General features: G+C 38.6%; 1 protein-coding gene across 10 annotated transcripts; it reads left to right on the forward strand.

Moving 5' to 3' along the window:
* Positions 1 to 43,114: 43,114 nt before the first annotated feature.
* CDK19 (cyclin dependent kinase 19) lies at positions 43,115 to 232,634 on the forward strand. 10 transcript variants are annotated; one of them, XM_053222371.1, is made up of 16 exons: positions 43,115 to 43,507; positions 44,457 to 44,551; positions 89,580 to 89,641; positions 97,805 to 97,873; positions 114,422 to 114,497; positions 172,231 to 172,341; positions 174,878 to 175,018; positions 198,887 to 198,944; positions 203,963 to 204,094; positions 208,251 to 208,394; positions 208,557 to 208,626; positions 213,806 to 213,878; positions 214,949 to 215,046; positions 216,028 to 216,106; positions 217,054 to 217,320; positions 228,035 to 232,634. In XM_053222371.1, exons 1-16 carry the CDS (start codon positions 43,387 to 43,389, stop codon positions 228,164 to 228,166), a joined length of 1,728 nt encoding a protein of 575 aa, XP_053078346.1. In that variant the 5' UTR covers positions 43,115 to 43,386; the 3' UTR covers positions 228,167 to 232,634. The 10 variants fall into 10 exon arrangements, with proteins under 10 accessions (XP_053078346.1, XP_026912891.1, XP_026912893.1 ...); XM_053222374.1 differs by lacking the exon at positions 43,115 to 43,507 and adding an exon at positions 43,753 to 43,830; XM_027057090.2 differs by lacking the exon at positions 97,805 to 97,873 and having other exon boundaries at positions 43,116 to 43,507.
* The last annotated feature ends 11,159 nt before the right edge of the window (positions 232,635 to 243,793 follow it).

A 243,793-nucleotide genomic window follows, 5' to 3' on the forward strand; every position in this document is an offset into this window, starting at 1 on the left:
AGTAGAAGTAAACTTCCAAGAAAAAAAGGCCATAATTATACACCATGAAGATAAGAGAAATTGCTCTATCCACAAAAACAAAACAAACAAAACAGACAAAAACAAAATACTAAACAAGAAATGTTTAAAGAACAAAAGAGAGTGCTTGAAAATTAAAAATAAGACAGGTGACATTAAAAAAAAAAGGTGGGAGATAAATTTGAAGAAATCTCTGAGAAGGCAGGATAAGCTAGAGATGAAAGATAGGAGAGGAAAGATAGGAAAATTAGTTGATCAGTCCAAGAGTCCCCCTACCCACGTAATAAGAAAGAAAGAAGAGAGGAAGTAAAAATCAAAGAAACAGTATAATGCAATATAATTTAAAACATTTCAGAACAATGAATTTTCTTTTTACTGAAAGTGCTCTCCTGGTGCTCCACACAATGAATGAAAAAAAAAAAAGACCCAAACTAAGGCACATATTTGTGAAATTTCAGGATACTTTGAATAAAGATTTTTAGGGACTTCTGGGTGGGTCAGTCCGTTAAACTTCTGACTCTTCATTTCAGCTCAGGTCATGATCCCAGGGTTGTGGGACTGAGCCCCAGAGTCGGGCTCTGCCCGGAGCATAGAGGCTGCTTAGCATTCTCTCTCTCTCCTTCTGCCCCTCTTCCCCCCTTGTGCTCTCCCTCTCTCTCTCAAAAGAAAAAGATAAAAAAATAAAAAGATTTTTAAAGCTCACATAGAGAAACAAGAAAGGTTCGATCAAAGGATAAATAACTGGAAATCATTGGACTTTTCAACAGCAACATTGGAAACTTAAAGACAATGGAGAAATACCTTCAACATGTTGAGGAAAAAGTATTTTTTTAAGTATTTGTTTTGAGAGAGAGAAGGAGAGAGAATCCCAAGTAGGCTCCATGCTCAGCATGACACAGGGCTCACTCCACACGGGGCTCAGTCTCAGGATGCTGGGATCATGACCTGAGCTGAAATCAAGAGTTGGATGCTTAACTGATGAGCCACCCAGGCGCCCCTGGAAAAAGTATTTTTTTTTTAATGTTTATTTATTTTTTGAGACAGAGCATGAGCGGAAAGGGAATGCAAGAGAGGGAGACACAGAATGTAAAGTGGGCTCCAGGCTCCACAGGATCAGCACAGAGCCTGAAGTGTGGCTCGAACTCGTGGACCACGTGACCATGTCCCTGAGACCCTGTCCTGAGCCCAAGTCAGATGCTTAACCGACTGAGCCATCCAGGAGCCCTGGAAAAAGTATTTTTAACTAACAACTCTATACTACATGCAGTTTCAGGCAACACCTAGATTCCTATCTTTAGTTTTTTTGTCAATTAGTTATTTATTTTTATTTTTAAATATAATTTTTTGTCAAATTGGTTTCCATACAACACCCAGTGTTCATCCCAACAAGTGCCCTCCTCAATGCCCATCACCCACTTTCCCCTCTCCCTCACCCCCCATCAACACCCTATTTATTTTTAAATGGAGGTATAATTGACATATATATTAGCTTCAAGTGTACAACATAATGATTTACAATATTTGTATGCATTGCAAAATGATCACAAGTCTAGTTATAACTTGTCACCATACATAGTTACAAAAAATATTTTTTTAAATTTTTCTTATAAGGACTTTTAAGATTTACTCTTTTAGCAACTTCCAAATATACAATATGGTATTGACTATAGCCACTGTACTGTATATTAGTACCTAGGTTACTTGATAGGCATGATGCTAAACTGAATATATCATGCTTTAATGCAAGGCGTTAGTAAAAGCAAATTATAAAAAGCAACTTATTATAACCTATTAACAAGAAAAGCAAGTGATCTCTACAAACTATTAAACATCAGAAGTAAAATGTGATTGTTCTGTTTTTATACACAGAATGGTATCACAATTAGAGCAATGGCACAAAGTATTAATGAAGCGTTTAAGTTCTTTTCATGGTTTATTGTACTCTCCTTGTTTGAGAAAGATGGTAACTGGAACAATTGGACAATTGGAGCAATAAACTATCACTATAAATGTTATCTCTTTTAGGATATGTTTATTTGGAGCTGGAGAACAAAAGCTATTCTGGCACCTGGAAACAGGTTTTAGTGGGTCATTCAAAGCTTCCACTCACTCTGGAAGCTAGAGAGGTGGTTGGGAACCAAGAACTTTTATTATACTATGCCCCCTTTTTAAAAAAGATTTTAGTTTTAAGTAATGTCCATACCCAACATGGGGCTCGAACTCACAACTTGGAGATCAAGAGTTGCATGCTCTACAGACTGAGCCAGCCAGGCGACCCCCCCCTTCCCATTTTTATTTATTTATTTTTTTGCTTTTGTTTTATGAGGGGGTGGAGGGGCAGAGAGAGGGAGAGAGAGAATCCTAAGCAGGCTCCGTGCTTAGTGCAGAGCCCGACATAGGGCTCAATTCCATGACTCTGAGATCATGACCTGAGCCAAAATCAGGAGTCAGATGCCCAACTCACTGAGCCAACCAGGCAACCCTAATGGACCCAACTATATCTGCCACATACCCAAAGCCTACCTTGTTTTGTAATAAGAAGAATATGCTGATACTATTTGACATTTCTGCCATCCATAGCCTGAACTCCCAACTTGAAAGAGACTAAAAAAAAAAATAATAACCAACGGACAAAGTCCAATTTCAACCTACCTGGTATCTGGTAACTTGAGGTACTACTTGTTTCATCCCCACGCACACCCTTTCTCAGAGAATCTGCCATACCCACAGTCCTTGGAAGGGGCAGCTCTACTTCCATAAGACCTTGTCTCCTGAGCTGTGGCTGACTGGACAAGGGGAGAACACCTATCCAATAAGGTTCTTTTGCTTGTTTATGTGAACTCAGAGACCTAGACATTGAGTCAGTATGGAGGATATGGAGGACACTACAGCTATAAGATCAGGTAGGCTCAGGAGTGGCAGCCATTTTTTTTTTTTTTTTTTTTTTTTTTTTTTGCTGTATGCATGCAAATAAACTGAGAAATCTGCCTTCAGAGAGATAAGCCATAACCTGGATGTGCCAAAGGAAGCAGAAACCTTACAGCTCTAGAGAAAGATGGAGAAATAATGGTCTGACAACTTGGACCGTTTCTATATTTGCGTTGGGAACAATGAAATTCCCCTCTGGGACTTCTAAACACCCCCTTTTTACTTGAGTTAATTTGCATAGCTTCCTTTTTTGGCTTGTAACCAAAGAATCTCTGACTCAATAGTTTTTAAAAGTTCTTTTTTGGCACCCACGACTCTACTGTTTCATACCTCTCTGTAACCATCTGGATCCTACAGGTCCTCTGTACTCTGTTTTAAGTTAGTTGGAATCAGGGGAAATATCAGAGAAAAGACATTTCCTTGCAATGTCCTACAGAAGGGATGCCTGGATCTTTCTAGTTACAGGAATTCAGTGGTGCTTAAAGGATCAACCTCTTCAAGACTCAGTCTGTTATTCAGCAGACTTTTTTTTTTTTTTTTTTTTTTTTTTTTTTTTTTTTAATAAGAGAGATTGAGCGAGCTGGGGAGGGGAAGAGAGAGAGGGAGAGAGAGAAAATCCCAAGCAGGCTCTGTACTGTCAGCTCACAAACCATTAGGATCATATTAGTTGAGTATAAACTCAACTAATGAATTTCATTCCACAAAATATAAGACTTAGAAAAAATTTGAAATGAGGGAGATCACATTGTTATGAAGAGTAGATAACTTTTTGTATAGGCAAACATCAGATAATTATGGGTACTCTCATATCTGGTCATATCACAAAGTATGTACTTTTTTTTTTTTTTTTTTTTTTTTTTTGAGGTAGGCTTCATGGCCAGTACAGGGCCGGAAATCACAACACTGAGATCAAGACCTGAGCTGAGATGAAGAGTCGGAAGGTTAACAGACCCAGCCACCCAGGAGTCCCTGAAACTATGCAGTTTTAAAGTAGATTCCTCTTTAAATGACTTTCAAATTCTGAGATACTAAAAACCATACATTTATTTATATGCCAGTCACACTGTTTACAATCATTAAATCCTTATGAAAGTATGGTGGACCAAAAATGACAATAGTCATCATAGATGAAAGAAATTAAATTGTTTCTGCTTTTAGGTAATTAAAACTTCGAATATTTTATGGGTTTAACTACATATGACAAGCTAATTCTTATCTACTTTGAATAGTTCAGTCACAGTATGGCTTATTTAGTTATATACCTAAATGAAATGTGAAAGTTTTCCATTCATTTTGATATTTCTACAATCTATTTCATATCTAGTGCTATGTTCATTTAGCCCTAAAAAGAATATAGGCTTTTTGGGGTGCCTTGGTGGCTCAGTCAGTTAAGCATCCAACTTCTGTTCAGGTCATGATCTTGCAGTTCAGGTGTTTGAGCCCTGAGTCGGGCTCTGCTCTGACAGCTTAGAGCCTGGAGCCTGCTTCTTCTGATTCTGTGTCTCCCTCTCTCTCCCTCCCCCTCCCCCACTTGTTCTCTCTCTCTCTCTCTCTCTCTCTCTCCTTCTCTCTCAAAAATAAATTTAAAAAATTAAAAAAATTTAAAAATGTAAGCTTTTTGATACTTATAAGCTTAGGTTTTCCTAAGAATATGCCTAAGAAAAACAATACTTAAGGAGGTAATTAATCACTTCAATTTATCTAATCATTGTTTTTATTGATTTTCCAATAAGTATTTTAAAGCTTCGTTTTTTTAAGGAAGCAATTATGTGGACAAAGTATTACAGTAATTTTAGCTTAGGTTTGTCCAAATAGGCTGGTATTAATGTATGCACTTCAGCCACTCAGAATTATAATTACACTGAAGGCGTATCTGCTCACGTTATACTCCCACCCAAGGAATTATATAGAAAAGAGTGATTCCTTTCTCCTGTGTACTCATTTATTTTCCTTTTCATATACCTTGCTGACCTACATAAAAGTTAGTTGTAGCTCATTTAAATTCAGTCTCCAGTGTGAAGCAGTGTATTGCTTAACTGTAACCCAAAGTGTGAGAAGGGGAGTGTCAGTGTTTCTCAACAGCAGTGTCTGTAGCAATTAAGGTGTGGCATCGCCAGTGCTACAGAACCCTATTCCAGTCAAACATGTTTCTGTTCTGCATCTTCCATTTTGAAGTAAAATTTCTAATATATAGCTTCTAATTATTAAATAAAGTAGAAAAAAGTAGCTAGAAAGAAAAACAAAAATCACCATCCAAACCCAAGAGTCATCCATAGCCTCTGAAAATTCTTGGACACAAAGCATCAGTTACTGGATGTCCCTTCACCCCTGACAAGCTCCTCAGCCGCTGAGCAGATTTCCCAACAGGAGGCGAGAGAGGGCAGCAGGGAAATGTTGCTAAGTAACACAGTGGGTACAGTTGTGTGGTGGGCCGATGAGATGACACAACCTTGAACCTTATGCCGGTACACAGTCATTCCACGATATAATAAAAGATACAGAGAGGCAAAATAGAGAATTACTATCTTCAATTGTTAGCTCAAAAAGTCAGGTAGTTAAGGAATGTCATGGTTACTTATACCTATGAATTTTTCTTGCTAGTTTTATTTTTTTTCCCAGAATACTTTTAGGTTTAGGTATCATTTTTATGTATCCATGAATTAACTAATTAATTCAATCATTCATTCATCCAACAACTATTCACTGCGTACCTACTGTGACATTTTATTAGGTCGTAACTATTGAGACTCTTACAATGATATTGTGAAGTTTCCATAAGAAGTTTGTTATAAAAACGAACAGGTATAGAGATCAAAATCAGGAATTCCTTGCATCATTTATTATTGTTGCTTTTTTTTAAATTTTTTTTAACGTTTATTTATTTTTGAGACAGAGAGAGACAGAGCATGAATGGGGGAGGGGCAGAGAGAGAGGGAGGCACAGAATCGGAAACAGGCTCCAGGCTCTGAGCCATCAGCCCAGAGCCCGACGCGGGGCTCGAACTCACGGACCGTGAGATCGTGACCTGAGTTGAAGTCGGACACTTAACCGACCGAGCCACCCAGGCACCCCTGTTGCATTTTATTTTTAATACAAGTTAGTATAAGAGACTTTATTTGATATACCTATGGATTACAAAACAGATATTTCCCAATTATTAAGGGAGGTGGGGAGGAAGTCTAAACATGAATAGCAACATAATACATATTAGAAAATACAATATGTCACAGAATAATTTACCAGAGTTTCCTTTTATTTAAAAACAGTTTTTTGGCACAAAACAGACACTCAGATCAATGGAACAGAATAGAGAACCCAGAAATGGACCCACAAACATATGGCCAACTAATCTTTGACAAAGCAAGAAAGAATATCCAATGGAACAAAGACAGTCTCTTCAGCCAATGGTGCTGGGAAAACTGGACAGCAACATGCAGAAGAATGAACCTGGACCACTTCCTTACACCATACACAAAAATAAACTCAAAATGGATGAAAGACCTAAATGTAAGATAGAAAGCCATCAAAATCCTCGAGGAGAAAGCAGGCAAAAACCTCTTCGACCTTGGCCACAGCAACTTCTTACTCAACGCGTCTCTGGAGGCAAGGGAAACAAAAGCAAAAATGAACTATTGGGACCTCATCAAAATAAAAAGCTTCTGCACAGTGAAGGAAACAATCAGCAAAACTAAAAGGCAACCGACAGAATGGGAGAAGATATTTGCAAATGACATATCAGATAAAAAGGTTAGTATCCAAAATCTATAGAGAACTTATCAAACTCAACACCCAAAAAACATAATCCAGTGAAGAAATGGGTAAAAGACATGAATAGACACTTTTCCAAAGAAGACATCCAGATAGCCAACCGACACAGGAGAAAATGCTCAACATCACTCATTATCAGCAAAGTACAAAACAAAACCACAATGAGATACCACCTCAAACCTGTCAGAATGGCTAACATTAACAACTCAGGCAACAACAGATGTTGGCGAGGATACGGAGAAAGAGGATGTCTTTTGCACTGCTGGTGGGAAGGCAAGCTGGTGTAGCCACTCTGGAAAACAGTTTGGAGGTTCCTCAAAAAATTAAAAATAGAACTACCCTATGACGCAGCAATTGCACTACTAGGTATTTATCCAAGGGATACAGGTGTGCTGTTTCGAAGGGGCACGTGCACCCCAATGTTTATAGCAGCACTATCGACAATAGTCAAAGTATGGAAAGAGCCCAAATGTTCATCAATGGATGAATGGACAAAGAAGATGTGGTATACACAATGGAGTATTACTTGGCAATCAAAAAGAATGAAATCTTGCCATTTGCAACTACGTGGTTGGAACTGGAGGGTATTATGCTAAGCAAAATTAGTCTGAGAAAGACAAATATCGTACAACTTCACTCATATGAGGACTTAAAGATACAAAACAGATGAATATAAGGGAAGGGAGGCAAAAATAATATAAAAACAGAGAGGGAGACAAAACTTAAGAGACTTTAAATATAGAGAACAGAAGGTTGCTAGAGGGGTTGTGGGAGGGGGGATGGGCTAAATGAGTAAGGGGCATTAAGGAATCTCCTCCTGAAATCATTGTTGCATCATGTGTTAAATAACTTGGATGTAAATTATAAAAAATAAATAACTTATTAGATTAAAAATTTTTTAATGTTTACTTATTTTTTAGAGAGAGAGAGAGAGAGAGAGAGAGAGAATGTGGGGGATGGGCAGAGAGAGAGGGAGACACAGAACTGAAGCAGGCTCCAGGCTCTGAGCTGTGAATACAGAGCCGGAAGCAGGGCTCAAACCCATGAACCATGAGATCATGACCTGAGCCAAAGTCAGATAGTTAACCTACTGAGCCACCCAGGCATCCCCAGAGTTCCCTTTTAAACAGAAGCTCTCGGTTTGACTTTAACCAATTTTAACCATATTTTAAAAAGCACATTGTGGCGTCTGGTTGGCTCTGTTAGTAGAGCACATGATTATTGATCTCGGGGTTGGGAGTTTGAGCCCCTGTTGGGCATAGAGATTATTTTAAAAAGGGAGGGTACCTTGCTGGCTCAGTCCTTATAGCATGAAACTCTTGATCTCAGGGTCATGAGTTTAAACCCCACACTGGGGTTAAAAAACCTCTTATTTATTTTTGCATACCCATTCCATATTCTTTATCTAGTATAAGTTTCCTTTTTTTTTCCTGGAAAACTTGATACGCCTAAAATATATGAATAATGCTAATATTTATTGACCACTTAATTTATACAACTTGGAGTCGTGTGAAATACTACATGTTTTATCTCCTTTAATTTTTAAGAAGTAGATACTGTCATCATCTCCACGTTACAAATAGTAAAACTAAGGTTATATAAACACCACTATGTTTATTGCAGCATTATTTTCAATAGCTAAGATATGGAAGCAACCTAAGTGTCCATTGATAGATAAATGGATAAAGAAGATGTGGTATATATATACACAACGGAATATTATTCAGCTACAGAAAGAATGAAATCTTGCAATTTGCAACAACATGGATGATCTAAAGGGTACAATGCCAAGTGAAATACATCAGTCAGAGAAAGACAAATACCATACAATATGACTTACAGGTAGAATTTAAGAAACAAAACAAATACATAAGGAAAAAAAAAGAGACAGACCTCCCCCCCGCCCCGCAAATAAAAAAAGCCGACTCTTAACTATAGAGAACAAACTGGAGGTTGCCAGAGGGGAGGTGGGTAGGGGAATGGGTGAAATAAGTGAAGAGAATTGAGGACACTTACAGTGATGAGCTCTGAGTAATGTATAGGATTGGTGAATCACTGTATTGTAAACTTGAGCCAAATATAACCCTGTATGTGTATTAATCATGCTGGAGTTAAAATTTTAAAAATTCCTACTACATACAAGAATAAAAATAATGAAATCTTGCCATTTGTGACAGCATGGATGGAAGTAGAGGGTATTATTATGCTAAGTGAAATAAGTCAGGCAGAGAAAGACAAATAGCGTATCATTTCACTTATACACAGAATCTAAAAAAACAAAACTAAACAGAAATAGACTCATAGATACAGAGAACAAACTCATGGTTGCCAGAGGGGAGAAGGGTAGGGGAATGGGTGAAATAGGTGAAAGGGATTAAGAAGTACAAACTTCCAGTTATGAAATAAACTTCACAGGGATGTAAACATACAGCATAGGGAATATAGTTGATAATATTGTAAGAACTACATACAGTGACAGTAACTAGACTTATTGTGGTGATTATTTTGTAATGTATATACAAGTAGCATACCTGAAACTAATATAATATCGTGTATCAACTACACTTCACTGAAAAAAAATGGGGAGATATGTGGACAGAGACACACAAGAACAACATCATGTTAAGATGAAAGCAGAGATTGGGGTGGTGCTTTTACGAGCCAAGGGATGCAAAAGATTGCCAGCAAATTATCAAAAGTTAGGAAGGAGGCATGGAACAGATTCTTCCTCACAACCCTAAGAAGGAACCAATCCTATTGACATTTTGATTCCAGACTCTAGACTGCAGAACTGAGACAATAAATTCCTGTTGTTTATAAATAAAGTAAGCAAAATAAAATTAAAATTAATTTAAAAAAAGGTTGGCGGGGGGCACCTGGCTGGCTCAGTTGGTGGAGTGTGCAACTCTTGATGTTGGGGTTGTGAGTTCAAGTCCTACATTGGGCATAGAGTTAACTTAAAAAAAAAAAAAGTTAAGTAAGTTGGCCAAAGTCATACAGTTATTGAACCGTTACAGAACCAAAGCCAGACAGTCTGTCTCCAGAACTCTCCCCATTAATCACTCTGCTCTACAATTTCCCATGAACTTCAGGTATATTTATCTGATAAAAATTTTGTATGGTACAGCAAAATGCCTGTAACATTTAAAAATGTTGAACTAAAGAACTACAGCTTACTAAATGTAGTTTGGTTTCTCATTTATTGGGAATAAAATCCACCCGTATCCACAATGCATTAATCACAGAAGAATGCTTAAAAATCTCAAATCCAGGGGTGCCTGGGTGGCTTGGTCGGTTAAGCATCTGACTTCGGTTCAGGTCATGATCTCACGGTCCGTGAGTTCGAGCCCCGCGTCGGGCTCTGTGCTGACAGCTCAGAGCCTGGAGCCTGTTTCAGATTCTGTGTCTCCCTCTCTCTCTGCTCCTCCCCTGTTCATGCTCTGTCTCTCTCTGTCTCAAAAATAAATAAATGTTAAAAAAAAAAAAGTAACTGCTTAAAAAAAAAATCTCAAATTCAAACCTTTTCTCTTATAGCATTTAGAAACAGAATACCTAAAATTATAAAAATAAACTGCATTACTTTTTAAGGGCAAAATTCATGAATTCATATATCAGGACATAAAAGCAAGTTTGGTTTTAGCCACTTGTAACATGATAACATGAAGTTTAATTTCAGTCTATATTGTATACATATTTTGTCCTAAATACAAAAACATGTGAAAGATTTTCTTAAATCAAAAAACTATGTTTTTTTTAACATAATGAATTTAAAGTAAATGGAATAGCATATGTCTCTTGTGAAATGGGAAATGTTTCCTTTTCTGTAAAGACAGTTTCACTAGGCTAACAATCTCTTTGATTCTCCCTTATGTTTCCCAGCAAAGGCAAGTGATTTGACTGATAGATTTGAGGAAAGAAACTGGGTTTGTATATCTCATTCACTACTTCCATTCTCCTGATAGCTGGTAGCCTTCATGAACATCCAAGTATTGTCATATGGGGGAAGGGGCTTGTCTCTTCAAGGGAAGCCTGGAGTTTTTCAGCATTACCTGTTGACAAGATAGGCAAATTTGCCTACTTTTGGAGGTCAGCATTAGGAAGTCCACCTGCCCACAAATATAAGTCATATTCTCTAATATCTGCTTTTAGCATTAATAAAAGATATCCTGGTTTTTCACATTTAGAACTCAGGTGGGGAAGAGGAATAATGTTTGTTTCCCTCAAACGTGTACATGTATGTGATTGATATTATTAAATAGTATATTAAAATTAACCAAGTTTTTTTTTTTTTTTTTTAGGTAGGCTTCACACCCCATGTGGAGCCCAGTGTGGGGCTTGACCTTGTAACCTCAAAATTAATACCTGAACTGAGATCAAGGGTCAGGTGCTCAACTGACTGAGCCACCTAGGCACCCCTGAACCAACATTTTTTTGAATATTATTTTTAATAAAAATAGCCAATAATGTTTAAAATATATATGCATATACATATTTAAGTAATCTCTAAACCCAACATGAGACTCAAATTCACAACCCTGAGATCAAGTGTCATGTGCTCTACTGACTGAGCCAGCCAGGCACCTTTAAAAATATTTTATATTTAAAATCAGCTCTTCATCACAGACCATATTATTATTATTATTAATATATTTGTTTATTTAAGTAATCTCTACACCCAATGTGGGGCTTGAATTCACAAAGCCAAGATCAAGAGTTGCAGGCTCCTCCAATGAGCCAGCCAGGAGCCCCCATCACAGACCATATTAAATCATGAAATAAATGTTCACATCTCTAAAGAATGCTAAGATTATATAATTGAACGTAAATCTTTTTTAAGTTTTTTTTTTTTTTTTTTTTTTTTTTTTTTGGAGAGAGATAGAGAGCAAGGGAGGGGCAGAAAGAGAGGGAGAGAGAATCCCAAGCAGGCTCCACACTGGCAGCCTATAGTCTGATGTGAGTCTGGATCTCATGAACTGTGAGATCATGACCAGAACTGAAACCAAGAATCTGACACTTAACCGACTGAGCCATCCAGGCACCCCTGAATGTAAATCTTAAGCAAACCTAAGGGCCAGTAGGATCCAGAAGCCCATTTCCTCTATACTAGGGTTTCCCAAACATCCCTAGCACCTGAGCCACTTGTCAAATCTGCAGATTATCAGGTCTCTCTTGTGGACATCTTGATTTGTTAAGACTTGATTGGGGCCCAGGAATCTCTGTTGCTAATTTTCTCCTAGATAAGCTTTCCCATTAGGAAAACTTGGAAAAACATTATCTCTTGCCAGAAATAATGAAGCTAACATATTTTTATTATAGCTATGTACAAAAATGTAGAATGAAATTTAGGTTTGTTTTATGACATCATCCAACAAACAAATTTGGGCTTCTTTTTCTTTTTTCTTTTTTAAAGCTTATTTATTTTTTAAGTAATTTTTAAGCCAATGTGGGGCTTGAACTCATAATCCTGAGATCAAGAGTTGTGTGCTCTTCTGAGCCAGCCAGGTGCTCCTGGGCTTATTTTTCTAATACTTCCAAATAAACTACTTGTTCACAAGAGATATTACAGAAGTAAGCATACTATAAAATATAGAAAAAAAATTTTCAGGATCCTTGGCTCACATAATTTGCACATAAAATAGTAGATACCATAGCAGGTGGATTCAAATCCTAGCTCTGCCACTTCCCAGGTAAGTGATCTTGTACAAGTTATTTGACCTTTCTATTCCTTGGCTTCTTGATCTTCAAGGAGATTTTATTAGTAGCAACTTCCTATAGGGTTGCTTTGAAGATTTACTGAGATAGAGTCTTCACAGTAAGTAATTGTTGAACATTGTATTAGGCCTTGTGCTAATTTCAAGAGTTAATACACATAAAGCCCTTAGAAGGGTGCATAGCACATAGTAAGCACTCAATGTAAGTTATTATTACATAAAGTAATATTGAGATAATAAAGACCTTTATTTCTGTGACTATATTTTAACATCCAAGTTTTCAAAAAAATTGAAAAAAGTTTTTCTTTATGTTTATTTATTTTTGTTAGAGGGATAGAGAGACAGAGCATGAGTGGGGGAGAGGCAGAGAGAGAGGGAGACACGAAATCTGAAGCAGGCTCCAGGCTCTGAGCCGTCAGCACAGAGCCTGACGTGGGGCTTGATCTCACGAACCTCGAGATCATGACCTGAGCCGAAGTCAGACACTTAACCGACCCAGGCACCCCAGGCGCCCCAAAAAATATTTTTTAGAGAGAGAGAGAGAGAGAACATGAGAAGGGGAGAGGGACCAAGAGAGAGAGAGAGAGAGAGAGAGAGAGAGAGAGAGAGAGAGAGCATATCTCAAGGAGGCTCCACACTCAGCACAGAGCCTGAAACAGGGCTTGATCCCCTGACCCTGGGATCATGACCTGAGCCAAAACCAAGAGTGGGATGCTCAACCAACTGAGCCACCCAAGCGCCCCTGCACATCCATTTTCACATAAATATCCTTTCATTTGTTCTTTCCATTAACACTGTGATGTAGGTGTTATTAGACTTTTTTTATTAAGGAGGAAATTGAAACTTAGAGAGATTAAAAATTAACCAAAAGTTCACAGCTTATTATTTGAGCCCCACTTAGAAGGTTCAATGTGCAGGTGTTTGTGAGGTGGGACTGTTTCTTTTGTCATAGTAAGGCTTGGACCCAGGGAATACTTCATAACTATTTGATGAATTTAACTGACCAACATCCTTTCTCAGATCCTTAGTAGTTCCAATGCGTCTAATAAATGAAGCACAAACTTCTCTGAGTTTACCATTTCATTGTCTTGCCTTGTTTTACTTAATGTCACTTATCAGATACCACCTTGTTCACTCTCTCTGCTTATGTGAGACAAGTATGTTTCTTGTTTCTGAGGCCTAATTATGGTAACTGTATTCTCCAAATCTAAGCTTGGGACATATGATTTGATTGATAGTCCAACAATGGGGCAGAACATTGAAATCAAGTTGAGCCCAGATTACTTGGGATATACAGTCCCTACAGGGATGACCCTCCTTTTACTCTTGATTTTTCACTCCTGGTGGTATGTTATTAATTCTTAACCTCAGTCCCTACAATTTTTGGAAATGTGCTCAAAGAATATGTACTTACATTTGCATATACACTTAAAAATTTTGGGAAAATACACACCAAATGGTTAACAGTAGCTACTTCTGGGGAGTGGCATTGGGAGTATCCAATCCTGACTTTGATTTTTAAAAATATTATATAAGTTTTTATTAGTTGAATGGTATTACAAAGATCATGTTTCTTCTGTATTTTTTTAAGATATTTTATTTTTAAGTAATCTCTATATCCAATGTGGGGCTTGAACTCACAATCCAAGATCAAGAGTTGCATGTTGAGGCACCTGAGTGGCTCAATTGGTTGAACGTTAGACTTCAGCTCAGGTCATGATCTTGCGGTTCATGAGTTCAAGCCCCAAATGGGGCTTGCTGTTGTCAGTCTGTCAGCACAGAGCCTACTTCAGATCCTCTGTTCCCCTCTTTCTGACCCTTCCCCATTTATGCTGTCTCAAAAATAAACACTTGAAAAAAAAAAAAAAAGAGCTGCATGTCTATTGACTGAGCTAGCCAGGTGCCCTGTTACTTCTGTATTTTAAAAACTGCTTAGAAATATTTTTATTTTTATTTATTTTTTTAATTTTTTTAATTTTTTTTTTCAACGTTTATTTATTTTTGGGACAGAGAGAGACAGAGCATGAACGGGGGAGGGGCAGAGAGAGAGACACAGAACCGGAAACAGGCTCCAGGCTCCGAGCCATCAGCCCAGAGCCTGACGCGGGGCTCGAACTCACGGACCGCGAGATCGTGACCTGGCTGAAGTCGAACGCTTAACCGACTGCGCCACCCAGGCGCCCCTAGAAATATTTTTAAAATTAATCACAAATAGAACTAAAATCAGGAAGTCTTCTTTTCAAATAATAACCACTACTCAGTCTAGGTTTCAGTCAACTAATAAAGCCAATTGTTAGACTATCTCAGCCACTCCAGTTTGAACACTAAATTCAGGATATCAAGTCAGTTCTTACATTGATAACTTTTGCCTAATTTTGCTTATATTCTATCTTCCTTGTACTAACACTCTTAGAATCCATTCCCACAAGTTTCCCAGTTTCCTATTAATACAAACTTGCATGGTTTTGCAATTATTGTGGCATGTAAAGTCTTATCTTCTTGGAACACAAATGCAGTTTTCCTCTTAGGGTGCCCTGGAAATTTAACTGATTTCTGGAGGCAGGAAGGGATGGTGCAGATGGGTCTTCAGGAAAATAGGTATCCTCTACCAAGGTCGGTAAGGTTTTACAGAGTCTTTTAACATGGGGAATCATGTAGCACCAACTAATCTTCAACAAAGCAGGAAAGAATATACGATGGAAAAAAGAAAGTCTCTTCAGCAAATGGTGCTGGGAAAACCAGACAGCCACAAGCAGAAGAAAGAAACTGAACCACTTTCTTACACTATACACAAAAATAAATTCAAAATGGATGAAAGACCTAAATGTGAGACAGAAAACCATCAAAATCCTACAGGAGAAAACAGGCAGCTTTGACCTCAGTCACAGCAACTTCTTAGTAGTTATGTCTCTGGAGGCAAGAGAAACAAAAGCAAAAATGAACTATTGGGACCTCATCAAGATAAAAATCTTTTGCACAGCAAAGGAGACAATCAACAAAACTAAAAGGCACCCAATGGAATGGGAGAAGATATCTGCAAATGACATATCAGATAAAGGGTTAGTATCCAAAATCTATAAAGAATTTATAAAATTCAATACCCAAATAATCTAGTGAAGAAATGGGCAAAAGACATGAATAGACACTTTTCAAAGAAGACATCCAGATGGCTAACAGACACATGAAGAGATGTTCAACATCACTCATCATCAGGGAAATACAAATCAAAACCACATTGAGATATCACCTCACACCTGTCAGAATGACTAAAATTAACAACACAGGAAACAACAGATGTTGGTGAGGATGCAGAAAAAAGGGGAACCCTTCTGCCCTGTTGGTGGGAATGCAAAGGGGTGCAGCCACTCTGGAAAACAGTATGGAGGTTCCTCAAAAAATCAAAAATAGAACTTCCCTATTACCCAGCAATTGCACTACTAGGTATTTATCCAAAGTATACAAAAATGCTGATTCGAAGGGGCACATGCACCCCAATATTTACAGCAGTGATGGGGTTTTGGGGTGATGGTGGGGTTTGGAGCTGACAGCCAAGAAAGAATTCTTGAAGACGTCTTTGGTGCAAAAAAGGTGATTTTATTAAAGCATGGGGACAGGACCTGTGGGCAGGAAGAACTGCACTGGGGTTGTGAAGAATGATTGGTTATATACTATGGAGTTGGGGGGGGTTAAGTCAAGAGGAAGTTTCTTAAAGGCATTTTCATATGCTAAAGACTCACAGATTACTGAAGGCCTAGCTATTGTCAAGCTAAGGTTGTTTTCTCCTCTAGCAAAGCATTAACATTAAGACAGTAGGGAGTTTCTGGAGAAATATCATACTCTGTATTTGCCTCAAGTATTTGTCAGAGGGCTGGCTGCAGGTTATAAGGAAATTTAACCTGCCGTTTCCTTCTTGTCTTTGTTCCCCACATCACTATGGAGGGGTGATGTTGGGGCTCTAGGAAACTGAGTCTACAGGTTCCTGGAGTCTAGGTTATTGATAAGATTGCTTTTTTCTTGTAATTTACTAAGTTATTTGTAAACTGATGGAGACCCATGCCCTGTATGACTGTGATCTCTATCATTTAACCATTTGCTTTCTTTCCTTTCCTTTGTTCTTGGGCAGCCAGGAGTGCCTGAGGAATATCACACATATCCCATGTGGGGTGGGGGCGTGTGGTAGTTTATACTTTGCCCTCAGCCTGCCTTATGCTCCCTCATCAGCAGCGCAATCAAAAAGAATGAAATCTTGGGGCGCCTGGGTGGCTCAGTCCGTTGAGTGTCTGACTTCAGCTCAGGTCATGATCTCACACTTTGTGAGTTCGAGTCCTGCATTGGGCTCTGTGCTGACAGCTCAGAGCCTGGAGCCTGCTTTGGATTCTGTGTCTCCCTCTCTCTGTACCTCCCCCAGCTTATGCTCTGCCTCTCTCTCTCAAAAAAAAAAAAAAAAAAAAAAAAAGAAAAAGAAAAAGAAAAGAAAAAAAGAACGAAATCTTGCCATTTGCAACAATGAGGATGGAACTAGAGTGTATTTTGCTAAGTGAAATAAGTCAATCAGAGAAAGACAAATATATGTGGAATTTAAGAAACAAAACAGATGAATATAGGGGAAGGGAAGGAAAAATAAAATAAGATAAAAACAGAGAGGGAGGCAAACCATAAGAGACTTAACTATAAAGAACAAACTGAGGGTTGCTGGAGGGGAGTTGGGTGGGGGGATGGGCTAAATGGGTGATGGGAATTCAGGAGGGCACTTGGGATGAGAACTGAGCGTTACATGTCAGTAATGAATCACTAAATTCTACTCCTGAAACCAATCCTAGACTATAGGTTAATTAACTTGAATTTAAATAAACAAAACAAAACAAGGGAAATCAGTTTCCTCAGGCAGAGAAGGAGGTTCTGTTTTCATTTGCAAGGAAGGTTGAGGGGAATTTGAGGATACAAGACTCCCAGCTTTGCCTGAGTCCATCTGATGGGGCTTTGGGGTGATGGTGGCAAGTTTGGAGCTGATGGCCAAGAAAGAATTCTTGAAGATGTCTTTGGTACAAAAAGGTGATTTTAATAAAGCACGGGGACAGGACCCGTGGGCAGGAAGAGCTGCACTGGAGTTGTGATAGGTAACTGATTATATATCTGCAGGTTGGCAGGGGGTTAGGGATAGAGTAAGTCTCTAAGGTATTTTGGAAGCAAGGTTTCCAGGACCTCGAGGGGCTGGCTGCTGTTAGGAAAATGCCATTTATTACCATTTAGTAAAACCTCAGTCATGAGACCCTTCATATGTATATCAGGGGGCCATAAACCTGAGTATGACTGCTAGCATATATCTTGGGGGAGTTGAGATAAAGGAAGTTTTCAAAGGAATTTTTATATGTTAAAGTAGACTTACAAGATCCTGGGGGGGTCAGGATAATATTAAGCCAAAATTCCTTTTGCCCTTAGCAAAGTGTCATCACTGAGGCAGCTGAGCTCCTAGAGGGAGATTACTCTGCCTGTTTCAAGGACTTGTCAATGGGCTGTAGGTAGTAAGGGAATTTAATTTTTCATTTGTCTTTATTTCCCACATCACCATGGCAAGCACTTAAACCCCTTTACATCCTGATGAGGATCATATTAGGGCTCAAGGAAATGGAGTCTACAGATTTCTGGAGATTAGGTTATGGATGAGAGCCTTTTTCTTGCCTTTTACTAAGTTATCTGTAAACTGAAGGAGACTCCTATCCTGCATGACTGTGATCTCTATCAGTGAACCATCTGCTTTCTTTCCTTTTCCCTGTTCTTGGGCAGCCAGGAGTGTTTGAGGAATATCACACATATCTCACCTGGATCGGGACGGGGGCGGGGGTGGGGGGTGGGTGGGTGGGGGCTGTTAGCCTGTACTTTGCCCTCAGATTGCCCTATGCTCCCTCATCACATCCAAATATCTCCAACTCAAGTCTCAAGAGTTTCCCTCCTTCCCAAGTAATATACTAATCTTAACATAAAAGACTTGGTGAGGTTGTATGTGCTGCTATAATGCTGTCATCTGCAAAATTAAATTGGGGCCTTGTCTGCCAGACACTTGCAAGAGGTTAACTCTTTTAAGGTTATCATAGAATTTCTGTGGTTTTCTACCTGTTTCTTGAGCTCAGACCTCAGTGTTCTGACATTTTCTTATTTTTACTTAATATTCTTTTATTGACTAGTGTAACTAGAAGAAATCTCACCTCTCAGTTTTTGTGTCCATCTTTATCATCACACTAGGCTAGTCAGTACTTGAATTCTCAAAGCCTTGCCCTTTTCAGACCCTTCATCCCAAACAGATCACATTTTGAGAAATCATGATGTCATCCCGTGTTGTAATGGTTAGTTTCATGCGTTAACTTGGCTAGGCAACAGTACCCAGTTATTCAAACACTAATCCACGAATTCTGTAGGTGGGAATGAGATTAAGTTCTATAATTGTTGACTTTAAGTAAAGGAGATTATTTTCTATTATTATTATTTAATTGGATAATTATTCTCATCCAGTCAGTTGACTGCCTTTGAGAGCAAAGTGCCTGAGGAAGAAATTTCACTGGATGGACTTCAGTTTTAGTTTCTGCCTGAATTTCTACCCTGAGAGCCTGCCTGTCTTATAGAATCAGACTTGCCCAGCCAGCTGCCTAAACTGCTTAAAGTAATAGTTCCTTGAAATATATATATTTATATAAGTACTAGAGAAATAGATACAATAGATTCTGTTTCTTTGGTACCTTAGAACCCTGGTACACATGCTGCTGATTCAAAGCTAGTTATATAATTTGTTTGGTCCGCTACAAAATGAAAATATAGGGACCCTCATTAAAAAAGCAGGAAACAAGTGCCATTAAAGATATTAAAATAGAAAACTTTTTCCTTTAAAAATATTTTATTATTGGGACACCGGGGTGGCTCAATTGGTTAAGCGTCCTACTTTGGCTCAGGTCATTATCTCATGGTTCGTGAGTTCTAGCCCCATGTCAGGCTCTGTGCTGACAGCTCGGAGCCTGGATCCTGCTTTGGATTCTATGTCTCCCTCTCTCTCTGCCCCTTCCCTTCTCATGCTCTGTCTCTCTCTCTCCCTCTCTCAAAAATAAATAAGCAGTAAAAACATTAAAAAAATATTTTATTATTTAGGGGTGCCTGGTTGGTTCAGTCAGTTAAGCATCTGACTCTTCATCTCGGCTCAGGTCATAATCTATGGTTTGTGAGTTTGAGCCCAGCAGCAGGCTCTGCACTGATAGTGTGGAGCTTGCTTGGAATTCTCTCTCCTTCTTTCTCTGCCCCTACTCCACTTGTGCTCTCTCTCTCTCAAAATAAATAAATAAACTTAAAATTTTCTTTATTATTTATAAAACATATGGAGTCAATAGTACATGAGTAAGAACATAAACTTACTAATTATAAAAACGTATTTTTGGTGTCATAATTTTAAATAAATAATACTTTATTAATATGATATCTTAATTGATCATAAGGTTTTTCTGCAAATTCATTTGCTAGGTCATCAAAATTTATACCTTTAGCAACTTTATTTTTAATCAGTATAATGGAAAGTAACATCAGTTGATCTTGGCAAATGCCAGATTGCAAATAATTTTTGACAATTTTCAATTACGATCCTGGGGCACCTGGGTGCCTCAGTTGGTTGTGTGCCTGACTTCAGCTCAGGTCATGATCTCACCACTCATGAGTTCAAGCCCCCCGTCAGGCTCTGTGCTGACAGCTTAAAGCCTGGAGCCTTCTTCAGATTCTGTGACTCTGTCTCTCTCTGCCCCTCCCCTGCTCATGCTCTGCCTCTCTCTCTCTCTCTCTCTCAAAAATAAACATTAAAAGATTAAAAAAAAAAAAAAGAAGGATTCTGCTGATGCAACTGTTACTGGAGCTATTAGGAGTATTTTATAGACTTTGGCAATCCCTATCAAAATAACACCAGCATTCTTCACAGAGCTAGAACAAACAATCCTAAAATTTCTATGGAACCAGAAAAGAACCTGAATAGCCAAAGCAATACTGCAAAAGAAAAACAAAGCTGGAGGCATCACAAACCCGGACTTCAAACTGTATTAAAAGTTGTAATCATCAAGACAGTATGGTACTGGCACAAAAAAAGACGGTCAGATCAATGGAATAGAACAGAGAACCCAGAAATGGACCCACAAACGTAGGGCCAACTAATCTTTGACAAAACAGGAAAGAATATCCAATGGAACAAAGACAGTCTCTTCAGCAAATGGCGCTGGGAAAACTAGACAGCGACATGCAGAAGAATGAACCTGGACCACTTACACCATACACAAAAATAAACTCAAAATGGATGAAAGACCTAAACGTAAGACAGGAAGCCATCAATATCTTCAAAGAGAAAGCAGGCAAAAACTTCTTCGACCTTGGCCACAGCAACTTCTTACTCAGTGCGTCTCTGGAGGCAAGGGAAACAAAAGCAAAAATGAACTATTGGGACCTCATCAAAATAAAAAGCTTCTGCATAGTGAAGGAAACAATCAGCAAAACTAAAAGGCAACTGACGGAATGGAGAAGATATTTGCAAACGACATATCAGATAAAGGGTTAGTATCCAAACTCTATAAAAAACTTATCAAACTCAACACCCAAAAAACATAATCCAGTGAAGAAATGGGCAAAAGACATGAATAGACACTTCTCCAAAGAAGACATCCAGATGGCCAACCGACACATGAAAAAATGCTCAACATCACTCATTATCAGCAAAGTACAAATCAAAACCACAATGAGATACCACCTCATCATACACCTGTCAGAATGGCTAACATTAACAACTCAGGCAACAACAGATGTTGGCGAGGATGCGGAGAAAGAGGATCTCTTGCACTGCTGGTGGAAATGCAAATTGGTGCAGCCACTCTGGAAAACAGTATGGAGGTTCCTCAAAAAATTAAAAATAGAACTACCCTATGACGCAGCAATTGCACTACTAGATATTTATCCAAGGGATACAGGTGTGCTGTTTCAAAGGAGCACATGTACCACAATGTTTATAGCAGCGCTATTGACAATAGCAGAAGTATGGAAAAAGCCCAAATGTCCATCGATGGACGAATGGATAAAGAAGATGTGGTATACACACACACACACACTGGAGTGTTACTTGGCAATCAAAAAGAATGAAATCTTGCCATTTGCAACTATGTGGATGGAACTAGAGGATATTACGTTAAGTGAAATTAGTCAGATAAAGACAAACATCTTATGACTTCACTCATATGAGGATTTAAGATACAAAACAGATAAACACAAAGGAAGGGATGTAAAAATAATATAAAATTGGAGGGGGACAAAACATAAGAGACTCTTAAATATAGAGAACAAACAGAGGGTTGCTGGAAGGGTTGTTGGGGGGGGGATGGGCTAAATGGGTAAGGGGCCTTAAAGAAACTACTCCTGAAATCATTGTTGCACTATATGCTAACTCCCTTGGGTGTAAATTAAAAAATAAAAAAATAAAAAAAGAGTGTTTTATAGACTTTGACAACACTGGGGTAAATTTCTGATAATTTATGTTGAAAATATTTATATGTATTTATTTACATATATAAGTATAAATGTAAATAAATGTATATATTTTTAATTTTGTTTTGAATGTTTATTTTTGAGAGAGAGAGACAGAGAACGAGTGGGGAAGGGGCAGAGACAGAGGGAGACGTAGAACTGGAAGCCGGCTCGGCTGGAGGCCCTGAGCCATCAGCACAGAGCCCGACGCAGGGCTCATACAACCTGTGAGATCATGACCTGAGCTGAAGTTGGACACTCAACCGAGTGAGCCACCCAGGTGCCCCAAAAGATATATATATATGTGTGTGTATGTATATGTGTATATATATACACACACATATATATATATACATATATATATATATATATATGGAAGTATTCCCTCAGAAAGGCTCTTGTCTTATTTACTTAGTTTTAAATGCATTTTTGAATTTTGAAAGGTTACAAAAATATGGTGTTTTTTTGCTGCTGTTAACACCCATACATTCCCATTTTCCCTACTATCCCAAAACAGTGGAAACTGAGAAGGAAGTTCTGGAGTTAGAACCTTTTCAGTTAACAGGATGTTTTACTTGGGTGTTAGCATGGTAGCAGTGGAAACATTAACATGATGTCAAAAGATATATATTTTTTAAGTTGATACTATGCCCAATGAGGGGCTTGAACTCATGACCCGTGAAATGTGTATTTTAATTCACTTAGAGCTAATGATTCACATGAAATAAGTTTTTTTTAATTTAAAATTTTTATTTATTTTTGAAAGAGAGAGAGAGTGCACACGAGCAGGGGAGGGACAGAGAGAGGGGGGGACAGATGATCTGAAATGCTTTGCCCTGACAGCAGAGAGGCCTATGTGGGGCCCAAATTCAAGAACTGCAAGATCATGACCTGAGCTGAAGTTGGACGCTCAACCAACTGAGCCACCCAGGCACCCCTCGCATGAAATAATTTTCCTAAAAAGACTTATGGGGCACTTGCCTAGCTCAGTCAGAAAAACATGTGATTCTTGATCTTGGGGTTGTAAGTTCGAGCCCCACATTGGGTACAGAGATTACTGGTAAAATAAATAAACTAAAAAAAAAAAGATGTAATTCTACATATATATCAGTTTCATATAAGTCTGAATTTAATTGCAAATGTAAATTTATGCAATGGTATTTTAATGTTTCTTCTGACATAACTAGAATTTGTAATGGTCATACAAGAAATTGAAAGTGGCTTTGTGATTTGTATATAACCCAAGATGATGGGTTATATACAAGAATGGGTTATAAACCCAAGAATGTTTATGCATTCTATTATTGTGTATTCAATGAAAAGGGAAAAATTAACTTTCAATTTTTCTTCCTCCTTAATAATTTGTTCACTTAAAGCTTCATATGAAAGTAGTATTCTTGGGGCACCTGGGTGGCTCAGTCAGTTAAGTGTCCCACTTCAGCTCAGGTAATGATCTCAGGGTTTGTGGGTTTGAGCCCACATCAGGCTCTGTGCTGACAGTTCAGAGCCTAGAGCCTACTGCGGATCCTGTGTCTCTCTCTTTCTCTAACCCTCCCCTGCTCACACTCTTGTCTCTCTCTCGCTCGCTCTCTCTCCAAAATAAATACATATTAAAAAAAAGAAAGTAGTGTTCTTTTCCATCAAATGTGACAATCTTTAAATTTTAAATTAAGTTTTTATTTGCAAACCCATGAATACTTGCTTTGCAATACTGTTGTTTCCAAACCTCTGAAATTTAGACTCTCTTAAAGACTTTAATAAGTCTCTGAAATGTTTTATTACAGTATCCACAGGCACACTTTCATTTTGTAGTAATTTGGTGACAACATGTGCTACCTGCCAGAGTGCCGGCAGTTCCTGTCTGGGGACTCAGGTCAGAGAATTCGTATTGGTACTGATGCTGCCACCTCATCTCTCGTGCTGCTGTGGACTATCACCAACACCAGTCTGGGCCCAGACCCTGGCCCAGGCATAGCATGTGCACTGGGCCGCTGGACCAACTGCTCAATACCCCAATGGCCTGCTGTGCCCACGGGTCTGACCCCTTCTCTGCACATGCTGCCTCCTTCGCTCCTAGTGTATTTTGGTTGCTCACAACGATGTTTCATTGCCCTACCGAACTTCACTCACAAAACCCAAGTTCAAATATAAAATTAAGTATGAGGCCTTTCTGAATGTGAGGCCCATCAACCCACGAAGCAGCCCTGCATGGATCATTAGTATCCCAATTTCACTTCATTTGTGCTGTACTAGGTGAGCAACCCAATCCTCAAATTCCCTTCTTGAGAGTCAGTTTACTATATAAGGAAAATATGGTCAGTGCCTGTGAAGACTGGGTCTTCCAGGAAGTAGCTGTCAAGAAGGAGTTAGGAATGCAACAGATTTATTGAAGGGCAATGTTTGTGAAAGATAAATGGAGGGGGAACAGGGGTAGAGGGAAAACCTTCAAATTCAGTGATCCTGTGAGAAATCAGGTAGCTTCAATCTAGGTAATATAAAAATATTAACCTAAAAACTAAATATATAAAAACTAAAAACCCTTGCTTAGAGAAAATCAAAATTAGATTTTCATTATGTTTTTAATTTCAAAAAAGCCTTCAGGCATAAACAGTCATGTTTCAAAGTAAATTTATAAAGTCCAATTTCAGAACTTCCCATAAAACTTTAAAAAAACATCTTAAGTACAAATACAGAAGTAGAGGAGTAACTTAGGAATTAAAAAAATGACTCTGTCTTTTGTACAGCTATTTTCAAAAGGCCATAATAACGTAAGAAATTATTTTGTTATTCACAGGTTAAATGGATTGAAAGGTTTAATAGCTAAGTATAGATCATCTTAGATATATTCACGTAAAAAAAATTGATCAGGCGCACGGTTCGTGGGTTCAAGTCCTGTGTCGGGCTCTGTGCTGACAGCTCAGAGCCTGGAGCCTGCTTTGGGTTCTGTGTCTTTCTCTCTCTCTGCTCTTTCCCCACTCATGCTCTCTCTCTCTCTCTCTCTCTCTCTCAAAAATAAAAAAATAAACATTAAAAAATTAAAAAAAAATTGATCAGGGGCGCTGGGGTGGCTCAGTCAGTTAAGCATCTGACTTCAGCTCACGTCATGATCTCATGGTTTGTGAGTTCGAGCCTCGAGTAGGGCTCTGCGCAGACAACTCAGAGCATGGAGCCTGCTTCAGATTCTGTGTCTTTCTCTCTGTCCCTCCCCTGCTTACGCAGTCTCTCTCTCTCTCTCTCTCAAAAATAAACACTAAAAAAAAATTTTTTTTAAAGAATCAATCAGATTTCAGTGTCTCCCTTTATACATCTTTCTTCCCTCCATCCTTCCTTTAATGTGGTTAAAAATATTAAACGTTTACAAAGTACCTAATACTTGCTGGGCTCTTTGGCAATTAGGAATGCAATTCATAACTGTAATTCATAATGGCAATTATAGTTGATTTACGAATTTCTTTGGCAAAAACTTCTTGAACTGCCACTTGGTATTAGGTAAAGTACTAGCTACCAGGAATTCAACAATGAATAAAGTATGCTCCTCCCATTTCCCAAAGTACTTATGAACTTGTGGTACACACACACACACACACACACACACACACACACACACACACTGGTAAATAATAGTTACTTCCCTGTCAGCTCTGGCTCCCAAAATGAGAGAAGAGCAAATCTGAGCCCAACCTGCAGCCTGAGGCGTGGTGTAGAGCTAAGTCAACCTAGATCAGCTAAACCACAGTGGGCCTGCACACCAGAAAACATTAGAATAAATGCTTATTGTTGGTAAGCCATTGAGTTTTTGGTGTAGTTTGTTACGCAGCATATTGTAGTAAAAGTGTGGCTAATGCATATTTTACAGTTCTTTCTTCATCATTCCTTCTTACATTTCAGATTGATGTGTGCTTTCTTTCAGCCTAAAGTTTGCCCTCTAGAACATCCTGAGAATCTTTGAGTGGAAAATTCTGAGTTTATACAGTAAGTTTCTTTATTTATCACTTATTCTTAAAGTATAATTTTGGGGACATTAAGTGTAGGTTGACCAATAGTTTTTCTCAACAGAATGAAGATATTATGCTTCTTTCTTCTGACTTTAGTTGTAGCTATTTGGTCAACTATAGTTATTGTCCATTTGCAGGAAATCTCTCTTCTCTCTGGCTGTTTTCAGAATTTCTCTTTGTTGTTGGCATTCTGAAACTTCATCATGACATAAGTAGGTGGGAATTTTGACTAGATATGGCTTCTTTTTATTCTCCTTAAAATTGATTGGGATTCTTGGACATGTAGATTCAATGGTACTGGAACAATGGACCCTGAAAGATGTCCATGTTCTAATCCTCAGAACCTGTGAATATGTTAGGCTCAGTTTCCACAGGGCAACACAAAGCAGGCCAGGTGACATCTATATATGCACTTGGTTGTATGACAGGAAAGGAACACTAAACTTACAGAGCTTGCATATTTTAAAATGGGCCATAAGCATGCCTACCTTCTTCTCCAGAGGAAGACTTTATGGCTATCTTATGAGGCTGTACACAAATCTGCCTTCAGGTCCAGAGGGAGACGCCATCATTATCTTCTAAGACTGTTCACTACATAAACTGTTGAAAAGAGTCTGGAACAAAGGCAGTCAGTACCTCTGCTCATAAGATGTGCAGAAACTTGAGCAACTCATGAAGAATTGTCTTCTAACAATAGATAATTTGAATTGGGCCATGAACCCATGCCTGTGTTTGGCAAATTATTAAGGTAGCTTTATCCTCCCTTCTATCTTCTATCAAGATCAAGACAGATACATTTTCTTGCTATCCTCTGGTATATGGCAGGTGTTTTTTGTTTGTTTGATGAAAGCGTAGACCTTTGTGTTCCAGTTTGTGCATGTGTCTGTGTTTGTGTAAGCGTCTCCTATTAGACTCCCTACCTTAGTGGGAGTCTTGGGTTTGTCTCTTCATAGCTTTCATAGCCATTAGAACTCTAGTCCATGCTCACTAGAGTTTAGAAGACACCTCCCTCAAGTCCCATAAAATCTTCCTTTTGTGCTTGTTTACCTCTCCAGATTTCTGCTTTCCCTTGATTTTTGGTCTCTGAGTATTCCTTAACTTTTTGGTATCTCAGAAATGTATTTCAACAGACATTTTTTATGTCCTGTTGAGAATTTTTTTTTTTTTTGTATGAGAGGGTTATTCTGTGTCTCTAATCTCCTTTACTGCCAGGGTGGCTGAAATGCAGGGAGATAATCATAATTGGAGCTTAGGTAGCATGAGTCACCTGTATGAATGCTGAATTCATCCAGAAAGCTGGTAGGTTTGAAATAATATACTTAACCAACATGATAGGAAATGAGGTTTTTTAGTTAACTGGACTTTTCTCCCAGTTATTTAAAGAATCACCTGCTTTGGGAGTAATACTCCAAAGGTTAGTAAGGGTGTTCAGTAAGGCTGCTAAACACAGGCCAGTAAGGCCTCAGGATTCTCTAAGTTGTATATAGTCACTGCACAGTTGCATTAGTTGATTATTTTGTTAGCAACTTTAGAGATATTGCACATATTTGATTTTATAGCTTTGAAATAGTAACTACTAGGATCACTCCAGTGTTAACAGACTCTGAAACTTGCTACTCAAAGTGTGGCCCATGATCAACAGCATCAGCATTAGCACTACCTAGATGCAACTAGAAATGCAGATTCTTAGGCCTCTCTCCAGCCCTACTGAATCAGAATCTGCCTTTTAACAAGATTCCCAGGTGGTTCCTTTGTGTATTAATGTTTGAGAAGCATTGCCCTAGAAACATGCTTTGAATAAGGTGCAGTTGTTGCTGATGACTCCAGCAGTCAAAATTCGGAGGCTGTGTAACACAATGTAGAAAGCATGGTTTTAAGAATCAGAATCTGGGGCCCTGGGTGGCTCATGGTTTGTGAATTCAAGCCCTGCATTGGGCTCTGTGCTAACAGTGCAGAGCCTGCTTGGAATTCTCTCTCTTCCTCTCCCTCTGCCCCTTCCCCACTCTCTCTCTCTCAAAATAAATAAATAAACTTTATAAAAAAGAAAATAAAATAGGGTCTTTATAGATGTTATTAGTTAAGGTGAGGTTGATAGGGTTTAGGACACATTGCCTCAAAATATGACACCTTGGAATAGTTCATACTTTAAGCTGAAGGAGTCTGAGAAAACAGCAGAAGCAGAAAGGTCATCCCGACCACCCTCTCTCAACCTCTGAAATAGATCATAAAACTCTCATGTGAAAGGAGGCCTCCCTGTACCCAGAGGAAAGGAGTATCCTTATCTTTGAAGGAAAACAAAGGGACCCTGAGAAGAATGTGCACAGACAGGCTTTGCTAAATTTCCCCCAGTTTACTATACTTATACTCTTTAACTTATCATACTCTTCCCCAATTGTCTACTCTTCATCAAATCTAGCATAAAAATCTCAGGTCTGTTTCTATGGGTCCTCATTTTCTTATGAAGTTCTCCTGTGTCACGTGAAAGTTATTTTCAGACCCAGCTAGGGACCCTAAGAGGGTCAAGGAAAACTTTTTCTTCCCCCCAAAATTCATGCTAGATTAGTGTGGGCCTCAAATCCAATGACCAGTGTGCTTATAAGAAGAGGAGAGCACACAGAGATACACACAGAGAAAGCCATGTGCAGGCGGAGGCAGAGATTGGAGGTATGCTATCCTAAGCCAAGGAATGCTTGGGGCCACCAGAAGGTGGAAGAACCATCTGTGAGAACATGGCCCTACTGCTTTGTTGATTTTAGACCTTTAGCCTCTGGATCTATTGAAATAAATATTTCAATATTTATTTATTTTTGAGAAAGGGAGAGACAGAGCACAAGTCGGGGAGGGGCAGAGAGAGAGGGACATACAGAATCTGAAGCAGGCTCCAGGCTCTGAGCTGTCAGCACAGAGCCTGACATGGGGCTTTAACCTGTGAACTGTGAGATCATGACTTGAACCGAAGTTGGACACTCAAACAACTGAGCCACCCAGGCACCCCAAGCAGTTCTTAAAGTATGGTCCATGCACTTCTGGAAATCCCTAATGCCCTTTCTGGGATTCTATAAGGTTAAAACTATTTTCATAATGGGGGCTCCTCAGTTGATTAAGTGTTCAATTCTTGGTTTCAGCTCAGGTCATGATCTCATGGTTTGTGAGTTCAAGCCCTGATGGGGCTCTACATTGACAGTGTGGAGCCTGCTTGGGATTCTCTCTCTCTCTCTCTCTCTCTCTCTCTCTCTCTCTCTCTCTTTCCCTCTCTCAAAATAAATAAATAAATACAACGTAAAAAAAAAAAGCAAACTGGGGGGGCACCTAGGTTGCTCGGTTGCTTGAGTGCTGACTTCAGCTTAGGCAATGATCTTGTAGTCCATGAGTTTGAGCCCTGCCTTGGGCTCTGTGCTGCTGGCTCAGAGCCTGGAACCTGCTTCAGATTCTGTGTCTCTCTGCCCCTCCCCTGCTCATGCTCTGTCTCTCTCTCAAAAATAAAATAAACATAAAAAAAAAAAAAGTAAACTAGGGGCGCCTGGATGGCTCAGTCAATTAGGCATTCGATTTCAGCTCAGGTCATGATCTCACGGTTCGTAGGTTCGAGCCCCACATCGGGCTCTGCTGCTTCGGATTCTGTGCCTCCCTTTCTCTCTGTGCTCCTCCCCTGCTCATGCTCTGTCTCTCTCTCTCTCTCAAAAGTAAAATAAACCTTAAATTTTTTTTTTTTTTAGAGCAGCAACCTTTTTATAATGATATTCTGACTCTATTTGCTCCCCTCCCTTCTTTTTACTGTGTTGATGTTTCAGGATGGATGCAAAAGCAATCAATGGTGGGTAAAATTGCTGCTGTCTCAGCATGTATGAGACAGTGGCACCAAACTCTACCGGTAGTCATTGAATTCTTTACTGCCACACTCACAATAAAGAAAATGCCAGTCTAAACATATTTTATGTGGCTTTCCTTAGTGCAGCACCCAAAAGATAGTAGGAACTTAGCAAATGTTGGTCTCTTTTGCTTTGACAGTATCTTTGAGATGGATTATCCCCTAAATAGGTATGAGATTTACAGGCAGAGATCGGGGCATGGAGACAGGCTTTTTAGGCACAGAAAAGAGCATGAGAGGACACATAGGTGGGGAAAAGAATGTTGTTAAGAAAAGAATGAATGTTCTCAAGTTTTACTCATGGGCAGTAAAGAGATGGAAAGGGAAGTTCGGGCCATACTGAAGGGGCAGCGTAAAAATTATTAGCTTTATTAAATCTTGACCTTAGAGTACATATCTTTTTATTTTGTGTGACAAAGTACTTCTGCACATTGAAGTGTAATGGTTGTCTTGAGGAAAACACTTGTGTAATCACTGGAATTGTGAGTTAAAACGTACTTTAAAGAATGACCTCCTGAAACACTATGATTATTCAGACTTGGGTATTTGGGGGCATTTTCTTAGAAATGAGTGAAATGGGGGCGACTGGGTGGCTTTGTCGGTTAAGCGTCCGACTTCGGCTCAGCTCACGATCTCGCGGTCCGTGAGTTCGAGCCCCGCGTCGGGCTCTGTGCTGACAGCTCGGAGCCTGGAGCCTGTTTCAGATTCTGTGTCTCCCTCTCTCTCTGACCCTCCCCCGTTCATGCTCTCTCTCTGTCTCAAAAATAAATAAACGTTTAAAAAAATTAAAAAAAAAAAAAAGAAATGAGTGAAATGACACTGTTACTTCAAGGAGAAGAGTTGATGGTATTTGTTACCAATGAAAGCAGTTGAGCTTTCAAGCACAAATTGGTATTTTGAGGGGCGCCTGGGTAGCTCAGTTGGTTAAATGTCTGCCTGCTGATCTCAGCTCAGGTCTTAAACCTCAGGGTTGTGAGTTCAAGCCCTGTGTTGGGCTCCATGCTGGGTGTGGAGCCTACTTAAAAAAAAAAATTAGTATTTTGAAAAACTTATCTGACGCTGTGAGCTTGGTATTGTCCCAATGCTTAAAGGGTTTCCTGATGAGAGCCATGGTGATATTAACAAATGTGATTTTTTTTTAACAAATATGATTTTTATGATCATGAAATGCATCAACATTTGTTGGATCTACATAACTCCAGGAAACATTTTCCAAATGACTAATGTATGATGCTACAAATTAATGTTTAAGAAACAGATACATTCAAGTTCAAGATAGACCAACGTTGATTTTTAGATAATAGAGTATGAAAACCTCATTGCTATTGGCTTCAGATTCTACACTGTAATTATCCTTTAATAAACCACCACTTGTTAAGTTCTGATATAGTATCAGAGAATAATATCCACATAATTATCTGAAGAGTCTATTATGATGTCCTTCCTGGGGCACCTGGGTGGCTCAGTTGGTTGAGCATCCAAGGTCAGCTCAGGTCATGATCTCATGGATCGTAGGTTCGAGCCCCACATCGGGCTCTGTGCTGACAGCTCAGAGCCTGGAATCTGCTACAGATTCTGTGTCTCCCTCTCGCTCCGCCCCTACCCTGCTCACTCTCTCTCTCTCTCTCTCTCTCTTAAAAATAAATAAACATTAAAAAAAAAAAGAGATGCCCTCGTTTTAAAAAATTATATGTCTGTGTGATGCTAGATTTTCTTCATTGCAAAACATAATCAACAAAACAAAATATAACCAAACAGAATGAATTAAAAAACAGATTATGGAAATTTGCCTGTATTTTGTAATATCTGGATACAGAGATTTACAAACATGTAGAACAATGACATTCTTATATATTTTTTTAATGTTTATTTTTGAGAAGAGAGAGCATGTGAGTAAGCAGGGGAGGGGCAGAAAGAGAGGAGGGACAGAGGATCTGAAGCAGGCTCCACACTGACAGCAGCAAGCCCGATATGGGGCTCAAACCTCAAACCCACAAACCATGAGATCATGATAACCTGAGTGGAAGTTGGATGTTCAACCAACAGAGCCAACCAGGTACACTGACATTCTTTTCACTAATTTTATTTTTGTTTTAGAAAAGTTATTTTATTTTTTTTTAAGTTTATTTATTTTGAGAGAGACAAAGAGTGTGAGCAAAGGAGGGGCAGACAGAGAGGGAGGGAGAGAGAATGCCAAGAAGGCTCCACACTATCAGTGCAGAGCCTGATGAGGGGCTTGAACCCATGAACCACAAGACAATGACTTGAGCGAAAATCAAGAGTCGGATGCTCAACTGACTGAGCCACCCAGGCGCCCCCTGGAAAAGTTATTTTTTATATAAATGTGCTAGTACACATATTATTGCTATTTTCGGATAAAAACTATTTAAATATTATTAGTGTCTATTTCCTTTTTTTAAAATTTTTAAATGTTTGTTTATTTTTGATCGAGTGTGAGTGGGGGAGGGGCAGAGAGAGAGAGGGAGACACAGAATCTAAGCAGGCTCCAGGCTCTGAGCTGTCAGCACAGAACCCCACACAGGGTTTGAACTCATGAGCCATGAGATCATGACCTGAGTTGAAATTGGATTAGAGCCTAATATTTATAAATATAACCCCCCCACACACAAATGTTGTTGCGATCCTCAATTTTTAAAAACTTCTTTTTTTTAATGTTTATTTATTTTTGACAGAGAGAGAGAGAGAGAAAGAGAGAGACAGAGCATGAGCGGGGGAGGGGCAGAGAGAGAGGGAGACACAGACTCCAAAGCAGGCTCCAGGCTCTGAGCTGTCAGCACAGAGACCGATGTGGGGTTCGAACTCATAAGCCATGACACCATGACCTGAGTCAAAGTTGGATGCTTAACCAACTGAGCCACGCAGACGCCCTTGTTTATTTATTTTTTTTGAGAAAGAGAGAAAGAGAGAGCGAGAGAGTGAAAGGGGGAGGGACAGAGAGGAAGACAGGATCTGAAGCAGGCCCCAGGCTCTGAGCTGTCAGCTCAGAGTTTGATGCAGGGCTTGGAGTCATGAACTGTGAGATCATGACCTGAGCTGAAGTCAGCCGCTTAACTGACTGAGCCCCATGAGTCTTGTTTTAAAAAACAACTTTAGAGGAACCTGGGTGGCTCAGTCAGTTAAGCATCTGACTCTTGATTTGGGCTCAGGTTATGATCTCACGGTGCATGAATTCGAGCCCCATGTCTCACTCTTCTCTGGCAGTGCGGAGCCTGCTTGGGATTCTCTCTCAATTTCAGTTCTCTCTTCAATTTCAGTTTAATTAGTTCTTAAAATTAGGCTACCTGAAGCACTCTTTTTTTTCTCTAGTAGAATCATATTTGTTTAATTTCTTTTTTTTTAATGTTTATTTATTTTTGAGAGACAGAGAGTGTGGTGGAGGAGCAGAGAGAGGGAGACACAGAATCCGAAGCAGGCTCCAGGCTCTCAGCTGTCAGCACACAGCCCGATTTGGGGCTCGAACCCACGAACCATGAGATCATGGCCTGAGCTGAAGTCGGACGCTCAACCGACTGACCCACCAAGGTGCCCCATATTTGTTTAATTTCTCTAGATGTATTTACATTCTCAAAACTAGCTCTTTATCTCTTGATAATGGAGAAGGCTACACATTTGTGGGGATAGAAGATACATGGGAAATCTCTGTTCTTCCTTTCAATTTTGCTGGGAATCTAGAACTGCTCTATAAAATAAAGCCTATCAGGGGTCCTGGGTGGCTCGGTTGGTTAAATGACCAACTACTGATTTTGGCCCAGGTCATGATCTCACAGTTCCTGAATTCAGGCCCTGCATTTACCTCTGCGCTGATAGTGCGGAACCTGCTTGGGATTCTGTCTTTCCCTCTCTTTTTGTCCTTTTCCCCTCCTCTTTATCTCTGTCTAAATAAATAAACTTGAACAAATTAAAGTCTACTAAAAGAATAAAAACTGGGGTACCTGGTTGGCTCGGTTGGTAGAGCATTCTGCTTTTGATCTCGGGGTCCTGAGTTCAAGCCCCACGTTGGGCACAAAGATTACCTTAAAAAAAAAAAAAAAAAAGAATAGATCCTAAACAGTGCTGTGGAAAAACTAGGACACCTAAAAAGGGGAAAACAGACTTCTATCACATTTGAAAAACTGTTAAAAAATAGTGGGGGTATGCCCTCTCGGTTCTGAGAAAAATTCATTTTTAACTTGGAATTGTATATTCAGCCAAAAAATAATCAAACACGTAGTTTGGAAAGCAGCCAATCAAATCCTTGCTCACTGAGAAGTTCACAGGCCTATCTGGGAAGAAAGACAGGTAAACATGATATACATAAGGTAAGAAAGTGTAAGGAGGTCTCACAGGTGTTACCAACATGGAAGGGGGGACCCAACCCAGTCTGGAGAGGCCAGAAAAGACTTCTTGAAGATGATCTTGGGTTGAGCCTTCAACCATGAGGAAACAACTTGGTAAATCTCTTCAATAAATTTCACTGACCTAGATTAGACTGTGGAAAGAGAAATTTTATCTCCAAATTCAAATTCGACTTTCACATAGCTTAGAAATGGTGATGACTAAGGGTATAAGCATTAAAAAATAGTCAACAATTTTGCTTACTGCTTCCATCACCTATGCACTGAACCTGATTTGCAAGATTTGCAGCTCAGGTATCCTCATGACTAATCCATTGGAAGTGAGGCATACCTACCTTTTCTTCTGACTCGAACAAATGGTTGAAACCATCACTTTTTTTCTCTTTTTTTTTTAAATGTTTTTATTTATTTTTGAAGGAGAGACAGAGACAGAGCATGAGCGGGGGAGGAGCAGAGAGAGAGGGAGACACAGAATCAGAAGCAGGCTCCAAGCTCTGAGCTGTCAGCACAGAGCCGGGTGCGGGGCTCAAACTCACAAACTGTGAGATCATGACCTGAGCTGAAGTCGGACGCTTAACAGACTGAGCCACCCAGGCACCCCTCACTTTTTTTCTTTCATTGTGGTTTCCTACCTGTGTCAAATCAACTCAGTTGGTTTACTTATTTATTTATTTAAAATGTTTATTTATTTTTGAGGGAGAATGAGAGAGAGAGAGAGAGGCAGAGGGAGAGGGGGACAGAGGATCTGGAGTGGGTTCTGCACTATCAGCACAGAGCCTGATGCGAGGCTTGAACTCACAAACTTCGAGATCATGACCTGAGCCAAAGTCGGATGCTTAACTGACTGAACCACTCAGGTGCCCCTGAACTCAGTTTTTTAAAATGTTTAGAGCAAACTTTTCAAATCCTTTATTGGCATTTGATTTAGGTCTTATTAATTTCTGTGTGATTATCATTTATATGTTTTTTCTTAGAACCTAGGGCAGGCTACATTCAGATATCAGAGAATAATTCATGCTATATTCGGGTTAAGAAGCTTAAAGAATGAAAGTATAATTGGCAAAGTCGTACTTGTGGACTTTCTATTTCTTTTTCTGTTTTTCTGAAAACACAGTAAGCCAAAAAGATAAATAGGGTAGTCTTGCTCCTACTTGGAAGGAATTTGATTTTTTCCTTTCCTGAATGAAAAAAATATGTCCCAGCTCTCTTTGAAATAAGCATCAGCTCAATAGTGGGACTGAAAACCTACTTCATTGTTATTTTATAGCATATTGTAGTTAGTGTGTATTTGAAGATATCTTATATTTTCCCATACGTGATCTACTAAAAAATGACAATAAAAAGAACAAGAAGATCTTGTAATCTGTCTATAAGGCTAATTTTTTTTTTTAAAGTAAGCTCCATACCCAACATGTGGCTTGAACTCACAACCCTGAGATCCTGAGAGCAAGAGTTGCATAGTCTACAAACTGAGCCAGCCAGGTGCTCCTACAAGGCTAAGTTTTAAGAATCAGATTTATTTACCATGACATGTTTTTGTCATTAGAGCAGAGAAATATGGCTAAAAGATGGAGAGGGAGTGTTTTAATAACATTCCTATAGTTAGACTCTTCTTTATGAAAAGAAAAATATAAATAAGAAAGCCCAGACTGGGGATCCCAGAAACTCCCTCCCATTTCCACTGAATGTTGTGTGGGATGAGGGAAAAGGTCATTCTCTTCCTTTTTTTCAGGATAGCCCCTCATTCAGTGACAGTCAAAACTGGGCATTGTTCCTGGTTGAATAGTGTTCCCCCCAAATTCATGCCCACCTGGACCCTGACAGTGTGATCTCATTTAGAAATCAGATCTTTGCCAATGTATAAAAGTTACAATGAGGTTGTAACTTGCACAATGAGAATTAGGGTGGGGCCTAAATCCAATATGACTAATGTCTTTTTAAGAAGAGGGGAATTTGGACACAGGCACAGATGGAAGATGGCCACGTGGAAACAGAGGCAAAGATTGGAGTTATGTTGTCACATGCCAAGGAAAGCCAAGGATTACTGGCAAACACCAGAAACTAGGAGGGAGGCATGTATCAGCTTCTCTCAGAAGGAACCAACCTTGCCTACACCTTGATTTCTTGACTCCAGAACTGTGAGGGAATAAATTCCTATTGTTTTATGCTACTCTGTTACAGCAGTCCTAATCTGACAGAGGCATCCAGCTCTTCCCATGCCCTATCAGCAGCAAGTGGGTATCCCTCCCTTAGTTCAGTCTATACCCCAATCTAGCAGGAAGAGGTCTGATTCTTAACCCCATTGCCTCCCATTCCTCTTCTTCAGCTTCCCTGACACCGAGTCTGTACAAAAGAGACTAGAATCTGTTTCTCCACCAGCCTTTTAGCTTAGACCATCCTTATTAAAAAGAGCTTTCGGGGGCACCTGGGTGGCTCAGTCGGTTAAATGTCTGATGTTGGCTCGGGTCATGATCTTGTGGTTTGTGAGTTCGAGCCCCACATCCACATCAGGCTCACTGCTGTCAGTGCAGAGCCTGTCTCGGATCTTCTGTCTCCCTCTCTCTCTGCTCCTCTCTCTCAAACATAAATAAACATAAATTAAAAAAAAAACTATTAAAAAAAAAGAGCTTTCAGGGTGTGTGGGTATCTCAGTCGGTTGAGCGTCGACTCTTGAGTTTGGCTCAGGTCATGATCCCACGGTTGTGGGATCCAGCCCCACGTTGGGCTCCGTGCTGAGTGTGGAGCTTGCTTAAGATTTTCTCCCTCTCTCTCTCTCTCTCTCTCTCCCTTTGCCCCTCTCCCCTGCTTGAGCATGTTTTCTCTCTCTCTCTCTCTCTTAAAAAAAAAAATCTTAAAAAAAAATAAAAAGAGCTTTCTTCTCAGATCTTTAATCAATGTTTAAATAGTCTGAACATGGCTCCCAGAAGAGTAACAGGTATTTAGATGGGAATTCATACTCTGAAATTCATACTCAGAGATCTGTTGCTGTTTGGTGGGGGGGGAAGAGCAAAGGCAAGGAAGGGCTCTTTAACATACTAAGACAATGAACATCTCAATGGCTGTGGCAATGCTCATTCTCTACATTGCATAAGCCCTATGACTCTTCTGTGCACTGAGAAACAGAAATAGATAAATGACATCAATCAAATATGAAGTAAAGGAAGCAGAGGTAGTAATTGTAACAAATATGAAGTAGAGTTTAAGACAAAGAGGACGGAATGTCTCAGTAGGATCATTTGATCTTGATAAATGGGACAGTTAATACTTGGCAGTGTTGTTCTTCAGTATCATAGAAACCTGGGGTTAAATCCTATCAGTGATAGTAACACTATAAATTATCTTTTTAGAACTTCTGGGGTTTTTTTAATCTGTAAAATGGAGATAATACATATCTTCCTCATAGGATGGTTGTAAGGATCATATTAGCTAATTTATATAAAATGCCTAGGATTCAATAAATGTTAGCTTTCATTCTCACTCTGCTTACTTGCCAAAAAATATATCAAGACCACCATTACTTCAAGCCCCATTGCTTTTTTTTTTTTTTAATTTTAAAGTAGGCCTCACATCCAGCACAGCCCAAAACAGGGCTTGAACTCACAACTCTGAGATCAAGACCTGGGCTGAGATCAAGAGTCAGATGCTTAACTAACTGAGACCCCCAGGTGCCCCATTGCTTTTCCTTCTCTATATTTGATCATTCTCCTAGGTCACATAGGAAAGTTTTTATTTTTATTATAATGGGGCTATGACTCTGTCAGCTCTTCAATTCCCTCTTCTTCATGTGGGCCCAATCTTACTCTCCCCACTCACCTTCGGAAGATGATTTCTTCCTTTCTGTGTGAAGCCACCTCTGTTTGGATTTTGTTCTCTAGGAGCTCCATATCTTAGCCCCAATGTTTCCCATAGTTTTACCTTTTCTTTCTCTACCGGTTCTTTGCCCCCAGTATATGAAAAGCTTCTTTCTCCTATTAAAAATGAACTAATAACAAAACCAAACTCTGAACCTCTCCTGAGGTAAAATAGGTAAAATCCTATCCTCCTTTCTCAGCCAAGCTCCTACTTTTTTTTCATTTATAAAGTTTTTTTTTAATGTTTATTTATTTTTGAGAGAGGGAGAGAGAAAGAGCACGAGCAGGGGAGGGGCAGACACACACACACAAACACACACACAGAATCTGAATCTGAAGCAGGTTCCAGGCTCTGAGCTGTCAGCACAGAGCTGAAGTGGGGCTCGAACCCACCAACTGTGAGACCATGGCCTGAGCCACCCAGGCACCCCTTTTTTTTCATTTAAATTTTATTTATTTACCTTTTGAAAAGGCAACATTTCTTGGATCAAAATTCAAAAAAGCATACATTAGAAATTCTGTCTCCTATCCTTGATTCTCAAACAGTTTCCCTTCCCTGAGCAAAGAGTTTCCTGTGGTCTTTTTAGATATCGGTTTAGGCATATGCAAGCAAGTATGTATTTTTCCTTCTGTATAAAAATTTTAGCATACTATGGACACTCTTCTGATTCTTGCTTTTTTTTTTTCAGTTAAAAATATGTCTTGGAGGTCTTTTCGTATCAGTGTCTGAACAATTTTCTCATTGTTTCAAGTCTTCTGGAAAGCAGGTGCCAAGATGGGATTAGACATGCAAGAGACTTACTAAAGGAAATGCCTTTGAGAGAAAAGGAGGCAGCTGGAGATGAATCAGATAGTGATGCTGATCTGAGCCCTGTGAAGGATGGAAGGAAGGCATGAGGGTTGGGGTAGGCAGGGACTAAGACTGCACCATAGTTCTAAAAAAGTTTCAGATGGGCTTAAACCTGGGGATTCCTTAAGACAAAGTCACACATCAGAGGAATCCTGTATCCTGCAGGAGTGGACCTTTGTGAACTTCCTGCTGTGCTCAGTCATTGGCTGGGAGCAGCCCATGGAGAGTTTGGCCTCATTGCAAATGCAGTGCTAGATTCAGGGCTTAGAAGCTGGACCCTCCCTTCAGGGAAGACATCTGAGAGGAATATTTCATAGCCTTCATATTATTTTTAGGGCTGCATAATAATCCAATGAAGGATGTGCCATACTTTGTCCATTATGAGAGACATATCACAGTATCTACAAGGAGTATAATTGTAGGAAACTACTATGTGGTTTTGATAGAGGCTGCCAAGGGGCGCCTGGGTGGCTCAGTCGGTTAAGTGTCCGACTTCGGCTCAGGTCATGATCTCGTGGTTCATGAGTTCGAGCCCTGCGTCGGGCTCTGTCCAGACACCTTGGAGCCTGGAGCTTGCTTCCGATTCTGTGTCTCCCTCTCTCTCTGACCCTCCCCCCATTCATGTTCTGTCTCTCTCTGTCTCAAAAATTAATAAACGTTAAAAAAAATTAAAGAATGATAGAGGCTGCCAAGATCAAAATCTAATGTATATATTGGTATATATTTTGTGAACGTGTATTCCACCAGCAAGGCAGGAGACTGTTTCCTCATATCCTTAGTAACACAGCGTGTGGTCAAGCTTTTTTTTTTAAAGTTTATTTATTTATTTTGAGATAGAGAGAGAGGCAGGGAGAGGGAGAGAGAATCGCAAGCAGGTTCTTTGCTGTCAGCACAGGGCTCAATCTCATCAACTGTGAGATCATGACCCGAACCCAAATCAAAAGTCAGATGCATAACTGACTGAGCCATCCAGGCACCCAAAACTTTTGATTTTTTTTAGTTAACCTTTTCATAACCTACATTTGATTTTTTACTTACACATTTTCCTACCTTCCACTCACTCCCTAGTACATATTCATTAAGCCCTGGCTCTGCAATTTACTAGTTGTCTCAGTTTGTTCATATGTAAAATAAGAATTCTAAGTCAACATACCTAATAAGAATATTTTGAGGATAAAATGAATGCAAAACTCCATGTTTAAAAACAGCAACCAACAGGGGCGCCTTGGTGGCTCAGTTGGTTGGGCCTCCAACTTCGGCTCAGGGCATGATCTCAGGGTTTGTGGGTTCGAACCTCGCGTCTGGCTCTGTATTGACAGCTCAGAGCCTAGAGCCTGCTTCAGAATTTGTATCTCCCTCTCTCTCTGCCCCTCTCCTGCTTGCATTCTGTGTGTCTCTCTCTCAAAAATAAATAAACATTTAAAAAAATTAAAAAAAAAAAGCCCCAGCAACCAATGGATAAACATTCTCCACACTCCACCGTCACATACTGATGATTTCCAAATCTATACAGACTTTTTGTTGGCAGGTACAAATATTCATCTGCTTACTTGTTATTTCTTTTTTTTAATGTTTATTTATTTATTTTCAGGAGGCGGGGGGAGAGAGAGAGAGAGAGAGAGAGAGAGAGAGAGAGAGAGAGAGAGAGAGAGGAGAAGCACGCTGTCACAAAACATGAGATCATGACCTGAGCTGGAATCAAGTGTCAGATGCTTAACTGACTGAGCCGTCCAGGCACCCCAATACTTACTTGTTATTTCCATCTTGATGCCCCACAAGCACTTCAATGACAACATGCCCCAATGAAACTCATCATTTTTCTCTTAAAAATTGCTCCTATTCCTTTATTTCCCTTATTGTTGAAGTCAAAACCCTGTAAGTCGTTTCAGATTATTTTCTCTCCCTTAAACCCACATTTAATTAATCCTCAGGTTCTGTTGAGTTTGATTCATAAATAATTCTGGTATCTGTCTTTTTCTTATGATCAGCACTGCCACTTGATGGTTTAATCTCTGTATTTTGTAAGTATTAAGGGAATAGCTTCTTTTTCTTCTTCTTTTTGTTTTTAAATAGCTCCATAATGAATGTGGGGCTTGAATTCAAGATCCTGAGATCAAGACTCACATGCTCTCCCGACTGAGCCAGCCAGATGATCCAAGGCAGTAACTTCTTTACTGTTCTCACCTTCTTCCAATCTATCCTGAACACTGTTGTCAGGAGGAGTTTTTGAATCACGACACTGATTATATTACTCTTTAGCTCAAGAGTCTTCAATGGTTTCCTGTTGCCTATAGAATGATGAAATCTAAAACTTCCACTAGTCATATATATATATATATATCTATATCTTCATAATTTGACCTCTACTTATCTGTCCAATCTCTTCTTAGATATCCCCTTTCCCTGCTTTAATCTGTAACATTCAAACTAGTTGCATTTCTCAGAATATATCATGTTCTCTCATGATATATGATTCAGCCATCCTGCCTTAAATAATTTCTGCTCCCTACTTGCCTACTTGCCCTTCACATAAAGTACTTTAAATTTTGGCTCAAAATTTCCCTCTGTTGTGAAGCCTAGCTTGACTCCTCTAGAATTCTTCCTATTCTACTATTGTTCTCTGTACCCACATAGTTTATTTTTAATTTGCTTGCATGTTTATTTCTTCAATAGGTTTTAGTTCTCCGATGGAAAGAGACCCATTTTCATCTGGTATCTCCAGCACTTATCATAGTTCCTGGAAATAAGAGACACTCATATACTCAGATATTTTCGATTGACTTCACGATCTGAGTTAGTTTCTCAGGAAATTTACTGTTGTAAATAAATGATCTCCCCAACACTCCAAGTTTTCCAGGTTTCTGCCAAAACCTAGCAGGCAGGTCACCACTTTATTTTTATTATTATTAACTTTTTAAATGTTTACTTATTTTTGAGAGAGAGAGACAGAGCACGAGCAGGGGAGGGGCAAAGGGAGAGGGAGACACAGAATCTGAAGCAGGTTCCAGGCTCTGAGCTGTCAGCACAGAACCAGATGCCAACCGAACTCGAACTCACCAACCATGAGATCATGACCTGAGCTAAGTGGGAAGCTTAACCTTAACCCACTGAGCCACCCAGGTGCCCCTCCTTATCACTTTAGATAAAAGTGACCATTTCCTCCTTTTTGCTCTCAATAAATGTGGTATATTAGTCTTATCCTAGCACCAATCATGTTTAGGATTGTATCCCAAGCATCTGACACGTTAAGTATGCAACAATTAAATGAATCAATGTTCACCTTGATGAAGGAAACTTTCTTAAACATTCTAGAACGTCATCATTATGCATAGACCGTAAAAAATCTTTTACAATCCAACCCTGATGATTGTTTTTAAAACGATGCATCCTGGCACTTTAATTGTCCTTAGACAGATGGCCAAACCTTGGCTATGGGAACCGCACAGTGTAGGAGGAGACCATGACTAGAGCGCGAGGGAAAGGATGATTGGCTGCTAGGGTTCAGAAGTTCTCCTCAGACGGATGCTAGAACTAGGAAACCGCTGATGGTTCAGCTTTTGAAATACCGTTTTTGCATCGTAAAGAAAAAAGATTAACCTATCAGGAACAACCGAGCACATCCAATTACCAATCAAGAACGGGAAAGGAGCCAAAGCCTGGGGATACCCACGCACCAAGGACGACGTCATTCTCTAAGTCTCAGCCAATGAGAGATTGGGCGAAGGGGGCGGGGCAACGGGCGGACCAATTGCCACAGAAAAACAAACAATCTGCAGCACAACTGTCCTAACCACAGCCCTCGACTCTCAAACCACTGGAACAAACTCCTGAGCAAAGCCCTTGTTAAATACTTTCCACTTTCCTTCTAGCCCGGGGGCAGTTACACTGGAGTACCTTCCTCATACTAGAACAAGGGCCTTCTTTCCACCAGCTCGCAAACTCGCAGAAAGAATACAGTAACTTTGAGCTTTCTACCTTCACAGGAACTGGCAGTCCGGAGCTACCTGAGGGGGAGGGGCAGCCCCAGTGCGCAGGCGTGCATGCCTTGTGGAGGCGGGGCTGTAGCGGCCCAAAGCATCCTGGGTGCTGTATTTCTTTTGCTGGCAAAACTGAACTGCTCCTGTAGCCTCCGAACTACATTTCCCCGCAGCTCCCGCGGCCTCGAGGTGGGCGGGATGGTTGGTTAATGAGCTCGAGGAAGCCGCGGCGCGGCCCACCAGGTTCCAAAACAAGGAAATGAAGGGGGGAGGCGGGACTGGGGCTGCCTGCGGGAGCCGCCGCCGCCGCCGCCGCCGCGGAGGAGGAGGAGGAGGAGGAGGTGGAGTAGGTGGCTGCCGCGGCCGCCGAGGAGTCCCTTGCTGAAGGCGGACCGCGGGGCGGCGGGCGGCGCGCGCGCGCCCGAGAGGCGGCTGTTGGAGAAGTGGAGCGGCGGTCGCGGGGGGAGGAGGAGGAGGGACTGAGCGGCGGCGGCCCCCGCGTCCCGGTGCCTCTATGGGGAAAGCAGACAATGGATTATGATTTCAAGGCGAAGCTGGCGGCGGAGCGGGAGCGGGTGGAGGATTTGTTTGAGTACGAAGGGTGCAAAGTGGGACGCGGCACCTACGGGCACGTCTACAAGGCGAGGCGGAAAGATGGGTAAGAGCAGGGGCGGGGGGAGTAGGCTCGCTCGGGTCCTCGCCCTGCCCGCGACCGCGCGGGATGGGTGGGTTGGAGCCGGGTCGGGCCGTTCCCGAAGGGCGAGGCGGAGGTGGTCGCGGGGCCGCGTCCCAGGGCGGACTGAGGGACGCGGGTTCTGACTGCCCTCCCCGCGCGGCCCCGTCGCGCCCCTCGAACTCCAGCAGCAGCAGCCTAGTCGGGGGGCGTCGGTCCGGTTCCGGGGGGCGTCGGTCCGGTTCCGGAGGGCGCCTTCCGCGTGCATGGAGCTGGCGGCGGGACTCGAGTTGGGACCTCGGCTGGAGGTGGAGTTTGTGGGGTCTGGTCTCTTGGGGAGACGCCGAGGGCTGGGAGAGCTTTGCCGAGTTGCCGCTCCGGCCCTGGGCTGGTGACGGTCGTTGTGGAACTTCCAATCGGCTAAGCGCCTCCCGGGGGCGGCGGTTTGAAACCTAGCGGAGGAGCTGGTCGGGCGGCTGGGGTCTTAGCCAGACTCTAGGGTCTGACCCACCGCGCATCTCTGCCCTTGGGGCCAGCCAGCCCATTGGCTTCTCAGCGTAGTCCCGCGTCCCTGTCTATACCCGGCGACTTCTGGATCCCTGCTCATTCGCCCCCGATTTCGCTTTTTCACATTCTGAATTCCGCACTTTAACTCGAATGTAGGACCTCCTCGGAGACTAACCGCGTTTTGCCCGCAGAACTTCAGAGTTCGCCTAGTTTTTTGGTAACTCGTATTCTCCCCCCCGTTGGATATTCTTATGCTTTCCACTCCATCCCCTGGCTAAATGACTGCGTGCTGGGGTTTATCCAGCACCTAGATTATCCGGAACGGAATGCAGAGTGACAGAGATCTGGGCCTGAATCTTTGTTTACCTGGGATTTGAGGGAGAACCTTAGTAACCTCTTAGGAAGCCTTTATTGATTGTTCTCTTAGGAGATGGCGAGCTGGATTCTGTATTGAGAACGCCTATCCTTCGTCCTGTAGGGCAGACGGGCTCTAGGACAGGTGGAACCAGCTGCCGGCGAAGGGTAGGTTTAAACCAATCACCTGCTCACCGCCCTTCCTGGGAGGAATTCTCCTCCCCTAGAGTAAGGGAGCCCAGGAACATTTATCTACCTGTCCCGCTTAGATTTCAAAGACGGTCAAAAAGTATGAGAAAGAGAGTTTTTAGCATCGTAGCGGAACATTTCTGAATAAAGTGAATATCAGTCACAATGACATTAGTAAGATTTGAAATGCTGCCTAACGTTCTGCGCACTCTGTTGTAATTGATATAGTTGATTTATGAACTCGAGGACGAAGGTTGTTAAGGTGTGTGTGCTAATTTCATAGAGAATGAAAACACAACTTTACAAATTGTTTTATCATAAAGTATGGTGAAAATCACAAGGTACTATACACGTGTAAAGGATTGTTACTGCAAGTAGTTTTGGTCTTATAACTGAAAGGGCTCCATAGTAGTCAGTTGTAAACTTCTCTCATAATTCTTTTAGTTAATTGCCAAGTGTCCTTGAATGAGTATCTTGGAATTTCAGGTCCTTAAAATTAACTTGTATTTTGTTTTTGGAATATTTACTTGTTATACTGGTGTTTCTGTGGGAATATTATCAGATATGTTTGGGGAAAGCACATCTAGTTTTCCTATTTGGACATTGGCACTACAAAACAAATTGTATGTGGTGTTTTTCATACTCCTCATGCTAACTTTATAATGTACTTGATTTGAAATTTTTTAAATGTATTTTCTTTTTTTTTGTTGTTAAAATAACTTCCTTTTAGTAGGCAACTTTTAAGAAAAATCTGCTTCTGAATTGTATTTTGATAGCATGGGATAAAACAAAAAGCATAATTTAATTCCGGCTTCTAATTGTTCTTTTTGAATATTTTCCCCTCTAATAAAGTTTTTGATTCGACTGCACTTTCTTGAGTGAAATTTGTTTGATTAGAATTAATAAAGTTTCTTTAATAGAGTAAGATCAGTCTGTGTATCTTCAAAATATGCTTTTTAAAGAAATTTTTAGGATCTGAACGCATTAGTTGATATCACTATATTCTAAGAAAAATCATTATAAAGGTAGGTTTCCTTGGACTAGGGGTCTAGTTGAGATTTGAGGCTTTATGTTAATAGCACATCTCTTGTGGGTTGGTAGTAATGATTTTAAAGAACAAAAAGTTTTTAAAGTTTTTAGTGATGGTTCTAAATTGTGATGCAGATTTGCATAGTAAAGATTTTACACTCTGATCATGGTTAGTTACAGTTTAGCTCTTTCCGGAATTTATTTTGGTTAATTCAGAAAAAAATGTATAATGCTACTTTAGGGAGCAAGAAAGAAATCACGTGCGTACATTTAAGAGAAGTTATTCTGATGTATATAATGTAGTATATAACCAAAATCATTTGGGTCTTTTGAAGAAACACTGGAAGAAGTAATGTAACTTACAAAAGAAAAGATTCTGTTTATAGTTTAGTACTACCTTTTAAAAAAATCTTAGAGTGATATTTCCATTAAAATAATGACTTTAACTTGGGCTGTGTTAATTATACTATGTAAATTTGTGACAGTGGAAATGAAAGATTACATTTGGGTTTTTCACCTTTAATAAAAATGTCATTTGTTCTTTTTGTTTTGAAGGAAGAGAATCTTTTGACCCAACCATCCTTTTTAAATAAATCAGGCTTAAATGTTATTCCTGAGAAACAAGTTCAGAATATTTCTAGACTTTTTAGTATGAACAAGAATTTGTAATAGTTTTCCTGTTAAAATTTGTAAAAAAGGGTATATAACAGTTTATGGTTACAAATCTCAAGACCATATTCCTCAAATTTGAAAAACTTTGCTTTGATTGATAAAGGAATATTTTAAAAGGTTCTTTTGTCAATAAGAGAGTCAAACAAACATGATTCCATAGGATACCATGTCTGAAAACTGTTACACCAAACAATACTACTATTCAATTTTGCAGACATTCATTTAGTCTCTTGAACCACTCCAATAAAAGATTACTCCTTTTTGAGATGTCTTTAAAAGATACTTCATAATTGAAAGTGAAATGGCTGACATGTTAACAGTTTCAGTTTTGCCTTAGGGTTTCAGATGAGTAGTTTGTGACTATACATCTTAGTGTATAAAGTTTTAGATGAGTAATTGGTGATTACACATCTTAATGTATGTCATAAAATCCTTCACAAATAAGTGTAGGTACATATGGATACATACAGGTAAATAATAGGTATGGACCTATCTGCCTGGCTTTGGTGGATTTTTCATATTTGGTTTGTAGTTAGAATAGACGATTGTATTTGCATTTTTTTGTGTGTGTGGGGGGCAATGTACAAAGATTAAAGATGTAGCACTGTGATCGTAGCATTTTAGAACTTTCAAGAGTTTTAGATTATTTAGTCTCACTTCTTTACAAATGAGAAAACCAGAGCTTTTAGAGGTTATCATGCCCATAGTCTCACAGCAAAGACAAGCCTCACAGAAGTTACAAGATAGTAGGAATCCAGCTCTCCTGAGTTGTTGCATTTTCTAATGTGTCCTACTTCTTAATACCATACGGGGAAAACCCAAAAAGGCCATGTTAAACCTCCAGTTTTGACAAACTTGTTGTACAAGCTTTTTCCATGCAAAGGATATATCTATACCAACAAATATGGAAAAGGGAAAATATTGCATGGATATTAAAAAAAAAAAGTAGGAGTGCCAGCCTACAGATTCTACCACGTGTAGTTGCTTTTCTTCATCAGGTTTCTCTTCATCCTCATTATCATTACTTTTGGCCACCATCTTTCAAAAAAAAAAAACCCACCATTTTTGCATAGTAGCTGAATTGGTCTCTGCTGTTAGGCTAGTCTTTCCTTGTGATAGTCCAACATCCAAGTTGCTCAGGGTCATTTTTCTGCAAATAAAATCAATCATGAAACATCTTGGAAAACTACAGTCTCTATCTTTCAAACCATCATATCCAATTTTAATTCCTTACTTTGGCATATAAAGCTATTTGCATTAGGATCCTAAAGTTTTTCTCGTCTTTATAGCCTTTATACTTGCCACCAACTCCCAGAGTTGGTGCAAGCCATGTTTCTGTAGCATTTTTTAGCACTTACTCTTTTTCATGTCTTTTTTTTTTTTTTTTTACATTCAAAGTAAAGTGGTATTGCTCTGCCATTCCTCCCTCCCTTTTCTCCTCACTCCCATAAACTTGGCCAACTCCTGCTCATACTTCAATACCCTATTCAGATAGCTTTTCTTCTAGAAGCCTTCCTTTATTCACTTTATTAGTTGTGCTTGTGCCCCTCTTTGTTCTTAGGTGTATAATATCACTATAAGTAATGTTAATCTGCCCTGTAAACTATTAGCTACAAATGGGTCATCATTTATTTCCAGAGTCTTGTACAGAGTTTGGCATATAATGGACACTCAGAAATTTTATTAAAAAAAAAAAAAAAAGTCCCACGTTGGTAATACTGCCCTGATGTTTTCAGTAATTGTTTTGTTTTTTTTTTTTTTAAATTTAACATTTATTATTTGACAGAGACAGAGCATGAGTGGGGGAGGGGCAGAGAGAGAGGCAGTCACAGATTCTGAAGCAGGCTGCAGACTCCAAGCTGTCAGCCCAGAGCCTGACACAAGGCTTGAACTCATGAACTGTGAGATCATGACCTGATCCAAAGTCAAATGCTTAACCGACTGAGCCACCCAGGTGCCCCTTCAGTAATTGTTTTGAAAGCCTGCAATGCAGTGATGTTACATAAGTGGTTACCATAAATAATTTTATAGCACTAATTAAATCTAGTGTAATTTTTTTTCTAAGAAATTATGTGCTGCTTTTTAAGACAGTTGATACATTTCTTTTAGTAGATTGATAAGGAACGTATGTAATTTTTTTGTTTTGAGTTAAGCATTTTTCCCTTTTAGGCCAGCTCTTGTAAAATTATTATAGAAATCTTGTGTTCTTTGCTTTCACTATCTATTTTATAGAGATGCTTAGAAATTGTGGGCATTTGGGGCACCTGTATGGCTCAGTGGGTCAGGCATCCGACTTTGCCTCAGGTTATGATCTCACAGTTTGTGAGTTGGAGCCTCATGTTGGGCTCTGCGCTGGCAGCTCAGAGCTTGCTTGGAATTCTCTCTCTCTCTCTGTGCTCCTCCCTTGCTCTCGCACTGTCTCTCAAAAGTAAATAAACATTAAAAAAAAGTAGGCATTCCAACATATTTTACGAAATTTATTGATCTTACGGGTTTATGTTAATAAATTTAGTATCTTTAGCACTTAGTAAATCAAATAAACATTGGTTTATGTTTAATTGGTTCTTCATTTATGTATTACAAGAACTTTTTGAAGCCCAGGAAAAGAAATATTTTCAATAAAATTTGATCGTTTAGAGCAGTGGTCGACAAACTTTCTTTACAAAGAGGCAGATACTAAATATTTTAGGCCTTGGGGGCCATACAGTATATGTTATAATTACTTGAATCTGCTGTTGTAGTGTCAAAGTATCCACAGACAAATGTGTAAATGAACACAAATTAGAATGTGTTTCAATAGAATTTTACTTATAAAACCAAGTGGTGAGCTCGCTTTGGCGGGCAGGCTGTAGTTTGCCCTGCTTAGTCTAGAACAGTGACGTCCAATAGATCTTCATGCAATGATGAATGTGCGTCTATGCTGTAAAGTATGGTAGCCACTAGCCATATGTGGCTCAAGGAATGTGATTACTGTGACTGAGACACTGGCTAGTAGCTGTGATGTTGGACTCGGAAGGTTTAGTCTTGGGGACAAGTAGCTTAGCAACAACATTTATAATTTTCAAATCCATGAAGTGACATTTTAATTTTTTTTAAACTTGGTTAATCTCTACACCCAATGTGGGGCTGGAACTCAGCACCCTGAGATCGAGAGTTGCATGCTCCACTGACGTAACCAGCTAGGTGCCCCTGAAGAGACCTTTTAATAAAAATGTGTAATTGACGGTGTGGACAAATGAAATAGGAAAGCCTACATCTTTTCTTTTTTTTTTCTCTTTTCTGCCAAAACCCGCACAAAGCTCATGTCTTTTCAGTTACAGGCAGAATTTTGAGGCTGAAACAGTTTGATAATGCAAACCGATACTTGAATCCATAAACTGTCAATTTGTGAATGGAATCAAGGATATTTGATCACTTTTTGAAAAAAGTATTTTTGTTAAAAAAAAAAAAAAAAGAATGTTGTTCAGTGAGTAGTATGTGCATGTGCATAAGAAGATATACAATGTGGTAGTAAGCCTTCCCTTTCCCAACCACCCTTTTCCCTTTCTAAAGACGGCCATTCTCGGTTTTCCTTTTTAGACATTTTCTTGGGGTGTGTGTATTTAATGGTAAATAGTTTACTGTACATTTCTCTATATTTTTTTCACCTTAAATGTACTTTGAAGATCATTACATAATTGATATGCAGAGATGCCTGGTTCCTCTTAATAATAGTTTCACTTGTATTCCACTGTATTGACTTACATAATTTACTTAACTATCCCTCTTGATGGACATTTAGGCTGTTACTAGTCTTTTGCTAGTACTAACACTGTAGTGAACTGTACCTAGTAGGTACAGTTTTTGTGTGTATTAGTGTAGCTAATTTAAACTCCTGTAAGCTATTTACCTTTGGAAGTACTGGCTTGAAATGATTTGCTGATATGGTGATATATGAGATATAAATCACTAAAGATTGAAAACAATGGGGCTGAGAATAAGGAAGTCTTATTCCTTAAAGGCTTTAAAAATAATTATTCATACATAAAAATGAGTTCCAAATCATTAGTTTCCATAGGAAATACAAGTTACCGTTTTAGCAGCACGAGAAAGGCTTGCCTCTGAGTTTTATGTAGGCAAAAAGTAGATCTATGGAAAGGTTTTTTTGATAGGGATGTCAGTATTGATGAATTAAGGAATTTTACTTTTGTGTACTATATGTTTGGACTGAATATGCTGGGTAAAAAATTAATATGTGATGTTAAACTGTGTGCTTGGTTTGCAAAATGCTTAACTAGCGTAATGAGGTTTAGACATCAATATAGAAGACTTGAAGGCAATATAGTACAATTCGAAATTTTCTTCTTGGTAAACGATGAGAGTAAGACTGCTTGGTTAATGTGCATATAAAGATCAGCCTGTTCGTTCTCTTGTGACGTTGGGACTGTATGTTAGTGCTGTTTTTGGATTCCAAAACAAAGGAACAAGATATATATTTTTTTAAAGAGAGCATTTTAATATTTTGAATTATTAACATGACTATTTCTTTAAAAAGCAGGTAGTTTTTAAGGGCTAGAACCATAAAGAGGTAGCCGACAAAGCTATTTGAAGATTCTTGTCCATTTATAAATAGCTGATAGTTCAACACTTCCTGTAATAGCCCTTTTGAGCATGCATTGTGCAGGATAAAAGAGAGTCTCAAGAGAGAAGACAGGATGTAATTCAGGATACAAGTGTGCGGCAGTAGTTTTTTTTATTGAGGGTGTGAATTCTTATCCAAAAGTGAGTGAGTGATCAAAGAGAAGTAAAAACCTGTAAAGTCCTTAAATAATTGGTGTCCTTATAAAATATCTTTAATTTCTAATATAATAAGTCTTTCTAAAGGAAAAACACATCCTCCTCATAGAGGCTTTAAACCTGTTGTGTGTTTTCTATCTAAAAATATTATTTCTGTGAGATTTTGTTGCTGATGATCTCAGTTACCAAGTGGAACATGATTAAGAAATGGATTTAATTTTGTTTTTATTGTGACCACAGACCAAAACCGTGTCATGGCAAACTATTTTGCAGATATTTGTAGATATATACATTTGGACAGAAAGGTGAGTTCATGGTTGCTGGAAAAGTAAGGTAAAACTTTTGCCTTATAGGTGGGCTAGTTGCATCTTTCTGTGGGAAAGTTATTCTCCTTAGGATTGTGATCTGGAGCACAAAGTGTGTTGCTTTTTACAAAAGTTAGTTTCCTTTTTCTCTTTCCCTTTTGTAATGTAATTATTATACTTGCATTTTACGAGTGACTTAGACACTGGGTGAATCCAGTTGTTTTGGATTTAGGTGCAAATTTAAAAAAATGTGAGCTTCCTTTTTTTCTGAAGAAATGATATGTAATTTGAATTTATGTAACTTATAAAACCAGAGTTCTGTTCACTGATTTCTCAGCAATCTTTTGATCTATATATTTGTGTCAAAGTGGAAATATTTTTATTTTTATGCTATTAAAATTTATCAGATAATAGTTGTACATGATTTAAAAAATTCTAACAGTTAAACTATATATAAAATGAAAAGTAAAAGTCTTCCTTCTTATTGTCCACTCCCAAGCTTCCCTCATTTTTCAAAGATAGCCAGTGTTGACTGTTTCTGTTTTAAGTTTTGCTGGTGCTTACTAGTATAACTTTAAGTAATATGCATGTAAAAAATAATATGCATATAATTCTATGTTCTGATTTATCAACGTTAGGCATTTTTTGTTGATTTTCTATTAGAAAAGCTGAGCAATTTCCCATCTCAACATTCAAATTTATTACCTTTGTTATTTTACATTTTTTGTGGCAAATACTTTTATAACTTTAAATCATAAACTTAAATCTTTTTTTTTTTTTTTTTTTAATTTTGATTAGGCTCCTTGCAGAACGTGGGGCTTGATCACAGGACTGAGATCAAGAGTCACATGCTCCACTGACTGAGCTAGCCAGGCACTCCATTAAATTTCTTTTTCTTTCTTTCTTTAAAAAATTTTTTATTCTTTTTTTTTTTTAACATTTTTTTCTTTTTTTAAAGTAATCTCTACACCCAACAACCTGGGGCTTAAACTCACGACCCTGACATGAAGAGTCACATGCTCTACCAGCTGAGCTAGTCAGCTATTCCATTAAATTTCTTTTTCTTTCTTTTTTTCTTTTATTCTTTTTAAAAAAATAATTGGTGTCCTTCTAAAATATCTTTAATTTCTGATATAATAAGTCTTTCTAAAGGAGAAACACACCCTTCTTATAGAGGCTTTAAACCTGTTTTTATTTAAAAAAATTTTTTTTTAAGTAATCTCTACAGCCAACATGGGGCTTGAACTCATGACCCTAAGATCAAGAGTCTCATGCTCTACAGACTGAGCCAGCCAGGTGCCCAGATTTCTTTTTCTTGATTTATCAGTTTAGATACTATTTGTCATCCTGTTAAGAAAAGTGATATATTTCTCTTACTCTTTTTTCTCTATCTCTAATAAAATTTCTAATTTTTAAAGTAGACATTTATAGCATCCTGCTTTTTGTCTATGAGTTGATTCTAAAAAGCAAACACTGAAAACCATTTAATAGCCTTAAAATATTATGATTGTGAAAGTATTTGTTGCGGGATGAATTAGTATATTGAGACCCGTGGAGAAGGAAATGTAATCTTGTGCAGAAATAACTGCTGCTGGTCTTCCAGGTATTAAGGCCTAATGGGTCTTCTTAAGTTCTTTTGCCCTTCAAGTATCTGGATCATACTTAGCTAATAGTGTTTCTTTATATCTCTTAGGTGCTTTTTCTTGGATTTTTTTTTTTTTTTTGGTTCAATTGAGGACATCTTTTTTTTTTTTAATTTCATTTTTTATTTTTAAAAATTTATATCCAAATTAGTTAGCATATAGTGAAACAATGATTTCAGGAGTAGATTCCTTAATGCCCCTTACCCATTTAGCCCATTCCCCCTCCCACAACTCCTCCAGCAACCCTTAGTTTGTTCTCAATATTTATGTGTCTCTTCTGTTTTGTCCCCCTCCCTGTTTTTATATTATTTTTGCTTCCCTTCCCTTATGTTCATCTGTTTTGCCTCTTAAAGTCCTCATATGAGTGAAGTCATATGATTTTTGTCTTTCTCTGACTAATTTCACTTAGCATAATACCCTCCGGTTCCATCCACGTAGTTGCAAATGGCAAGATTTCATTCTTTTTGATTGCCGAGTAATACTCCATTGTATATATATACCACATCTTCTTTATCCATTCATCCATCAATGGACATTTGGGCTGTTTCCATACTTTGGCTATTGTTGATAGTGCTGCTATAAACATGGGAGTGCATGTGTCCCTTCGAAACAGCACACCTGTATCCTGTGGATAAATGCCTAGTAGTGGAATTGCTGGGTCATAGGGTAGTTCTATTTTTAGTTTTTTGAGAAACCTCCATCCTGTTTTCCAGAGTGGCTGCACCAGCTTGCATTCCCACCAGCAATGCCAAAGAGATCCTCTTTCTCTGCATCCTTGCCAACATCTGTTGTTGCCTGAGTTGTTAATGTTAGCCATTCTGACAGGTGTGAGTGGTATCTCATTGTGATTTTGATTTGTATTTCCCTGATGATGAGTGATGTGGAGCATTTTTTCATGTGTTGGTTGGCCATCTGGATGTCTTCCTTGGAGAAGTGTCTGTTCATGTCTTTTGCCCATTTCTTCACTGGATTATTTGTTTTTTGGGTGTTGAGTTTGATAAGCTCTTTATAGATTTTGGATGCTAACCCTTTATCTGATATGTCATTTGCAAATATCTTCTCCCATTCTGTTGGTTGCCTTTTAGTTTTGCTGATTGTTTCTTCACTGTGCAGAAGGTTTTTATTTTGATGAGGTCCCAGTAGTTCATTTTTGCTTTTGTTTCCCTTGCCTCCGGAGACGTGTTGAGTAAGAAGTTGCTGTGGCCAAGATCAAAGAGGTTTTTGCCTGCTTTCTCCTCGAGGATTTTGATGGCTTCCTGTCTTACATTGAGGTCTTTTATCCACTTTGAGTTTATTTTTGTGTATGGTGTAAGAAAGTGGTCCAGGTTCATTCTTCTGCATGTCACTGTCCAGTTTTCCCAGCACCATTTGCTGAAGAGACTGTCTTCATTCCATTGGATATTCTTTCCTGCTTTGTCAAAGATTAGTTGGCCATACGTTTGTGGGTCCATTTCTGGGTTCTCTATTCTGTTCCATTGATCTGAGTGTCTGTTCTTGTGTCAGTACCATACTGTCTCGATGATTACAGCTTTGTAGTATAGCTTGAAGTCTGGGATTGTGATGCCTCCTGCTTTGGTTTTCTTTTTCAAGATTGCTTTGGCTATCTGGGGTCTTTTCTGGTTCTGTACAAATTTTAGGATTGTTTGTTCTAGCTCTGTGAAGAATGCTGGTGTTACTTTGATAGCGATTGAATTGAATATGTAGATTGCTTTGGGTAGTATCAACATTTTAACAGTATTTGTTCTTCCTATCCAGGAGCATGGAATCTTTTTCCATTTTTTTGTGTCTTCTTCAATTTCTTTCATAAGCTTTCTGTAGTTTTCAATGTATAGATTTTTCACCTCTTTGGTTAGATTTATTCCTAGGTATTTTATGGCTTCTTGTGCAACTGTAAATGGGATCGATTCCTTGATTTCTGTCTCTGTCGCTTCATTGTTGGTGTATAGGAATGCAACCGATTTCTGTGCATTGATTTTATATCCTGCAACTTTGCTGAATTCATGAATCAGCTCTAGCAGTTTTTTGGTGGAATCTTTTGGGTTTTCCATATAGAGTATCATGTCATCTGCAAAGAGTGAAAGTTTGACCTCCTCCTGGCCGATATGGATGCCTTTTATTTCTTTGTGTTGTCTGATTGCAGAGGCTAAGACTTCCAATATTATGTTGAATAACAGTGGCGAGAGTGGACATCCCTGTCTTGTTCCTGACCTTAGGGGGAAAGCTGTCAGTTTTTCCCCATTGAAGGTGATATTAGCGTTGGGTCGTTCATATATGGTTTTTATGATCTCGAGGTATGCTCCTTCTATCCCTACTTTCTTGAGGGTTTTTATCAAGAAAGGATGCTGTATTTTGGCACATGCTTTCTCTGAATCTATTGAGAGGATCATATGGTTCTTGTCCTTTCTTTTATTGATGTGATGAATGACATTAATTGTTTTGTGGATATTGAACCAGCCCTGCATCCCAGGTATAAATCCTACTTGGCTGTGGTGAATAGTTTTTTAATGTATTGTTGGATCCGATTGGCTAATATCTTGTTGAGGATGAGGATATCTTTTTGAGTTGCTTTTTCATTTGGATTTGTGTGCATATTCAGAGTTCTTGTGTGTCTGATAATGTGTTTTGACTTCATACTTGATTAATAGGTTGGCTGAATTTATAGTTTTAAGAATAATTTTTGAGGGGTCCCTGGGTGGCTCAGTTGGTTAATCACATGACTCTTGATTTCAGCTTATGTCATGATCTCATAGTTTATGAGTTTGAACCCCACATCAGGCTCTGTGCTGATGGTGTGGAGCCTGCTTGGGATTCCATGCCTCCCTCTGTCTTTGCCCATCCTCCCCACTGTCTCTCTCTCTCTCTCAAAATAAATAAATAAATGTTTAAAAAATAATAATTTTTGTCTCAGAACCCGAAACTGTTGCTTCATTTATTTCTTGTTGCTTATGGGAAGTTTCTTTATTGGAAGTTTGTCTGCAATCTCAGGATTTTTTACTTTATGCATTCTAAAATTTCACCAAAGTCTACCTAGAAAATATAGGTTGGGTGCCTGGGTGGCTCAGTTGGTTAAGTGCCCGACTTTAACTCAGGTCATGATCTCATGGTCAGGGAGTTTGAGTCCCGCTTTGGGCTTTGTGCTGACAGCCTGTTTTTAATTTTGTGTCCCCTTCTCTTTCTGCTCCTCCCCCACTCACGCTCTGTCTCTCTCTCTCTCTCTCAAAAATGAATAAATATTAAAAAAAATAAAAACAAAAATGTAGGTCTTTTTTTTTCTGATTTATGTGGCTAGGTTTTCTGCATCTTTAACAAAGTATTTATTGTTTGAATAGATAACCCATTCATATAATTTGAACTTCACAGGTAAAAAGTGGTATTTAGTCCAGTTGGACTCTTCCTAACTGATCCCCTACTCTTTCACTCCCCTTTTCCAATCCTGCTGGTTTCTTAGGAATCTTTATTGAGCTTTCTCTTTTGTCTTTGGTTTAGGGCAATTTTTATTACCTGTTATTTATTTATTTTTCCTTCTTCCTCTGTTGCTTCTCTTGTTCTCTTCCTCAAATATACATATTAGGAAATGTTGACCTTTTAGGCTCTGTCTTCCATATCTCTTAAATTCATTTGCAAAAATTGCAACTCTTTTTTCTCTCTACATTCTGGAAGATTTCCTTTATTGAATCTTCTAGATTACCAATTTGGTCTTTATTGAGATTGCTATTCTTTTATTCAGTGTAAGCCTAACTGCCTAAGTTCAATAGGGCATTGGTTTAATAAAGTAAATAAATTCCCTATTAATATTTAGCTTGTTTTTAGTGTTTAAGTTATTTTTTGTGTGTGTACCATGTGCTGTTTTCAGTTTTTCCTTCTTAATATTTTTCTTATAATCTGAGTGCTAGACCAAGATAATGGAAATGTTTTCCTGTTTTCATATATAGAGAAATTATATTGGTTTTACGGTTACTTTAATAGTAAATTCTCAACATTCATCTGTTCACGTATTCATCAACCTATCTCTATTCAAATTTTCATCCATCTATCCATCTGTCTATCTTCTGTCCACCTATTATCTCTTTTCATCTGTCTTCATTTTTCTGGCTATTTTCATTATTCCATTGTTTACTATTTATCATTTGATTCCTTTCCGTGAGCCAAGTATTGTGCCATAGATGCGAGGATACAAGGATAAATGAGATGTCATCTCAGACTGCAAAAACTGAGACTGGAAGTATTCACAACAAATTGCTAATAGTGATTGTCTACAGGAAGGAAATTTGGGTTGACAGGAAGACTTTTTGAAAAAAGTATATATTTGTGTATTATTTGAAAAATACCTATACATATTATTTTAATATATTTATATTACTTATTAAAATGGTAAAACATTTAAACTGTAGAGTATATATAACTGATGGGGAAAAGGCAAATACCGTAAAAAATTTTTTTTATTTTTAATTTTAAAAAAATGTATTTATTCTTTTTAAGTAGGCTTCATGGCCAAAGTGGGGTTTGAACTCATGACCCCGAGATCAAGAGTCACAAGTTCCACTGACCTGAGCCAGCCAGGTGCTCCCTATTTTTTGTTTTTTAATAAATATTTATTTCTTTTTAGAGTAAACTCTATACCCAAAGAGGGTTTGAACTCATGAACCCGAGACGAAGATTTGCATTCTCTACTGACTGAGCCAGCTAGGCATAAAAAATGGCAAATATCTTAAAAAAATATATATATCTTTTATTATCTTATAAAAATCAATGTGTTAACAAAAAGTCCAATATGTGTTCGTGCAAGAAAGGCTAGGAATTATAGAAACATAAAGAAGAAAACATAAATCACTCATAATAAGACCACTCAGAGATGAGCATTGATAATATTTTGGAATATTTATCTCCTGCTGGTTTTTTTTTTTTTTTCAGTTCTATTGAGAAATAATTTACACATATTACTGTAGAAGTTTAGGGTGTATAGCATAGGGTGCCTGGCTGGCTCAGTTGGGAGAGCATGTGACTCTTGATCTTGGGGTTGTGAGTTTGAGTCCCACATTGGGTACAGAGATTACTTAAATAAACAAAACTTAAAAAAATAAGGTATGTAGCATAATGGTAAGGTGTATAGCATAATGGTTTGATTTATATGTATTGTGAAATGATTTACCACAATAGGTGTATTTATATCATCTCATAAAGGTACAATAGAAATTTTTCCTTGTGATGAGAGCTTTTAGGAACTATTCTTTTAACTTTCTTGTATATCATACACAACAGTGTTAGCTATAGTCATGGAGTTGTCCCTGTGCTTATTTATTTTATAGCTGGAAGTCTGTACCTCTTGACCACCTTCCTCCAATTCCTTCCACTTCTCTCCTGGTGTTTTCTACCGGTTAAGTATGTGTAATTATTTTTTATTAGAGGTAAAATAGACGAAACATGAAGTTCATACTTTTAAAGTTGTACAATTCAGTGAGTTTTAGTATATTCATAGCATTGTGCAACCACTACCACCACTTAGTTCCTTATTGAGAAACTTTAGTTCCAGAACATTTTCGTTACACCAAAAGGAAACCCATATCTGTTAAGCAGTCGTTCTCCGATTTCCCCTCCCCTGGATCTTGGCAACCACTGTTTGCTTTTTGCTATGAATTTGCCTGTGGTGGGTAGTTCATGTAAATGGAATCATACAGTCCCTGGCTTTTTTGTGGCTGGCTGGCTTTCACTTAGCACAATGTTTTCAAGGTTCATCCATGTTGTGTTGTATATCAGTACTCTATGACTTTTTATGTCTGAATAATGTACCATTGTATGGATATACCACATTTTGTTTATGTTCATCCACTCAGAAACTTGGGTTGTTGCCACTTTTTGGCTATTGTGAGTAGTGCTGCTGTGAACATTTGTGGACAAGTTTTTGTTTTAACGTGGTTTCAGTTCTCTTGGAGTGTAACTGCTTGGTCATATGGTAATTCTGTTTAACATTTTGAGGAGCTGCCAATGTTTTCCACAGTGACTGTGCCATTTTATATTCCCATCTACAGTATATAAGGGTTCTGTTTTCACCAAAACCTCACAAACACTTGCTATTTTCTGTTTTTTTTTAATTTATTTTATTTTTTTATTATAGCCATTCTAGTGAGTGTAAAGTAGTTATCTCACTGTGGGTTTCTCTCCCTCCACTCCCAGTTTTATTGAGATATAACCAACATATAACATTGTATTAATTTAACATATATAGCATAATGCATAATGATTTGATATATGTATATATTGTGAAATGATTATCATAATAAGTTTAGTTATCATCCATTCATAGTTACACATTTTTTTATCTTGTAATGAGAACTTCTAAGATTTACTCTTAGCAGCTTTCAAATATACAATACAGTATTGTTAAGTATAGTCATCATGGTGTACATTACATCCTTAGAACTTATTTATTTAAAATAAGTTTTTAAAGTTTTACTTATTTAAGTAACCTCTATACCCAATGTAGGGCTTGAACTCACTACCCCAAGATCAAGAGTTGCGTGTTCTTCCGACTGAGCCAGCCAGGCACCCCTAGCTTATTCATCTTATAAATTTGAGTCTTTTGACTACTTTTAACCTTCTTTTCAGTGCTCTGCTTCTTCCCCCAATCATCAATTTGTTCTCTTCATTTCAGTTTTTTAAAATTCCACATACAGTATAACCTTGGTTTGTGAGCATAATTCGTTCTGGAAACACGCTTATAATCCAAAGCACTCATTTATCAAAGCGAATCTCAAGAACCATTGGCTCAGTTGTGATCATGTGACTTTTGGCATCACGTACTACTCATATTGCAAGACATTGCTTGTTTATCAAGTTAAAACTTACTAGAAATGTTTGTGCATCTTGCAGGACACTTGCAGAACAAGTTACTCACAACCCAAGGTTTTACAGTACAAGTGTGAGATTCTTTTTCTCTGCCTTATTTCATTTGACATAATACCCTCAAAGTCCATTTGTATTGTCACAAATGGCAGGATTCTTTCTTATTTTTATGAAATAATGAATAATATCCCATTGTACTCATATACCACATTTTCTTTATCCATTTATCTACCAGTGGAACTTAGGTTGTTTCCATGTCTTGGCCATTGTAAATAATGCTTCAGTGAAGATGGGGGTGTAGATATCTTTTTGAGATGGCAATTCATTTCCTTTGGCTATATACCAAGAAGTGGAATTGCTAGATTTTATTGTTCTACTTTTACCAATTGAGGAACCTCCAAACTGGAATTATTAGGTGTCTCTTTTGACCTAGAGAGGTCATGAACAAATTATTAAGATACTAAGATCACTGGGTATAAGTTTGGGATCCTCTTACTTAAGATATGAAGAATTTTTATCCGTATTAAATTTCCTTCAAAAACTTGATTTAAAAAAATTTTTTTTTAACGTTTATTTATTTTTGACACAGAGAGAGACAGAGCATGAACGGGGGAGGGTCAGAGAGAGGGAGACACAGAATCTGAAACAGGCTCCAGGCTCTGAGCTGTCAGCACAGAGCCCAACGTGAGGCTCGAACTCATGGACCGCGAGATCATGACCTGAGCCGAAGTCGGCTGCTTCACCGACTGAGCCACCCAGGCACCCCAAAAAACTTGATTTTTAATGGATGTCTGTATTCTTTTATCATGTGGATATGTAATGCTTTAGTTAACCCTTTCTAATTAGTGAACATTTAAGTTCTTTGCAGTATTTAAAAAAATTTTTTTTTAAATGTTTTATTTATTTTTGAGAGAGAGATAGAGAGAGATTGGGGGAGGGACACAGAGAGAGGGAAACACAGAATCCGAAGCAGGCTCCAGGCTCTGAGCTGTCAGAACAGAACCTGACGCGGGGCTTGAACCCATGAACTATGAAATCATGACCTGAGCTGAAGTCAGATGCTTAACCAACTGAGCCACCCAGGTGCCCCTCCAGTATTTTGATAATACAAACAACACTGATAGATGTTTTTGTATGTATATTTTGGTCCATATATCTGATTGTTTCTTACAGTAGTCTTATAAAGAAATTTACTGTGTCAAAATGTATTGTTTTAAGGCTCTTAATATATATTTCCTAATTGCTTTTCACATATAGTTTTATTCACCACCATAGACAGTACATATGTGCCTCTCTCATCTCATCCTTAGTAGTTTTGAATGTTCTTTTTTGTTAAATCATTTTTATTTTATTTTATAAAATAAAATATTTTATTTATAAATATTTATAAAATATTTTATTTTATTTTTTTTTCTCCGTGATTAGTGTACTCTTTAGTTTCTATCTCCTATTTTCCCTATCCTCCCACCCACCTCCCTTCTGGTAAGTGTCTCTGTAGTTAAGAGCCTGTTTCAGTAGGTGATGGGGATTAGGCAACACACTTGTCCTGTGATGAGCACTGGGTGATATATGGAATTATTGAATCACTATATTGTACGCTTAAAACTAATATAACACTGTATGTTAACTAATCAGAATTAAAATAAGAACTTAAAAAGGTCTGTTTCTTTGTCTCTCTTTTTTTGTTTTTCTTTGCTTATTTGGTTTGTTTCTTAAGTTCCAAATATGAGTGAGATCATATGGTATTTGTCTTTCTCTTACTGACTTATAGCTTGATCCATGTTTTTGCAAATGGCAAGATTTTATTCTTTTTTATGGCTGAATAATATTCCGTTGTATCTGTGTACCTCATCTTTTCCATTTATCTATTTATGGACACTTGGGTTGCTTCCATTGTTTGGTTATTGTCAGTAATGTTGCAATAAACAAACCGGTGCATGTTATTATTATTATTTTTTTTGGGTAAATACCCAGTAGTGTGATCACTGGATTGTATGGTAGTTCTATTTTTAATTTTTTGAGGAAGCTCATACTGTTTTCCACAGTAGCCCCACTAGTTTATGTTCCCAGCAATACTGCAGGAAGGTTCCTTTTTCTCCTTGTCCTCACCAACACTTGTTACTTATTACTTACTTACTTACTTATGTTGTTGTTGTTGTTTTGTTGTTGTTGTTGTTGTTTTAGCCATTCTGACAGGTGTGAGGTGTTACCTCATTGTAGTTTTTTATTTTATTTATTTAATTTTTTTGAGGAGGGGGAGGGCAGGGAGAGAGAGGAGCAGAGATGATCTTAAGCAGACTCCATGCCCAGCACAGAGCCTGACTTGGGGCTCAGTCTCACAACTGTGAGGTCATTACCTGAGCTGAAATAAAGAGTCAGATGCTTAACTGACTGAGCCACCCAGGCACCCTTCTCATTGTAGCCTTGATATACATTTCCCTGATGATAAGTGATGTTGAGCATCTTTTCATGTGTCTATGGGCCATCTGTATGTCTTCTTTGTAGAAATGTCTGTTTATGTTTTGTGTCCATTTTTTAATCAGATTATTTTTTTAGGGGCGGGTATTGAATTGTATCAGTTCTTTATATATTTTGGATACTAACCCTTTATCGGATACGTTTTTTGCAAGTATCTTCTCTCATTCAGTAGGTTGTCTTTTAGTTTTGTTGATTTTTTCCTTCACCATGTAGAACATTTTTATTTTGATATAGTCCCCACAGTTTATTTTTGCTTTTATTTCTCTTGCCTCGGGAGACACAGCTAGAAAAATGTTGCTGTGGCTTATGTCAGAGAGATTACTGTCTGTGCTCTTTTCTAGGATTTTAATGGTTTCAGGTCTTACATTTAGGTTTTTATTAATCCATTTTATTTTTGTGTATGGTGAAAGAAAGTGGCTCAGTTTCATTCTTTTCCATGTTGCTGTCAAGTTTCCCCAATACCCTTTGTTGAAGAGACTTTTTCCCATTCTCTATTTGTTTCCCCTTTGTTGAAGATTAATTGACCGTATAATTGTGGGTTTATTTCTGGGTTTTCTGTTCTGTTCTACTGATCAGTGTGTCTGATTTTATGCCAATACCCTACTATTTTAATTGCTGCAGCTTTGTAACATAACTTGAATTCTGGAATTGTGACCCCTCTGGTTTCTTTTTTTTTCAAGATTGATTGGTCTCTTTGAGGTCTTTTGTCATTCCATACAAATTTTACAATTGTTTGTTCTGTGAAAAATGCTGTTGGTATTTTGATAGGGATTGCATTAAATATGTAGATTACTTTGGGTAGTATAGACCTTTTGAAAATATTTGTTCTTCTAACTCATGAGCATGGAATATCTTTTCATTTCTTTGTGTCTTCTTGAATTTCTTTCTCCAGTATTTTATAGTTTTTAGAGAACAGGTCTTTCACACGTCTTTGGTTAAGTTTATTCCTAGGCATTTTATTGTTTTTCTGCAGTTGTAAATACAATTGTTTTCTTAATTTCACTTTCTGCAGCTTCATTAATAGTATATAGGAATGCAATAGATTTCTGTACATTGATTTTGTATTCTATGACTTTATTGAATTCACTTAACAGTTCTAGAAGTTTTTTGATGGAATCTTTAGGGTTTTCTCTATATAGTATCATGTCATCTGCAAATAGAGTTTTATTTCTTCCTTACCAATTTGGATGACTTATTTCTTTTGCTATATGATGGCTGTGGCTAGGACTTCCAGTAGTATGCTGAATAAAAGCAGTGAAAATGGACATCCTTGTCTTGTTCCTGATCTTATGGGAAAAGCTCTTAGTCCAGTTGGTTGGTCTATAGATTTTTATAACACTCTGTTATAATTGTTTGTATTTCTGTGGTATTGACTGTTATTTCTCCCTTTCATTAGTGATTTTATTTATTTGGATCCTCTCTTTTTTGATGAGTCTTACTAGAGGTTTATCAATTTTGTTGATGTTTTCAAAGAACCAGCTCCTGGTTTCTGCTCTACTGTGTTTTTTTAGTTTCTATCTTTTTTTTTTTTTTTTAATAGGCTCCACACCCAACATGGAGCTTGAACTCACAACCCTGAGATCAAGTGTTGCATGCTGTGCTGACTAAGCCAGCCAACCACACCTAGTATCTATATCATTAATTTCTGGTTTAATGTTTATTATTTCCTTCCTTTTGCTAGATTTGGGTTTTGTTTTTATTTTTCTAGGTCCTTTAAGTGAAGGTTACCTTGTTTATTTGATTTTTCATGCTTCTTGAAGTAGGTCTGTATTGCTGTGAACTTTCCTTTTAGAACCATTTTTTGCTGTATCCCAAAGATTTTAGGCTGTTGTGTTTTCATTTTTATTTGTTTCCATGTACTTTTTGATTTCTTTGATTTCTTGGTTGACCCACTCATTGCTTAGTACCGTGTTATTTAACCTCCATGTATTTGTAGTCTTTCCAGATTTTTTTTTTCTGGTTGATTACTGGTTTCATTGCATTGTGGTCAGGAAAGATGCATGGCATGACTTTGATTTTTTAAAGTTTGTTGAGAATTGTTTTGTGGCCTAAAATGTGATCTATTCTGGAGAATGTTCCATGTGCTCTTGGAAAGAATGTGTATTCAGCTGTTTTAGGATGGAATGTTCTGAATATGTCTGTTAAATCCATCTGGTTCAGTGTATCATTCAAAGCCACTGTTTTCCTTGTTGATTTTCTGTTGGATGATCTGTTCATTGATGTAAGTGAGGTGTTAATGTCCCCTGCTGTTATTATATTACTATGGATTATTTCCTTTATGTTTGTTATTAACTGTTTTATGTATTTGGCTGCTTCCATGTTGGGTGCATAAATATTTATTATTATTAATATACTCTTGTTGGATTGTCTCTATTATTACAGTGTCCTTCTTTGTCTCTTGTCACAGTCTTTTTAAAAAATTTTTAATTTAAATTAATTTTTTATTTTTAAAATTTTCTTAAATTTTTTAATGTTTTTATTTTGAGAGACAGTGAGAAGAGAACATGAGTGGGGAAGGGGCAGAGAGAGACAGAGGCACAGAATCCAAAGCAGGTTGCAGGCTCTGAGCTGTCAGCACAGAGCACGACGTGGGGCTCAAACTCACATACTGCAAGATCATGACCTGAGACAGAATCAGATGCCCAACTGAGCCACCCAGGTGCCCCTATTTTTAAAATATTTTTAATGTTTTATTTTTGAGTGAGCAAGTGCACAAGCGGGGAAGGGCATAGAGAGGGAGGAGACACAGAATCCGAAGCAGGTTCCAGGCTCTGAGTTGTCAGCACAGAGCCCAACGCTGGGCTTCAACCCATGAACTGTGAGATCATGATCTGAGCTAAAGTCGGACACTTAACCGACTGAATTACCCAGACGTCCCGATGTTTGCTTAAATTTAAACCCATTCTTTACTCTTCTCCCCATTCCATTTTAGGTATGTGTTTTGCATCTTTTTTTTTTTTTTTTTTTAAAGTAAACTGAATACCCACTGTGGGGCTTGAACTGACAATCCCAAGATCAAGAGCCACAAACTCTACTGACTGAACTAGCCAGGTGCCCCTCATGTCCTTTTATTTTATGAATACCTTCACTGACTTTTACAGAAATATTTATTTTTACTGCTTTTGTTGTTTGTACTTTTCATACTCTAACTTGTGGTCATTCCTTTCCACTTAAAGAGTCCCCTTTAATGTTTCTCGTAGGGCTGGTTTAGTGGTCATGAACTCCTTTAGTTTTTGTTTGTCTGGGAAACTCTCTCTCTTCTTCTATTCTGAATGATAGCCTTGCTGGATAGAGTATTCTTGGCTGCAGATTTTTCCCTTTCAGCACTTTGAATAGATAATACCATTCCCTTCTGGCCTGCAGAGTTTCTGCTGGAAAATCTGCTGATAGCTTATGGCGTTCCCCTTTTATGTAACTGTCTTCTTTTCTCTTGTTGCTTTTAGATTTTTTTTCTGTTTCTATTTTTTTTGCCATTTTAATTACTATATGTCTTGGTGTGGACTTCCTTGGGTTGAATCTTTGGGTGATCTCTGTGCCTCCTGCATCTGGGTATCTGTTTCCTTCCCCCAGTTAGGGAAGTTTTGAGCTATAATTTCTCAAATAAATTTTCTGCCCCCTTTTCTGTCTTTTCTGAGATTTCAATCATGTGAATGTTATTACACTTGATGGAATCACTGAGTTCCGTAAGACTGTTCTCAATATGCATAGTTTTTTTCTGTCCTTTGCTCACCTTGGTAACTTTCCATTACTCTGTCTTCCAGGTCATTAATTTGTTCCTCTGGTTCATCTAGCCTGCTGGTTATTCAAGTGTATTTTTTTTTTAAAGTTTATTTATTTATTTTGACAGAGAGAGAAACAGAGAGAGAGAAACAGAGAGAGAGAAAGAGAACCAGTGGGGGAGGGGCCGAGAGAAGGGGACAGAGGATCCAAAGTGGGCTCCATGCTGACAGCAGACAGCCTGATGTGGGGCTTGAACTCATGAACTGTGAGATCATGACCTGAGCTGAGGTCTGACGCTTAAATGACTGAGCCACCCAGGCACTTCTCCATCAAGTGTATTTTTAATTTATTGTCTTCATTTTTTTTTTCTCTTAAATCTCTGTATAAGGGTCTCACTGATGTCCTCCACTCTTTTTCTGAAGTCCAGTGAGTATCTTTATGATCATCACTTTATTTTATTTATTTATTTATTTATTTATTTATTTTAATTTTATTTTTTTAAATTTACATCCAAATTAGTTAATATATAGTGCAACAATTATTTCAGGAGTAGATTCCTTAATGCCCCTTACCCATTTAGCCCATCCCCCCCCCACAACCCCTCCAGCAACCCTCAGTTTGTTCTCCATATTTACGAGTCTTTTCTGTTTTGTCCCCCTCCCTGTTTTTATATTATTTTTGTTTCCCTTCCCTCATGTTCATCCATTTTGTCTCTTAAAGTCCTCATATGAGTAAAGTCATATGATTTTTGTCTTTCTCTGACTGACTAATTTCACTTAGCATAATACCCTCCAGTTCCATCCACGTAGTTGCAAATGGCAAGATTTCATTCTTTTTGATTGCTGAGTAATACTCCATTGTATATATATACCACATCTTCTTTATCCATTCATCCATCGATGGACATTTGGGCTGTTTCCATACTTTGGCTATTGTTGATAGTGCTGCTATAAACATGGGGGTGCATGTGTCCCTTCGAAACAGCACACCTGTATCTTGTGGATAAATGCCTAGTAGTGCAATTGCTGGGTCATAGGGTAGTTCTATTTTTAGTTTTTGAGGAACCTCCATCCTGTTTTCCAGAGTGGCTGCACCAGCTTGCATTGCCACCAACAATGCAAAAGGGATCTCTTTCTCCGCATCCTCGCCAACATCTGTTGTTGCCTGAGTTGTTAATGTTAGCCATTCTGACAGGTGTGAGTGGTATCTCATTGTGATTTTGATTTGTATTTCCCTGATGATGAGTGATGTGGAGCATTTTTCATGTGTCGGTTGGCTGTCTGGATGTCTTCCCTGGAGAAGTGTCTGTTCATGTTTTTTGCCCATTTCTTCACTGGATTATTTGTTTTTTGGGTGTTGAGTTTGATAAGCTCTTTATAGATTTTGGATACTAACCCTTCATCTGATATGTCATTTGCAAATATCTTCTCCCATTCTGTTGGTTGCCTTCTAGTTTTGCTGATTGTTTCCTTCACTGTGCAGAAGGTTTTTATTTTGATGGGGTCCCAGTAGTTCATTTTTGCTTTTGTTTCCCTTGCCTCCGGAGACGTGTTGAGTAAGAAGTTGCTGTGGCCAAGATCAAAGAGGTTTTTGCCTGCTTTCTCCTCGAGGCTTTTGATGGCTTCCTGTCTTACATTTAGGTTCTTTCATCCATTTTGAGTTTATTTTTGTGTATGGTGTAAGAAAGTGGTCCAGGTTCATTTTTCTGCATGTCACTGTCCAGTTTTCCCAGCACCACTTGCTGAAAAGACTGTCTTCATTCCATTGGATATTCTTTCCTGCTTTGTCAAAGATTAGCTGGCCATACGTTTGTGGGTCCATTTCTGGGTTCTCTATTCTGTTCCATTGATCTGAGTGTTTGTTCTTGTGTCAGTACCATACTGTCTCGATGATTACAGCTTTGTAGTATAGCTTGAAGTCTGGGATTGTGATGCCTCCTGCTTTGGTTTTCTTTTTCAAGATTGCTTTGGCTATTTGGGGTCTTTTCTGGTTCCGTAAATTTTAGGATTATTTGTTCTAGCTCTGTGAAGAATGCTGGTGTTATTTTGATAGGTATATGATCATTACTTTATTTCATGGACGTGAGACACACAAAAACTTCCATGCTGTTCCACCATCTTGGCTCCTCCCCCCTGATCATTACTTTAAATTCTCTATCAGGCATATTGTATCTGTTTCACTTTGGTCTCTTGTTGTGGTTTGGTCCTGTTTTTTCATTTGGGAGATATTTCTCTGTCTCTTCATTTTGTCTAACTTTCTATTTCTCTGTGTGTGTGTGTGTGTGTGTGTGTGTGTGTGTGTGTGTGTGTGTTAGGAATGTCAACTACTTCTCTTGCTCTTAAGGATAATAGCCTTATGAAGAAGAGGTCCTGTCGTGTCCTGCAGTGCAGTGTGCCCTGTTCCCCAGGGCCTGGTGCTTCAGGGAGTGTCTTCTGTGTGTGTTGCATGTGCTTTGCTGTTGAGTCTTGGCCTCTTTTTCCTTCAGTCCAGTTGTCTACACAGGCTCTCTTTACCTATTCTGGGCAGCCTTTGGTACCTAGCATGTGTTGGCGTGCATTTTAACAAGGTGTGTGGTAGTCTGCTTGTGAAAGGACACCTGTGCCACCAGAACTGATGTCTCACAATATGTGGGTATCAGGAGATGTGGCAGAGTGTGTGCTGGTTTCCTGGGGGAGGGGCCTCCAGCACCAGGCGTAAGGGGAGCGTGGCTGGGAAGGGTGGATCTGCCAAAGTGCAAGGGGGGCAAGTTTGGTGTTAGCAAGTTAGGTAGTGAGTGCACTGCACTGGTTCCTGCAGGTGGCTCTTGTTTATGTTGGGATGCGGGGGAGGGAAATGGCACCTGCCAGTTCCTGTGTTTCTGGAGGGGACTCTCTGTGATCCCTGTCTGTCTTGGCCATGTTCTGAGATGAGCAAATCACTGTCCCTCATGTCTGCCCCTGACAGTTTTCAAACTAATGGTTTTATACTGTATCTACATGCGCTGTTTATCTGCTGTCTCTTTATGGGTGAGGATTCTGTTTCCTAACATCCTCCAGGCTCTGCCAGAGCTGAGCCTGCAGATTTAAAAATTCTATGCTTTGAAGTTCTACTGGTTGTAAGAACTCACAAATTCGGCCCCTCTCACTTTCAAAGGCAACTATGGGGATTCATTCCCTTCATTTCTGTGAAAGTCTATTTTTTGCGCCCTTCTCTGTGCCACTGGCTACCTCCCCACGAAGGATGGCCAAGGTCTGTTTCACTCCCAGACCGAGTCTTCGCCCTTCCTATGTTTTTCCATGTGGCCTGTTCCCTAGCTTTAGTCGTGGAGTTTGTTCCGCTAGTCTTTCCATTGTTTTCTGGGTTATTTAAGCTGATGTCAGTGTTATCTAGTCATATCTGTGGGATGAGGGTTCTTCTACTCTATCATCTTCCCAGCCAACTCAAATACTTTTCATATTTTGAATGTTCTTAATCACAGTTTGATAGATGTGATGGTTTCTGTCTTAGCTTGATAGGAATTAGGGATATTTTTTCTATCCTTTGCCTGAAACTCAGTTAAAGGTCTCGCCAGCTTTACAATTTACATCTCTCTTTAGTTCCTTGGGGATTATGGTTCATGGTTGAGATACTTCTTCTTCTACCTGTGTCACCAGTGTTTATCCAGTTTATAGTTGATAAATATTTCTGGCTATGAAGAAAAAGAATTTTTTTCCCTTGGAAAACGATGTACTTAAGTAATCTTAGCATCCACGTTTTTCCTACTTGCATGTCCAAGAAAATGACATGTGTTTTACATATAGAAATTGTCAAAATGTTAAACTACCTGAAAGAGAAGCAGATCTAGCTGTCTTTTAAATGCTGGAAAGAATGTGTTTCCATGTCTAAGATGTGTTTCTGTGTCAGACTTCATATGACAGAAAAACCAATCAATAATGGCTTAAACAAGTAAAGGGTTTATTTTCCTCTTGTATCAAAAAGTCCGGAGTTGGAGAGTACAGTGCGGGTGCAGCTAGCCAAGAATATTACCAAAGATCCACCTCCTTCCCCCTGTTTTGTGGTTTTTGTACACATGGTCAATGATTGTTGTACCTCCAGGTATTGATTCCAAGTTCTAGGTAGGAAGCAGGGGAAGAGGCAAAGGCTGACGGACGGAAGGGGCTGTGCCAATCAAGTGGTAAGCAAGTGCCTTCTCCGGAATAGAGGAAAGCAAAAGAAAAGCAGATTGTGAATGGCTTCTGGGAGGCTAGTTAATAATAACTTGTAACACAACGTGGGACAGAGTTCACTTTGAGGTGGTGAAGGAGAAAGAAACCTTTGAATTAATTTTAAGCTGTTAAAAACCAAAACTCAACCAAGTAAATTTTAAAGATCTTACTGACTCTAATCAACAACTCATGAATTGGGCAGCATGCAATCTAGCAGGTGGAAAGGAGCTCTGAGAAGCTGTACAAAAGGAAAGACTTTTATAGGCAGAATGGAGAGGGAACAAGAAAGTTATAGCAGAAAAAAAAGTGGATTGGTTATGGCAAGGTTACTTTCCTTTAGGGGATGGCAGGGGTTTAACAGGCAGCTTACCTCTAACTAGTGCTGATTAGAAGATTTTTCATTGGTTTAAGATTCCATTTCTGGGAGAACCTAAACCGTAATTAAATAAAACTAGTTGGGTGATATGAGGCATAGCATAAATGATTCTATTTTGGGCCTGTTAAATGGACTCTCAAGTCCATAGAGAGGTTTAAAATTTAGAGAGATAAAGATGGGCTCTTAAGTAAAGCCATATGATATTATGGGAGTTCTTATCTTTGTATATAAATGGTAGGAAAATACAACTGAGAATTTGGTATTTAAAAGAGAACAGAATTTAGTTATATTACATTTTACATGTGACCTTTGCTCTAGGCCAACTAACTAAGCTTCTTTGTTTACTTTATCAAGGTTGCAGATTCAGTACTTTTGTCAGGATGACATTTGAATAAACAAAGTACTTTTGGGTCCAAATGATTTAAATAAACTTATTCCTTCTTAAAGAACTACTTGAATTTCCTTTCTCCATGAGGGGTTTTTACTTCGGATCCTCCACAAATATACGTATAAATGACAAGCACAACTGTGGTGTCAGGAAATCTTGGAACTGGAACCCTTCAAATCTGAGCTAGTACTCGCTAGCTATGAGATTGTTGTAATAGCTCTAAGCCTTAATTTCCCTACCTGTTAAAATTTGTATGATGATAAATTACTGTCTCAGGTGGTTGCTGAGGAGTAATTAAATCATAATGTATAAAAGTCCCCAGCAAAGTACTCGTTTACTTATTCTCCAAATATATAAGGGATTTCCAGGATAAATTTCCCTGAAGATTAAATCAGCAAATAAAAAGGGGGGGGGTACTGATGAAAATTCACCTTCGTTTTGAGAATGAAGATTAACCTTGTTAGGTTCATTAGGAAGACAGAATTTTTTCCCCGTTTATAATGAATTGTTACAAAAAAACTTTATCATATTAGGAAAGAAAAGTGGGTTCCGTGATGGGCTATTTTACTTTAAGCCTTCAAAATAAAGAAAACAGATGAAAGAGGAGAACCTTATTTTTTCTTAAATTAAAAACTTTTATGATAAATAGAACACGTTTAAGAAAAATTAGAAAGTAGAGATAAGCACACACACATACAAAATGTAACTATGAGATGATAGATGTAACTAACTTTATTGTGGCAATCATTTCCCAATACATACATAAATCGTCACATTATATACTTTAAACTTAAACAGTGTTTTATGTCAATTATGTCTCAAAGCTGGAAAAAAATAAAGATAAGCAAAAAGAAGTAAAATAATTCATAGGTGAACACTATGAATGGTATGGTATACATTTTTCTATATGTTTTTCTGGACAACATATGCTTTTATTTTCTCAAGAATGTGATTGTATTCTACATGATTTTGGTAACCTTAATTTTCCATTTAAAAATATATAATGGAGGGGCGCCTGGGTGGCTCAGTCAGTTAAGTGTTGGACTTCAGCTCAGGTCATGATCTCATAGTTCATGAGTTCTAGCCCCACGTTGGGCTCTGTGCTGACAGGTGCTTGGGATCCTCTGACCCCCCCTCTCTGCCCCTCTCCTGTTCGCTCTCTCCCTCTCAAAAATAAATAAAACAAAACAAAATTGTACAAATCGCATATACAACTCTTCTACCAATAATATCATTAATGAAATGCAGTTATTCTTGGGGGTATGGGTAAAAAAGTCTGCTTTCTCATCTTCCTTCCTCCGAAAACCCTTGTCTCTATTTTTGGTGATGCTATTCCACTGTATGGATGTACCGCTATTTGTTTACTGTGTAACTCTGTTGATCGATGCTTATGTTGTTTGTAACTTTTTATTAGTACAGACAACGCTATGATCAACAGATATTTAGTTAAAACTTTGGTTTTCTGAGAGGGAATTTTCTAAAGTGAAATATATAAAGTGGGGCGCCTGAGTGGTTCAGTCAGTTAAGTGTCCGACTTGGGCTCAGGTCATGATCTCATGGTTTGTGAGTTCGAGCCCCGCGTCGGGCTGTGTGCTGACAGCTCAGAGCCTGGAGCCTGCTTCCGATTCTGTGTCTCCCTCTCTTTCTGCGCCTCTCCTGTTTGTTCTCTGTCTCTCTCTCTCTCTCTCAAAAATAAATAAACATAAAAAAAATTTTAAAAATACATAAAGCGAAAGGAAAGAATACATAAATCAAAATGTGTTTAACTGACTTTAAAATGGAGATCACCATTAGGAAACTTCAAAGTGGACTAGTGTTTCCTAGTATTACTCTATTGATCTGCATAAAGTAGGGGTTTTAAGAACTTAGATGATTAAAAACTTAAAAGTTTTCTTTCTGGATGTACTTATGGGTAGCAATAAAAACACAACATAAACTTTTAGAACTTACTGGCATCTTTCTCTTTTTTTAAAAATTTATTATTTTAATGTATTTTTTTTAAGTTTGTTTTACTTTGAGAGAGCGAGAGCAGAGAGACTGAGTCGGGGAGGGACAGAGGCAGAGGGAGAGAGAGAGTCTTAAGCAGGCTCCATCCCTGGTGGGGAGACTGACAGTGGGGTTTGAGGTCACACCTGTGAGATAGTCACCTGAGCCCAAATCAAGAGTCAGAGGCTTAACTGACTGAGCCATCCAGGCACCCTGAGTATCCATAATCTTAAAAAAAATTTTTTTTAATGTTTATTTTTGAGAGAGAGACACACACAGAGTGTGAGCAGAGGAGGGGCAGAGAGAGAGGAAGACACAGAATGCAAAGTAGGCTCTAGGCTCTGAGCTGTCAGCACAGAGCCCAACATGGGGCTCAAACTCACCAGCTGTGAGATCATGACCGGAGCCGAAGTTGGATGCTTAACCGTCTGAGCCACCAGGCACCCCGTCCATAATCTTTAATGAAGAGATTGATGACGGCAAATTAATTATCATTTGTCAGGGTGCACTTTTCTATAAATTTTCTAAAATATTGATTGATAAGTACTGGATTTTTCATCGATGAAATATTTATTTAGATCCATCTTGGCAGATGCTCCCCTCCCCACAACAGTTCAGTGGTTTTAGTATATTCACAGTTGTGTAATCATTACCACCAAGTTTAGAACATTTCATGATTCCCCCCTCATGCCCCCTCCCCCAAAAACCTGTACCCATTAGCAGTCATTCCCAATTTCCCCATTCTCCTAGCTCCTGGAAACACTGTTCTACTTTCTGTCTCTGGATTTGTCTCTTCTAGACATTTCATGTAAGTGAAATCATACTATATGTGGTTTGTGTCTGGCTTCTTGCACTTAGCATAATATTTTCAGAGTTCCTCCACGTTGTAGAATGTATGACTATTGTTGAACAATGCAGGGGTTAGGTGCACCAACGCTCATGCAGTTGAAAATCCACTTAGAATTTTTACTTCTTTAAAACTTTACTACTCCCCTACTGTTGACCAGTAGCTGTACCGATAACATAAACAGTTGATCAGCACATATTTTGTATGTTCTATGTTTAATATGTAGTATTCTTATAATAAAGTAAACTAGAGAAAAGAAAAAGTTAAGAAAACCATAAAGAATATACATTTTCAGTACTATTCATATATTTGAAAAAATCTGCATATAAATGGAGCCACGTAGTTCAAACCTTTGTTGAAGGTCAACTGCACATCATTCTTTTAAATGGCTGAAGAGTACTCCATTGTATGCATATATCACATTTTGTTTATCCATTCATCAGTTGATGAACATTTGGGTTGTTTTCATTTTTTTGGCTACTGCGAGTAATTCTCTATGAACATTTGTGTAGAAGTTTTTACTTAATTATATTTTAAATTGTCTTGGGCATAAAAAAGTGGAATTGCTGGGTTATGTTTGCCCTGTATTTAGCATTTTGAAGAACTACCACACTGTTTTCCAAAGCAGCTGCACCATTTTACATTCTCATGCACAATGTGAGAGTTGCAATTTCTGTACATCCAAACATTTGGTATTGTCTGTCTTTTTGATTTTAACCATCTTAGTGGGCGTAAACTGGAATTCCGTTGTGGTTTTGATTTGTATTTTCCTAATAACTAGTGATATTGAATATCTTCTCCTGTGCTTTTTTGACCATTTGCGTATATTCTTTGGAGAAGTGTTTATTTAAGCCCTTTGCCCATTTTTTCATTGGGTTTTCTTTTTATTCTTTTTGTTATTGGGTTGTAAGTTCTTTATATATTCTGGATACTAGGCTCTTAACTGATTTTTGATTTGCAAATATTTTCTCTCATTTTGTGGATTGCCTTTTCACTTTCTTGATGGTGTCCTTTGACGCACAAAAGTTTTAAATTAAAAAAAAATATTTATTTATTTATTTATTTATTTATTTTTTAATTTACATCCCAGTTGGTTAGCATATAGTGCAATAATGATTTCATCAGTAGAATCAAGTGATTCATCCCCTCCATATAACACCCTAACAAGTGTCCTTCTTAATGCCCCTTACCCATTTAGCACATTGTACATGTGTATAAAAAGTTTTTTTCTACCTTGGGAGGAACTGGAAGGGATTAGGGTCTGAAAATAGAAATCTGTAAAATGGGGATGGTATCTTTTACTTATGAGTTGTGAGGAATAAAGGAGATGATACTTTTATATTATAAGTAATACATGTGTTAATCCTGCTACTAATTTTTTAACATGAAATTTTGATGATCATTGATCCTTTAGTGTCTTTTATTTTTAGAGTATCATGAAGTCTTTAAGAACAAATTGTTCTGAATTTCTTTTCATTTTCTTCTGCATTTCTTAATTAAAAACACACCACATATTATAAAAGGAAATGGTTATGCATGTTATATATATGGAACTGATGATTATTGAGCTGTAAAAGGCAAATATTTTAAATTGAATATGGTTTTTAAAATAATTATAAGGGGTGCCTGGGTGGCTCAATTGGTTAAACATCCGCTTCTTGGTTTTGACTCAGGTCATGATCTCATGGTTGCGAGATCAAGCCTCACATCAGGCTCAGCATGGAGCACTGAGCCAACTTGGGTTTCTCTCTCTCCTTCTCTCTCTGCCCCTCCCCCACTTGTGTGTGCACGCTCTCTAAATAAACTTAAAAATTGCTTAAAAAATAATTATAGAAGTCATATAATCTGCAAAAGTAATTAGATAGTAAAGAAAGCTATGAGAAAGAAAGTAAGAAACACTCAAAATCCCACCAAGTGATAATTACTTAATATTTTGGTGCATTTCCTTCTTTCTGTCTTTTCATTTGTGGTATGTACACAAACACACATATTCACCTTTACAAAAACAACTTAAAAAAATAAGATTATCTTACATATGTAATGGTAATCTTTTTTTAATCTTCTTTTTTTTAATGTTTATTTTGAGAGAGAGAGAGTGAGCAGGGGAGGGGCAGAGAGAGACAGAGACACAGAATCCGAAGCAGGCTCTAGGTTCGGTGCTTGTAGCACAGAGCCTGACACAGGGCTCGAACTCATGAGCTGTGAAATCATGACCTGAGCCAAAGTCAGACCCTCAACCTACTGAGCCACCTAGGTGCCCAGTTTCAATCATTTTTTTAAAAAGAGTTTTTAGGTAATCTCTACACCCAACGTGGGGCTTGAACTCACAACCCCAAGATCGAAAGTCACCTGCTCTACTGACTGAGCCAGCCAGGTGCCCCTAATCTTATTTCTTAAAATCTAAACGCTAAATGATGTTATCTTTCTGCGTTAGCAAATATAGATCCATATAATCATTTTGCTTTATGGTATTCCATTGTCTGGCAATATTTTAATATGATTAATCCCCTATTGATGAATATGTTGTTTTCTCGTTATTTTTACTGAATAAATAATGCTTAGTATGTTTGCCCACTTGTGTCTCATTATTCCTTTATAATAAATTCTTAGAAGCAGAATTGTTCGATCACAGGGTTTGCCCGTTTAGCAATGTATTGCCAAATACTTTCTCCACGTAGGATGAACCAACTTACACTACCAAAAGGGCTCAGTGCTCTCTCTTTCTCTTTGTCCTTGCCCACGTGGCTTTTGCTTGCTTACCTAAATTCATAGGCAGATGATATTTTGCCTTTATCTATATTATTATTGTTTTATTACTAGGGAAGTTAAGTGCCTTCATTGTGTATTGGCTGTTTGTATTCATCTTTTGGGTATTTTGCATTCATTTCCTTTGTGCTTTTTTCAATAAGCAGTGTGTATGGCAGTTAAGATTGGGCTTTGAAGTTGTATTATCTGGATTCATAATCGCAGCTATACCACTTTTTAGCTGTTTGACTTGGGCAGGTTAACTGTGTCTTAGTTTCCTCATCTGTAAAGTGGGGATAATGGTAGTACTTACCTTGTAGGGTTGTCGCAAGGATCGCATGACGGGCGAAGTGCTTGCAACAGGGTCTGGCAGATAACAAGCACTGCTATTACTATTAGTCTTTTCATGCTCGTGTATTTCTATAGGATAAATCCTACTAGGATAGCTCTGTGTGAAAATAGATATCACTGAATTGCTGTTTTAAAGAGTCATTCCTTTTGTACTATAACCTGCATAATAACTCTTTTCAGTGTCATATCCGGATTATGATTGCGTCCAAGCCATCTCAATGATCTGTTTCTGTATTCATCTGTATTTTTTCTTTCTTTATTTTTTAAAAGACTTTTTGTTTTATATAGAGAGTGCATGCATGCCTGTACACATCCGGGGGGGGGTGGGGTGGGGCAAAGGAAGAGGGAGAGAGAATCCCAAGCAGGTTCCATGGTCAGTGTGGAGCCTGTTGTGGGGCTTGATCCCATTACCCTGGGATCATGACCTGAGCCAAAGTGTAGAGCGGACACTCAACCAACTGAGCCTCCCAGGTGCCCCTATAATCATCTGTATTCTTGAGAAATCAAAAGATTCGTGTATAAAATTGTACATATTTTAAACATATGGGAAAGTTTAAAGACTTAGTCCTATGATCACCAGTATATTCACTGTCTAGATTAGGAGTTTGCAAATTTTTTTTTTCTGTGAAAGGTTAGATATTTTCTGTATTTTTGTAAAGGGACAGTAAATATTTTAGGTTCTAGAGGCCAGTCTCTGTCACAACTACTCAATTCTGTAGTTGTAGTGAGTAAGCAGCCATGTAACAGGTGAATGAATGCACATGGCAGTGTTGAACAAAACTTTATTTACAAAAACAGGCACAGCTGGATTTGGCCTGGCTGTAGTTTGCCTTCCCCGGATCCATATTAAACAGTTAACAGATTGCTATATTTGCTTTCTCTGTAAATGTGTTTATGTATGCATCTATATTTTTGTGAACCACTTGAAAGTTAAGTTGCAATCATCATGGTGCTATATACTTTAACATTTTAGTATGCATCTCATAAAAATAAACACATTTTTCTGCATAACCATAATATCATCATTAGAGCTAAGAACATTATAATTTTGTAATTTGTAATAGAACCAAGCCTATAATGTAGCACATAAAGTATGAAAATCCTTAGATTTGCTTGTCAACCATTGTAACCCATTGAACTGTCTTTATCCCTGTTCTTTTCCTATCTTTTTCTTTAGGTAGATATTTGTATTGTGTCACACTGTTTGCTGCTTTCATTTGACCCAATTGCACAATCAAATGAAGGAAATGTTGTGATTTCTTTCATGTGTTTGGTTTGTATTTTTTAAAATCTGGGTTTTGTTTCTATATTTTATATGATTTGAAAGAGACAATTTTGTAATTTATAATCAAAAGAAGAGATCTTACATAGTGTCTAATTTCCATTTGATTGTTGGTACTTGTTATGTAGTGGAAGGAACTGAAGGAAGGTAAAGCCAATCATGTGCGTTTAAAAAGTGGCCGACTTTTGAATTTTCGTGCTAAAAGAAGGAGGGCAAGTAATATGGGTATTCCCACTGTTTTCAAGCTTAACTTTAATGTGCTTTTACTTGATAAGAAAATTTATAACACTTCTGGTAAAACCCTCTACTCTGTGAAGAGCTATGCTGCACATTTGTCCAGCATCCTTGCTTTATTTTTCTCCACTCCACTGGCATCTTCTTCCCAGATTCAGCACTTTGTGTTGTCTTCCTCTTATATTATCTCTTAGGCTACAGATGCAAAGCATCATCTTATTTTATCCTTTTAGAAACATCAGCTTTCTGGATTACAAGGAAAGAATTTGGTGTGTTGGTATAGCTGTGGGACTGTAGGCCACAGTTAGGAATAGCATGCGCAAAATGAGGTAAAAATGAGAGTATCTTCTTCTAGATACTGTCTTGATAATAACTACCAGTAGGAGGCAGGTTGATTATTAGGAACAGACTCAAGATTATTGTTACATCTCTGTATTCTACACAGAATAAGCAAAATGTATAAAGTTCTAAAAAAAGAAACACAACAGCAAGTAATTCAGGATGGCTTGTGTAGGTACTTGGGATGGAGGTTGGAAGTATGTTTGAGAAAGGCAGAACATGATCATTGTGTGCCTGACTTCAGAATTTGGCCATTAGCCTGATGGAGAAGTGGAGCAATGGATTCCAAATGGAAGAGATTCTAATATTTCCCCAAATGGAAATAGTAGATTTTTTTCTGATTGTAAAAGGAACAACATACTGTTGTAAAATGCAGATTAATAGTACAAAAAGTAGGCATTCATTCACGAGAGTGAATTCTCCACTGCTAGCAGTTAGGTGTGTAGCCTCATGGTGGGGAATTGCATGATGAGTTTTGCAGTGGTATGGATGGTGGAGAAGACAAGAGGGTGAGAGTAGAAGTAGGAGGCTGTTAGGTCCAAGTGAGAAATGATGAAGACCTGTTTCTTAGTAGCAGCTGTGGGAGTAGGAAATGGGCAAGGCTAGGCTAACAGTTCAAGAGCTGTTTAGGAGATAGATGGGATTCAATGACCAGTTGGATGAATGGGCTGGAGGATCCCCCGGAGAAGTGGCCGGAATGGTGGTTAAGTGGATTTCTCAGAACTTGGGATCAAATTGTGGGGTCACTTGAAGTGGTATAAAAAGGGAAAATAGCAGTTTTGCCAATGGCATAATTCGACTGGGAAGTGTGTCCGTAGTTCTTACTTTCATCCTGTGTTTCCAGGCTTTTTTTTTTTTTAGAAGGGGAGCTACAAGTGAGAATTCAATTCTATTTTGACAAGATAAGAGCTATTATATCATACATTTTTCTCTTACTAATTTTTCCCTCTTAAATTAGTTCAGGGTAGCAGTTTCCTTTGAGAAGTTGCTTCTGTTTTGGTGTGTAACTGTAGCATAAATTTTTCTTTTTTTTTTTAATGTGTATTTATTTTGAGAGTGGATGGGATATGAGCAGAGAGAGGGAGAGAGAGAATCCCAAGCAGTTTCCGCAGCAGGGCTTGAACTCACAAACCCTGAGATTGTGACCGGAGCTGAAATCAAGAGTCAAATGTTTAACCACCTGAGCCACCCAGGCACCCCACTGTAGCATAACTTTTACATTTTACAAAGTCCTTGTTCGCATCTTTCACTTTTTATTCTGAGGAACTGAGATTGGAGTGGGGTGAGGGAGGCACTTGGGCAAGTTATTTGCAGACATTTTTTTGACTCTGAATTAAGGGCTGTTTGGGTCTCTGAGTAGGATCTTGCTTTCACCAGATTCTGCTGTGTTTCTCATCATTGGAAAGAAGGCTGTAGAATTCATGGTATGACACTTTGGCTCAGTGTTATTGTCACAGTAATGCAGTGTTAGCATAGACTCTGAGTTCTGGGACACAGTGAAGGATCCACAGTATCCAGGTAACTAAAAGATGATTGGTTGGTTGATGGCTGGGGCTTTTGGAACCGAGGTATTCATTTCCTGGTGAAAAAGACTTAGGTCACCAATGCCAACCTCTCTTGCTTTTTCAGATAGGATTAACCACGAACTTTCATACAGGTAAGAATTTCTGCATTTTAAATGGTCCCATAGAAGGAAATTTCACTCCTTTTTTCTTTTGGTTTTCCATCTATGCATTGAGCAGTCCTCATTGTTGGGACATTTTTTAATCTAGTTGAAATGCTGCCATTTCAGGACACTTCTTGTTCAGTTTTATGTTATATCCTTTCATGAACCTCTTATGAAACATTGCCTGGAATATACATGTAGTATCACAGTAATACACTACTTTTGGGGTTTGAGAAGATGTGGATAGAGGTTTGAGAAGACATGGGTGAAGGTTATTGAATTATAACACAGTGTTAAGTTAATCTTTTTCCCTGGAGTTATTTTCTTGCTTTATCTCTATTATAATTATTACTACCATTTTTAGTAACCTTTTAATGGATGTAGTTACTCACCTGAGGTATTATTCTAAATAGTATGTGTGAGAATAGGCAGGCTTTCCTTAGGGTCACGGGTTGAAATTGTATAACAGATACCTAGGATTTAGGAGAGACCTTGCCCCCTGCAATGTTTTCTTGTATTTATACTGGAAGGAATTAAGATAGTAACGAGAAAGATACATTTTGAAATTTTGCTGTTGGTTTTTGTTTATACTCTAAAGCTTATTTCAGAAACTTGAATTTTGGTTCTATCACTTGTGTTATTTATTTATTTATTTACTTATTATTATCATTTTTTTAAAATTAAGTAGACTCCACACCCAGTGTGGGGCTTGAATTCAGAACCCCAAGATCAAGAGTTGCATACTCTACTGGCTGAGCCAGCCAGGCACCTCCCAGCCAGTTGTGCTCTTTAAAGTCAGTTTTTTTCTCATCATTTAAAAAGTGGCTTCCTTGCACCCAACCAAAAAGTGATAAACAGCGATGAAGCATATGCAAGCTTAGTTAACTGGTGAGTTATTTACTGATAACTTTCTCTTGGTTCCTGTATTTTATGTTTATATCTAAGAATTTATGGGCTAGCATGTAATGGACAGCATTTGTTAGAAGCAGGCATTTCTGAGTTCAGATCCTAGTTGTTTAACTTCACAAATCACGTACTTCGTGAAGCCTTTAAAATGAGGTGGAGAACTATCTCACAGAAGTTTTATGAGGCTTAGTTGAAATTATGTATATAAAGAACCTGGTACAGTGATATATAGGGGGCACTAAAAGACACTGGCTCCTTCTGTTTTACATAAAAACAAACTTGAGCTCATAAAAAGTGGGAAACCAAAATCTCTTAAAAGTTTCATTTTTTTCCCTTAAAAATAAAAAAAAATCTAAATGCCATCTCCTTTAGGCTTTCTCATCTTGTGGAGATGGGGATAGATGCACTCACAATAATACCCTGGGGCTTTTTCTCTTTCAAAGAGCTCATTTTTCTGTATTTTAATTGCTTAGTATAATGCTTGGCACAGAAATGGTCCTATTTGTCGGAGGGATGTCTTGCAAAGAGAGAAAATGTTCTCTATTGCTTTCTCCTCTTGAACACCTCAAAAGTTGTACTGAAAAAAAAAAATAGATTTATTTATCCTCTGAGGATAGTTGGTTTGTTTTGGAAGAGAAATGATACATTATAGTTAAGGAAATTAAGTACAGTATTACCAACTGGCTTAAAATCCTGATGTCTTCTGATATATTCCTTATTATCAGAGTTTTTATAACTTGAAATGAAGGCAATAGTGTGCTTTTAAATGTTTGAGAATATGAAGTTTTTGAAGGGCTCAAGAATGACTATTTCTCTGAACTTGATTCATTCACCTGACATTTATTGAATACTTCTGTATAGTCTAGACCCTGTGTGAAGGGCTATCAAAAGCCAAAGAATTTCTGATGGTTTCTGTCCTCAGGGAATTTTACTTTAGTGACAAGGCAGACAAGAAAACCAACCTTATATTATAATTGAGAAATATTGTAGTACCTGCCTAGAAAAGGTAAACATAGGAAGACTGCCTATTCACATTTGGTACATGATTGTGTTGTCTGGACCTGTGTTGGTGGTGGCTGCAGCAGGCGAATATTTTGGAGGAGCTGGGATTTGAAGGAAGGGAGGAGGAAGGTTCGGGAGAAAGCCATTGCAAGCACCTGTGCAAAGGCAGGGTGGTATGAGAAGCCTACAGGTTGTTCTTTGTATGATGAAGCTGGGATCATCAAGGACTGAGTTCCTTCTGTTTGCTTCACCGTCCGTTGGCATTGCTTCTATTACCTTGCAGTCCAAAATGATGGCCAGAGTGCCACCCATCGTGTCCCAGTACCAGACACACTCCCAGCCAAGTCTGTTCCCTTCAAGTAGCTTTTCTGGAAGGTCACAATCCATGACTTCCACTTACAGCTCGTTGGCCAGTCCTAGCAGCTGGGAAGGCTGGAAAGGGTACACTATTACTTGGGGGCATGGTGCCCAGGATAAAACCAGAGTCTGTTACTGAGCAGTAAAGGGAGAACAGGTATATAGACCGCCAGCAGTGTCTGCCACAGAGAGGATTGAGACTGGAGGTGGGGAGACCAATTTAGTACAGCTGCTAAGTAGTAGTAGCTTAGTCTCTTACAGAAGAGATTTGGTTGATAGTCTTGAAATGCAAGAAATATAACTGTTTGGTAACTAAGTAGAGAAGCTATTCTGCGGGGAAACCTAGAGGGTGGAAGCCATGGTTTTGATACCATACTGTTCAAGTTCTGGGAGTAAAAATCGTGCTTGAATGATTTTAATCCTTGAGTTACAAATCTTTCCACGCTTTTAGAAAAATTAAAGATTTCGTTACTAACGAGGAACATTGATAAGAATGGCATCGATAGGAATTACATTCCAAAAAATTATCCAGCGTGGCTTTTTCAACTGGGTAACATACATTCAAAGGGGATTTGCAATTAGTTTTTCTCGAAGATGAAATAATGAGTGGTTTTATTTTTCTGCTCTATACTTTAGGTTTTATACACTTGGCACATTGTGACTTTTTTTTTTTAATGGGGTAAAATGCACACAAAATTTACCATTTTAATCATTCTTAACTGTACAGTGGCATTAAGTACATTCATAGTTTTGTGTGCTGTCACCACCATCCATCCACAGAACTCTTTTCATCTTGCAAAACGGAAACCCTGTATCTTTAAAGAATAACTCCACATTTCTCCCTTTCCCCCAGCCTGTGGCAACTTCCATCCTACTTTGTCTTTATGCATTTGCCCACTACCTCAATAGAAGTAGAATCACACAGTGTTTGTCCTTTTGTGACTTACTTACTGCGTCTAGCATAATATCCTTAAGGTTAATCTATGTTGTAGTATGTGTCGGAAAGCATACACCACATTTAGACATTTTAAAACATTATTTTATCTTGTTAATGTTTATTTATTTTTGAGAGCAAGAGTGTGAGTGGGGGAGGGGCATAGGGAGAGGGAAAAAGAGACTCTCAAGCAGGTTCCATGCCCCCTTTGGAGCCCCCTCGGGGCTTGATCTCACAACTAGGAGATCACGACTGGGGTGGTAATCAAGAGTCAGGTGCTCAACTGACTGAGCCACCCAGGTGCCCCAAGTTTATACCACATTAAAAAAGAAAGTTTGAAGATCTAATTGGCTTTATTAAATGATTCATGAATCAGGTAGCATCTCATCCAGCAAGTAAGTAGAGAGGTGCTCTGAGGAGTTGAACAAAATGGAAGGTTTTTATAGGAAAGAGGGTGGGGCAAGAGAGTTCTAAGCAAAACAGAAGAAAGGACTGTTTCAGGCAAGATCATGTGTCCTTAAAGGAATGGGCTGGAGGTCTTACTATGCAGATCACCATATCTTCTTTTGAGGGATGGAGAAGGCCCGTGGCACACCTCAGTGGTGATGATCAGAAAATTTTTGACTGACTAGTTAAGACTTACATTTCTAGGGAAGTTGAAACTACATTTAGATCTGGTGTTAAGCCCTGGTTTACTGACTTGGGGCCTTAAACTAAGTGATGCCTCTTAGGACTTTTGATTTTCTTTTTAACCGTTACCTCCTTGGGATTAGACTCTCAGTTTAACTGAGAGATGTGCTCAAAATTTAAGGCATTGGCACTACTCTCAGCTATTGCTCTGGAAAGTTCCCACAGTTGTTGTTGTTGTTTCTTTATGTGGTATCCATAGGTCATGTTTTTGGCCTAATCTCTGTGATATTCACAAGTAACAGCTTCAGGTTTGCGGTTTTTAAGTCAGTCATCCTTGTTGTTGTTGTTGTTGTTGTTTCTCCTGACATCCCCTTCTTAGGGAGATCATTTGCTTGGTGGTTAGTGGCTGCTAACAGGCGTTTAGAGTTTTTTTTTGAGAATGCAATTTGCCAGTAAGATTATTACGATTACTATAAACAGGATAATTTCTAATGTTTGGAGTGCATTTTGGAGCCATGGTCCCCAAGACCCAAACAAATTAAATCATATGGGTCAAAGAAAGACCTGCTGAATGAGTCACCTTTTTTTGGCCACGTGGCCTGCCCAGTGATCTTACATAGTTAAGTTTCAGCTTCCCCAGAAATGTTAATCCAGGTATAACTAACTAGTGGTATTGGCTATAGCATAAACACCTCCTTGCTCAGCTAAAAGATAATCAAGAGCTATCCTATTATCAAGAAAAACTCTGGCTAGAAAGTCTAAGGATCTCTTTTGGGCTGCTATTGCTTTTGCAGATTTTGCAATAATTTTAAGAATTAAGGAGAAGTTCTTGATCATAGCCTCATTACATTTATTCCTAACCAGGGAAATAGGGACCTGTCAAAGAAGTGAATCCTGAATCGTGAATATCTCCTGCTAGTTCCTTTTTAAGTCAGCAATGTTAAGTATAGGGGAGCCTGCCAGTGAGATGTCTTATTTTGCTTAATAAAAGTTAGAGGCATAGATTTTCTCCTAGCCTGATATAAATGGTTGTTCTAGTTTCCAGAAGTTACCTCCTTAGTTATGGCCTGGGAGGTAAAGATGAGTATGTTATCTTTCCAAGCCAATGCCAGAGGAAAGGAAAGGAAGAGAAGAAAGAGTTTCATGTTTAGTTAAAGTATGAAATCTTGATCCATGGTCCTGGGCAGTAACAAGACTGTTAGTCAGTTAGTTACTGACTGTTACAGTAACAAGACTGTAGCTGATGTCAGCTACTTCTCTTCCTCATCAAATTGATTTGGCGGGTTTCCCCTGTCTGTGCAGCACTGGATGTCGGGTGGAGCCTTTTGTGAGATGTGTATTCAAGGCTCAACACCTTTTAATTTTGCAGCAGTGTCCGTGGTCAGGAGCACTTGGTAAGGTCCCTTGCAACGAGGTTTGAGGGCTGGTGTCCTCTGATGTTGTTTCTGGAATATCGAATCACCAGGCCTAGAATGTGACCAATGGGATCCTTTGAATTGGGATCTGGGATGGCTTCTTTAACCTGTTAATGATAGGCTTGAGGGTAAGACACTAGAGACTTATAGTAGCTGGTCATACTAGGCTGAAATAACAAGGGATCAGCAGAAGGTGATAGACATTGGTCTCTTGGTGATTTTCTCATGTGGAATGAGTTTGTTTTCCAAAGGGGAAACTGGGAACAGTCAGCAAGATCAAAAGCAATAGCTTAGCCAGGAAAGTCCAGGAGTTTCGTCAAGTTTAGAAGTTTTAAGTTTGAGGATCCCATTAGTTCTTTCAACCTTGACTGATGACTGAGGGTGATAAGGGCAATGAAAATTCAGAGAAGTTTGCAAGTCTTTCATTAAGGCTTGTATGATGTGCCCAGTGAAGTGGGTGCCTCCATCACTGGAGATTACAGGAGGTATGCCTCAACTATACCACAGTTTGTTTATCCATTTACCCATCAATGGAGACTTGGTTGAGTTCCAGTTTTAGGCTATAATGAATAATGCTGCTATGAATATGGGCATATAAATATCTCTTTGAGAGTCCCTGCTTTGAATCCTTTTGGCTATATACCCAGAAGTAGAATTGCTGGATACTATGGTAATTTTATTGTTAAATTTTTGAGGAACTGCCATACTGTTTTCTTTGCAATTACCCCATTTTGCATTCTCACCAACAACACACAGGGATTCCAATTTCTCCATATCCTCACCAACACTATTTTCCACCTTAAAAAAAAAAAAAATTGTTAGTAGCCATCTTAATGGGCATGTGATAGTATCTCATTGTGTTGAATTTTTTTTCCAATATATGAAGTTTGTTGTCAAATTGGTTTCCATACAACACCCAGTGCTCATCCCAAAAGGTGCCCTCCTCAGTACCCATCACCCTCCCTCCCTCCCTCCCACCCCCCATCAACCCTCAGTTTGTTCTCAGTTTTTAAGAGTCTCTTATGCTTTGGTGTTGAATTTTTTTTTAAAGCTTATAAAATATTTAAGAGTGAGTTATATAATCACATGGCGGCAGTTTTATTTAATTAATTAATTAACTTTAGGCTCCTTGCCCAACATGGGGCTCGAACTCACGACCCTGAGATCAAGTCGCATATTCTACTGATTGAGCCAGCCAGGTGCCCCATATGGCAGCGATTTAAAAAAATGGAACTAAATCACCGGTGCTACTCTAACACCAGTATTATTTTAATGTTATTTGGAGATGTATGACCATATATATATTACTCATGATCGGAGTCATAAACATTTCCCTTTTTTTTTTAACATGTTTTGTACAACAATCATTTGGATTTTAAGTTCCCAGGAAAATGTTACAAATGCTGAAGAATCTATATAGCATGATTGAATACTTATGAACATTTATAATTGCTTGGTTTCTTACATATAGAGAAGTACCTGGTTTATATGATTTTAGTTCATAGTCTGGATGATACAGTGACTAGTCTGTTTGAATTGCACATCTGCTACTTCTGGCTGTGTGTGTTTAAGCAAGTTTCTTAAGGTCTTGTGTCTCAGTTTCTTTATTTGTAAAGTGAGGATAATACCTCAGAGTTGTGAAGACCGAATGACTTAATACCTGTGGAGCTCTTGGAATTGTTTGTGGCACATCATGCATCTCATAGTAGACTTTGCTGCCCTTATTGTTTTATGGGGGGAGGATTGTATCAGCCTGGTTTTTAGAAAGATATGCAATATGCAAGTAAGTAACTTAGTGTCTTAGATCCTTAGCTTAGAATGTCACAAGCAGTGTTTTAGCGGAGGGTGCAGTCTATAAGATTGTTTTGGGAATTTAGAGAAGATAAATCTGAAGCAGACAATGTTGGGCAAATAGCTAAATTAGTAATATGGTACAACCGTCTCTTGGGGACTGTGATTTTTCAGGCTGCCATTTTGCCCTGACAACTACTCTAGGCTCTTTTGGTCAGCTTAGTCTTTTTGCTTTGGGCTTCCTTCCCCGTCTGGTTCCCCAGATTCCTTGGTTTGGTGCTCTGTGTTCCCTCTAACAACTTAAAAAAAAAAGTCTTATTTATTTTTGAGAGAGAAAGAGAGAATGAGAATAAGAATGAGTGGGGGAGGGGCAGAGAGAGAGGGAGACAGAGGATTCCAAGTGGGCTCTTGAGCTGACAGCAGACAGCCCAATGCGGGGCTTGAACTCATGAACCATGAGATCATGGCCTGAACTGAAGTCGGATGCTTAACCGACTGAGCCACCTAGGTGCCCCTATAACAGCTTTTATTAAGTTGGTAATTTAAGTCAGTTGCACCGATTTAAATTTTTACAAAATATAGCATTCTGTGATTTTTAATATCTTATTTCATTTGATATTCAGTATAAATCTGTGAGATGGTGAAGGAAGGAGTCCTCATTGAACAACTCTGGTTGTGCTAAGAGATTAAGTGACCTGCTTGATGTCTCAAAGTAATTGAATGGTTTATCTGGAACTTGAACTGAAGCCATCTGACTTTAGGGCAAATGTTTTATAATATTGTTTCTTCCTTGACATAACATGTTTTAAGGCAACACTTTGTTTCTTCTTCCCTAATTATTTGATGACATTTTTAAGGATTTCTAAATATTACATAAAGATAACATGCCCCCCCCTCTTTTAAATTAAACAGAAATTTTTTTAATGTTTATTTTTGAGAGACAGAGAGACAGAGTGTGAGCCAGGGAGGGGCAGGGAGAGGGAGACACAGAATCCGAAACAGTTCCAGGCTCTGAGCTGTCAGCACAGAGTCCAGTGCGGGGCTTGAACCTACAAACTGTGAGATCACGACTTGAGCCGAATTTGGGCGCTTAACCGACTGAGCCACCCAGGCACCCCCCCTCTTTTAAATTTAATAGCTAGTAAAATTATCTAATTCCTGCTCATCTACATCAGCTGCATTTTGTAAGTCTTTTATCCTACAAAAGAAAAGAATGAGTGAAATCTGAGTTCTAAAGATTTTACCTGATTACATCCTTAATTTTTTTTACAAGGGTGTTCTCTGAAAAGCTTTTCATGTTTCATACTTACATTTATTTTATAATATTGGAAAAGGTAGATTTCTCCCTTACTGCCTAGCATATGTAGTACCTTGCTCATTTCAACATTACTGTCCAACTTAAATTAAATCTTGGCATTAGAATATCTTTACGGTTCTACTTTTCCCTTTTTCCTCTGCCTTGTCCTCTTCCAGATCTGTTTCTAATTGTTTTTCTTCTGCAGCCCCAACAATCTCGGGTCCTAGAAAGAATGTACCTTGAGCTGTAGGGTCTATCACATTTCATGATGTGAAGAATATTTTTCTGCTTAACTGCTCTTATATTCTTAATGTATGTATTGGTTCTTCACATAATTTCATTATTTATTAATTTATTAATACTTATTATTTATTTATAAGTAACCTCTACATCTAGCATGGGGCTTGAACTCACGACCCTGAGATCAAGAGTTGCATGCTCTACCAATTGAACCAGCCAGGCCCCCCCCTCTTGCGTAACTTTAAAAATTAATTTGTTACTTTCGGCATATATGAATTCCTACCTTGTTGCTCCTCTTAGTATCTCCAGTAGTACAAGTCACTTCTTTTGATGAGAATATAAATTAAATAAGGCTCAACTTTTGTTTTTTTTTTTTCATGCAATTAGCTGCATAACATATAATGAACTCTGAATATTATCAGTATACTGTTGATTTGCTCATTGTCAAATCTGAGATCTGATTTCCTTGGCAGATATGTAGACTTGTGATAGGCATTTGGCATTTTATGTTTTGGGCAGTGTAACTTTAAATCTACATAAACTTCTCTGCCTTTTGCCTCTGCTGTGTTCATAGATTCCAGGAGGGCTTCGTGTATGGACCTCAAGCGTTGGAGGTAGCAGACTTTTCAGCAGAAGGTAAAGCAGAGTGTTGCCTTCTGGTGTCACTGTGTGTGTGTGCTGGGGTGGGTATGTGACAGGTGAGAACTCGTCACAAATGTCGCCACAAAATAATTTATAATGATGCATTAAATAATTCACAAAATTAAAGACCAGGTTCTATAATTTTATTTAGTATTATTAAAATCCGTACAAAATATAAGCCTTTAGATAGAACTAAAGACTGAATTTCACTCTCTGCTGTTAACTAAAGAGTAGGAGTGATTAAGAAAAGAGAGCATCATAATGCATGGTTTCTACTGCCTCGCTTTCTCAGACCTAGCTTCGTGATGATTTCTTCCTGGGAAGTTGTCCAAGGCATTATTCATATGTTGTATTCTTCCCTGCTGCTCCTTTTACTGAAAGATTGCTTCACAATAGAGGCAGCCTCGTCCATGACTCATGACTAGAGGATAGACATTCTTGCTGTAGGTCCCATGTGCCAAAAATGTTAGTTTCCAATATGTTAATTACTTCTCTCTTCAGAATGTGTTAATATGCTCTTCTCTCAAGTTAGTTCTTGTCTCAGGAGAGAAACAAACACATCCCACATATTTGTAAAATATGTTTTTATAGAGACCTTCTTAATGAGTTACTTTTAAAGAAAATAATGTGACACACCTTTCCGGGGTAATGCTCCTTTGACTTTTTTTTTTTTTAATTTTTTTTTCAATGTTTATTTATTTTTGGGACAGAGAGAGACAGAGCATGAACGGGGGAGGGGCAGAGAGAGAGGGAGACACAGAATCGGAAACAGGCTCCAGGCTCTGAGCCATCAGCCCAGAGCCTGACGCGGGGCTCAAACTCACGGACCGCGAGATCGTGACCTGGCTGAAGTCGGACGCTTAACCGACTGCGCCACCCAGGCGCCCCTTTTTTTTTTTTTTTTTTTTAAACAATAGAAATGTTTTCCTTTTATGTGCCAGTTAGTATAGATAGTACTTTCTGTGAATTTGTAAAACCACTTACGAACTTTCTTCGATGATGCTTGAATAGAGGCTTTTTGTTGTCGTTTGTTTTGCTTTTAAAGATCTATAGCAGCTGACAAAATGTTGTACTCTTAGACATAATGTTCATAATGTGGCTAGTTTTTAGATAGATTCTGAATGGGATTAGAGGAATGGCTTTCTTATTTCTTCTGGAAATTTCATCTGTAGTGGCTATATCTTATATTTTAAATGCAGGTTGTACACCTTATGCAAAGTTAGGGTAGTACATATTTAGTAAATTTCTACTGTGTGCCCAACACAGGATCATTCCATTTTATAATCAACCGAGTGTAACTATTTCTTTCTCTTTCCTCCTATTCAGAGAAGCTTTTATTAACTAGGAGATAGTTAATGGGGAGATAAATGAGTTTCAGACTGTTTATTGTAGTTAGCTGCAATTTTACCCCTTAGGCCATTTCTCCTTTCTTTTACTTTTCAGTGGCCAGTTGGAGGATATTTTCTATTTACTGACAATATTAAAAGTAATTTCTTGAAGGCCTTTTCATGCTTCATTTTCAGGCTAGTTGGCTATATTCACTACTGTTGAATTATGCAGCCTTATGTTTGCTTAACTAACCTGAGTGTGCTATATTTTGTTACCAGTTGAGAATCTCAATATATTACTCTAAGCACTAGCATAAAAGATACAAGATATAAAGTTAAAGATAAAAGAACTTTTATAAAGATAAAAGTTCTGTCCTTATCCCCCAATTTCCCCATGTCCTTATCCCCCAATTTCTATGAGATGGGATGTGATGAAATAGATGGTTCTAAAATATTTTTTCAAAAATGATTGTCTTTATTTTTTAGAGCAGTTTTAAGTTTATAGAAAAATTGAGTGGAAAGTACAGAGGGTTTTCATATACCCCCTTACTCCCCCACCTTAACCATCTTGCATTAGTATGGTACATTTGCTATAATTGATGGGCCAGTATTGTTAGATTATTATTAATTAAAGCCCACAGTTTACCTTCAGGCTCACTCTTTGGGTTGTATAATCTGTGGGTTTGACAATGTATAATCATATGTATCCACTAATATGGTATCAAACAGAGTAATTTTGTTGACCTGAACATATCCTGGGCTCCACTTATTTATCCCTGGCTTCTTTCCTTTGGGTCACTGGCAACCATTGATCTTTTCCTGTCTCTATAGTTCTACCTTTTTCAGAATGGCATAGTTGTAATCATACAGCATGTAGCCTGACATTAGCTTCCTTCATTTAAGCTTCCTCCATGCCCTTCTATGGCTTGATAGCTCATTTCTTTTTAGTGCTGAATAACATTTCATTGTCTGGATGGACCGCAATTTATTTATCCATTCACCTACTGAAGGATATCGTGATTGCTTCCAGGTTTTGGCAATTATGAGGAAAGCTACTTATAAACATTCATTCATGTGCCAGTTGTTGTGTGGACATAGTTTCTAGTTCATTTGGGTAAATACCAAGGAGTGTAATTGCTGGATCGTATGATAAGAGAATGTTTGGTTTTATAAGAAACTGCCAAACTCTTCCAAAGTGGCTGTATCATTTTGCATTTCCACCAACAATTAAGTGGCTCTCCTATTGTTTCACATCCTTGTTAGCATTTGATTTTCTGCGTTTTGGCCATTCCAATAGGTATATCCTTTGTCCCATTGTCAGAGATCGTTTGACTATATTTAAGTGGGTCTATCTTGTTTTGTGTTTTAATTTGCAGCCCTGTAATGACATATGATGTTGACCATCTTTTCATATGCTTATTTGTCATCTGCATATCTTCTTCGGTGAGATGTCTGTGTAGGTCTTTTGCCCGTTAAAAAAAAATTTTGTTTAATGTTTATTCATTTTTGAGAGACAAAGACACAGTGTGAGTTGGGGAGGGACAGAGAGAGAGGGAGACACAGAATCCGAAGCAGGCTCCAGACTCTGAGCTGTCAGCATGGAGCCCGATGTGGGACTCAAACTCATGGACCGCGAGATCGTGACCTGAGCCCAGTCAGACACTTAACTGACTGAGCCACCCAGGTGCCTGTCTTTTGCCCATTTTAAAATGGGGTCATTTCACCTCAATAAATGGGGTCCCTTATTGAGTTTTAACAATATCAAATTGTATATTTTGAATACCAGTCTTTTAACTGATATATATTTTGCGAATATTTTCGCCCAGTCTGTGACTTGTCTTTTTAGTCTCTTGAAAGTATCTTTTGCAGAGAAATTTTTAATTTTAGTCAAAAGTCATCTCCAAGCTCAAGATCATCTGGATCTTCTCCTACATTGTCTTATGGGAGTTTTACTGTTTTATATTTTACATTTAGATCTGTGTTCCATTTTGAACTAATTTTTGTGAGGGGTGTAAGGTCTGTGTCTAGATTAATTTTTTTTTTATGTGGATGTCCCATTTGTTTAAGCAGCATTTGTTGAAATACCGTTTTTTCTCTCATGTTGTCCTTTGTCAGACAGAGATCATTTGACTGTATTTGTGTTGGTCTATTTCTGGGCTCTCCATTCCATCCTGTCAATCTATTTCCTATTCTTTTGCCAATGCTACCCTGTCTTTTTTTTTTTTTTTTTTAAACATTTATTCAGTTTTGAGAGAGAGAGACAGAGTGCGAGCAGGGAAGGGGTAGAGAGAGAGGGGGACACAGAATCAGAAGCAGGCTCCAGGCTCTGAGCTGTCAGCACAGAGCCCAATGCAGGGCTCAAACTCACAAACCATGAGATCATGACCTGAGCCAAAGTCGGATGCTTAACCAACTGAGCCACCTGGGTGTCCCAATGCTACCCTGTCTTGATTACTGTAGCTTTATAGTAAATCTTGAAGTTGGATAATGTCAGTCTTTTGCCTTTTTCTTCTTCAAAATTGTGTTGGATATTCTGAGTCTTTTGTTTTTCCAAGTCAACTTGAGACATTTTGTCAATGTCCACAAAATAATTGGCTGGGATTTTGATTGGGATTGTGTTGAATCTATAGATTAAGTTGGGAAGAACAGATATCTTGTCAATTGGGGTATTCATAGTCATATACATGGAATCTCTCTCCCTTTATTTAGATCTTTCTTGACTTCTTTCCTCAGTTTTCCTTATATAGATCTTGTACATCCTTTGTTAGATTTATACAAAAGTGTTTCATTTTGGGGGGAGCTAATGTAAATGTTATTATGTTTTAAATTTAATTTTAACTCCAACTTTTCATTGTTGATATACAAGAAAGTAATTGACTTTTGTATATTAACCTTGTATCCTGAAACCTTGCTATAATCATTTATTTGTCCCAGGAGGTTTTTTTTCTTTTTTCTTTTTTTTTTTTTTTTTTTTTTTTTTGTTGATTCTTTGGTATTTTCTCCAAAGATAGTCATATCATCTGTAAACAGAGAGTTTTATTTCTTCCTCCTTAATTGGTATACTTTTTATTTCCTTATTTTACTGTATTAGCTAGGACTTCCAGTATGATATTGAATAGGAGTGCCTTTTTCTGATCTTAGGGAAGCCATCTAGTTTCTTTCCATGGAGTATAACAATCTTAATAGATTATCCTAATCAATAGTATAAGAGATGTAATGTACTGCTCATATTAGGTCATAGGAGGACTCTTTCTCTTCCTCCCACTCTCTTCCTCTCATTGAATCTTCTGTAAGAAAGATAGGATTAAATCGATGGTTTTAAAAATATTTTAAATCATGGGATTCAGGCAGTTTTTTATATTTTATGTTATATCGTAACTGCACACATTACTTAGTTCCTCCACTCTTTTGTGAACTTCTGTAGGACGAAGATTTTACCTCAATATATTATTATAATCCTTGTAGGGTCCAATAGGCACTGCCATAGGCAAAACTATTTGTTGAATGAAAAACTTAATTTGAGACTCTTACTGTAAACCTCCATTTTTTTTTTTAATGTTTATTTATTTTTGAGACAGAGAGAGACAGAGCATGAATGGGGGAGGATCAGAGAGAGAGGGAGACACAGAATCCGAAACAGGCTCCAGGCTCTGAGCGGTCAGCACAGAGCCCGATGCGGGGCTCGAACTCACGGACCACGAGATCATGACCTGAGCCGAAGTCGGCCGCTCAACCGACTGAGCCACCCAGGTGCCCCTGTAAACCTCCATTTTATTAGAAAAGGTAGATAACCAATAACATCAGCCCTCTGATCAATTAATCCATTAAATATTTGATTGTTAGTTGCTAGGTATTGTGATGGCTGTGAAGGCACACATGATGACACCTCCACTCAGAAAACTGTTATCCATATAGGAAATGTTAATTTCAAATGTTACGTTTCATTTTTGCTGATATTTGCCAAAAACTCATATTCCTGTATCCCTTCCTAAGCATTCTAATTGAAATGTTTACTCACAGGTTTCTTCTTTCATATTATCTTAAGGAAAAATTATCTTATTTTTTCAATGTTTACTTATTTTTGAGAGAGAGAGAGAGCGAGAGTGAGCAGGCAAGCATGAACAGGGGAGGGGCAGAGAGAGACAGAGATACAGAATCCGAAGCAGGTTCCAGGCTCTGAGCTGTCAGCACAGAGCCTGACGCGGGGCTCCAACTCACGGGCTGTGAGATCATGACCTGAGCCGAAGTCGGATGCTCAATGGACTGAGCCACCCAGGCGCCCCTGAAATATACATTTTAAAAGGGTGAATTTCCATGGTTCCTGAATTCTTGTTTTGCTTTACTGTGCTATATGTTTTTTTTTTATTTTTTTAATGTTTATTTATTATTGAGAGAGAGAGACAGAACATGAGCAGGGGAGGGACAGAAAGAGGGGGGAGACACAGAATCCAAAGCAGGCTCCAGGCTCTGAGCTGTCAGTACAGAGCCCGACGCAGGGCTCGAACTCACAAACTGGGAGATCATGACCTGAGCCAAAGTCGGATGCTTAACCAACTGAGCCACCCAGGCGCCCCATACTGCGCTATATGTTTTTTTAATTGATGTACAATTAACATACAATGTCATATTAGTTTCAGGTGGACAACATAGTGATTCAACAATTCCATACATTATTCAGTGCTCTTCATGATAAGTGTGTCACCATCTGTCACCATACAATGTTATTAAAATATTATTGACTGTATTCCCTATGCTGTACTTTTTTTTTTTAATTTTTTTTTTAACATTTATTTATTTTTGAGACAGAGACAGAGCATGAACGGGGGAGGGTCAGAGAGAGAGGGAGACACAGAATCTGAAACAGGCTCCAGGCTCCGAGCTGTCAGCACAGAGCCCGACGCAGGGCTCGAACCCACGGACAGTGAGATCGTGACCTGAGCCGAAGTTGGACGCTTAACTGACTGAGCCACCCAGGTGCCCCCCCCCCCATGCTGTACTTTTAATCTCCATGACTTATTTATTTTATAACTGAAAGTTCCTACCTCCTAATTCCATTTGCCTATTTCACCCACCTCCCCACCCACCTTCCCTCTGGCAACCACCAGTTTGTTCTCTGTATTTAAGTTTATTTTAGGGGTTATTTCTTCATTTGTTTTGGTTTTTAGATTGCGCATATATGTAAAATCTTAAAAAAAAAAAGAACTGACATTTATTGAGCCTCTAGCTGGACACATGCTAAGCATTTTATATATGTGATCTCAATTATTTTCAAAATAGTTGTGTAGTGTTGTTACTATTATTCTCAATTCATAAATGCAAAAACTGGTAACCTGAGGGTGTAAGTAACTTATTAGCTGTGTGACTTAGTATATATAATAGGTGTATAATTCCATATCCCATGCTCTCTAAGTCACACATTGTGGAAAAGTACCATATGAAGTGGCATGTGATGAATGTCATGTGTATAGTACAGAGATGTGCTTGGTGAATGCAGAGAAGAGATAAAGTGTTCACAAAATTTCTGGAAAGCTTGACCTTGTCTTAATGGATAGGATTAATAAGGGGAAAGACAGATCAGGGGGATTCATAACCATGGGAAAGACAGAGGGCTACAAACAGGAAGTATTTTGTGATTTGACAGTATAATATAAAAATGTAAGAAAAATTTCTGCTATAGTAGAAAAAATGCAATAGAAGAAATTTTGTCTTTTACTTATTAAAAAAAATTTTTTTTAATGTTTATTTAGTTTTGAGAGACAGAGCGTGAGCAGGAAAGGGGCAGAGAGAGAGAGGGAGACACAGCATCTGAAGCAGGCTCCAGGCTCTGAACTGTCAGCACAGAGCCTGACGTGGGGCTTGAACTCAAGAACTGTGAAATCATGACCTGAGCCAAAGTCGGGTGTTGAACCAACTGAGCCACTAAGGCGCCCCATGTCTTTTATTTTAAATGAGAACCCCTCTCCTCCATTTTCCTGTTAAAATCATTTCAACTGGATTTGCTTATTAGGTTTTGAGTATGAGAGTGGATCACAGAACCACCGCATGGGAACATGTCCTCAGTCCCGAAGCTTATCTTTGCTGGGTTAGAGCAGTCAGTGTAGCAAGTGCAAAGAGAGCAAAAGGCGGGGGTGGGGGGTGGGGGGGGGTGGTGGGGGGGGGTGGGGATGGAAGATCAAAGGAATCTTTTAAAAAGGATTTTCCTAAAATCAAGTATTTATCCCTTTGCCTTATCTCATTTGGTTAAATATCCCACAAATAGCCATTAATATGCTAAATGCTGTGGATTTGCAAAGGCCTATAGGAGGTATCATTCATTGTTTTCAGTGAACTTAGTGTTCAGTTGGAAAGAGAAGCGTAAAGTAAAGAATTAGAAACCACTTAGCAGTGCTAAGCACCAAATCACGTAGTTTACATTGTTAATACTGTAGGATCCTTTTTCTTAAATGATGTTCTTCAGGGTTCTGTCCTCTGCTATTCTCATGCTTTCATTTTCAAAATGCTTTCACCTCTCCATCTCCTGTCCACATCTCCCTTCTAAGATACTGGTTCATCCAAATGCCTTTTGGGCATCTCCGTTTAGACAATACCACAGTCCTTTCAACTTCAACTTACCTGAAACACGGAATCACAAACACACAGATTGCTTAAAACCTTCTTTTCTTGGATTAAGTCCAGTTTCCTTAATGTGGTTCACCTGCTCTGTTTGCTCTGGCCCTGCCTCTTTTCTCCTTCAGCTTTAACTTGCTTTCACCTGTTTTCAACCAGCCTTACTGAACTTCCAATGCATCTTACTCTTCTGCATCTGACACACGCTATTCCCTTTTTCCAGAAGGGGAACAAGAAATGAAGCTATCGTGATTAAAAACACAGACTCTGGACACAGACTTCCTAGATCCAGGTGAATCCTGAATCTGCCACTTACCTAGCTGTGTGATCTAGAGTGAGTTACTTAACCTCCCTGTTTTCAGTGTCCTCCTCTGTACAGTGAGATGGTGATAGTATCTGCTTCACAGCATATTGTGAGGATTAGAAGAGTCAATACAGTTGAGACTCTTAAAGTGGTGCCTGCCTCGTACTAAGTACTATATAAATGTAGCTATTATTACAACTCTTATTATAAATGTGCTGTGCTATTGGATTATATTAATTTTTATGTTTTGAAGGTGATGTAATGATAACAGAAAAAATATTGTTTCCCTCTAAGTTGATTTGGCTGGCTCTTATTATTGGTATTTATCTTTTTTCTTGGATGAGCAGCAGCTTTATATTTCTAACTTCTTGTTTTTTAGCTTTTTAGTTACTAAAATTTGATCTTAGGTTGACATTCTTATGAAATGGATCATTTGACAACATTAGGTTTACCTGATTTTTTATACAAACCAATTAGTTTTTGTTCATGGAAACTTTTAAAAGAAAATTAATTCTTTTTTTTTAAAAATATTTATTTCTGAGAGGGACAGAGGGTAAGCAGCGGAGGTACAGAGAGAGAGAGAGAAGGAGATACAGAATCCAAAGCAGGCTCCAGGCTCTGAGCTGTCAGTACAGAGCCCAACATGGGGCTTGAGTCTACAGACCATGAGATCATGACCTGAGCTGAAGTTGGATGCTCAACTGACTGAGCCACCCAGATGCCCCTAATTCTTTTTTTACTAAAAAAAAAAAAAAAAAAAAAAATTAAATTTTACAGCAAGAACAAGGGTAGAGGAGAGGGGCAAGGGGAAGAATCTTAAGCAGGCTCCATACTCAGCGCAGAGCCCAATGCGGGGCTTGGTCCTAAGACCCTGGGATCATGACCTGAGCCAAAATCAAGAGTCAGACTCTCAACTGACTGAACCACCTAGGTGCTCCAGAAAATTAAATCTTGATAGCTAAGAGCTGACTTTTTACTTTATGATTTATGTGCCTTGCTGGTTAAAGTTTCAAGTAAAGTCCTTTAAAGGACTTCTCTTTTTTCTTTCAAATGTAGTTCAGAGATTGTGGATTATAATGGTTTGAATGGTTTGGGTTCTAGCAGGGATACTCACTATATTATTAAATAGACTGTCTGAAAGGTAAAACTCTATTTCTCTTTCTATTCACAATTCTGCTTAAATCCGACACTTTCCAGAACACTTCTGACACTAGATGTGTGGGTTTTTTCCCTCATCCTGACAAATTCTCTGACGCCAGCTGGATATCCTACAATTTAACTCAATTTTGACACTAACTGCTTGAAGTTGGTGCAGACTCCACAGACTAAGGGCTCAGTCTCACAAGATTGCCCCCAACCTCAGACCCCAGTAGAAGGTGGTGGGTTCTCAAGTCACCCACAACTTCTGTCCAACTCAGCTACAAGTTGAGAATTCCAAGGACCCTCTCCTCAGGTTCAGTCATTTGCTAGCATGGCTCACAGAACTCAGGAAAACAGTTTCATTACTAGATTACTACTTTATTACAAAGAATATATTAAAGAATACAAACGAACAGCCACATGAAGAATAAATAGAGCTAGGTCTATCTGGAAGGTCTGGAGTACAGTAACTTTTGTATCCATGGAGTTTTGAGGTGTGCCACCCTCCTGGCAAGCAGATGTATTCCCATTGACCAATCTAGAACTGTGTACTTCAGAGATTTTTTATGGAGGCTTCATTATGTAGGTATGATGAAATACGTTGTTGACCATTGGTTTTTCACTTCCAACCAACTTCTTGGGGATGTGGGTACTGTTGAGGGGTGGAGTGAAAGTTCTCATCACCTGGTTTTCCCCCTATCAACTAGCCCCCATCCAGTGGTTATCCAGGGACTTTCTAAGCATCACCTCTTTAACGCAGCGTAGTTGAAAGGGGCTTGTTATGAATAACAAAAGCGGTTCTTTCACTGTTATCCTTCTGGAGCTATTCCAGGAACACAAACCAAATATTATAATACAAGATGACTCTATGCTCTAAACACTTAGGAAATTGCAAGGCTTTTAGGAGCTATGAGCCAGGAATCCTGGAGGAAGACCAAAATATATATTTCTTATTATATCACAATATCACATTTTCTATTATCACAGTAGTTAAGGTCAGCCAGGAAAACATGCGAAACTGAAATTTTCTCAAAAGAAGATTCCTCAGTGGTATAGGTTTGGCAGAAACTTAAGTAGTATGGTGAAAAACATGTATTTCAATTTGAAGTGTTGATTTTCACATCTTAAAAGAGGACTTTGGCTGCCTCCGGTTGGACTTCAAACTTTCCAGTTGGGTTCTTTCCAGTTTGTCTGTAGCTCAAGCGGAAGACCCTGAGGGCAAAGCATCCTCTGATGGGAACTGAAACTACCCACTAGAGCAATGAGGGCAGCCCTGAGCCAGCAAACCCCCACCCGTGATTGACTCCAGCAGTGATTGATTTGACCTTCACTGCCCACCTGCACGTACCCGCCCATCTTTGCCCCACATTTTCCCTATATAAAGCTGGAAGTATTTTCAGCACTTTGGCGACAGTCTTCGGGATGCTAGTCCGCTGTCTTCTGGGCATTGGCCTCCTGGAATGGAATTCCTTTCTTGTTCCTCACCACTTATTTCCCTTTCTGTGGTGAAAGAGAGATCGGCATATGGCCGATCCTGCTCTGTTTGGGACCCCTGGAGCCAGGTGCTCTTGTACCCCTGTGCCCAGGTCACAATCTTGACTCTTAATTTGTCTTTTGAGTATTTATTTTTCATTGAGACTTATGATTTGGGATGATCTTGTGAAGACAGAAATAGGAAAATGTGCCTAAAAGGAGCAAGTTGTTGTTCTCGTATCTCACCTGACAGTGCTAGATTTGAGAATGAGAAAGTAATTTCTATTTTTCTCCTTTCCTCCTAGAAGGAGATAGTTTGCTTTCTGGTTATTTTTTTTTTAGATATGATGACTTTTCCATTAAAACTACTGGTGTTTGTGGGGTGCCTGGCTGGCTTAGTTGGTAGAGCATGCGGTTCTTGATCTTGGGGTTGTAAGTTCAAGCCCCACGCTGGGTGTAGAGTTCACTTAAAAAAAAAAAATTTAAATGGAGCCTGGGTGGCTCAGTTGGTTAAGCATCTGACTCTTGATTTCGGCTTAGGTCAGGATCCCAGGTTTCATGAGATTGAGCCCCACATCGGGTGCTGACAGCCCGGAGCCTGCTTGGGATTCTCTCTCTCTCCCTCTGTCTGTCCCTCCCCTACTCATTCTCTCTCCCTCTTTCCCTCCTTCCCTCTCTCTCTTTCCCCTGCTCTCTCCAAATAAACTTTTAAAGAAATAAAATTTTCCAGATTTTCTATTATGCTGAAAATATTTTTTAAGTTGATCGAGACTAATAAAAACATTTATTTCAGTGCAACAAATGTTTAGTTTCTACTATTTGCAAGGCACTTTGTTAGCTCCTAAAAAATAAAGAGAAATGAGTAAGATAGTCTCCTTCCTCATTTGGAGATGGGGAAAAAAGACATGAGTCAATTCCAAGTAATTCTAATAACAAAGTAGAGTACAGTACAGTCCTTGAGAGTTTGAGCGCAAAGTGCATAATCTACTGGTCCATGGTCTCGTCAAACACCAGCAGCTGCCAAATACGACCAGCTTTCCTCCATTCCCTCCTCTTTGTCTTTGTTTCTACATTGGATGCTTTGGCTCAGCTACGTTTTAATACTTGTCTTTTGGCTTTTGTATACAACTTCCTTATTTTTGTTTTAACTTGGTAACTACTGCTTGTTACTTTGTTCTTTGTTTTTTTTTAAATTAAGAAAAGTTTGTAAAAGCGGAAAAGTTTAAACTACAGAACAATGAACATCCACACACCCTCCACCTAGATTTCAGTTTTGTTACCATTTTTCTGTATTTCTTTATCTCTCACTCTGTGTGTGTCTATATACATATATGTATATATACATATGTATATGTGTATATGTACATATACACATACACACATATATAGACATATACATATATACATATATATAGTGTGTGTGTGTGTGTGTGTGTCTTTTGCTGACATTGACCATTTGGAATTAAGCTGCCAGTGTCATGACATGCCACCCCAAAATACTTGAATGTGTATCTCCTGACAATGAGGATATTCTGTATAACCATCATACCATTATCCTCTACTTAAGAAAATTAATAAAACACAGGGTGCCTGAGTGGCTCAGTCAGTTAAGCATCTGACTCAATTTTGGCTCAGGTCATGATCTCACAGTTTACTGGATTGAGCCCTGCATTGGACTCTGTGCTGTCAGCATGAAGCCTGCTTGGGATTGTCCCTCTCCCTTTCTCTCTGCCCTTCCTCTGCTCTCTCTCAAAATAAATAAATAGAAACTTAAAAAAAAAAGAAAATTAATAAAATAAAAATTAAAAAATTAAATTAGCCATGATAAAATAACATCTAGTCTATGGATTTTCACTGCTGTCCTACAAATAAACCTTTTTAGCTGGTTTTTTTTTTTTCCTTTTATTTAAATCCAAGTTAGTTGACATATAGTGTAATAATGGTTTCGGGAGTAGAATTTAGTGATTGGTCACTTACATATAACACCCAGTGCTTATATATAACAAGTGCCCTCCTTAATGGCCATCACCCATTTAGCCCATCCTCCTACCCAACACCCCTCCAGTAACCCTCAGTTTGTTCTCTGTATTTGAGAGTCTCTTATGGTTTGCCTCCCTCTCTGTTTTTAATCTTATTCTTCCTTCCCTTTCCCTATGTTCATCTGATTTGTTTCTTAAATTTCACATATGAGTGAAATCATATATTTGTCTTTCTCTGACTTATTTCGCTTAGCATCATACACTTCTAGTTCCATCCACGTTGTTGCAAATGGCAAGATTTCATTCTTTTTGATTACTGAGTAATATTCCATTGTATATATTTACCACATCTTCTTTATCCATTCATCAGTCAATGTGTATTTGGGCTTTTTCTGTAATTTGGCTGTTGTTGTTAGTGCTACTATAAACCTGGAGTACATGTGCCCCATTGAATCAGCATTTTTGCATTCTTTGGGTAAATACCTACTAGTGCAATTGCTGGGTTGTAGGGTGGCTCTCTTTTTTAATTTTTTGAGAAACCTCCATACTGTCCTCCAGAGTGGCTGCACCAGTTTGCATTCCCACCAGCAGTGCAAAAGGGTTCCCCTTTCTCTGCATCCTCGCCAACATCTGTTGTTGCCTGAGTTTTCCATTTTAGCCATTCTGACAGGTGTGAGGTGGTATCTCATTGTGTTTTGATTTGTATTTCTCTGATGATGAGTTATGTTGAGCATCTTTTCATGTGTTGGTTGACCATCTGGATGTCTTTTTTGGAAAAGTGTCTATTCCTGTCTTTTGCCCATTTGTTCACTGGATTATTTGTTTTTTGGGTGTTGAGTTTGGTAAGTTCTTTATAGATTTTAGATACTAACCCTTTATCTGATATGTCATTTGCAAATATCTTCTCCCATTCTCTTGGTTGCCTTTTAGTTTTGCTGATTATTTCCTTTGCTGTACAGAAGTTGTTTATCTTGATGAGGTTCCAGAAGTTCATTTTTGCTTTTGTTTGCCTTGCCTGTGGAGACGTGTCGAGTAAGAAGTTGCTGTGGCTGGATCAAAGAGGTTGTTGCCTATTTTCTCATGTAGGATTTTGATGGTTTATTGTCTCATATTTAGGTCTTTCATCCATTTTGAGTTTATTTTTGTGTATGGTGTAAGAAAATAGTCCAGATCCATTCTTCTGCATGTTGCTGTTCAGTTTTCCCACCATCATTTGCTGAACTGAGTGTCTTATTTCCATTGAGTATTCTTTCCTGCTTTGTTAAAGATTAGTTGGCCGTATGTTTGTGGGTCCATTTCTTTTTTCTTTTAATTAAAAAAAAATTTTAATGTTTATTTTTGAGAGAGAGAGAGAGAGAGAGAGAGAGAGAGCGCGTGCCAGAATTGGGGAGGAGCTTAGAGAGATGGAGACAGAATCCCAAGCATGCTCCAGGCTCTGAACTTGTCAGCACAGAGCCTGATGCGTGACTCAAACGTTTGTGGGTCCATTTCTGGCTTCTCTATTCTGTTCCATTGACCTATGTGTCTGTTTTTGTGCCATTACCATACTGTCTTGATGATTATAGCTTTGTAATACAGCTTGAAGTCTGGAATTGTGATGCCTCCAGCTTTGGTTTTCTGTTTCAGCATTACTTTGGCTATTCGGGGTAGCTGTTTTTATTTGAACCACAGTCTAGTCAAGATTTTCATACACAATATTTGGTTGTTACATGTCTTAAATAGACTCCTTCCCCATTTTACCTTTTTTTTTTTTTTTTTTTTAGGAGCCAGGCCAATTTTCTTGTAGAGTGTCTCACATCTAGATTTGCCTAATATCAAGGTCTTTTGAACGTTTCTCCTCCTGCAGCCTGTTAGAAGGTGGCGTTTACTAGAGAAGGGCTTACCAACCCCAGGGGCATGGGTGCTATCAATGGATTATGGGTCCTATTATTAATTCTTTAAGTTCTTTGGCCACCAGTGGATTTTGGAGCAGGGGAAGCCTATGAGTCCCTTTACCTGTGCTATGAACATTGTCAGTTTACCCTGGTAATTAGGTACCATGATGTGAAAGAGCAATGGTCACCATTTTCAGCTCTTTTTTTCTACTGAGCGCTTTCTCTTGTAATCACATTTACTTTTTTTTTTTATTATTTTTTTTAATGTTTATTTTTGAGAGAGAGAGAGACAGAGCACGAGCAGGGGAGGGGCAGAGAGAGAGGGAGACACAGAAACTGAAGCAGGCTCCAGGCTCTGAGCTGTCAGCATAGAGCCCAACACGGGGCTTGAACTCACAAACCATGAGATCATGACCTGAGCCCAAGTCAGACGCTCAACCGACTGAGCCACCCAGGCGCCCCAACTTGTAATCGCATTTACATCTATAGTTATAACAGTTGCCTGTGTAGTAATATTTTCTTTTCCAAATTCCATTTCTGTTATTACCTTTTGTTCATCTTCTTCTGGCTATCTGGTAGCCACTTCAGAATCACCATGTCCAAAATGAATTTATTCTCTACTGGCAAACTGGCTCATTGTCGGTATTATTATTTATTGAGGAGGCGGATTGTAGAAGGTATAGTATAAATGGCCCTGTTTTCACTGTGACAACACTGGCTAGGAACAGCAGTGATCTTCAGCTGCTTTTCTGGCTGTTCAGCTCTCTCTCATATACATACACACATGTGCATACACATTTACTCATCAAATATTTCTTTAATGCCTACAGTGTGCCTATATATATTTGGCCACAGTAGATGAGTCTATCTCTGGAATGCCTCTAGCATGCATTCCTTCCATTCTTAACTATATGTACTCTGATTTTGGTCCTTATCAATGCTTGCCAGAACTTTTACAATGTTTTCCCAACCTCTGGTTTTAAATCTGCTGATCCATCCTGCACACTATCTGCTTGTTGAGAATACCTGTTTGATCATATGTTTCTCTTGCTTGGAAGCCTCTGATGGCTTCCCATTATACAGTAAAAATGCCAACTTATAAGCATACTGTATAAGACTCTGCTAATTCTATTCTGTTCTTTTCATTCTTATTTCATCTATTATGTTCTAGCTATGCAGGTCTCCTGCCAGTTTCTTGAACATAGCATAGATTTTAATCTTCGGACTGTCCCTGCATTTCTGGTGTCCATAAGGCCCTGGCACCTCTTCTTTGCTTAATGAAATCTTGCTCATCTCTTAAGGTCCACTCACATTTTCCCTTTGAAAATTATGTAGCTGATAGCCCTCTATCTATCCCCTCCACCAGAACCAAAGCCTTCTTTCCATTCTTTATCTGATGTGCTTTGCATATGCATCTTCTATAGTGCTTATCAGATCGTGTCACTTGCTTGTGTGTCTCAGTGTAAAGGTTCACAAGGGAAAGGATCATCTTGTTCTTCTACTGTTCCTAGAGCCCAACGCAATGCAATGCCTTGGCGCATAGCACATTCTTAGTAAAATATTTCTGGAAGGAGAGTCTGGCATTACTTGCCATATTAAACTCTAGCAAGGAAGTATGACTTGAGATTCATGAATTCTCCTCAGGAAGATAATATCTTATATTAAAGCTTTCGTTTACACTAAATATTTGGTAATAATTACTTTCTGTGTAATACAGTCCTTATTTATGTTTTAATTTTTTTTTTTTTTAGTAATTTTTACACCCAACATGGGGCTCTAACTCACAGTCCCCAGATCAAGAGTCATGACTCTTCCAACTGAGCCAGCTAGGCGTCCCAGTTATTTATATTTTAAACTTAACACCTTGACACCTTAAATCTTAAAGCATTACTGTAGATCTATTTTAATTAAAATCACTTCTGAGCAATAAGAATTTGCCGTAATAGGAGTTTCTGAAATTTTATCATTTTAGAGCCTTTAAATTAAATAGTAAATGTTTATCTGAATTGGAATTCTAAATGAAGGCATAGTATAAAATGAGGATAGTTTTTTTAGAGAAAGAGATGCATTAATCGGTTTTTGAGAAAAGAACCTAAATAAAGGCAATGTTTCTAAGAATGAAGGCAAAACAAAAACAAAAACTGTTGTCAAATTTCTGTGTTGCAAGAGAATCCTGAACTTGAATAAGGGGACTATTATTGTATTTTGGTGGTATTTAGAGAATGAGTAGATGAAATATTTGATAGATGAAAGCATAAAGAAGATGCTAGTAGTATTTGACATTTTCCATTAATAAGGGGAATACAAAATATTAAGAGTAACTTGTATTAACAAGATCTTTAATATTAAAGATTGTATTTGTATTGTATTGACTTGTATTATTTAAACAAAAATACCCCTGATAATTAAAAATATTATGGTGTTGAACTACTTATGAGTGAAATGACATGCCGGGTTTTGTTTCAAAATAATCAAGAAGAGGGGAGGCAGTGGAAGTGAGACTGGCCATGTGGTGATAATTGTTGAAGCTGTGTAGACAGATACATAGAATATCACTGCCATTTGTTTTTCATTTTTGGAAAATTTCATGGTAAGAAATTTAAAAATGTTATGGTATTATAAAGGAAAGAGTTTCCAAATAAGGAATTGTTACTATTAGGCTGGCTGAATACTGAATCAATGGTATCGGGTCACTCAGAATGATACCAACATAAAACTAAATGATCTTTTTTGGTTTTTGTTTTTCCAAATTTTATTCCATGTATCTTTTTCTTTTCCATGAGTGATGTGCAAGCCTTTCAATCTGCTAAGCCAAATTACCATATATTAAAAGAAAGGGATAGGATATTGATTTATGTCAGCATTCTTGAAGAAAAATTTGTTGGCAAGACTCAGGTGTCATATTGTTTGAAGAGTGCCTTACTGATAGCACCTACTCATAAAAACTGGTAATACTATACTACCTTGGATACTGTATTTCCGATGATGTCATTATCTGAATTCTGTTTTTTATTAAAATTTTTTAAAATGGTTTTTAAATTAATTTATTTTTGAGAGACAGACAGTGCACGAGCGGAAGAGGGGCAGAGAGATAGGGAGACAGAATCGGAAGCAGGCTCCAGGCTCTGAGCTGGCAGCACAGAGCCCCATGCGGGTCTCAAATTCATGAACCGTGAGATCATGACCCAAGCCAAAGTCGGACACTTAACTGAGCCACCTAGGTGCCCCTATTAAAACACATTTTTTTAAGTTTATTTATTTGGAGAGAGAGAGCACTGGGGGGGGGGGGGGGAGGGCGGGGAGAACACAGAGAGAGAGAGAATCCCAAGCAGGCTACTCACTGTCAGTGCAGAGCTGGATGTGGGACTTGGGCTCACGAACCGTGAGATCATGACCTGAGCTGAAGTTGGATGCTTAACCAACTGAGCCACCCAGTTGCCCCACTGGAGTTTCTTTCTATCTAAAAGAATCCTTAATGAGCTGAAGAACCTTCTAAGATCTGCCCAAGTCTTGTTATTAATGATATCATCAACCAAGCCCAGAACCTCATGCTTCTTGCTTTAGCCTTCTTCATCTTCATTACTTATTAATTTGGTCCTACCAATTCCTCTTCTAGAATGACTGTCACAAGGGGCGCCTGGGTGGCTCAGTCAATTAAGCATCCGACTTCAGCTTCGGTCATGATCTTGTGGTTTATGGGTTTATGAGCCCCACATTGGGTTCTGTGCTGACAGCCCAGAGCCTGGAGCCTGTTTTGGGTTCTGTGTCTCCCTCTCTCTCTGCCTCTCCCCCACTCACACTCTGTCTCTGTCTCTGTCTCTGTCTCTGTCTCTGTCTCTCTCTTAAAAATAAATAAACATTAAATTTTTTTTACAATGACTGTCACAAGGCACCTGGGTGGCTCAGTCAGTTGAGTATCCGACTCTTGATTTCTGCTTAGGTCATGATCCCAGGGTTGTGGGATCAAGTCCTGCATCGAGCTCCATGCTGAGTGTGGAGCCTGCATGGGATTCTTTCTTTCTCCCTCTGCCCCTCTTCTCCACTCATGCTCTTGCTCTCTAAAAAAACAAAAACGAAAACAAAACAAACACAAAATAGAATGATGGTCACAAGTGTCCCTTCTCTTCTCCAGTCTTACTGTGACCACTCTATTAGGGAGAGTGTTGGACTTGGAACTGGAAGATTTAGTCTCAGCTCTTCTGGCTGCTTGCTTAGCTTTCCCATCTTTAAAAGGAAGAGGGTTTAACAGAGTTGTCTTAAACCTGTTTTGGAGCTAAGGTGTAGAAAACTATTCCAGGTCCTTACTTGCTCACACTTACATTGCTGCAATGTCCTAATTGTTTTTCACACCTCTGATCTCAGTCCTTCCTAATAAGATTAATCTTCATATATGACTTTCATTGTCTTTACAATAAAATCTGATATTCCCTGGTCTCCATTTATTCATGCCATCATTTTTTTGGGTGGGGGTGTTGTTTACATAATTAGACAAATTGGAAACTTTATCTGTCTTCAGAGTCTTCCTTTCACCTACAGAATCAAATTTGTACTAAGTTCTGTCAGTTCTGACTCAGAAATGTCTTTTGAGTCCATTTTGTTCTCCTCTGCTACTGTTCTAATCTGCTTCTTCATCTTCTCTTATCTGGACATTTGATGCAAACTCCCAAATGTTTGCTCTGCCACCAGTTTGTAGTTACCACAGTTATCTTTCTGAGCAAAGATCTGTTAACACATACTTTGTTCTAAAAACATTTTGCTGCCCACTGTTGGTATATGAAACACAGGCTTTTTTGCAGGACTCACAGGGTCCCTTCCCTTTACTTTTCTAACCTTCTCTTGCTCCTTGGTATCATGACCCAGCTTCCAGCCATACTGAATATTAGTAGTTTCCTCTGTTATTTTTCTCATGCTATACTTCTGCCTCCAATTCTCTGACCCCTTCATCACTTCTCTGCTGGGGAAACTCCTCCCCTAAAGGCATCACTTGTGTAGTTAAGTTACCTTCCCTAAAGCTCTGAAAGAAATACTGTTCTCATTCTCTCTGTGCCTGTTATGCATACCTCTTGGATACAGTGGAAGTCATATCAGAGTTATTTGTTTATATTTCCTACCCACCCAGAATCTCTTTCCAGGTAGATTGTGAACTCCATGATGTCTGGGTAGTCAGTCTCTAATTTTGTTCATCCTTAGAATTTGGCACATATTGGGACATATAATATTTACTCAGTAGTTGTTTGTTGGCTGATGTTAAAATAGTAAGCATTTTTTGGCTTTCCTTCTAAACAACAACAACAAAGGGATTTAACTCTGTTAGTTTGAAGACTTAAATTTTTATTTCAGCCTTGCTTGAGTTTGAATTTCCTCATCTTATCTTAAAAGATGCTTCTAATTTTTTTTGTCTGTCATAGATCCTTAGGACCAAAGATGGTCCAGGGCTGATCTGGACACATTATTATTATTATTATTATTATTATTATTTATTTTTTTAGAGGGTGAGAAAAAGCACAGGTTGGAGAGAGGCGCAGAGGGAGAGAGAGAGAATTTTAAGTAGGCTACACACTCAGTGTGGAGTCTGATGCGGGGCTCAATCCCACGACCCTGGGATCATGGCCTGAGCCAAAATCAAGAGTTGGATGTTCAATCAACTAAGTCACCCAGGTGCCCTCGTAGTATTATTGATAGGAATCAAAAAGCTTTGGGCCATGATTTGGGCCAAGAAATAAAGTTTTGGCCAGACCTTAACTATACTTGTACATATAGGCTGCTGAATGGTGCTTCACCTTGCTGAAAGTGATTGGAGGCTGGCTACCAAATTGGGACATGAATGAAAGGTATAAGACTATCTTTTTTCGTTAAACCAGTTCCTAATATTTTATTTAAGAGACGTTCCTGAATTGCTTCTTTAGGCTTGAGAAATTCTTCCTTGAATTACATTTAAATTCTACTGAGCCTGGTTTTCTGCCTGGGACAAAGCTTTCATTTTAAGACAACAGTTTCTACAATTTGCACAAATACGTGCTTCTTATATTTTCTACTAATTATAGAATTGCTTGCATCACGGGTTTTCCAGAACATAGTGTCTCCAATGGAAAATTTAATAGAATTGCAGTCTCTGCCAGATTTGTTTTTCTATTTTGTTATTACATAATGTTCCTGTTGAATAATTGTTTTTCTTTGTCACTACTGAGAGCGAAGCCCACATGGTTTTGATATACATTACAGCCATATAGAAGAAATGTCTTTAAATTTAAAAAGTTACATATTAAATATATCCATGTTTATGTTACAGATTTATATATATATATTTTTTTAATTTTTTTTTAACATTTATTTATTATTGAGAGACAGAGAGCATGAGCATGGGAGGGGCAGAGAAAGGAGGAGACACAGAATCCAAAGGAGGTTCCGGGCTCTGAGCTGTCAGCACAGAGCCCGATGCGGGGCTAGAACCCACAGACAGTGAGATCATGACCTGAGCCGAAGTCAGACACTTAACTGACTGAGCCACCCAGGCACCCCAAGATTTATATATTTTTGATTCTTCCTGGATTTATTTAGTAACCTCCTTTCTTTTTTCTTTTTTTTTTTAATCTTTTAAAACATTTATTCATTTTTGAGAGACAGAGACTGATCATGAGTGGGGAGGGGCAGAGAGAGAGAGGGAGACACAGAATCTGAAGCAGGCTCCAGGCTCCAGGCTCCAAGCTGCAGCACAGAGCCTGATGCGGGGGTCTAACTCACGGACTGGGAGATCATGACCTGAGCTGCAGTCAGATACTTAACCACCTGAGAGACCCCAGTGCCCGCCTCCCCCCCACCTTTTTAAAAAGTTTTTTCCTTTGATTATTTTCAATAAGCAGTTACTCTAACCATAATACTTAATGTGCACTAAAATTCAGAAAGCAGTTTCTCTGAAGATTTTGCAATTGCTTTGTCTGTCTTTATTACAGTAAATAATAAAGTATTTTATTTTTTTATAAATTTTTTTTAACATTTATTTATTACGGAGAGACAGAGCATGAGCAGGGGAGGGTCAGAGAGAAGAGGAGACACGGAATCCCAAGCAGGCTCCAGGCTCTGAGCTGTCAGCACAGAGCCTGATGCGGGGCTGGAACTCACGAACCGCGAGATCATGATCTGAGCCGAAGTCGGACGCTCAACCGACTGAGCCACCCAGGCACCCCAATAATAAAGTATTTTATTTAAAAGTAAAAGTAATGTTGAAATACTTTTAAGAAAGTAGTAAGCTGCCTCTAAAAGCCAGGCTGTCATAGCAGTGCAGGGCAGGTTCACTAGGTTCACCTGCTTTTCAGCCTTGTCATATAAAAGAACAAATTATATCTTTGTGATACTTAATGTTATGTGTGTCTGAGACACATAAGCTGTGGGGTATGAACTATCACCACTTGGAGAAGATCCCCAAGAGGGGCAACACTCCCATCGACTGAGAGCAATAAAGCGTCTCTGCCCCATGTGCTAATAATCATTGAAATGTTTGTGGGCATTGTGGGAAAGGACGCATCTGTAGTTTTCAAAACTAACTTATTGGCATCTGACCAAAGACTGGCATTGACATAGTAGTACAGTGGTGAATGTGAGTCCCATGTGCCTGCTGGGTTCTGCCACTTCTTTGTAACCTTTGAACCTCAGAGGTGCCACATTATCACTTATTGTCTGACAGTTAATACACAAGAGAAACGGTCAGGACACGCACTTTTTTCCCCCTCAATTCCAAAGCTGCAGATAAATCTTAAGTTTGCAGATCTTTGAGTATTTAGCTAATTTAGCAGATGGAAGTTATATTTAAACTTATTAAGTGAAATAATTACCGGGTTTGTTCCTAGATCCCATCCATATAATTCATAGTTAAGGCCCATGCTTCAGTTTCTTCTGCTCAAGCTTTCAAATTCTTTTGACAGACTGGATGTGAAATTCAAAAGTCATTAATGTGATGTGTTAATTTTGCACTTTTTGACTTACTGCAAAAAAAAAAAAATCTTATAGTTTCCATAGCAACGATAACCTATCCAGATTGTGTAATATTCTTTACTGTATTAAAAATAAAACCATGCAATTACATGAGCTTCTGGAACACTTCATTTAGGGAACTGGGGATTGAAATATTTTTGTTTAAAAAAATTATGATTTCATTGAAAGTTTTGCCAAAAAGCTTATGTAATTTTGTTTTCAGAATTTAATACATTTCTTAAATATTTAGCAATATATACTTGGTAGTTAAATTAATTACTAAATGTGAAATTCACATTGTAAGCATTGCGTTAAGCATCTCGGATATAAGTGTTCTCCACGCATACCCACACATACATTTAAGGTGGTGGGGACATTTGGCTTTAATTACATTCAGTCACCTGCTGTGTGTACTTCTTAGTGGCTTCTGGCTGGTCTGAAAAAAGTCTAGCTTTATGTTTGGAGGAAACAGGATAGAGAAAAAGGATAAAATGATCACTTAAACTTTCCCTAGTTTTGACTTTGCTTTTTAAAACATGATTAAGATATTACTTTGAAAATACTAAAGACTGTTTTAATAGGGGACTGTTTTCAGAGGGTCAAATTATTTTGGCTTTTTTCTTTTTTCCTCTAATTCTGACTTAAAAGACAATATAACATTAGCACGAAAGTTAATTAGCTTAAGTTCCTACATTCAACACAACTGATTTTCATTTTTTATATCATTTTCAGCATATGTCTATATATATGTATATTTTTATATGGTAGAATATGTGTTTTCTCACTAATAGTAAACATTTTCCATGTTTCTGATGACAGTCATGATTATCGTTTTAATAATTGCATAGCATTCTATTCTGTTGATGTATCTGGTGTGTTTTCTGTTAAAATGAGGCTTAATTATTTCCTGAATGCCATATAGTGGAAGAAAAATGGATGTAATTTTCAAACGGATTATGGGAGGAAGTAACTATAATTCACTTATTTGCCCAAAACATAGATGATTGTGAAAATCTTTAAAAGGCGTGTAAAATGATGTTTTAAAATGCATATTGTCAAAAACCTCTTAAACTGCTTCATCTGCTAGTAAACACAGAATGGGGAAAATAAGGAATAGGTACATAGGACCAAGGTGACACCATTTAGGTGCTATCATTTGAGAGAACCATCATGACATGATAAAGCTTGTTGAGGCTCCAGTATAATCAAAGACAAAACTCAGAGGGCACGGACAATACTTTTATTAGAACAACCCACAATATGAACCACATTTTTGACATTTCGCTGTGGCCGGTTCTGGTGTCAATATCCCATGGATATTGTGTTCTCTGGCTGCTCATGTGATACTGTTTTTTCATGGAGGGTATCATTATTATTATTATTATTATTATTATTATTATTATTATTGAACTGCTGTCTTCCCTTGGTTGAGCACCCTGGTAACTACTGGCATTTCCCAGAATTCCTAAACCTACCTACATTATTTGGAAAATTCGCTGTAACTACTAGGATTTCCTGGAGTTCTTGAGAATGAGATGTTGGTGGCTACAGTTTTAAAGTCTTTCCAAGGCTTTTGGTTGAGGTCTTATGGCTTTTGAACGCCCCCTATCCTAGGTTAGAACTAGGGTGTCCAAATGGCTATAGCTCTTCCTTCCTATTAAATAGATCTTATACTATAAAGTTACTTTAAACAAATATAGAAGTTTGCATCTATCATTTATTTTTGCAGTTAATGTTTATAACAGAATGCTTTCATAGATTCCAGATAATTAAGAGAGCAGTAGAATTATCTTGCAATATGCTTGAGTTTATATTTATGCTTGTTTACTTTTTGAAACTAGTGCTGTGTTTAGTATCCTGTTTCAATTTTGAATTTTGTATTTTGGCTCTGTCTAGTGTTTTCATTGTGACATGAATTTTTTTTTTTTTTGGTATTTCATATTTCTGTAGTTGAAATATTATCAGAAGCAGTAAGCAGTGCATGCATAGTGAGAGTGTTTACATATCACTGAGAGATTAGTGCATTTTTATTGTTTTTGTAGTTATAATTTTGAGTCTAAAAATAATGTTTAGAAAAAATAATTTTTTTTGTTCATATGCAGAAAAGATGAAAAGGAATATGCATTGAAGCAAATTGAAGGCACAGGAATATCCATGTCGGCTTGTAGAGAGATTGCAGTAAGTGGATATCAATATGTTATTTATTTTGTTATGGATATTGGATGATGAGTGATATTAATATAAAATAGGTTTCATTGATGTATTCCATGCATAGTTATTTCAAAGATGTCAATTAGCTTAATGATGTTTTATATGAGAAAAGTTGCATAAACTTTTTAATTACTTGAAAGTTATCTTTAAACATTCTCTTAATGATATTTAGGATTTATAATATTGGGAATACTGAACTAAATGATGATTTCATTAATTTAAATTATGAATGAATATAATTAATAATTTAAATTAATAATTTAATTAATGTCCATTTTCCTTATAATTTTAGGACTGATATATATGTGTTTATAGAGAAAGGAGTGATGTTATTAGATATTGTACATATAAAATATTTTTCTGAAATACATGTTTTAGTACTAGATTTTACTAGTTGCTAGAAAAATAAGACTATCATAATAATAGGATAATTTCTTAAAGAAAGATCATTTCTTTTTTTTTTTTTGTCTTCATATGACATACTTGTGCGTTTAAGAAATGATTGTCCATAAGAATACCTAACATTTACTAAGTATTCAATAGGTACCAGGCTTACTAAGTGCGTTCAAGTATTAATTAATTAATTTAATTTTCACAACAATCTTATGAAATATGTACTTTTAATATGCCCATTTAACAGATCAGTAAACAGAGGGAAAACCATAATTATGACTTAGAAGGCTTACTATTATCTTATTTTAGTTCTTTCTTATTTTAGTTCTTCAGTTTCTTATTGGGGCTTTATCATGATAACGCATCTATTAGGGATTTTTGTCTCTAAATTGTTAAATATTTATATTGTCTATATCCATTAGGTATTTCTGTTTCTAATTTGGTGACTTGCGTATCCTGCCCACAGCTGCACGTTTCTTATCACGCAAATGGATGTACTCCATCATCACTCTTGGTCAAAGAAAAGTGTAGTGCAAAGAACGCATGAGGCAGGAAATCTGTAGACCTAAGCGTCTCTTGGCCTGAATGGCTAATTAGCCATGAGTGCCAGTTTCCTTATTTGTGAAATAAGGGAATTCTAAAGTCTCTTCTAGTCATAAACTCTTTGCTTTCAGAATGGGAACTTCTCACTAGACTGTGCACACTTTAAGGGGCAGGGACTCTGTCTTTTCATCCTCAGTTCCTACCGTAGTGCTTGGCATATAGCAGGTGGTCCATAAATGTTTGCTGAATAAATAATTGAATAAACAATAAAAAAAATTCTACTGGCAGTCCATGATCCTGAGTTTGCTTTAGAGTATATTGTTTCAAAAATTCCAAGTTGGCAGTTTTCTATTAGCTATTAAGTGGTATTTGTAATGGCCTATCAGAATAAGCATTTGGTAAGTGATTTTTAATTTTCTAAAATCCTAAACATTATTATCTCAACCAATATGAATATGGTGTGCAATTTTGCTATTTTATTGTACCATAATCGAGTATAACATGAGTTCACTTCTTCTGAGTTCATTGGGGGAAAAAGAACCTGATATGTAAGGTATTAATTATTAGGAAGTGAAAACCCAGTTGTAGATGTTCTTTTTGAAACAGAGACTTCTCTATGATGAGGACTCCATGGGTTACCTTTTCTCTGCATTCTCACTAGCAGTTGTTCTCTCTTGTCTTTTTGATGGTAGTCATTATACAGGTGTGAAGTGGTATCTAAGTTGTGGTTTTGCTTTTCACTTCCTTGATGATTAACAATATTGAGCACCTTTTCATATACCTGTTGGCCATTTGCATTTTGTCTTTGGAAAAACATCTGTTTAGTTCCTCTGCCTAATTTTTCTTTCTTTTTTGCTATTGAGTTGTAGGAGTTTCTGATATATTTTGGACATTAACTTTTTATTAGATGTATAGTTTGCGAATATTTTCTCCCATTCTGTACGTTGCCTTTTCATTTTGTTGATTGTTTATTTTTCTGTGCAGAAGCTGGAAAAGCATGACCCCTCACAGTCTTCATATTTTTATTGAGAATTTGCTTAATAGACCTTCAGAAAGTATGTAGTTTCTAGATTGAATAGTATTTTATCACTACCTAAGTGACCTAGCCCCAGTGTGATAGTGATTTTGACACAAGTTTAACATGGATGTTATTATGTAGTGGCTAAGTGCATACATCCTTCTTTGGACATTATAAGCCTGCTAACACAGTTGTATAATTATTACTTTATGTAGTTGTCTTTCAATCATACAGAAGAAAAAAAAGTTACAAACAAAAATATGTTTGTGCTTTTTTTTTTTTTTAATCCATGTTTTCCTCTTTGCCAGAGCTCTTTATTTTCTGTGTAGGTGAATTAATGTCTGTAGTCCTTTCATTTTAACTGAAGGTGTCCATTTAGTATATTTTTATAAAACAAATCTGCTAGTGATGAATTGTCTCTCATTTTTGTATTTGGGAATGTCATAATTGCTTCTTCTGTTTTCCTTCCTCACCTGGTTCTCCTTTGATTTTTGCAGGATAGTTTTGCTGGATACAGAATTCTTGTTTGACAGTCTTTTTCTCATCACTTTGGCTATATTAACCCACTGCATTCTGGTCCTCATAGTTTCTAATGAGACGTCACTAGTGAATTTTATGAGAATCTCTTGTACATGAGGAGTTATTTTTCCTGTTGCTTTCAAGATTCTCTTTTTGTCTTTTGACAGTTTGATTATATGTGTGTAAGTGTAGATTCTGTTTGGAGTTTGTTGAGTTCTTGAATGTGTAGATTACTGTTTTTCATCTAATTTTGGAAGTTTTCAGCCATCATTTCTTCAGATGTTCTTTCTGCCTCTTTCTTTCTCTCCTTTCTTCTTAAGACTCCCATCATATACACGTTTATAGGCTTGATGGTGTTCTATAGGTTTCAGAGGCTCTGTTTATTTTTCCCAATTATATTTTTCTATTTATCATACAGATACTTTAAATTGCTTACCTTCAAGTTTGCTTATTCTTTGTTCTGCCAACTCCAATATGCTGCTGAAATTTTTATTTTAGTTATTGTACTTTTCAACTCCAAAATTGCCATATGCTTCTTTCTTCTTCTTTTTTTTAAATTTCTTTTAGAGAGGGAGAGAGAACAAGCATGAACTGGGGAGAGGGGCAGAGGGAGAGAGAGAGAGAGAGAGAGAGAGAGAGAGAGAGAGAGAGAGAGAGAGAGCCTCAAGCAGATTCCCTGCTCTGCATAGTGTACAATGTGGGATTCAATCCCATGACCCTAGGATTATAACCTGAGCCCAAACCAAGAGTCAGACACTCAACTGACTGAGCCACCCAGGTACCCTGACTTTATTTTTTGGAGCAGTTTTAAGTTTACAGCAAAATTGAGTAGAAAGTCTAGAGATTTCCTGTATATTCCCTATTCCATGCACGCATAGCCTACCTCATTATCAATATCCCCCACCAGAGTGGTAGATTTGTTCAACCTATGTTGATATCCAGAATTCATAGTTTACATTAGGGTTCACTCTTGGTATGGTATGTTCTAAGGGTTTGAACAAATGTTTAATGATATGTATCTTCCATTATTGTAGCATACAGAATAGTTCCACTGCCTTAAAAATCGTTTATGCTCTGCCGTTTATCCTATACCCCCACCCCCACCCCCTCCCTGGCCCCTGGAAACTACTGATCCTTTTACTATTTTCATGGTTTTGTCTTTTCCACAATGTCATATAGTTGGAATCATAGAGTATGTAGCCTTTTCAGATTGGCTTCTTGGACTTGGTAATGGACATTTCACGTTCCTCCATGTTTTTCATGGCTTGGTAGCTCATTTCTTTTTAGCACTAAATAATATTGTATATCCATTCATCTACTGAAGTACATCTTGGTTGCTTCCGAGTTTTGGCAATTATGAGTAGAGCTGCTGTAAACATTGTGTGCAGGCTTTTTGTAGACATAACTTTCAGTTCTTTTGGGTAAACCCCCAAGAGCACAATTGCTGGATGGTATGGAAAGAGTTTGTGTACTTTTGTAAGAAACCACAAAACTATCATCCAAAGTGGCTCTATCATTTTGTATTCCCACCAGCAATGAATGAAAATTCCTGTTGCTCTCCATCCTTGCTAGCATCGTGTTCTGGATATTAACCATTCTGATAGGTATGTAGTGGTGACTTATTGCTGTTTAATTTGAGACTCTGCTCTAGCCTTCATATCGTGTTGGTATAGCCTTAAGAGGTGAGAAATTAGAGCCTTTTTTAGCTATTTCCTGGACATGCCCACAGCTCTGCACATGGGCATAGCTAACAGTCTTTTTTCCCCTAGTTATATTTTTCCTACCCACTTCCATTTATAAAAAATTCAAGAAAATGCAAAGTAATCTATCGTGGTAGATAGTAGGTCAGTGATTGCCTGAGGATGGGAAAGGAAACGAGGAAATATTACAAAGGAGTATGAGGTGTCTTTGGAGAATGTAAGTCTTCATCATATTGATTTTCATGATGGTTTCATGGGTGTGTAGGACAAAAAAAGCTCATAAATGCTATGCTTAAAATTTGGGGGAGAACCAATAAAGCTATATGGGTTTATTAGTGGGTAAAGGGTCTGTAAATGAGGAATTTGTAAAACCCAGTGGATCACAAGCATAGCTGGAGGTCTGGACCTTGAATAGGAAATGGAACAGCTAGTTTGTCTTCTGAAACTCCAGTGAAAGAAGACAGGATAGTGTCAACGTATGTCAGTTTGCTAGGGGGATGATGAGGTAGTTACATTTTTGTGTGCCTCTTTCTTGTGGGTGTGCTGTTAAGCGATGAGCCTTTGAGGTAATTGATGAAGGATATGTGAAAATTTGCTGATCAAAGATAAGATTATAGAAGCATTATAGTCCATCTAAAGTAGGTGGTGAGTCATGGGACCAGTCTGCAGGATTGTACAGTTCTCTTCATTAGCAGCCCAGTGTAAGAAGGCAGAATTGGATTTTTCTGTTTGACTTGGTAGAACAGAGAAGGTAAGCTGGTTGAGAGTCAAGGGGTGAAGAGGGATGGCTAGATGGAGGAGAATGTAGACAACACCATAAATTAAAGTGTAGATAGAGCTTGTTTCTGCTTTTTTTCTTCTCTATCCCATGATATATATAACTCCTAGTATTTTCTAGTTCATATAGTCTCACATAGGCAAGAGGCTCTTCATGTGGAGAACATTAGGAACATTTCACTCATTACTCTAAAATGGTGGAACTGTTGTCCATAGAATTTCAGAGAGCAGGGTTGGAAGATGAGAAAAGAAGTCAAAGAACTTGCAGCCATGGAATGAACTTGGAAGAATGTGTACAGAATGGGAAGATGTTTAAGAACTACAGAATGGGAAGGTGCCTGGGTGACTTGGTCAGGTAAGTGTCTGACTCCAACTCAGGTCATGATCTCAGGGCTCGTGGATTGAAGTCCTGCATCAGTCTCTGTGCTGACAGCTTAGAACCTGGAGCCTGCTTCAGATTCTGTGTCTCCCTTTCTCTCTGCTCCTCCCCTGCTCATGCTCTCTCTCTTTCTCTCTCTCAGAAATAAATAAACATAAAAAAATTTTTAAAAAGAACTAAAATGTGTTATTACTTCAAGTCTCATTTATAAAGAATGCCATATCACATAAAAATTTTTTTTCAATGTTTATATATTTTTGAGAGAGAGAGAGAGTGTGTGAACAGGGAAGGGACAGAGAGAGAGAGAGACACAGAATTTGAAGTGGGCTCCAGGCTCTGAGCTGTCAGCACAGAGCCTGATGCGGGGCTCAAATTCATGAACTGTGAGATTGTGACCTGAGCTGCAGTCGGATGCTTAACTGACTGAGCCACCCAGGCGTCCCAGCCATATCACATTTAAATTTCATTTGAACCTTATTTGTACTTGTGTATAGTGCTTCCAGTTTATGATATGCCATCACAGGGAGTAATTCTGGGTGATGGACATATCAGGAACATGTGAACATTAACATTTTTAGCCTGAGATTAAAGGGAAGTTCTAAGGTAAAGTTTATTACCTTTGTGTCTTATGTAATCATAAGGTTGCTGGATTAGAAATGTGGTGAATGCCATTAATTCACATCTCATTAATTTGCTTCCTGGTTATGAAATTCAAATATGTTCATTATAAAATTCTCAGACAGGGGGTGCCTGGCTGGTTCAGTCTAAGGAGCATGCAACTCTTGATCTACAGGTTGTATGTTTGAGCCCTGCATTGGGAGTAGAGATTACTTGAATAAATAGACTTAAAAGAAAGAAAATAAAATACTCAGACAGTATGGGAAAAGCATGTTGAAAGCATCTATTATGCTAAGTTAGACATACTCACTATTAACATTTTGTGTATAGTCTTCTAGACTTTTTTCTTTGCAAAAATATAGATTTTTTTTTCCCCATAAGAGTGAAGATTCCATTAATTTTATATAACATGTAATTTTATCTGGAGTGATACAAAGGTAAATTTCAACTATCAAAATAAATTGGTAGAACATTTACTCATCATACTAGGTTCTGTGGGCTGTAAGAAAGATTTAAAAATCTAACTCCCGAGGGAATAGCTGGCTGGCTCAGTCAGTAGAGAATGCGACTCTTGATCTTGGGGTTGTGAGTTCGAGCCCCATGTTGGGTGTAGAGATTACTTAAAAATAAAATCTTCAGGTGCCTGGGTGGCTCAGCCAGTTAAGGTTTCAACGAGATTTTGGCTCAGATCATGATCTTATGGTTCGTGAGATTGAGTCCTGCGTTGAGTTCAGCACTGACAGCACAGAGACTGCTTGGGATTCTCTCTCCCTCTCTCCCTGCCCCTCTCCCACTTGCATACACATACTCTGTCTCTCTCAAAATAAATAAACATTTTTAAAAATAAATACAGTCTTTAAAAAGTAAAGTAAAAACTAAAAAACCCTCATGAGTACTCTTCAAAATATTGAGATGTTCTGAAAGAAAGTGAAGACAGACTTAAAGGAAAATTAGTCAGGGGAAGTAGGGCAGAGGGCATTGGCTGAGGCAGGAAGAGAACTCGAGAAAACCTGACTTCCTGTCAGACTGCTGTCTTCCTGACTGCTGGTTTTTGTTTGCCACTTCCTCATTCATCTCTGTACAGTTTTTTCCAGAGCGTATGTGACCACTGGCACCCCAGCATTGATGCTCTCCTGATGACTGGTAGCAGGTGGACTGCCCCTGCCTAGCACAGAGCAGGCATGGTGGAGTGGCAGTTAAAAGACTTGCCACCATTTCTTTACCTCCCTTGCCACGCTGGTGATGTAACAGGCCACTATGGAATGCCTGGAACTCTCCCCTGTCATCAAGGAATAAGCTTTTGCTTTCTTAAAAAAAAATTTTTTTTTTTAACGTTTATTTATTTTTGAGACAGAGACAGAGCATGAACGGGGGAGGGGCAGAGAGAGAGGGAGACACAGAATTGGAAGCAGGCCCCGGGCTCCGAGCCATCAGCCCAGAGCCCAACGCGGGGCTCGAACTCAGGGACCATGAGATCATGGCCTGAGCTGAAGTCGGACACTTAACCAACTGAGCCACCCAGGCACCCCAAGCTTTTGCTTTCTTAACTTTATGAATTGGAATTGATAAAATGTGTGTTTGCTGGCGATTCCTTGAGAAAAACTTTAACATGTCTATGGGTAAGGCTGCAATTCTTACTAAAATATTTCTTTTCATCAACATTTTTGTTTTCAAGTTTATTTTTGAGAGAGAGAAAGAAAGCACAGGTGAGGGAGGGGCAGAGAGAGAGGGAGAGAGAGAATTCAACGCAGCCTCCACATCACCAGTGTGCAGCCAGGCGTGAGCCTCAAACCCACAAACTGTGAGATCATGACCTGAGCCGAAGTCGGACGCTTAAATGACTGAGCCACCCAGGCCCGCTCTTTTTGTTAAACTTAAAACTATTTCGTTAAGTTTCATATATTGAAAGTCAAGAAATAGCTGCTTATTCTCATTAAGATTTTTTAATTATATCATCTCAGTTGCTTTTATGTTGTACAGAATACAGATCTTTTTCCTTAAATATATGTCCAGCTCGATAGAAGTATAGATTTGTGCAAATAGATGTGTAATTCAGGTATTTGACCCTTTCTATGAAGGAGATAAAGTCAAAGTATAGTATTAAAAATTTTTTGTGAAAACCACTAAGGGTAGAAAGTTGTTTTGTTTTTTTTTTTCCCAGTAGATTTTTAACACGATCGTCTGTCATAATCGTCTAGAGGCAGGTGAGTGGCTCAGTCAGTGGAGTGTCTGTTTCTTGGTTTCAGGCCAGGTTTTGATCTCACGGTTGGTGAGATCCAGCCCTGGGTCGGGCTCTGCGCTGACAGAGCAGAGCCTGCTTGGGATTCTCTCCCTCCCTCTCTGCCCCTTCCCCACTCGCACATGCACTCTTTCTCAAATAAGTAAACTGAAAAAAAAAAATTAAAAAAAAAAAAGTGAGACAACTACGCACCCCATTACTATTACTTTTTAAGTTTATCCATTTTGAGAGAGTGAGGGAGGGGCTGAGAGAGGGAGAGAGAGAACCCCAGGCAGGCTCTGCACCACCAGTGAGATGAGATGAACCATGAGATGATGACCTGAGCTGAAGTCGGATGCTTAACCAATGGAGCCACCCAGGTGCTCCCAAAGTGGATTATTTGTGAGAGGCTATACATTTAAGTTTTAAAATGTATTACTGTAGAAAATATGAAATTATAAAATTCAACATAAATTTGGTAATTCTGGATTCAGAATAAGAGATCGACGTAGGAAAACACAGTATTTTAAGACCTAAGCCTTTGGTTTCAGATTGTAAAGTGAGAGAGAATACGGACTTTGGATTCAGGTAGACTTGGAGTCCTGTCTAGACTTCACCATTACTTTTGAACATCTTGGGCAAGTGGCTCTTAGTACAAGGACCCATCTTCTAGATAGCTATAGAAATGAAACCATTTTAATTAATTACATTTAAGTATACTTGGGATTTAAAGATGAAGCTATTTTAACAGGGAATCAGCTTACATCTTGATTTGCTTCTAGGGTTGACATTTCCAAGGAAGTGGGCCATACAACAGTCCACAGGTTGTCTGGGTTTCTCAGATTCTCTGAGGTTCTTGCTAATGTTCTAGGTCATTCTCAGCTCTACCCTATAACAGAAATATCAGCTAAATTGCACAAAGTATTTTGACAAAGTGTTTCTTTCCAAATATGTTCAAGAATCTTAAAAGTTCTTAGGAGGGAGGAGTTGCCTTTGGGAGCAGAGAGTCTGACCCTTGTATGCATTTTAGTGGTGCACAATGCACCCAAACTTTTGGGTTAAAATATGTCTAATTTATAATTTTATTTCTAATTCATCCTTCAGACTATTCTGATTTATTTGGATTTGGAATTAAACATCCAATCTCTCTTTTCTTTTTTGGCCTAATAAAAATTATTAATCCTATAAACCAACTGTCAATGTATCTGGTTTCTGTGGACCTTAGTTTCTTCATGTCTAAAATGGGATTAATGGTACCTAGTATCACAGAACTGTAGTAAAGATAAATTAAAGCATGTAAGCCTTTTGGTTCATAATCAGTTTCAGTGAAGGTTAGGTTTCCTCCTTTTTCTAAAATTGAATTTGTTAATGTGATAGGAAAGGAAGTTGTTGGTGGCCTTAGCTTAAATCAATAATATTAAGTAGAGGGCCAGTAAATATGCCCTTAAAAATTCAGTTACTTTATTGTGGTCTGTGAATGCTGAATTATATTACAATATACTTATAGCAGCATATACGGTTTTGCCTCCCCCCGCCCCATTCCTTCCAGTATTTCAGTCAATTAACGGAAATTGATTACGACTCTTTGTAACATAGTGTTGCTTGTTGAGAGAATATAGAACTGGTATTTTGGGGAAGGTGGAAGGCTTTATTTTTAAGCTGGTTGTTTGAAATGCCTTTTGCCTCAGGGAACACTGATAAAAATCATGCCCAGGTTACCAGCCTACCACACCAAAACCTGTTTAGCCTATAGGTAACTGAGTTATAGTACTCTAGTACTGCAGTACGAGAACTACTTATTGTTTCGGTGGAGAAACATGTTCATAATTAAAATCTTACACGTGAGGCTGTGTCTTGTCATAGTTTTCTAAATGGAAACAGGCTCTTCAGGTCCAAGTCCCTGGCCAGCGGTCTGAGGCATTAGAAACTAGAGTAGGGATTGGAGAAGATTAGTCAGAGGTTGTGGGGTTTTACAGCAGCCAGAGGCAAGAATAGAAATTGTATTATCCAAGCAGTGAGGACTGGGAACAAGGATTTTTGGCTGGGAGGAAAAAAGGAGGGAGGGGATAATGAGGGAGCTAAGGCAGTCCAGGGGACCTGGCAGCTGGTGGGGTTTCAGGTAGTAACCAGGTAAATGAGGAATGGAGGTCCCTGGCCAGTCCGTAGCTGTCTTGAGTCAGTGGAGAGAGCTAGTGAACAGGGTAATCTAAAGTGATAGGCATCAGAAACAGGGGAAAGCCGCAAAGAAGTTAGCATAATTAGGTAAAGGAGTTTAGTTACTTCAAGTACCACTGGATTATCATAATGACATAGTCTCACATTATTCTGTTCCTTTAGCTTTATATCTCTTTTTCTGGTGACATAACCTGTTCACATTTTTAATATAGGTCTTTGACTTAAATGACAAAAAAAAAAAAAAAAAAAAAAACCAATCAGAAGGTTGCAAAGTCAAGATAAAGTAGAACTTGAACAGATACAAGCTAGAGTTAATAGACTGTATTTTGAAAGAATGGAGATTATTGTTCAAAAGCAGATAATTCTATTTTATTATAAAGGGCAGCATGTAATGGGAATGAGATAAACTGATAGAACATAAATGTTGCTTTACAAGTTTTTGAGCATACTCAAAGAGCAACTTTGAATAGACTACTTTTCTTAGAAGACATTTGTTTTAATTAATTGGAAATTCTACAGGTTACAGATTTTACTGATATTGTTAGACAATATAGCATTCAGATAGTTGAAAGTAAATTAGCATTTGAAACAAAATAATTGCCAGAGGATTAAAATTTGCCCAAGAACATGCTAGGTATTCTTTATTAAAATTACATCAAGAAAAGGGGCACCTGGGTGGCTCAGTCGGTTAAGCATCCAACTCCAGCTCAGGTCATGATCTCACAGTTTGTGGGTTCCAGCCCGCGTTGGGCTCTGTGCTGACAGCTTAGAGCTTCAAATTCTGTGTCTCCCTCTCTCTCTGCTCCTCCCCCGCTCATGCTCTGTCTCTCTCTCCTTCAAAAATAAATAAAAACATTAAAAGAAATTTTAAAAAATTATATCAAGAAAAGAAAAAGATTTGAAAATCTTATTTGCAGTGTAGTAAGCAACTGAGGTTTGAGTATAAGCTGTTTTATCACTTTTTTTCCTCTATAATTAAGTTCTAATTTAAAAAAATAGAAGCTTTTTTTCCTTCCAGATTGTCTGCCTTTCTGATAAGTGTGCATACCACCTTTTATTAAAATGATCTGATTAATAAGCCTAATTTTATTTGTGGTTTTGCTCTTTGGATATTGCTGGCATGGTGTTCACTTTAATTTATTCCCCCTCAGAAAGAATTCTTAAAGTTAGGTATTTTTAATCCAATAGAAAAAGAGGCTAAAAAGTTAAATGAGAACTTAAAAAAAAAGTGAAACATTAATGGCCAATAAATAAAAAGGATACTCAATTATATTGTCAGGGAAATAGAAACTAAAACCACAATAAGATATACTTTTTTGCCCACCAGATTGGTAACAGTATCCAGTATTTGCAATGATTTGGAATACTGGAACTGTAATACAGTGCTAGTGAAATTATAAATTATTACAACACTGGGGAAAACAGTTTGTCTAGTGAAGTTAAGATACACATACCTTGTTGTCCAGTAACTATAGCAGTGTTTCTCAATCCCAGCTGACCTAATTTTCCCTTTATAAGAATTATTCTATAGTTCCCTTTACTACCCTGAACTGAAATTCATAGATGACATAACCTATTTTCATGTGTAATTTAAAAAATGATTATATTCCTTTATTATAAAAAAAGGCAAAGAAAGTAATTTATAATGAAATAACATATTTACGTCTATTAAGAATCAGGCATTTTTATGATAATATCTAAATGCTAATCAGATCCGAGATGCATACCTAATTGTGGACCGTGTATGTAATTGAGGTGTGATACACATGTGGTTTGGGGTACCTTTGAATTACCATTGTTTTTTGTTTTGTGCTAAATGTATACGGTGGTATCTGTAAATTGCTTAACTTGTGGGCTTCCCAATTCAGTAGGAGATTCTGAAAAGAAATTCGAACTGTTCCCCAGATTCTTACCTTGAATCCAGAATGTAAGTGTGAAGCTTATTTGTATGCTAAATATTTTTATCTCGTCTTGGCTGTTTCATTTCACTTCTCTTTCTCCTATTGCTTGTCCCATTTGTTGTTCCTCTTTGTATTTCTGCCTTACTTCTTAGGTATTTTCCATCTTTTTTTTCTACCATTTGCTAATAGCAGGTCTGTTCCATGACTGTAGCTGTTTGCGATTCCACAAAGACTGTTTGTACTTGTTTTATCTGTTTTTCTTCTTCTTATCTAGGACTGTCTTCCTATCTGCCCAGTTATGTAAGGTATGTAGGTTCATACTCAAAAACTTCCCAGAAGCATGAGAAAGTCCTTCATTACATAAACAATTGCTCAATTAAGTTATTAATTAATAATTTGAAATGCTTTTTTGAAAACAAAAATTTAACCAGCCATTGGACTTTTTGGAATTGAGATTTTCGTTGTTGCGGGGTTTTGTTGTTGTTCATACGTTAGCATTTTAAAGGTATTTTTAGTATATGTTAGCATTTTAAAGGTATTTTTAGTATAGATTTGCTCTGCCTTCATAATATTTAGGTCAGGGATTCTGTCTGATATATTCCCTTTTGAATCTTTGGAATCTGTCTAGTACAGTGCTTGGAACAAAGTGGGCTCTTAATAAATTATTAAATAAATGCAAGTTTATTTCCATTTGTTACTTTAACAGTATTAACAGTTGAAGGCTGTGGTGTTTTCCCAGTAGTAGATTTTAAACTTTCTGCTTAGGCTAATTATTATTTGAAATATAAAATTAGATTTTGTGGACTGTTTGTATTATCTAAAATTTGGGATCCATTCTTTTTTTTTTTTTTTAATATTTATTTATTTATTTATTTTGAGAGAGTGAGAGAGAGCGTAAACGGGGGAGAGGCAGAGAGAGAGAATCCCAAGCAGGCTTCATGCTCTCTGTGGCTCAGGGCTTGATCCCATGACCGTGAGATCACTACCTGAGCCAATATTAAGAGTCCCACGCTTAACCACCTGAGCCACCGAGGCGCCCTGTGGGATCCATTTTGATTCTCCTTCCCTTATACATGTGTGATTTAGTGGACAAATAATAGAAATAATGTTTATATGAATAATTATTCAAATAAGTTTGATTTTTCACAAAATACTTGAGTATCTGTTGGAATCGAGGCATTGTGTAAGTAGTGAGGAAAAAGTAATGAAGAGAAATCTTCCCTTTCCCTCAAAAAGTTTAGTTTTGGAGGAGACGGATAAGAAAACACAGATTTCAGCACTATGTAGTCAGTGCTAGGACAGTTAAACACAGAGTGCCAGAAGGACCACCTAGCCCATTCTCGGGATTCTGGGAGGGCTCCAGAGTGATTTCGTGGTAGTATACGTTTGAAAGACACATAGGAGCTGGCTGGGTAAAGGAAGAAGGAGGGAGTGGGGAAGAGCATTTGGCCTGAGAAAACAATATGTAGGAAGGCCCAGAAGTGAGACAGAGTGGGCTTGCATGCTCTTAGTTTTCTTTATGAACAACTGTGGAGAAGCATACTGTTTTAATTCTTTTAAGCCTGTCTAATTAATTAGTATAACAGCATTATACAAATTTCTGTTGTGTTAGGCAACTGAAATTTGGGGGTTTATTTTATTCACTGCAGTAACTAGGGTCATCTTCAGTAATGTATGAATAATGAAGGTAGTATCCAAAGTTGAAACAAAAAATTGGTGTTAAGGATAATTTTTTAAGTAACAGTAGATGAACTAAAATGGATCACCTGAGTATAAGAAGGTGGAGAGAGAACATGGCGATGGGAGGTGGTAAGTGAACTGTAGTTCCATCTGAAAATATCAGAAAATCAATAATGTTTAAAGTTAGTAAGTCAATATGGTGATAATAAATACTTAGAAATAGGAAATAATCAAGAGAACCCAAACCAGAAAAAGTTAAAAGTAGTTGAATATAGGGAAGGGGAGGGGTGGATCAGAGGACTGTTTAATTATAGTCTCTGCTATGTTGTTTTGTTTTTGAACACTATAAATATATTATGTTGATGAAAAAATGAAAGAATGGCTAAAATTCAGAAGAGTGATTATACTGTTGTTGGGGAGATATCCTCCATATTGGAGTAACTGGTACAGGTGAAAGCATAAAATGGTGTAGCCACTCTGGTAAAAAATTTGGCAGATTCTGATGAATTTATACATATACCTATTGTATGAGCCAGCAGTTCCGTTTGTAGGTGTATATATCCAAGAAAAATAACACCTATGAGTGTAGAATACTTGTAAAGAATGTTCCTAACAGCTTTATTCATAGTAGCCCCAATCAGAAAATAACTCAAATGTCCATCAATAGGAAAATGAATAAACAGTTTATGGTATATCTATAGAGAAGATTACTACTCAACTGGAAAAAAGAAAACTGATACAGTAACATGGATAAATCTCAGAAATGTTAAGTTGAATAAAAGAAACCAGACTCAAAAGAATACATATGCGTATGATCTCATTTTGTGAAATTCAGGAATGATAGAAATACCTATTGTGATAGAAATCGGACTGTGGTTGCTTGGAGTTGGGGGAAGGGTTGAGTGGAAAGGGGCTCATGGGAACTTTATGGGGTGATGGAAATATTCTGTCTTGATCTGGTTGATGGTTAAATAGCTGTACATGTTTGTCAGAATTCAAGCCGATCGCTTAAGAGTTATGCATTTTACTGTAAGTAAATCATCCCTCAATAAAATACTAGTAGTCTAAAAAACACAAAATAAAAGCTACAGAGTTTGAGGCATTACAGGAACAAAAGAAGTCTAATATGGTTGGGTTGAGAGGAAGAGTTGGAGGTAGGAATGTTAGTGTTACGCGGGGCCATCTCGAATGACTTTGTAAATTACTAAGGCTTATCCTAAGAATATCAGGAAGCCATTGAAGGTTTTTAAGAGAGACAGTATTAAGTTCGATTTTAAAACCATCCTTGCCTTCTCAGTGCACTGGAGAGGGGCAAGAATGGACATAGGAAGACTTGTTAAGAAGCTTTTGCTGAAGCCAAAATGAAAGATGATAGTGGTTTGTATTGCAGTGTAATAAAGGGGTTGGAGGAAGCAGACATTTAGTGATGGGGAATGCAAGAGAAGACGAGGCTGACCACGTTGTTTCTCTCTTGATCAGCTAGGTGGTTGATGGCATGATATACTGAGCAGAAGAGCAGAGGTAGGCAAGAGGTGCAGAGGTTAGGGGAAGATGGTGACCTGATTTCACAGATTTGATTGCTTAGTTTTGGGAAAGATAAAAAAGATGATATAATAGTAATATAGTTAGAAATATAATAAGACTAAAATTTCAAGGAATTATTACAGTCTAAATTATTATTTCTTTCTTTCTGCTCAAGCTGTTCATTATCCCTTCTCTTTTCTCTTCAGACATAGATGATTTGCCATTCATAGTCTATACAAAATACAACCACTTAAAAAAAAAGATAGTTTATACAAATAGAAAAGAGGAAGTTGGGTGGTTTTATTCAAGAGAATGGTTTTCCAGGTAACTCTCCATATTTAATTTAAAAAATTTTTAGTGTTTATTTTTGAGAGAGAGAGAGAGAGAGACAGTGTGAGCAGGGGCAGGGAAGGGGCAGAGAGAGAGGGAGACACAGAATTCAAAGCAGGCTCCAGGCTTCGCACTGTCAGCACAGAGCCTGACGTGGGGCTTGAACTCATGAACTGTGAGCTCATGACCTGAGCTGAAGTCAGATGCTTAACTGACTGAGCCACCCAGTCGCCCCTCCATATTTAATTTAATAGTCAACCATAGAGTATTGAAGTTATCAGACTTCCTTATGGGAGAGACTGCAAAGAGCCCAGTGCTATTATATTCTTTTCTAAAAATTGAGATATAATTCACATACCATAAAACACATCATTTTAAAGTGCACAGTTCATTGATTTTTAGTATATTCACACAGTTGTGCAACCATCACTACTGTCTCATTCCAGAACATTTTCATTATACCATAAAGAAAACTTGTGCCTCCCAGTGGTAGTCATTTCCCTTCCCCCATTCCTCTCAGCCCCTGGCAACCACTAATCTACTTTCTGTCTTTATGGATTTGCCTGTATTCTTTCTATGTTAGCCTATCTCCATTATCATCATAGCGCATCATTCTATAGTCCAGAAATTCTCGAACTTCATGGGCCTACATATGACCTGGAGATCCTATTCAAAGACAGCGATATATGACCTGGTTCTCTCCCTCACTGAGCTTATATGCTGGTCATATGCTGGTTAGGTGAGATAAGACACATTTTTGAGTATAGTAAATGCTACCAGGTTGTGAATGAATCCATTCTGAAGGAATGGTAGAGTAAGTGGAGTGAGGCCACTTTGGTCATGGTGTTCTCAAAGTTTCACAGGTAAGAAAGTAGTTAAGATGGACTTTAAAGGATGAGGAGTGTGGGGAGGACAGGAAAGCATTCTAACAGTAAGTGGGGAAATAAGGTAGTCAGTGGAAAGGAGGGGGTGGCAGGGGTCTGGGTGGTCAGTTACTAATTCTGAAAGACTAGTAGAGTCGTAAGTGGAGTGAGGCTACTTTGGACATGGGGTTCTCAAAGTTTCATAGATAATATTAGTATTAGATTATCATTAATCACAACTCAACCAAATGTTTTTTTATATCTAAGTGGACTTTTATCATGTGTTTTTATATCCTTCATGAGAAATTGTCTTCTATAACATAATTCTATCTTATATGGTTCTGCCTTTCCTACTTATTAAAAGTTCATATTGTTTAAACTCAGTATTATATTGTTGACCTGTAATATGGTTATTAATACTTTTCAGATATGCCATGTAGTAATGGCTATCCTTTCCAGCTTGGTATTTTAGGGAAAAAATGGCATCTGATTTAATTTATATCAGAGTACCTTGTAGACTTTATGGTTTTATGCTAATACTTTAGCATAAAATATTGTTATTAACCTTTTCATATGTTCCATGTTACTATTTTGTTTTAATTTTTTTTTAACATTTATTTATTTTTGAGTGAGAGAAAGAGACAAAGCACAAGCAGATGAGGGACAGAGAGAGAGGGAGACAGAGAATCAGAGTCAGGCTCCAGGCTCTGAGCTGTCAGCACAGAGCCCAATGTGGGCTTGAACCCACGAACATATCATGACGCTGAAGTTGGATGCTTAACTGATTGAGCCACCCAGGCGCCCCAACCATGTTAGTATTTAGAACGTGCAAGTAAATATTTGCTCTATAGCAAAAAGATTGCCATCAGTGGACTTTGTTCCTTCTAAGTCTTTGTTTTAGGGATCTGAAGAGCGTCATTCTTTGTGGCAAGATATATTTTGGAAGTGTATAGTGCTCTTTCTTTTCCACTTAATTATAAACTGTTTGCTATAAGCAAATATATAGTTCTTTATTAACATAGATAAAATAAACTTAAGCCACTAGTTTAAAACATTTTTCTTGGGGCACCTGGCTGGCTCAGTTGGTTAAGTCTCCGCCTCTTGGTTTCATCTCAGGTCATGATCTCACGGTTGGTGGGTTCAAGCCCCCAGTCATGCTCTGCACTGATGGCGAGGAGCCTGCTCCAGATTTTCTGTCTCCCCTCTGTTCCTGCCTGCACCCTCCCCTCTCAAAAATAAACATTAAACCACCACCAACAACAAATTTTTTCTTGATTACCCAATAAAGATAAGATTTAAGGAAAACACCCACTTCAATAGCTTTCATTAGGTAGGGAACATATTCAGGTTTTACCTGTTATGAGTTATTACTTAATCAATTCCCCCAGCACAATTTTCTTCAGGCTAGAGTTGAAAGAATACTTTACTTTGATTCTGAGGGCTTTCCAAAATTATGAATGGGAATGGCTTTTTAATAGTTTTCCCCTACATCTTTGTCCTTTTCTTCTTTAACTCTTGGAAGAAGGATCTGATTACAGCTGTTTACTCAAAACAGCTGGCATCAATTGCCTTCTCTACTACTCTCCTATTATCTCCTAAAATGTCTCCTACTACCTTCCCTACCATGTACAGAAAGAAAAAGGTGTATGAAGCTCTGTTGCAGCATGATTATAATGGTTGCAATGTGAAATATTCGGGTTCTCTTCCCACCCCCTTTTCTCTCCACTTTTTCTTTACCTCATTGTTCTTTGAAGCTACTGGTGTTTTAAAATGGTATTAAAATATTGTTCCCATAGCAACACCTTACCAATTTCTTATGGCAAACACTGCGTCTTTCACAAGTTGGGTTGAGAAAGAGAAATGCTTTCAGGAAGAGTTTATTTATAAAATCAAGCCAACAGAACATAACTGTTTATTTTTAAAAAAGCATTTTAAGCAGACTGTAACAGAGGATTTTACACATCGATGTAAAGTGAGCTTCCCAGTGGGTTTCTTGCTTATGTAAAAGTTCAGTTTTGAATTTGTATTAAATTGACATTTGCCCCTCATAATTAGACTTGAACAGCTTAAATAAAAAATGGAAATCCTTCCAAATTCCAGTTAAATAATTTTTAAGTTCTTCTTAATGCAAGACTTGTACCCAGAAGTTTGTCTGCTGCTTATAAGATTGTTTGAGCCAAGAGCAATGCCCATAATACTCTTATAATGATTTTCCAACCTCTTAGGCGGCATGGTGGATTTTGTAGGATCTATACCTCTGATTTCTTTTCTTTTCTTTTTTCTTCTAATTTGTGTGTGTATGTGTCTGCCCATTTGTAAAAGCGATGTCAAGTAATTTTAAGTATTTTTTATTAAAATTTTTTTTAATGTTTATTTTTGAGAGAGAGAGAGAAAGAGAGAGAGAGAGAGAGAGACACCAAGTGTGAGCAGGGGAGGGGCAGAAAGATGGAGACACAGAATCTGAAGCAGGCTCCAGGCTCCGAGCTGTCAGCACAGAGCCCAATGCAGGGCTCGAACTCATGAACAGTGAGATCATGACCTGAACTGAAGTCAGACACTTAACTGACTGAGCCACCCAGGTGCCCCTTAAATATTTTTACATTTAAATTTTATAAATTAGATCATCCATTTTAAGCTGCTTCTTACTATCTGTTGACTTTTGGTGATACTCAGTTTCATCTCAGCATTTAATTCATTATTTTTTGAAGAAGGTTTAGGGAAGACATTATGTTTATAAAATTATTAAATCCATGTTTTCCTCTTCTAGTTACTTTAGTTTTCTTTTTTTTTTTTAAGTTTTTATTTAAATTCCAGTTAGTTGACATACAGCGTATGTTTCATGTATACAGTACAGTGATTCAGCACTTCCGTACATCAGCCAGTGCTCATCACAAGTGCCCTCCTTAATCCCCGTCCCCTGTTCCCCCCATTACCCCCACACCTCCCATCTGGTAACCATTAGTTTGTTCTCTGTAATTAAGAGTCTGTTTCTTGGTTTGCCTCCCTCTTTTTTTCCCCTTTGCTCATTTGTTTTGTTTGTTAATTTCCACATATGAGTGAAGTCATATGGTATTTGTCTTTTTCTGACTTAACACTATATTCTCTAATTACTCTAGTTTTCTTGCTGTAAATTTGGTTTAATTCTTATTAACCGAGAATTTTTGGCTTTTTCAAAATTCCAAAAGCATATGTTCTAGTTTGGCTACCATTCTCTTTCCTTTCCATCCTCTTGCTGGAATTTTTGAAAGGTTTGAATCCGTAAGAAATCCTTTGAAGCCACCGTAGATTATATTTTTGGAGGTATAGATACATTTATGGAGGTTGTATTTAATGTACTTCAATTATTGGTTCATTCAATAAATTCCATATGTGTAGATATAATAGTGAAAAACAACACTGAGAGTAATAATTCTGTCCTGATAGAGTTTACAGAGTGGATTTCAGCTGGAGACTTACTATTTTGAATACTTTTGTGAATACCCTTTGCCTTTGCTCACTTGGCTCTCTATTCATATCTCTGTATTTCACAGTGCCAATTTGGAAGACCCCACTGGCTGATACCTTCTTCATGTCTGTATAATTTAGAATTCTGGGTGATTTCATATATTTCATTTTCTAGCTAGATGTCTATATATTAGTACTTTCTGATGTTGCACTATAGTTTCAGTCATATTTAATTCAGGCACAGAAACCAAAACTTAATCAGTTATCTAACTATGTATCTTCTCTGATGCCTTTTTTGTAATAGCTCAAGATGTACCCAACTTGATTACCAAACCTTGTTAATTTTTCTCTCAAAAAGTTTTTCCTCTTTACCTTTCTCATTTTATTTTTACTGCCTTCATCTAAGCCCTCTTTGTGCCTAAACTTTAGCAGCAGAGTATTCTCCCTTCTTGCCTGTCCTGGCCTCAACACAGCCACTGGATTAGGCTTCTTAAAAAAAAAAATTTTTTTTTTAACGTTTATTTATTTTTGACACAGAGAGACACAGAGCATGAACAGGGGAGGGGCAGAGAGAGAGGGAGACACAGAATCTGAAACAGGCTCCAGGCTCTGGGCTGTCAGCACAGAGCCCGACGCAGGGCTCGAACTCACGGACCGCGAGATCGTGACCTGAGCTGAAGTCAGCCGCTTAACCGACTGAGCCACCCAGGCGCTCCTGGATTAATCTTCTTAAACTGTAGATGTGATCGTATCCCTTCCCTACTCCACAGTGTTTCTAGCTGGAACAAGAACCATACGTTGTTAAGATTTGGGGAGGAGGAAGGGATGGGCAACCCAACTTTGTTGTGCCTGAGGATCAGCAGGTCAGTGGTTGGTCATGCTTTTTTTTTTTTTTTTTTTAATGTTTGTTTATTTTTGAGAGCGAGTGGGGGGGGGGGGAGGGGCAGAGAGAGACACAGAATCTGAAGCAGGCTCCAAGCTCCAAGGTGTCAGCACAGAGCCTGAACCGTGAGATGATGACGTGAGCCAAAGTCAGAATCTCAACCAACTGAGCCATAGCCACCCCAGGTTAGTGATGCTTTTCAATCCTCACCAAGTTATGTACTTGTTTTTTTTTTTTTTTCTTTAAGTTTATTTATTTATTTATTTAGAGAGAGAGGCAGGGAGGGGCAGAAAGAGAGGGAGAGAGAATCGCAGGGAGGCTCTGTGCTGTCAGCGCTGGGTCCATCACGGGGCTCTATCCTGTGAACTGTGAGATCGTGACCTGAGCCCAAAGCAAGAGTTGGATGCTTAACCGAGTCACCCAGACACCCCAGTACTTGTTTCTTTGATGTGTGTTTTTTCTTTTTCTCTCTTTATTTCCAGACACTAGAACAGATAGGAATCTTCTGAATAATCGAGCTAGATGGGTTATTTCCGAACCAGTTCCTATTGCCTTGAGTCCGTGATTACACTTTAGTAAGACTTCATTTACTTTTTTGCATTTATAATGGCTAGTTTTTATTATTCTCTTTTAAAACTAGTTTGTTTAGAATGTTTATATATTTTCTAGTCTTTTAGCTTGTGCAGTAAAAGTTCACCATCAATTGTAGACTACATATAGAAGATATATCAGGTGTTGTACTTTATTAATCATTCTTTCTAACTAGTGGGAAGAGATTACTCTAATTCTCACAAGGGAAAAGAAATCACAATTTATATAAGCAATTTATCTAGCTTATGACCTGTTCATATAATTTCTGTGGGACTTACTTAAGAGTTGAAGCATAAAATGCCTTTAATGTCATTTGTGAAAATCAGGAATGGTTAGTGTAAGTTTTGATTTATGTATTTAAAAATTTTCGTGGTAGACATAATTTTATCACACTTTTCCAGTCTTTTGTAGATAGGAAGACTAACTTTGTTTAGGTTAAAAACATGCAAGTTTAGAAATGAGATTAACTCCCCCTCTCTTCCCTTGAGATAGTTATTCCAGTAAGGATTGTTGCCTAACACCTATTACAAAACTCAGTGGCATAAAACACACTTTTTATTATGCACATAGGTACTATGAGTTTGGAACTCCAAAGGGGCACAGTGAGGGTAAGTTTTCTCAGCTCTTCTGATGATGGGGGTTGCAGTTGAAAAAATCTGAAGGTTGGGATCAACTGTTGGGGGCTGGAATACTTTGGATAATTATTTGATAATTTTAAAGTTTGTCACTCTCATATGTGGCATCTGGGCTGGGAGGACTTGAAGAGACGAGGGCCATTGACCAGAGTACATACATGTGGCCTTGCTTCTGTGCAACATGGTGGCCTCAGCATAGGCAGATCAAGCTTAAGTGTCAGTGTGAACAAGAAGAAGGTTGCATTGTTTTGTTTTTGGATAAAGCCTCACAAGCTATGCATTTCATATCTGCTGCATTTGGTTAGTTACAAGTGAGGCATATCTGCATCCATATGGACTTCACCTCTTGCTGGGATGGTGACAATTTCTAGAGAGCATTTGGTCCCAGAGATACTGTTATGGCCATCTTTGGAAGATACATTCTGCCACAGTAGTCAAGTCCGATATTTGCTAGTATTTTTCATTTCAAATGCATATAAATAAATAATAAAAGTAAATACTAAATAATGAATAGATAAGTAAATGAATAATAAATAAAAATAAATAAAAGACCAGGAATTCTTTTTTTTTATTATTGATATATTTTATTTTATTTTTTATTATTTAAAATTTACATCCAAATTAGCATATAGTGCAACAATGATTTCAGGAGTAGATTCCTTAGTGCCCCTTACCCATTTAGCCCATCCCCCCTCCCACAACCCCTCCAGTAACCCTCAGTTTGTTCTCCATATTAATGAGTCTCTTCTGTTTTGTCCTCCTCCCTGTTTTTATATTATTTTTGTTTCCCTTCCCTTATGTTTATCTGTTTTGCCTCTTAAAGTCCTCATATGAGTGAAGTCATATGATTTTTGTCTTTCTCTGACTAATTTCACTTAGCATAATACCCTCCAGTTCCATCCACGTAATTGCAAATGGCAAGATTTCATTCTTTTTGATTTCCGAGTAATACTCCATTGTATATGTGTACCACATCTTCTTTATCCATTCATCCATCGATGGACATTTGGGCTGTTTCCATACTTTGGCTATTGTCGATAGTGCTGCTGTAAACATGGGGGTGCATGCGTCCCTTCAAACAGCACACCTGTATCCCATGGATAAATGCCTAGTGGTGCAATTGCTGGGTCGTAGGGTAGTTCTATTTTTAGTTTTTTGAGGAACCTCCATCCTGTTTTCCGGAGTGGCTACACCAGCTTGCATTCCCACCAACAATGCAAAAGAGATCCTCTTTCTCCACATCCTCACCAACATCTGTTGTTGCCTGAGTTGTTAATGTTAGCCATTCTGACAGGTGTGAGATGGTATCTCATCGTGGTTTTGATTTGTATTTCCCTGATGATGAGTAATGTGGAGCATTTTTTCATGTGTCGGTTGGCCATCTGGATGTCTTCTTTGGAGAAGTGTCTGTTCATGTCTTTTGCCCATTTCTTCATTGGATTATTTGTTTTTTTGGGTGTTGAGTTTGATAAGTTTTTTATAGATTTTGGATACTAACCTTTTATCTGATATGTCATTTGCAAATATCTTCTCCCATTCTGTCCGTTGCCTTTTAGTTTTGCTGCTTGTTTCCTTCACTGTGCAGAAGGAAGTCCCAGTAGTAGTCCCAGCCCCTTTATTTTGATGAAGTCCCAGTGGTTCATTTTTGCTTTTGTTTCCCTTGCCTCTGGAGATGTGTCGAGTAAGAAGTTGCTGTGGCTAAGATCAAAGAGGATTTTGTCTGCTTTCTCCTCGAGGGTTTTGATGACTTCCTGTCTTACATTGAGGTCTTTCATCCATTTTGGGTTTATTTTTGTGTATGGTGTAAGAAAGTAAAGACCAGGAATTCTTTACCTGTTTACATGAATGGAGTTTAGGACTTTAGGAATCTGTGAACTGGAGGTTGAAAACATGAAAAAAAAAAGATTTTAAAAAGTATATTTGTCTATTACTTTGATGGTTGTCTTTAAAATTTTTTTTAATGTTTATTTATTTTTGAGAGAGAGAGAGAGAGACAGTGTGTGTGAATAGGGGCGAAGGTGAGAGAGAGAGGGAGACAGAATCTGAAGCAGGCTCCAGGCTCTGGGCTGTCAGCACGGAGCCTGACACAGGGCTCGAACTCATGAACTGCCAGATTGTGACCTGAGCTGAAGTAGGCTGCTCAACTGACTAAGCCACCCAGGCTCCCCTGATGATTGTCTTTTTAAAACCCTTTCCCTGCTTCTTAAAGTCAAAATTGCTTAGGTATTTTTTCTTCTTCTCTTACTTTAAACAAGTATAGTGTGGTGGATCATCAGTGTATCCAGTGAGATTATGTTCAGTTTTCATTGTTGCTGCATGTGGAGACAGTGTCAAAGTGTCCCATTGATAAGAATCAATACAAATTTATCATGCTATCTGTATTAATGCAGAGTCTACATTAAAAAAAAATTGAAAAGACTAGGAAAGGAAAAAAAGAAAAGAAAAAGTAGGACAAAACTTGGGCATCCTTTGATCTTAGTCTAAAGATTGAATGAGCAGAGATACAAAGCCATGCTTTTTCTCTGGCAAGATTCTTGCTAATGGAATCCTGAAGCCAGCAAAGCTGAAGGAGCCTCTATGTCTGCCCAGCCGGAAACATACTGGATAGTGTGAATTCGTTTGACAGGAAGGTGGCTTATTTTGAAAAGTCTTGAACCTTACCTAAATTTGGATTTGCCCCAGCACAAATAAACCTTATCTTACAAAATCTTGGAAGCAAAAGTAGTGATATGATTGGAGAGGCCTTAGTGGTGCTTTCTGAACTCCTGATGGGTTGTGACCGAGAGCCAAACAATGAAGTCTTCTTTCAGATGACATTGTTCTAGAACGGTTGACATATTGTCCTTGTTTTCTCTCAAATCTAGGTTTTAAAGGAGTTAGCAGTTATGTCATTTTCTTGCAGCGTGTAACCAAATGAAATTCTGATGTTTCTTAGTAAAGCTCGTTTCTCTTCTCTGTCCTTGAAGAGCATGCTAATGCCATCAAGATTCTTGCTTTGTGAACCTATTTTGGAAACTGCGAAGACCATTGAGAGATGAAACAGTGAAAAGTGGCTTGCCATCAAAACTGATGGAATACCTGGTAACACATCTGGTTTTGCTGTTTTGATGAAGGAAGAAGCTCCATAGGTCTCTCTGAATCATTGCTTTTACATTAGCATCAAAGAGTCTGCCAAAGATCATGAAAGAAGTCTTGTCCAGTGTCTTGAAAGTCACACTTTGTCCCAGTCAGGGCCTTGAATCACTGCCTTGTCAAGAGCTTCTCTTGAGAGATGGGAGTGGAATATAAGGTTGTTTTCTGTTGCAGAGAAGTTCATTGATTCTCCAAAGAACAAGCTTCAAAGCATTGCGGAATTCTGATTCCATTTGCTGTTACATAACTTTGTGAATCAGAGTTTTCAGAACACTTGTAGGAATCTACTGGATTGCTAAACCACTCTTTATTCAAGAGAAAAAACTAGCACTCTTCTAATTGAAATCGATTTTTGTGTAATTTTAATTTTCTTAAAAATTTTTTTAATGTTTGTTTTCTTTCCTTCTTTTTTTTTATTTTTTACATTTATTTATTTTTGAGAGACAGAGAGAGAGCACAAGTGGGGGAGGGGCAGAAAGAGAGGGAGACACAGAATCCGAAGCAGGCTCTAGGCTCTGAGCTGACAGCACAGAGCCCGACATGGGGCTCGAGCTCACAAACCGTGAGATCATGACCTGAGCCGAAGTCGGACACTCAACCGACTGAGCCACCCAGGCGCCCCTAATTTTAATTTTCTTTTAAATTTAATATCCTTCCTCATCTAAGCATCCTTTTTAAGTTGGGAGGGTTTACTATGTTTACATTAATGTGCTTATTCATATATCTCAGTTTATTTCTAATTTTTGTGTTTTGTATGGCTCACGCTTTGATGTTTTTCCCCCTTATTTTCTGACTTCTGAAGTATTGGTTGAGTTTTCTTTATTTCTTTCATTTTTCTGAACTTACGGTTTGAAAACCACATCTTTTTTTTCTAATTTAGCAATTACTCTAAAATTCATACATTAAAAACAATTTTTTTAACATCTATTTATTGTTGAGAGACTGAGAGGCAGAGCATGAGTGGGGGAGGGGCAGAGAGAGAGGGAGACACAGAATCCAAAGTAGGTCCCAGGCTCTGAGCTGTCAGCACAGAGCCTGACGTGGGGCTCGAACTCAAGAGCTGTGAGATCATGACCTGAGCTAGTCGGATGCTCAACTGACTGAGCCACCGAGGTGCCCCTGCATGCATTTTTAAATGCATATTTGACTTAAATTGTCAAATTCACCCAGTTGCCTCCAAGTGGACTTCCTCCAAGAAGGACTTCAAAACTCTAACTCAGCTCTCTCCCTCCTCTTATTTCTGTTATTGTTTTTACTTACCCTGTCTTCTCCCCACCCAAACTTGGTACATTTTAGGTTTTCTTTATGTTCAGGATTTATTTAGATTTACTTATATGACTCTTCTTTCTTTTGCATATTCTCCTTATTGAGGTATGTTTTTAGTGGTTCTTTCAGCAAGGGCTTGTTTGATCAGTTTTTTTTAGCTTTGGCTGGAAATGTCTATCTTGCCCTCACTTTTAAAATATAATTTAGGTAGATATAGAATTAGAAATCAGTTTTTTCAGAACTTTGAAGATTTCTCCATGGTCGTCTGGCCTTGGTTTGGGCTGATGTCATGTCTGCTATCATTGTAATGGTTGCCTTTCTGGGTCATCCATTTTCTCTCTGGTTTTAAGGTTTTCCCTTTGCCTTTGATGTGTCCTGCACACTGCACAACACTGGGCCCAGGACATTCAGCACGCTCGTTTACTGCTTCCCCGGCCAGGACACAGCGTTTCTGGTCCTCTTTTCACTGACTTCTCACTGAAGTGCCTCCTGGGCTCTGGGTTCTGCGGAGGCGCTGGTCCCAGTACCCCAGTTTTAGACACCTAAGATGTCATCTTCCTTTTTCCCGTGGGGATTTAGAACCCCAGCTCCTAGGGCCCGTATCCAGGTCTCAGTTCAACATGGGGTGTACAGCAGCTTGTTCTTTTGGCTCTGATTCGATTTTTCTCTGTGTTCTTGGCTCCTGGGAATCTTCCTTTTTGTCTTTTCAGATTCCCTGTTTAACACGTGTCTAACAGTCGGAAACAAAAAATGAGAGAATCTTGAAAACAGGACATTTATTTCTCCATCTTGGGAGATTTCCAGAGTGCTATTATAAATGTTAGTTGGAGTGTGTAATAGGTCCAAAGCTCTAAATTCTTACTGACTGATTGCTTTATTCAACCAAAAGATTAAAAGTGCTATTTTGATAATAGTTAGCCCTTGCAGACTGATATCTTCCAGCCCCTCCTTCCTGTTTAACCTGAGAAGTCTATCAAAGCCTACAACCATCCTAAGCATGTTCAAATAATGGCTGGCTAACTCTCCTAGAAAGATTCTTTAATACTTCTTTAAATGAATCTTTGTATAGAAAGGCTCTTTGCCGTGATCTAACGTAGTGGTTCTCAGAGTGTGGTTCCTGAATCCTCAGTGCCAGCATTACCCGGGGTTACACGGTATACGGCATTCCCTTGTTTATTAGATATTCTTCTTTGTCGTGCTTTTTATTTATTTTAAAAAATGTTACTTTGAGAGAGAGAGAGAGCATGAGCAGGGGAAGGGCAGAGAGATAGAGAGAGGGAGAGAGAGAATCCCAAGCAGGCTCCACACTCAGTGTAGAGTCCTGCACAGGGCTCAATGTCATGACTGCAAGATCACAACCCAAGCTGATATCAAGAGTTGGGTACTTAACTTACTGAGCCACCTAGGTGCCCCTGTCATGCTTTTTTTTTTTTTAAATTAATTAATTTATTTATTTTGAGAGAGAGAGAGAGAGAGAGCAGGGGAGGGGCAGAGAGAGAGAGAGAGAGGGAGAGAAAGAGAATCCCAAGCAGGTTTCGCTCTATCAGCACAGAACCCTATACAAGGCTCAATCTCAGGAACCGTGAGATCATGACCTGAGCTGAAATCAATAGTCAGTTGCTAAACTGACTGAGCCCCCATGGTGCCCCTCCCCTGTCATGTTTTTTAAATTCAAGTTTGATAAAATGTTTGAGCTCATAGGTTTTCCAGTGATGGATATTTTTTATAAATGGATGAAGTATGAATTTTATGACTTATTTTTATACAGAGAGTACTGGTATAATACCATGTTACACACTCTTATAAAAATGATAACATATGTTGGTTTATCTGTGATTTTCTTATACTTGAGCATCCTTTATTTAAAAAAAGTTCCTTAAAAAAATAAATTTAAATTAAAGTTCTTAAAAGTTGAGTGTTGGGGCACCTGGGTGGCTTAGTCGGTTGAACATCCGACTTTTGATTGTGGCTGAGGTCATGATCTCATGGTTCCTGAGTTCGAGTCCTGCATTGGCCTCTGCACTGACAGCTCAGAGCCTGATTGGGATTCTCTGTCTTCCTCTCTCTCTGCGCCCCCCCCCCCGCCCGATCTCAAAAATAAATAAACATTAAAAACAACAAAAAAATTAAATGGTAGATGTGGAATTAAGGAAATGTTTTACATCTGTAAATTAATTATTTTTTTTCATAATCTGCCTATCCGAAAGCTCAGAAAAGTTACAGTATTATTTATGTAACTCTTTTTAATGGTCCCCATGGATTTAAAACACAATTAGCATTGTTGCATTTCCTTCCATAGAGAAAATGTATGCTTTTTAAATAAATATAATATGTTTTTGTTCATGAAGAATGTCATTGAGTAGTGCCAACTATTTTAGGATACTAAAATAAAAATATTTACAATCCAAAAATACTTTAAGATTATTCTTAGGAAGATGTTCCATTGTTTTTAGTCTATTACTTAATCACATAAAAGTACTGTGAAAAGCAAACTACATGGCATTTCAGGGTTCAGAGATTTGATTGGATCATCTAAATACAGTTTTTGCCAAGGAATTGAACACACGAAATGAATGGTAGCACTATCATGAAGATTTTCGATACTCATTAGAATTATAATTAATTAAGTACTTTAAATTTTTTTTAATTTTTATTATTTTTTTTTAAAGTTTATTTTTGAGAGAGAGCGAGAGAGAGCAGGGGAAGGGCAGAGGAAGAGGGAGAGAGAATCCCAGGCAAGCCCTGCACCATTAGTGTGGAAACGAGATGCAGGGCTCATGAAATGTGAGATCATGACCTAAGCTGAAACCAAGAGTTGGGCCCTTAACCGACTGAGCCACCCGGGCACTCCTTAATTAAGTAATTTAACAAAGCCCACACGGTGCCTTGTATATAGGAGTATTCAGAAAATGTTGGCTGAGTTTAGATTAGTTAAACTAATAACATAATGTTGTCTTTTTTTTACTTAGTAAGCTACTCTGAGATATGTTAGATCTTGTGAACTGGTCCTCAGTGCCCCAGAAGGCATTTGTAAGATGTAAGCTTGGTGAAGGGTGAAGAAAGTATTAAATATTAGAGGAAAGCAGGAAATATCCTACCAAATTATTGATAAAGCCAGTCTGTAGACCTGAAGAATTAAAGAAAAGATAGTTGCTTAATAGATTTAAAAATGAATATTCACCAAAAAAGACAACCTAATTTAAAAATGGACAAAGGATTTGAATAGACATTTCTTCCAGGGAGCTTTTCACATGGCCAATAAGCACATGAATAGATGTTGAACATCATTAGTTATAAGGAAATTAAAAGCCATAATGAGATACTACTTCTTATCCACTAGAATGGCAATAATAATAATAATAAAAAGAATATAACAACTGTTGATGATGATGTGGAGAATTGGGACCTTCATATATTGCTGGTAGAAACCTAAAATAGTGTAGATGCTGTGAAAAAAACATTTTTGTGGTTCCTCAAAAAGTTAAACATAGAATTACCATATGACCCAGCAACTTTACTCCTATAGGTAAATACCCAAGAGAACTGAAAACAGGTGTTCCAACAAAAGCTTGTGCACAAATATTTGTAGCAGTACCATTCATAATAGCCAAAAAAGAGATACAACCCAGATGTCCATCAGCTGATGAGTGAATAAACAAAATGTGGTTTATCCATACAATAGAATGTAATTCAGCCATAAAAAGGAGCAAAGTAGTGATGATACTTGCTACAATATGGGTGAACTTTAATAATATATTAAGTGAAAGAAACCAGATGCAAAAAGCTACATATTGTGTGATTGCATTTATAAGAAATGATAAGAATAGATGAATCTGTAGAGACAGAAAGCAGATTAATGGTTGCCAGGGGCTGTGATGAGCAAGGAATGAGGAGTAGTGGCTCAATGGGTATCGGGTTTCTTTTTGAGATGGTGAAAGTTTTCTGGAATTAGTGGTGCTGTTTGTACAACATTATGGTTATATTGGAAGTCACTGAATTTAAACTTGAGACTGGTAAAGTTTATATTCTAGGAATTTTAGCTCAGTTAAAAAGAGAATATTCAGTATGATTGTAATTCTTATCTTTGTGAATATTACCAAAGTAAAAATTTTAAACTCTAAGGAAACTGTATTTCCATGTTTGTTATTTTCTGCTTAGAAAAATCACAAACCATTACGTTAGGTGAAAATATATTTGAAGTCAAATAAGTATTCTTTAGAGCAGGTTTCAGTAAAAGATATATGTGTTTTGGGCCTCATTCAGAGGAGTGTTGCTAGGTAGAATAAAACAGTACAAGGCAGTCTCATGCCGGGCACTGTGCCTCGTATGTTGCTTCTTAACTGGCTGGCCCTCTTTTCAGTCACGGGCAGTATGTCTCAACCTTGTACACTTCCTTGCCATTTCATTCGAGATCTGCTTGACTTCTTACTGTTGTGAGCTTCACGCGTGCCTTTCTGACAAAACAACAACAACAACCAAACAAATGAACCCCCCCCCCCCCAAATAAAACCCCACAAAGCTGTATTCTGCTCAGTTAGCATTCATAGGCTCTCTATTTTTAACCTGCTCCTTCAATGACACTGTTTCCAGCCATTTTAGATAAGCACCTTGTTTATCTTGCTTTCCCACGGTCGTGTTCAGTTACCTAGATCCTTTTATGTTTCGGCATCCTCACGTCTTCGACCTTACCAAAGAAACCTGGACAGCAAAGACCCCAAAGACAGGAACAAGGAGGAAGGGCGAATGAGAGCTAATGAAGCAAAGGCCCTGTCTTCTTCTTTAATATTTACTAATTTTTGAGAGAGAGAATGCGAGTGACAGAGAGAGAGGGAGTCAGAGGATCTGAGGTGGGCCTGCACTGACAGCAGAGAGCCTGATGTGGGGGCTTAAACTCACAAACCATAAGATCATGACCTGAACGAAAGTAAATTTATGTTTTTACTCAATGTAGAACATGTAAGCTGTCTTAAGAGTAGTATTTCTTTCCCAAAATATATTCCACAGAATAGTAGCCCCTGGAAATAATACTAGAAGCTCTGCTTTCGAAGGGGGAGCATCCTCTGGTCAAATGTATTTAAAAAAAGCTGCTTATCCCCTCTTGGAGGTCCATAGCATACCTTAGCCTCCTTAGTACTCTGAAATGTAGTAGTCAAGAAACTCATTTGACTCAGCATTTCCAAACTTATTTGAGCCCAGAGCTTTTGGTGGGGAGGGAAGTGACAGCATAGCTATTAATATCTTACATAATAACATCAGTTGGGAAGACACTGTCTTAGAGCATTATAAATTTGTGCAACTGAGTTTTTAAAAAAAGTAGCTATTTTTATATGTATGCATGTACATATTTTAATTCTAGTTAACATATAGTGTTATATGATTTTTTTTGTTTTTAATTCCAAAAAGGAGCTACTTTTACCAGCTAGTACCAAAAACTACCTGATGTTCATATGTTCTATTTAATATACATTATATGCATGTAGTTATCCTATAAACTCTCAAGGTAGACCTCATTTTTTTTCCCTTTACTTACAAGTGTCAGATTGTTGTCTTTCACTGATTTTCTTGCTCCTTCTTATTTAATCAGATCAAAATATTGTTTTGAAGGGTGACTAAAGTACTTAGAGCATTTTCAGTTTTATTTTTATTTTATTTTTATTTTTTTTAAGCGTTTATTAGAGACAGAGTGCAAGCAGGGGTGGGGCAGAGGAGAGAAGGAGACCCAGAATCCAAAGCAGGTTCAGGCTCTGAGCTGTCAGCACAGAGACCGACGTGGGGCTCGAACTCACGAGCTGTGAGATCATGACCTGAGCAGAAGTCGGATGCCACCCAGGTGCCCCAGTTTTAAATGATAAAGAAATAACCTCTGTTAAAGCTGTAGTACAAGTATTTGTTGAGCCTAGTATAAAATTTAAGACTTGTATAATTCAAACACCCTTTGAAATCCAAGTCATGTTTTCATTCAGTAAGAATTTTTGTCAAGACAAGCCCTTTCTTAAAGAAGTAATTAGCCTTGGACATAGAAGGTACAATTAATAAATAAACAATTACTTTGTTAATTCTTCTCTACAGAAAACAGCTGGCACTCAGCATTTATCCATTATTAACATATAAATATGTAGACACTAATTTTATGTATCACAATATATTCCTAAGAAATACATAGTAGGTATCATTACTTCTCTTTTCATTAGGTGTAATTAGTGTAGGATTTTAGCTTTAAAAGGTTTTAGCCTTTTCATGTACTTGAATTTCTTTTATCTATAAAATGCTTCTCATTACATTGTCTTTCTTGTCTTTGAGAACTTTATAGTTTATAATAGATATCATTAATATTCATAAATAATTTGTGAGTTCTTTTATTACAGACAGGATAAGATTAGATTGTTGTGGCTTGCCCCTTTGTTGTGTTGTGTTTGTTTGTTTTTTTAGGTGCAGTGCTTGAATCTAATGAGGGAAATAAGGCCTATGGCAGGCACTGTGGATTGGATTCCTCTTGCATGTTTTAGGGATGTATTATATTTCCATTTAGACCTGCTCTGCCTTTTGACTGATGACCCAGGTTTCTGTTCAGAGTTGTTTCTATGTGGTTGGCTCCTGATCCCACACAAGTGAGCCACGTCTGGCAGTGATAGAACATGGTGCTTTCAGGGCATCTCCCAGACGAAATAAAGATGACTCCCAGATGAGTTCTTTAAGAACCAGAACAGGTCTTCTCTCACCAAGACAGTCTTGGCACGTCGACAAAGCATCAAGTGGCTTTTTGTTTTTGTTTGAGCTGGCTTTGAGACTAATTTTGTATGCTTAGGAATTAATGTTTTTTCTATTGTATTTGCTTTCTGTAGGCAAGAGCACCTTCTCAAATGCTGTCTTGTACTTTGCATGGTTATATGTGATCTACTAGCTATTCGTCATAATATTTTCAGTTCTGTACATATTTTGTTGTCTGACTTCGAGTGGGTTTGAGAATGAAATTAGAATTGATACTCTAATCTTTTTTTGTGATGATGAATTCCTAAAGTCAAAATCCTATTTGTTTGGAATAATAACACATGATGATATACAGATACATATATATATTTATATATATATACACATATGTATGTGTGTATATACATACATAAATATATACACATATCATTAGCAAATAGATAATTGCCCATAGGAAGTTTTATCTTTAATGTTGGTTTTTGGTCAGATTCTACTCTTGTATGTATATTTTGATGGTATGTAAAAATTTAAAGAGTAATACAGCTTCTTAAAAAAGGCTTTCTAGCATGATTGTGAGTGAGAACTGTGAATTATAATTCTTGTTTTTTAGTCTTTCCTTTTTTATTCTGTAATTACATGTGGACTGGTATTTATTTTTTTACGTAGAAAATTAGAAAATACCTCTTTCCTTTCTACTTCAAAGAAATTGCATTGCCATGAATAAAGATCTCATGTAAAGTCTAGTTGCTGTTTACGTAATAAATTTGTGACAGTCTACTATTTCTTGCTTAATATAATCTGACGCTTTGCCAAGGCAGACCTTTCTAGGTTCGTTATTTCTCTCTCTCTCTCCCTCCCTCCCTCCCTCCCTTCCTTCCTTCCTTCCTTCCTTCCTTCCTTCCTTCCTTCCCTTCCCTTCCCTTCCCTTCCCTTCCCTTCCCTTCCCTTCCCTTCCCTTCCCTTCCCTTCCCTTCCATGTTTATTTATTTTTGAGAGAGAGAGAGCGAGCGAGAGAGAGCATGAGCAGGGGAGGGGCGGAAAGAGAGGGAGAGAGAGAATCCCTCTATGCTCACAGTGCAAAGCCCCATGCAGGGCTCAATCTCAGGACCATGAGATCATGACCTGAACCCAAATCAAGAGACCGATGCTCAACTGATTCAGCCACCTAGGCCCCCCATAGGTACTTATTTCTTAAGTAATTCTAATTTCTTTTTTAATGTTTATTCATTTTTGAGAGAGACAGAGCGTGAGTGGGGGAGGGGCAGAGAGAGAGGGAGACATAGAATCCAAAGCAGGCTCCAGGCTCTGAGCTGTCAGTACAAAGCCCATGTGGGGCTTGAACCCATGAACTGTGAGATCATGGCCTGAGCTAAAGTCAGACACTTAACTGATTGAGCCACCCACGCACCCCTCTTGAGCAGATTCTAAATGGTAAGGTAGAGAGAGATTGTTGAGATATCAAGTTGTTATTTAAAACTGTTGTAATTATCTATGAACTTTAAAAGCTTTAACTTCTGAGTCTGTGGTGGTGATTATTTATTATTTTCACCGTCTTACCAATTTCCTTTGGAAACAACCCAAATGGTAGAATGCAGAAAAATTTGTATCACCTTTGGAAAATTAACAAAGAGTCTCATTTCCAGTATCCTCCTGTTGAAGACCTTTGGTAGGAAACAGTAAAGGTAAGAGCAGGGTGAGGGTACACATCAGCCTGCAATTTGCCAGCTGGCACATTCAGTGGAAATTTGCTAAGGGGGTTGGTCAGAAAGACTGTTTCTCCTTTTAAGCCTAGTAACATGTCCAGGCTGGGACCTAGGGCTGGAGACAAAAACGGGAACAGTGAAATCAGTAGGTAAAATCTGTATCCTACCCTGGGCGGGGCTGCAGGAGGGAGCTGACTCTTCAGTGTATATCCTGTGTGCTGTAGTTGTAGGGTCAGAGCAGAAGTCACCGTGGAGTATGGTCCTCAGTAGTTAAGTGACTATAGAGGAGTTTCCTACTGCTACCAGCTTCAGGCTGAACGGGGAGACTGTGCCCTATTCAGATCCGCATGATCTAGTATGATCTAGGCCAGTGCTGTCCAATAGAACTCTGCAATTAGGGAAATGTCTGTGCTGTCCAGTATGGAAGCCACAGTCACAGAACTTCTGAGCACTTGAAATGGAGCTAAGAACTGAATAGCTACCAAAAGCCTTTAAAAAGGGCTTTCCTTGAGGTGCCTGGGTGGCTCAGTCAGTTAAGTGTCCAACTTCAGCTCATCATGAGTTCGACCCCCGTGTCGGGCTCTGGGCTGACAGCTCAGAGCCTGGAGCCTGCTTCAGATTCTGTGTTCCCTTTCTCTTTGCCCTTCCTCTGGTCACACACACACTCTCTCTCTCTCTCTCTCAAAAATAAACAAACATTAAGAAACATTAAAAAAAAAAGGCTTTCCTCTTTTGGTTATTTTTATCTTAAGAAGTTGATCAGACAAAAGCTATTTATCACAGCATTGTTTATAATATCAAACAGCATATAGAATATTGGAGTAATATAAACGTACTGTTTAAAGCAGTCTATTTCATACTCAGACATTGGATAGTATGCAGCCATTAAAACTGCTGATGTAGGTAGACATTTATGTGGCAAAGTGTTTCCCATATAGTAAGTGAAAAGAGGATGGTTACAAAACCATGTGGTTAGCGTGTTGCCATAGTTTTGTGTAAATATTTGAAAGTTGTGTGTGTGTGTGTGCATACACACGTACATAGATAAATGGATCTGGAATTTAGGCATTAAAAGATTTATCTTAATCCTCATCCTACCATTTATTAGCTGTGTGACATTGTGTGAGTTACTTAACCTCTCAGCCTCTTCAGGTTTTCCACTGTAAAAGAGGGATTAAAAATAGCCCCTATCTCATTGGGTTATTTTAAAGATTAAATTAAATAATGTGGCTGAATTGCTTAGCTGGGTGACTGTATTATCTGTGATAAGATCATATCAAGCAGCAGCTTTTTCATGGTCATGGTGATTGTTACTGTCGTCATATGTAAATGTGCATAGGAGAAAATTTACGAGTCCATAAAAAAATACTAAGAAGTTGTCTTTGGTAGGATTGCAGGTGGTCTGCATTTTCTTCTTCGTACTTTTCTATGTTTCCTGATTCTGGCATTGCATTTGAACATATAATACGTCCATAGTTTTAAAATGTTTAAAACTTTCTGTGTGCCTAAGTAATTAACATGAGATGATACCAGCTACACAAAAAATGACTCATGGTAAGTGGATGACTTCTAACACAGATTTCATCACTGTTTTTAGAGGTGCACAACTATTTTTGTGGTTATAGAAAATCTGTAAAATTTAGGCCAATGGAAATACAGTAATGTAATTGAAACACAGTCCTAAATGTAGAACTCTAGTTTTAATCACATTTATATCTGGGAAGACTAAGACAAGTTATGTTTTAACTTGTGTCCTTCATAATCTGGGCAAAGGGTACATTAATTCTGTTTGGAAATGGTTTTGTTTGTGATTGCTTATTTCTGGGGTTCAAATTTGGTAGCTCTAATGGTGTTGTAGATTGTTGGCAAAGCTATAGATGTCTAGTTAGGGTATTGCTTTGGTGGATAGCCTCGAATTTTGGATTTTCAAAATTTTTTTGGCAGCAATCTTTTTATATTTCACTTTGCTTCGAACTTACATGATGTGTCAGGTTCTATTTTAGGCTCTGGGGAATGAGATGAGTGAGAAAGGGGGTTCCAGCCCTCAGGTGGCAGTCTGGCCAGGTAGGCAGTTAAACAACTAGAACAGTAAGATGTTATAAGTGGTGTGATAGAAGTAGGTGGGCACAGGGTGCCAATGAAGAAGTGGTCAGTTCTCTTTTGAGGGAGGGTGGGTGGTGGGCAGAGAAAAGTGAAAGGGGACTATCGGGAAAAGACTTTCCCAAGGACAGGATGTGGAGCTGAATCTTAAAGGTGAGTGTCTGAGTATTTGCAGGTTGGGGTCAAGGCCTTTGTGGAAGTGAAGCAGCTGTGGTTTGAGGCAGCAGGCTCCAGAAGGTGCACTGGACAGCCTGAAAGTGGTTTGGTATGGCTTGAGGTGGAATACAACCAAGAGGCCAGCCAATGGGAAAGCTGGAGAATCAGGGCAAGGAACTTCAGTGTTGATGCTTTCCAAAATATTTTTAGGATAAGAGAAACTGCTGACCATTTTTGTTTGTTTGTTTGATCAGACCTTTTAAAAAGTGCTCACATTTAGGGGCACCTGAATGGCTCAGTCGATTGAGCATCCGACTTCGGCTCAGGTCATGATCTCATGGTTTGTGGGTTCCAGCCCTACACTGGGCTCACTGCTGTCAGCACAGAGCCTGCTTCAGATCCTCTGTCCCCCTCTCGCTCTGCTCCTCCCCTGCTTGCACACACTCTCTCTCTCTCAAAAATAAATAAGCCTTAAAAAAAAGTGCTCACATTTAATAGATTCTACAGATTTAGATTTGAGGTGTTCTGAACCATGGAAGTTTATATGCGATTATGGTCTGGTCTGGCCTGGTCTTTTCCTTTCTTTCATGATGTGGATCTTACCATATCATTATATTGACAACTGAAACTGTGTTGGTCTGTTTCCTTATTTAAGAATAGCCTTCCTGAAGGATCTTTCTGATCCTTCTTCCTTCTCTATCCCTAGTTCTGCCCCTCTTACCACCCCACCTTTACCAAGCTCTGACTCCCACAAGGTCTTGTTGCCCCTACGATAGGGACACCTTTACAGTATTTGTGAGGGAGAAGTGAAGGAAGGGAGGAAGCTGGGGAAAAGATGTGGTGTAGTAGCTGGTTTTGCCACGTTCACCCGCTCCTAAGGAGGCTATTCTGTTCTGTATCATAATCCTATGGTGCTTTTTTTTTTTCCTACTCATTAAAACAAAATTTCAGATCTTCAACCGATTAGATATTCATTTGGGCTAAATTTAGCAAATAATTCTGGGAAGGGTCATATATGAAGTCTGGGCAGATGTCTACTTTTTCCTTCTTTCCCATGGATTCTTTTCTTTCCATCCTTAAAAAATGTTGAAGACTCTTCTACCATACAAAGCAAAACAGCATAAAACCATCTCCTCAAGCCCTTAGTGCCCTCATTCATAGCCCGGTGTTTTTCTCCTCACCATTCACTGTCAAGGGCAGCCCAGCTGTCCTTGCAATCTGACTTTGTTTCCACTTTCAGTTTAGTTTAAAAAAAAAAAAACTTTTCTGATGCCCACCCCCGACCGTCATTGTTCTCCACCCAATAAATAACAATGACCAAGACAGGTGTGAGACCTTTCCTTGTGGAATTTAAAGTTTCAGTGGAGAAAACTGTGCTTTCTAAGCTTCCTAAATACCTCCGTTAGAGGCTAACAAATCTAACAGAGCCTAACAGAGCCTAACAGAGGCTAACAAATCAACACTCAAAATCATTATCTGTTCCCCTTTCCGAGAGGAAGGAAACCCTCTAGTTTTCATACCAGTATCCACTCCTGGGAGAAGAAAGTTTTCTTCTGAGTACACACTTTCTGAGTCTGTGTGTGATCCCCTTTTTCTTAAATGTTTCTTTTACAGACTCTTAAGGTTTTTATTTCCTAGAAGTGCTCTCTGCTAATTGCCCTTCTCATCTTTTCCTTTTTTTTTTTTTTTTTTTAACGTTTATTTATTTTTGAGACAGAGAGAGACAGAGCATGAACGGGGGAGGGACAGAGAGAGAGGGAGACACAGAATCAGAAGCAGGCTCCAGGCTCTGAGCCATCAGCCCAGAGCCCGACGCGGGGCTCGAACCCGCGGACCGCGAGATCGTGACCTGAGCTGAAGTCGGACGCTTAACCGACTGAGCCACCCAGGCGCCCCTGCCCTTCTCATGTTTTCATGCAAAATGCTTCTGGGGCAACTCTGTGCTGATGACTCCATGGTTTTTTTGTTTTTTGTTTTTTGGTTTTTGGTTTTTTTTTTTGGTCTTCAGTTGCTCACACTCTCCTGAGTTCCACATCCACATATCCAAGACTGCTATCAATGTGCCCCACGAACATCTCAAACTCGATAATGTTTGATACGAAAATGAACATTTCTCCCCACCTCAAAGCTATACTGTTTTCCTTGTTTCTCATTTGCACCACTGTCTATTCAGTGGCTTGTGCCATCCTGGATCATTTGCCTTTAGCCTATCATATTAATTCTGTCCTGCCCTTTTTTTTATTCACCTTCTTCCTATCCTTATTGCCATTGTCTGTGTCCAGTAATATCTTCCCTCCCCTGACTCTCTTTTTTATTTAAAAAAATTTTTTTTAATGTTTTTGTTTATTTTTGAGACAGAGAGAGACAGAGCATGAGCAGAGGAGGGACAGAGAGAGAGGGAGACACAGAATCCGAAGCAGGAGCCTCTGAGCTGTCAGCACAGAGCCCGATGGGGGGCTCGAACTCACAAACCGTGAGATCGTGACCTGAGCCGAAGTCGGATGCTTAACTGACTGAGCCACCCAGGCGCCCCCCTTGACTCTCTTTTTTAGACTTATTGGACTCGCTGCTTCCAAAATTAGTTTTGGCTTATGGTCCCACACTTCTGGGACATATGTGGATTACCAGAATCTATTTAGTCATGGAACCCATGCCCTGAACAACTTTTGGCTTCTAGGTTATATGAGAACTTAAAAATATAACTAAAAGTATTTACTGATATTTACTCATTCATCATATGGAATGACAATATAGTTTACCAAATAGTTAGTGTAAGTATATAACTATATGTAACAATATTAGGATAGGTATAAAAAAGGTAAATAATACAGGAAACTGTATGTTAAATTCCAAAAGAGTGGTATGTATAATTGCCAGAGGGATTTGGAAGAGTGAGAGATCATTAACAGTAAAGCCCTTAATGAATGGAAAGGAACAAAGGAAGCAAAAAGCTAAGCAAGGATTAGTGGAGGATGGGGCATGGCTGAAAGGGAGAAAAAGATGCAAGTAGTAAAGACACCTGAAATTAGTTTGTGAAATTACAAAAAAATAAGTTTTCTATGGATGCAGTGACTGCGTAATATACATGGTTTGGTTGCCATGTTAGTGAAAACAAGGTCTTTTGGTTTCATTCTCCTGTAGTTCTTTAGTTGTATCTAATTTAGTGACTGAACTATGTTCCTAATCCTGGCTAATAATTTTTTAGTTATCTACCCTGATCAAAGAGGTGATTGGGCAATAGACTGTGTTTGTAATCAGAACAAACACATCCTTTGACACGAAAAAGAACTTTAAAACGCATGACCTCACAAATAATCTGTTGTATATGTATTTGAGCCATGTGGTCTTTTGTCAATATTCTGAAATTCTCAGATAGCCTAGCATTTTTAAGAGGTCTGCTATTTTGGTGATTTCTTTATAGACAAACAATCTTAACCAAACTTCTTTAATTTCATTTTTAAAAAATGTTTATTTATTTTGAGAGAGAGAGAGAGAGAGAGAGCATGAGCAGGAGAGGGACAGAGAGAGAGGGAAAGAGAGAATCCTGAGCAGGCTCCACACTGTCAGCACAGAGCCCAGCACGGAGCTCAGTCCCACGAACCGTGAGATCATGACCGGAGCCGAAATGAAAAGTTGATGCTCAACCGACTGAGCCACCCAGGTGACCCAAACTTCTTTAATTTCAACCTTATCAATTTCAGAGATTATTAATATTTATAACTTATAATGTGGGGCTATTCCTAATATATGTATGTAGATTCATTTTTTAAAAATTTACTCATTTTTTAAAAATTAGCCCGTCTTCATGTATATTGTATAGATGTCTTGTTATTAGTAAGACATCTGTACAATATACATGAAGACGGGCTTAAAAACATCTTTTAAGATTTTTCAGAAATTATATTTTTTCTTATCACTTCAACTAATAGTATTTTTTTCAAGTTGGTCATACTAAGAATTGACATACAAAAACTCAGTTTAGTATAAAATGATTCTTGGTTTTGAGATGGCAATTATGAGGTCATTAAGATTTTTCCTGATTCAAAATACAGTTCACATACTATCCTAGAGCAGTGGTTTTCAAGCTTTTTTCAACTGTGATCCACTCTTGGTCTGGCTCTCTCTTGCTCGTAACCTATGAGGTACACTGGTGTTTTCAGTGATTTTCTAGTCTGGTAGTCTGGTTGCAGTGACTTCCCTTGGTGGGTGGGAAATGCTGGTTGCAGCTCACTAAACTGATTCCATAATCTATTAATGGTTATAAGCTGCAGGAGAAAAACAGTATCTTAGAGTAGGTGTTTACAAAAATTAATTTAAAAAATGCAGAGCCGTACAAGGTAGCAAATTCAAATTATGCATAATTTGTTCCTTTAGGTAACAACTGTTGATATTTCAGAAATGTTGAAGACATATATGTGTAAGAATTCAAAATATATAGAAAGATTTAAAACAAAAAAACTTTAAACCTCTGTCTTCCTTGGCCTAGTCCTTCTGCACAAAACTAGCTACTATAAATGACTACTTATGGCCTTACCAATGTTTTTTTATGCATATTCCAGCATATGTACATCTTGTAAAGTACTAAGAGATATTATATATTCTGTTCCATCTTTATTACTTAATATTATGTCTTGATAATCTTTCCACACCAGCAATACAGATTTATCTTATTTCTTACTGCATTCTTTTTTCCCCCCTTCTACTACCTTTATTTATTTATTTATTTATTTATTTATTTATTTATTTAATTTTTAAAAATTTATATCCAAATTAGCATATAGTGCAATAATGATTTCAGGAGTAGATTCCTTAGTGCCCCTTACCCATTTAGCCCATCCCCCTCCCACAACCCCTCCAGTAACCCTCAGTTTGTTCTCCATATTTATGAGTCTCTTATGTTTTGTCCTCCTCCCTGTTTTATATTATTTTTGTTTCCCTTCCCTTATGTTCATCTGTTTTATATCTTAAAGTCCTCATATGAGTGAATTCATATGACTTTTGTCTTTCTCTGACTAATTTCACTCAGCATAATACCCTCCAGTTCCATCCACATAGTTGCAAATGGCAAGATTTCATTCTTTTTGATTGCCGAGTAATACTCTGTTGTATATATATACCACATCTTCTTTATCCATTCATCCATCGATGGACATTTGGGCTCTTTCCATATTTTGGCTATTGTCGATAGTGCTGCTGTAAACATTGGGGTGCAAGTGTCCCTTCAAAACAGCACACGTGTATCCCTTGGATAAATACCTAGTAGTGCAATTGCTGGGTTGTAGGGTAGTTCTGTTTTTAGTTTTTTAGGAATCTCCATACTGTTTTCTAGAGTGGCTGTGCCAGTTTGCATTCCCACTTACTGCATTCTTTTTAATGGCCATATAATATTCCATTGTAGGGATGAATCTTAATTTATTCAGTTTCCTATTGATACCATTTGGATAATGTTAAGCTTTAAAAATTTCCCCAGTCTGATAAATGAAAAATATCTCCATTGCTTCAATTTGCATTCTTCAATTAAGCAAGATAATTATGTTTTCATATAATTGTTGACTATTTTAGATTGTATTTCTTCTTGTGAAATGTCCATATTCTCTGCCCATTGTTTTATTGAAGTATTTTTTTCTTAATGATTTTTGTAAGCTTTACAAATCAAGCAAATGAGCCTTTTAATGTTGGTGTCTTACAATTTGGTGATGTTTTCCAAGTTTGTTGTAAGCCTTTTGACTTTGTTTAGGATGTATTTTCTGTACAAGATAGTTTTGTAGTCAAATTTATTGACCTTTTCCCTGTGAATTTTATTTAAAAGGAGATTTCCCTACAGCAGATGTTTGTTTTAAGTGTGACCAGAACTTATGTTGGAGAATAACATTTCAAAGAGGAGAGTCTAGTGAGATGTGAATTTCATATGTATTTTTTCAAGCAGTCTTGAATCAAGACATTTCAAAGTTCCAATATTATTCAAAGAAAGCTTACTTTAAAATTAATGCTGTCCTTTTTGCATATGTGCTCTGCTAAATACAATATTATTATTATTTTTAAAGTTTATTTATTGGTGTCCCTGGGTGGCTCAGTCAGTTACGCGTCCCACTTTGGCTCAGGTCATGATCTCACATGGGTTTGACGCACGTGGGTTTGAGGCGTGCGTCGGGCTCTGTGCTGACAGCTCCGAGCCTGGAGCCTGTTTCAGATTCTGTGTCTCCCTCTCTCTTTCCCCCTCCCCCACTCATGCTCTCTCTCTCTCTCTCTCTCTCTCTCAGAAATAAATAAACATTAAAAAATAGTTTATTTATTTATTTGGAGAAAGAGCAAAAGAAAGTGGGGTAAGGGCAGAGAAACAGAGGAGAGAGGGAATCTCATCAGGCTCTGTGCCACAAAACTAAGGGTTTTGATTAGTTATTAATAGGTAAAATACCAATACCAGTAATTCAACGTATTTCACATTACTATGCACTGCAGAGCCTGACGCAGGGCTCCAGCTTGTGAACTGCCAGATCGTGACTGAGCCAAAGTCAGATGTTTAACCGATTGAGCCACCCAGGTGCCCCTAAACACAACATTATCGAAAGTTATAGTATTTGGATTATTTTTCATTATTATAATATCATAATTACTAGTTTTTCCCCCCCTCATTGTTTTAACATTTTCATAAAAGCCACATTAGTCACAATGAAGCTCTTTTAAATGTTAAAGTTAATACTCAGTGGAAATATTTAGGATTTATTAATTCTAGTAGATGTTTAATATAAAGGAGTCATTTATCTCACTGTGGAAACTCACCTCCCTCTGTGTTTGCTTATAATACATACAAAGGTTTTTTAACAGAGTAGGAAGGAAGTTGATTTTCTGTTTAATGGAAACAATACAGTAGACATTTCCTGGATTTGGTCAGATCGTTTAGTGGCTTTACTTATTACTGCTGTTTAAATTCCTGTGAGGTCTTCAGGAGCTATAAATGATTAATTTATTTGAGCCTTGACTTCATTGTGTTTATCTTCTCTAGAAGCATAGTGATGTGAAATACGTTGAGTTACTGGTATTGGTATTTTAGCTATTAATAATTAATCAAAACCCTTAGCTATAAATTGTAAACGTTAGTGCAATTTCTTATAGTTTTATGGGAGGGGTGTCTGACCATTGATAATACCAATAATTCTGAAAAGTAAAACATCCAACATGTATTAAACAAGTTCCTTCAGAGAGCAGACCCCTCTCTCTCTGAAGATCCTTAGCCAGAGGCAGGGGGTGGGAAGGGAGGGTGGAGGTTGGCACTGGGTAGGAGATGACTTTCAGGGCTATTTGGTTGCCTGCTTTTACTAAAGAAAATACAAACCGTATATTTTATTTTATTTATTTTTTAAAGTTTATTTTATTTATTTTAAGGTGGGGGGCAGAGAGAGAGAAAGAGAGAGAATCCCAGGCAAGCTCCATGCTCTTAGTGCAGAGGCTGACATGGGGCTTGATCTCATGAACTGCATGATCATGACCCAAGCTGAAACCAAGAGTCAGATGCTTAACTGACTAAGGCACCCAGGGATCCCTAAACCATATATTTTAGAAGTATAAGTGTGGGTTAGGTGTGAACCCAGATAGCATCAGAGTGCACTGAGATAAAAATGAAGTTTATTATGGCCATTTAGGATAGAATTACTACTTTATTTGCTTAATTAATCAAAGGCTAGTTTCAATTTCCAGACTTCCTAAATTCCTTATTAGAAATTTTCTTAGTTTTAAAAATATTTTTTTCAATGTGGAATACATGTCATTTACCCAATGTATTTGAAACCCAATTCAAACATGTTCTGTTGCTTTCATTTTTGCATTCAACAAAACTTGATGGGATTCTCTCTACTTTGTGCCAGGTTCAGTGCTAGGTGGTTTTATAAATATTCATCTGGGGGCAAAAAAAAGCAACATCTCTGTTACATAGTGATAGAAGTCTGCCACAGCAAATTTAGAATAGAATAGGGATTTCATTTGATATTTGCTCCTAAAAGATGAATAGTGAAGGAGTCCTTAGAACTGGTGTCTCCATGGCATAATGAGAATACTTGTTAGTGCTCTGCCTTGCTGTTTGAGGCTCTGTATTTCTCAGTTCTCTTTCCAACAAGCATACTTCATTAGGAGCACCTTCTGGGACTTTCCAGAGCAGGTTAGGTTTGCTGTATATGCATATTCTGCCCATTCATGATGATGGCATAGGGAATATCCTTAAGGTGAAGGCTACAACATATGGCAATTATGATACTCTCTTTATCAGGGAAAAGCTCACTCGTCCTTAATTTGGGTCCTATCCTATCCACCTGCCTCATTTACAATGCAGTTTTATCTTGAGTCTCAGCTCCCCACCCCCAGTACCCTCACCCCCACCAAAGAGATTATTTCTGGAAAAATAGATTTAGCCTTTGGGGTGGATGGTTTTAAAAAAAATTTTTTTTAACGTTTATTTATATTTGAGACAGAGAGAGAGAGACAGAGTGTGAATGGGGGGAGGGGCAGAGAGAGAGGGAGACACAGAATTTGAGGCAGGCTCCAGGCTCTTGAGCTGTCAGCACAGAGCCTGACGCAGGGCTTGAACTCATGAACAAGGAGATCATGGCCTGAGCTGAAGTTGGATGCTTAACTGACTGAGCCACCCTGGTGTCCCTGGGGTGGATAGTTTTGAATGTCCTACTTAGGAGTTTTCACTTTGAAGCCATTTAAGATTTTGGAATGGGAGAGTTAACATCATCAGACTTTTTATTTTAGGAAGATATTCTGATGTCAATACATAGGATGTATTAGAAGAAGAGGTAGGAGATAAGTCATCCCTCATTAATTCAGCCAACATTTGTTGAACACCTACCATGTGTCTGGCTTGTACAAGACAATGAAAATGTAGAGATGGAAGGCATAGTCATTGCACTCCAGAACCTTACAATCTATTAAGAGAGATAGATAATTAAACTACATCATAATTTTATTTAATTAGTGGTATGTTAACAGAAATATACAGTACGGATGGAAACAGAAGAGACACCCACTTCTGACTAGGAGTTTCAGAGAAGGCTTCTTAAGCAGGGATAAATTACTCCTTTGAAAAAGCAAGTAGGCATTAATCAGACAAAGAGGATGGGGAAGATCTTTCTGGGCAGAGACAGGAGCACATGTGTAAATATTAGTTAAAGGTTTCTTTTAATTATTAAGGTGCGAATTCATGAGTGATACTTAAGGGGCAGAGTGTGTAGCACTTGTCCAGCGGCTGAGCCCTGACTGATTGTAAGTTATGAGCCTGCCTTGGTGATTAGGAAATATTAGTGTAATTGCAAGGATAGTGGACACACTAAGAGGTTGAGGTGGGCAAGCTATGTTCAGTCTTGGATCTGTGGATTTGAAGGTACAATGGGATTTTCTTGTGGATGTATATATGCATAGTTGGAATTTGATGTCAGAGTTTAGTTAGGAGTGAGATTAGAGCTAGAGATTGAGATTCGGGATTCTCTATAAAAGTAGTAGTTAAACCTCAGACACGTGTAAGATGTCAAGAGAGACTGCGGAATAGAAAAGGAAAAGAGAACTAGAGATAGAATTACGGGGAATAAAACAATACTTTTTTTAAAAAAAAGCAAGGGTCTAAATAAGGAGTTTTGATTTTATTTTTTTATTTTGAGAGAGAAAGAGCGCATGGAAGGGGCAGAGAGAGGGAGAGAGAGAATCACAAGCAGGCTTCCCACCATCAGCACGGAGCCTGGCGCGGGGCTTGAAACCCACAAACCATGAGATCATGACCTGAGCCAAAGTTGGACTCCTAAGCAAGACTGAGCCACCCAGGTGCCTCCTAAATAAGGAGTTTTAAATTAGTTTTCTTCCTTCCTCATTTTATTTCTAGGAGATAAAAAGGATAGATGAGAAGGAAATAAACATTTGTTAGGAGTTTTAACTACTGAAACCCCAAGGCACTAAAACAATGTCCAGAGTGAAAGACAAATTTAGTTTCAATAATTGTGAATGTAGGGAAGATTTTCAGCCAAGAGCATTGAAACATGAAAAGATTTTCTGATTACCCCCTCAAAGAATCAGAAAGCTCTTGAGAATTCTAGTTCTTTAGGTTTTACTTTGTAAACTCTTCATTTTGATTTCCATCTGTTTCATTTTTCATATTTAAACCTTATATATTCAGAGTGCCAGTGATTTATAAGAAATATGTGGTTTTCTCCTATGGACTATGTTACATGAAAGATTAAACACACATACTTTATTTACTTATTTATTTAAATTTTTTTAAAGTTTATTTATTTTAAGAGAGAGAGCACAAGCAGGGGAGGGGCAGAGAGAGGGAGGAAGAAAAAGGATCATAAGAAGGCTCCGCTCAGTCAGCGCAGAGCCTAACAAGGGGCTCAAACCCATGAACTGTGAGCCAAAATCAAGAGTTGGGCGCTGAACCGACTGAGCCACCCAGGCACCCCCAAACACTCATACTTTAAAAAGAACATATATGTTATCATAATTGAGGAGATATTTATTTATTTATTACAGACCTCACTTGGTTTCAAAAATCGCTCTGTCGTTAAGTACCTTGTGCTTGAGGTCAGAGAGAAAAGGAAACCAGATTGTTGTAGATTGGAAAGGAAAGTAACTTTCCCATAGCCGTAGTATTATAATAGATTCTACCCAGGGAGAGTTTCAGAAATTTGGTAAGGAAATGCTATAGCATTCCCCATCTCATTACATCTCCCTCTAACAGGTGTCTCTGTCTGGAGTGGTCAGTCCCTTCCACTTATATGTAATGACAATAACAGTTACTGTTCATCAAGAACTTCTAGTATTCCAGGCTTTCTGCATATATTATGTCATGTAGTCCTCATCACATTCTTGTTAATAAGAGTTAATTAATAAGAGTAATAACTATAATTTATCAAGTTCTTAATATGTCCTATGCATTATGTTACATAATGTGCTCGTATTTCATTTAATTCTTACAGAAACTGTGTTTATGTTTCACTGTAGATATTTATCATTCCATGAGGCCCAGAAGGATTTTTAAATCAACTTGCTCTGTGTCATATAGTTAATCAGTCAGGACTCAAATTCAGATCTCAGAATTCTAAAACCTGTACTTTTTGCTTTGTGCCTGCTGCCTCACTGTCACTTCCTCTTTGTGGAAGTGGATCATTGACCTCCCTGAAGCTTATGACTGGTACCTAAGTAGTGTCCCTAAGGTAAAATAAAGCAAGAAAATGTAGGGCCACCTTTAACCAGAGCTGGGTTACTGTTTTATAGACCCCTTTTCAGAGTATGAGTGCCACCTGCTGGAAGGTTATAATGTATCTCTGTGTTTTGCAAAGACCAGCTTCCAGAAGGGCTGCTGTCACAGATGTGCAAGTGTCAGATTTCAAAATGCTAATTCTTAGATTTCAGTTTAGGAATATTGGGGCATTTTGGAGTTAGGTGAATCCCGTTTGCCATAAAATAAACAGTTTCATTTGTCTTTGTGTGTGTGTGTGTGTGTGTGTGTGTGTGTGAGAGAGAGAGAGAGAGAGAGAGAGAGAGAGAGAGAGACACTTAAAAAAAATGGTATACTCATTGCTTCCTAAAGGAAAGCCATGTTCACTATGGGGAAAGATTGATAGTCAAATGAATCCTGCAGTTACTTTCAACAGATCAAATAAGAATAGAAAATTGAATTTACTTTGAGATAAGTGAGTTATTGAAGTATAAGAGGACCCTTTCCATTCAGATACCCTAAAAGAGGAATCTGGAACCGTGGGGGCATCAGAGACTTGGAGAACAGAAAGAGGGGATAAGAGGGGAAGAAAGATGTGTGGATAAAAATAAAAACTGGGTTCTGTAATTGTTAGTCTAGCCCAAGCCTCCTTGTAGTGAGTCAGGATCCTAAGTAGTACCTTAGAGATAAAAGTTTAGTATTATAACTTTGAATTATTATATGTTTAGAACAGTGAAAACTGGATACTCTTTACAATCACTTATATGCCCTTGAAGGAAGATCAGATAAAATCTTGGCATGTTTACTGCACATTCTTCATTAGCTCCTTTGAGATCATTTTAGTTTTCTGCATATCTGTCACAGGAGATGTTATCAATTAGTGTGGGATTGTAACAGGAAAATCGTATTATACTTAACTGTTGTTTAGTTATGATTAAAGCATATCTGTAGTTCCATAATGTCATGTTGAACAAATATTTGTGTGACAAAAGGTTCAAGTCCATTGGTAAAATCTGATATTTCCAAGAATTAAGGTAGTAAAAGCATGACCATCTCCTTCTTTCTTTGTGTCCCTTTTCAGATCAACCACATAAGAAGCTGTGATAGTTTGATAGTCATCTTATCTTAGCAAGTAGATTTCTGGAGAGAAAGAACTGCCTTTTGCGGGTGTGTGTGTGTGTGTGTGTGCGCGCGTGCATGTGTGTGAGTTTTTAAATCCCAAGAGTAATGTTCATTATAGAAAACCTGTAAAATAGAAGGATAGAAAGAACTAAAAGTCACACATAATCCCACCATCCAGACATAACTATATTAATGTTTTGATCTATTTCCTATTTTATAAACATTTAATATTTTGCAGCCTTTTTTAAAAATATTTAAAAAATTTTTTTTAACATTTATTTATTTTTGAGAGAGCATGAGCGGGGGAGGGGCGGAGCAAGAGAAGGATACACAGAATCTGAAGCAGGCCGCAGGCTCTGAGCAAGCTGTCAGCACAGAGCCTGATGTGGGGCTCGAATCCACAAACTGTGAGATCATGACCTGAGTTGAAGTCGGATGCTCAACCGACTGAGCCACCCAGGCGCTCCTATTTAGCAGCCCTTTTATGTTACATCACGGTATTATTGTATAAGTGTTTTCTCATGTATTTAAAAACTCGAGGCATATGCCTATGAGTCAACAATATGTGGATATCCACATAGTTTACTTATCAGTCTTCTTATTATTGGACATTTATATTTACTGTTTTTGTTCATTTGTTTCTTCAGTAAATAGTGGTTGAGAAATTTCCTTCTTTTCATTTGTTTGCTTCCGTAAATAAGGGTAGAGAATACACTCTTGAGTGGCAATTATTTCGGGTCCAGCATTTGGTTAGTAAAGTCACCTTGAGGGTAACCAGTGATTGGATAAATCTTTCCTTTAGTTCCTCGTGTGTGTCCCCCTGTGTCCCTTTTTCCTGTGTACATTTTCTTTAGAATTTTGTAGTGCTTCCCTTTCAGGAAACACCCTCATCATATCCTTTGGCTTTTCAGGTTCTATGCAGGTTAAATATTTCACCCTGAGCTATTAAGAGCCTTGTTTCTGCTCTTTACAGTAAGGCCCCACACTTGTACTTCTGGTAGTGTGGGCGCTGGTGGAGATAACCATTCCTTTTTAAGCCTAAAATAAATGTAGCTTGAGGAAAGTGAGTATCCTTAGAAAAACTATTTGTAGACACAGTCTGTTCAGTTTATTAAAAACAGAATCATTCAAAACACCTTTTGAAACGATAGCAAAGTCTTACAATACTCCAAGCTCTTTACTGGTTTATTTTGTAAAAACTAGGTAAGTTCAGCAGATTTAATTCTTCTGACATTTGACATTTCTTGAGTGCTTACTGTGTGCCAGGCACCATTTTAAGCACTGGGGGTATAAAACCAACAAAAACTTTGCCTTCAGGGAGCTTATATGTTAATGGAGAGAGACAGATGATAAACAAGATAAAATAAATAAACAGTAGCTAGGTCCACAATTTCTTTCTTTTTTTTTTTAACGTTTTTTTTTTTTTATTTATTTTTGAGTCAGGGGGAGACAGAGCATGAACAGGGGAGGGTCAGAGAGAGGGAGACACTGAATCTGAAACAGGCTCCAGGCTCTGAGCTGTCAGCACAGAGCCCGACGCGGGGCTTGAACTCATGGACCGAGAGATCGTGACCTGAGCCGAAGCCGGCCGCTTAACCGACTGAGCCACCCAGGCGCCCCTCACAATTTCTTAAATAAAGCCTCAGGAACAGATGTATTTTAGATTCAAAAATTTTAAAAAGGTTTTTGAAAGATCATATGGTATATATATTATGTTATCTAACCCCCAGGGAAGCAGTAATCAAACCTATTAATATTCTTTAGTATAGAAGTATGAACATTCACACTTGGATGAATAAAGACTGTAACAGCTTCACGTGAATGCAAGTGAGATATTTCTGCAAAATGAGTATTAAAGGATACTTTTCAAAAAAAAAGGTTAAATTATGATGTGATACACATATAAGATGAACACATCTTCAAGGTTTTATTTAACTTGTTAAATGAAGGAACCAAGTAGATGGTATAGCCCATTCAAAGGAGAGTCCCTAGGGCGCCTGGGTGGCTCAGTCGGTTAAGTGTCTGACTTCAGCTCAGGTCATGATCTTGCAGTCTGTGAGTTCGAGCCCCGTGTCCAGCTCTGTGTTGACAACTCAGAGCCTGGAGCCTGCTTCAGATTCTGTGTCTCCCTCTCTCTCTCTCTCTCTCTCTCTCTCTCTCTCTCTCTGCCCCTCCCCTGCTCATGCTCTGTCTGTCTGTCTCTCTCTCAAAAATAAATAAACGTTAAAATATATATATTAAAAGGAGACTCCCTAGAACAGGCATATTTATAGATCAGGAAGGTTAAAATGATGTGCAAGTGAGGCAAAACTGGCCCCTTCCATAATGAGAGAGGGAAGTCAATGAACCTCTACTGGACAGGACAATTTGCATGTGTATAGACAAGAATTATTCTGCATTATTATCAGTTAGCTATAACGTACAGAGTTGTAAAACAGCTTCCATAGAATCAGAATCTGATAACCTGAAAGGATGTGCCCTTGACAGTGGATTTATTTTACCATTGAAGTTAAATTTGTTTTTCCTACATGAGTTCCTAGAAAGTTTGTTTCTTGTCCTTCCTTCCTTTTTTATTTTTATTTATTTATTTTTTACATTTATTCATTTTTGAGAGACAGAGAGAGACAGAGCAGAAGCAGGGGAGGGGCAGAGAGAGAGGGAGACACAGAATCTGAAGCAGGCTCCTGAGCTGTCAGCACAGAGCCCAACGCGGGGCTTGAACTCACAAACTGCGAGATCATGACCTGAGCCAAAGTCAGACACTTAACCGACTGAACTACCCAGGCGCCCCCCTTCCTTCCTTTTTTAATGTTTATTTATTTATTTTGAGAGAGAGAGAGTGAGCAGGGGAGGGGCAGAGAGAGACGGAGAGAGAATCCCAACCAGGCTCTGCACTTTGAGCACAGAGCCTGATGCAGGGCTCAGTCTCACAAACTGTGGCATCATGACCTCAGCCGAAATCAAGTGTCAGATCCTTAACCGACTGAGCCACCCAGGTGCCCCAAGCTTTAGGTTTTCCAAGCTCTTTAGAATTATAGATAAGGGATGTAGAGCTGTAATATGTTTGGTAGTGATAGTACTTTGTAGAAAAAAAAAAATAAAGGTGGCGAGGGAGGTTATAATTTCAAATAGAAGGCCTGGGAAAGACTCACTGGGGAGGTATATTGCAAATAGAGCTAAAGTCTGAAGTTGTTTACCTGAGTAACTGGAACGATGAAGTTGCTATCAACTGAGCCTGGGGAAGAGCAGTTGAGGTAGAGGGCAGGGTACGTAGAAATCATTACCCTAGTTTTGGCTCGTAGACATTCAAGTAGAGATGTTGATACACATTGCTGGAGTTCAGGGAAAAGGTGTGAGCTAGAGATAAACATCTGGGAGTTCAGGCACATAGGTGACATTTGAAGCCCTCAAGCTAGAGGAGATCACTAAAAACAGGGCTCCTTCTATGTTTCGGGCTGTGTTTAGTCCCTGGAGATATAGGTATAATTTAAAAATTGTCCTCAAGGTTTAAGGAGGGAGGCAGTTGTAAACTGTTAAAGCAATATAAAAATATATGAATATAAATACACATAAAGTGCAGATGATCCCGTGAGGCCAAATCTGAGAGTCATCTTAAACTCACCCTCAAACTTGCTTGTTCAGTGGTCTGACCTTGAGACACACACAGAAGAAAGCCAGACTGTGGTACCTTTAGTGTCAGCTGGCTTCTCCATTAACCCCCTGTGCCCTTCAAGTTTCCAGTGATATTAAAGAACCTTACTGGTGACACTTCTGCATGGATTGCAAGGTTCCTCAGTATTTGGCCTTTGCCTTCTCTCTTGTTTTACTTCCTTAGACCTGTCCCTCGGGTTGGAGATGATCAGTATTGTATCTTTGAAACACCACTTTGGCTGTCGATTGAAGGACGAATTTGAAGAAAGAACAGAATAGGCCTAAGTAACATTAGCTTGCTATTTCTTTGCGTCATCTGCTTTCACATTGATGTTAGTGACTTATAGAGACCTGTAGGGTAGGAAACACTCTGCAGATCTGCAGAAATACAAAGTATATATTGCTGTGCTAGAAAATGCAAATTTGGGGATTAGGAAAAAATTTCTACTAAATGCATGCAGTTGAAAACTCTACATTTTTCTCTCCTGTAGGTCATATTAAAAGGAAACCTGTACGGTGGTTTCTCAAAAAATTAAACATAGAATTATCATAGGATCCACCAGTTTTACTCCTGGATATATAAAAGAAAATAAGAGATATTTGTACATCAGTGTTCAAGGCAGCATTATTCATTCATAATAACCAAAAGGTGGAATCAACCCAGATATCCATGGAATGGTGGAAGGGATGAATAGATAAATAAATGTGGTATGTACATACAATGGAATATTATTTAGCCTTTGAAAGGAAAGAAATTCTGACATATGCTATAACATGGATGAGCCTTGGAGACATGTTAAAGAAGCCAGACACAGAAAGACAAATGTTATATGATTCCACTTACATGAGGTACCTAGAATAGTCAAATCATAGAGGTAGAAAGTAGAGTTTCTCAGGGGCCATATTGTTTAATGGTACTGAGTTTCAGTTTGAGATGCTAAAAAAGTTTTGAAGAAAGGATAGTGGCGATTGTTGCACAACAGTGTGAATATACTTAATGCCATTGAACTGTACAGTGAAAAATGGTTAAAATGATAAGTTTTGTGTTATGTATATTTTACCACAATAAAAAAAAGAACCTAGAAAGCGAAAGACCTAGAAATACATTGCTGCTGTAAGAAAGATAAAGAAAGATTTCTACATACTAACATTGATGGATTGAGGGATCAATTGAGCGATTTCTGATATTGAGGGATTTCTAAGATAGATTATGCTAAGAAAAAGTTAAGTGCTATCTTTTGAGTAAATAAGGACAGATTAAAAATATGTATTCCATTTGCTTTATTTCCATAAAGAAACACTGGAAGGATTAATTAATAAAAGTTGTTAATTCCAGCAGGCAACAGGGACTAGGGTCACTAGGGGCAGGAGTGGTAATGAGGTATCTTTTAAGTACTTTTGATTTTTGGATTGTATTACCTATTCAAAATAATGTTGAAATATGGGAGTTAAAGTGGCTTCATTGTAGAGGGATCACCAATTTGTAGTCACAGAAAACATAATTTTTTAGAGATATTGATTAAATATTGCTACATGTGACATCCCCTCCCCCATACAAGTCAGAGCCTAGTTTAGATGCAGAAGTGAGTCTCACTTTCCCTTCCACTGCAGGCAACAAAGACAACGTATTTTGGGTAGAGACATAATAAAGCCAAACTTTCTAAGTTCATCAGTATTGAGAGAAAGAGAGGGTAACAAGGCATTGCACCTGCAGTGAGGCTTCTTACCAGTGTCCAAGCGCTTGAAGGTTGACCATGGCAAGTGGGGTCATTAAATGTATTAACTCACTGAGTCTGGGAGCCTAAAATAGTCAAAAGCAGGAAACTGGATATAGCTCTGCATCCCTCCAAAATGCCACTTTCTCTGATTCAGTCATTAATTAGGAGCCTGTTTTGTCTAATATTTGCATCTGAAGCAAGAAGCAGGGTTGTTTAACATTTCTGAGGCAGAGGGAACAGATAGCAGCTGATAGCTGAGCACCCATTTAATCGCCCTCCTCTCTCTCTCCCCACCAAGGGAGTAGGACTATTATATCTTCCCCGGATATTTCCTTCCAGCTCCTTCTTCTGCCTAGATCCGATAGGAAATACGGATAGAATCCTGAGGCAGACTGTGAAAAGTAGACGGCTGTCTAGGCAGCTCAGCCCATCCTAACTCTGTTTCAGGGCATGTGGTTTGAGGGAGAACCCAGGGAGTCATATCTGGGAACCACGCCCAAATTAGAGCTGGTAGAGCACCTTCCAGGAAGGTGGTCAAAGTGCAGGTGAAGAGAAAGAGCTGAAGTACAGAGCCAAAATAAGAGAACTGAAGAACTGGGAAACCTGACGTCAAAAGTAGTGAAGAATTAGGCAGCTGGGAAGTAATCTATAGAAGTTCCAGAGATGGAGTTCACACGATTTTTACAGAATTCCAGCACAGGCATGCAAGGTATACTTTACTCATTTAAAGTTATTAGAATGGGTAGGCAATTCATCTTTCTCTTGTCTCATTGATCTGTTTATATGTCTGTCTTGCCCAGTACACTGTAGGAATTGAAGACAAGGACTTCAGCCATAATGGAAAAAGCATGGACTTTGGAATTAGGCAGATCTATTTAAATCCGAACCTCTTCTCTTTCTAGGTGTTTGATATTAGTCAAGTTATTTTTATTACACTGGACTTCAGGTTCCATGTACATCATAGGGTAGTTGTAAGAATTAAATGAGAGAAAAACGTGTGTGTGTGTGTGTGTGTGTGTGTGTGTAATCTTCTTACAAAGTATTCAGTAGAAATGTTGCTCCCTCTCCCTTTTTGTATCTGCCACAGAGTTTTATATTTAAAAGACATTCAGGGGCACCTCGGTGGCTCAGTCAGTTGAGTGTCCAACTCTTGATTTCTGCTTGGGTCAGGATCCCAGGGTTGTGGGATCGAGCCCTGTGTCAGGCTCAGCACTGAGTATGGAGCCTGCTTAGAATTTTGTCTCTCCCTCTGCCCCTGCCCCCGCTCACATGCACACACTCTCTCTCTTTCTCTCAAATAAAATACAAAATAAATAAAAGACTGGGGCGCCTGGGTGGCTCAGTCCGTTAAGCGTCCGATTTTGGCTCAGGTCATGATCTCACTGTTCGTGAGTTCGAGCCCCACGTCGGGTTCTGAGCTGACAGCTCGGAGCCCGGAGCCTACTTTGGATTCTGTGTCTCCCTTTCTCTCTGCCCCTCCCCCATTCATGCTCTGTCTCTCTCTGTCTCTCAAAACTGAATAAAAGTTAAAAAAAATTAAAAAAATAAATAAAAGACATTCAAGATATCAAATTGAATATGTTTGTGTTAAATCTGAACCCTGGTTAAGGACAGCCTGTGGCAGGCATGTTTATAGGCTTTCATCTTGGACAGATAAAGTTATTGTTGCTAAATATTTTATCAGGCAACTGCCTGTTAAGTGCCAGGTGCTAAGTTTTCACTTGCTGATCCGGTCTGTCTTTTTATGATTTCCTTGTTTATCACGGTGCAGCTTCTACTCTGTGCGGGCTTATCCTTTCTCTATTTATAGGACCTCTTCTCCACACCAATTGTTTTTTTTTAATCAGTGGGTATGAGAGATTATCTTATACTCACTGCTTTCGTAAAAAAAACCTCAACCACATGCTCTAGTGTAGGGATTGTCAAATATCTTTCCTTCTTTTGTCAAATATTTATTGAGCACATACTGTGTTAGAGTAGATATAGATAGTATTAATATGTGGTTCCTGTCCCCCAACAGTAAAAAAGATAGGCACATTCCAAAATATATTTAATCATTTAGTGATAAGATATTACTTTTGTTTACCATTTTACATATTACTACTTAAAATGATCCCATTTTATTTTATTTATTTTAAAATGTTTATTTACTTATTTTGACAGAGAGATCATGAACATGAGCAGGGGAGGGGCAGAGAGAAAGGGAGAGAGAGAATCCCAAGTAGGGTCCACGCTGCGGGGCTTGATCTCACAACCTTGAGATCATGACTTGAGCTGAAATCAAGAGTCAGGTGCTCAAACTGAACCACCCAGGCGACCCAAAGTGATCCCACTTAGAAACATACACATACACACAGAAAAAGAATCGAAGGATATGCACCAAGGTGTTGACAAAACTTATCTCTGAGTAGGGGTATTTTTTTTTTTTAATGTTTATCTATTTGTTTTGAGAGAGAGAGCACACACAAGTAGGAAGGGGCAGAGAGAGGAGAGAGAATCTCAAGAAGGCTCTACACTGTCAGCACAAAGCCCGATGTGGGGCTTGAACCCAGGAACCGTGAGATCATGACCTGAGCCAAAATCAAGAGTCGGACAACCAGCTGAGCTTCCCAGGCGCCCCAGTAGGGTTTTTTTTTTTCCTTTTATTTTGCTTAAATTTTCAAAGATTTCACTTTCAACTTATAGAAAGTTCATCATTCCTCCCTCCTTGCTAGCAGGAGAGTGACCCCTCTTCTTTCTCTTGCATTCAGCTTTTGCGAGAATTGAAGCACCCTAATGTGATCGCATTGCAGAAGGTGTTCCTTTCTCACAGTGACAGGAAGGTGTGGCTGCTCTTTGATTATGCAGAACATGATTTGTGGGTAAGTTTAAATTCACTTTATTTTTAGGACTCTTTTCATCTAGGTATGGAGAAACAAATGTATGCACTGCATATTACTAATGCACGTAAAACAAAACTTGCTCTGTTGACCAGAGTTCAAAATAAATATAATAAATGCAAATGCAATATAAAAAAAATTAAAAAAAATAAATGCAAATGCAGATTTAAAAGAATTTGAGCAATGAACATTATCATGTTATTATACTGAGAAGATAGTATTTGTAATATTCAGAAATTTTACTTCAGAAAGTGTTAATGTGTATGAAACTGTGATTTTATGCAAGTAATTAATGGCAGTTTACTGATATGTGTAGTGAAAATGGCTTTCTTTTGTGGTACACACTGTAGTTCAAGTTTCACCAGTTATATACTTGTGAATAATTTCCCTAAGTTAAGGTCAATCTCTTGCAACATTTTGTCATTTAAAACCGACTCCACAAAATAGAGGTACATACATGGTTTTAGAAATATTAGCCCCAAATTCCAATTCTAAAGTTTTTAAGTTGGGAATCAAGATGCTTAAACATTTTATCCAAGGAGTTGCTAAAAGTAAAAAAAAAATCAAACTTGGCCGGAAGTTCAAATTTTGGGTAATTAAATTCTGACTTAACATAGTGCGGTTTGTCATCTACATAAAGTCACACATCTGTTTAGGAATAACTTTGACAGACTTCTCGGTCTTTAAGGAGCTTTCAGAGTTTATGCTATTACAGCATATTGATAACAGTGTCCAGTGAATTTTTCTCCATTCTTTTCATGGATATTCATAAAAATGATGTTTTCCCCATTTCTCCGGGTCCTTTGTGGGTTTGGATCCAAGAGTTACTTGATAATGTACGTACTTCACCTTGAACATCAGTGGTATGATGAAAGAACATGCAGTGCATTGGACTGATCGGGTCCTGTAGAACCATGTCGTTTGTAACATGATGGCCCTTAGCCATGTGTGCCTAGTGAGCACCTGAAGTGTAGCTGGTCTAAAGTGAGATGTACTGTAAATATAAAATACACACGGACTTTTGAAGACTTAGTATGAAAAAAAAAATCTCATTAATATTTTTTATTTTGATTCTATGTTGAAATGATAATATTTTGAATAAGCTGGGTTAATTAAAATATACTACATTAATTTTACCTGTTTCTTTTTTTTTTTTCTTTTGCTGTGGCTATAAAATGTTGAAAGTTATATATGTGTAGCTCCTATTATATATTTTCTGGATACTGCCCCTCCATATAAACCCTAATTTTCTATTATTTCCTTAAATAAAGTACATGTTATTAAACAGCTTATGAAAAAGCAAGAAAGCTCTGTTAATAGGTTAAAATTTTTCTATGCCATTTGGCCATTTTTAAGTTAGTGGAGCATTATTGACAGCTTTACCAGTGTTGTTCAATAGGGGTTTACATGACCTTTATTTTTTTTTTAATTTTTTTAATGTTTTTATTTATTTTTGAGACAGAGAGAGACAGAGCATAAGCAGGGGAGGGGCAGAGAGAGAGGGAGACACAGAATCTGAAGCAGGCTCCAGGCTCTGAGCTGTCAGCACAGAGCCTGATGTGGGGCTTGAACTCACGGGCTGTGAGATCATGACCTGAGCCAAAGTTGGTCGCTCAACCGACTGAGCCACCCAGGCGCCCCTACATGACCTTTAATACCCATCATGTTGTGTTTTGCACAGGGGTGAGGCAAAGATGGAGGTGGAGGTTTGGGGGACAGGTAGCATATCTTCCCTATCAAAATGATGTTATCATAACCTACAAAATAACATGTGGTCATAAAAATTTGAATATAGTGATCCAGTTGTATTTATTTCAATGAGGTTGAATTCCGCCTTTTTCTCTCCTTCCTCCTTTCTAGTGATTTCCTATTTAATATTAACTACTAGGAATATATCCTAATTTCATCCTATGCCAAAAGAAGGTGGACTTTTGCAATAATTCAAATGTACACATAGTCAGTGAGATTATACAAATTTACTAAGTGCTAACTTTTTATACAGTAGTAAAGATTTAAGGGCATGTAGCTGGCTCAGTTGGTAGAGCATGTAACTCTTGATCTCAGGGTCATGAGTTTGAGCCCCATGTGTGGCATGGAGTTTACTTAAAATAAAATATTTTAAAAAATATAGTAAAGAATTATAGAGTATTTTTTTCTTCTCTTTTAATCTTTCATTCTGTCAGTAGAGAATACAACTAATACTATTTTTTTTTTTAAATACTAGTACTGTTTTTATGCAGTCTGTTAAGTATCAGTGCTTTTTACCTTTTGGTTCTATTTAATGAAAATCTTACTGGTTTCAGTAAATCTAGTTATACCCACAATAACATTGTCTCACACTCACCCCCAGTATAGGTCCCTTATCATTCAAATTATTTTTCTTTGTGTCATTATTGGCCTTTAATGAGTAATTTTTAAATATAGAGAATTTATTGTAGACTTGATTGTGTTTTATTGATACAAATATTAGCAGAGACTATATGTTTTAATAGTATGTTTTATTTTTTTTAATTTTTAGCACATTATTAAGTTTCACCGTGCATCAAAAGCAAATAAAAAGCCCATGCAGTTGCCAAGATCTATGGTCAAATCATTACTTTACCAGATTCTTGATGGTATCCATTACCTCCATGCAAATTGGGTGCTTCACAGAGATCTGGTAAGTATGTTTCTTTTAAATTGATCAATATGGGTTTTTTTGACCTCTTTTTAAAAATACCTTTTCTTCTTGGTACAATTATTATGAACATTGATTATAGAAAATTTTGAAAATACATAAAACCAAAAAAGAAGGAAATAAAAATCACCCATAAGCCTACGCTTATACCCTTATTAACATTTGGTATATGTTCTTTCATTATATTTATGCATAGCTATAAAATGTCTGTGTGGTTTTCAATGCATAATTGGTATAATCTTAATGGAATAGTCACATGTAAAATAAGTACCTTTCAGTCCATTTTGTTCTTCACATTATTGCTCATTTTCAGTAAAAATATTAATAATTAAAGATTGAGTTCTTACTGTTTTTTTCCCTTAAGAGCTAAACGGAAATAATGACCCTGCATCCAGTAAATAAAATGTTGTCAGTATTATCAATAAAGGTTGTTATCAGTATTATGAACAAATCAAATGTTTGATTTTACCTTTTTTTCAGTACACATGTAACAAACATTTGTTAATGTCAGATTCTATGCCAGTTATCTTTGCATTGTTGTTAGTTTATGTTGATGAGATTTTTTTTTGTTTATTTGTAAGAAAATATGGGTACTGAATAGTTGTAATAATCATGAATTTAAAATTGGAAGTTTTGTTCCTAACTCTCCTTGAAAAAATGGTTTCAAGATCATTATTTCTTAGGCTTTTGGAGATTCTAGGGATATGGTAGGGATGAATCTAGGTCAACTCGGTTCTACTAATTGAGGAAAAGAATGAATACACAAGAAGATCTAGTTAGTACCTGTGGCTACATTGTCAGGCCTTGTCATCTGACTTGACCGTCTCTTGCTGTGGCATTGAAGATAAATTGGAGCCAAATGCCAGTGACCACAAAGATGGGTTTACCATTTCAACAGATGCATTTCACCTCATAATTTTGAACTGTAAAGTTCTCAAAGACTTCCACCTATCCACTTTACTATTAACCATGAATCAGCACATTTTTCTGTGGTTACATGAGGTTGTTCTAGCTCAAACCCTCTCCTTCATTGTTTATGTAATTAACATAAGCTATGTGAGTTATTTTTGAGGTCATGATCACGTTTGAATCATCGATCAAAATCTTTTATTGAAGACTGACTAATTTCAACTCTTCTCTTTTTTCACAACACTGTGTATTTTATTCTCAATAGCATAGATTCACAGATTTTATTTCTGATGTTGTCGCCTGAGTGTCCACAGGACTAAAACTCAGGATGACTAGGACCTGGTTTTCTCTTTGTTGGCTTGCTGCTGCTTTAATGTCTATATTAGTTATGGCATCACCCTTTTCTCAGCCTAGAAGGTTCTTTTACCCCTTGCAAACCCTTGCACTGTACATCTAGGCCTTGCCTGGTCTTGTCAGTTTCATCTCTAAACTCTCTCTTCCATCTGTCTATTTCCATCTCTAGTGCCTCATTCCTAGTTCAGGCCTTTATTATCTCTTTCTTGCGGTATGGTACTAGCCTCTTAACTTGTCTCCTTGCAAACAATCTCTTTCTCTTTCCCTTCCATCCACTGTAGACCTTCTGGATAATTACACAGCTCCTGATCAAGAACTTTGAAATAGTTCCTCATTGCTTACAGACTAAAGCTCTAGTTCCTTATTGGGCTTTCAAGGTCATAGCAGATATAGCTCCAACTGTCTTTAGAATTTTTCTTTATCCCAATCCTGTAATCTTTCACTTACACTATACCATTAAACTATTGATTGTCCCCTGTGTCATCCTGAGATTTCCTGCCTCAATGACCTTTATTACCCCATCTGTACATATTCAAATACTACCTGTCTGTGAGGACTTGCACAAATGTTAAAACTTATCCTCATATCCATTCCTACTTGGAAATAAGATCTCCTTTTTTTTTTTTTTTTAATGTTTATTTATTTTTGAGAACGAGAGAGACAGAGTGTGAATTGGGCAAGGGCAGAGAGAGAGAGGGAGGCACAGAATCCAAAGCAGCCTCCAAGCTCTGGACACAGAACCCGATGTGGGGCTTGAACTCACAAACTGTGAGATCATGACCTGAGGCGAAGTCGGACACTTAACCGACTGAGCCACCCAGGCGCCCCAATAATCTCTCCTTCTTGTTGGTTGCCGTTGTACTTCTTTACTTCTTTTACGGCACTTATCTGTTAGTATTATAGTGGCTGTCTTAGATCATCTTCTAGACCATACACTTCTTGAGAGAGCAGGGTCTACGAATCATTTTGGCACACTAGCAGTACTCGAGTACACAACAGGTACTGAGTAAATATTTCCTCAGTGAATTAATATGAGTAAGAATAGATTCTTATGGTATGCTTCTGGATCAAGTAACATATTTATATTTCAACACACTGTCCTCAATAAACATTTATTATTACCTTGTGTGTTTAAAGCAAGGATATATGGGGACAGTACACATACGATTGCATTAAAGACCTTCTCCGGAGTTTACTCTCAGAGAAGAAACACGACATACGCATAAACAGTTATGCTGTAAGATAGGTGAGAAAGATGGTGATCATAGCTACGTGATAGGCACAGATTAAATGCTACTCAAGCTTAGAAGAGGTTATGAGGAGGGGATGAGGGAAAGTTTCAAGAGAGCTGCCACTTGAGCTAGACGTTGAAGTAGGAATCTACCCTGTGAGAGCCTACTCAGTTCTTTTCGCTGATCATGAGTACTGATAGCTGGACCACATTGTCATGGTTTTGCCAAAGTATTTTCAGGAGTAGAAGATTTAAACTGTATGTTTACTTGAGATAGATTCTCTAGTAAGTATACAAATACAAAGCGTGTCACATATGAATGTGGTGTTGAAAGCATGATGGGGACATGCAAAAAATTATTTTTTGTGCAATAGAGTTGCAGTTTCAGTCGGTGAGTGGTTTTTCTTAATGCTTCGTTTCCCATTGACATAAGAAATTGGGCTTTACACTATTTGTTAGTCACAATTATTTCAGAGTATATACTGTCTCTGCAAGATCCAGAGTTAAAGGTGTTAGAGTAAATGTGAATTTGCAATGTAATAATACAACCCCCCAAAATTTAAAAAGTAAATAAAAAATCAGTGTTTTGGACTTTACAAAAGAAGCATTATATCATCAAAGAAGGTTGGGGTTTTTCTTTTTTTAAATTTTTTTTTTTGACGTTTATTTATTTTTGAGACAGAGAGAGACAGAGCATGAACGGGGGAGGGGCAGAGAGAGAGGGAGACACAGAATTGGAAACAGGCTCCAGGCTCTGAACCATCAGCCCAGAGCCCGATGCGGGGCTCGAACTCACGGACCGTGAGATCGTGACCTGAGCTGAAGTCGGACGCTTAACCGACTGAGCCACCCGGGCGCCCCAAGGTTGGGGTTTTTCATTGTGATTGATTATATATCTGTAATAGTAGTTAGCTATGTCATATGGGTCCTAAAATTTACCAGAAGTAGAGAATTTAAACAAAGTCACTAAAAATATTACTTACATTGAGGAATTGCTTTAAAAAGAAAGGAGAAGAGGAGCTAAATATATTTATCTTGGCTGAGACAATGAAGTAGAGACATAAGTCTATAAATATTTGGAACTTGTAAACACCAAGGGAAAAAAGATGTATTTTAATTTTATAGCAGGATATAGCTAAGAGTAAGAAGATGAAATATAGGATGACTCACTTTTATGAGATTACTGTTCGGGTAGGTTGGAAGGATGCCAAGATAAATAGTTGATCCTGTTTTCAAAATTATGAGCTCCTGGGGAGTAAGGATCATATCTTACTAATTTTTGTATTCCTAGTGTTGGCATATTGTTTGTGCTCATAAGTTACTTGAATTTCAGCAAGGCATCTGGCAATTGCACGTTATTCTTTAGCAAAGAGAAATAGTGGCTAAATGGTTGTATTGTTAAGTAGATTTACGGCTTCTTGGTTATGAGTTTTGCTACTGGATCAGTGGCATAAACTGAACTGTGCGTTAAACCATCTCTTCATCTCTTTATCATATCTCAGTACCTAAAACATGGTAAATGCTAGGTCTTTATCAAATGAAAGATCTGAGTAAATGCTCTAGGGCCCTGACCTGCTCTGACTTTTAAAAAATATTTGTGGTGGTTCCAAACCAAAACTCTAACTTTAGTTTTGAATGGTAATTATTGTTCATAATAGTGGGTGAATTTGTACTCTTTTGAAGTCTATGAGCACAGGTAACTATATCTTTTGCAAACATGGTACATGGAAATTTAGTTGAGGGAGAAAATAATTTTGTAGCCAGTAATCTTTTGGGTTTTGTTATTAGTTACCATCTACTGCACTTTTGGATTGTCAAAAAATCACTTCTGACACAGACCTAAAGACTTATTTATTCTATTAGAGGTTAATAGTAGTAGTAATAATAATAATAATAATAATAATAATAAACTTGCCAATTCTTAGAGTCAAATGTAATTCAGCTGGTTAAAGGAAATGATGTAATAGATATTCTAGCTATAGAGAAATGTGTAGTATATGACCCTGGATACTTTGTCATACTAACTAATGAAGAGCTATTTTAGTTTTGTTTTATTTTTTTCCTCATGATACCTGCTCGTTCAGGCAGAATACTTGATTTTTTTAAAAAATTATTTTAATGCTTATTTATTTTTCAGAGAGAGAGAACGTGCACGCAAGTGAGCATGTGTGGGGGAGGGGCAGAGAGAGAGAGAGAGAGGGAGACACAGGATCCGAAGCAGGCTCCAGGCTCTGAGCTGTCAGCACAGAGCCCTACGGGGGGGATGGAACTCGTGACTGCAAGATCATGACCTGAGCTGAAGTTGGACACTTAACCGACTGAGCCACCCAGACACCCCCAGAATACTTGATTTTTAACAGCATTCTGGGTTGTCTATGACATGTTGGCTATGTATGTTGTAAGTCTGTATTAGTTACCTATTGTCGTATGACAATTTGCCCCAAAACTCAGTGGCTTTCAAGACGTTTAAATATTTATCATCTCACAGGTTCTATGGGTCAGGAATCTAGGTGTGGCTTATCTGGATCCTGTTTTACAGTCTCCTTAAAAGACTGCAGTCACCTGGAGTCTTGACTGTGAAGCATCTGCTTCCTTATTCAGTCACGTGGTTGTTAGCAGGCTTCATTTCCTCCTGAGCTGATCAGTGGAAGGTGAAAGCTTTCCTTGGTTCTTTGCCACCTCAGCTTCTCCACAGACCATCTTACAACATGGCAGTTTTCTTCACCAGAGTGAGCAAACAAGATGGTGGAGAGTGTGCGTTAGCAAGATGGAAGTCGCAGTCTTCTGTTAGTGAATCATGGAAGTGACATCCCATCACCAGAGGTCACTTTTACAGCCCACACTCACAGGAAGTAATTACACAAGGGTGTGTTTACTGGGGGCGGGGATATTGGAAACCATGTCCAAAGCTGCCTACCACCAACTTTACGAGACTTTAAAATGGATCCTATTATTGTCCTATTTAGTAGAAATATAAAAGAAAAATACAAGTCCCTCCTTTCCATATTAAAAAGTTGCTTGAGTGGCAAGAGGATAGTTCTGGTTCTAAAGAGCTAAAAAAATATTATAATGTACCAATTATCCCTTCCCTTTTACAAACATTCTTTAGTGATTTATTTCCAGAATTTGGCATATGTTCCTTGCATTTCCTCTCCTCTCCTGTGCCCTCCATTCCTCCTGCACCCACTATTGAACCACAAGTTTAATCTTCTTAAATCTAGAGGGTGTGTTCAACGGAGATCCAGGATTTTTCACTTTGAACCTATCTAGAGATCCCATCTTTGTTAAACTGTCTGAGGCCTACGCTTATCACTGCTACTTTCTATTCTCTTTTTCTTGCATTTGTGTCAAACAGGGAAAAATGCAAAGAAAAATTTAAGTTTCCCATGGTCACTAGTGCTGCCGAGTTGTAACAGGTAGCTGACGAGAAATGTTATAGTTCTTCAGCTAAGAGAGAGCATTTGAAGACTCTTTAGGAATGTCATGTATGAAAGTCCAATGTACAAAACTCACAGATGGCCTCTTTTCTACTCAGCTGGGGAAGAAGTACTGTACTGTTAATCTTTGTGAAAGTTTGATTAAAATAAGTGCTTGGCGGTTGGAGAATGGTCTAGAAATATCTGTGTGCAGCTCTTCATACCTTGTCCGACAGGGAGATACATTAAGTCTTTAATTTTGTGTATACTAAAGAGGGCCTGACAAGGTGAATGTGCCACACTGCAAAGACACCCTTAAAATCTGACTGGAGCCATCATGCTGGCATTTTGAAGAATTTTAGTACTGTTTTAGAGTTTAGCCTCGCTTAGTTCTTACGAAATGGGAGCTTGGAGATCTTAAACTTAAAAAACGTATATACATTTCTGGGAAAGCTAATCTTGATCCGTAAGCCTCAGTTTCCTCATTTATAAAATTGGAATAATGATAGGGACTTTGTACAATTGTTCATCTCCTAGTCTTAGCTCCAGAGTTCCTGAATTCCTCCTAATTTCCATTCTGTAGAAGCTTCTGTGCATTATTCTGGATCCCACCAGCAATCCAGAGATGCCCATTCTTTCAACTGCCTTTCCCAGGATTCCTTTATTTTTTTAATTTTAGTTTGAAAAAATTTTCAAATGTTTATTTTTGAGAGAGAGAGAGAAACAGAGTCGGGGAGGGGCAGAGAGAGAGAAGGAGACACAGAAGCTGAAGCAGGCTCCATGCTGTTAGCACAGAGCCTGATGCCTGGCTCAGACTCACGAACTGTGAGATCATGACCTGAGCCGAGGTCGGATGCTCAACTGACTGAGCCACCCAGGTGTCCCGCTCTCCTCCCCCGCCCCCCGCCCCGCCACCACAGTTCCTTTAGCCTACAACTCTAGCCCTTTCTTCTTTACAAAGTGGAGCCCTATCTGTGTATTATTTTTTATTTGATTTATTAAATTAACATGCTAATTAAAGAATTATGGCAGAAAGTGGTATTTATTTTAATATGACTTAATCATTATAATTTCTTTTAGAATTCAGAGCTAACAACGAAAAAGGAAAATATGGCTTGGTTATTTTCTAACTTGCAATTTCAGGTGACTTTGGACAATTATAGATCTTGTCATGCTGAAGAATTACACTGGGGTTGCTGCTGGTGACCTTTGGTTCCTTACTAGTTCCTTAGAGCTGGGCCCTTGAGAGTCTCTGGCCCAGCAGTTCATGTCTCCAGCCTGAAGGCCTTTGGTGGTAGTGATGTCATCCCTGTGCAGGGACTCCTGTTCTGCCAGTACACAGGGCCTTGTGACGATCAGGTGAGATAGTGTTTCTCAAGGTGCTCTAGATACTGTGACATATACCTGTGTCACAGGTGGGCTGTGATTTTTTTGGCATGACCGGTTTTCCGCCATCCACACCCACAGCCCAGTCATGGGAGTGTTCTGCAGAATACACATCTGTCCATTTGAGATGAAGTGTAATGTCCCATCTGTTCCATAGACAGGTGATACACACTAAGAATTACACTTTCTAAGAGGGCCAGCTTCAAAGGGGATGAGGCCTCTTAAGGTTCAGCTCAGGGACAGGGCTCTTTTGATGATCCCTGTCAGACAAACACAGTACCGTAGCCTGTACTGACAAACCCACGTATCTAGAAGGTGGTTTGCCAAACTAACTTCAAAGTCGCTAAGAGGTGATAGTCCAGATACATTCCACAGTGGCAGGAATAGCAGGAGCTGGTTAAGAATCAAGGGCTACAGACAGGACCCCCAGCACTTTGAGGCCTATGTTTAAAACTGAAGAACCATTTCAGGCATACTATTTTATTAAATTACTATTATTGAGGTAGAATTTGCATATAACAAGATGTACCCATTTTAGTTACAAATGGATCAGTTTGGACAAATGTATATACCAGGGTGATCACTACCACAGGCATCCTGTGTGACTGGCACGGTAGGATGATTCAGGATCTCTTATTGAAAGTGATGGTGTCTTCATCAGGAAGGGATCTTATATGCATGAACTGATTATTTCTTTGGGAGATTGCATATGGTGATCATCTAAGTAGAAGCCTTCTGGAGGTGAGGGCCATAAATCAATTAAGTGTTGTGCATTTTCCAGGTCCACTTTTGTTCTCATAACCCTGGCCTGCAGTGCATTTCTTAGAGACTTGAGTTCTAATCCTGGGTCTGCCACTGTCCAGGGACAGTGAGCTTGGTTAAGGTTGTAGGTCTTTCCCCTTGGTGTCTTCATGAGTGACGCAAGAGGGCTCAGTTTCATAATTTCTACCTCTGACATCCTTTTTTTTTGGGCAAAAGTTCTCACATATTTATTACTGAACCAACCTACTGGTGCAAAAGCATAGTAACAGAGAACGATCATTTTCCTGGATAAAACATGTCTATTGTTCAGGTAGGTGTGATGTTTACAGAGTGAGAGGATGTGAGCACATGACCTTCATGCAGCAGAAACACAGGTGCAATCCCATATAGACCCAGGTTGGTTCTTCTCTCATGTCTCCTTTTGGAGCCGCACCTGATTTTCTCACCAGTTTTCACCTGCAGGCACTGGGGAATGGGACAATTCTGCTTTTGATTCTGAAAGTCTCGTGAGAAGACTCAGCCAGGAAAAGTCATCCGCACCCATCACCGTGGTGGAGAAAAGGAGAAAGGAGCTCTACCTCTGACATTCTTAATTTGTCATGATAATAAGACTGAATTATTTGATTTGAATATGAATGTCACAAATGTAAATCGAAAACTACTTTCTACCAGCATTGCTTCTCTGAGGACAGATTGTACTCATTAATGAGTAAGATAGAATCTGAATGTCTGTGCAGCACTCGTGCTGGCATTGCCATCAGTGTGGGATTTATCTTGATTATACTCTTAGTGACCTTGCAGTTAGTTAGGTAAATAGCCTTCTAGATACCTGTGTTTGTCTTGCATTAAGCTTTTTATAATGGCTGCTTTTTATTGGTTCTTGTTCGAGAAAAGAAAACCTTATCTCTGCTGTTCAGGCCTATAACCACTCCTAAAAGGCTGGAACAAAGAAGTGTATTGTTAACTGTTGTTTGGTGCTGGGGTGGCAGGCATTGTTTATTATGAACACCCAGGTTTGATTAACATAGATTATTCAGATTGACCTACTACAGATCCCCCTAGACCATTTTAAGGTAACATGAAATGAATCATAGCATTTAATATTATAGTCTACTCCTGAGTTACAGATAGCTTGCACTTAGTTGTAGATACGTAATTTTGAACTGAGAAAGGCATTTTTGCTTAGAAACAGTTACGTTCTCTGAATACAAAGGCGTGTTCAACCCACAATATAGCTATAAAGTGTGACACTTATAGAACTCTGAAACCTAGTTGTCATTTTAACTACATTATTATTTATAACAGGATTTCTGTGAAGGAAGTGCTGGTTTACAGAGTTAAGAATATTTGCTGTACAAACACTTTGACCTCCTAATATGTACCGGGCGCCATGTTGGGCACTGGGTATACACGGATAAATAAAATACAACCCCTTCCCTCAGTGAATGCATGGTGGAGAAGATACACAAACGGATCAGCATAAAACAGAAAGGTTTTGAAAAGACATTATGAGGTGCAGTCAGGGATTGGCTGTGCATAAAGTACTGAGAGCACAGGAGGAGAGCACCTGACCAGTTGGGATGGGGGCCGTCTTTGAGGACTCACACTGAGCTGAATCTAAAGGATGAGTAGATATTTAGAAGATGAAGGGGGCATTCCAGGCAGAGGAGACAGCTTAAATAAGGGCACGGGATAAGAAACTGCAAGCACGTTGGTGTCACTGAAGCAAAGCAAGAAATGGTGAAAGAAGCAGCAGAAGAGAAAAGTAGGGACCCGATCACGGTTAATCTTCACCGGCATATTTTGAAGCATGGACTTTTCCTGTGGTCAGTTGGAGCTGAGCCGGTCAGGTTTCCGCTTAGGATAGACCACTTACACCGGGGTACGGAGAGTGGGTCGGAGGGTGCAGGGATGGCAGTTTTATCAGGCTATTGTAATCAGCGGGTTGAGAAATGATGAAGGCCTGGCTGAGGTAATCAAGTGAGGAGGGGAAATAGTCGACAAATATTTAGGAAGTAAGATAATCAGATCTGAGGATTGGATAGATTTGAGGGATAAAGGACAGGGTGTTCCGACTTCTGCTTTTGTTGATTGAGAAGAGAATACCAGAAAAACAGGAAAAATTCAGTTTGAACACTCGAAGTTTGAGAGGATTGTGGAGATGGCCAGCGTACCATTTGACGTAACCCTAAGCCATATAGAAGTTTGGAGATGTATGGTTATGGATTCGAGAGTCATTAGCATATGGGTGGTTGCTGAAACTCCAGAATAAACCAAAATCAGATTTTTTAAAAACCTGTTCTATCCACAGAGTGTTCCTATGAAATCTTTTGGAAGCTGAAATGGAGGAAAGTGAAGAAGTACTAACCACTGATTTACATGGAAAATTTTTTGAGCATTCCCAGACCCCCAAAATAACCTCTCTTAGGCTTTTCTGATGCCTTAGGACACATCTCGCTAACAGATGCACAAAATAAATCCAGAGAAAGAACAGATGTTCCTAGTTGAAAGCTATGGCAGGCTGATGCTGAGTGTGGTCTTGGGGAAGGAGCCCGGTGGGGGCCGTCTCCCCGCTCGGGGCGTGCTGGCTCTGTGCGGGCTGCTGCAAAGCAAATGCTAAATGCTGTTTTCACTTTTCACCTTTTTTCCTAAAAGCAAAAATCCTCTTCATGTATCTTTCAGTTTGAAAGAAATAGGTATTAATGCAGATTTTTTGTGAAAGTAAAGTGGTGTAACTGAACTTTTGAAAAGCAGGGGATACCCATATTCAGAAGTGAGCTTGGCATATTTTGGGGAAGGTACTGACTCTAGTTTCTTGCAACTTCATTCATGCATTCATTTATATTTTTATTTTTTCCTTAAGATTTTATTTATTTTTTTTTTTGACGTTTATTTATTTTTGAGACAGAGAGAGACAGAGCATGAACGGGGGAGGGGCAGAGACAGAGGGAGACACAGAATCAGAAGCAGGCTCCAGGCTCTGAGCCGTCAGCCCAGAGCCCGACGCGGGGCTTGAACTCACGGACCGAGAGATCCTGACCTGAGCTGAAGTCGGACGCTTAACCGATTAAGCCACCCAGGCGCCCCAAGATTTTATTTTTAAGTAATCTCCACACCCAATGTGGAGCTCAAACTCGCAGCCCCACGGTCAAGAGTCACATGCTCCACCCACTGAGCTAGCCATGCGCCCCACAATTTCTTTTAAAATTGAAAACTTTCCAAAAAAAAATTGAAAACTTTCAGGGCACCTGGGTGTCTCAGTTGGTTAAGCGCCGACCTCGGCTCAGGTCACCATCTCACAGTTCACGGGTTTGAGCCCTGTGTTGGGCTCTGTGCTGACAGCTCAGAGCCTGAAGCCTGATTTGGATTCTATGTCTCCCTCTCTCTCTGCCCCTCCCCTGCTCACGCTCTGTCTCTGTCTCTCAAAACTAAATAAATGTTAAAAAAAATTTTGTTTTAAAATTGAAAACTTGCCTACCAAAAGACCATGAGTACTAACCACTGACAATTTTTATTCACTCATCCAATAAATGTTTATTAAATGTTAAGTCCCCGGATTTCAGCAGATACAAAAAGCAGTGACAGAAATATCCTCCCTGCCCTTTGGGAGGTTCCAGTCATAATGATCAGATTCTTCATATTTGTAAACCCTCTGCTATCAATGAGGTTATTTTAAGGGGTAAACAGTGATGATAAACTGACTCTATTAGCAAATGACTGTTGTGTTTGCTAAATGATAAAAAAAACAACAACATATTTATCTCCCCCTTAGTTCACTGCTTGGTTTGTTACAACACAGAATCTTTTTTGTTCAAGGTGAACAATGGAGAATAGAATAAAGAAAGGCACAAACACTGATGGTTTTCTCCTGGAATGTACTTTTGTATCAGATGTGAGGAGAGTTGTGTGCTACTACATTTATTTTTTATTTATTTATTTATTTAATTTTTTTTTAATGTCTATTTATTTTTGAGAGAGAGACAGAGCATGAGCAGGGGAGGAACAGAGAGAGAAGGAGACACAGAATCTGAAACAGGCTCCAGGCTCTGAGCTGTCAGCACAGAGCCCGACGCGGGGCTCGAACTCACAAACTCAGATCATGACCTGAGCCGAAGCTGGACGCTCAACCGACTGAGCCACCCAGGCGCCCCAACTACATTTAAATAAAAGAATAGTTGTAGCCATCAATACTAGGTTAGCACTATTCATTGTTTAAAAACTAGTCTGATTGATGTTCTGATTGGTTTTGTCCCTGTTATTCAGGGTTGTAGACAGTTGTGTTTGTATTTTCCTCTCTTTATTGGTGCTGATAAGAGTCATCTTGTGGCTTCATATTTTTGTCCCAAATGTCCTGGGGTGGGGAGCACAAAGCAAATGTAGTAGGGTACTTGTGTATCTTTAGGCCATTCAATTTATGAGGTGCCAATTAACTAAAATTAAATTTAACCCTGTGGAAAAAAACTGATTCCATAGGAGGAAAAAGCAAATGTGAAGTACATGTAAAGCCTCATGAATGTAAATTCAAGAATTAATAACTAAATCCTGCTAAAATGCAGGTATTTCAAGAATAGTTTTTAAGTAATCATATTGCTTATCACATGATTTCCCTGACTTTGGCCTTTAAAATGCAATTTAACTAAAATGAACCCTGTGGCCTTGATGTGTCTATCCGATTTTATTGCTGATAACTTAAATGCGAAGCATCCAACTCCTGCCATTTCTGCGGTTTCTATGGTAACTAAAGTGTGCAAACCCAGCAGTATCACTTTCTTTCACAGCTGGCGTTTTGTGTTCGCAGTAAGAGGAGTTTTAGTAAAGCATAGTCTGTGTTAATTGGGATGTAAGTAGGTCAGAACGACTTTGGTATCCTCTCCTCGTTCTTTTTGGTGTGTGTGGGTGTAGGCGCATGTGCGTGAGCTGCAGTTCCCTTTATATTTTTTTTAAAGGGTATACACTCACTTAGATCAATCACTATTAAAGTTAATCTTTTGAAAATTAAGCATAATATCTGGAAAAATGACTTGATTTGGAATCTTGAAGATTAGGTGGAGTTCTGAGACTTGCCTCAGCCCTGTGGGCCCTGGAGAATTCCTGTTATAAAAAAGGAAATGATTGATATGAAAATGCTTTGAATATTTAAATCCTTTTTATTGGTGGTCATGACATTTATTTTGTTGTTATCATTGTTCTTTTGAACCATCAAATATCTTATGAGCTGAACATGTATTTACTTATTCTTAACATTTATTTACTTGTTACATGTAATCCCAGTTAAGGGGTGTGTATATTTTTTAAATGTTTATTTATTTTGAGAGTGGGGGAAGGGCAGAGAGAGAAAGAGAGAGAATCTCAAGCAGGCTCCACACTCAGCCCGGAGCCTGACGTGGGGCTCAGTCCCACGACCCTGAGATTGTGACCGGAACCCAAATCAAGAGTCGGATGCTTCACTGACTGAGCCACCCAGGTGCCCCAAGGTGTGCATTTAAAAATAACATCCTGTGCAATTCTAGATCATCACCTGACTACAGGAGCCCTTCTTTGTGGATACTGCCCAAACTCTGCATTCCTTTCTCAGACTGTATGAAAGAGCTTATAGCCACTGCTCCCCACTGTACATGGGGACCCCACAGTTAGAGATTCCATAGGCTTCAAGTATCCTCTCTAAAAGGTATTTTTGGGCACCTAGGCGCCTTAGTCGGTTAAGTGCCCTTACTCTTGGTTTCAGCTCAGGTCATGATCTCAGGGTCGTGGGCTCAAGCTCCAAGTGTGGCTGAGGGTGGAGTCTGCTTGAGATTCTCTCTCTCTCTCTCTCTCTCTCTCTCTCTCTCTCTCTCTCTCTGTCTGTCTCTGCCCCTCCTGTGCATGCTTTCTCTCTTTCTCTCTCAAAATAAATAAATAAACTTAAAAAAAAAAGATATTTCTACAAACTTCAGTACCAGTTAGAATCCCTGTTTCTCTCTCTCTGTATCCTCATTCCACTGTGGAAGGGGTCATTGAAAGCTATTCTCTGTTTCTACACAGCATGACTGCAGGAATTTCTAATGAGAGTTAGCTAACAGTGATCTAAGACCAGCTTCCTGCTCTTCTGCCATTCAAATGCTCATCGTCTATTTTCATTTCTTACGTGAAGCAACTTTGCTGCCGTATCACATACTTTGTGTTTTTATCTTACAGCTTTATTTTAGAAGTATTTAAGCTCAAAATCTAAGATTACAAATAATGTAGCAGAAGATATATAAGATGGTTGATTTGATAATTCTAAGATTTTTTTAAACGTTTTATTAATTTGAGTGATCCCTATATCCAATGTGGGGTTCAAACTCATGACCCCAAGATCAGGAGTCGCATGCCCTTCTGATTGAGCCAGCCAGGTACCCCAAGAATTGTTATATCCCAGAGAGTCTATTCTCCCTAAGGCCTTCCAAAGTATAGTCTAATTCTGCCTTTACCTTCTTCCCACTTATTTGGGTCTCTTTCCCTGTGTCTGTCTTCTGTAAATGCCAGGAAGTTGCCTTTTTTTATCTTTCATTCTATTGCACCTGAAGACCACCTCTTCCTTTTTAAGCTCTCTTAGCTTCTAGAACCCTATGCTGTTTTCTCACCTTGGTTCCTCCTTCATAGGTTTTTCCCTGGGCTCTTTTTCCTCTAAACACCCTTTATTCCTCTCAGCATTATTCATTTTTATTAAAAAATGCCATTTCTTTAATTAGAAACAATACCAAAAAATATAAAATCAAACATTATAAAAATATATAATGTAGAAAATGATAATCTCTCCATATTCTGTTCTCAGAGATTTAGCAAAATGCCAAAATCCACATTGTACAACCTGTAAAAATTATGGGTAAGATAAAGTAATATAAAATGATGCCAATTCTAGTCATGTAAAACCATCATTCTGTATGATTGACAACCCCGCCCATCTTCACCTTACCTCTCTGCTGCTTCTCCTATACTAACTCTCCTGTCATGTTGATTCCAGCTGCATTGACCTCTTTGCTCTTTCTCCAGTTAGCCAGCCTGCTAGCTCACCAAGGTTTCCTCTCACTGCTGTCCACCATGGCCTTGCCCTTCTGCAGATCTTCTGGGGGCCCTCACCTACTCTCAGAGTGCAGGCCAGACAGTGCTCAAGAACTTCTCCAAGTCTGGTACACAAGTGACGTGTGTCCAAAGCAGAAGCATTGGGAACAGCAGGCCAGACTTCTGTTTGGTTTCCTTGTCTCTAGAATCATCAGTGCCTTATCATTCTGTCCTTCCTGATGCCCATTGTTCTCCCTCACAAGTCTCCAGTTCTCCAGGCAAGCGCCTGTCTCAGGCCTTTCCAGCTTCTCTTTCTCTTTGCCTACACTGTCCTTCCCTTATATTCCAGCAGCTTATTACTCTACTTTCTTCAGGTCTTATCCCGAGTGTTCCCTTCTCAAGGAGACATTCTCTGAGCAATTTAAATAGCGCTTATTACTGTTGAAAATGACACCCTCCCAGCAGTGCATATCCCCATTCTTTGCTTTATTTTTTGTCTTTACAAAGACTATGTGCCTTACAAGGTGTAACAGTGGAGAGCCTGTCACTTACCCCAGTAACTGGAACATCACCCATAGCTTGCTTCTATTTATGCCTTTCCCCCCATCCCATCTTCCTGCCTTGTCAAGAATAACAAATATCCTAAGTTTTGAATCCATTATTTACTCCTTTTTGTTTGTTTATTTTGAGAGAGAGCACGAGTGGCAGAGAGAGAGAGAGAGAGAGAGAGAGAGAGAGAGAGAGAGAGAACATCCCAATTTCTACTGTCCGCACAGAGCCCAAGGAGGAACTCGATCTCACAAACCATGAGATCGTGACTTGAGCCGAAATCAAGAGGCAGATGCTTAACTGACTGAGCCACCCAAGCATCCCTACATTATGCACTCCTTTTTAAAAATAGGTTTATCACATTTGTATGTGTGCCTAAATAGTATATTCTTAGCTTTGCTTGGTTTTAAGTTTTAAGAAAATGGCATTCTGCTGTATATAGTCTTCTAAACTTGCTTTTTTCACTCAGCATAATGCTGCTAAGACGCAAACATTTTTTTACCTTTATTAGTAACCTCCAAATTTTCATTGCTGTTTTAAAATTCATTGTGTGCTTCTACCACAATTAATTTCTCCATTTTCCTGTTAGCTAGAAATTTGGGTTGTGTTCAGATTTTTTTTTTTTTTTTTTTGACAACCTATGCTGCTAGGAACATTCTCTGGTGTATCTAAAAATGGAATAACTGAGTCGAAGGGTATGCAATTGTTCAGGTTTTCAAGATGATGTCACATTGTTTTCCAAAGAAGTTGTACCAAGTTATTCTCTTAACAACAATGTTTTGGAGTTCCCCCTGACTTCCTACTCAGCAGTTCTTAATTTTTAACCAATATACTAGGTATAAAACGGTATCTCATTTTGATTTTAATTACATTTCCCTCTTTATGAATGAGATTGAACATCTTCATATGCTTAATGGTTAAATGTTTCTTATTTTGTTAAATGCCCGTTTGGACATTTTGCCCGTTTTCTATTAGGTTGTTTTTATATTGATTTGTGGGAGTTCTTTATTCTGGATACAAAATCTTTGTTACTTATCTGTTGCAAACTTCTTCCGGTTTGTGCTTTGTCTTTTTCTTTTCTTTATTGTTGGTGGTTGAAAGTTATTTTAATAGCCAGATTTGTCAGTCTTCTCTTTCGTGATGATTTTTTATATCTCGTTTTAGAAATTCTTTCCTACCTGAGGGTCAGAAAGATATTAGCTATACTCTGCATCCCCCCCCACGCACACAGTTTTAAAGTTTTGCTTTTCATGTTTAATTCCTTAATCTGCTTGAAACTGTTGTATGTCTGATATGAGACAAAGATTCATTTTATTTATTTTTTTCCCACTGGGATACCTGTTGTGCCAGCACCATTTATTGACTAGTTCCTTTTTTCTCCACTGACTCTGAAGTTGCTCTTCTCACAGCATCATGGTTCCGCCTGGGTTCTCCATTCTATCACATTGATCAGTTTCGTCTATCTCTGTACCAGTATCATACTGTCTTTACTATGGTTTTAAAATAAATCTTGGGGGCGCCTGCGTGGCTCAGTTGGTTAAGTGTCCTACTCTTAATTTTGGCTCAGGTCTCACGGTTTGGTTTGATCTCACGGTTCATGGGTTGGAGCCCTACGAGGCCTGCTTGAGATTCTGTCTCCCTCCCTCTTTCTCTGTCCTACCCCCTGCTCTCTCTCTCTCTCTCTCAAAATAAATAAATAAACTTTAAAAAATAATAAAATAAATCTGGATGTCATGTTTTAAGCCAGATTCCCTGGATTTATAGATAAGAATGGAGAGAATTGATGTCTTTACTATATAGAGTCCTCTTATCTATAAGCATGACTTCTTAATTTATTTGAGAGTTACTAATGTCATTTAAGATAAAGTTTCAAGATTTTCTGTATAAATATCTTCTACATCCTTTAGTGTATTTATTCTTAGGTACCTTATAGTTTTTTTTAATTACTGTAGAAATGCTGCCTTTGAAAAATTTTATTTCCTACCCTTTTTTTTCTTTTGCTGGTATATAAAAATACAGCTGACTTTTTCATATTGTTCAGTTAGCCAAACATCTACTAATCTCCCTTACTATTGCTAATAATTTGTCTGCAAATACTTTGTGTTTTTTATGTAAATAATTACATCATTTGCAAATAACAATAATTTTGTTCCTGCCTCTCCAATTCATATCCCTTTAATTACTGTTTTATAGCACCAGACTTACAGTGCGATGTTGATTTTAGAAGTGGTAATGGTGGATATCACTGCATTATTCCCAATTTTAAAGGGAATCCTTCCAATGTTACTTCTTAGTTTTTGATATATACCCATTATCCGGTTAAGAGGGTAATTTTCTAGTCTAACTTGCTGAAAGATTTTATCATGAATGGGTATTAAATTTTATTAACTGCTTTTTTAGCCTCTGTCGAGATAATTGTATCATCTTTCCTTTTTCATATGTTAATATGCTGAGGGACTTATGTAGGTTTTCTCATGTGAAGCTATCCTGGCATTCCTGTTAATGGATTTGGCTTAATAATATTTTGTTTAATATATTTGCATCTATACTCGTGAGTGAGGTTGGCCTGAAATTTTTTTCTTTCCCATACTTTGTCTGTTTTTGCTACCAAGATTATACTGTCCTTCCAGAACTTATTGGGAGCATTCCCTCTTTTTCTGTTCTCTGCAAATGTTTGAATAAGATTGAATAACCTGTTCATTGAAAATTTGTGGAGAACTTGCATCTGTGGTCATTTGGGGTTTGGTGCTTTCTTAGTAGGGAGATTTTTAAATATAGTTTCAATTTATTTAGCACTTACTGGTTTGTTAAGATTTCCTAATTCATCTTGAGTCAATTTGTAGGTTACATTTTCTCGACTTTGTCCATTTTGTATACATTTTAAGAGTAATCAGTATAAAGTTCTTTGTGGGGTTATCTTTCTCACTTCCATTGGCCCTAGATTTATGATCCTCCTTGTAATTTGTAATGTTTATTTGCACCTTCTGTCCTCTCATAATAGTTGTCCTAGAGGCTTCATAAATCCTGTCTCATTCATAGATTTCTGCCCTTACCTTTATCTTTTTACTTCTACTTTCTTTTGGTGTATTTTCTTGAGCTCCCCACCCCCCCCCCCCACCACTCCCCTTAGCTTGGGTACATCATTATTTTCAGCCTTCCTTTTTTCCTAACATAAATATTTAAGGATTCTATAAATTTCCCTTGTAAATACTGCATTAGCTTCATTTCACAGGTTTTGATAGGTAATACTTACATTATTTCATTTCTGAGTATTTTTAATTTCTTCATAGATTCTCCTTTTACTTCTGAGTGATTTAGAGGAAATTTTTTTCCTATTAACGAAATAACATATTTTACTAAAAGTAACTATTCGGGCATCTGGTTGGCTCCCTCAGTAGAGCATATGACTCTTGATTTCAGGGTTGTGAGCCTGACCCCTATGTTGGGTGTGGAGATTACTTAAAAATAAAATCTTAAGGGGTACCTGGGTGGCTTAGTGGGTTAATAAGCATCTGACTTCAGCTCAGGTCATGATCTCCCAGTTCATGAGTTTGAGGCCTGCATTGGGCTCTGTGCTGACAGCTCAGAGCCTGGATCCTGTTTCAGATTCTCTCTCTCTCTCTCTCTCTCTCTCTCTCTCTCTCAATCTCTCCCCCCCCCACATGCACTCTGCACTCTCTAAAATAAACATTAAAAAATTTTTAATAAAATAATTAATAAATAAAATCTTTAAAAATATAACTATATCTAATAAAACAAAAATATTTAGTGAGAAACAACTAGGCAGCATACAACTGCACAACTCCTTTTTCTTCTAGACAACTGTTGGCTTCATAGTGCAACAGAAATGCTTTATGTATACATCTCATTTTATCAGAGTATTAAAAAGATACGTATACTCAAGGTTTGAGATTTAATTAATATTTTTTACTCTTTCATCAAGGATATTCTTAATTAAGTTGCACTGTTTGTCCTATGGGGTAATGGCTGTGAAGAATACAGTGGCCACCAGTCTAAATGCTACTGCCTTGATTCTTTTTCTTTCTTTCTTTCTTTTTTTTAATTGAAGTATAGTTGACACACAATAGAAGTTGTTGTTGTTGTTGTTGTTGTTTTAGTTTATTTATTTTTGACAGAGAGAGAGAGAGAGAGAGAGAGAGAGAGAGACAGAGCATGAGCGGGGGAGGGGCAGAGAGAGAGGGAGACACAGAATTCGAAGCAGGCTCAAGGCTCTGAGCTGTCAGCACAGAGCACGATGCGGAGCTCGAACCTGTGAACCCTGAGATCATGACCCAAGCCGAAGTCGGATGCTTAACCGACTGAGCCACCCACAATAGAAGTATTTTTAAATTTCCAAATATATGGAGTTTTAAGTTTATACTTTGGTGATTGACTTTTAACTTCATTGCGTTGTAGTCAGAGAACATAGCCTGTTTGATAACAATTCCTTGAAATTTCTTGAGACTTGCTAGTATGTGATCAACATTTGTAAACGTTCCGTGTGTCTTTGAGAAAAATGTGTATTCTCTAATTATTGAATAAAAAGTTGTGTATATGCCCACTAGATGAACCTTGTTAACTGTGTCTTCTGGATAGTCTATATCTTAACATTATCATTGTTCTCTTTCCTCCCTGAAGTTATATCAACTTTTGCTTTATATATATTTCAAGTCCATGGCAAGTTTAGGAATGTTGCCTCTTCCTGGTGAATTGAACCTTGTATCATTATATAGTGACCATCTGTATTCCTAACAATGCTTTTATCTTAAAAGCTATTCCATCTGACATTACTAATAGTTGATCTAACTCTTAGCAGTTTACCTGATACACCTTTTAATAGCCTTTTATTTCAGGTTTTATGGCCCTTGTGCTTAGGTGGATCTCTCGTAAATAGTGTAGGAATAGATGTTGTTTCTAATTCAAAATGGAAATAATCTGCTTTTAGCAGGAAACTGTTTTGTTTTAGTCCTTAGGCCTAAATTAAGAAGTTTTTCCTCCAGAGAGAGTTTTCTTTTGCTTCTACTGGTAGTATCTAGGTTTATTTTAGTCCATTTGAGAGTCTTAGCTGACTTTGTGGTCGCAGGCTCAGCTTTCTTACTTTGCTGGTGGCCCATGATTCAGTATCCCCATTGAAGTGTTGTTGGCATCTGTTCTTAGGCCCATCCTGACTTTCCTTTAGTCTCTAGCCACAAGGATACATTATTTGGGCCGGCACTTGGAGTTGTAGATAATCCCTGACCTCTTGTGAGATCAGGGAATCCTTTAAGGGAGGTTTCTTATGCAGCATATGGTTCTGTAATGTCAGGGTCCCCTAGAGCACCTAGTCGGCCATAATATCAGATGTGGAAATCTCTTGTATTCTCCTTGGTTTCTTTTCCAATATCTGATATAGTGTACATTTGTTTATTTATTGCCCTTCTGTTCCCACTAGAATGTAAGCTCCATGAGGGCAAGGATTTTTCCTGGATGGATTTTTACTGCTGCATCTCTAGCATCTAGCCTGATACATAGAATATGCTTAATCAATATTTGTTGAATGCATGACTATGGAGGGTAGAGAGGGTGGTATAAAAAAGCAATCCCAAGTCTTGAACATTTACCTTAAAATGCTCTTATATGTTCCCCCATGACCATTGTCACAATTTAGGGTGCCCTTACTTTTCCCTAGACTATTGGTTTCTGTCTCTGCTTTGTGATTCATCCACCCTTTCCAATTCAGCCTTCACATTGCTACCAGTTTTTTTCCTAAATATAAATCTGATTATCTCACCGTCCTGTCTTGGCTTAGCCTATAGAATCAATTCCAGTTTCTTTAATGTGGCATTTTGTTCCCAATGTAGTTTCCAGTCTTATTTTTTTTTTAATTATTTATTTTTGAGACAGAGACAGAGACAGAGCATGAACGGGGGAGGGTCAGAGAGAGAGGGAGACACAGAATCTGAAACAGGCTCCAGGCTCTGAGCTGCCAGCACAGAGCCCGACCCGGGGCTCGAACTCACAGACCGCGAGATCATGACCTGAGCCGAAGTCAGACGCCTAACTGACTGAGCCACCCAGGTGCCCCTTTCCAGCATCCTATGCTCTAGTGCAGGTTCTCCCAGTATGCCACGTCTCTATTTTTATGTGACTGTGCCCTTACTTACAGAGTTCTCAGAGCCTGAAAAGTCATTCTTTCATTTAGGCCCATCAGAATCTTAGTCATCCTTCATTCATCCAAAGTCTTTTTCCTAAAGTCTGTCCTGATATTCACTGAGAAGAATCATTCATTCCTGACATTTTCTTTTGCTCTTTTGGTACTTTTCATAACCTGCCTTGTATTCTAAAAAGCAGTTTGTCTTTCTTTCCTTATTAGATTTTTGAAGCTCTTTGAAGTCTTGAGCTTCATGTTTTATTTCTCTTTATTTCCTGAAGGTCTGCAGTATAGTGTTTTATCTATAATGGATCTTTGATAAATCATTATCAAACTTGAATCTTGAAGCTCTGGGTTTCGACCGATGCTATTTTCTCTTTCTGCTGCGATAAACTAATTTCGTCTTGTGTCTTCAGTCATCATACTCCAGTGACAATAATTTTCAAATCCTCTTCTGAATAGTATGACTTAGGGATCCCACATTGTTCCCCCTCCCTAACCAGTACCTCTCATAACTGTTCCACAATAAAGGCACCATCATTCTTTTAGTTGGAGAAACTCAAAACCTTGCGGAAATTTGTATCACCCTTTGTCTTAGTCTTCTGACTTCAACTAGTCACAAAGTCCTGTTAATTTCTCCTTTAAAATGTTACTCAGCTCCATAACTCCCTCTCCATTTCAGGTTAGAAGGCCTTGGACAAAGCCTTTATTATCTTATACCTAGTTCTGATAGCTCCCCCTCTCCTGGGATCTCACAGCCTGCCATTTAAAGATCAGATTACTTCACCTGGCATTTAAGACTATCCAGAGTCTAGGTTAATTTTGCTACCCCCAACATGGGTCCTCTGGTTTCTGTCCAGAGTTCTGTCTGGGTTACTGTCTCCTAAGCCTACCTTGTTCATAGCCTTTTCACCTCCTCCACTGCCCTTGTCCTTCTTCTACCCTGACATGCCAGTTCCTGTTCATTTTTCAGGATCTGGATAATGGACACCACTGTCGCCTCACCTCCAATGAACATTTCCCTCAACAGTGGAAACTCTAGTTATCACTTCCTCCTTTGAACTTTTTTTTTTTAGTGCTAATTGTTTTCATTGAAACTTAAAAAAGAGCCAGCAAATTGGAAGGGATCTAAAAGTAATCTGGTTTAACCTCTAACCCAAGACGTCAGTCCTTTCTATAACTCACACATAGCATTAGCTTCTAATATTATACAAAGCTTCTGTTTTTTTTCTTTCTACTTATGTAAAGAGCATCTGGAGGCTAGGGATTTAATTCATCATGTGCTTGTTTTTCCTCTTGATTGTCAATATGTTTTTTGTCCCTAAGACACAAAAATATGTTCATTGATTGAATAAATGAATCCGAAATTTTCTCTCTTGCTAGTTTACAGAGGAGACTGACTTGGCCCAAAAGCCTATTTCCATAGTTCTCTGTTTCCAAATATCTACAAATGAGGATGACTTAAAAGCAATGGATACATTTGCAATCTATTCTTTTCTTTATACAGTTCTGTATTAGCCTTGATTTTTATTTTCCTACATCTTGAAATTATATTTGGAATTTTGCACTTTTGCATGAACTACAGCTGAAATGCATATGGATATGAATGGAGTCTGTTGAATGTTGATCATGTTTTCCTATAGTAGTTAAGAAATATTTAGTAAGGAATATTCCATTGAATGCATTTAAATGAAGGTAATTATACTGTGGTTTGAAATTTTACAAAACACTTTTCAACCACAAAAACTGTTTCTTGTGGGCAACAAGTGGACAGTTATAATATGTGTAGGTTTTTAAAAAAAATACATCACTTGTGACTGCTGTGGGGTAAACAGAAATGATAGCTTCAACTTCTTTGTAATTATTTGTATAATTTTGAAAATAAATGTTTTCAAAGCAAAGATGTTTATAGAAGGTTAGTGCTAACTTCAAGTATGTCAAATGCTTTAACTATATAGAGGGTATTTAATATTGTATTATGGTTTTGATGAAAATACAGAAGTGATATTTTCATATTTTAAGAACTTTTCTCCATTTTAGAGCATGTCAAAAGAATAAACATAGTAATTTGAATGCTCTATTTTTATTCCTAGAAACCAGCAAATATCCTAGTAATGGGAGAAGGTCCTGAAAGGGGGAGAGTCAAAATAGGTAGGTAATTATTTCTCAAATAATTTATCAAGAAACTGAAGTGACTGCAAAGATGGTTTCCCCTTTTTAAAGACTCTTATTTAAGCAGTTAATTTGAAAATGACTTCCTCGTCATGTTTTTAGAAAATATGTCGGGAGGTGTAGGTAGATAGTTGATAAAACGCCTCAGGTTTCTTCCCCAAGTAAGCTGAGGCAAGCAAGCCCACAAAAATTTCATTCTCATACAGTACCCAAGCATGTGTTTATGCCGTGGTTGCTCTCCTGCACAGCTGCCCTAAATGTCATCTTCTAAGTCTTGCTTTTGTCTCGGCTTCACCAGTGTTCTTTCCCTGAAGGCATCTCTCCCACCTGACCTAACACACGCACGTCTTCCCACATACCTTGCCCCCGCCCCCTGCATGCCCGTGCCAGGTACCAACATATTTTTTCCAAATGAAATATACATGTTTATAAACCCTCTTATGTGGTGGTCTTAGATTAAGGCACCCACAGGAGTCCTTCCCATTTATTAAGATTCCCTTTGCAACCCTGAAGATCGTTCTAGAAGAAATTGGCATCATTTATACCTCTGACGTATTTGGGAAGAGAATGAGGTGAAGAAATGCTTCATTCTAATTTTTTTTTGTAATAGAAATTGCATTTATTAAATGTTCCAATGGTTTTCAGAAGGATTTTAAAATAAATATTGTTTCATCAACCTGCTTTCTTTGCTGTTAGGATATATCATGCTAGGGGTGATGCAGAATTGTGCTAACTTGACCTATTGCACATCCATTCTGTCCTACTACACCCAAGCATGCTCCTTGGTTGGTTGGTTATAAACCAAATTCCTTTTCTTTCAACCTCTACACTAAGTTTACTGAGATTCAGAGTCATAAAAAATGTTGTTGATGGTCACTAAGAACCAAGTAGCTGCTTTCCTTCCCCCCCCCTTCCGTTTGCTTCCCTCCCCACCCCTCTCTACCACTCCTCACTTTTTTCTGGTTCACGCTCGCACTCTTTTCCTTATAGGCATTTGAGGACCTACTTTTTGCTAGACATTGGTGAAAGGGAAAGGGTGGTAAAGGGCAGTCCCTCCCTGTGACAGACAGTGAAATAATTAGTTTACTACCCAGTGTCATAAATGCTTTCATATGTTCCCTCACTTTATACAACCACCCTGTAAGGTGGATGTTCCAGAGAAGGAGAGCTGACTTTAGAGAGGTTGTGGCTTACTCAGCCTCTCAAGTCCAAAGTCTCTTTCCCTACAAATGTTGCTGCCCAGCCATATCAAAGCTGTCTGCTGTACCCCCACTGACCACTTTTTGTCAGCACAGCGCTGCCTTTGAAACGGTCTCAGAGAAAGAGTGACTGTCCCCTCCCGAGTCCTACCTATGTGGGGTCCCCCAGCTTCTAAATAGCTTCCCATTGTACTTAAACTCTCACACCGCAGTGTCTCCACTCTCTGCTTCCCCAGTTTCTCCTTTTCACCTTTAAACCTTCATAATCCTTTTCCAATTCTAAAATAAATCTTCTCATATCCATTTTGTTTTCTTTACTATTCATTCAATTTCCCCTCCTTGTTCCTCTACTGCTAGAACATACGATGTTCACCCACTGGTTCCAGTCACCCTAAGCTGTCCTCTAATTCTGTCCCTCTATCGAAACTGCTCTCCAAAAAGGTCACCTACGACCTCTGTCTCATCAGATCTAGTGGCCTGTAGTTAGTCATGGTTTTCCTTTATTGCCTTAGTCATTTGTTCTTCTGACCAGTCTGGCCTTGAGACTGTCTTTTTCCTTGGTCTACGTGACATCACATAATTCTGTTTTTCTACTTACCACTTTTGCTCTTACTTCTGCATTTTATTTATTATTGGCTTCTACTCCTATTAACCTTGTGTTGCACTGGCCAGGGCGTGGCCTCCCTCTACAATTGCTACTTTAAGGAATTGATGAGTGTGGCCTAAAAATCTTGGATTCTGTAAAAATCATTCTAAGATCTGAGTCTCATTCTCTTCTCTCCCCCTAGCCAGAATCTTTACCTTAATTTGGATGTGCTGCTGGCAACCTCTGCTCCATTGTTTCAAACCAAATTCATCATTGTCATCTTGTACTCTCCCCTCGTTTGTACCAGTTATCCCCTCTATCCTGGTCCCTCGCACTTGCTGTCTTTCTCTTACTACTCCCAGACATCTCTAGTACTCCTCACCCGAAATTCTGTATTCTAGCCAGGCCAGGTGGTTACCCTACTGTTCAGAGTTTTAGGATTGTAATTCTGTTCACTATTAGGAATACAGTCAGGGTTAAAAGTAAGCAAGAAGTAATACCAGCAGTCTAGAAAACAATTTAGTTGATTAAATTGCTTTTAATTTTTGTTGTAATAGCACATTACTTTTTAAAACTTAATAATGCTCTGATGCCTGTGCTTAACACTTTAACACAGTCCTTTTTAAAATTTTTTTTTTAACGTTTATTTATTTTTGAGACAGAGAGAGACAGAGCATGAATGGGGGAGGGGCAGAGAGAGAGGGGGACACAGAATCGGAAGCAGGCTCCAGGCTCTGAGCCATCAGCCCAGAGCCCCAACGCGGGGCTTGAACTCATGGACCGCGAGATCGTGACCTGAGCCGAAGTCGGACGCCCAACCAACTGAGCCACCCAGGCGCCCCACACAGTCCTTTTTTGAGTGAAAAGAAAAGCACAGTCAAATGAGAAATGTATCGCGCCCTTCCCTGTGCCTAAGCTTCCCCCTCCCCAGCAACCTGAAGACTTCAGGTCTTACCTGAAATGCTTCCTGCCCCTTTTACTGTTCAGTGATTCACCCTTGAGAATCCAGCTCAAGTTCCATGTTCAATTTGGTCCACTTCCACAAATGTTTACCAGTGTTCCACGTAGAGCCGTGAAGGAGATACATGCCCTCCCCTCATAGGACTTAGAGTCTAGTAGAAGCCAGTGGTAACTCACCTTTAGTCTTACAGCACTTCTGTTTTTATCTACTCTGTGTATTTTGTCACCTCACCTTCATGTCAGTTCCTTGGTGGTAGACCCCATGGTTTTCCTGCTTTTCTTCATCATCTGATACTGTCTCATTAGCACTCACACCAGAATTTTATCACTGCAATCTGTTGAATGGAACGGTTTTAGGTTAGTTACCTTTTGTCTACATTGGTGATTATTTGAGAAATGGTTTGAAACTCCTTTAAAGTTCAAATAATAGACAGGAATTATTTTTAAGAATGTTTATGGTTTCCTTTGGACTTGATTTCATCTGACACTGAATAGATGAGGCTTATATGAAACTAAGAAGGTAGGGAATAAAGGGAGAAATACTGGCTTCAGCTTTTACTTAAAAATAACATACTTTTCAATGGGTGAAACATTTCATCACATTATTTTGCCATCAGCAACAATCAGCATGTATTAAATACATAAAGCAGTGCTTTGAAGTAGGCGTAATATTGGTAGAAAGATTTTGAATGTCTTTACTATGGGGGAAATTTAGTTAGGAAACAGTAGGCATCAGCACAGGCTTCCTTGGATGGCCTTATTTTTTATGACCTGTGTTCTCCAAAGCATTCTCAGAAAGCCTTGTAAAAAAATATTCAAATTCTAAAGAAACAAAATCGCTGTAAATTAAAATTTTAATGTATGTTATAGCATGTAGTTTTAGATTAAATGATTAAACAGTATGTTAAACCTTAATGTGCTATTACATAGTTCATTGGGACCCCTTATACAGTCAAAATATACTGCAAAATATACTGTGTACATTACATATTTCAAATTACGGAGGTTTTTCATTCTTGTGATTTGACCTCTGTGATATGTGATTGTCATATGTATAATCTATTGGATGTCAGATCAATGATTAAGAATATAGCTGCTAAGTTATAACATAGTTTGTTTGAATACTAGCATTTTTACTGCTATCCCTGTGACCTTGGGAAAGTCACTTAACTGCTTTGGACTTTAGATTCTTCATCTCTAAGAGGTGGGGAACAAAATACTTATTAAACCAGCATGAGGATTAGATGAAGTGATACATGATATATGTGAAAACCATCTGTAATTCTGAAGTACTTGATAAATGAAAGGTATTTGTTATTTATTAAATCTTAAGAAAATTAGATAGTCTCAAGGACTTATTATATGGTAGATTGTTTTTTTAATTTTATTTTTAAGTAATCTCTACACCCAGCCTGGGGATCAAATTCACAACCCCAAGATCAAGAGTCACATGCTCTCCCGACTGAGCCAGCCAGACACCCAGGAACTTATTAGAGTAATAAATATTCTTTTTACTACTTGTGTACACCTCTAATATTTAACTCAGTTAGCTTTGGCATAGACCTTTGTTACACCCTGGATTATAACAAATTATAACAAACTACCTCGTACATATTGTGTACATTTTCCTGGAAACATGTATATGATGTGCTGGTAATTATCCAACAATGGCTCCCTGAGTGGAAAAAAATCCCCAGTGTGTAACATTTGTTGTTTTCTATGATGTAAATATTCCCATGATAACCAATTTCAAGTCGCATGACATCACTCAACTCAGTGTTGGGGAGAAATGTGTACAAACTGGCTCTCATGCATCCACGAGCCAATTCCAGCTCACGCCACACTCAGATGTAGTCAGTGTTTAGAGGCAGAGGCGTCCAGAGGTCATAATTAACCATGGAAATTTTGAGACTGTTTCAGTTTAAAAAAACATTTAAGAATATTATGTCTCTGAAAGCCAGGGATCTGAAGTCAGACCTGGATTCTAATTATGACTCTGTATTTACTAGCTCTGTGGCCTTGGGCAAGTCAGAATATCTTTAGGCCTCGGTTTCTTTATCAGTAAAATAGGCACGATAATAATATCTACTCAGAAGAGGGGATCTGGTGCCTGGGGCAGACCCCTGGTTGAAAAGGAATAAAAGGATTGCTCTATAAAGTTATTGTCTTCAATAGTGGCTGTTGTCATCAACCTTGCATGGTTCTAGTAGCATGCCAGACTGAGTTTTATATTAACTTATTTCATTTTTTAGCGGACATGGGTTTTGCCAGATTATTCAATTCTCCTCTAAAGCCACTAGCAGATTTGGATCCAGTAGTTGTGACGTTTTGGTATCGGGCTCCAGAACTTCTGCTTGGTGCAAGACATTATACAAAGGCCATTGGTAAGTTAGTCTAAAATGATTTACTATCTTAGCATCAAATTATCATAAATACCAAATAAATACCAAATACCAAATATAATAATTATGAAGCTGCTTTGTAAAAACCGCTTTATATCTCTTTGTAAAAGTCCTATTGTCGTCTGTATTCCTGCATTTTATATTCTGGTAGATTAGGATTTTTAACTGTGTAGGAGAATATGGTTCTTGTAAAAGGAGAAAGCATTTTCTTTTAGAGAATAGAGTTATCTGATCCTGTTGAATTGCCACGGAAATGATAACATACAAGTTTTATTTTGCACTTACCTACCACTGATCAGAAGAACTGGAGAGATTTCTAGAATTGTTTTCTCCACAAAAAGAAAAACAGAAAACAAGAATAGTGTGGTGTTGGCAAAAGGCCCTTCTACTGGGGGAAAGTCAGTCCGTCCGTCCTTTCCTAAACAAGAAGTAACGTGACTAATTTTTCTCTCCCGCCATGACGCTGATCAGAGTAGCAGTTTCTCCATTACAGGAGGAAATAAGAGTCTGGGTAGGTTAGCTGTGCTCAGCCTCTTGCCATTTTGCCAAGAGAAAAAATGGAGTAAGAAAACCTGTTATAAACACACTCTCTGTAGGATTTAAAGTCTGCTCCAGAACAGACAAGGGTTTTGCTACCTGATGACTACAGTGTCCTCAGTGGGCCCAGCTACGAATTGAGGGAGTCAGGAAGAGGGAGCTGTACTCAAACCTAGAGATTTCTCGAAATGAGGTGAAAAGAGAGGAGGTGGGTAGTACTGTCACTATGATGGGCTAGTTCTATGAGGTGCCGAAATCTCCTGCGTGTATTTCTTGAAATTTTCCTTGTGTGGAATTTTCTGTTTACTGGTATTAGACTGATACCAGTTTTGACTACATTTAGCTGCATTTGTTGAGTTCTATTTAATAAAGGCACCAAAAATACAAAATTATTAAAAACAGATGAGCACAAACCTTTCTCTGTTAAACTTCTGAAAAACCTGGTAACATGCAAAGAACTACAAAGGAAGCTCCCATGTTGGAAAAGATTCGATAGATAACTAACCTATACGTGGGTAAAAGGAGAAACAAAAAATAAAATATAGTGATGTCCTCATTCATCAGGTCTGATTTCTGCAAAACTGAGACGCCAAGCATATATATACTTTGTCCAGGGATGGCGACGCCAGAAAGGGGCTGGAATCTTGTAATACTTTGTAAATATTGCCGAAAGATTTTGTTCAATTAGTGAAAAATCCCATGAGTGTTTGACAGTAGAGGAGTCTGAGACCGACCTTAGACTCTTCCACCAGCAGCTGAGCCCACAGTGAGGCTGCGTTCAGAGGCTACCAAGGCCACGCTCTCAGCCACGGACAGGGTCAGCTGTCTGTGAAAAATTCAGAACTGCACAAGCAGACAGAAGGAATAGAGGGCTCTCAGAATGAGGGGTTAAAATCAGAACCTGACTCTACTTACATTCCAGTGAGTGATTTTTACTGAGGAGCTGTGTCTTTGAAACTTTGAGAATTGCGTTTGCTTTTTCTCTTAGATCTCTCAATCCAGAGCAGTAAAGTCTCTTAGACAATCTCAGAAGGCACCGGGGGATAGCAGGAGACTGAAGAGACGCCAGAGAAAGAGGCATATTAGTTGAGCAGCACCAGGTTGGTGCCTCAGCACAGAACTGATGATGAGATAACCCAGAATGCAGGGCAGCAAGTAGGGGATGTACTAACAGTAGAAATCCACATGCTCTGGGCTCTTACCAAGCTCACAGTCTAGATCTACAAGGGAGATTTCCAGTAAGAAAAGGCAGATTCAGCCAAAACCTTCTGTTAAACTAAGTGACTTCCCACCAAAGCCTGTCCCACTCTCAGAGATTCTGATAGAGCCAATCTGTGGCAGTAAGTCCCATATGTAGTACGTGCCGTTAAATGGTTCTGTTGCACATGGTCCACACACTTTGACAGCCCAGACGTTGAGAAGCACAGTTCTATGAATATTTTCTGATTAGCTGTTCTACCATTGAAATAAAAGTAGATATCTTTGGGGGAAGTAAAGCTGAGTATGAATTAGAAATCCACTATATTTCCTATTTCCTGAGGGTAAGGACAACTGAAATTAAGTTTAAATGAGTTTACAACTTACAGATAAAGATAAAAATATAATCGCTGATTTTCAATTTTAGTTAAGTTGCAGTTATCCCTTCTGGATAGAAACTAAGAAAGAAGACCCAGAGAAAGAATATTCCCCAAATAAGTTATTTTCAGGCTTGAAATACATTCCTGGCAGACATAAATACAGAGTAAATACATAGCCATTCACTTATTCTTACTCTTCTCCATAGCTGGTTCATGTCAGAAATGAGTATTATTTCTATTCAGAGCATATAAAAAAAAAAAGAGTTCGGTGATTTGATATCAGTGAAGTTTTATGGAGTGACATTTAGGGGGGCTGGGGAATGACTCTGTGTGTGTGTGTGTGTGTGTGTGTGTGTGTGTGTGTGTGTGTGTGTGTAAAGGGAGGGAAGGAAGGAGGGAGGAACAGTCTTGAGATCTGAGAGCTGAGAAATGGGTATAGATGATACAGGAACCAGATGACCATTTAAAATTAGAGGCTAATATGAGGCAAGAAACCCTAAAATTTAACATTACCTGCTACTCTGAGGTTCCTTCTCTTAGCAGTTCTCAGGAGATCTAGATCCTGGCTCCTGTCCTTTAAATGGAAGGCAGACCAGAAATTGGCATGACCAGAAACATGCAGTACTAGTCCCAGCCGACTGCATAGTAGAGGCAGCCAGCAGGAAGAGAGTTGGGACTGTCAGAGGCAGCTCTGTCAGAGGCAAGAGTGACAACAACATGATGTGGGAGAGAGAAAAGAATTTAATAGTAGACACTGAAGAGTTATTACTCTACTCTTTCATGATGGATGCTTATGCTGATGATGACCCTTCTGAGTCATTAAGAAAGAGTAAATGATATTTTATAACCTCTTAAGATGGCAGGTAATGGTGTGATAAAAAATGGGTGTTGAAGTGATTTGTTTCCGTTATCCAAAAGGCTAACTTACGTGAAAGGAAACTGTTCCTGAATGGAGTGAGACATTACACTATGGTTTTTTTTTTCATTTAGCAATTTGTTTTATGAAATAACATACCAATGTTAATTCTAGCTAATGGCTATAATTAGACTTTTTTCTTAATTAGCTTGTCTACAGAATGTGATTCCCACATTTAGTAGGCTACTAAACACTGTGCTTTTCTATCCTATACTGTGGTCTGTGCATTATTATTTAAAAAAAAATACGACATAGCATTTATTTAAGTGGGCAAGTGTGAATATATATCTTATAAAAATTCACTTATACATTTGGCAAAGCATTGTAAATATAATATTATAGTCTTAGAATCTAAATTACAATTTTTCAATGTGTAAAATCCAAATAGAATAATCTAAAACTGGTGATTTGAAATGGTTAGTAAAACTTTTAAAGATGCCTAACTTTCTCCTGGAATATTGGAGCAATGGAACAGCTTAATCCAAGTGATTATGTTCAAATAACTTCTCTCCTGGTGTCATGCTGTACCCATATATACTTGTATTTATTAGCTTCTAGACCTTACAATTTGTTGGAAAAACCGAAGTTGGTAGTCTTTCAAACAAAAGTTAAGTTTTTTGTAAATCATTTTATATGGTCTATCCTGGTTGTCTAGACTCCTAAATCAGAAATTATGCTCTATCATTATGCAGGTAATTGATTTAAAGGAATGAATCGCTATATACCTGATGATGATATTGTTTTAGTCTACCAGGTCATGAATTTTATACCCTGTATTAGATTTTCAATTGAATGCTTCACTGACTACATTGTTAATAGTGGTTAGAAAGGCTTTGCCTAAATGTAAATTCCTTGCTTGCTAAATTGAGTTTCCAAGTGTATCTTCATTAGGAAATTTACAAGTAAATGTTTTTTACTTGGCTTTCAATCTGTTATATGATGATACAGCTATTTCATGTCATATATATGTTTTCTTAATATAGTTATCATACTTTGTATATTTCATCACTGAAAAGTATTTTTACATGTAGGTTATGATTATACCTAGGAGTTATAACCCAAGAAATATAATAAATGTGTGCAAGCACTTATTCTTCTTCTTTCATAGATATATGGGCAATAGGTTGCATATTTGCTGAATTGTTGACTTCAGAACCTATTTTTCACTGTCGTCAGGAAGATATAAAAACAAGCAATCCCTTTCATCATGATCAACTAGATCGGATATTTAGTGTCATGGGGTTTCCTGCAGGTAATTTATTTTTCTTTTCAAAATAATATTTGAGTCATATTTCAAAATAATTCCTTTTCAAAAGCATATTTTGAGTATTTTTATGTATATTTTTAAGCTAAAATAGATTTTTGATAGAAGTAACATTATTTTCTATAACAATATTTGATATTTTTTTGTAAGATAAAGATTGGGAAGATATTAGAAAGATGCCAGAATACCCTACACTTCAGAAAGACTTTAGAAGAACAACGTAAGTAATTTCATATTAAATATAAGTAGTAACTTCACTGGGAATATTTAAATTAATCCTTTAAAAAACAGATATAGATTAGTATTTAAACCAGAAATTTAGATTTTAATATATTAATTATGCTTATGATTTAAAGAAGATTTTCCAGATGTTGCTAACATACATGTTAGGCTTAGGCTGTAGTATTTTATAAACTTTTAAGTATCTAAGGGTCAGTAGCATGTTTAAATGTGTCTCCTGTTTTAGCATGATGAGAGCTCAGTTCAAGGCTACAACTGTGATTTGATCTTTATCTGAATAATGACTAGTGACTGAAATGCCGGGTGAGGTAACCAGGAAGGACAACAGAAGGAAGGCCACATGGCCTGGAAGCAGGGTAAAACACACTGGTGGGAATGTGTATATTGAGTAGGAGTGAGAGAATAAAGGTGACCGAGTGCGAGGAGTTTATTACAAATGCACACACCTAGAGGAAGAGGTGTAAGAGGTTTTCTTCTGGGCGACTTAACAGGAAATTTCAAGACAGGATAGCTTGTAGGAACAAAAGCAGACATGATAAAGAGAAGGAGGGAATGGCACTTGTCATTTTTGGCCCCTCTTTTACACAGTTCTTGGTGGGGTCTTTTTCCTGTCTCTCTCTCTTAAAGATGGCACTGGTATTGCTCAAGGTTCTGTCTTGGGCTGTCTTTTCACTCTGGACATTGTCCCGGGCAGTCTCTCTGATCTTATTGGCCACAATTTACCATCGATGATGCTAATAATTCCCAGTTGATGCATCCGACTCAGATCTCTTTTCCAAATTTCAGACCCATTTGTCTAATTGCCTCATGGAATCCCAACCTGAAATTTCTATAAATACGTTAAGTTAAATGTCCAAAATTGAACTCATCATCTATCCTCCCATACCTTCCTCCCGCTGTATTTCCAATCTTAGGAAACGACTCCATGATTCACCCAGTTATTCAAGCCCAAGACCTGACATCCCTGATCCTTCTTTTATCGCCTTCTCTTCCATGTTACCCTGCAGGATCCAAAAAACTAGTAAATCTAGTCAGTTCTTTGTATTTCTCTCCATCTACTCTGCCACTATTACAGTCTAGACCTCTCTCTCTCTTGCTTAGGGTCCTGCAGTGGCCTCCCAAGTGGTATTTCTACCTCCAGTCTTTATTACAACTCACTGTCTATACCACAGTCATTGCCCAAAGCAAATTTGATCATGTTGGTCTCCTCGCTGCTCTCAATTCACTATTGCTCTCACTTCCTTAGTATGGCTTACAGAGCTCTGGCTTCTACATCACCAAATTCATCTCCTACACAACTGTCCACTTTGTATTCTACAGCCTAGACAGCATGAATTTCTTTAAGAAGCTTGAAAACCCAGAGCTTTTTTTTGACCTCTGGGTTTTTACACATGCTGTTTCTTCAGTCTAGGATATACTTTACTCCCACTTGTTTCCTCAGATTAACTCCTATTTTTCCTTTCTACTTGTCCTTTAGGTCTTGCCTTGGGTATCACTTGCCTGCTGAGGCCTCCCTTGACCTTCTAGGTCTGAGTCACGTACTACTCTCTTGCATCCTGGGCTGTTTCTCTCAGCACTGATGACTTTGCCCTACAGTTACCTTTTTTTAAAAAAAATTTTGAGAGAGAGAGAGAGAGAGAATATCCCAAGCAGACTCCATACTCAGCACAGAACCCAATGTGGGGCTTGATTCTATGATCTGAGCCGAAATCAAGAGTGGGACACTCAACTGACTGAGCCACCCAGGCGCCCCTACAGTTAGCTTTTGAATACTTGTCTGCCTTCCCTCTAGATAGTATGGGTTATGTCTTTCTTATCCATCATTATATGTATACCCAGGGCCTGGTACTTAGTACGTGCTCATTAGTTGCTGTCAAATGGACATTATATGAAAGTGGTTCAAGTAATTGAAGACATGCTAATAATATAAAAGATGGAGAATATTAATGTCGGCAGTGAACACTTATTGTTTAAAGACCAAAGGAAAATTTTCACATAAAATTAGTGTTTACAGTAACTAGAAATAAAAGGAGAGCTTTAAAAGATAAATGAAACTCAGATAGAAAAGTCATAGGAAAAGGTCAGCAATAAGAGCCCATATGTCTTAAGCAAACAATTGTACCCCCATGAAAGCAGCTACTAATACGTAAGATGAAAGGAGTTTATTAAAAATTAGCTAGATCTAGGGGCGCCTGGGTGGCTCAGTCGTTTAAGTGTGTGACTTTGCCTCAGGTCATGATCTCGTGGTTCATGGGTTCGAGCCCCATGTCAGGCTCTTGCTTCCTGGATTGTCTCTCTGCCCCTCCCCCACTCATACGCTGTCTCTGTCTCTCTCTCTCTCTCTCAAAAATAAATAAAACATTAAAAAAAATTTTTTTAATTAGCTAAATCTAATGTAGTAGTACATACAAACCACTGAAGTAAAATATTATTTAAAAATTCCGGGGCACCTGGATGGTTCAGTCAGTTGAGCAACTGACTTCGGCTTAGGTCATGATCTCACGGTTCGTGGGTTTGAGCCCCGCGTCAGGCTTTGTGTCTGAGTCCAGCTCAGAGCCTGGAGCCTGCTTCGGATTCTGTGATTCTGTGTCTCTCTCTCCCTCTGTTCCTCCCATGCTCGTTCTCTGTCTCTCAAAAATAAATAAATATTTAAAAAAAAAATTTTTTCCAGAAAAAATTATCTCAAATAAAGGAAAAATAACTTGTTTTCATTATATCAGATGAAAAGAACCAAAAAAAATACTCTTAAAGTGAATCAGGAAGAATAGTGATAGAAGTTTCTGTAATCTTTCTAAAGTGTCAGCTTTTATTAGCTAAGTAGAAGGCAACGTGAAAATAGGATTAAAAGGAAATCTAGAAGTTGACTTTAAATTGAATGTTACAATAAGCACGGTCTGATCTTATGATAGAAACAAGTAACTTAGAATCTGGAGTTAACCCAGAGAAATCAGTGATTCGACAGAAAGACCAAAGACATGTATGTAGACAAACTACATTTCTGCATAAACTTTAAAATCTCTTCCCATTAATAAATTTAGTGGTTACCTTGCTAATAAAAATGTTCCTGGTATTGGAGGAAAAAAAATTTTTTTTAATTTTTTTAAGATTTTATTTTTAAGCAATCTCTATACCCAACGTGGGACTCAAACTTAAAACTCTGAGATCAAGAGTTGCGTGCTCTACTGACTGAGCCAGGCAGGAGCCCCGAAAAAATTTTATATATACATGGCAAAGATTTTGTTTTATTATTTTTATCCTTTTAATTTTTATTTATTTTTGAGAGAGAGAGAGAGTTCAAGTGGGGAGGGGGCAGAGAGAGAGGGAGACACAGAATCTGAAGCAGGGTCCAGGCTCTGAGCTGTCAGCACAGAGCCTGACGCGGGGCTCGAACCCACGAACCATGAGATCATGACCTGAGCCGAAGTCAGACACTAACTGACTGAGCCACCCAGGCTCACATGGCAAAGATTTTAAAAATGAACATACCTAGGGCTGGCAAGGGTATGATAAAATGGGCCCTCTTCCTTGTATGCCACTGGTGAGAAAAATGTTTCTCAAACTTTAATGTACCTACAGATCACCTGGAGACCTTGTTAAAAACGCAGATTCTGATTTAGAATTTGGGATAGGGACTGAGAATCTATATTTCTAATGTGGGCTCTCGGGGCCCATGCTGCTGATCTGAGGGCCAGGTTCATGTAGCAAGGTTTTAGAGCACATAAAACTGGCTTTGCAATGCACATACTCTTTGACCTAATAAACCCAAGAATTTATCCTGTGGAAGCAATCAGAGCAGCTACAGGTAGCTAACCAAGTGTTTATTATGTGTCAGGTGTGGTGCTAAGCCCTTACCTACATTTTCTCATATGGTCCCCACAACACTCTATAAGAGAGGTATAATTGTAATCTTTAGTTTTCAGATGATGAAGCTAAGGCTTTCATAAGGGTTAACTAACTGCCCAAGGTCACACAACTGGTAAATGACTGAGTCAGAGTCTGGAAGGGATCTCTGTTTCCCACCTATGTGCAGTATTGTTTCCCTACCATGTGGACCAGATTAACCTACAAAGACCTGTATTTAACTATTGTGAAACAAACAACGTCAGTAACACTAGGAATATACATATAGAACCACTACAAATGAGTAGTTTAGAGAGCACTGAACAAGGAAAAATGTTTATGAAACAATATTAAGTGAAAAGAGGACAATTTGTATAGTGTGATCCCAATTTTGTAAAAACAAAACAAAACAGAAATCCCTCTGTGTCTGTGTCATATATATAAAAGCATAGCAAGAATGTCAAAGGAAAATTAGCAAAATCTCGGCAGTGTTTTTTTGTTTATTTTAATCATTGAGTGGCTTGATTACGAGTGATTTCAGTTTTTTTGTTTATACTTTTCTATATTCTCTAAATTTTCTACCATGAACATATATGTTACTTATTTTTTGACCTTTTTAAATGTGAAATATTTCATATATAGGAAAGAACATATATTCTGAATTTGTATTTGTCATTCCACATTTTTCATTATAGTTTTGCTACAGGTATTATGTATTCCAAATAAATTATTGCTCAGTTTAATATATCTTTTATCTTCATATAAATTATATTACAGTTTGTATTTTCTTTTTTAGTTTTCTTTCTTTTATTTCCCACTCAACCTCTGTATTCATTTTAACTATTGTTCAATATTCCATTCTGTGAATATGTAACAATGTACCCATTCTTTAATTGGTAGACGTTTGTGTTGTTTACAGTTTTTTCTATTACAGGAATACTAAGAACATTCTTGTTCACACATCCTGTGATATACATGCACAAAGGAATCTCTTAGAGTATGTACCTAGGAAGGGAATTGCTAGGTTATAGGTTGTTCACATTTTCAGCTCTAGTGGTTAATGTGTAATTATTTTCCAAAGAGATTGTAACAATAGAAACTCTTACATACAGTGTTTAACAATTCCCACTGCACACATTTACCAATATTTGGTTACGTATTCTTTCACTAATCATTAGAAAAGACAATGGCCTAAACATGTACCTTATAGGAAAACCAATCTGGGAGTTTTATTGTGTAAACTGTACTTCAATAATAAACATTATTTGAAAAAAAAGTGTGAGTGTTTCCAGTGATGTGTGATTATTATGTTCTTGCAGGTATGCCAACAGTAGCCTCATAAAGTACATGGAGAAACACAAGGTCAAGCCTGACAGCAAAGTGTTCCTCTTGGTAGGTGCCTCTCTGCCAGATGGGGAAGTTGGGTCCATAGCACAGACCCATCTTGTCTCATTCGTGGAATTGTCCTAGGTATTCTTTCTTTCTTTCTTTCTTTCTTTCTTTCTTTCTTTCTTTCTTTCTTTCTTCCTTCCTTCCTTCCTTCCTTCCTTCCTTCCTTCCTTCCTTCCTTCCTTCCTTCCTTCCTTCCTTTCTTTTTCTTTCTTTCTGAGTATATGCACGCATGCACACACACATGCATATGTGTGAGCCCAGAAGGGGCAGAGAATCTTAAGAATCTTAAGCAGGCTCCATACGCAGCAGGGAGCCCCATACAGAGCTTGATCCCACAACCGTGAGATCAGGACCTGAGTTGAAATCAAGACTCTGAAGCTTACTTAACTGACTGAGCCACCTAGGTGCCCCAAACTGGTGATTTTTCTTTTTAAGTTTATTTATTTATTTGGGGGGGGGGGTGCAGAGAGAGAGGGAGAGAGACAACCCCAAGCAGGGTCTGAGCAGTCAGTGCAGAGCCCTGTGTGGGGCTTGAACCCATGAACTTCAAGATCATGATCTGAGCCGAAATCAAGAATTGGTCACTCAACAAACTGAGCCCCCCTAAGGCACCTCCCACCTTTTTTTAAGTAGGCTCCACACCCAGCATGGTGTTCATGAGGTCATGAGTTCAAGCCCTGAGCTGAGATCAAGAGTCAGATGCTTAACCAACTGAGCCACCCAGGCCCCCCTCCTCCTTTTTAGAAAGAAAAGAAATTGGTGGATGCTAAGGCAAAATCAAATATTTTTCTTTTGAGATGTCACTCTTGACTTCCAGACTTAATTTTTTCCAATTTTTCTGATTTATCAGCAGAAAAAAAAAATGACATACCAAAAGGGCTTTAATGCTAATGATTTCTACCAATTTTACATAAATGTATGTAGTGTGCCAATTGCTCCATACTAATCTGTGGTGAGCTATACGCAATGGCATTTGATATTAATCCTGCTAGACATTAATACAAAAAGTCAAAACATTGATTTATAAACAACCTTTCCATGTGCTATCGATTTCTTATGTGTTACTTTAGCTTCAGAAACTCCTTACTATGGATCCAACCAAGAGAATTACCTCGGAGCAAGCTCTACAGGATCCCTATTTTCAGGAGGACCCCTTGCCAACGTTAGAGTATGTATGCTACATTTTCCGTGTCCTTTGCTCCGGGTTGAGGATGTCAGATGGTGACTAAAGTAAGAGAAGCACTTGTTCCTATAGGGTTACTGAAGTTTTCCATTAATCCTACCTTGGAGAAGAACTTCTGGAGAGAAAGGGACTATATTCTGAAACAGGCAGTGCTCTAGAGAGGCGTGAATGAAAACAGGTGTTTTAGGAATGACCATCATTCAGTGTTACAGGGAAAACCACAACTGAGAACACGTGGGATGTTTATAGTCAGGCAGATGAGTTTAACCCAAATCAGTAGGGAACTGCGAATTTAAAAGTCTGTGCATCCACTGTGCTACCAAAACCCCTGCATTTCCCATCCTTGTTATACCCATATGCTTGTATTTATTAGAGATGTGGCTTTTCTTGAAGAAAAAAAACGTATTTTCATTGTTGAGGCAATTACAAATTCAGTTATTTTTTGGTACGAATTAAGTTTGTGTGGAGAAACCTCTACATCATATACGTCAACTAATGGCAGTTAAGATTTATTATTGAAAGTGGTAATTAGTATAAGACTTAGACAACAAATTCTTGTTTTGTTTTGTTTTGTTTTTAAGTTTTAGAGAGAGAGCGCACAAGTAGGGGAGAGGGGCAGAGGCAGAGAGAGAGAGAGAGAGAGAGAGAGAGGAAGAATGTTAAGCAGGCTCCATGGTCAGTGTGGAGCCAGACTCAGGGCTCTATCCCGTGACACTGGGATCAGGACCCGAGCTGAAATCAAGAGTCTGACGTTCAACGGACTGCGCCACCCAGATACCCCCCAAAATTCTTTTTTTATTTGCTTAAATTAAGTTGTCTTGGGAGACATTCAGCAAACAGTAGCTATTGATGAAGAGTAGGCAATATGTTAAGGAAAAAAAAGTGGAATTTTAAATTAACAAGGTCAATGATACTGTGGATTTTAGGTCCTGATATGTATTCTTTTTTTAAAAAAATGATTTTTAGTGTCTTTGCTGGCTGCCAGATTCCATACCCCAAACGAGAATTCCTTAATGAAGATGAACCTGAAGAGAAAGGTGACAAGGTATAAGCTACGCGGTACACTTCTATTTCCAGGGAGCAAGGGAGGCAAAAAGACAATTTAGGGAAGTACAATTTAATGATTCCTATGTATTTGGCTACCTTCTATTTTAATTATGTGCTTACTTTATTGTAGATGTACTTTGCAATTTGAAATATCATGAGTTTACAGATGAATGAACTTCTGATTTGTTTTATAGCCTATTTTATTCCCCGATCCTTAATGGTTGTGTTTTGTTTGTTCAGTGTCATCACCATGGCTTGATTCAGGCTTCCTTCAAAGCACCATTCTGTTCTTTGCTCCTAATTGGCTAGATCAGGCCCTCCCCATATCCCTCCACTCTTCCAAAATCATGATCGAGAAGACTATTAACAGCAGTTTTATTTATTTATTTGTTCAGGTTTATTCATTTATTTGGGGGGAGAGCGCCCAAGTAAGCAGGGGAGGGGCAGAGAGAGAGAGACAGAGAAATCCCAAACTGGCTCGGCCTACTTACGCTCACTGCGCAGAGCGGGAGGCAGGGTTTGATCTCACCAACCCTGAGATCATGATCTGAGCCAAAACCAAGAGTGGGAGGCCTAACACGAAGCCACCCAGGCACCCACAGCTGTTTTAATGAATGCAGAACTCTCTCCTGTGTGCCCTGTGTGCTCTGCAGTGGGATGTCTGTGGCTGATGTGGAGGACCACTGTGCAATGTAAATGAACTTTACAGAATGAATCCCGTTCAGGACTCAGTGCTCTGACCTTTGGGGATGCTGTATTCCCGCCTTCCCGCCCCCCCCCCCCCCACAGTCTGCTTCCTTCTCTGGTCTTGGCAGTCACTTTGGTGTCCCCCGTAGGTCGCTCCCCAGGTTGGCGGGCCGTCGCGGGTGCCCATCAAGTAAATGACAGCAGTGGCCTGTTGATTTAGTACCATACCAAGTTTGCCTTTTTTGTTTTTCTTACAAGAACCAGCAGCAGCAGCAGAACCAACATCAGCAGCCCGCAGCTCCCCCGCAGCAGGCAGCAGCGCCCCCGCAGGCGCCCCCGCCGCAGCAGAACAGCACCCAGACCAACGGGACCGCGGGCGGGGCCGGGGCGGGCGCCGGGGGTGCGGGAGCCGGGCTGCAGCACAGTCAGGACTCCGGCCTCAATCAGGTGCCTCCGAACAAGAAGCCCCGCCTCGCGCCCTCGGGCGCCAACTCCGGCGGGCCCGTTATGCCGGCAGATTATCAGGTACTGCGCCGAATTTGTTCTTGTTCACGCTCAAACAAGAAATGGGAAGTGGATTTTGTAATAGATCCTCTTAGCATTAAGTAGTACTTAACTCCAGAGTTTCACTGTGCAAATGGTACAATCCTGTTTCTAGGACGTGACATGAAAATGAGGGTTTGGGTCGTATTTCATGTAACTGGAGAACATTTCATTTCTTGACTTGCTTCTCCTGACATCCTGAGGAGAGAGGGTGAGACAGGCCTCTTCCTCCTCAAAGAAAATTTCTCATTTTCCCCTTCCAGCTGTCAGTCAGGTTGGGGTCAGAAAAAGAGAACTAGACAAGCAATTGGAAGAGAGACAACAGTAAGAGGAAGATTTATTTTCGACAACAGGAAGAGAAAGATTTGCTGCCACTGAGAGGAAATAGGAAGTAGCGTAAACACAGAAAGGGATTAAGATTGCGACTTCTCAGAAATCAGTGTTAAATCTCACTAGAAGCATTTTTGAAAGTAGAAGATACTTTTTATTATTAAGATAAAAAAAAAAACTACAGCTGTCTAAATGTGGTATCTCTCTTGATGGGATGGGGGCCGCCAGATGTGGGACCTCCATGTGATGGAAACTGGTGTGGTGAAAGAACAAAGGAGGTAGAGGTTTATTGGATACACCTCCAGGGAGCAGCAGCCTGGACCACAGGGGAGAGACTGTCTGCCCCAGGCAGTGGGTATTGAGTACAGAGCAGTAGGCAGGACAGGCTGGAGGCACTGGGTGGGGGCTGTTTTGTTTTGCTTTGTTTTTGAGAAAGAGGACTGCCAGCTAGGGGGGAGGGGTGGAGAGGAACATGGGGGGGGGGGGGCGCCAGAGTGAGAGAGCATCAGGAGCAAATTTTAAGCAGGCTCCATGCCTAGGAAGGGGGCCATCATGGGGCTCAGTCTTCCGACTGTGAGATCATGACTTGAGCCGAAATCAAGAGTGGGACAGCTTAACCGACTGAGCCACTCAGGCGCCCCTGGGGAAGATGAGGAGGTATGGATGGGGGTGTAAGGAATTCTCCCTTTTTTTGGTAACGTGCCTGGTTGTACATAGCCCATTGGTCACTTGTGGCCTATGGATATTTTGAGGTGGGTTGTCTGATGGGCCTGTCTATATTCATCCAGGGGGTTGCTGTGGCCCCTCTTGCCTTGATGAGTTTCCATTGCTCAAGGCTGATGTCTAAAAGCGGCCTCTATACATTGTACTGCTAATTTGGGAAATTAAAGGGGAAAAAAGTGTAAGGATTAGTATTTGGGGAGAGAGGTAAAAATACCTGTGATAAGCATAGGGAATCTTGCACACACACACACAAAAACACCCAAAATTTCAAGGATAGTAACCAGCTAAGATCTAAGAAGTTGGGGGGGGGGGGGGCAGGGCTTAAACGTAAAAAAAAAAGAATCAGAACCTCAGGGTACTAGTGGAAGGGGGGGATGGGGATAATAGAAAACAAAACCACTGGCAAGGGAGCCATAAACTCACTGATAAGGAACTGGAATCAAGAGAAACATTAACAAGAAAGACATAATAAAGAGCTGCCTAAACTGGCTTTACATTTTGAATACATCTCTACAAACTCATGTGTTTTCACACAACCACTTCCCTGAAATCTTCTCTTGGAAGAGTCCCTGCAAGCAGAGAAGTAGATAATGGCACTTTCATTGGTTCCACTTGTTGAAAATCAAAATCTGAAAGAGTAAATTCGAAGACCAAGGTCCTCTCAGGAATTTTGGAAGCAAGGTTTCCAGGATCTTGAGGGGGCTAACTGTTGTTAGGAAAAGGTCATTTATTATTGTCTAGTAAAACCGTGGTCATGAGACCCTTCAGATGTGTATCAGGGGGCCATATGCTTAGAGGATAATGGCCAACATATATCTTGGGGAGTAGAGATAAAGGAAGTTTCTAAAGGAATTTTTATATGTTAAAGTAATCCTGGAGGTTGGGATAATGTTAAGCTAAGGTTGCCTTTTGCCCTTAGCAAAGTGTTAACATCCAAGCAGCTGAGTTCCTAGAGGAAGGTCACTTTGCCAGTCTCAAGGACTTGTCAATGGGTTATATGTAGGTTGTAAGGAAATTAATTTTTTTTTTTTGCCTTTGTTTCCCAAATTATTCCCCCCTGAACAATTCTGACCCTTAAATCTTCATGGTTGCTGAGGGTGAAAGTCTTGTCTTCTAACTTCTTCCTGATGAATAGGGGCATAGAGATGTCCCTGCCTAGGGGTCAACATAGGTCAGTTGGGGACTTATATATACAGAAGTTACGAAAGGCCCAAGGGAGACTGCATGTATGGATCTTCCCAAGCGGAAAGGATCATCTTTCAACTTGAAGTTATACCACTGAAGGAATCTCGACACCACGTGGAAAGGGAAAAAACATGGGAAAAAAACAGTAAATCATGTTTAGAAACACACACACAAAAAGAAGCCCAAATAAGACTCCTTTGGTAGTTGACAAAAATTCTCTTCTAGTCCACGAGTTTAACCAATCATTAAAGGAAAGAGAGGAGTCAGGGCACCTAAGTGGCTCAGTCAGTTAAGCATCTGATTTCACCTCAGGTCATGATCGCATGGTTGGTGAGTTCAAGCCTGCGTCGGGCTCTGTGCTGACAGTGTAGAGCCTGGAGCCTGCTTCAGATTCTGTGTCTGCCTCTCTCTCTGTTCCTCCCTTGCTTGTGCTCTGTCTCTCTCTATCTCTCAAAAATAAATAAACATTGAAAAAACAATTTTTTTTTTAAAAGAAAGAGAGGAATCTTCTAAAGCACCAATTGAGTATTCATGTCAGTTAGAAATGCAGAAATATTTTGTGGTAATCTGGAATGTGTACACAGCATTCTGTTTTTATGATAGCACAAGTTCTACCTTGTGCAGCAGTTAAAACATCTAATGCCATTCTGTTTTGTAAAACTGCTTTACGCATCTGTGTTACTTCAATATTTAATAGAGAAATGCTATTGTGAGTGCCATTGAGGGCTGTGACCCTAAATTAAGAGCTTCCATGTGCCAAACGACATCCTCCAGTCCTAAAGAGGGAATAAAGATGGATGCTGGGTGGTCATCCCAATGAAACACAGAATGTGTCCACCGTTGTTTTAAATTTGGAAGGTCAGCTGAGTTGGTAATGGTTTTAATAATGCACCAGTGCATCCGAGCAAAACCCAAAGTACAGCAGTCTGTCAAGCCTGGGGGAAGCCATGGACACAAGTTAGAGCCACATAGCCATTGGGTCTCCTTAAGAGCCAGCCATCTAATCCTGGGCCTCCTTGAACTGCAGTCAGGATAGCAAGGACTTCTCGGTTTTAGAGGGCCACCTTCCCACAGGATTGTAGATGCCAGGCCAAATGTAAATAGTAATTAATTTTTAAGGACTAAGCTATTTGCTGAGTTATTTGGGCAATAAAAGACGATCTGTTGTCACTTTGTAGGAACTAAAGGAGTCCAAATCTAAGGACAACTTCTCTTCACAAAGTTTTTGTCATTTTGGTGGCCTTATTACCCAAATGAGTAGCCTGGTGTAAACCCTGTATCACCTTCCATTGGTTATTTTTGGATATAAAGATTTTGCCTCATTAATAAACCAGTCCTGTGCATTTTTTTGAATATCCTCATTCCTGGGCTATGTGGATTTCTTGGTCTGAATAGACTGGAATTATGGATTTTACTGGAGTTAAGACTTGTATAAGACTTAATATTTGTTTATTTTGTGCTGCCTGCTTGACTGCATGGTCTGCTAAATTGTTCCCTTTAGATGCTAAGGTCATATCCTTTTGATGTCCTTTGAGGTGAATGACAGCTACCTCTGAAGAGTAATACTTTGGGGCCCATATTTGATTGGGGAAGTATGGCTTCATAATAACCCCCTTTCCTTCCAAATTGCTTCATGTGCTTGTAGCACCAGAACAGCATATTTGGAGTCAATATAAATGTTAATTTTTAGGCCTTTGGCCAATCATAAAGCATGAGTGAGTGCTATTAACTCTGCTTTTTGGGGAAGACGTATTTGCTTGGAGGGCTTTGGCCTCAACAGTCTGAGTTAGATGACTATAGCATACCTAACTTTTCTTATCCCCTTTTCTATGAAACTGTTGCCACCAGTAAGCTAACTGTCTGTTGCATTTTCAATAGGGGAGTCTCTTAAGTCTGATCAGCTAGAATAAACAAGATCAATAATCTCTGAGCAGTCATGTTTTAACATGGAAGTATGATGGTCAGGCCCAGGCATAAGAGTAGCTGGGTTTAAAATTTGACAGGTTTTAAACATTATTTCAGGCGTACCTTAAGCGTAGCCTGTTATTCAATAAGTTGGCCTCCCGTCATCCATTGGTGGCCTTTGGTCTCTAAAACACTCTGTACCTGATATGGGATCATTACTGTCAAGGACTGGCCTATGTAGTAAATTTTGAGGCTTCTTCTACCAGGAGGGCTAGTAGAAAGAAGAATTTTGCAATTTTACATCAATAGAGGTAGTTCCTGGAACAAATATGGTTAAGGGATAAAACCATCAAGAAGCCCTCTTTGTTTGATGTCTAGCCTTAAATAACATCCTAATTACAAGGAATCGCTGGCAAATGGAAGAGTTGTCTCAGGGAATAAGGGCATTCCCAAGTGCATCATCTAATTCAGTCATAGGGAAAGTGGGGCGATCCGTTATTTCCACAAGTCCATAGTTAACTCCACGGAGTGGGGTATACTCGGGCTTTTAAGGAGTGATTTTGTCATCCCATCCACACAGAATTGGTCAAGGTAATAGTTAAGTTATACAATTGTTAGGGAATTCATCCTGTTTTTCCAGCTGTTTAAAAATCATATACACATGGGGTCCTGTTATTGTCCCCACAGAATAATAAGCACAAAGATTGTCTATACATGAATGATTGTGGCAATTTCTCTGAAGTTTACCTCAAGTTGTCTAGCTTAGACAAACAACAAACATTTGCAAAGACAATCAGAGCTAGAATTTAACATCCACATAATTTTTCTCTCTAAAATCACCCTTATTTCCAGAGATAGCCAAATTAAGACTAATTTGGTCATAAAACAGTTCCAATTTTAACCAACTTGGCCTAATTATTTACATAAGGTCAGCAAGGATAGTGATATAGATCTTTTAAAATCTTGTTTTGCTGGAAACTTTTATAAGGAATCTTGATTGAACTTTTAGTAGTCCCTCTAGGCCAGAAGCTGAGCCAAATATTTGCCATCAGACATGCCTACAATACCTGTAGAATTGGGTGAATCCCTCTTCCCAAAGTCCCCAAAGCATCCTGAGGTTCCTGCACCTGCCAGAAAGTGACTTTTTTTTTTACTCACCTGGTAAAGCCGCTGGGACCTCTGTAAGCAAGGTATCGGGCCAGCATTTCTAATGGACTCTGCTGGCTCCATTCCTTAGAGCTGTCTGGTCATATCTGAGTCTATGCATGTCTCTCTCAAATATGACATTCCAGTCAAGGCCTTGGTAAAATAAGCAATGTTTCCATTGGTGTCCTATTGCAAGGAGAACAGATTCTTATTAAACTTACGTAAATAACTATGATTGCCATGGAAGAAGGAATACTTACTGAGGCCTTTTGAATTTCAGAGGGTTCAGGTAGAGAGAAAAGTTAAATGCTTCACTTTGGTCACAAATGAATAGTTTCTCCCATTTCTGTAAGTCATAGATATTTTAAGAGAAGGTTTTCTTAACCTGGAAGAGCAAACATTAGAGAACCAGCAATGTTTCAAACAAGAGTCACAATACTATAATCATCTTTGGTTCATTTAGTGCCATGTTATTAATTCTTGTTCACTTTGAATGCAGCTTTTTAGTACTGGAAATTCGTACCCATTTCAGTTTTGATCTTAAAGATATCAAATACCTGTATTCATCAAAAAATAATCTTTTTATGAATCTCCTTGAAGGTAAAACTCATTTTGCAAGAGCATCAGGACAATAACTATGAATGACAAAAAAACTAGAAATGGACACTGTGAACGATCTGATAGGAGAGCTCATTATGATGCAATTGACAAGGAATCCAGTTATTTCTGTGATACATAACACTTCAGTAATTAGAATATTGAGTGATGACCTTATATCAGAACAGTAACATACCAAATAAGCCTAATTAGAGACTTAATTAGCCAGATACTTCCTTTAGGATTTAAATCTTGGGGAAGTTTGTTAAAACCTAGAAAGTTTTAACACACACGTCTAAATAGGATTACGGCTCATCAAAGACCTGATAAAGACAAAACATAGAAACTGGTTTTTCTGGGCAAAGGAAAAACAACTTTATTTATACTTTCTTATCAAGAGCAGACTTCCAAGAAAACTTTGTCTTTTTAACAGAGAGAAAGCAGACTTTCAATCTTATACCAGTGTACTTTTAAAAATCCATTCATTTCAGCCTTAGTCCTGACCATACATAAAATTTCTTTCCAAAGATTTCCCTTCACAAACCTTCTGCAACTTTCCTTTGCATTCACATTTTATCCCAAGCCATTTCTTTCCAAACAACCAGTCTCATTTAGGACAAAATTACCTTCTTTTACCTTCAACAAAAATGTATTTCCATTCCTTATATCTTTCTTACACATACAGCGTTGCTTCCCTTATTTCCATCAGTCTTAATTACATTTAGCAGAATTTTAACTCTTAGAAACCTTAGTCTCCAATGAAAACTAAGTAGTAACCAATTGTAGACTGTTACACCAGAATTCTTTAGATGGCAAATTTATGGATACTTTTAAATACACAGCATGTTTTCCAACAGACCCAAATATCCTTAGTTTCTCTACAGTAAGAAGTCAAAAGTGCAAACCTGTGTTCAGTAACCAGTGCTTTAGCACTTTATCCTATTTGGGAAAGACCTAGATGTCCAATGAATTCAATCCCATTTATCATCCAAGCAAAACTTTAACGTTTTAGGTTACCAAAGACTTTGAAAGCTGTCTTAGCAATTACCCATGAAAACTTTGAGACAGACAAAATTAACCATCATTCTAAGTCATCTTTTTGCTAACAAATTGCAACAGAGCTAACGTGAACTTATTTTACCTTAGTAAACCTTGGTAGAATAAAAGTTTCGTATTTAATACTGGTAACTCTAAAGACATGTCCATTTTAATTAAACAACAAACTTAAATTAGTTTAAATACCAAATTATGTTCTACTTAAAGTCAATTTTTACTTGGGGCACCTGTGGGGAAATCTGAAGTGGGGGGTCCAAGGGGGTACTCTTTGCTTCTTGACAGTAAGGATAAAAGGAGGGGCCAATGGTGCCTGAGTCACCGAGGATGGTATAGGAACCAGTTATACAGGCCGCACCCAAGGTGGTGCAGAAACAGGAGCAGGGGGAGGCAAAAGAGGTGAGGTGCTATCAGACGACAGAGAAAGAGGGTTCCTGGTTGTAAACCATGTCAGCTTGGACAGCTGAGCAGATGCCATGGTTTTTTTCCACCAGTGTAGAGATATGCAGTCCAAGTCTGAACTTCCCCGAAGAAGACAGGGAGTTTCCCTGAAACAAAGGGAGTTGAGGCAGCTGCTTGAGAATACTCCTTAATATCCCTGTCCTGAGCTAGACTAACCACAGTTGGCTCCAGTTGTAGCCATTAACCCAGGAAATGAATGAGGAAGAAGCCCCCACATCTATTAGGAGGAGGGACAATGAGAGAGAGTCAGCATCCCCTTCATTAGGGATGGCCTTTATTTCCTTCAGCAATTTGGGCTCTATTAGCAGGAACCCTATTTAGATACTTATCATCCAGTATATCAGTAGGGAATTTACTGGCCTGGTTAAATGAGCAAACAAGCTCTGCAAAGAGGCCCTTAGTCCAGGTGCTGATTAGAGCCATGATGGCCTGGACCTAGGGTACCTCCATCCATTTACCCTGTTTTCCTGCAAAAGAGATCTGATAGATCATACTGAAGCCATGCCTTGTTATAGGAGATCATTCCTTTCTTAAATTTTACAATACAAACTAGTCCCAGTGGGTTAAAAGGTATTCATTCCAAGGCAAGAATCCTTGGGAACTGAAGAGAGAAGAAGGTCTATATCCAAGAAAATCCACCCTGATTCCTGGGTGGCATCCCATGTGCAGGATATGTCAGAGATTCCTGGTGTCAAAGCCACCTGGAGAGTTCCTCAAATAAAATAGCTATGATCACTGCCCTGCTGTAAAGACCCTGTAGGAGGGATGCTAGCATCCCCCTGCTTCTTCATCACATTCTAGACTGTGAAATGGGTGCCAGCATATGGACTGAGGTGCTGTGCCATGCCTTGTCTTGCCATGCTATCTATGCCTTGCTGTGCTGTGAAGGGCATGAAGACTGGGCCTTGCCTTGCCATTCTGTGAAGGCCAGGCTGTGCCTTGCCTTGCCATGAAGAACCCACTGTTTTTAACCAATGGAAAACACTAGAAAAGTTTAACAAAGAGAAATTCCCCAATTTTGTAGTTTAAGTAGTTAGTAGAAGACATTGACAGAAAACAGCAAAGATAGAAATCCATCAGAGGGCGCCTGGGTGGCTCAGTTGGTTAAGCGTCCTACTTCAGCTCAGGTCATGATCTCGGGGTTCACGAGTTTGAGCCCCGTGTCAGGCTCTGTGCTGACAGGCTCTGTGCCCCTCTGTCTGTCTCTCTCTCTCAAAAATAAATAAACATTTTTTAAAAAGGGTTTTTTTTTAAAAGAAATCCATCATGGTCTAAGCGACATCCCAACACATGTAGTCTTTACAGCCAGCTTCCCTAGGAAACAGTCCCAGTTGGGTTTTAATTAAATTGGGTACTGCTCTCAGCTGGCTCCAAGTGAAGGTCTTCTGGCCAGAAGCAGCTAGACCAGGGACGTCAAGGGGATCTGGTTAGACCAATGAGAAGTCTTAAGATCGGCAACCGTGCTAGTGACTTAGGTGGCTGTCCCGTGCCCAAGACAGATAAGAATAAAGGGAGGACATCAAGTTTCTGAGTCTCATTATCATTTTGGCCATGATACTAACTTTCATCCAAAAGGTAGGCTTTCTCCTTCCCATAGAGTAGTAGCCACAGAGGATTGCAGCCTGAGCAATCAACATGAAAGTTTTCCAATAAGACCATACTCCCTGAAAAGCCCCTGAAATGAGAGTAAAGGAAGAGAAAAGGAAGTACTTACCCAAGTACTTGGTGCCAAGTTTGCACTGAGGCTTGGTGTCCAGATGCGAAAACCCAGGCCCCACATTGGGCACCAAAATGATGTGGAAATGTTGGGGTTTGGAGTGAATGGTCAAGAAAGAATTCTTGAGCAGTCTTTAGTTCAAAAAGGTGGTTTTATTAAAGCACAGGGACAGGACCTGTGGGTAGAAAGAGCTGCACTGGGGTTGTGATGGGTGAATGATTGTATACTTTCAAGTTGGGAGGGGGTTACGGTTAGCATAAGTCCCTAAGGAATTTGGAAGCAAGATTTTCAGGACCTTGAGCGGGCTAACTATTGTTAGGAAAAGGTCATTTACTAATGTCTAGTAAAACCTTAGTCAGGAGACCCTTCAGATGTACACCAGGGGGCCATATGCTTGGAGGATGATGGCTAACATATATCTTGGGGAGTAGAGATAAAGGAAGTTTCCAAAGGCATTTTTATATGTTAAAGTATCTCACAGGATCCTAGAGGTTGGGATAATGTTAAGCTAAGGTTGCCTTTTGCCCTTAGCAAAGTGTTACCATCCAGGCAGCTGAGTTCCTAGAGTAAGTTCACTCTGCCTGTCTCAAGGACTTGTCAGTGGGCTGTAGGTTGTAGGGAAATTTACTTTTTCTTTTACCTTTGTTTCCCACATCATGTTTGGCAGCCTTTGCACACTGAGTTGGGGGACCCTGCTGGTTTGTCCTTCCTTAAATCCACAGTGCCACCTCAAGGTCATTTACATTTTTTACTCCAAGTAATAATTTTATTAGTAAGATCTTTTCCACTTTGCTCATGGAAAGAACCAGCGTTCTGAGCTTAGTTAAGGACACAGGCTCCAGCTATGCTTACCTTTAACTAGACCCCATGTTCTTATTCTATAGATGAAGTCTTCCTTTTACATAATTTTTCATATTTGCCCTTGGCACCATGAAGGTAAATGTTCCATTTAAGGTAATAACAAGACATTGAATTGAAATACATTTGTCTCTGCTTTCCGTGAAGGGCATTTTCATGTACGAACATTTTTTTTTATTCTAAATATTACCTGAAATTTATAAAACCCACTTATTGCCGCCACATCCTGCCCAGCCTGCCTTGCTTTGTCGTGTTGGCGATTGCCACTCCAGCCTCTACCCCTGAAAATTCTCTTCTCTAGAAATGACTTCTTGATCATAGCGTTGTTATTTATAATGAGAAAATTAACAGCATATCAGTATGCACTATGAGTACTAATGCAGTGTGCCAAATTGATCATTCTCGTTTGCAAATCTCAGTTTTACAGAGAATAGGCAGAGTTCGTATAAAGAACAGTGGGTCAGCACAGGTTTCCCCTCTGCCTTTCTCTTGCCAGTGCGGCTCACGTCCCAAAGAAATCCAGCCAAACTTCATGCCTGCCAGAACATGTTACAGTGAGGGCACCCTGTCATTTCAAAGAAGCGAAACATATTAAGGAGCTCAAGTTAGCTGTCAGCTGCCGTGGATGGGAACCAGGGGCCTCTGAAAATGGCTCCTGTGTCCATCCTCTTGTGATTAAGTCCTGAGCCGGTGATTCCCTTTTCCTTCTCCTTCCCCCAGCACTCCAGTTCTCGCCTGAATTACCAAAGCAGCGTTCAGGGATCCTCCCAGTCCCAGAGCACACTCGGCTACTCCTCCTCGTCCCAGCAAAGCGCGCAGTACCACCCGACTCACCAGGGCCACCGCTACTGACCGCCGCGGCCCAGGGCACAGACCCTAGCAATATGATGTCCGCATGGAAAGCAACCAAAAATGCAGACGATGCTGCCGTTTAAAACTCACCCACTTGGGCGGAAGACTACATACTGAGCATTTTGCAGGACTGACGGACGTCTCTTCTTTACTGACTTTAAAGAAGATTTTTGTGAAGTTTCCCTGACACCATTTCCCTGCATGTGTTCCATTGTGACTTTGATACAGCGTCTGATCTAATCCCAGCACTTAACTTCTGTAACCTTCAGCATTTTTTGGAAGGATTTCCTGGTGCACCTTTCTCATGCTGTAGCAATCACTATGATTTATCTTTTCAAAGCTCTTTTAATAGGATTTTAATGTTTTAGAAACAAGACTCCAGTGGTGTATAGTTTTCTACTTCATGAACTGATCTAGCAACACAGGTAAAAATGCACCTTTTAAAGCACTACGTTGTTTTCACAGAATATGACTGTTTTGCTCATGGAAGTCTTAAACAGAAACTGTTACTGTCCCAAAGTACTTTGCTGTTATGTTTTTATTTATCTAGTTTCAGGGAAGGTCTAAGAAAAGACACACAGTGGGACAGAGGGAACCTACAACCAAAAACAGCCTAGATCTTCGCAGTTACTATGCTTTATGCTCTGAAGAACTGAATTGTGTGGTAATTTTGACATAATCAATCATCCATATGGAACGTAGTTCCCAGAATCACCTTATTCTGAAGAGTATTCAGTAAGAATTCTAATTTAACCTTCATGTAGCTAAGTCTGCCTTGAAAAAGGGTTTCAAGAGCTTCGATGAAATACAGCCCTCTGGTGCCCCACACCAGAAAGTGGAAGAGAGTATTAACTGCACTAGGGTTTCTTTAAGGAGTAATGTTGATCAAAGGATGATGTATCGTTTACCTTTGAAGGAAAAGCTTTGAGTGTGTATTGTACATAAAGTTGGCTTCTCTAAAGAACTGTTGGTTTCTTCGCATCTGGGCCAGCTTGAGTCACTTCCTTACATAATCAAGAGTACTCAAATAGAAGCCTGCAAAATTAATTTGCAAATTAATCTGCTTTTAAAATTAAGAGCAGTGTTCTCCATTCATATTTGCATTAGACATAGAGTGACTATTTTTAAAGCATGTTAAGAATTTAGGTTTTATTCATGTTTGAAGTATGTATTATGTATGCATAATTTTGCTGTTGTTACTGAAACTTAATTCTATCAAGAATCTTTTCATTGCACTGAATGCTTTCTTTGCCCCTAGGAGAAAACTTAATAATTGTGCCTAAAAAACTATGGGCAGATAGTATACACGACTATACAAGATAAAGTGCATATTTGCATTTCCATGATCTATGAATTAGAGGCTGAGTTCTTTAGCCAGTGAAAGGACCGCCTCACCCCCCAGAGTCACAGGAAATATAGAGTCTTAGAGCTCCCATTGTAATGTAAGGGGCAAGAAATTTGTGTTCTTCTGAATGCTACTAGCAGCACTAGCCCTGTTTTAAACGTTTTCTTGAGCTAGAAGAAATAGCTGATTGTTGTATATGCAAGTTATATGCATTTTTTAAACGATTCTTTGTGAACTTATCTACCTGGTAATGATACTCTGGGTCCATATACAAGTAAAGTAAGATTTTAGACAGAAGCCAGTATACATTTTGCACTATTGATGTGATACTGTAGCCAGCAAGGACCTTACTGATCTCAGCATAATAATGCTTATTAATAATAAAAGCTGTATAGTGACACTCATCAAACATTGAAGATGAAACAGTTGACATACTCCATTGGAAGGAATTTCTAGTTGTCTCTCTGATAATTCACCCCTTCCATTTTTGTTTGTTTGTTTGTTTGTTTGTTTTTAAGGAGAAGTTAATAGCCCTCCGCATAATGTAGCTACCTGTATATAGTTCTGTCCTGTGCCCTGAAGCCTCACTGTCCAGAGTTATTGGTCATCAGATGCTCACTGCACCCTCACCATGTGCCCAGTGCCATGCTGGGTGGAAGCCACAAAGGGCAAGACATACTTCCTGTCCTTAAGGAACTTATGATCCATTCCATGACAGAAAGTTCTCCGGGGATGATAGGAATGGCTTATGAGTGTGATGGTCCTTTTGTTTACTTCTAAACTCACTTGGATAGAGTTATTATTCCAAATTCTGCTGTGTAATAAACTGTTACCAAGAGGTGTTCGTCCACCTCTGAGAAAGCCAGCGATGAAATAGCACAACAGGCATTACTTAGGTTTGAAATGTTCACAGCAGCCTTTCAACAACAATGGGGTGGACCTTATAGGCAGAACGCACTCCTTAAGCGGTTGTAGGAAATTAAATGAAAGCAGAAGCCCTGTTGCTGACCTAAGGGGGCCCTTAACATTTAACAAGAGAAAAGCCCAAATAAAATAAAATATGGACCAAAATACCATGCCCCTTGATACTTTATAAGCAACTTGGATATACAGTTCTTGTGATATGTGTTTGTATAATCACAGGACTACCCTGCTTTCCTTGCATATAGCTAATTTTATTGTCAGAACTGATAGGCAAACCATGAGGGGATTTCATCAGTTTTTCCTAATACACAGTGTTCTCCAAGATACAGCCAGGTATCCCCGTTCCTCTGGTCACTGTGCTCATACTGGCCCTTTTCTTCTTGTTCTTGCCTTGGAGTTGGTGATGCCCACTGGTGCCCATTACCCTTGAAATAATCGTGGTTCATGATTTCCTTTTCCCTGTAAAGGGGAACAAAGCCTTTAACATATGTATGGACCCTAAACTGGGACCTCGGGGGAGATCTGTGAAGCTTTTTGACGTTAAAATTTACCTCTGTGGTCCCCAAGTGACCTCATTCCAGAAAACTTATTACTGTCATGTTCCCTGAGGACGCAGGGGGAGGGGGACATCCCTCAGCCCATGAGAACACCCAAAGGAAGAAAGGTTATTGAAAGGAAAAAAGGAGGGGCACCTGGGTGGCTTAGTCGGTTAAGCGCCCGACTTCTCACAGTTCCGTGAGTAGTTCGAGCCCCACGCCACACTCCAGACTGACAGCTCAGAGCCTGGAGCCTGCTTCAGATTCTGTCTCCCTCTCTCTCTGCCCCTTCCCCACTGGCGCTGTGTCTTTCTGTCTCTCAAAAATGAATAAACATTTTAAAAAATTAGGAAGGAAGGAATAAAAGTGAAGGTTTTCTGCCCTCCATATTCAAATCAGTTTTCGAATTAGCTTTCTGGTGAGAAGTGTGTTTGGGATAAAGGGATTCTAGAAGTTTCAGGACAGCTGAGCTCAAGGGTGAGGGAGTCTGGCGGCAGGGCTGTTACTATGAGCTGAAGCAATCCTTGTGATGAAAGTGGATCCTGCAGTAACATACAAAAGCCAAGGACCTGTATATTTTTATATCTGTGTGGTTTTAAAATTTTAGTACTTAGAACTTTGGTCTTCTGCACTACTCTTTGGCTCTTATAAACATAATTTACATGTAAGAATGGAAAGGGACAATATTTGCCTCCATGTTCCCTGCCTCATCCCCAGGGAAGCAACTGCTGGTTGTATGCCTCTAAAACGATGCTGTTTTCTCTGCTAAGGGTAAAAGAAAAAAAATGTTGGATGATAAGATTTGCAGCTTAATCTGCTTTGAATAAAACCATGGCGCAGAAACTATACGATGAAGGAAGAATTCTATGAAAATTGCAAATCCTAAACTCTGTGGCGATATCTTTCTAGGGAGTGGAGAAAGGCAGCGAAATGGCAGGTAGCCTAAAGGAGGCTTGAAGGATTCAAATATAAGTAATGTTTTATATCAAACATAGCAGTTTAGGCCCCCGTAATCTTCAAGAGTAGTCACAGATGTCATAAAACAAAGTTCATTGTTTTAGGATTTTTTAAAAATGTGTTGTACCTAAGGCCATACTTACTCTTCTATGCTATCACTGCAAAGGAGTGATATGTATGTATTATATGAAAAAAAAAATCCTTAATGCACTGTTATCTCCTAAATATTTAGTAAATTAATACTATTTAATTTTTTTAAAGACTTGTCTGTGTAGACACTAAAAGTATTACACAAAATCTGGACTGAAGATGTCCTTTTTAACAACAATTTAAAGTACTTTTTATATATGTTATGTAGTATATACCCTTTCTAAACTGCCTAGTTTGTAATTCTCATAATTCCTACTTGTGAAGTGTACCTGTCTTTGTCTCTCTTTTCAGTCCATTTCTGCACGCACCCCTCTTTCTATGATTATAGAGATGACTGTGTATATGCTTTACACTCTGCTGCGAGGTGCACACTCAGAGCCGGCTGCACTCCGGTGGGGCATGTTCCGTGGGGTGCAGGAGGGCAACCACTTTGGAGCTGAGTGTTTCCCGCTTTTGAGTTGTCCTGACATCCTTCTTGAAATGACTGTTAAAACTAAAATAAATTACATTGCATTTATTTTATATTCTCGGTTGTAATAAAATTTAATTGACTTTGTTTCTATGTGGATTTTTTTTAAGTACAGCAAAACTCCTGTTAATAAGTTGTGGCGTTAAAATTGTATCTGTGCACCTAGAAGCTTTTCAGATTACAATTGTCCTGCGGAGATGCAGTCTCCTTGTGAGTTGCAATACATTATTTTATTCAGGATGCTTATGATGTCACAAACCACAGACGCAATGCTTACAGATACCTCAGAAGCAAAGCAGTAGTTTTGAAAACATTTCTAAGGAAAACATCCTTTCTAGAAAAAAAAAATGAAAATTAGAATGATGTTTTAGAAAAAACAAATAGGCAGCATTTTGTGGGTTAGAGTGGCATTGGATTTTTTTTTCCCCTTTTTATAAGGACATTCCGTTTTACCTGACTGCCCCTTATGATTTACTTGATGAATCTAATACAGTTACTCCAATAGTCAAAGGCATCATGGAGTGAACTGAAGAATGTTTAAATGGCACAAACACAGAACTTCCATTTCTCTTTAAAATAGGTAACAGCACCCATCCGGTTGCTTCACTGCTTGGCCTTGACCATATCTATTCAATACCGTGCTATTTATAGGGTAGAGCTTCTCTTGGAATACTATTCTTTGACCATAGCTGCCTTTCTAACCACCCACCTGGATAAGAGAAAGTGCATGACTGTAGAAACTCCTTACCATTCCTAGGAAAGTAACTTTGAAAGTACAGGACTATGTATGTAGCCGACTGTAAGTTCTTTGTGGACAGGGGGCCTGGATTCCATTCCTTCTGCACTTTCAGCACCTGTCGTGATGCCCAACACAGAGCAGACAATAGGGCAAGTCGTTAGCATCACTTTTGTATCTTGGCATAGACTTCCTGGATCATTTCTTTTTTCAATTTTCTCATTTATTAATTTTCTTAAATGTACATACGAGATAGTTAACGTATAGTGCAATAATGATTTCAGGAGTAGAATTCAGTGATTCATCACCTACATATAACCCCAGTGCTCATCCCAACAAGTGTCCTCCTTAATGCCCCTTGCCCAACTAGCCCATTGCCCCACCCGAAACCCCTCCAGCAACCCTCAGTTTGTTCTCTGTATTTAAGAGTCTCTTATTGTTTGTCTCCCTCCGTGTTGTTATTTTTGCTTCCCTTCTCGTATGTTCATCTGTTTGTATCTAAAATTCCACATATGAGTGAAGTCATATGATACTTGTCTTTCTCTGACTAATTTCACTTAGCATAATACACTCTAGTTCCATCCATGTTGTCACAAATGGCAAGATTTCATTATTTTTGATTACCCAGTAATACTCCATTGTATATATACACCACATCTTCTTTATCCATTCATCAGCCGATGGACATTTGGGCCCTTTTCATACTTCAGCTATTGTCTATAGTGCTGCTATAAACATTGGGGTGCATGTGCCCCTTTGAATCAGCACTCCTATATCCTTTGGATAAATACCTAGTAGTGCAATTGCTGGGTTGTAGGGTAATTCTATTTTTAGTTTTTTGAGGAACCTCCATACTGTTTTCCACAGTGGCTGCACCAGTTTGCATTCCCACTAGCAGTGCAAAAGAGTTCCCCTTTCTCCGCATCCTTGCCAGCACCTTTTGGTGCCTGAGCTGTTAATGTTACCCATTCCAGGGGCACCTGGGTGGCTCAGTCGGTTGAGCGTCCAACTTCAGCTCAGGTCATGATCTCGCGGTCCATGAGTTTGAGCCCCGCGTCGGGCTCTGTGCTGACAGCTCAGAGCCTGGAGCCTGTTTTGGATTCTGTGTCTCCCTCTCTCTGACCCTCCCCCGTCCATGCTCTGTCTCTCTCTGTCTCAAAAGTAAATAAATGTTAAAAAAAAAAATTAAAAAAAAATGTTAGCCATTCCAACAAGTGTGAGGTGGTATCTCAGTGTGGCTTTGATTGGTATTTCCCTGATGATGAGTGATATTGAGCATTTTCTCCTGTGTCTGTTGGCCATCTGGATGTCTTCTTTGGAGAAGTGTCTATTCATGTCTTCTGCCCATTTCTTCACTGGATTATTTGTTTTTTGGGTGTTGAGTTTAGTAAGTTCTTTGTAGATTTTGGACACTAATCCTTTATCTGATATGTCATTTGCAAATATCTTTTCCCATTCTGCCAGTTGCCTTTTAGTTTTGCTGATTGTTTCCTTCACTGTGCAGAAGCTTTTTATCTTGATGAGGTCCCAATAGTTCATTTTTGCTTTTGTTTCCCTTGCCTCCAGAGACATATGAGTAAGAAGTTGCTGCAGCCAAGGTCAAAGAGGTTTTTGCCTGCTTTCTCGTCTAGGATTTTGATGGCTTCCTGTCTTGTGTTTAGGTCTTTCATCCATTTTGAGTTTATTTTTGTGTATGTTGTAAGAAAATGGTCCAGCTTCATTCTGCTGCATGTCACTGTCCAGTTTTCCCAGCACCATTTGCTGAAGAGACTGTCTTTATTCCATTGGATATTCTTTCCTGCTTTGTCAGAGATTAGTTCGCCATACGTTTGTGGGTCCATTTCTGGGTTCTCTATTCTGTTCCATTGATCTGAGTGTTCTTGTGCCAGTACCATACTGTCTTGATGATTACAGCTTTGTGATACATCTTGAAGTCTGGGATTGTGATGCCTCCTGCTTTGGTTTTCTTTTTCAGGATTGCTTTGGCTATTCGGGTTCTTTTCTGGTTGTAACCAGATAAGACAAATTTTAGGACTGTTTGTTCTAGATCTGAAGAATGCTGGATCATTTTAAATGGTGGGAATTTTAAAGCCTCAAATAGCATCAATCTGTTTTGCAGGCAGTAGAAAGCCAGCTTGGACCAGCAAAAGCCTAACAGGAACATTTGTTCATTTGTTCTAAATGAGAGAATATAAGGGAAAGAAATGAAAATACTGACTTAATTATTTTTCGGGTGTGGAGTTTGGTGAGTTCTTTACAAATTTTGGATCCTAGCCCTTTGTCCGATATGTCATTTGCAAATATCTTTTCCCATTCCGTCAGTTGCCTTTTAGTTTTGTTGACTGTTTCCTTTGCAGTGCAGAAGCTTTTTATCTTCACGAGGTCCCAATAATTCATTTTTGCTTTTAATTCCCTTGCCTTTGGAGATGTGTCAAGTAAGAAAAACAAATAATCCAGTGAAGAATTGGGCAGAAGACATGAAGAGACACTTCTCTAAAGAAGACATCCAGATGGCCAACAGGCACATGAAAAGATATTCAACGTCACTCCTCATCAGTGAGATATCACCTCACGCCAGTCAGAGTGGCTAAAATGAACAAATCAGGCGACTATAGATGCTGCAGAGGATGTGGAGAAATGGGAACCCTCTTGCACTGTTGGTGGGAATGCAAACTGGTGCAGCTGCTCTGGAAAACAGTGTGGAGGTTCCTCAAAAAATCAAAAATAGATCTATCCTATGACGCAGCAATAGCACTGCTAGGAATTTACCCAAGGGATACAAGAGGGCTGACGCATAGGGGCACTTGTACCCCAATGTTTATAGCAGCACTTTGAACAATAGCCAAATTACGGAAAGAGCCTAAATGTCCATCAACTGATGAATGGATAAAGAAATTGTGGTTTATATGCACAATGGAATACTACTTGGCAATGAGAAAGAGTGAAATATGGCCTTTGGTAGCAACATGGATGGAACTGGAGAGTGTTATGCTAAGTGAAATAAGTCATACAGAAAAAGACAAATACTATATGTTTTCACTCTTATGTGGATCCTGAGAAACTTAACAGAAGACCATGGGGGAGGTGAAGGGGAAAAAAAGTTAGAGATGGAAGGAGGCAAACCATAAGAGACTCTTAAAAACTGAGAATAAACTGAGGGTTGATGGGCGGTGGGAGGGAGGGGAAAGTGGGTGATGGGCATTGAGGAGGGCGCCTGTTGGGATGAGCACTGGGTGTTGTATGGAAACCAATTTGACAATAAATTTCATATTAAAAAGAAAAGAAAAGAAAATACTGACTTAAAACATTAAGATGTATTAAGTACATTCCTTTTTCTTTTTCAGACTTTTTCTGCTGCTTAGACTTTTTCATAAAGTACTGCTGAGCTTTTTCACATAAAGATGCTATTGTGAACTGAATGTATTCCTTCAAAATTCTTATGTTGAAGCCTTTATCCCCAGTGTGGCTATATTTGGAGATGAGGCCTTTATTGAAGTAATTAAAGTCAAGTGAATTCATAAGGATAGGACCTTGATCTAACGAGATTAGTTTCTTTGTAAGTAAAAACACCAGACAGCTCTCTCCCCTCTCCCTTCTCCTTTTTTCTTGCATGCCACCCTCCCCCTCCCCACTTTTTCTTCTCTTTCCCCACAGCCTTCTCTCCCCACCATGTGAGGACACAACAAGAGGGCTACATCTGCAGGCCAGGAAGACAGCCTTCACCAGAAACCAAATCCTGCCAGACCTTGATCTTGGACTTTCCAGCCTCCAGAACTGTGAGAAAGTAAATTTTCATTGTTTAAGTCACCCAGCCTATGGTATTTCGTTACAGCAACTCATGCAGACTTTGGTACCAAGAAATGGGGCTGTTGTAACAAGTACCTAAAAGTGTGGCAGTGGTTTTAGAACTGGTGGATGGGGGGAGGTTGGAGGAATCTGAGGCACAGGCTAGAAACATGGAATGTTAGAGGCAATTCTGGTGATTGCTCTGAAAGAAAAGAAGACAGCTGGAGAGAAAGGTTCTCTTAGAGAATCTTCTTAGGGAACACATCAATAATCACGAACAGAATGTTGGTAGAAATACGGATGGTAAAGGTATCATATGGAAATAAGAAACAGGTAATTGGAGACTGGAGAAAAGGCAATCCTTGTTACAGATTTCCAAATAACTTGGCTGAATTGTGCTCTAGTGTTTTATGGAAGGTAGAATTGTTGATGGATGAAATTTCATTTTGTAGTTATTTGTTGTTATATAGAGAAAGACATTGGATTTTGCATATTGCCTTTATATCCTGTGACATTGCCAAATTCACTGTTTTAATAGCTTTGTGTTTTTGTTTTTGTTTTGTGGGAGAGGATTCTCTTAGGTTTTCTACATATACAATTGTGTCATCTGTGAATAAGACAGTTGCATTTCTTCCTTTCCAACTTAAATACCTTTTATTTACTTTTCTTGCCTAAATGCATGGGCTAGGAGTTCCAATACAATGTTGAATAGAACTGGTAAGAGTGAACACCTTGTAATGTTCTGTCTCAGAAAGCATTCTATATTTCACCATTAGGTGGTATTAGATAAAGGTTTTTCATAGATGTCCTTAGTCAAATGGAGGAAGTTTCCTTCTACTTCCATTTTGACAAGTTTTAATCATGAACAGGTGCTGCATTTTGTGAAATCCCTTTTCCTGCATATGAGATGATTACATGATTTTTCTCCTTTAGGCTGTTACAATGATGAATTACCTTAAAAATTTTTTTTGGCAGGGAGTGGATAGCTGACTCAGTTGGAGGAGCATGTGACTCTTGATCTCGGGGTTGTGAGTTTGAGCCCCACTTTGGGTGTAGAGATTACTTAAATAAATAAACTTTAAAAAGTTTTTGGCTTAACACAACACAAAATTTATTATCTCACAGTTTCTGTGGATCAGGAGTGTGGTCATGTGTTAACTGGGTCCTCTGCTCATGGTCTTACCAGATCTCAAGGTGGTAACTGGGACTTTGATCTCATCTAAGGCTTGGGGTTCTCTTCCAAGATCACTAGGTTTTGGCAGAATTCAGCTTCTGTGGTTGTAGGACTTGTCTGCTGTCTGTGGAGGGCCATCCTTCGCTCCTAGAGACTATTTTGCCCTGTGGCCTGCTCCATCCACAACATGTAGGTGGCTTCTTCAAGGTCATCAGGAAAATTCCTACCCAGTCTGCTACAGCAGAGTTTTATATAATGTAATGTAATCACTGATATGACTATTTCATCATATTCACAAGTCCTGCTCAAGTGAGGGGAATTATATAGGATGTGTATCTGGGGCTACGCTGACTGATTTTTGAATGTTAAAACAGCCTTGCGTTCCTGGGATAAACACAAAGAGAAAGCAATGTGAAGATGGAAGCAGAGGTTGGAGTGATGCAGCCACAAGCCAAGAAGTGCTGTCAGCCCCCAGAGACTAGAAGAGGCAAGGATAAATTCTCCTTTAGCCTCAGGAGGGAATGTGGCCTTGCTGACACTTTGACTTCAGACTTCTGGCCTCTGGAACTGAGGATAAGCTTCTGTTGTTTTAAGCCCCCAAGTTTGTGGTAATGTGTTACAACAGGCATAGGAAACAAATACAGCTTTGGGTCATGGTGTATTATCATCTTCTGAATTTACTGGGTTTGATTTGAAACCAATTAAAAGCATAAAGTGGAACCAAAGTCAAAATGGCTGCACTAATGTTTCAGCAAAGCTCGATTTTACACTGATCTTTTCCCTCTCTTCCCCCAGCCTCCCTTCCTCCTGTCTTTCCTTTCATTTCAGGAACGCCATACTACCCTGAAGACAGGACAGAGGAGTCTGGCAGTAGTACAAAATTCCTGTCCAAACCAGTTAGATACTGTATTTCCTTATAAAACCCACAGCCCGTTCCTAGAGGCCGGCTTGCAGTTTTGAAGGCAGCCTCCTTTGCCTGGCAAAGCAATAAAGCTATTATTCCTCTTTATACCCAAACTCTGTCTTCCCATTACATATTTTGGCTCCAGAGGTTGGTTTTCGACGACAGATTTGCTAATATTTTAAGACTTTCTCATATCTATATTCATGAAGGATATTGGTCTATAATTTTCTTGTGATGTTCCTTTCAAATTTAGTGTCAAGGTTATGCAGGACTCATAAAATGATATCAGGGAAATGTTTTATCTTCTGTGGTCTGAGAGAGTTTGTGCAATACTTGTATTATTTCTTCCTTAAATGGTTTGGTAGAAGACACCAGTGAGGACTTCTGGAGTTTTCTCTATGAGAAACACTTTAATTAGAAATTGAATTACTTTAAAGGTTATAGAGCCATACAGATTTGCTATTTTTGAGTTCATTTTATAAAGTTGTATTTTAAACGAATTTATTGGGATGCCTGGGTGGCTCAGTTGGTTAAGCTCGGCTCAGGTCATGATCTCACGGTTCATGAGTTGAGCCCTGTGTCAGGCTTTGTGCTGTCAGCTTGGAGCCTGGAGCCTGCTTCGGATTCTGTGTCTCCCTCTCTCTGTTCCTCCCCCACTTGCACTCTCTCTCTCCTTCAAAAATAAAGATTAAACAAAAATTTTTTTAAGGAATTTATTGCATCTAGGTTGTGATATAAATGTTTCTCTGAAGATATATACTTAGACATTGGAATTGTCAAGTCAAAAGAAATGAGCGTTAAAAAAATGTTTATTTATTTTGAAAGCAAGAGTGCACAAACAGGGGAGGGGCAGAGAGAGAGGGAGAGAGAGAATCCCAAGCAGACCTTGTGCTGCCAGTGCAGAGCTGGACGCAGAGCTCGATCTCATGAGTCGTGAGATCATGACCTGAGCCAGAATCAAGAGTCTGATGCTCAGCTGACTGAGCCACCGGGTGCCCCAGAATGAGCATTTTAAATTATGGAAACATGTATTGAGCTAACATTTACAGAGAACTTTCTACATGCATTTCACATTTATTAACTCTTTTACTTCTCACAACAGCTGTACGAGATAGACACTATTGTTGTCCCCAGATTTAAAAAATAATTTATTATCTTTTAAAATGTTTTATTTTTGAGAGAGAGAGAGAGAGAGAGAGAGTGGGGGCGGGTCAGAGAGACAGGGAGACACAGAATCCGAAGCAGGCTCCAAAGCTGTCAGCACAGAGCCCAGCACGGGGCTCAAACTCACAAACCATGAGATCATGACCTGAGCCGACGTCAGACGCTTAACCGACTGAGCTACCCAGGCGTCCCCCAAATATTTTATTTTTAAGTAATCTCTACACCCAGGGTGGGGTTTGACCAGGCACCCCATTGTCTCCAATTTTTAATAAATGAAAAACAAAACAGAGAGAGAGGTTAAGTAACTTGTATAAGTCACACAACTGATAAGCATCAGAGCCAAATGCCTAACCCTTTATACCTGTAGTTCTCCAAGTGTATTCCCTGGACCAGCCACATTAGCATCTTGCGGGAACTTGTTAGAAATGCACATTGTCAGATTCTCCCCCATAGTGCTGACTCAGAAACTCTAGGGGTGGGGCCCAGAAAGTTGTGTTTTAATGAGCCTCTCGGTGATTCTGATGCATACTAAAGTTTGAGAACCACTGACTTGTACCATATACTTCTCACATATATTTCCAAATCACCTACAAGAACTGTATTAATTTACTTTCACCAGTCGTATATGAGAGCGCCCCTGTCCCTTCGCCCTCCTAAAACTGAGCAATCTTTACATTACAGATTTACAATCTGATAGGCAGAGAGTCATGTCTTGTTGCTTTAAAAAACTATTTTGGTCCTCCTTTTAGTGTGAGTCCATTTCTGTCCTTTTACCTGCCCTCCTGGGCCTCCTCTTCTTCTGCATGGCCTTTGGCTCCATTGACCCTCCTTTTCTGGGGGTGGGTTTTCAAGTCTAACCCTTCTGAATTTGCCAGGCAACCATGTGGTGCTTGAGTGATAAATTAATCTCATTCTTTACAAGTAAGGAGAAGCAAATAGGTTATCTTCTAGAAGTACAAAAATCTTGTTTTTGTTTACTGAGCATGAAATACAAAGTCTTCCTCAGCTTTTGTTACTGACAATCCTTTCCTAAATTGTGCATTTTTCTTGAAATTCTGTATACGTTTCGGCACTGTGGTGCCAGTGTACTGAACATCAACAAGGATGATAGGTGTAGGAGCAGAAGAGATCTGTAGTTACCCCAAGTGGTAACCTCAAAAGTGTTTGCGGGAGGGACACCTGGGTGGCTCCGTCGGTTGAGCGTCCAACTTTGGCTCAGGTCATGATCTCATGGTTCGTGGGTTCAAGCCCCGCGTGGGGCTCTGTGCTGACAACTCGGAGCCTGGAGCCTGCTTCAGATTCTGTGTCTCCCTCTCTGCCCCTCCCCCACTTCTCTCTATCTCTCTCTCTCTCTCTCTCTCTTTCACAAATAAATAAACATTAAAAAAAAAAAAGTGTTTGGGGGAAACTAATCCCTGACCTTGACATTTTTGGAGGAGGGAGTACCTTTCTTATGTCCAAGAACAGAAAACCTTGATTGACCAAAGATCCCCATGATTTGATTTCATGGTGTTTCCCATTGTGTTTTCACCACATTGCAGAAAAGACCCCATAAAAACAGCTGGCTAAATATCACAGGGCTGGGGCAACTGGTTGGGTCTGTTGGTAGAGCATGAGACTCTTGATCTCAGGGTTGTGAGTTCGAGGCCCATGTTGGGCATAGAGATTACTTTCAAAAAAAAAAAATCACAGGGCAAATTCTTACCATCTATAGTGTCAAGTAGTTATTGAGTCGTGATATTCAGCTCCCCGTCAGTCATATCAACATGGCATGACAGAAAGAACATGGGTTTTGGAGACAAACTTAGGTTTGAAACCTAGTACTTATACATCTGAGCTGTGGAGCCTTGGGCAAGTTACTGAACCTCTCTCTGATCTCACTTTATTACCTATAAAATGTAAAAAAAAAAAAAAAAAAAAAAAAAAAAAAGCATCTACCTCATACAGTTTAAGGATTAAGTGACATAATATGTGTTGTGTCCAGCAGGGCACCTGCCTCATAGTAGGCTCTCAGGGAATGTGGATTCCACTGGTTTTCACTTCCCACTGAAATTTCTATATGCTTGAATGTGTGTTCGTAGTATAAGTAGGAAGTTTAATATCCTTTATCTCCTTCATTTGATGATCTCTCTTTTCACAGAGGATGACACATCTGTATCTGCGCAGGTTACCCGTCAGCCATTTGAATGGCAAGAAGGACACCACCCGTCATACCAAGGAGCACTCTTATAAGCAGAGGGCTATGTAACAGGCACTGGGTTCATTCTTTAATGAAATACGATAAAAAACCAAGGAACTCTTTCATTGTGTTTCAGTGGCATCACCCATTAACTTTTCTCTTTTTTTCCTACTGCAATAAGAAATAAGTTCAACTAGGGGCGCCCGGGTGGCTCAGTTGGTTGAGCGACCGACTTCAGCTCAGGTCATGATCTCACAACTCGTGAGTTTGAGCCCCGCATGAGGCCCTGTGCTGACAGCTCAGAGCCTGGAGCCTGCTTTGGATTCTGTGTCTCCTTCTCTCTCTGCCCCTAACCCACTTGCATTCTGTCTCTGTCTCTCTCAAAAATAAACATTAAAAAAATTAAAAATTAAAAAAATAAAAGAAGTTCAACTCACTATATTGTACACCTGAAACTCATATTACACTATATGTTAACTAATTGGAATTTAAATAAAAACCTTTAAAAAGAGAATAAGTTCATTAAATTGAGTTTCCATGCCACTTATAGCTGTAGTTAGACCAATGAGAGCAACTGTCTTTTCTGGACACGCAATTACAGCATAAAGCAGAAGCCGCCCACATCGTCTGGATCCAAAGAGAACATACTTCCTCCATTTCCCCACCGTGGTTCTGATAAGCGCCATCTGTACTTTCAATTCCTGAGTGATCATATCTCACAAAGGCATGGTCCAGAGATTTGCAAGACCCCTCAGCTACCAATACTTTTGTATGCTTCATATGCGAAAGATCACCAGGAATAAAAATAGCTCTTGACTTTTGCCTTTTTAGCCCATGTAGGCTGGGTTTGGAAGGTCTCTGCCACTCAAGGGACAGGAGGGAAGAGAGAGAGAGGGAAAGAAATCCTCTGTCCGCACAGACACAACATGAGGGGTCCCCTGAGAAGAGCAGCCTTTAGCGGGTCTGGCAGTTCCCAGACTCCAGGCTGGAGAGTGCCATGGAGGAAAAACCTGATAGAGTTGGAGCCGTCTGGGCCCAAACTCTACACCAAAAAAACAAAGTTCCTTTCCAGAAAGCCCTGCGCTTAGGAGAAACTGCTGGAAGCATCATCTAAATTGAGCAGGGCATGGGTTACGGGGCCAAAGGAAAGAGAAGAAGGTCCAAATGAAAACAGGGAAGGGAGCAGAGGAGATGGGTCCAGAAAATCCAAAGATATTCTCCCCCTAAGATATTTGTATCATGAGCATTTGAATTCTACACATGTATCTAAAAATCTTTTCAAAAAACACTTTCTTGATTTTTC

Source organism: Acinonyx jubatus, chromosome B2 (genome assembly GCF_027475565.1).
Source record: "Acinonyx jubatus isolate Ajub_Pintada_27869175 chromosome B2, VMU_Ajub_asm_v1.0, whole genome shotgun sequence".
NCBI lineage: Eukaryota > Metazoa > Chordata > Mammalia > Carnivora > Felidae > Acinonyx > Acinonyx jubatus.

Coding starts and splice junctions, on each gene's coding strand:
- CDK19 (XM_053222371.1), top strand. CDS start 43,387: ATGATTTCAAGGCGAAGCTGGCGGCGGAGCGGGAGCGGGTGGAGGATT. Junction 44,552..89,579: donor GAACCAGCTGCCGGCGAAGG/GTAGGTTTAAAC, acceptor CTGTGTTCATAG/ATTCCAGGAGGGCTTCGTGT. Junction 217,321..228,034: donor TTATGCCGGCAGATTATCAG/GTACTGCGCCGA, acceptor TCCTTCCCCCAG/CACTCCAGTTCTCGCCTGAA.